The sequence below is a fragment of the Delphinapterus leucas genome, chromosome 19, assembly GCF_059928025.1.
Source record: "Delphinapterus leucas isolate spDelLeu-1000000601 "Yukka" chromosome 19, BTC_Dleu_Yukka2, whole genome shotgun sequence".
Classification (NCBI taxonomy): domain Eukaryota; kingdom Metazoa; phylum Chordata; class Mammalia; order Artiodactyla; family Monodontidae; genus Delphinapterus; species Delphinapterus leucas.
The window spans coordinates 15,988,189-16,251,207 of NC_143147.1; the positions used below are offsets into that span (position 1 = coordinate 15,988,189).

At 54.8% G+C, this 263,019-nt stretch overlaps 28 protein-coding genes and 2 pseudogenes across 77 annotated transcripts in view; 12 read left to right on the forward strand and 18 right to left on the reverse strand.

The window, feature by feature from the left end:
- Positions 1-17,949: 17,949 nt before the first annotated feature.
- Positions 17,950-38,337, reverse strand: LOC149744799 (DNA-directed RNA polymerase II subunit RPB1-like). 5 transcript variants are annotated; one of them, XM_089899843.1, is made up of 30 exons: positions 37,836-37,925; positions 32,527-32,581; positions 32,110-32,242; positions 31,831-31,967; positions 31,564-31,737; positions 31,090-31,371; positions 30,616-30,777; positions 30,287-30,507; positions 29,556-29,688; positions 28,943-29,067; positions 28,646-28,856; positions 27,909-28,118; positions 27,658-27,826; positions 27,373-27,467; positions 27,024-27,227; positions 26,644-26,866; positions 26,014-26,197; positions 25,466-25,637; positions 25,267-25,372; positions 24,971-25,176; positions 23,119-23,343; positions 22,725-22,971; positions 22,335-22,435; positions 21,301-21,405; positions 21,025-21,207; positions 20,532-20,735; positions 20,158-20,344; positions 19,934-20,047; positions 19,633-19,782; positions 17,950-19,530 (listed from the first exon to the last, which is right to left on the reverse strand). In XM_089899843.1, exons 3-30 carry the CDS (start codon positions 32,234-32,236, stop codon positions 18,374-18,376), a joined length of 5,814 nt encoding a protein of 1,937 aa, XP_089755969.1. In that variant the 5' UTR covers positions 32,237-32,242; positions 32,527-32,581; positions 37,836-37,925; the 3' UTR covers positions 17,950-18,373. The 5 variants fall into 5 exon arrangements, with proteins under 5 accessions (XP_089755969.1, XP_089755970.1, XP_089755966.1 ...); XM_089899844.1 differs by lacking the exon at positions 37,836-37,925 and adding an exon at positions 37,261-37,474; XM_089899840.1 differs by lacking the exon at positions 32,527-32,581 and having other exon boundaries at positions 37,836-38,337.
- A 430-nt stretch (positions 38,338-38,767) lies between these two features.
- On the forward strand, positions 38,768-57,517 carry LOC111185730 (zinc finger and BTB domain-containing protein 4). Of its 6 annotated transcripts, none has more exons than XM_022595576.3 (5): positions 42,423-42,542; positions 49,436-49,530; positions 50,740-50,809; positions 51,256-52,298; positions 52,962-57,517. In XM_022595576.3, exons 4-5 carry the CDS (start codon positions 51,265-51,267, stop codon positions 54,871-54,873), a joined length of 2,946 nt encoding a protein of 981 aa, XP_022451284.1. In that variant the 5' UTR covers positions 42,423-42,542; positions 49,436-49,530; positions 50,740-50,809; positions 51,256-51,264; the 3' UTR covers positions 54,874-57,517. The 6 variants fall into 6 exon arrangements, with proteins under 6 accessions (XP_089755982.1, XP_022451282.1, XP_022451284.1 ...); XM_089899857.1 differs by lacking the exon at positions 42,423-42,542 and adding an exon at positions 43,175-46,277; XM_089899856.1 differs by lacking the exons at positions 42,423-42,542; positions 49,436-49,530 and adding an exon at positions 38,768-40,569.
- Positions 57,518-58,515: 998 nt separating this feature from the next.
- LOC111171159 (acetylcholine receptor subunit beta) lies at positions 58,516-66,854 on the reverse strand. 2 transcript variants are annotated; one of them, XM_089899894.1, is made up of 11 exons: positions 66,621-66,848; positions 66,396-66,535; positions 65,769-65,813; positions 65,118-65,227; positions 64,905-65,013; positions 64,392-64,539; positions 63,711-63,920; positions 60,611-60,834; positions 59,936-60,117; positions 59,434-59,581; positions 58,516-59,129 (listed from the first exon to the last, which is right to left on the reverse strand). In XM_089899894.1, the coding sequence occupies exons 1-11, from the start codon at positions 66,682-66,684 to the stop codon at positions 58,989-58,991; spliced, it is 1,521 nt and encodes a 506-aa protein (XP_089756020.1). In that variant the 5' UTR covers positions 66,685-66,848; the 3' UTR covers positions 58,516-58,988. The 2 variants fall into 2 exon arrangements, with proteins under 2 accessions (XP_089756020.1, XP_089756021.1); XM_089899895.1 differs by lacking the exon at positions 63,711-63,920 and having other exon boundaries at positions 66,621-66,854.
- Positions 66,855-66,890: 36 nt separating this feature from the next.
- Positions 66,891-73,834, reverse strand: LOC111171158 (fibroblast growth factor 11). The gene is made up of 5 exons (XM_089899917.1): positions 71,642-73,834; positions 69,873-69,983; positions 69,565-69,668; positions 68,751-68,949; positions 66,891-68,483 (listed from the first exon to the last, which is right to left on the reverse strand). Exons 1-5 carry the CDS (start codon positions 71,832-71,834, stop codon positions 68,305-68,307), a joined length of 786 nt encoding a protein of 261 aa, XP_089756043.1. The 5' UTR covers positions 71,835-73,834; the 3' UTR covers positions 66,891-68,304.
- A 105-nt stretch (positions 73,835-73,939) lies between these two features.
- Positions 73,940-76,079, reverse strand: LOC149744800 (transmembrane protein 102). Its single transcript, XM_089899891.1, has 3 exons — positions 75,933-76,079; positions 75,381-75,764; positions 73,940-75,279 (listed from the first exon to the last, which is right to left on the reverse strand). The coding sequence occupies exons 2-3, from the start codon at positions 75,592-75,594 to the stop codon at positions 73,958-73,960; spliced, it is 1,536 nt and encodes a 511-aa protein (XP_089756017.1). The 5' UTR covers positions 75,595-75,764; positions 75,933-76,079; the 3' UTR covers positions 73,940-73,957.
- A 1,832-nt stretch (positions 76,080-77,911) lies between these two features.
- Positions 77,912-79,627, reverse strand: LOC149744801 (uncharacterized protein SPEM3-like; annotated as a pseudogene).
- A 443-nt stretch (positions 79,628-80,070) lies between these two features.
- LOC115802488 (uncharacterized protein SPEM3 pseudogene) lies at positions 80,071-81,125 on the reverse strand (annotated as a pseudogene).
- A 389-nt stretch (positions 81,126-81,514) lies between these two features.
- Positions 81,515-84,329, reverse strand: LOC111171282 (uncharacterized protein SPEM2-like). The gene is made up of 3 exons (XM_089900464.1): positions 83,467-84,329; positions 83,266-83,323; positions 81,515-83,132 (listed from the first exon to the last, which is right to left on the reverse strand). The coding sequence occupies exons 1-3, from the start codon at positions 83,722-83,724 to the stop codon at positions 81,880-81,882; spliced, it is 1,569 nt and encodes a 522-aa protein (XP_089756590.1). The 5' UTR covers positions 83,725-84,329; the 3' UTR covers positions 81,515-81,879.
- A 1,083-nt stretch (positions 84,330-85,412) lies between these two features.
- Positions 85,413-86,621, reverse strand: LOC111171046 (spermatid maturation protein 1). Its single transcript, XM_022566697.3, is given in 2 exon segments — positions 85,413-86,016; positions 86,019-86,621. Coding segments are annotated over 2 exon segments (807 nt in total). The 5' UTR covers positions 86,524-86,621; the 3' UTR covers positions 85,413-85,714.
- A 367-nt stretch (positions 86,622-86,988) lies between these two features.
- LOC111185929 (neuroligin-2) lies at positions 86,989-102,585 on the reverse strand. Of its 2 annotated transcripts, none has more exons than XM_089900451.1 (8): positions 101,837-102,585; positions 98,703-99,404; positions 95,158-95,208; positions 92,854-93,003; positions 92,495-92,680; positions 92,180-92,372; positions 91,211-91,807; positions 86,989-90,414 (listed from the first exon to the last, which is right to left on the reverse strand). In XM_089900451.1, exons 2-8 carry the CDS (start codon positions 99,157-99,159, stop codon positions 89,541-89,543), a joined length of 2,508 nt encoding a protein of 835 aa, XP_089756577.1. In that variant the 5' UTR covers positions 99,160-99,404; positions 101,837-102,585; the 3' UTR covers positions 86,989-89,540. The 2 variants fall into 2 exon arrangements, with proteins under 2 accessions (XP_089756577.1, XP_089756578.1); XM_089900452.1 differs by lacking the exon at positions 101,837-102,585 and adding an exon at positions 95,904-95,962 and having other exon boundaries at positions 87,448-90,414; positions 98,703-98,762.
- Positions 102,586-103,301: 716 nt separating this feature from the next.
- Positions 103,302-104,450, forward strand: LOC111185840 (transmembrane protein 256). The gene is made up of 4 exons (XM_022595814.3): positions 103,302-103,459; positions 103,761-103,792; positions 104,048-104,128; positions 104,226-104,450. The coding sequence occupies exons 1-4, from the start codon at positions 103,375-103,377 to the stop codon at positions 104,367-104,369; spliced, it is 342 nt and encodes a 113-aa protein (XP_022451522.1). The 5' UTR covers positions 103,302-103,374; the 3' UTR covers positions 104,370-104,450.
- A 5,781-nt stretch (positions 104,451-110,231) lies between these two features.
- On the forward strand, positions 110,232-115,040 carry LOC111185714 (phospholipid scramblase 3). 7 transcript variants are annotated; one of them, XM_089900467.1, is made up of 8 exons: positions 110,232-110,558; positions 110,766-110,943; positions 111,212-111,447; positions 111,552-111,594; positions 111,678-111,916; positions 112,185-112,346; positions 113,983-114,144; positions 114,337-115,040. In XM_089900467.1, exons 2-8 carry the CDS (start codon positions 110,937-110,939, stop codon positions 114,391-114,393), a joined length of 906 nt encoding a protein of 301 aa, XP_089756593.1. In that variant the 5' UTR covers positions 110,232-110,558; positions 110,766-110,936; the 3' UTR covers positions 114,394-115,040. The 7 variants fall into 7 exon arrangements, with proteins under 7 accessions (XP_089756593.1, XP_089756597.1, XP_089756595.1 ...); XM_089900471.1 differs by having other exon boundaries at positions 110,469-110,558; positions 110,762-110,943; XM_089900469.1 differs by lacking the exon at positions 110,232-110,558 and having other exon boundaries at positions 110,565-110,943; positions 112,257-112,346.
- LOC149744802 (non-receptor tyrosine-protein kinase TNK1-like) lies at positions 115,024-121,564 on the reverse strand. 6 transcript variants are annotated; one of them, XM_089900457.1, is made up of 12 exons: positions 120,563-121,564; positions 120,326-120,396; positions 120,009-120,200; positions 119,721-119,876; positions 119,320-119,603; positions 118,809-119,082; positions 117,537-117,631; positions 117,040-117,195; positions 116,709-116,788; positions 116,054-116,355; positions 115,876-115,971; positions 115,025-115,791 (listed from the first exon to the last, which is right to left on the reverse strand). In XM_089900457.1, the coding sequence occupies exons 1-12, from the start codon at positions 120,723-120,725 to the stop codon at positions 115,678-115,680; spliced, it is 1,983 nt and encodes a 660-aa protein (XP_089756583.1). In that variant the 5' UTR covers positions 120,726-121,564; the 3' UTR covers positions 115,025-115,677. The 6 variants fall into 6 exon arrangements, with proteins under 6 accessions (XP_089756582.1, XP_089756587.1, XP_089756583.1 ...); XM_089900456.1 differs by having other exon boundaries at positions 115,024-115,791; positions 119,320-119,876; XM_089900458.1 differs by having other exon boundaries at positions 115,679-115,791; positions 116,302-116,355; positions 119,320-119,876.
- A 1,358-nt stretch (positions 121,565-122,922) lies between these two features.
- Positions 122,923-133,252, reverse strand: LOC111185997 (uncharacterized). The gene is given in 6 exon segments (XM_089900474.1): positions 122,923-131,716; positions 131,718-131,850; positions 131,965-132,045; positions 132,185-132,209; positions 132,309-132,389; positions 132,688-133,252. Coding segments are annotated over 6 exon segments (831 nt in total). The 5' UTR covers positions 133,052-133,252; the 3' UTR covers positions 122,923-131,569.
- A 90-nt stretch (positions 133,253-133,342) lies between these two features.
- On the reverse strand, positions 133,343-136,139 carry LOC149744803 (BTB/POZ domain-containing protein KCTD11). Its single transcript, XM_089900465.1, has one exon. The coding sequence runs from the start codon at positions 135,345-135,347 to the stop codon at positions 134,649-134,651; it is 699 nt and encodes a 232-aa protein (XP_089756591.1). The 5' UTR covers positions 135,348-136,139; the 3' UTR covers positions 133,343-134,648.
- Positions 136,140-136,840: 701 nt separating this feature from the next.
- Positions 136,841-148,469, reverse strand: LOC149744804 (arf-GAP with coiled-coil, ANK repeat and PH domain-containing protein 1). 3 transcript variants are annotated; one of them, XM_089900454.1, is made up of 22 exons: positions 148,184-148,469; positions 147,554-147,632; positions 144,257-144,376; positions 144,047-144,100; positions 143,904-143,962; positions 143,479-143,662; positions 143,286-143,330; positions 143,087-143,182; positions 142,900-142,974; positions 142,699-142,808; positions 141,417-141,468; positions 141,220-141,320; positions 140,766-140,889; positions 140,455-140,666; positions 139,723-139,792; positions 139,507-139,601; positions 139,218-139,390; positions 138,473-138,645; positions 137,950-138,059; positions 137,756-137,866; positions 137,348-137,397; positions 136,841-137,023 (listed from the first exon to the last, which is right to left on the reverse strand). In XM_089900454.1, exons 1-22 carry the CDS (start codon positions 148,234-148,236, stop codon positions 136,923-136,925), a joined length of 2,247 nt encoding a protein of 748 aa, XP_089756580.1. In that variant the 5' UTR covers positions 148,237-148,469; the 3' UTR covers positions 136,841-136,922. The 3 variants fall into 3 exon arrangements, with proteins under 3 accessions (XP_089756580.1, XP_089756581.1, XP_089756579.1); XM_089900455.1 differs by having other exon boundaries at positions 147,575-147,632; positions 148,184-148,468; XM_089900453.1 differs by lacking the exon at positions 137,348-137,397 and having other exon boundaries at positions 148,184-148,361.
- On the reverse strand, positions 148,407-153,171 carry LOC111185771 (uncharacterized). 3 transcript variants are annotated; one of them, XM_022595653.3, is made up of 9 exons: positions 151,669-153,171; positions 151,231-151,338; positions 151,048-151,119; positions 150,726-150,814; positions 150,380-150,631; positions 149,828-149,989; positions 149,596-149,733; positions 149,203-149,355; positions 148,407-149,062 (listed from the first exon to the last, which is right to left on the reverse strand). In XM_022595653.3, exons 1-9 carry the CDS (start codon positions 152,190-152,192, stop codon positions 149,004-149,006), a joined length of 1,557 nt encoding a protein of 518 aa, XP_022451361.2. In that variant the 5' UTR covers positions 152,193-153,171; the 3' UTR covers positions 148,407-149,003. The 3 variants fall into 3 exon arrangements, with proteins under 3 accessions (XP_022451361.2, XP_022451360.2, XP_089756588.1); XM_022595652.3 differs by having other exon boundaries at positions 149,828-150,028; XM_089900462.1 differs by having other exon boundaries at positions 149,500-149,733; positions 149,828-150,028.
- Positions 153,172-153,269: 98 nt separating this feature from the next.
- LOC149744805 (neuralized-like protein 4) lies at positions 153,270-165,339 on the forward strand. Of its 5 annotated transcripts, none has more exons than XM_089900445.1 (29): positions 153,270-153,569; positions 154,516-154,960; positions 155,176-155,241; positions 155,386-155,684; positions 155,851-155,962; positions 156,050-156,138; positions 156,874-156,946; positions 157,096-157,360; positions 157,606-157,787; positions 158,109-158,194; positions 158,317-158,479; positions 158,568-158,766; positions 158,858-158,934; positions 159,093-159,171; positions 159,517-159,692; positions 159,780-159,911; positions 160,327-160,472; positions 160,582-160,806; positions 160,904-161,002; positions 161,086-161,247; positions 161,433-161,597; positions 162,162-162,320; positions 162,681-162,860; positions 162,986-163,073; positions 163,167-163,274; positions 163,422-163,566; positions 163,721-163,833; positions 163,914-164,079; positions 164,656-165,339. In XM_089900445.1, the coding sequence occupies exons 1-29, from the start codon at positions 153,285-153,287 to the stop codon at positions 164,858-164,860; spliced, it is 4,689 nt and encodes a 1,562-aa protein (XP_089756571.1). In that variant the 5' UTR covers positions 153,270-153,284; the 3' UTR covers positions 164,861-165,339. The 5 variants fall into 5 exon arrangements, with proteins under 5 accessions (XP_089756571.1, XP_089756572.1, XP_089756573.1 ...); XM_089900446.1 differs by having other exon boundaries at positions 159,517-159,686; XM_089900447.1 differs by lacking the exon at positions 155,176-155,241.
- A 207-nt stretch (positions 165,340-165,546) lies between these two features.
- On the forward strand, positions 165,547-168,926 carry LOC111185807 (G protein pathway suppressor 2). Of its 2 annotated transcripts, none has more exons than XM_022595742.2 (11): positions 165,547-165,652; positions 165,832-165,994; positions 166,372-166,481; positions 166,557-166,669; positions 166,821-166,900; positions 166,990-167,072; positions 167,266-167,419; positions 167,523-167,612; positions 167,705-167,784; positions 167,870-167,965; positions 168,143-168,926. In XM_022595742.2, the coding sequence occupies exons 2-11, from the start codon at positions 165,901-165,903 to the stop codon at positions 168,224-168,226; spliced, it is 984 nt and encodes a 327-aa protein (XP_022451450.1). In that variant the 5' UTR covers positions 165,547-165,652; positions 165,832-165,900; the 3' UTR covers positions 168,227-168,926. The 2 variants fall into 2 exon arrangements, with proteins under 2 accessions (XP_022451450.1, XP_089756592.1); XM_089900466.1 differs by having other exon boundaries at positions 165,583-165,648.
- Positions 168,869-173,337, reverse strand: LOC149744806 (eukaryotic translation initiation factor 5A-1). Its single transcript, XM_089900473.1, has 6 exons — positions 173,205-173,337; positions 171,153-171,338; positions 169,880-169,984; positions 169,541-169,672; positions 169,375-169,448; positions 168,869-169,214 (listed from the first exon to the last, which is right to left on the reverse strand). Exons 2-5 carry the CDS (start codon positions 171,315-171,317, stop codon positions 169,386-169,388), a joined length of 465 nt encoding a protein of 154 aa, XP_089756599.1. The 5' UTR covers positions 171,318-171,338; positions 173,205-173,337; the 3' UTR covers positions 168,869-169,214; positions 169,375-169,385.
- A 16,707-nt stretch (positions 173,338-190,044) lies between these two features.
- On the forward strand, positions 190,045-196,148 carry LOC149744807 (Y-box-binding protein 2-like). Its single transcript, XM_089900475.1, has 9 exons — positions 190,045-190,450; positions 191,116-191,179; positions 192,593-192,626; positions 193,486-193,575; positions 194,196-194,480; positions 194,633-194,736; positions 195,006-195,183; positions 195,600-195,684; positions 195,782-196,148. The coding sequence occupies exons 1-8, from the start codon at positions 190,174-190,176 to the stop codon at positions 195,648-195,650; spliced, it is 1,083 nt and encodes a 360-aa protein (XP_089756601.1). The 5' UTR covers positions 190,045-190,173; the 3' UTR covers positions 195,651-195,684; positions 195,782-196,148.
- A 76-nt stretch (positions 196,149-196,224) lies between these two features.
- On the reverse strand, positions 196,225-200,616 carry LOC111185702 (solute carrier family 2, facilitated glucose transporter member 4). The gene is made up of 9 exons (XM_022595502.2): positions 200,448-200,616; positions 200,237-200,361; positions 200,008-200,123; positions 199,745-199,907; positions 199,471-199,658; positions 199,195-199,299; positions 198,945-199,046; positions 198,250-198,453; positions 196,225-197,719 (listed from the first exon to the last, which is right to left on the reverse strand). Exons 1-9 carry the CDS (start codon positions 200,534-200,536, stop codon positions 197,516-197,518), a joined length of 1,296 nt encoding a protein of 431 aa, XP_022451210.2. The 5' UTR covers positions 200,537-200,616; the 3' UTR covers positions 196,225-197,515.
- Positions 200,617-213,863: 13,247 nt separating this feature from the next.
- Positions 213,864-217,582, forward strand: LOC111185711 (claudin-7). The gene is made up of 4 exons (XM_022595528.3): positions 213,864-215,634; positions 216,526-216,690; positions 216,813-216,897; positions 216,982-217,582. Exons 1-4 carry the CDS (start codon positions 215,412-215,414, stop codon positions 217,142-217,144), a joined length of 636 nt encoding a protein of 211 aa, XP_022451236.1. The 5' UTR covers positions 213,864-215,411; the 3' UTR covers positions 217,145-217,582.
- A 35-nt stretch (positions 217,583-217,617) lies between these two features.
- On the reverse strand, positions 217,618-222,921 carry ELP5 (elongator acetyltransferase complex subunit 5). Of its 3 annotated transcripts, XM_089900483.1 has the most exons (9): positions 222,805-222,921; positions 222,592-222,652; positions 222,425-222,505; positions 220,637-220,857; positions 219,341-219,522; positions 218,893-218,988; positions 218,647-218,747; positions 218,349-218,439; positions 217,618-217,997 (listed from the first exon to the last, which is right to left on the reverse strand). In XM_089900483.1, the coding sequence occupies exons 1-9, from the start codon at positions 222,848-222,850 to the stop codon at positions 217,941-217,943; spliced, it is 936 nt and encodes a 311-aa protein (XP_089756609.1). In that variant the 5' UTR covers positions 222,851-222,921; the 3' UTR covers positions 217,618-217,940. The 3 variants fall into 3 exon arrangements, with proteins under 3 accessions (XP_089756609.1, XP_089756608.1, XP_089756607.1); XM_089900481.1 differs by lacking the exon at positions 218,349-218,439 and having other exon boundaries at positions 217,631-217,997; positions 222,805-222,909; XM_089900482.1 differs by lacking the exons at positions 218,349-218,439; positions 218,893-218,988 and having other exon boundaries at positions 217,627-217,997; positions 222,805-222,918.
- Positions 222,922-223,320: 399 nt separating this feature from the next.
- Positions 223,321-229,907, forward strand: CTDNEP1 (CTD nuclear envelope phosphatase 1). Of its 6 annotated transcripts, none has more exons than XM_089900485.1 (9): positions 223,372-224,202; positions 226,830-226,896; positions 226,991-227,109; positions 227,310-227,381; positions 228,009-228,125; positions 228,354-228,465; positions 228,883-228,967; positions 229,257-229,313; positions 229,824-229,907. In XM_089900485.1, coding segments are annotated over exons 1-9 (732 nt in total). In that variant the 5' UTR covers positions 223,372-224,100; the 3' UTR covers positions 229,825-229,907. The 6 variants fall into 6 exon arrangements, with proteins under 6 accessions (XP_089756612.1, XP_022451234.1, XP_022451233.1 ...); XM_022595524.3 differs by lacking the exon at positions 229,824-229,907 and adding an exon at positions 229,549-229,707; XM_089900486.1 differs by lacking the exon at positions 228,354-228,465 and having other exon boundaries at positions 223,321-224,202.
- Positions 229,908-231,008: 1,101 nt separating this feature from the next.
- Positions 231,009-233,017, forward strand: GABARAP (GABA type A receptor-associated protein). The gene is made up of 4 exons (XM_022595529.2): positions 231,009-231,198; positions 231,745-231,823; positions 231,959-232,077; positions 232,523-233,017. Exons 1-4 carry the CDS (start codon positions 231,109-231,111, stop codon positions 232,586-232,588), a joined length of 354 nt encoding a protein of 117 aa, XP_022451237.1. The 5' UTR covers positions 231,009-231,108; the 3' UTR covers positions 232,589-233,017.
- A 911-nt stretch (positions 233,018-233,928) lies between these two features.
- On the forward strand, positions 233,929-238,312 carry PHF23 (PHD finger protein 23). The gene is made up of 5 exons (XM_022595432.3): positions 233,929-234,148; positions 235,740-235,771; positions 235,929-236,021; positions 236,563-237,400; positions 237,505-238,312. Exons 1-5 carry the CDS (start codon positions 234,115-234,117, stop codon positions 237,717-237,719), a joined length of 1,212 nt encoding a protein of 403 aa, XP_022451140.1. The 5' UTR covers positions 233,929-234,114; the 3' UTR covers positions 237,720-238,312.
- A 510-nt stretch (positions 238,313-238,822) lies between these two features.
- On the forward strand, positions 238,823-246,932 carry DVL2 (dishevelled segment polarity protein 2). 7 transcript variants are annotated; one of them, XM_030763316.2, is made up of 15 exons: positions 238,827-239,271; positions 241,444-241,513; positions 241,968-242,113; positions 242,244-242,353; positions 242,478-242,613; positions 242,720-242,810; positions 242,961-243,030; positions 243,136-243,275; positions 243,362-243,438; positions 244,135-244,247; positions 244,435-244,563; positions 244,652-244,783; positions 244,909-245,088; positions 245,527-245,745; positions 245,892-246,932. In XM_030763316.2, exons 1-15 carry the CDS (start codon positions 239,078-239,080, stop codon positions 246,338-246,340), a joined length of 2,256 nt encoding a protein of 751 aa, XP_030619176.1. In that variant the 5' UTR covers positions 238,827-239,077; the 3' UTR covers positions 246,341-246,932. The 7 variants fall into 7 exon arrangements, with proteins under 7 accessions (XP_030619179.1, XP_030619180.1, XP_030619176.1 ...); XM_030763321.2 differs by having other exon boundaries at positions 246,213-246,932; XM_030763317.2 differs by having other exon boundaries at positions 242,244-242,341.
- ACADVL (acyl-CoA dehydrogenase very long chain) lies at positions 246,619-252,350 on the reverse strand. 2 transcript variants are annotated; one of them, XM_022595430.3, is made up of 20 exons: positions 252,208-252,350; positions 252,058-252,133; positions 251,720-251,785; positions 251,564-251,636; positions 251,395-251,459; positions 251,155-251,289; positions 250,623-250,767; positions 250,230-250,359; positions 250,015-250,140; positions 249,483-249,681; positions 249,106-249,210; positions 248,580-248,666; positions 248,432-248,494; positions 248,233-248,334; positions 248,057-248,154; positions 247,897-247,969; positions 247,729-247,801; positions 247,570-247,642; positions 247,396-247,471; positions 246,619-247,313 (listed from the first exon to the last, which is right to left on the reverse strand). In XM_022595430.3, the coding sequence occupies exons 1-20, from the start codon at positions 252,267-252,269 to the stop codon at positions 247,173-247,175; spliced, it is 1,968 nt and encodes a 655-aa protein (XP_022451138.1). In that variant the 5' UTR covers positions 252,270-252,350; the 3' UTR covers positions 246,619-247,172. The 2 variants fall into 2 exon arrangements, with proteins under 2 accessions (XP_022451138.1, XP_022451139.1); XM_022595431.3 differs by having other exon boundaries at positions 252,223-252,349.
- A 3,391-nt stretch (positions 252,351-255,741) lies between these two features.
- Positions 255,742-263,019, forward strand: part of DLG4 (discs large MAGUK scaffold protein 4) — a 22,025-nt gene continuing 14,747 nt past the window's right edge. For 2 of the 5 annotated variants that reach the window (XM_089900476.1, XM_089900477.1), the window contains exon 1: positions 255,744-255,895. In XM_089900476.1, coding sequence (XP_089756602.1) covers positions 255,866-255,895 — 30 coding nt within the window. In that variant the 5' untranslated portion in view covers positions 255,744-255,865. Of the gene's footprint in view, positions 255,896-263,019 lie in introns of all 5 variants that reach the window. The other 3 variants (XM_089900478.1, XM_089900479.1, XR_016388867.1) reach the window with 2 other exon arrangements.

Below are 263,019 nucleotides of genomic sequence, written 5' to 3' on the forward strand. Positions count from 1 at the left end.
GCTTTATGTCTGTTGCTTTTTCTGCTGCACATGGCTCCTCCCTTAACCTCTACGGCAAACTTTAGGGTGCATCTGCGTCTCCACCTAGAGGGTTTGCTGGTCCCCTCCAGCAGCATTTCTTTTTTTAAAAATTTATTTATTTATTTATTTTTGGCTGCGTTGGGTCTTCGTTGCTGCGTGTGGGCTTTCTCTAGCTGCGGTGAGCAGGGGCTACTTTTTGTTTCAGTGCATGGGCTTCTCATTGCGGTGGCTTCTCTTGTTGAGGAGCACGGGCTCTAGGCGCACGGGCTTCAGTAGTTGCAGCATACGGGCTCAGTAGTTGTGGCTCGTGGGCTCTAGAGCACAGGCTCAGTAATTGTGGCGCATGGGCTTAGTTGCTCTGCGGCATATGGGATCGATCTTCCCGGACCAGGGCTCAAACGCGTGTCCCCTGCATTGGCAGGTGGATTCTTAACCACTGCACCACCAGGGAGATCCTCCAGCAGCATTTCTGATTCTGTAGGTCTGGGAAGGAGGATTTGCATTTAAGGTTATGCTTCTGCTGCTGGTCTGGCACCTCGAGCTAGGACAGCCTGTGACCCCACTGCTTCAGAGTCCTGCTCAGGCTCTGCTGGAGGGGTCCCTGGGGCAGAGCCTGGGCCTGGAGCTGATGCGAGGCCCTCAAACGAGCAGGACATAAGGCCTCCACCTCTGCCCCAAGCCCTTGTCTGTGGCTGAGTCGTTAGCGTTTTCAGCAATAAAAACCATCCCTGGTGTTTATAAGCAGAAAAGCAGTTTATCAGAAGGCCATAGGCTCCCAGAATCACCAGGAAGCCTGCATAGCCAGGTCAAGGGAGCCGCAGCATGGACACAGACCAAAGCTCCCTGCAGATCTGGCCTGGTGAGGGTATGCCAGCCACAGGCCCTGCAGGACACACGCACAGCCAGGACCTCCAGCACCACTGGCCCTGGATGCTGGAGGCCACTGCTGGCCCTGGGATGGATGTGCTCCTTGTTGCTTTGTTTCTCTAGCCCTCAAACCAGAGTCTGAAGGGGCAGTGGTCCATCTGGCTCAGCCTGGGTCATGTGACCCCCATCAGCTGCAAGGGATGCTGGGAAAGTGAACCTCTGGCTTTAGGGTCTCTAACGAGGGTGGATGGCTCCACCGCCCAGCAATGTGCATATGGTAGGAAACTGCCCAGACAGGAGGATCAGATCCCGGGCCGCCAAATGACACCAGAGGCCCACGCTGGTGGCAGCTTCGTCCTTAGGCTTTTGGTGGAGGTTAAGGCTTGTTCGTTTGCATGTACTTAAGTCATGTTTGGGCTCATCAGTTAACAATTATTGAGGTACCGCTCTCTGTTCACTGCTAACAAATAGTTATTGAGCCCTCACTTGTATGCAAGGAGTGCAAAGCAATTTGCATTATACAAAGAGGACACTGTAGTTGGATACAAGGAACACACTCTGTAGTCTGTCTGACCAGGCATTATTTTGAGAAAACATATTGGTCTTCTCCCCTAAACTGCAATGGAGGGGCAGGCCCCATTTTTCAGGGAGCAAAGAAAATGCCTGATTGAAGCATTCATTCGCCTGACCTGTCAGCTCAGGGGGCTGCCGTGCGTCCGGCTGTGCAGTGCAGGCGTGGCAGATGACAAGGACAAAGCTGAGGTGTGTACACGGCCAAACTCACGCACGTGATTGGTGCAGGAGACAGGACCACACCGGGGGGCTGTGCAGTAGCTGGTTATTTCTGCCCAGGATGTTCTTAGCAAAGAGTTTAGCAAAAGATGTAAAGGCCATAGCACTTAAGCAGTGAGCTTGGGTCTCAGACAGGGTGGTTCTCAACCAGTAGAAGTTTCCATACTGGCCTTCGTACCTCCAGCATCTCCTCCCCTCACACCCATTGTGCACCCTGTTGCCAAAGAATCTTCTAGAGACAGTATTTTATTATGTCACAGGGTGTTTCCATCTCCTCACTGGTTCCCCTCATTCTCCTGGTCAGACTCATGTACCTGGTGTAGGCCGGGCCCACCCAGCCCCCTTGGCCACGGCTGCCTGCACGGCCCTGCTCCAGGCAGTCTGGCCACCTGCTCGTGTCTGGCGGCAGTGCTCAGTCTCACCTCTGAGTATAGGCTGTTCCCTCCAGCTAGAAGGCCTTCCCGAACTTCTCTCCTCTCCAATCTTTTCCTGGCCTTCCTGGATCAGACCTCTCCTCTTTCTGGCCATCCAGCTTTAACTTCCCTGCGCGCTCACCCTCTGTCCCATTCACTTAACACTTGGCCACTCATTCATTCATTCAACAAAAATATACGGAGGCCCACTAGGTACCAAGTGCTGTGGCGGGTGTTAGTCCTGCAGTGAGAACAAGAGGCTCCTGCCTTCAAGATGACAAATGTCCACCAAGTAAAAATCTCGCTACACTGGGGAAAGGGCCACGAAGGGGAAGTTGTACTATGTGGGCCATGAAAGGATGTCACAGGATGTGACTGGGATTATGAATGCAGCTGGGATTAGATAAGGCCCCCTGGGGAAGGGTCATTTACGAAGGCAAATTTGAGTTGGAGTTAACCAGGGAGAGAGAAGTTAATGAGTATTTCCAACTACAACTCTAAAACTCTTAGAAGAAAACGTAGGGGAGAAGCTTCATGACTTTGGATTTGGCAATGATTCCTTGGATATGATACCAAACGCGCAGGCAACAAGACTAAAAATAAGTAAACTGGACTATAGCAAAAATTCAGACTTCTGTGCATCAAAAGATACATCAATAGAGTGAAGAGGCAACCCCACAGAGTGGGAGGAAATATTTGCAAATCACGTATTTGATAAGGGGTTATACATTATAAAGAACTCCTTCAACCTCCCCCAAAAGAAAAACTTGATTAAAAAATGGACAAAGGACTTGAATAGACGTTTCTCCAAAGAAGATTTTTAAAATGGCCAATAAGCACATAAAAAGATGCTCAACACCTCTAGTCATTAGGGAAATGCAAATCAAAACCACAATGAAATATCACCCCACAACAGTTAGGATGGCTAATATTAAATTTAAAAAGCCCACAAAATAACAGGTGCTGGGAATGGTGTGGAGAAATTGGAACTCTTGTGTGCTGCTGTTGGTGGGAATATACAATGGTACAGTCACTATCAAAAATAGCATAGCCATTCCTCAAATAATAAAAATAAAATTATCATATGATCTGGCAATTCCACTTCTGGGTATATACCCAAAAGAATTGAAAGCAGAATCTTGAAGTGATATTTGGACACTTCATAGCAGCATTAATCATAATAGCCAAAAGGTGGAAGCAACCCAAACGTCCATGGATAGAAGAATATATAAACAAAATGTGGTATATCCATACAATATTACTTGGCCTTTAAAAGGAAAGACATTCTAACACATGCTACAACACGGATGCACCTTGAAGACATTACACTAAATGAAATAAACCAGTCACAAAAAGACAAATACTGTATCATCCTACTTATATGAGATACCTAGCGTGGTGAAAATCATAGAGACAGAAAGTAGCGTGGTGGTTGCCGAGGGCTGGGAGGAAGGGGGAATGGAGTACAGAATTTCAGTTTTGCAAGATGGATAGAGTTCTGGAGATGGATGGCAGTGATGGTTGTGCAACAATGTGAGTGTCCTTGACACTACTGAACTGTACGCTTAAAAATGGTTAAGACAGTGAATTATATGTTACGTGTATTTTACAACACCTAAAAAAATTTTTTTAACCTATAAAATATATTTTAACATAAATAATATATTTCCTGGGAGGGGAAGAGCATCCCTAGAAGGCCCAGGGGTGGGGAAGACCTGGCGGAACGTGGTGTGGGAGGGGCAGCGGCCGGCTGGGAGGCTGGACATTTGGGAGTTGATCCGAAGGGCAGAGGGAAGCCATTATACCGGGTTCAGGCCGTGGAGGGAGGAGATTTTGCTTTAGAAAGATCACGTGGAAAAGATTGGCGGGAGGGACAGAAGAGGCAGGGAGGTGGCTGGGGACTCCAGGAGAAAGATGATGGCAGTTAACGCTGAGGAGGAGGTGTGGAAAGGGAGAGACATGCGTGGCCTTGAGACATATTCATAAAACAGAACAGCAACGCGACTTGGAAATGGTCCCGAAGGAGAGGAGGATCCAGGGCAGCTCGGATGGCTCAAGCACCTGGATGCATGTGGGTGCCATACATCAAGATGGGGACCTCCAGAGAGGAACGGGTCTGAGACAAAGAATTCCATTCTGATCATGTTAGGTTTGAAGTACCCATGAAATGTCCAAGCAGAGAAGTCTGCCTAGTGCTTGGGTATTTCGGGTTGGAGCCAGGCTGAGGGAATAAATGATATTTTAAATAAATGCTATTTAAATCTGTGGGAGGGGATTACCCAGGGAGAAAGGGGAGGGGGAGAGGAGAAGTAGAGGCTGGCTGAACCCTGAGGGACTCCAGAAGACTGCAAGAGGAGCCCCAATGGGGCAGGAGGGGAGGATGGAGTGTCAGGGAGCAGGGAGGGGTCGGCTGTGTTGATTTAACAACATGGAGGTTAGAGCAGTTTTGGTGGAGCTGGGGAGGCGGAAACCAGACTGCAGTGGGTGAAGATGTGGTTTGGCCGCAGAGGGATGGGGTGGGGGATGGTAGCTGAACGAGGGCTCCAGGGCCAGTGGGAGGGGGTGTTTATAGTAGATTTGATCATTTTTGTTAACTGTTTTAAATTTTCCCCTTCTGTTTTATCTGGAAAAGGAATGCCTGCTCATGGAAAGAAGAATTCAAACTGTGAGGTGGTAGGAACCCCGAGGATCTTTCATAACAAAGGGACTCAACAGTTCAGAAGGCTGGCACTCGATGGTGACCCCCTTCCAGAGTCTCCTGCCTTGAAGGACAGTTCTGCCTCTGGGGCTGGTTGGTTGGTTTGTCACATGGGAGATAAGAGAGTGCGCCTGCGCATTGAAGGGATGGACCAGAGGGGAATCCTGGGCCCATGCCTGGGGCTTGGCCTGTACCCTGTGCCGGGAAAGGAGGGTGAGCAGGGGGTGCAGGGGTGGGAGTCTCATCCACAGCTGCTGCTTTTTCTCTGAGGGCTGAGGTCCTCAGCTGGGAGTGAAAGGGGGAGGGATGGGGGATGGGGAGGAAAGAGGAGAAAGTCCAACTTGGCTCTCAGGGTCACTGCGTTGGTCACTGGCTCTCGGTCCCGCAGCCTGTTCTCAGCAGAGCAGCCTGACGGAGTCTCTAAAATGTTCAGCGAGATGACATCACTCCTCCATTTCAAGCCCTGCAGTGACTGCTCACGTCATCATCACTGCCTCCCTGCCCTGCATCAGCTGGCCCTTCCCCCTCCGACCTTGGCTCCTGTCTCCTCCCTCCAGCTACACAGGTTCCCAGAGTTCCATGAGCACCAGGCATGCTTCTGCCACAGGTCCTTTGCGCCAGCTGTTCCTACTACTGGACCAGCTTCTTGGCCTTGGCACTATTCACTCTTTGTCTGGCTAAGTTTTTGTCATGGGAGCTGTCCTGTGCATTGTACGATGTTTACAGCTTCTCCCTTCTAGATGCCAGTAGCACCTCCACATACACACAGTTGTGACGACAAAAATGTCTCCACATGTTGGCAAAGTCCCCTGGGTAAGAGGGAGGAAACATCACTGGCCTGAGAACCACTGGCCTAGAAGAGGTTTCCCTAGATACCCACTAGATCTCCTCCCTCCCCTTTTCATGTCTTTGCTCAAATCTCTTCTGCTCAATGAGGCCCACCCTGACCACCTCATTTAATCCTGCATCTGGCCCAGGTCCCAAATTCCTGGTCCCTCATCTTGCCCTTTTTTTTTTTTTTTTTTCTGCGGTACGCTGGCCTCTCACTGTTGTGGCCTCTCCCGTTGCGGACCACAGGCTCCGGACGCGCAGGCTCAGCAGCCATGGCTCACAGGCCCAGACGCTCCGCGGCATGTGGGATCTTCCCGGACCGGGGCACGAACCCGCATCCCCTGCATCGGCAGGCGGACTCTCAACAACTGCACCACCAGGGAAGCCCGCCCTTTTCCTTTTTGCCATAGCAATGGTTACTTTCTCACTTCCTACTTGATTTACTTATTTCTTACATTTATTATGTGTTTTCTCCCATTGCAATGCAAGCTCCCCAAGGACAGGGGGCCTCAACAGTTTTAATTACTCATGTGCCCCAAGTGTTTAGAACTGTGCCTGGCATATAGCAAACATAAAATAAATATTTTTGAATGGCTTAATAAACTCGAGGACCTTAGATTGCTGTGGAGGGCCTCGCTGAGGTTGATGCGTGTAAATTCACCGTGATTCTCCTTTTCTGAGGTCACATACTGCCTTGTATTGTAAGGTGACTTTTCCACATGTGGGTAGCAAGCCCCTTACTTACCAGAGGGCCAGAACCATCTAGGCTCTGTCTTTGTGTCCCCCTCACCCGGTGCAGTGATGGGCACGTAGAAAAAAAAATGGTTTGTAGGATAAACTGTGATGACTAAGTTTGGGGCTGGGTTGAAAGAAGGGGAGGATCCATGATGATCTGAGATGGAAAGGGACAATGAACAAAGGTAAGAGTCACCCATGAGGAAGTGTCCTGGGAAGCACCCCCAGGCTGGGTAGTGAGATACGGAGGGGGCTTCCAGTTATGCAGAGGGAAGGAGGGCCTGGCCAGGAACCCAGCACGTGGTCAGAAGGCCTCAGGCGGTGGGATCTGAGCTTCCTCTTTGGGTGTCGTTCTCCCAGATGGGAGGTAAGCTTTGTAAGGGAATGAGCCAGGGCCGGGACCTCTCCACCACTTGAATATCCTCATTATTCATCCCCTTTCTCATTCCAATAGAGAATTTAAGATATTTAAAAGACTACATGAAAAACAATAAGAGACTACACTAAAAGCAGGAAAGGACAGTTTCAGGGTGAGGAGTTGACAGAAAAGGAATACAAGGGGACTTCCTGGGTGATAGAAATGCTCTTTCTCTTGCTTTGGGTGTTGGTACATGGGTGTCAACATTTGAGTTGTCAAAACTCATCCAGTTGTCTGCATAAGATGTGTGCATTTCACTGGATGTAATTTTACCTCAGTGAAGCAAAGAAGGCGAAAGAGGAACGAAGAAGCAAGGTGGGGCCATCACATGCCAGGAACAAGTATAAAATGGGTACCACAATGCCCCAATTGCTTTGTGTTGGGCGAGGGGACCACAAATCTGCTTTAAATATCCCAGAAGCTGATGTAGGAAGGGTGACTCAGTCAATCACATGATTCTAGGAGTCTGAGATTAACAACCAACCAGTTGCTCAGGAAAACTCCTCCTGCTCTTGGTATTAATATCAGTCCTGGGGCTTCCCTGGTGGCACAGTGGTTGAGAGTCCACCTGCCAATGCAGGGGACGCGGGTTCGTGCCCCGGTCCGGGAAGATCCCACATGCCGCGGAGCGGCTGGGCCCGTGAGCCATGGCCGCTGAGCCTGTGCCTCCGGAGCCTGTGCTCTGCAACGGGAGAGGCCACAACAGTGAGAGGCCCGCGTACCGGAAAAAAAAAAAAAAAAAGGTCTATCTAATTGGGTACAGAGAGTGGGGAGATGGTCAGGGAAAGCACCACAGAGGAAGGTAAGTGTGATTTGACATGTTAAGAATGCGTGAGAATTAGCAAGGTGTAAAACCTTACATTTATGGCCAACCAATTTTTAATAAGGGTGCCAAGTCAATTAAATTTGTTTTCAATAAACAGTGCTAAGACAACTGAAGTGCCACATGTAACAAAAGTTAGCCCCCAATAATCAGGGGACGCTGGTTCGAGCCCTGGTCCAGGAAGATCCCACATGCCACAGAGCAACTAAGCCCGTGCTCCACAACTACTGCGCCTGTGCTCTAGAGCCCGCGAGCCACAACCACTGAAGCCCGCGTGCCACAACTACTGCAGACCGTGCACCTAGAGTCCGTGCTCCGCAAAGAGAGACGCCAACGCAATGAGAAGCCCGTGCACCGCAACTAAGTAGCCCCGCTCACCGCAACTAGAAAAAGCCCGTGCACAGCAACGAAGACCGAACGCAGCCAAAAAAACTTAACAATAGAAAATAAATAAATAGGGCTTCCCTGGTGGCGCAGTGGTTGAGAGTCCACCTGCCGATGCAGGGGACACGGGTTCGTGCCCCGGTCCGGGAAGATCCCACATTCCGCGGAGCGGCTGGGCCCGTGAGCCACGGCTGCTGAGCCTGCGCGTCCGGAGCCTGTGCTCCGCAACGGGAGAGGAGAGGCCACAGCAGTGAGAGACCCGCGTACCGCAAAAAATAAAGAAAGAAAGAAAGAAAGAAAAAAGAAAACATAGGCCTACATCTTTGTGACCTTGGATTAGGCAATGATTTCTGAGATATCACACCAAAGGTACAAAAGTCAAAGAAAAACTAGATAAATTGGACTTCATCAAAATTAAACACTTTTTTGCTTCAAAGGATACCACCAAGAAAGTGAAAAGACAACCCATGATTTGCAAATCATGTATCTGATGAGACTGTGTCCAGAATATATAAAGAATTCTTACAACCCAGCCATAAAAAGACAACCCAGTTTAAAAATGGGCAAAGGATTTGAATAGACATTTCTCTAAAGAAGATATACAAATGACCAGTAAGCATAGTTCCTCAAAACGTTAAAGACAGAATTCCACGTGACCCCACAATTCCACTCCCAGGTATATATCCCAGAAAATCAAAAACATGTTCATACAAAAATCTGTACACAAAAATCTGGCATTATTCATAATAGCCCCAAAGTGAAAGCAACTAAAATGTCCATTGACTGATGAACTGATACATAAAATGTGGTATAGCCATACAATGGAGTATTATTCTACCATAAAAAGGAATGAAATACTAATATGTGTTACAATATGGATGAAACTTGAAAACATTATGCTACAGAGAAGAAGCCAATCACCACATATTTTATGATTCAATTTATATGAAATACCAAGAATAGGCAAATCTATAGAGACAGAAAGTAGTGGTTGTCTAGGGGTGGGCAGAGGAAGGAATGGGGAGCAATTGCTAACGGGGTTTCTTTTTGGAGTGATGAAAATATTCTGCAATTAGTGGTGAGCATTGCACAACTTTGTGAATATCCTATAAACCACTGAATTTTACAATCTAAAAGAGTGAATTTTGTGGTATACTAATTATATCTCAGTAAAGCTGTTATTTAAAAAGAGAGAGAGAGACACTTCCAGTTTCCTGTCTGGCATGTAAGGAGCTTGGAAGTTGTCACTCCATCCTAAGGAGTAGAAAGCTGAACAAACTGAATCAACAACTTTTCTTAGATCCATTAGAGAACTGTGGTCACAGCGTAAACCGCTGCTTCCCCCCTCCCCTCAAAATTGGAGAGACAGGCAGGCACATACAAAGAATTACAACTTACTAGAGCAGAAACACGTGAACAGAATCCTGCACTAGAACCCTCTCAGGGTAGGAAAATCAAAAGAGCATTTGAATTGCTGGAGGCTCAGTGTGGACAAACCTGAGAGTTAAAAACTCCAGGGGGCTCAGTCTTAGGGGGAGTAGTCTGTTCTTTGTGAGTTTTACCTCCAGGAGTTCCACCAGGTTCTTACAGTGAAGATCAGAGAAAAATCTTCTTCTGCTTCTGGTAGGAGGAGGGGAAAAGTAGCCATTTTGAAAATCACCCAGAGCATTCTGTTCCTCTTAACAAGGCCTGCTCTCAAGAGAAACTAGTTTACCACAGCCTAACCCACCTGGGAGGAGGGAAATACCCACCCCCAGCCCCCTCTAACAATCTCCTCCCACTTCAAGGGAAGAAAAAACTAAGAAACACCTGTGAAGCTTACAGCCCAGGGGCACAGGCTCGCTAAAATATTGGGACCTCCTCATAGGGCGGTAGAATGCTTCCCTTCCCGCAAACCTCAAGGCCACATCACTGAAGGCCTACTTATAACAGTTCCTTTAACCCAGTGCATCTTCTCTGGCTTTCGACAACACTTTACAAGGCATACTAAAAGTCAAAACAGTTTGAAGAGACAGAGCAGGCATCGAAACCAGACTCAGATATGGCAGAGATGAAAATTTAAAACTGTAGCCGGCACTTGGAACCCTGAAAGACTCTCTTCTTTTGCTTCCAACTAGGGTTCATATATGGTGTTGCAATTTTGGAAATTTTGAGACAAAATAAACAAAATTAAATTTTTGGTGGCTTCACAGCATGTTCTCGAATGTAATTGTAAAAGTAGGAAATGTAGGGCATTTCACTGAGTTTATGATTATCCTGTGTGGTAATAGAGCCTGGTCAGTCTATGATAGTAATTCAGAATTGACAAACCTTGGAGGGTCCGTGAGTGATGTGGAAATTGTCAGTGCGAGGTGGCAGGTGTGACAACCTGTCAGGGGCCCTGCTGGCAGGGGCGTGGCTTTCCCATTAGTCATCCCTCTGCTTCTCAAGTTCCAATGGTGTTTCATGTGGTTCACCAATTAAACATTTTTTAATTTTTTTTTTTTTTTTTTGCTGTATGGGGGCCTCTCACTGTTGTGGACTCTCCCGTTGCGGAGCACAGGCTCCGGACACGCAGGCTCAGTGGCCATGGCTCATGGGCCCAGCCGCTCCGCGGCATGTGGGATCTTCCCGGACCGGGGCACAAACCCGTGTCCCCTGCATCGGCAGGCGGACTCTCAACCACTGCGCCACCAGGGAAGCCCTGGTCCCTCGCTTTTTAATGTTGATTTAATCACATATAAGTGTAGCACTAAAATACTGCTTAATTTTAGTTAAATTTTAACATTATAAAAATGATATTGGGAGCTTCCCTGGTGGCGTTGCTTGCTGCAACTAGAGAAAGCCCACGCGCAGCAACGAAGACCCAACGCAGCCAAAAATAAATTTTTTTAAAAAGCCAATAAAAAAAAATCATGTAACCTTTTGAGATTACGTTCTTCATTTAACATTAGATTGCTAAGATTCATCTATGATGTCAGCGTTCAAACTACCTCTCTTTTGAGAATGTCACAATTGATATATTCATTCTCCTGCCTCTAGACATTTGAGTTGTTTCCATGTTTTTGCTATTAGAAACACTGCTTCTATGAACATGATTCTACGTGCCTCCTGGGGCCCGAGGGAAAGTTTCTCTGAGCACAGAGCTAGGACTGGAATGCAGGTCCTGGGGAACGTCATGTCCAACTTTGCAAAATAACATCGAACTGTTTTCCAAACAATTTGCACAAATGTATAATCCCTCCCTTGAGCAATGTGGATACTATGGATCCATATCCTCTCAACACTTGGTATTTATTATCAGACTTTTAAATTTCTGCCCTTCAATTGAGTGTAAAGTAGTGGTTAACTATCATTTTGATTTGAATCTCCCTAGTTACAAAGAAAGTTGAACATCTCTTCATTGTTTGTTATTTGACTCCCAAATCCCTGTTCATGTATTTTGCCCATTTTTCTATTGGTGGTTTATTCTTTCCTTATTCATCTTTAGAAGATTTTTTTTTAATATATATTCTCTGTCAGTCAGTCGTATGTGTTACAAACCTCTTTTGCCAGTTTTGCAACTTACTTCTTTTTACTTTATTCATGACGTGTCTTTTTTTGGTCCAGTTTTATTGAGATATAATTGACATCCAGCACTGTGTAAGTTTAAGGCATACAACAAAATGATTTGACTTACATGCATCATGAAATGATTATCAAAAAAAGTCTGGTGAGCATTCATCATCTCATATAGATACAAAATTAAAGAAACAGAAAAAAACTTATTTGTCCTCGTGGTGAGAACTCAGACACTTGAGTTGTTTCCATGTTTTTGCTATTATAAGCACTGCTTCTATGAACATGTTTTGTTTGTTTGTGTGGTTTTTGCCTCACCGTGAGGCTTTCAGGATGCTACTTCCCCGACCAGGGATTGAACCTGGGCCGCGGAAGTGAAAGCCCTGAGTCCCCAACCACTGGACAGACAGGGAATTCCCCTTGTTTATCTTATAACTGGAAGTTTGTACATTTTGACTGCCTTCATCCAATTCATGATGTCTTTTGATGAATAGCTGTTTGTAATTTTAATTTTTTCAAATGTGTCCATTTCTTTTTAGCATTAGTACTTTTTTGGGGGGGGGGTTCTTATTTAACAAAAATTTTGTTAGTCCAACCTCAGAAAAAAATGTTAATCTATTTCTACTATCTGTTTAAATTTTTTCTTTCAACATTTAATTCATCAGGGATTGGTTTCTGAGAATGAGATAGGAATCCACTTTTATCTTTTTTGCACATTTGGCCAGTCTTTTTTTCCCTCATTAATTGAATAGTTCCTCCTCTCCCCACTGATCTGCCATTCCATTGCTGGACTACATCATAATTCCACATATGCGTGGGTCAGTATCTGGGCTCTCTATTCTATTCCACCATCAGGTGACGATGCCTATTGCAGCTGCTGGACCAGATGCAATTTCATTGCTTAAGTAAATTAACACATCCACTGGTACCTGGTATGAAGCTATTGACCTAGCAAAAGCCTTTCTCTCGATCTCTGTCCATAAGACTCACCAGAGGCAGTTTGCTTTCAGCTCAGCAATACACCTTCACTATCCTACCTCCGGGATATATCAACTCTCCAGCCCAATGTCATAACTTAGTTTGCAGGAATCTTGATCACCTCTCCCTTCCACAAGCTATCACCCTGGTCTACACCAGTGATGACATTATGACCTAGTGACATTATGGACCTAGTGAGTGAGAAGTAGCAGCTCCTCTAGACTTATTGGTAAGACATTTGTGTGTTGTAGGGTGGGGAATAAATCCAACTAAAATTCAGGGGCCTTCTGGGGGTCCAGGGGGTGTGGAGTATGTTGAGATATCCCTTCTAAGGTGAAGGATAAGTCATTGTATCTGCTCCCTCCCACATCCAAAGAAAGAGGCACAATGCCTAGAGGGCTTCTTTGGCTTCTAGAGGCAATATAGTCCTCATTTGGGTACGTTACTTTGGCCCATTTACTGAGTGACCCAAAAAGCAGTTTTCAGTGGGGTCCAGAACAAGGGAAGGCTGTGTGATAGGTCCAGGCTGCTGTGCAGGCTGCTCTGCCCTTCGGGTCACAGGATCCAGCAGACCCAATGGTGCCTGAAGTGTCCGTGACAGAGAGATGCTGTCAGGTTGATGACACTGGATGGCTTCCACCATGGGCAGGGCAGTGTTTTACTCTTACTGGAATAGACCCTCTGGATACGTTTGGCAAAATGCAATGCTGCATGCAATGACTCTGCCAAAACTACCATCCCTGGACTTATCCACATGTCATGGTAGTCCATACCACATTGCTTCTGATCAAAGAACTCACTTCACAGCAAAAGAAGTGTGGTTACAGGACCATGCTCATGGAATTCACTGGTCTCTCCATATTCCACACCACCCTGAAGCAACTGGCTTGAAAGAACTATGTAATGGCCTTCTGAAGACTCAGTTCCAGTGCTAGCTAGGTGGCAATACCTTGCAGGGCTGGGGCAAGGTTCTTTGGGAGGCTGTCTGTGCTCTGAATCAGCATTTGATATATGGTCCTGATTCTCTGATAGCCAGGATTCATGGGTCCAGGAATCAAGGGAGTGGCACCACTCACTATTACCCCTAATGACTCACCAGCAACATTTTTCCTTCCTGTTCCTATGACTTTATGCTCTGCTGACCTAGAGGTCTTAGATCCAGAGGGAAGGATGCTTCCACCAGGAGACTCAACAATGATTTCATTGAACTGGAAGTTAAGACTGCCACCCGGCCACTTTGGGCATCTCATGCCTCTCACTCAACGGGCAAAGAAGGGAGTTATGGTGTTGGCTAGCTGGGGTGATTGATCCTGACTGCCAAGGAGAAATTGGACTACTATCCACCATGGAGGTAAGGAAGAATATGTGTGGGCATCTCTTAGCATTACCATGTCCTGTAATTAAAGTCAATGGAAAATGACAGCAATCCAATTGAGGAAGAATTAGTAATGGTCTAGCCCCTTCAAGAATGAAGGTTTGGGTCACCCCACCAAGTGAAGAACCATGACCAGCTGAGGTGCTTGCTGAAGGCAAAGGGAATACAGAATGGGTAGTAGAAGAAGGTAGTTATAAATACCAGCTATGACCACATGGCTAGTTACAGAAATTAGGACTATAACTGTTATGAATATTTATTTCCTCATTGCTTTATGAATATGTTTGTGTATGTGTATCTCTCTTTGTTTTCTTTCCTCTCTTATTCCCTTATCATGTAACATAAGATGTATTGACTCTATATCATAGTATTTAAGTATTGTTAATTTTGCGTCATAGTATTTAAGTTATGGCATATCAGGAAGACTAAACACTACTCAAGGACTTCACCTCTTCTTCTGGGGAAGGGGTTAGTGTATTTTCAGTTGTACACATGACAGTTGCATCATGGAATTATGATCTTGTTATTGTCTTTATTTGGAGATTAAGTATGGTTTAAAGAGGTGCATCTGGGTACAAATTGAAAAGGGGTGGACTGGTCATGGTTAAATTTATGTGTCAACTTGACAGGTCACAGGGTGCCCAGATTAAATATTATTTCTGAGTGTGTCTGTAAAGCTGTCCTTGATGAGATTAGCATTTGAATTGGTAGACTCAGTAAAGCAGATGGCATCGTCCAATCCATCAAAGGTCTGAATAGAACAAAAGATGGAGGAAGGAGAAATTCACCCCTTTTCTTTCCAGCCTCACTTGGTTGAGCTGTGACATCTCATCTAATCTTTTCAGGCCTTCAGACTTGGGCTGAATTACACCACTGGTTTTCTTGGGTCTCCAGCTTGTAGATGGCAGATCATGGGAATTCTCAGCTTCCATAATCCTTGAGCCTTGAGTCAATTCCTCATAGTATAATATATATATATATATATATATATATGAATTTACCTGTTTATGAATTTATATATATATATATATTTATTTATATATATTTATTCATTCTACTGGTTCTGTTTCTCTGGAGAACCTAACCAATACAAAAATCAAGCAATGTCCACAAAATTGTGAGGGAAAGAAATATCCAGCCAAGATGTGCTTCAATTTTGAAGGCTACAGGAAGATAGTCTCAAAATAAAAGATTAAGGGACTATAACGAGGCAATTATGAGCCTTTTCTGAAAAACATTCCAGACAGATGAATAAAAAAGATGACAGCAGAGAAGCAGTGGTAAGACTACAGATGAGCCATTTAAATACATTGATAAGAGTATATAACTGGGGACTTCCCTGGTGGCCCAGTGGTTAAGAATCCACCTGCCAATTCAGGGGACACGGGTTCGAGCCCTGGTCAAGGAAGATCCCGCATGCCGCGGAGCAACTAAGTCCGTGCGCCACAACTACTGAGCCTGCACTCTAGAGCCTGCGTGCTGCAACTACTGAAGCCCGCGTGCCTAGAGCCTGTGCTCTGCAACAAGAGAAGCCACCACGATGAGAAGCCTGTGCACTGAGACAAAGAGTAGCCCCTGCTCGCTGCAGCTAGAGAAAGCCCGCACACAGCAACAAAGGCCCAACGCAGCCAAATTAATTAATTAATTTTAAAAAAATGCAAAGGGTTCCCAGGTTGCTAGTGCAGCCGCACGCCAGGAGAAAGCAAATACACGTTCTCTCTATAGGTATGCCACTTCGATCAAGGACTCAAAGTTCTCCCACAGATAGAGTTCCAAGGAAAAAGAGCAGCTCACAATCTAAAGCTGTAAAACACACAAGCAAACAAGGCCTTGTGAGTCCTCGAAAGAGATGTGAGACCACGGAACTACACCTGCAAAGACCAGGGCCATGCCAAGTCACATCGGGGCCAGAGGCAAACGGGGGAAAATCATTCATCTGGATCCTTTTTAAATTTAAACTGTTACTATTTCATTCATCATGGACTTTTACATTAATTTTGAGTTTTTAAATATTGCATTAAAATATTATTTATCTTGATTATGTGTTTTTTTGTTGCCCCTTAAATTTTGCGCTTGCAGAGAGCACTGTGCTTGCCTCATCCTGGCAGATTTCACTTCCTTAGTATTTAAGTATTGTGACATTTGTGACAAGATGGATGGACCTTGAGGGCATTATGCTAAATGAAATAAGTCAAACAGAGAAAAAAGAAACATTATACAGGGACTTCCCTGGGGGTCCAATTGTTGGGACTCCGCGCTTCCACTGTGGGGGGCTCAGGTTCAACCCCCTGGTCAGGGAACTAGGATCCCTCATGCTGCATGGTGCAGACAAAAAATACTACTACTAAAAAAAAAAAAAAAAAAAAATACTACTACTACTATATAATGTCACATGTGGAATCTAAAACAAATAGAACACAAACTAAACTCATACAAAAGGAAATCAGATTTGTGGTTATGGGGGTGGGGCATGGGGTGGAGGAATTAGATGAAGGTGGTCAAAAGGTACAAACTTCCAGTTGTTAGATAAATATAAGTACTGGGGATGCCATGTACAACATGATGACTATAGTTAACACTGCTGTACAGTATATTGGGAAGTTGTTGAAAAAGTAAATCCTGGGACTTCCCTGGTGGCACAGTGGTTAAGACTCAGCACTCCCTATGCAGGGGACCCCGAGTTCGATCCCTGGTCGGGGAACTAGATCCCTCGTGCGTGCCACAACTAAGAGTTCACATACCACAACTAAGGAGCCCGCCTGCCACAACTAAGACCCAATGCAACCGAATAAATACTAAAAAAAAAAAAAACTTAAAACAAAAAAAGTAAATCCTGAGTTCTCATCACAAGGAAAAAAGCCATTTCTTTCTATCTATCCTTCTATCATTCTATACGGTGAAAGAGCTGTCTGGAATTATGTTCACCAATTGCCAACAGTAATTCAGGGGATTGGGAAGATGTTATTCTTTTTTCTACCGTGCTTGGATCTTTTATAATACCCTTTTATAAAAACAAGTCATCTCTTTCAAAACAATTTAAGATCTGGATTAAATACTGCAAAATGGTATCTACCACCTATAATCTTAGTGATAAATTAATAGATCTTGGCCATGTTTCTTCTTTTTTTTCATATTTATTTTTCTTTCTTTCTTTTGGCCGTGCTGGGTCTTAGTTGCAGCACGTGGCATGTGGGATCTTTTAGTTGCAGCATGCGGACTTCTTAGTTGTGGCATGCAGGCTTCTTAGTTGCAGCATGCGAACTCTTAGTTGCACAGCATGCTTGTAGGATCTAGTTCCCTGACCAGGGATTGAACCTGGACCCGCTGCATTGGGAGCACAGAGTCTTACCCACTGGATGACCAGGGAAGTCCCCATGTTACTTTCTAAACTATCCTTTGAAATATTTCAGGGAGTTCCCTGGTGGCCTAGTGGTTAGGATTCTGGGCTTTCACTGCCATGGGTCTGGGTTCAAACCTTGGTCAGGGAACTGAGATCCTGTAAGCCACGTGGCCAAAATTAAAAAAAAAAAAGGAACTAATGGAACAAAATATGAAATGGCCAACTGAAAATAGCAAATTATCACCAAGTTCTTTAACTTCAGCTTTAAAACATATCCTAGTAACCATAATCTTCTCATTGTTGGTTTGAGGCCAAAACAAAGACTGATTACAAGTGACCTGAGAAACAGGTAGGAAAAATACCCAAAGAAAACATGCCTCCTGGTGGTGGTGTTAAGGGCAATAATTTTTCTGCTTCTGTACTGTACCTTTCTGTACTTTTCTAAATTACATATTATGATAATCAGTAAAATTGGTTAAAAAAGATGTTATGTCAATATTGCTTTAATGCAGGACAAGGCCTGTATCTATCTGTTCAACCACAAAGCCGGGACAGAGCAAAGCCTGGCACAAAGTAGGTGTTTGTTCCGTGAATGTACTGTCTGTGCTCGTTTTCCTGCCCCTGCCCCTGCCCCATTAGCAGGGATCAGCTAAAACATGACAAATGGAACAGCAGCCCAGACAGGGAGTAGGGGCCTGGGTATTCTTGCCTCCTAATAAAGCACTCAACAGCCACACTTCTGGTCAAAATTAGTAAACTTTATTTCAAATTCAAAAAGTAACAAACAAAAGGCAGCTTTCACTTTGTTCTTCCGGAGAATCAGATGTGACGACCCAGAGCAGGAACTACCCCCAAAAAGTTAAAATACCCTTTACCTCCCGAATCAAGCCACAGGCAAGGAGGATCCTGGATTTGGGGACAGGCCTCGGGTAGGTAGGGCGAGAAGGGGAACACCACTGCAGGTGAGTGGGTTCTGAGACGGCACAAGTGGAGAACAAGACAAAAGCCCCGGCAGAAATGGGACCAGAACCTCAACAGGGAACTTTGTCACAAGGAGCTATGTACAAGGGAGCTGGACCGGGGCCTGCGCCCCTCAGGGGAGGGAGGACTGCACGACACCCTGAAGCCGCTCTTCCCCTAGCCGGCTGCCACTGCGCACCCTCAGTTCTCCTCATCACTGTCATCGGGACTGATGGCTGGGCTGGTGAGGCTATAGGTGGGGCTGGTGGGCGAGTAGCCAGGGGAGGTGGGCGAGTAGGTCGAGCCTTTGGGGGAAGTGGGCGAGTAGGTGGGGCTGGTGGGTGAGTACTTGGGGGAGGTGGGCGAGTAGGTGGGGCTGGTGGGTGAGTACTTGGGGGAGGTTGGGGTGTAGACCGGAGAGGTTGGTGAGTAAGTAGGAGACGTCGGCGAGTATTTTGGAGTGGTGGGCGAGTAGGTGGGGCTGGTCGGAGAGTACTTGGGGGAGGTGGGCGAATATTTCGGGCTGGTAGGTGAGTACTTGGGAGAGGTCGGGGTGTACTCCGGTGAGCTGGGGCTGTAGGAAGGACTGGTTGGGGTGTACTTCGGTGAAGTCGGGCTGTAGCTGGGCGAGCTGGGGCTGTAGCTGGGTGAGCTTGGGGTATAGGTGGGAGACTGTGGTGTGTATCGTGGGCTCGAAGGGGAGTAGCTTGGTGAGGTCGGGGAGTAGCTGGGTGAGGTCGGAGAGTAGCTTGGAGAGGTTGGGCTGTAGTTGGGGCTCGTTGGTGTGTAGTTGGGACTAGTAGGTGAGTAGCTGGGGGATGTTGGGCTATAGCTGGGTGACGTCGGGGTGTAATTGGGACTGGTTGGAGAATAGTTAGGGCTGGTGGGCGAGTAACTTGGGGAAGTTGGTGAGTAGCTTGGTGATGTCGGCGAATAGCTTGGAGATGTCGGAGAGTAGCTAGGTGAGGTGGGCGAGTAGCTGGGTGAAGTTGGCGAGTAACTGGGAGAGGTGGGCGAATAGCTGGGAGAGGTTGGCGAGTAGCTGGGTGATGTGGGCGAGTAGCTTGGGGAAGTGGGCGAGTAGCTGGGTGAGGTCGGGGAGTAGCTGGGCGAGGTCGGGGAGTAGCTGGGCGAGGTCGGGGAATAGCTGGGCGAGGTCGGGGAGTAGCTGGGTGAGGTCGGGGAGTAGCTGGGTGACGTGGGGCTGTAGTTGGGGCTGGTTGGAGAATAGGATGGAGACGTAGGGGAGTAGGAGGGTGAAGTGGGGGAGTAAGAGGGACTCTGGGGCGTGTAGCCCCCAGGGGAGCGGGGCTCGTAGGCAGGCGACGTCGGGGAGTAGCTGGGAGACATGGCACCCCCTGTGGGAGAGAAGCAGAAAGGCATTAAGCGATGGAGAGACTCACCCAGAAGGAAGATCAAGGAGGAAATGAACTTGGCCTTGACAGACAAGGACAACTCACCTGGTGAGGGAATATACGGGCTTGAGGGGCCAGGGGAGCCCGGGGAACCCGGCGTGGGGGACCAGGCCGGGGAGTAACCAGGGCTGAAGCCACTGGCATCCGAAGCAGCACTGGGAGAGAAGCCTGCTGCCCCCGGGGTCATCCCGCTCCCTGTGAAATGAGAGAAACGTTAGTTAAAACCAGAGCTGGAGCCCAGCACACTCCCAGAGCCCCCAGCATCTCCACATGGGGACCCCTCATGAGCCCAGCCCACCCGCCCTCTGAACCACGCAGAGGGCCGTCTTCCCGGCTGGCTACTCACCAACACTGGGGGACCAGGCGCCGTAGGCTGGGGTTGCGCCCTGGTTCCAGGGTGTCATGGCTGGAGAAATTCCTCCCATGGGACTGGGGGCCGAGCCGAAGAACATGCCGGTGGCTGCAGAGAGGCGCACAGTGACCCACAATGAACAGCCCCGGGACTGGCCGCCGCGCCCACGTGCAGCCTCCCCACCGCCCCACCTCCTCCTCATAGCCCCTCGTACTCACGTCCGGCAGCCCCCAAGCCGGGGATGTTGGTGGGGATCTCCATGCCATACTTGCACTTCTCTGCATCGAGCAGGAGGTCAAAACAGCCAGTGCCGGCTGGAGCCAGCTGGCCCAGCATGATGTTCTCAGACACCCCCTTCATGGGGTCGCTCTCTCCATGTGCAGCTGCTTCCATAAGCACATCCACCTAAACCTCGGAAGAGGGGGCGTGCCGTCAGACCCCGCCCCGCTATGTCCCACCACTGTTACAGCCACCCACCCAGCCATGGAACCGCACCGAGGCCCGTCACACACAGTGGAGGATGCCCTCTTCCCGCAGCGATCCCTCCTCCCTGCTCTCTCTCCTTCCACCCTCTCAGAACTTCTGCCATTACCGTTTCCTCAAAGGAGCACTTCATGAGAGGTCCGGTATCCTGGCGGTTGACTCCGTGTCGGGTGATGGCCATCAAGTGGCCACGACAGGTCATGGTATCACACAGGAGAGCCAAGTGCCGGTAATTGACGTAGGAACCATCGAAGGAGATGACGTGGTACAGCTCCCGCTCCAGGGCCTTCCGCACGGCTTCTATGCCCAGCACCTGGCATGGGGATTGCAGGGGTGGGGGTGGGGGGTCAAGGGTGGGGAAGGGTCAAGACCGAGTAACTGCTCTCCTCCTGCTGCCACCACCCAGATCCACAGAGGGACAGTCAGGAGTCAGTGAAGCCCAGACGCAAAAGTGGATTCAGGCATAAAACCACCTGACCAGCCCCTCTCCTGAGGGGAGAGCACGGACCACAACCACTGCCCAAGACCTACGGAGGGGGCCTTGAGCCAGAGGGACCCGGGAAGAAAGCTGAGCTCTGGGAAGAAGGCTCTGAGGGGCTCACCGTGAAGATCTCCACGATGTCGTTGGACGTGGTGCGCACAGGGTCCACGTCCTTCTCGCTCAGCACCCGCATGAGGCTCACGCCATCCGTCTCCAGGATCCACTCCTGCAAGGCCTTGAACTCCCCGTCCTCTGTGATGATGATCTTCTTCTTGTTGTCCGTCTGCGGCAAGTGCATGTACACCTGCGGGGGGGCAGAGTGAGCTCAGGCTGGGCGGGTGGGGATGGGGAGGGAAGGAAGAGGGTCTGGACGGGCTGCAGGGAGGGAACGGCTGACCTTGCTGATCTGCTCGATGCCCTGCAGGGTCATATCTGTCAGCATGTTGGACTCGATGCAGCGCAGGAAGACGTCGTCATCCATCTTGTCCACCACCTCTTCTTCCTGCAACAAGAGCGAGTCAGCCCTCCTAGGATTCTCAGGTCTCTCCCCGCCCTCACCCCAAACCACAGCCTGACCTGGAGAGCCAGGTGTGGCCCAGACCTGCTCTCTTCAGTTCCAGTGAGGTTACTTTCTATCGTGTTTTTACGATGGTATTTAAAAAAAACCCTCAGAAAAGGCAACCACACTCCACCACCTTAACACGATTCCCACTCTTGTGCGCGCTCCAAGGGCTGTAACAAGGCGCACAGCACCTCTGCTCTCGTCCTGGCACTCACCGAGCATTCGCCCGCCCACTAACGCCTTGACGTGTGATCTCTAATGGACGTGTATCCACACATTCTTATCTACTCTCCCCCAGTTCAACAGTAAGTTCTGAGTTTGTATTATTAAGGTATCCACATCTGCTGAACAATTTTTTAGGAGCCGTGCCTAGGAGTGAAGTCACTGGTCAAACATTTTCCTGGGTCTTGTTTCACCCGCTGTCACACCACCTTCCCTAGGACACAGCAATTCCTACTGTCCGACCTGCCCTCACACAGGAGCCGCAGGGAGGAGACAGTCAAGTGACCGGGCTATGGGGACACCACCAAATCAACACCGTCTGTTTTGGGGCTGTTTTTTTTTGGCCACACCCCGCAGCTTGCTGGATCTTAGTTCCGCGACCAGGAATTGAACCTACACCTTAGGCAGTGAAAGCGCGGAGTCCTAACCAGTGGACAGCGAGAGAATTCCCCAACACCGCGTGTTTTATCTATATGGCTGCTGCTTCACGTTTCTTACAGATCGTTGCTACCCACCCTCCCCCCATCTCTACTTTAGGTGGTGTGACTGGCACTCAGTGCTGCTTTCATTTTAATGGCTTTGGTCAGGAACCAGATTTAACGGCTTTCTATGTCTGACGTATAAATTTCTGCTTGGGCCCCGTTTACCTCTTGCATCTTGTTTTCATCGCTGTTCATGATGCGGATACGGAGCACCAGCTTCTCTGCATTATCATCGTTAAAGATGCAGTTCAAGTCATCACCGAAACCTGGGAAAATGAGAACTGCAGCTGCAGGACTGCTTCTGCTCACGGCTCGTCCGCAGCTCTCCCCATATGGGCTCTCTTTCAGCTTTCCCCTCCTTCCCACAGAACCCTTCTAGAAAGAGGGAGGGGAAACAATGAGAAGGAAAAAGCAGTGCAGACGGGACCTGGAGAAGGGGTGTCCTGGAGGAGCAGAACCAGTGAGTGGAAGGTGGTGGGTGTGGGCGCCTTGTCTGGGACGAGCACAGGGACAGGACAGGGCGGGCGGGGGCCTAGGCAGGACCCCCAGCCTCACCAGCATTGATCTTCTCGGCAATCTGCTCCATGGTCAGCTTCCGATCAGTCATGTGCTTCCGGTCCAGCTCCACCCGCAAAAGCCAGGGGGAGATTCGGGCCACATCAAAGTCAGGCATCTCATAGTAGACGTTCACCCACTCCTGATCCTCTGCCACCACCGTGCTCTGGGGGTTAGGGTCATAGTAGATGGCCGTGTTGGCCGTCACCTTCCTCAGCGTTGTATGTTCCAGGCGGCACAGAATATCCTGGGGAAAAAAAGGGATTCGTGACAGGCATTTGGGTGGCTCCAAAGGCCTCTTCAAAGCCACCTGCAGAGGGACTGCCAAACGCTTTACTTAAGGGAAGGAGTCCCCTCCTCCTCCTGCCACGAAGCCCGTTACCCTAAGCCGCACCTTGGCTCTCTCAGCATCTCGAGCAGACTGGCCCAGCAGGAAGACAGTAAGTGAGGGGGTCTTTGGCTTCTTGGAAATGTTGATGAGCTCCTTAAGTCGGGGCACACCCAGTGTCACATTCTTGGCGGACACACCAGCATAGTGGAAGGTGTTCAGAGTCATCTGGGTGGCAGGTTCTCCAAGGGACTGTGCAGCCAGAGCTCCCACCATTTCCCCAGGATGGGCCTGGGGAGTAAGAAGAGCTGGCCTCAGAAGAGCAAATCCCTCCCCACTGGTGAGTGAGGGTGAGACATGTCAGGGCTGGGCAGAGGTGTTTGGAAAAGGCAGAGATTTAAACAAATCAGTCTTATCTGATCACCCCCTTCCTCAGACGGCATTTCAATTTACACCCGCCATTCAGCCCCAGATGTGCTGCACACCCAGGAACAGGGACTATGTCATCTAAACCCCACATTTCTACAAGTGCTGTGTGCTGAAGTCACAGCGTAGATATTCATTTGATGATAGTCTCCTAAGTGGGAAGCTCCCCAATGCATTTTTTTTTTATAAATTTTTTTAAAGTATTTATCTTTGGCTGCGTTGGGTCTTCGTTGCTGCACGTGGGCTTTCTCTAGTTGCAGTGAGCGGGGGCAACTCTTCGTTGCGGTGCACGGGCTTCTCACTGCGGTGGCTTCTCTCGTTGCGGAGCACGGGCTCTAGGTGCGCGGGCTTCAGTGGTTGTGGCGCACGGGCTTAGTTGCTCTGTGCCATGTGGGATCTTCCTGCACCAGAGCTCGCACCCGTGACCCCTGCGTTGGCAGCCGGATTCTTAACAACTGAGCCACCAGCGAAGTCCCCCGCAATGCATTATTTTAATTGAGATATAATCACATACCATAAAATTTAATTTTTTTTAAAGATTTTTTTTTGACATGGACCATTTTTAAAGTCTTTATTGAATTTGTTACAATATTGCTTTTGTTTTACATTTTGGTTTTCTGGCCACAAGGCATGTAGGATCTTAGCTCCTGACCAGGGATCGAACCCACACCCCGTGCAGTGGAAGTGCGAAGTCTTAACCACTGGACCGCCATGGAAGTCCCCAAAATTTAATCTTTTAATTGGAATCATACAGTATGTAGCCTTTTCAGACTGACTTCTTAGTAATACTATTTAAAGTTGATCACTGTCTTTTTATGGCTTGACAGCTCATTATTTTTTACCACAGCATAATATTCCCTTATCTTGTTCATCCTTCATCAACGGATGAACATTTCAGTTGCTTCCACTGCTTGGCTATTATGAAAAATACTGCTCCGAACATCTGTGTATGGGTTTTTGTGTGGACGTGTGCTTCCAATTCTCTTGGGCGTATTCCTAGGAGTGAAATTGCTGGGTCATATGGTAACTCTATGTTTAAACTTTTGAGAACCTGCCAGACTGTTTTCCAAAGCAGTTGCAACATTCCCACCAGCAGTGTATGAGAGCTCCAATTTCTCTATATCCTCGCCAACACTTGTTTTTTTCTAGTCACCCTAGGGAGCATGCAGTGGTATCTCATCGTGGTTTTGAACTACATTCCCCTGACGGCTACTGATATTGAGCATCTTTTCATGTGTTTGCCTCTTCAAAGTTCACTTTTTGTCTCTGCAACATGGGACTAACAGCCCCTCCCCGCTACTAGGGTCTTCTTAGGACTGCTGAGGAATAAAGGTATAAAGCCTTCAACACAGGACTTGGTTCACAGCAGCGTCTCAATGAATGAGGTCTATTATTATGCAGTTATGGGCAGAGGTGGGCTGTTCTCAGAGCCCAGAGAAATCAATAGATCAGAGAAGAGAACCAAGGCTGGGGTGAGGAGTACAACACTCACAATGGCTTGGTTGAACTTGGACTCGATCTCTCCGAGCAGCCAGTCGAAGGCCTCTCCGCTGAGCCGAAACTCCTCGGCCATGCGGCGGGAGCACAGCGTGGACCGCAGGTGGATGTTGAAGAGCAGGGTGGCGTTCTCCTGGGCCTGCCGGCTCAGTGGGTCGTCCCCATTCACAATCACCAGCTTCTTGCTCAGCTCCTTGACACCTAAGGGCCAAACGAGGGATGAAGAGGTTGTAGACCAGGACGCTGCTAGCAGAGCCTGCCTGGCCTGGCGGTCCTGAAGCAGGTACTCACCCTCTACCACCTTGATGGGGTGCAGGTCAGAGGGAAGGCGAGGGTTGATGTGGAAGATCTTCTGAGCGTTCCAGATCATGCGCAGCAGGTTACAGGGGAGGACAACCTGAGGCAGGAGGGAAGGAGGCAGGACCCCAAGTCAGGGCCAGCCATGCAGGGCCAGCACCTCTCCAGCCCAGCCCTTCCCACCCACACACACCTTGCTGTCACCAGTTGGGAAGATGACCCTGAGCACCTCCCTGTCCTCACGCATCCGCTCAAATTCTCGCTCCAGCTCATTCTGAATGTGTGCGTTGCTCAGCACGTCCTTCACCACATCCTCCTGCAGGGTGCGCCGCAGGGCCCTCTCATTGGTATAATCAAAGCGGAACCTGCAGGTGACAGGGGTGGAGTCAAGGGGCAGGAGGGCCCTGATCAAGGAACAGTGTGAGGCTCCTGAGGTCTGCAGCCCACAGGAACAGGGCTGTGAATAATCCTTGGTGGGGAAACATAAGATCCAGACCCAAGGACGTGCAATGGCGCCTGAGCTTACGCTCACCCCTCTGTACAAAGTGGGGGCGGGTCTCAACTCTGGTCTCCATCCGTCCTCTCCCATCTTGCAGCTGCTGCCAGATGGGTGGGGAAGGGGCGGTATAAGGTCCACTGCAAGACACGGTCCAGATGATCTCACCGTGTGGGGGGAGGAGAACCCCTACTACTCTGGCCCTGAGCCCAGGGGCAAGAACCACCCGCCTGCCGCCTTCTCACTTCTTCTCGAAAGCCTTGTTGGAAGGCTTGAGGGTAGCCAGGTTCTGGAACTCAACGCTCTCGCCCGCCAGGCCGTCTTCCCCATAGCGCAGCTGTACCACCTGATTGATGGAGTTCCGCACGGTGGCGTCATACTTCACCATCACCGACTCCATGGATTTGATCAGCCGCCGCTGGATGTACCCTGAGGGGGAGGGAGTCAACTGAGGGGCCCAGAGCAAGAAGAGGAGCCTCCCTGTCTCAGGACAAGACCTGCTGGCCACTCTGGTCCTCAGGAGAGCCAGCTAGTAGCCTCTCATCCCCAAGGCCTCTCAATGAAAGCCATGCCCACCACCAGACAGACCCAGGGTCCAGTACAGACCCCTAGGAAACACCGTCTATGTGATAGGTCAGGAGTAGAGACCCTGAGGCTCTAGCCCTGCATCATGGAATGCTGCACGACAACCAGAACAAGAGTGTTTGCCTAACTCTTGACCTTTAGGCTCTATTCTTTCCACAAAGGTCAAAATTACTTCTCTGAGGATAGAAGACTTTAGCCTGAGAACCCCGCTCAAACTCCCCAGGGGCTTCTCTGCCTGCAGTCCTCTCTGGGACCAGCCCGTGGAAGGGCCCTGGATCCAAAGTCCTCACCAGTCTCAGCAGTCTTGACAGCTGTGTCGATGAGCCCCTCACGACCCCCCATGGCATGGAAGAAGAACTCGGTGGGCGTGAGGCCGGCCAGGTAGGAGTTCTCCACAAAGCCACGGCTCTCAGGCCCATAGTCATCTTTGATGAAGTGAGGCAGAGTCCGGTGCTTGAACCCAAACGGGATCCGCTTGCCCTCCACGTTCTGCTGCCCGACGACAGCAATGACCTGGGGAACAGAAAAGGTGGGGTGCATCCAACTCCCTCTGCCTTGAGAATAGGAGTTCCCCATACTTTTCCCCCAACCCCCCCCCAGCAGCACACCCCTTCCCTCCTCCTCCCCACCTTCAGTGTGGCCCCAGTTCTGGAAAGACAAGGCTCCCCACCTGGGAGATGTTGATCTTGGAACCCTTAGCCCCGGACACCACCATTGACTTAAAGTTGTTGTATTCAGACAGGGATTTCTGGGCAGAGGAGCCAGTCTTGTCTCGGGCGTCGTTGAGAATGCGGTTCACCTGGTTCTCAAAGGTCTGCCGCAGAGTGTTCCCCGGGGTGGGCTCCAGCTCGTTGTTATGCGCCTTCTCGATGACCTGGGTGCACAGGAGCAGGCTGCGTTCTCAGGGAGACGTCAGTGTCTTCTGGTCCCCGTCTCTCCAATCCCAATGTCCCCTTCACTCCTCAGTTCAAAGCCACTGAGAAGCTCTCACTCAGTCTTTGCCCAGCCTTCCCTCTCACCTCTATTACATCCTGCTTGGCCTTCTTAATAGTGTTCTGAATGTCTTGGTAAGTCTTAGAATCAGCAATGGAGTCCCCAATGCCAATGGTATGACCTAGAAATAAAGAGAAGCATCAGCAACACCTTCTTTGGACTCCCAAGAAACATGGGATGGAATCACAGCCAAGAGAGTAGATAGAGGGACACCAAATCCAAGGGGGGGAAGAGAAAGGGATGGAAAAGAGCAGTAAGAAGTGAGATGGCCACAGGATTTACAGAGGATGTGGTAGAGCCCCTAGGCTTACCCTCAATGAGGAGCCAGTTATTAATGACAGTCTGAATGTTGGAGTAGAAGAGGCGGGTGATGTCATGACCCATCTCTAGGTAAGAGATGTGGACCAGGGAGCCAGCTGATGTGCCCAAAGACTTCTTACACAGGATGCCCATGATCAGCTCCCCGTTCTCCACCACCACCTGCAGAGAGCACCATTCACAGCCCCTGCTGTGGCTTCCATGTCCAAAGCCCTTCCCCACACAACCAGAAGCCAGGCCCTACCTTGGTGTCCCCAGGAGAGATGTGCTTGTAAGGGCCACTGTCCTCATCATCGGGATGGGTGCTGTGGGTGCGGATACAGTTGATGTGGCCGGGTATGATGAGGGAGAAGATCTGCTTCCCTGTCCACAGGGGCCGGGGCTTCAAGATGGCTGGCTGTGGGACCTTGCCGTCCCACGTGGACAGGAACATCAGGAGGTTCATCACCTCCCCCTGGAGAAAAAGAGCAAGAAAGACAAGAAGTCAGAACTGGAGGTCTCACCTCTTGGGAATGTCAGGGGAGGCCTCACTGCCCCAAGGGGAAAGCCAGACTTTGAAGGCCAAGTGATGGCAAGAAAAGTGTTTTCCAAACTTTTACTAAAAACTTAACTGTGATAGTGAGACTTTGGGATTGTTTTTTCTTTAAACAGTAAGTACAAATTACTTTTAATAATTAGGAAACAAAGAGAAAGTAAAAAAGAAATAGATAAACAGAACTTCAACAAAGTCTTATTTCTCTCTTCACCTTTACTTTCCAGGTGATACCTAAAATTACATGACATTTTGAGGAATTAAATGGGGAGCTAAAGCCATACACCGTTTTTGGCCTCGATCTTTGCTCACTCCCTTTCCTTCTGCTGTCTCACATACAGGTCAGTGCAGAGCAAATCAGGGCATAAGTCACTGATCCTCCCCCCATCCTTGCTGTGCTGGGCCCCTGCCCGCCCAGGCCAGGTTTCCTCCAGCCAGGGACCACACACCCGCTCCAGGAAAACGTCCCTCTTGGTGAATTTGCGCACTGCGGTCAGCGTGTCCTGCACAATGCCCATAACTGGGCGATTGCTCTGGGGGGTGACAATCATGCGTGGCACCATGGCGAGCTCCTGGATCTCAGCCCGCGTCTCCAGGGACTGTGGCAGGTGCAAGTTCATCTCATCCCCATCAAAATCGGCATTGTATGGAGTTGTCACACTGTAGTCAAAGAGGGAAGTGAGTTGGAAAGATGCCACAGTGAGACCCAGGGAGCAGCCCAGCCCAGCCCCAGCCAGCGGACTGACCTAAGATTCAAGCGAAAAGTAGACCAGGGCAGGATGCGAACCCGATGTCCCATCATGGACATTTTGTGCAAAGTTGGCTGCCGGTTGAAGATAACAATGTCCCCATCGCACATGTGCCGTTCCACCTAAGGAGGTGAGGTGTGGGAAAAACCTCAGTGAAGGAGGTATGCTAAGAATGAAGTGATAGGGGACCTAAGATGCTTTGAAACAGACGACACTGTGGTGTTATTTCACTTGAAACGCTTATCAACCACCAGCTTTGGGCCAGGCCCCGGGCTAGATTCCAGGCTATCAGAGAAAACGAAGACGTAGTCCCCAAACCTCAGGGAACTCAGCTGGGAAAGAAAACCGCGAGAGACTCTGAACATGAAGCCTTCTGCTCTGTTCCCCCCCGGATCTCTTTCTGCCCTGTGTCCCTCTTGCTGCCCGTGGGTTTACGTGACCCCCACCTTGAATGCCAGGGGCTGGCAGCTACAGGCTTGCCTAGGACAGCAGGAGTCTCTTAAGCTTGGATTCTAATGAACAGGACAGCCTCAGACGGCCCACTCCAGCTAGCCCCCAGTCCAAAAAGCTTCCTGCTCAGGTAAGAGAGGCCCTGGCCTATTACACATGCCTTATAGCCAGTCTGCAGGTGAAGGTCACTGGGTTTGGGGTGGAAACGCAGGTCAATGCGATCACCGTTGTCCCGGATGATGTACTTGGCCCCTGGGTACTGGCTGTTCCCCCTGCGCACTAGTTCCTGAAGTCTAGGAAGGAAAGGGATGCAATGAACAAAATGCTTCCCAAAAAGCCCTTGTTGCCACCCTCACCCCAAAGCCCCAAATGAGAACCCAAACTTCTAAACTTCGACACTTGGGACTTCCCTGGTGGTACAGTGGTTAAGAATCCGCCTGCCAATGCAGGGGACATGGGTTTGATCCCTGGTCTGGGAAGATCCCACATGCCGCGAAGCAACTAGGCCTGTGCGCCACAACTACTGAGCCCGTGTGCCCTAGAGCCCGTGTGCCACAACTACTGAAGCCCATGTGCTCTAGGGCCCGTGTACCGCAACTACTGAGCCTGCATGCTGCAACTAGAGAAAGCCCGCACACCCAGAGCCCGTGCTCCCGCAACAAGAGGAGCCACCGCAATGAGAAGCCCGCGCGCCACAACGAAGAGAAGCCCCTGCTCGTCGCAACTAGAGAAAGCCTGCATGCAGCAACGAAGACCCAACACAGCCAAAGATAAAGTTAAAAAAACATAATGATAATAATAATAAAATTAAACACTCTCTCCTTCTTGCTCCGAGCCCATTCCCCCCACCCTCCCCGACCCCTCCAGGCAGGGCTTCTGAACTGAGCACACCTGTCAATGTTGAAGGGGGTGACGATCTCCGCAAAGGTCATATTGGCAGCAATGGAGCGAGGCACGCCAACCTGGTCAATGGAGAGGTTGGGGTCGGGGGTGATGACGGTGCGGGCCGAGAAGTCCACCCGCTTGCCCATCAGGTTCCCGCGCACACGGCCTTCCTTGCCCTTCAACCGCTGCTTCAGGGACTTGAGGGGACGCCCAGACTTCTGCATGGCCTGTGAGGAAACGCAGGGTGGGGGGCACCCCAGCAGTCAGCACCGGGCCCCAGCCGGGCGCCCTCCCCTTTCCTCCAGGCGCAGGGCACAGGGAGCCTGTCCACTCACACGAGGCAAGCCAGGCAGCTCATTGTCCACCATGGTGGCCACGTGGAACTGGAGGAGCTTCACGTCCTCAGCGATGACATGCGCGGCCGCGCCGTTCTGCTCGTTGCGCCGAAGCTGATTGTTGATCTTCACGATGTCGGCCAGTTTGTGTGTCAGGTCATCCTGAGGCAGGAAGTCAGAAGCATCACAATCCAGCCAACCCTGAGTGCTCAGTCTGCACGTGCCAGCACGCGGTGCCTCTCACCCTCCCTTCACACCTCCCTGGGAGGCAGCTCTGGGCTCTCGGTTCACAGATCCAGAAGCACCTTTGTGAGCTCTAACCTCCTTAAGGGGCTCACACAGCCAGCAAGCGGCAGGGTATCTTCAGGCCCAGGTGACCCGTCCGTCACCCTCGCATGCCTTCATCCCCGCCACCGGCCTCCCTCCGCGCGGACACCTGGCCTAGCTGAGTGGCAGGGCCCTGCAGGCACTGACCTGGTTGCGGGCAGAGCCCTGCATCACAACAGCAGGCCGCACGGAGAGCGGGGGCACGGGCAGCACAGTGACAATCATCCACTCGGGCCGGGCGTAGCGAGGCTCCATGCCCAGGACGAAGCACTCCTCATCTGAGATGCGTTTGAAGATCTCGTGCACCCGCTCAGGACTGAGCAGGATCTTCTTCTCCTGAGAGTCCTCGTTGACGTGCTTCCACTCTGCGTACAGCTCCAGGCCGGAGCGCCGGATCCGGGGCTGGTACCGCCCACAGCCGCCGTGGCCCTTCCAAGGAGACAGAGGGGCCATCAGAGCGCAGAGGCCGGGCCTTCTCCCCCAACACCTGGCCGGGCCACCCCTCCCGCTCTTCTGTGACCTTCGGGCTCCTGCTGCTCCCACTGCCTCCCCATCTTCTTCCCTCCGGGCCTCTGGGACCAGCCCTCACCCCCTCCCAAGAGTCTGGGCAGCCCCGGCTACCTTTTCTTTGGTCAAATCCTCATCGCCCTCAGGCTGCTCCACACCGAACTTGTTGTCCATCTCCTCCCCGCCCTCGCAGATGTTTTTGCCCTTGCAGAGGTCATAGACATGTGTGAGCCGCTTCTTGGGCTGCCCCTTGGACTTAGCCAAAATGTCCTTGATCTTTGGGTTGTTCTGTGGACAGAGCAGAGCGTGGTCAGTTGGGGCTGCTCCCCTGCCCACCCCCCAGCAACCCCTTCCCCAGGCCAGAGCCCATCTCCCACTCACAGAGTCCACAAGCAATTTGGAGCAGAAGAAGCAGACGCAGCGCAAAACTTTCATTGTCTTGACCAGGAAGCCGACATGGAACACAGGTTTGGCCAGCTCAATGTGGCCAAAGTGGCCAGGACACTCTGTCATGTTTCCTGTGGGAACACACATACAACACTTTCCTCCCAGCACTCACCTCAGAGACCAGGTTTGCAGGTGTCCACCCCCAGTCCTGGCTTTCAGTAAGGACAAGCCTCTCCCTCCCTCTAGGGTCCTGTGCCGGCCCCCAGCGCTCACCTGCACAGGTTTGGCAGCGGCCAGTCCTCTCAATCACCCCCTGCCTCGGATCCATCAGCCCCCCAAGCTTGGGGCGGCCTCCCTCGGTGGTCTCTGGGTATTTGATGCCGCCCTCTGTCACAGACATTCGTTTCTGCAGCAAAGAAAGGCCAATAACAACTAAATAGAATTCCTAGTTTCCAGACTTCGTGGCTGAGCTCTGTACTAAGGCCTTAAAAAACCCCAAACTACTTACAGAAGAACTAAGCAGGTTTAGCCTGAAGCAAGGGAAATGGGGGTCAGCGTGTGTGATATCTGACTGTGGAAATGCCAAAGTCAAGTATCGCAAGTCAAAAGCTCGTTCCAGTCACTGTCTGAGCGGGAGGGGGCGCTCAGACTAGTGTGTGGTCAACTCTGGGCTCCGTACACGTCACCTACCTCTAGGACTTGAACCCTGGATATCCTACTGGGTTGAATTCTAGGTCACTGTCATCTACAGAATTTAACAGCAAAAGAAATAAAAGTTGTTTCAAGAGGGGAAAATTCAATGCCTTGTTTCTTTCCCAAAGCTGAAATCAAGGCCAGAACCTCCCTGTAAGGCACCCTCATCATGACAGCCCAAGTGCTCTGCCCAAGACATGCTCCTAAAGTTAGGCACTCTTTGCCCCCATCCTTGTCACCTCCTCCTTCTCAAGGGCCTGGGTCAACCTGAACCCTTCCATGTTCAGATATTTTAGGATAGAACAGGAAAGGGGGGTGCTAGAGCAGAGGTTGTTGAAAATTATCTGGAGCAGAAGTGAACCCTGGAGCCTCAAGAGATGGAGGCAGAGCCAAGGGCCGGAATCCTGGGCAAAGTGGAGCCAGGACTCAGTGGGACCAATTCAGTGGAGGAAAGGGAGGCAAGGACGGGCTCAGAAGTAGGTACAACTTGGAGAAGAGATTTCTGCTCTGAGCTAAAGGCTGTTCAAGGAAACCTTTGGCATCTTTTCACACACTGAAAACCAAGAACTTTAAAATTAGCTAAGCTTTGGTCTGCTAAACTTCCAGAGGGAAGACCTTAGAAGAATTTAATAAAAGCTTCTGAGTGTCAACTTCATGCCAGGTACCAAACGTACCTAATGTACCTTGTTTCTCTTACCCTAACCACTAACCGTCTAGGAGTGAATTCCTGTCTCTTAGACATGAGAAACCTGAGGCTGTGTAAAGTGACTGCCCAAGGCCTCAATCTCAAGGAGCCTGCAGACGTCATACCCACCCCGCTGCGATCCCAAACACATGCTCATCCCATTCTACTATACTGCAGCAGAACCAATTACTTCAACTCTAGGATTTGAAGCAGCACTATTTACAATAGCCAAGACATGGAAGCAACCTAAATGCCCATTGACAGATGAATGGATAAAGAAGATGTGGTACATATATACAACAGAATACCACTCAGCCACAAAATAGAGCGAAATAATGCCATTTGCAGCAACATGGATGAACCTAGAGATTATGATGCTAAGTGAAGTCAAAGACAAGTATCATATGACATCACTTACATGTGGAATCTAAAACATGATACAAATGAACTTATTTACAAAACAGAACAGACTCACAGACAGAGAAAACAAACTTACGGCTCCAAAGGGGAAGGGGTGCCTTGGTCTGTTCCTTAAACACTGCCACTCCCCAAGGTTTTAGCGCATCCACACTTCTCATCACACCCAAATGTTATGCCATGATTCTCACTATTTACTCACAACAAATCTCTACCCTCCAGGCCTCACCTTTCTTCTGGACTTCGGATTAACATACTGAACCACCTACTGAACCCCCTGTAGATATCCCCCTGATAAGTCAAATCCAACATGTCTAAAAGCAAACTCCCTTCTCCACAAAAATCTCTCCTTTTCCTTTAGTCCCCATCTAAGGTAGTGGAACTCAAGTCAGAAACCAACACTTACCCTTCCTTACCCACAGTCATAAAGCAGTGGAACAAGCATGGCCTGGAGTCAGAGACCTCTAATTTGCAATTCTAGCTCTATCACTTATTATCTATATAACCATTAAGGATTTAATTAACCTGCTGAAACCCAAGATGGAATAGGTGTTCAATATATGACAGCTGTTATTATCCAATCATTCACCAAATACAGATTATTTTTTATTTTTTGCGGTACGCGGGCCTGTTGTGGCCTCTCCCGTTGCGGAGCACAGGCTCCGGACGCGCAGGCTCAGCGGCCATGGCTCACGGGGCCCAGCCGCTCCACGGCATGTGGGATCCTCCCGGACCGGGGCACGAGCCTGCGTCCCCTGCATCGGCAGGCGGACCCCCAACCACTGCACCACCAGGGAAGCCCATGTACAGGTTATTTTACCTCCTGAACAAACAGTTCTTGAATCTTGCCCCTTTTCTCCATCCCTACGCCCACTGCCCTAGCTCAAGCCTGTCCTTTGTAGTATGTATCCAAGCGTTCCATGGGTCACCAGCCCTTCTCTCCTACCCATCCATACTATGATCAGGGTGCTCTTTCTAATTTGGAAATCTAATCTTCATACCCTGTTGTTTCAGAATGATATCCAAATTCAGCAGGATGGCTTACAAAGAGTTTTATGACGTTTCCACCTTCCTTTCTTCCTCCACATCAGTAGCTGACTCCCCAGCAGCCCCCCTATCACCCAGCATATGTGCTCCACTACTTGGGGTCTTTGTACATGGGGTCTTTGTATCTCTGCTTGGGATGCCCTCCCCACAAGACAAACTGCTATCTGAAGACTCAGCTCAGGCACTGCTTCTTCCAAGAAGCCTTTCCACAGCCTCACTAGCCAGACTGGTGAGCCCCACTCTGTGCTTCCATAATCCCTCCATCACTGCAAATCTCATAATGCAATGAAATGACCCACTGGGGTTTGTCTTCCCCATAGATTATAAGCATCTCTCAGGCAGGTAGCATTCCCCTATCACCCTGGACCTGATGGCTCTCAATAATTGTTTGTTAGACTGAACTAAACTGCCTTAGGACCCTCCACTGCAGGGAAGTGCCCTCGAAGACCTCGATAAAAAGAAAAAAAAAGAACTTGAAAAGAGATAGAAGGTTGTTCCCTTACAGTCAAACCAATAATCGTCTCATAATGGATCTAATTAGTCACTGCTGGGTAGAAACCAAAATGGTCTACAGGTGCAAGGCTAAGAGGTTCTGAACTTCCACCACGATCGTCAAGATGACCTGATGAAATCTCAGGGAGACAGGCCTGTGGTGACTAAATTCACAAAGCTGGAGCCCCATCAGCTGCATCGTGTCTGATGAGACGCACAAAGAGGGGGTTTGCTCACCTTGAATGAAACACACAAGAGCAGGCGCAGACCTGAATCTGGCAGCCAGAAGAGTCACTAGAGAGAGGCCTAAGGAGAACAACACCCAAAGCATTTCACTTCTCTCTGCTCCAAGTCCATGCTCACCAAGCCAGCCACCTTCTAAGGACTCTCTCTGCTTCCGGGCACTGAGGCTGGACCAGGGGCTGTCCTGGAATGTTCTGGACTAACCCTCTACCATAAGTTATACTTTGAATTATACACAAACTACTTTAGCCCCCAATCCTTCATCCAAACACTGGTTCTCACTGCCCACGTGATAACAGGTTAGACACCCAAGGTCCCCCGTCCTCAACATTTATGCTCCAACCACAAGAGATTCCTCAAAATTCCTTTTCTTCCCATGCCTGCCTTTCCAGCAAACTTCTATTCATTTTTAAGACCCAGTTCAAATGTCACCTCTTTATAAAGTATTCTCTAACTCTTCTTGGCCTTATCCACACCCCAGCACCACTCTTATCTCTTGCTCTACACTGATTTTTGCCCAGTATTTAGCAACTGCTAAAAACCCAGCTTCACAAAGATATGACGTCATCAAAAGGGCTCTGGCGCCACCTAATGCTGAAAGGGAACTGCCCAACCTAGTAGTTCCCAGGGCATCAGGCAAACGCAGCTGTGCTTCTGTGCTTCTCTTAAAAATTTAAAACCTCTCATTGGGCCCCTGTGAGTTTGCTGCGGTGCCTCAGCAGTTTGGGCACAGGGGATCAGGGGGTTTAACCTACTGGGAAGGTCTTGTTCTATTGTAATAAACCCTGAGTTATTCAATAGAATCCTTACTAATAAATAATTAGGTGATTTATAATTTCACACAATGTTGAAATAAAAATCCTTCTACATGTATCTTTATGTACCTGTACAATTATTTCGTTCACTCATTTATTCAAGTAACTTTTAGTACATGCCTATTATGTGCCAGGCACTATTTGAGATGCTGGAGAAAGAAGTGAATACAAAGTCACTCGTGAAATTTACATTCTACTGAGGAAACAAGAAAGAGAAAAACTAATCCTTTCAGGTACTGACCAGCTATGAAGTAAAATCAAGACTTGGGTTAGAGAAGGTTAAGGGTTTCTGCCCCTGGTATCAGCCTCCAAAAGCCTTCTGCATTTTTCAAGTGTTTTACAGTTTTGTTTTTTAGATTTCAACCTCAACCCCATCTGGAATTTATTCGGTGTGGTCTGAGTTCGGGAGGTTCTAACTCCTGACACAAGTTTCCTACAGCTGAGCCTCCTCCTCTAGCAAACTTGTCTCCATCCACAAACAGAGCCATTCAATTCCATTCTCTCCAGCCCACTGGCTTCCTCCAGTTTGCTCCACAAAGGCGTCCACCAAAGGGCCAACAGCTCTCCCTCCTCCCTCATCTTTCCTGCTTCCATTCTCAGTTCTCTTCCCCAGTCAGTTCTTCACAGGACCATCAAAGCAGTAATTTTTTTTTTAAATGTAAACTTGATATCACTCTCCTGCTTATAATTCTCCAATGACTTCCTACTGAAAATAGAATGAAATCCAGATTCCTTACCACGATTTATAACGTCCCACCTGGACTGCCCCACCTCATGCTTCTCCAAGAATGGTTTAATACTCTCCTTCTCACCCACTACACCCCAGCCACCCTGGCCACCTTTCAGCCCCCGAGGCACACCAAGTTATTCCCTCGTTCCGGCACTTTGCACTTGCTCTTTCCTCTGCCTGAAAAGCTACTGACCTAGAATCTATGGCCTAGGAGACTGGCTGCTTCTCATCATTCGAGTAATGTCACCTCCTCAAACAGGCCTTCCCATACCCTGACACCACCCCATCTAAAGCAGCCTCACCTCGGTCACTCTCCATCGCATTACACCATTTCACTTCATGCAAGGCACTTGCCCTTAACTGAATTATCTTGTTCATTCATTTATTCGTGTTTATTGTCTGTCTCCCCTGCCCCTTCCCAAAGAAAGTGCTCTAGAAGGCAGGGTCTTTGTCTTTTTCAGCTCTGCATCCCCACCGTCTGTCACGTCTATCACGTAGCAGGTGCTCAGTTAATAACTGTAGAGGGGGAGGGGAAAAAATCTGGGGCTCGGCTTCTCACCCAAAGGATTGGTGTAGTATCTCTTAACGTCGGTATCTGCGGTGTGGAGCCAAGCAACCTTCTCGCCCTCCTTCTCACCCTCCAGCCCCTCCTGCGGCCCGGCCCCCAGCTCGGACACAGAGCTAAGCTTGCTGACCCCCTAGGAAAATTTAATTCTCGTTGGCCGCGAGGCTGGACTCTGCACTGCCTTGGCGCCGCTGACCCATCCTCCCCGCCTGTCCTCCTTTGGGCAGGGAAAAGCGCCAAGTTTCCGCGGCGGCCTTCAAGCCCCGCCCGCCACGCGGGCGGGAGGAGGAGTGAGAGGGCAGAGCCGCTTACCAGTTCATCCGGACTGAGGACTCCGAACTGCACTCTCTTGATGGTGCGCAGCGGGCATGCGCTGTCCCCGGAGGGGGGGCCACCCCCATGCATCGCGGAGGCAGGCGCGCTGCGCAGGCGCAAACCTCACTACAAAAAGCCTGCGCCGCCTGCACCTAGGCGCTCAGACCCTGTCGGGGCGGCCGCCGGGAAGGACCTCCCCGAGTTGGGAGGAAAAAGCCGGAGGAGGAAAAGGTGGGGGAGGAAAGGAGGCGGGGAAACGAAAAGGGGCGAAAGGAGCTCTCCTCCGCCTTTCCGGAGATTTTTCGTCTCCCAAAAAGAAAATAAAAAGAGGAAGGGAAAGGAAAAGGTTCTGGGGGAGGAAGAAGAAAAAGGGTAACGAATAAATAAGTAACCGGGCTCCTGAACGGCAGAGGTTACGGCAGTTTGTCTCTCCCCCTTCCGGGAGCCGCCTTCTTCTCCAACCGTCCCGGCCGCGCTCTCGGCGCTTCTGAGGAGCGAGCTGGCCGGATGACGCCCTTTATAGATTCGCCCTGGCATTCCCCCGCCCCTTCCTTTCCCGCCCTCCCTTGCGCTACGGGGTCGACTGCGCCGGCGTGCACGGGGCGCGCGCTCGCGTCGTTGTTCCTCCCTCCCCGGCTCCCTGGCTGGGTCACCTTTTGAAATGACGAAGGGGAAGGGCATTTTTTTATCCCGCCGCCTCCCCTCGCTACTACCTCCCCCCCTGAGGTTTAAGGTTTGAAGATTCGAGGGTAAATATAGGCCGCTTTTATTCTAGTTTGGCGTGTGGTTTCATCTTCAGCCAAAGTATCTCATTAATATCACCCCCCCCACGCTGGAAAATGGTCTGTTCTGAGATTCGGTAATGAAGGAGGCGGGGCCGGTCGGATCCTCCCAAGTGGGTTCCCGAAGAGGGGGAGTATTGGGGCCGTCCTTGGTCATGAATATGCAGTAATCGCGCTGAATATGCAAGAAAGGATCAACATGGCGAGGCCAATTGCTTGTCCGGAAGTAGCTGATATCTGTCGAGCGGCCTCCTGGGACGGCTGGGCATCTCCTAGCCTCTAATGGGGCGCTGTACGGAGCTCTCGTTCTGGATCCTCGACCTGAGCCGCTCGAAGAGGTCTCAGCTCAAAGGCCTTCTCCGGAAGGACGCTGGCCACTGTCCGGGAGAGATCACGGGACCGCGACAATCCAGGAAAAGCAGATTAGCCATTGGGTGGGACACAAAAATCCTGGGGGACTCAGGGTCAATGCATCTGAACATTAGGAAATCCTACCCCTTCTAGAATATTTCAAAAATGGGGCGGGGGTGGTGGTGCGGGGATCCCAAGGGATTCTCCAATAAGAGCAGGGGGTAGGACTTCCACTGTCCTTCCAAAGCAGAGATGACACCAACTGCACAGCCACATTCAGAGTGATCCTTGTTTGATGTCAATATCACGTCACCACCCCAAGGTGGGGAGGCATAACCACGAGGAAGGGAAACCATCGCTCAGAGAAAAAAAAACACACTCCCTTCCCCCACCGCAGCTGCTTGCTCTGTTTGCCTGAAAGCCCCAGACACTCCAGCCCCAAGGCTTTTCTCTCTGCCGCTGAGGGAAAAATCCTCCCGGTGGCTCATGGCCTGCCTGCCTCAGCCACTTTGATCTGCTCCTCAGACCTCCCTTCAAGCCCCAGCCGTAGACTCCTGCTCTCCAGGCTTGTTCCAAGCCTGCTCTCCAGGCTTGTTCCAGGTCTTCCAGGCAGTCTTCTAGGCAATCCCTCTCCACTGAGTCCCCAATCCACCATTGACTCCAAGGGGTGTCACTCTCCCACACCAGTTCTTTTATAGTCACTTGTTCTCCCATGTTTGTATTCCAGTTTTTCCTTCTGTTTACCCAGTCCCCCCCCACCCCACCCCCAGGCTCTCAAGTTCGATCTCACTCCACCTGCCCTTCCCTCTCACAGCTGAGGTTCTGGGTGGTGATGTTGGCAATGCTACCCAACATGACCCCTGCCCCCATGATGTCAGAAGGTGCCACGGTCTCATAGAGCACATAATACTGTAACATCAGAGCCACCACCACCTCAGAGTGCAGGACGACACACACCAGGGCAGGGTGGGCCTTGGTGACCGCATAACTGACACACACAAAGGAGACCAGGGCGAGGATCCCCACTGCCCCCACACAGCTCCAACTCAGAGGATCATTAGGCAACACGGGGATCTGCAGCAGAAAGAGGCCTGGCACGGAGCCCACCAGCCCCACCAAGCCAAAGAGGAAGGCCACTGTCAGTAGGCAGGAGGGGAAGTCCAGGGAGCGGTACACCAGGAGGCCCAGCGACAGTGCCAGGCCACCCAGGAAAGTGAGCACATAGCCCAGGTCAGTGTAGAGGCCTGTGGTCCCCTCCTGCAGTGTCCCTAGTCCAGGTCCCACAATGATGATGAGCCCCAGGATGCTGCCCAACAAGCCACACCAGTCATAGCCACTGAGACGCTGGCTCTCGAGGCAGAGGGCAAGGAGAGCAGAGCAGACGGTGGAAGAACCTTTGTGGACGGTGGCATCATTGCCAGCGGGCACCACCTGAACCGCACTGTAGGCGCATCCAATGCTGAGGACGTTGAACAGGGCATGGAGGCAGGCCCGGCCCCGGACATCGGGAGGTCCCAAGAGGGGGTCACCACGCAGTTTCAGCAGCAGGGCAATAGGGAGGTGGAAGAGGCATCGACAGATGAGCAGCTCCAGCGAGGGTAAGTGGGAGGCCTGGTAAGCCATACGGAAGAAGGGCCCACGAAGCCAGCGGGCAGGCCCCCACCCAGCAGGGCCACGAGCAGGCCCTTGGTGACATCAGAGGGCCGGCAGCGCTGGTGCGAGGGGAGGCTGGACGGAGTGGAGGGCGGTGATGGCTGGGTGAAGTCGGGCAGGTTGAAGTAGGGGTGACAGCCAGCCTGTTAGGGAGAAAGGAGCGCGGGCATTAGGGCAGCCATAGTCCAGGGGACCGGGGGTAGGGCGAATGCCAGGCTGGGTTCTGGGACCCTGTAGGGCAGTAGAAGGGCAGGCTGTCTTGCCGAGGAACTCTTGGGAGCTAGAAAGGGCCTGAAAGATGGATGAGGTGGTACAGTGTGGGTCTGGAGCCTCTAAAGCAGGAAGCAGGGAGTGAGCAGTCCTGGAGCATCGTGTTTCTCTGGGTAAGTTGTTCCCGGGAGGAGAAGAAGAGGACCCAGGGATGCTCTGTTGGTTTGAGGAAGGGGAGGCGGCCTCAGATGCTGTGTATCTGTGTGATGTCACAGGTTCCAGGGACATCTGGGAACACCATTATGAATTTTGCTTGTGGGTGTCTAGGAAAGCTGGGAAGTTTTAGAGAAGGAGGGGGAAGGGAGCAGCCAGGAGCTACAGGGAAGGGGGCTGTGCGCCCCTGCGCCCCACACTCACCATCTTTCCCTTGGACTTCCTCCTCTCCTCCTGGCTCAGGGGCCCTGGGCCCTTCAGAGCTCCAGCCATTGTGAGCTGGTTGGAGGGGTGGCGGAGTTCTTCCCTGGAACCTCCCTGAGGTGGGGGTGGGCCGATTTTCTCAATGTTTCCAACTCTGCTTGCTTTACATTTTTGTGACTCCAAAGTCTGTCTGATTCTTTTTTTCCTCTTTTCAACTACCTCTGTGATGAGATATCTTCGGTGTTTAGTTAATTTGTTTATTTATGTCTTGCCCGATTTCAGAAAGGTTTTATGGAAAGGACCTCTGAGGGCCAGCTCCTCTTTCTCCTGAGTTTTGAATTTTTGAACACCTGGGAGGAGTCTCTGGGACTGTCCCTCTGGAGTTTCAGGAATGTGTTTCTCCTCTGTGTGCTTCCACCTGGTGGTGTTGGTGCTGTCCCAGGAGGTCCACACCAAGTCCTCTGCATTTACACAGAGTACATACATGTGGATGTTTCTGCCGGTGGGAACAAAATAGCAAGCTGCGTGTTCATCTGCGCTGGTAGCCATTTACGTGTACCTGTTCTGTAGGGCTGGGGCGTTCCCAGCTCGTGGCCTGGGGGGTCGGGGGGGTCCCTGTGCATTTCTGGAGAGGGAGTGTGTGTGTGTGTGTGTGTGTGTGTGTGTGTGTTTCTCCAGGGCTGCCCCTTTGAGTGTGCTGAGCCTGGGTCTGCGGGTCCCATTGGGCCTGATTGTGAGCCTGCCACGTTGTGTGTCTGCGGCGAGGGTGTGCGTGCTCTGGGCGGTGTGCACCACTGAGTGAAGGGCGTGCAGGGGGCGGGGGGGGGGACCCCTTCCCAGGGAGTGGGTGGTCGTGCGGCCCCGCGCCGCTGCTGCTGCAGCCAGGCCCGCGCCTAGCTCGGTGCCCACCCGTCCGGCCGCCCTGCGTGGCGCCGTTCCCTTCCCGGGATCGGTCCGGGCGCAGGCCGTCGGGCGCGCTCGCCCCGAGCCCGAGCCCGGAGCCTGGTGTCTGTGCCTGCTGCGCTGCGCCAGCCTCCTCTCGGCGGCGGCGGCGGCGGCGGCGCTGGGGGGGTACTGTTTCCGGGGGTGGGGGTGGGGGTAGGACCGGGGCGGGGGGAGCCGATGATGTCAGCAGCGGCGGCGGCGGCGGCGGCGGGGCCGGGCCGGGGCCGGGCGCTGGGGGGGCCGGGGCCGGAGCCGGAGCCGGAGCTGGAGGCGGGCGAAACCGGAGCGGCCGGTGGCGGCCACGGTGATGAGTCGGGCCTGGCGGACGCGGCGCCATCGCAGTCAGGTGGGCCCCGGGGCGAACCGGGCAGGGCCAGGGCGGACCGGAGCCAACAGCCGGGCCCCCTCCCCGCTGCCCGGTGCCGCGGGGGCCCGGGCCGCGTCCCGTGCCGCGACCGCTCCCCTTTGGGGTTGACCTGGGGGCTCAGGGGTCGGGGGCTGAATCTGGCCCCGCCTCCAGGCGCGCACGGCGCTGGGGGGGGGGCGACTAAGGGGGCCCGGGTACGGCGTCCGACCCAGCGGCGGCCGGGGGGGCGCGATCGCCTGGGGTCGTGGAAAGGGCCGCGCTCATTCCCCGCTTGAAGGGTTAATTCTGCAGCCCAGTGTCCCCCTCCTCCTGTGGGGCACGTTGGGGTGGGGCGGGGCGGGTGTGAGCCCGGGCCGGCGCTGCAAGCCGCTGGGAGGGCGATGGCGTAGGAGCCAGGCAGGGGGGTGGGGGGAGGGGTGGGCCGCCGAGTGCCCTAGAGTTGGGGTGTGCGGGGTGCGCAGGGCGAGCAGGCGACCCGGAGCCGCCGCGCCGTCGGGGCAGGGTTGTGGCTGTGAGTCCTGGAGCTTGTGTGTCTCCTCCTGTGTTGTGGGGCAAGGTAAACCTCTCCTGGTCACCACTGTTGGCTGGTGCGGCAGCCAGGGGTCCTGCAGGGCTCTCCCGGGCTATGGGGACAGAAAGCCAGACGGAGAGAGTCCAGTGTTGTGGGGCAGAATTACAAGATGTGGCCCTGTGGCTTTGGGTGACAGGTCCGCATTTGAAGCCGGGCACAGTACCGGCGGAGTTTGTTAGGTGTGGGGTTTTTATGTTTTACACCGGCGTGTGTTTTCTTGCACATATGTGTCTGGCGCTGCACATATGAACTATTTGGGAACTGTTGTTTTCTGCGTAGCTGGTGAGGGGTAAGTGCTGTGGAGGGCGCCGGAGTGCAGGGTGTTGTGTGCCCAGCTGGAGGGGGCAGTTGTGTACCCTTGAGTCTGAGTGGGAAGGTGTCAGGTCCGGTGCCGTTCATGCGGCCCTGCTGAGGTGTGGTCCAGTCTCGGAGACGATGGCCCGCTGGATGGGTTCTTGGGTGCATGTGATGATCAGGTGGCACGGGGGAGGGAGGGCGCGGGGGGTGCATGTCTAGAACTCAGGTCCCGCGGGTCCTGCAGGAAGTGAGAAGCCCCAGGGTGTGTCTCAGGTACCCATAGGGTGGCTGGCGCCAGTGTGAGGTGCCCTAGGTGGAACATGCAGGTTGTGTTTATGGGATCGAGGGGCAGCCGAGCGAGGGGAAGGTTGTGTGTTTGCGACATTCCCTACGGGATTCTTTTGTGACGTCGTTTGTGGGAGCCCATCTGTGCTGTTGGGCTGGGAAGCAAGCTGGTCAGAAAACACTTGTGGGGAGGGCGATGGCGTGACAAGGGCCGTGTGGGCCTCGGACTCCGGAGATCAGCTGCGAGCTGTGTGTGCGTGCCTGCCTCTGCGTGTTGGAGTGGCCGTGTGGGGCTGCTGTGGGGATATGTTAGAAGAAGGAGGGGAGATAAATATGGGGCAGAGCAAGGGCAGCAGGCAGGAGGCCTGGGTGTTGTCGGGCAGCCCAGCTAGTCTGTGCAGGGTCTGTGTGCTAGCCCCTTGCCGGCCCGCCCAGCGCGTCAGGGTCACCGGGTGGAGAGGCCTGGCGGCTGCGAGGAAACTCAACTTGGACAGAGCAGCTCCTTGGCCATGTTTATGTAAAGGCCGGGTGTGACTCTTGTCACTGAAATGGAAAAAAGAAACATGAAGTTTTCAGTCTCCTCCTGCTTCAACCCTCTCTCTGCCCCCTTGCAGGGATCTCTGCTATTCTGTCTCTTCTGTGATGCACACTGGGCCCCTTCTGCGACCGTGGAAGGGTCTGGGAATGGAATTTGCTCACTAGGCAGATTCCTCAGAACAGGTTTTCCTCACCTTTGGGGCCCAGGCCCTTCTGTAGATGTGTGTGTGTGTGTATGTGTGTGTGTGTGTGTGTGTGTGTGTGTTCCAAGTGTACATATCGCTGTGGTCTGCCCCTGGCCTGGCGGGGAGGGTGCATATGCACGGGGGCAGGGAGGACACTACGGCCAGGCCCCCCCCACTGCGTGGGGGCGTGCTGGCTATGTCAGGCCTGCACAACAGGTGCACCACGGCCTGGTGGAGGGCAAGGAGGCCTAGACTAGAACTGAGGAGTTCGGGCCCTACCCCTTCCTCGCTGGCACCTTCCCTAAGTGAGCCTCAGTTCCTCATCTTTAAAATGGGGCTAATCACCTGCCCTGTCCGTCTTCCAACAGGGCTGTAGGTAGGTAGCACATGGAAAACATACCTGGAAAGTAGCTACAGTCTGGGGACTATGCCTGTGCCAGTCACTGTCAGCCCTCTGCCAGCACTGAGCCCCTTCCTGGGGCTTGGTTAATAACAACAGTAAACACTTATTTAACACTGTGCACCAGGCACTGTCCTCAGTGCTTTTACGTATGGTCACTCATTTAGTCCTCCCAGCGCCGCGTGGAAGTAGGAGTTCTAAGTACCTCCCTTTTTCAAATGAGCCAGCCGAGGCCCAGAGAAGTAATTTGCCCAAAGCCACTTAGCTAGTAAGAAGTAAAGCTGGATTTGAACCCAGCCAGTCTGATTCCAGATCGTGTGCTCTTTATATGTGTCCTCTAGTGCCCTTTTGAAGCTTTCTGTGGGCCTCTCTGTGCACCACCCCCGCCAAACACACACGCACTTCTACCCAATTTCTGCAGAACTTAACACCTGCACCAGTCCATTTCAGAAGACTGGTGTGTTTAAACAGTGACTTAGGGAGTCTCAGCCTGGGAGGGAGAACCTAGCATCCACTACTGGATACTGGCCACAGGAGCACAAAATGTTGATGAAGCAGGCAAAGGAGAGATTGTTCTTGTCCTGAGGGTCAGGGAGGGCCAAGAGGGAGGTGGCATTTGAGGTAGATCTTAACATTTTGGAGGGATTTGGGGAAGAGGCTGGGGGCAAGGTTGTATTTCTAGCAGGAGAACCAGCATGGACGGGGGCATGGAGGTGTGGGACTGCTGAGGATGGAGAGCACAGCGTGTGCTTAAGGGGAGACTCATGCAACGCAAGAATAGAGAGGAAGATGGGAATTAGACACGAATGCTCGGCTGAGGAATTTGAGCTTTATTCTGGAGTGGAGGCCCGAGAAGGTTTCTGAGCCCAGGAGTGATGCCACCTGAGCTGCTTCGGGGCCGTTGATCCTCAGTGAGAGGAAGGCTGGATGGTGGAAGCTAAGACCAGAAGCAGGGGAATAGCTGGGAGGCCATGGCCTTGGACCATGAGTGTTAACAAGGTCCTGAGCTAGTTTGGGGGCCAGAGACAGGTTAGAGGGAAGGTTTCCAGAGCCATTCCCAAGCTGGGCCGCAGGGAATTCCCTGGCAGTCTAGTGGTTAGGACTCCACACTCTCACTGCTGAGGGCCCAGGTTCGATCCCTGGTCAGGAAACTAAAATCCCCTAAGCCGCACAGCATGGCCAAAAAAGAAAACAAAAAACAAAAAAAACTGGGTTGCATATTTGACCAGACTCAGTGGCTGCTGGATGTGGAGAGTGAGGGAAAGGGTGGAGTCAGATATGACACAGTTACCATTTAGCACGTGAGACCTCGCGTGGTGATTTCGGTAGCCCGCTGGCCCCGGCGGTGTGGCAGAGGGAAGGACCCTGCATCTGGGTTCACACAGGCCTGGATTTGAATTTTGACTCTGCTGCTCACGAGCTGTGTGACCTTGAGCAAGGTAAATCCCTCTGTGAGCTTCAGTTTCCTCATCTGTAAAATTGGGATAATATAAATGCCAACTTTGGGTGGCTGAGGAAACCAATAAATGAGGCAACGCATGTAAAGCCCTGGAGGTAAATCAGGCAAAGCGTGAGCACCGTGGAAGTGGTCAAGTTACGCTCGCCACCCCCAGCTCCTGGCCAAGTCAGTCCAGGACTGAGGATGGCGTCCTTCCTGAAAGTGGACACACTCCAGGACGACTTTAAGAAAGCAGGTTCATTCATTTACCCAAAATGTTTTTGATCTCCCACTATGTATCAGGCATTGTTCTAAGCACTGGAGGTAGCAGTGAACAAAGCAGACAAAAATCTCTCCCTCCCCTGGAGCGTGCAGTTAGCCATGAATGAACAGTATGTCTTACTAAATGCCAAGGAGGAAAATAAAGTAGGGGAGAGGGATAGGGAGTTTGGGGAGGCACGGGGCGGCCAGGGAGGGCCTTGGGGGAAGGTGACTTTTGAGTCAAGGCTTAAAGGAGGTGGGGCAGCAAGGCATGAGGCTACCTGAGGAAAGAACATTCCAGGCAGAGGGAACAGCAAGAGGTGGGGTGTATCTGGTGGCAGTCCTCAGATCCGCACCTCAGTCACACCTCTAAGATCACACAGCCAGTTAAGAGTAGAGAAATGGTAAAAACAAACTAAAAACCACAGAGCCATCAAACCTACCCTGAAGCCTGATTTCTGCCCCTTTTTCTTCACCACTTCCCCCCACCATTTTCCGGGACTGAGTTCCAAGATGATAATTAGAGCTAGCACTTCCTGAGCATTTGCTGCATGGCAGGCGCTCTTCTACGTACTGCCAGTCATCAGCTCGTTTATTCTTTACAACCCTATGTAGTGGGCGCTTCTCATTATCCCCACCTCATTGACAAGGAAACTGACATACAGAGAGGTTAAGTAACTTGCCCAGGGTCCCATAACTAGTGTCTTCTCCACCTCCCATAAACCCTTGCAGGGCAGTGGCCTCTGGTGGGGCAGTTGAACTCAGCAGAGCAGGGTCCAAACCCAGCTTGGTTAGCAGTGAGACCAGAGGCAAATCACCCCGTCACTACGTTCTCTCTACCTGCAAGTGAGGTGTCTAGAGTATTTAAAGCCTCAGTTTCCTCATCTGTAAAATGGGTTTGACACTAGCCCCTGCCTCACTGTGGTCCTTTTGAGTGTTGAGATAATGCAGATAAAATGCTTAGCACTGGGTTTGGCACATAATATTTTTCTCATCAATGTTAGCTCCAAGTACCATGATGATGATGGTCCTAGATGATCTCCAAGGGCCAGGCCAGCCTTGGACCTCTATGGTTCTAAAAAGCCTTGATAGGCCTTGTCCAAATATCTTGGCAGTCAGCACACAGCCACGCCTCAGTAGGCACCAAGCCCATATGGCTGTGCAGGTGGGCAGGCCTGGCCAAGGGGGTGAGTGGGGGCCAGAATCAAGCTTTGCTGTGCGTGGCCTTTTCCTCTATTTTTTTCCCCTTCCTCTAATTTTCACAAAGATCCTAGATGGGCTGGTGGCGGCCCTAGCGGGTGCTGTTCAAAGAAAAACATAACTGTTTTCCTGTACACTCAACTCATGACACTTCTGACACGAAATGTGTGGGTTTTTCTCCCCACACTGACCAGTTCTCTGACACTAGCTGGGTGTCCTACAATTCAGTTCAATTCCGATACTGTCTGCCTGGAGATAGCATCAGATCCCAGAGGTTAAGGGCTCATTCCCACAAGACTGCCCCCACTTCAGATACCAGTTTGCAAGCCCAGACCTCCTGTAGTTTTTTTTGTTTTAAAGCTTTTAGTTTTATTTTATTTTATTTTATTTTTTGGCCATGCCGCGCGGCCTGTGGGATCTTAGTTCCCCGACCAGGGATTGAACCCGTGACCCCTGCAGTGGCAGCACAGAGTCCTAACCACTGGACCGCCAGGGAAGTCCCCAGACCTCCTGTACTTCTGACTGACCATCAAGACATCGGGCTTTCTCATGACCCCATCCTCAGACTTGATAATTTGCTAGGATGGCTTATAGAACTGAGGGAAATACTTACATTTATTGGTTTATTATATAACAAAGGATATGATAATAGCCAAATGAAGAGGTACGGAGGGCGAGGTCTGGAAGGGTCCGAGTACAGGAACTTCTGTCTTCACAAAGTTGGGGTGCACTACCCTCTCGCCATGGGGATGTGTTTAGCAACCAGAAGCTCTCTGAACCCCATAGTTCAGGGACTTTTATGGAGGCCTCATCACATAGGCATGATCGATTATTACCTGAGTCTCCAGGCCCTCTTCTCTCCCCAGAGGCAGTGGGGGACTGGGGCTGAAAGTTCCAAACTTCTAATCATGGCTCTGTCTTTCTGGTGACCAGCCAGCATCCGGGATCCCACCAAGAGTCGCCTCATTAGAACAAGAGACTCTCCTATCACCCAGGAAATTCCAAGGAGTTTAGGAGCTTAATGTCAAGAACTGGGCTCAAAGACCAAATGTTAGAATAAGATTCTCCTAGCACCCCTGTTACTTGGGAAATTACAAGAGTTTTAAGAGCTCTGTGTCAGCAATGGAGACAAAGACCAAATATATTACAGTTGACCCTCGAACAGTGTGCAGGTTAGGGGCGCAGACCGTCCACGCAGTGGAAAATCCAAGTATAGCCTTACAATCGGGCCTCCGTATCCAAGGTTCCGCATCCTCGGATTCAACCAACCTCGGATCGTGTAGTGCTGTCATATTTACCATTGAAAAAAATCCACGTGTAAGTGGACCTGTGCAGTTCAAACCTATGTTGTTCAAGGGTCAACTTTATTTCTTGTTATATCACAGTATCACAGCTGTAAACATGTCCTTCATCCTGATGTGATATAATCAAGAACGCAGGCTTTTGAGCCAAACTTCCTGGGATCAGATCCCAGCCCTGCTACTAACTGGTCATATATCCTTGGGCAGCTACCTAGCATCTCCGAGCCTCAGCCTGTCACTTTAAAGTCAAGAAGCTAACTGCTACCTTTTAGGGTAGTGATGAGGAACAAATGAGGTAATGCAAGTAAAAGCATCAACTCTTGGGGGTCCCCGTTGGCTGGTGGCTGTCACAGAAGGGAGTGGGAGGCCTTGCTCTCTTTCCCCATTTTACAAACAGAACTGAACACCAGACCGCGAACGGGGCCCCTTCCCCTGGATTCCTGACCCACCTGCAATCCAGCAACTCAACTGATGGAGAGGCATTTGACCTAGGTGTGTGCCTGGCAGTCGGGGCTGTTAGAACTTTTGGATATCACCCCTGTTTACCACCCTCCTCATCCTCCAGGAGAGGGCTCAGAGCAGTCTTTCGGGAACATGAAATGGGCTGTGGAGGGAAGACATCTTAGCCCAGATAGTATGAGTAATAAATGGGAAGAGAGCGTTTTCTGGGGGGTGGAAATTGTATGAGGAACTCCTGACGCAGGACACCTCGGAGGTCATGTCTGACCCAGGGCGTGCGCAAGGGGAGGGCTCCCAGGCTTCATGGAGGGTTCATGAGAGGGGCCGAGAGCTCTGCTCTCAGGTCAAGAGTCCTGGGTCTGTGAACAGGCCCCACCTGTTATGACCAGCTCTCTGTGTCTTTGGCTAAGTTACTTTATGGCTCCGGAATTGAGATCTTCAACTGAAAAATTAGCCCCCAAAGCCGAGGCTGTGAGGTGCTTTCTGGGCAGTGACCACCACAGCTCACATCTGAGCTGCCTGCTATTCCTTTTGGATGAGCCTCCCAGCAAGAGTGAGATAGGGGTTGCATTCCGCACCCTCCCCTTTTTAAGCCAAAGTCCTAAAGCCATCAGCTGTCAGAATAAGGAGTGGGACCCAAGCTTCCTCACTTCCGGTCTGGCGGCCTTTTAGTGCCCTTCAGAGATTGGAGCAAGCTGGCACGTGTGCAAGAGTTCGTGGTCTTCAGTGGTCACCTGGCACCTAGGCCAGAAACCCCCTCTAAGATTTGATGTCAAGAGGTCCTCTCCTAATTTGAATATCTAGCAGCTTGGTCCAATGAAAAAGCTCAAACAAATCTATCTTGATATGTAAATGAGACTATTATAGTGAAAGACAACATGCAAATCTTTGATTTCCTTTGAGCCCCGAAGGTTGGGCCAAAGGGACTTGAGAGTGATCCAGCAGGCTTCCCTGGACCTACGGGATTGAACTATGCTCCTGGATTGTTTTGAGGCAAATTGGGAATATGCAAATTATCTTGTTCCTGTACTTCTGGGGGCCAGCAGCACAAGACTTTGCAATAATTTGTGTGAACTCCTAGGTCCAACTGGAGGCAGCTCAGCAAATAACCTGTCAGGCTCCCAGGAGGGTCAGGGTCTGCAGAGCAGCCTGGGCCTCGTTGGCCCTGCACACTGCACCACCCCCCACCTCCTGGGTCCCCTCCCGTCCGGTTCCCTTATTGAGGTTTCTGTTTCCCCACAGAGGGAAGAGGCCCGGCAGAAGGGACTCGCTGAGCCACCCCCGCTCTGCTCCATGTTGGCTGTGCTCTCAGGTGAGGTGGTGCGAGAGGTCTGCCCCGCGGGAGGCTGGGCCTGAGGCAGCAGGCCAGCAGAGCAGCCGTGTTGTCCAGGCCGGGGAGTCCTGAGAAATGGTCAGCAGAGGCTGTGGGGCCTCCCTCCCCCTCCCAGTGGGAGAGAGGTGTCCATTGCTTACCTCGCTAGTCTGTGGCTTGGAAGTCTTGACCCCTGACCTTCATCAAGACCTGAGGTATTCCTGGCCTCTACCAGCCCCCGATGTTTGACACACGGGCGTTGGATGCTGGCCGGACGTGGGGTGGCTAAGGTTAACCCCTCACTTCCGTGACCAGAAGTCAGTCAGCCTTCCACCCGTCTCTGGCCAACAGCCCCCAACCCCCTCCCAGCTCACCTCTGATTTTAGAGGCCCCCGCCCTCTGCCCAGCCTCTGAGATCCTCCCCTGGCCTCTTCTCCTCCGTCTAGGCTGGCGCCATGCCCCCCCCAGCAGAGGTGACAGACCCGTCCCATGCCCCCGCCGTCCTGCGCCAGCTCAATGAGCAGCGGCTCCGTGGCCTCTTCTGTGACGTCACCCTCATAGCCGGAGACACCAAGTTCCCTGCTCACCGCAGCGTCCTGGCTGCTTCTAGTCCCTTCTTCAGAGAGGCCCTGCTCGCTTCAGCCCCACTGCCCCTCCCACCAATTACTGGGGGCTCTGCCCCCAACCCTGCCTCCACCACAGCTTCTTCCTCCTCCTCCTCCTCCTCCTCTCCCCCTCCACCCTCACCTCCCGCTTCATCCCCACCCCGGGTCCTGGAGCTGCCAGGGGTCCCAGCAGCTGCCTTCTCTGATGTCCTCAATTTCATCTACAGTGCCCGGCTGGCACTACCTGGTGGTGGAGGGGACGGGGCAGCCGTGGCAGAGATCGGCGCTCTGGGGCGGCGTCTGGGCATCTCCCGCCTGCAGGGCCTGGGGGAGGGAGGTGATGCCTGGGCACCTCCTGCCCCAGCCCCCATGGCCACCTCGCAGCCTGAAGAAGACAACTTCGGGCCTGGGCCTAGGCCAGCTGGGGAGTGGGAGGGTGACAGGGCTGAGGCCCAGGCCCCTGACTCACAGCCTCCCCTGCCCCGGCGGCCCCTCCCTTGCCCCCGATGTGGGAAAAGCTTCATCCATCCCAAGCGGCTGCAGACCCATGAGGCACAGTGTCGTAGGGGGGCCAGCACTCGGGGGTCTGCAGGGCTGGGAGCCGGGGGCTCTGGCCCCAGTGGCCCTTCAGGAGTGGACGCCTCAGCCCTGCCCCCACCAGTGGGCTTCCGAGGTGGTCCCGAGCACGTGGTGAAGGTGGTGGGCGGCCACGTGCTGTACGTGTGCGCGGCCTGTGAGCGTTCCTACGTGACCCTGTCCAGCCTGAAGCGGCACAGCAATGTACACTCGTGGCGGAGGAAGTACCCCTGCCGCTACTGTGAGAAGGTGTTCGCCCTGGCTGAGTACCGTACCAAGCACGAGGTGTGGCACACCGGGGAACGCAGGTGAGTGGCCTGCACGGCCGGGGATGGTGGGGGGAGGGGTCACATGGGACCTTGTCCACTCAGGGATCACAGGGACAAGGGAGAGAATGGGCAGAGCATGGGGCCTAGAAACTCATCCTGAGACGCCTGCTCACCCACTAGCCCCTGCTCACCTGCTTTCCATCACTCACCCTTCTGCCTCCCTTCAGCCCCGTTTCCTTCCACTGATGTTTATTAGCACCTCCAGGTGTCATGTCCTGGCTTGGTGATGTGGAAGAGACCGAGGAAGAGAAAGTTGCTTCATGGGACAGGACTAGGGAGCTCAGGCATGTCCAGCAACAGCTGTAATGCACCCCTGTTCATAAGACATTTCCCCCTTCTGTCATGTGAGCTTCAGAAGAAGGCTGTGGGAGGTAGGCAAGGTGTGTGATTATTCCCAGTTCACAGACGGAACAGCTGAGGCCTGGCATCTCACAGCCAGTGGGGGGCACTGTACTGGGACTGGTGTCCTTTCTGAGGCTGGCAGGGTGAGACAAGCAGCCTTTAAGGAGGGTGAGCAAATGGCTGGGGCAGTCCAAGGTCTGAGTGGAGGCAGGAGAGGACGTGGGAAGCTGAGGCCGTAGCTTCACGGCCCCTGACTCAACTGGCTCTGGCCCTGCCCTGTTCCATGCCGTCCTGGCCCAGGTACCAGTGCATCTTCTGCTGGGAGACCTTTGTCACCTACTATAACCTGAAGACCCACCAGCGAGCCTTCCATGGCATTAGCCCGGGCCTCCTAGCCAGTGAGAAGACGCCCAATGGAGGCTATAAGCCCAAGCTCAATACCCTCAAGCTGTACCGCCTGCTCCCCATGCGGGCGGCCAAGCGGCCCTACAAGACCTACAGCCAGGGAGCCCCCGAGGCCCCCCTTTCTCCGAGCCTCAACACTCCGGCCCCTGCGGCAATGCCGGCCAGCCCACCACCCGGACCCCCACCTGCCCCAGAGCCTGGCCCCCCACCGTCTGTCATCACTTTTGCCCACCCAGCTCCCTCTGTCATTGTACATGGGGGTAGCACCAGTGGTGGAGCAGGGAGTGGGCCGGCCAGCGCAGGGGGGGCCCAAGCCGCCTCAGTCATCACTTACACTGCTCCGCCACGGCCCCCCAAAAAACGTGAGTACCCACCTCCTCCCCCTGTGCCTGCAGCTGCCCCCGCCAGCCCAGCCCCAGCCGGCAGCCCAGCCACAGCCACGGAGGAGGCCAAGGGCCGGAACCCACGGGCCACAAGGACTCTGACCTACACGGCCAAGCCAGCTGGTGGGCTTGGCGGGGGCGGGGGTCCCTCTCAGCTGCAGGCTACACCTCCACTGTGTCAGATCACTGTACGAATTGGTGAGGAGGCTATTGTCAAGCGCCGCATCTCAGAAACTGACCTGCGTCCTGGGGAGCTGAGCGGAGAGGAGATGGAGGAGAGCGAGGAGGAGGATGAAGAGGAGGACGAGGAGGAGGACGAGGAGGATGAGGAGGACGAGGAGGAGTCGAAGGCTGGCGGGGAGGACCAGCTCTGGAGGCCCTACTACTCGTACAAGCCCAAGCGCAAGGCTGGAGCCGCAGGCCCGGGCAGCAGCGGGGGCGGTGGGATGCCCAGAGGCCGCCGGCCGCCTCGCTGGAGACAGAAGCTGGAACGGAGGAGCTGGGAGGAGACCCCGGCGGCCGAGGGCCCCGCAGGGCGTGCCCGTGGCGAGCGGAGGCACCGCTGCGGGGACTGTGCCCAGACATTTGCCACCCTGAGGAAGCTGCGCAAGCACCAGGAGGCCCACGGCGGGGGCTCCCACAACTCTCGGGCTGGACGGAAGCCTTCCACCCGCTTCGCCTGCCCTCACTGCGCCAAGGTGTGCAAGACGGCAGCCGCCCTGAGCCGCCACGGGCAGAGGCATGCTGCCGAGCGGCCCGGGGGTACCCCCACGCCTGTCATTGCCTACTCCAAGGGCTGCGTTGGCACCCGAGCTGGGGACGTCAAGGAGGAGGCTCCCCAAGAGATGCAAGTCTCCTCATCCAGCGGGGAGGCGGGTGGCGGGAGCGCTGCTGCTGAGGAAGCTTCCAAAACCGCCTCACTCCAGGACCCTGTCATCTCAGGGGGGGAGGAGCCCTCAGTGGTGGCAGGAGGGGGTACCTATGCATACCCACCCGTGCAGGAATTTCCACTGGCTCTGATCGGGAGCGGCCGGGAATCTGGCAGTGGCAGGGGAAAAGCTGGGAGTGAGGGGCCAGTGGGAGCTGGGCGGGGGGACCGGATGGAGGGGATGGGGGCTGCCAAAGTCACCTTCTACCCTGAGCCCTACCCACTCGTCTATGGGCCCCAGCTTCTTGCCGCCTACCCTTACAACTTCAGCAACTTGGCCGCTCTCCCAGTTGCTCTTAACATGGTCCTACCTGATGAGAAGGGTGGGGGGGCCCTCCCCTTCCTACCAGGGGTCTTTGGCTACGCAGTCAACCCTCAAGCAGCACCCCCTACCCCCCCAACTCCACCGCCCCCAACTCTCCCTCCACCAGTCCCCCCTAAGGGAGAAGGGGAAAGGGCAGGGGTTGAAAGAACCCAGAAGGGAGATGTGGGGTGAGCTCTGGGCCCAGATCCCCCCTTTCACCAGATGCCACCCTCCCTGAACCCCTGCCACTACCAGCTCCCTGGCCTCCCTGCCCCTTGGGAGCCCCTCCACACTCTTGTGCAGGGACTTGGGGGCCTCTGGAGCTCAGGGGTCAGGCTGCTTTGTGTGAGACTGTAGTTTTCCCACCACCTGGGAAGGGATCTTTGGTGGTTCCCCTCTCAGTTCTCCTCCAGGGAATGGCCTCCGTGAGGGGCAGGGCCAGCTCCCATCCCTTCTCCAGCCCTTGGGGCAACTGAGCAATATACTTAAATGAATCTCTACTCATAGCCCCCACCAGCTCTGAATGTCTAACCCGCCCCCCTGATTCGTAAACCTAGGGGGAAACCATCTCTCTCACCTAATGTTCCCCCCTCGTTCTGAAGCTTTCTCTAAGCCCTTGCCCAGATGCTTCCCAGCACATTCCATCCTTTGTGGCCCAGGGCCTGGACCAGACCATTGTGATACCTGACACTTACTCACCTGGGAGTGTGGCTTTGGAGTCCATTCTTCCCGACGGTGGGTTTCTGTGCCCATTTCCTTCACATTAAGATGCCATCCCTTCCTTGGCTTCCATGCCTTTGGATCTTCCATATTCCTCCTTATACTCCTAGACTCTGGAGATGGCCTCTCCCATCCAGGTCAAGGAGGTGCTGGGGGGAGGGCTACCTATCTGTTCCATGGCTGAGTACTTTCCCAGCCCAGGGCAGCACCAATCTCAGCCCTACTTTGACCCTCAAATCTAGTGAGCCCCAGACTCTTCCAAGGCAAAAGAAGTAGGTAGATTGCACCTCTTCCTGCCTCTACATATGGCCTCTTCTGGGCTAAACCAGATTTGGGGGCCAGGAGGGAGGAGCTCTATATGGGATGGGGAAGGGAATCTACTTTCTCCCTGTTTTTTTCCCCGATGGTTTCTCCCAGACTAGACCAAATAGCCAGAAAAATGGATGGGGGTTGGATGGGTGGGTAAGCCCAAGATTTGCACATGACCTCCCATCCTTACCTTAACCCCCTTTTTCCCCCAGTATCACTTCCCTCACCAATCACTCCAGATGGTTTTTGGTGAACCATCCTACTCCCTTGGTGGGCTTTGGGGTATCCCCACCAACTTTCCCTGCAAAATAGCACCTTACACCCCATCTTTGACTCAGTTCCCCACACCCAAAGATCCCAGCCTAGGGATGGGGTACAGGGACCTTATAAGTCCCTAATCCCTAATTTGCACTAGTTAACCCTGGTCAGGGGTCCCTATGTTTCCTTCCAGTGGGGGAGTTGAAGAAATGTTTGCTCCTAATTCTCTTTGATAACTGGGCCTCCCCACTCTGTGATTGGATGAACATTTTCCATCCACCCACCTCCCCCCCCCAGAAAAAAAAAACCAACAGCTCACGAGGGGAGAGCCAGTTTGGGGGAGCAAATTTGAAAAATGGGAATTAGAGGAGTGCAGTTTAAAAAGGGGAAAAGTTGTCATCCAAATGGCAGCCTTTTTCTCAGCTACTGTTTTTTGGGGCCAAGATGGCTGCCCTCTCAACTGATGCTGAAAGGGCAAGATCATGGCTTTTGGAGGGAGGGGGTTTGGGGGGAGGGACAGGATCAACCTCCTGCCTCTTCTCACCCTCCCAGCATACGGAAAGGGGAGGTTTTCGACAGGCTCCCTGAATGTTAACCACGGAGGAGTGTCGCTCCTTCACTCCTCCTCTGTCTCTTTGCACTTTTCTTGGTCTTGGCCACAGTCCGAGTGAAGAGTTTCCTACTGAATGTACCATACCGAGTTCCAATTTTTAAGGGGGAGAAAAGTTTAAAACGGGGAAAAATGCAAAAAAAAAAAAAAAAATCACAAAAAAAATTCCCACAAATCTTGTTTCTGGCACTTTAGAAAAACTGCGAAAAGAAGTACATAATAAAGAATACATATATATCTACACACAAATTATATATATAAAATATATATATATATATATATATATATATATATATATATATATATATATATATATACACAGCGGAACCACAAGAGAGACTGAGGAAGGCCTTGGAGGCAGGGGGCAGATGCGATAACAGTCCCCCTATATCCTTAACCTGCACTCCTCTGAGGCAAAAAGGCACAGAGATGGAAGGGGTTGAGGATGGACCAGGGAATTTGAATTTCAGAACAGGTCAAAATTCTAAAACCATGGACATTTTGGGAGAACTGAGACTGTAGACATTTATTTTTTTGAAAATATGATTTAGGAAAATAGTTTCCAGAATTTGGTGGTTCTGGGCAACAAAGGAGATTGTGGCGAAATGGCGATTAAAATACATGTATCTGAGTTGGGGAACTTGAATATTGTGAATTTCACATGTTGGAAATTTGGGATTTTGCAATTTTGTCTTTTGAAAATTATTAAGTCTTGTCAGTTTGTGCCCTCTTTCCCCATGTTCCCTGGGCAGAAGGGTGACGGTGGAGTGGGAAGGCCACTGGTTCTGTGCCACAGCACGCAAGATTTAGAATTCTACAGACTCTAGCTCTATACGTAGTGAGGACCCAGATTTAGAGAAACTGACCAATATTTATCTCCGCATTTGTGTGTGTGTCCAACTCTCTAGGCCAATAAACCAACAAGACAAACGAACCGTGCTCCGCAGTGGGATGCCAGGTGCAATTATTGGCGTGGCTGGTGGGTCTGGCTGGACAGGGACATGCTAACCTTGTCCCACAGGGATCCCTACAAGTTGTAGTCCTAGTCTCCCTCTTAGGATAACAACTTCCAGCAATTAAGTAGGTGTGAGAGCCTGTTGACCCTAGGTACTTCACTGTAATTGCTGCAGCCACTAGGCTAAAGCTGACTTTGCTCTGACCTCCAGGCAGAAACATTAACGCAGTCCAGTTCGCAGAGCCTGCTGGGCACAAGATCTTCATCTCCCAGATGAAGCCCTTTCTCCAAACTGAAAGGAAACAGGCACAAAATGTGTGATGGCCATAAGAGACACCAACACCCTTTCTTGTTCCACTCCTGGCCTCCCACGGGCTTCAACTCCCTGTCCCTCCTCCCCTCCCCTGTATTTTGTCTAGTGTTATGCAGGCATGGGCAAGTAAAATGAGTGGTTAGGTGGGTGGGGCCTTGGAGGAATTCTGATACAAATACCTTGACCAGAGTGGGCAGCCACTAATCAGCTCTAGCAGGTTGCTGCCAACAGGGGAATCAGACCTGGTGCTACTGTAGTTCTTAAAAAGTTTCAAGAGAAGCCAGAAATCCAAATTTCTCTGTGAAATATCCACATTTTAAAAGTAGCAAACCAATTCAAATTTTAAATTCTGCTGGCCAACAACATGGGCCAAACAAAACACACCAGTTTGTAACCTCTGATGTATACTGTATAATGCTTTTGTTCTCATCTTCTCATATGATCCTCAGACTAGGGAGCAGATATTATTATTAGCTTCATTTTACAGATGGGGAAACTGAGGCACAGGGCAGTTTAGTAGCTTGTCCAAAGTTTGAGCACCAAAGCTGGAACTTGAGGTTTTTACAGTGTGCTTTTTTTATCCTCATTACAAATGCATCCTTTTAGAAATAACCTTTTTTTTATCCTAAAGATAATACATATTACAAAATACAATAAACTACAGAAAGGTAAAAACAAAGAAAAAACGACCACGAGTCCCAACATGCAAACATAAACACTATTACTTAGTGTACTTCCTTACAGAAAAAAAATTTCCCTATTCATTCAACCAGAGGTACCGGCTGTTTAGGTTAGGATCTGTGCTAGGTGCTGGGGATATTACAGCGAACAGACATAGTTCCTGCCCTCAGAAGGCTTACAATCTAGTTCTTGTTCTTTGTTCCATTCATTGCCAACCTAGATGTGAATATCCAATGGAGCTTCTTCAAGAAGCCAAAGAGTAAATAAGCGGATAGTGCATTTCAGGTGGGCCCAAGGCCCCCATCTGCCCAGTCCCCCTTGGGCTTCCTCCCTAGAAACGAAATAATGAGAGGATTGGACTCCTAGTGAAGGAGTTAAGATGCAGAAAGGGATAGGACTTGAGAGTCCTACCAAACTCTCAATTCAACTGGCCGAGAACCTCGGTCTCGGCCCTCTCGTCCTCAAGGAAAGGGGTCGGGAGGGGGCAAGTGGTACGTGGCGTCCAGAAAGATGACGAGGGTCCCGACGCTCGTGAAGACGATGAAGGTCCACAGGAAGAGGCGGTCCACCACCATGGCCACAAACTGCCAGTCCTCCTTCAGCTGGGGGTAGGAAGAGGAAACTGTTCCTGAGCTCCAGACCCCCAGGGAAGGCGGCCCCAAGGCCCTGTACCGCACCCAGGTGCTCCTACCACGGCTTTGAGACAAGGGCGGGCCCGCAGAATAGCAGAGAGCGAAACTGCGGGCGACGGAGGTGAGTAAAGAACAAGTCGGAAACCAGGGGGCGGGACCAAGTGAGGCAAACTTCCAATCAGAAATAAAATCGAGTGCTGGGGGCGGAGCCTAAGTTTGCGGGTGGAGCCAAGGCCACCCAGGCCTTGCCTAGGCCCACCCTCTTTGGACTCACCGCGTCGTGGTCCTCCTGTTCCTGCAGCTGTTGAGCGATGTAGCTGATTGAGGAAACGACCTCCCGTAGCTCGGGAGGCAGGCCCACAGCCCGGTTTGGACCATCGGTAAACCGCCGCAGGTCCGGGGCAGACAGTTCAGGCTGGAACCTGGAAGAGGCGAGTCTGTTTGGCTACGACCGGGGCGCAAAGACGGCCTGCGCGGGTGCTCTAGGCCCCGCCCCAACTCCCTCCTCCAACGCCCATCCAGGTTTCAAAACGTGAGAGAGCACTTCAGGTTCTCTCCGACAGCGGCGACCTCTCTAGCCTTCCGCAATTCCTCCTATTCCCTTACGCTTTAGTTCCCACCTCCCCGCAAAGTGGGCAACAGAAGGGATACTACAAGTCCCATGATGCTCAACCACGACATCCTCCGGGAGCTTAGGACGCCTGCCTCCGCACAGTCTCCTGGGAAGTGTAGTTCTCCCTCTCCCTTCTACGTGGGCGATGGGGAGTAGATACTACCTGTTGGGTTTGGGGAAGAGAAAATCATTTGGTGGCTTGCGGATGAAATATTCATCTGTTCCCCGACCCCAGCCACTTCCTGGAGAATCCCTGAGAGGTATAGGAGGTGGCTCCGGTATCTGGTCTCTCTCAGGTTTGGGTCTCTTCAGACCCAGATACGGAGGGAGTTTGTGGATAAAGATCTGCAGAGTAGAAGAAGAGGCGTATTGGAGGGGGCTCTTATGCTCTCAGACCAGAAGGGAAGCCGCCAACCACCCCCACGGCACGTGCCCATTCCTGCGCATGCGTGCATGCGTCCCACAGATGAAATGCAACTACACAGCCCAAGAGTTCTTAAGTGGGTTAGGAGGCATCCTGACTGGAAAGAAAAGTTCTGAGGGCTTCCACCCTGATAGTACCTAACCCTTAGAATGCTTCCTTGGGACCCACGATGGGCAGTATTGATGAAGAGAGTCTGGGATCTACGCAATGTTAATGATGGGAGGATAAAATTAATTGGGCAACATTTCAACACCCAAAGACCTTGGCACTTTGACACTCTACCAGGAGTTGTAGTTCTCCCTCAGGTCTGTGAAAGGGAAGGTTGAAGTTGGTGGGAGGGAGGAGCGATACCTGGACAAAAAGCCAAATACTAGGATTGAGAGTTAACACAGGTTGGAGAGGAGATCTTCTTACCTGACGGACCCAAAGGGGCATTTGGTGGGTGTGGGGTGAGCGATGGTGCAGGTTGAGGACTACGACGCTAAGGATGACTGAGAAGGTGACGAGGACCATGGTAAACATGAGGTATTTGATAATGATGGGGACAGACAGGGAGGTCTCAGGCACTTTGTCTGCCAGCAGCAGCAGGAACACAGTAAGGGTCAGCAGGGCAAAGATCGAGAGCCCCATCTTCTCTCCTTGGGGGACAGAGGGGAAGGCGGAAGGATTAGGCTTTGCCAGAAAGCAATCTCCCTGGCATAATCAGTGACCGTGTTTCCAGCCCACTCAAGGACAGGCTTTTGGAAGGGCCAACTGCATGCAAATAACTCCTACATTTATACCTCCAACCTGGACTGATTCCCCTAAATTCCACACTTGTAACCACCTACCTACTTAACCTCTCCATTTGGGTGTCCACTAGACATCTCGAACTTAACATGTCCAAAACTTAATTCCCTCACCACCGACTCCCCACATAGTCTGCCTCAGTTCATAAATGACAACTCGACCTTTCCTGTGGCTCAGGCCAAATCCCTTTGAGTCATTCTCAGCTCTCCTCTCTCTCATCCCATATCCAATCCATACCAAACCCTATTGGCTCTATCTTCAAAATATGTCCTGAAACTGATGACTTATCACATCTACCACTACCATCCTGGTACCAGCCACCATTACCTCAGATCTGAGTTATTATAAAGGCCTCCTCTTTGCTTCATCCTTTGCCCCCCTGCTGACTGTTCTCAACAGAGCAGCCGGATTGATCCCGTTAAAATGTAAATCAGATCATATCACTCCAGTGGCTTCCCATCGCCTTTAGCATAAAAGTCCTTACTGAAGTCTACAAGGCCTTCCCATTAGCTCTCTGACTGCATCACATACTGTTTTCTCTCTTGCTTTCTTCATTCAGTTACGTTGGCTATTTCTTGAATATGCAAGGCACACGCCCACCTCAGAGCCTTTGCATTCACTGTTAACTCCTCCTGGTAATTTCTTCCCCCAGATATCTACCAGGGTCATTCTCTCACTTCCTTCAAGTCTTTGTTCAAATATTGATCAAACATTCCCTTTTTAGTGAGGCATTCACTGACCATCCTATTTTTAAATTGCAACCCCTGTGATAAACCATAGCGGAAAAGAATATGAAAAAATATATATATCTGTAAATGAGTCACTTTGCTGTACAGCAGAAATGAAACACAACATTGTAAATCAACTATATTTCAATAAAATTGTTTAAATAAATAAATAAATTGCAACCCCTACCCCCATTCTCATCCTCCCCAAACCCTTTTCCTATTTTTCCTTCTTAGGAATTGACCTCTCCTAATATACTATCTAGGACTTCCCCGGTGGCACAGTGGTTAGGAATCCGCCTGCCAATGCAGGGGACGCGGGTTCGAGCCCTGGTCCGGGAAGATCCCACATACCGCGGAGCAACTAAGCCCGTGCGCCACAACTACTGAGCTTGTGCTCTAGAGCCCGTGTGCCACAACTACTGAAGCCCACGCGCCTAGATTCCGTGTTCCACAACAAGAGGAGCCACCGCAATGAGAAGCCCGTGCACTGCAACGAAAGTAGCCCCTGTTCACCACAACTAGAGAAAGCCCCGCGCAGCAACGGAGGCCAAACGCAGCCTAAATAAATAAATTAATTAATTAATTAAAAAAATAATAATATACTATCCAATGGGTTTATTATGTTTACTGACTGTCTCCCCCACTAGAATATAAACTCCATGAGAGCAGGGATTTTTGTCTGTTTTATTCACTGATGTATTCCCAGTGCCTTGCACGTTACAGATGTTCAACAAGTATTGTTAAATGAATGAATGGACCAACCCCTAGGGCAGGAACTATATAGCAAATCGAAGGATCTAAAAATGAAACCAAGTATGTAAGAATATGCCAGGTGGCTGGTTATTACTGTGGCATACAACAGGCACTGCAAACTTCATGGAAGGTATTGAAATAAATAACTATTACGGTCTGTTCTACTTCAGTCCTGTAATATTGGGTTCCAAGATTTGCCTTGCTCCAGGAAGAAGGAGAAGTTACATGTGGAAGTGTGTTCTAGAGATGCATCTCTCTCCTTCCCTAGACTGAGAGAGGGCTTGATTACAGAGAGAAGGAAAGCGTGTGCTTTTTGTTTGTTTTGTTTTGTTTTTCAGGCCACAGCAGTGAAAGCCCAGAATCCTAACCACTAGCCTACCAGAGAACTCCCAGTAAAGCATCTTTGAATATGAGAGCTTAGGATATCAGTCTCTGGATCAGACTAGTACTAAGCAGGGTTGGAACAGCAACACTGCTTCTCTCTGTGTAACGTCAGGTGAATGACTTAAACTCACTTAGCCTCTGTGAAACGGGCAGACAATTCAGTACTTACCTCACAGAGTTGTGAAGATTAGAACTGAGTTAATATATGTAACACATTATTTGTATTATCTTATAGCAAGTGCTCCAAATTAGAAAAGACTATAACTACACTTACACAAAGCTTACAGAGTACCAGGCATAGTTCTATTAACTCAGTTAATCTTCAAAATAGTCCTCTGTGGGAGGGACAACGACTGTCCTATTTCCACATCAGGACACTAAGAGATTAAGGAATTTGCCCAAGGTTACTCTGTTAGCATATTGTGCTGTCTCCCAGAGAAATGTTGGCTATTATTTCCAAGGGACACAGGAGGTTAAGGGACTAGTAGGCGGCATTTGACCAGTGGGGGAGGGAGGATGCCAGGAATGGGGAAAGGGAAAGGAAGCATTAGCTGAGCCTGGGAGTTTGTTGGTCAGAGGAGTGGCAGTTCCAAGGATGAGATCCTAGGATTCTGAAGGGAAGAGTTCAGAAGTTACTGGGTGCAGAGAAGTGAGCAGCAGAGGGGAGGTAGAGCTTGAGGTTGGAGGGGAAATCTGGATGCAGAGGCAAAGGCTCTTCCTGAAAGGAAAACCTGGGTGAGATTGCTGAAGCACAGTTCATGAAGGCCTGAGTTGGCAGGAAAACCTTCCCTGTATTATGGGTGAAGAGGAAGAACCTGAGCCATTGGTAAGAAGGAGTGCTGGGCCCCTTCCCCTCTTACCTGCATCTGGTGGCAGGTAGAAGACGAAGATGGCCAGAAGAGTGATGAGGATGCATGGGGCAATGACGTTGACCAGGTAAAAGAGAGGCTTCCGGCGAATGATGAGGTAGAAGGTGACTTCTTCACGCCGTCTTTCCCCCCCTCCCCTAGGATCCACTGGAGGCTGGATTAGCCGAGAAGGCTTGTGAATAATCTCCCATTGACCATTCTCTTGGGTGGCGGAGGGCGGGGGGAGAAGAGAAGGTGACACAGATGTGGAACCTGTCTTTGTTGGTGCCCGATATACGGCTTTCTTTTCTTTTTCTTTTTTTTTTTTTGCCTCACTGCGCCACCGCGCTGCTTGTGGGATCTTAGTTCCCCAACGAGGGATTGAACCCGGGCCCTCAGCAGTGAAAGTGTGGAGTCCTAACCACTGGACCGCCAGGGAATTCCCAGATATGGCTTTCTCTGCCACATCCTAGAGCACGGGGGACTGATGTAATAAGGGGCTAGATATGGTCCCTGGGCTGGACAGCCCATCTCTAATAAATTTGAGCAAGTCTCAATTTCCATAACCACAAAATATAGACAGTTATACCTATCTTGCTGAACCCACAGGGACTCACTGATGGAGTATATTTATCAGCCTGTTAGAAACCGGAAATCATAAAGCCCATGGACATGGGAGCCATGCCCACTCACCAATAAAGGTGCCTTCATGAATGTGCACTTCCTGCCGCTCCTGCCCATCGGGACCCAAGCCGGTCTGCAGACTGACTTCTGAGCTGTCATAGCTATAGGAACTGAACACCATGGTGCAGTTCTGCCAGTCAAAGGGGAAGTAGGTGACCTGGATGGAGTGGAGAGTCACTAGAGCTGCCAGAGAGCTGGTCAGGGCTGGGGGAGTTGGGGAGGTCACAGGGCAGACAGGGGTCAAAGGATATGGGGCACTAGGGAGATAGGGACCACCAGGGGAAGATCACAGAGAAGTGGAGTCACAGAGGAATAAGAAGGCTATGCGGGGAGGTCATGGACAATGGAGGGGGGCGGTCACTGAGGAAGACTGGAAGTCAATGAAAGTGGACAGAGAAGATGAAACTCAACGGAAAATCAGAAGGGTAAGAGAGACGTGAGGGTCATGGGGATTATGGAGGAGGGATATCTGAGTGAGGGTCTCTAGGAGCGCCTTGAGCTTCCCAGGGGGGGCCCGGACACCTGGATGCTGCAGCTGCTGCGATAGATGCCCGGGGGCTGCCAGCGCACGGAGCCGTCGGAGGACACCACGACGCTGATGTCCAGAGCAACATCAAAATTTCCGTCGTTGCTGCAGGGAAAGAATCTTCTCATCTGGGATCAGGCCCCTCCCTCCGGAGGCCGCGCCCCTCCAGAGGCCCTGCCCCACCTCCCAGACTTTGGGAACATCCTTACTTGTTTAGGAGCACCACGTCTGGTAGCCACACGGATTCGGCAGTGATGCGGAGTGAATCGATGCCCTCGTGCTCCTCAGGGTCCCAGCTCAGCCTGTAGTCAGTCCACTCCTAGGGAAGCAGAGGCTGAGGGGCCGTCTGGGGCTGGAGGCTGGAAGGAGTCTTGGGATGTGCGAAGGAAGTCCGGGCAGGGAATGCAAGGGAGGAGAGCCGCGCAGGCATGGTCTGTGGTTCTGGAGGCCGGGGCTCTGTTTAAGACTCCACCTGCACTCTTTGGGACCCTATCAACTAATTTCCCCTTCTCTCTCATCGGGCCCCAGTTTCTTCTTTCTGTAAAAACGAGGGGGTTGCACGCTAGCCTCTAAAACAGTGGTTTTCAAACTGCAGTTAACGACCCTTTTCATAGGTCCGGAATCAAATGAGTGGCCCCAAAACAGTGTTAAAAAAAAATTTAGAATGAAAAATGCATGGAATGCAGCTCCCATAGTAAAGATAGGTATTGTTTCCTGAAGCTTCTGTTTCAGTTATAAATGTGTTTTCTGAGGCCGTGATACAAAAAAAAAAAAAAAAAATCTTACTGGGCGGGACATTCGAGGAAATTGTAAAGGCAGCGGGACGCCCGCCCTTTCCCACCCTGCGGGGGTCTCCGTACCAGGTCTAAGTAGACCTTTGTGCTCATCTCCTCATCCTTCTCGTTCTAGAAGGGAAAAGTTTAAAGGGTAGATATGATGTCAGTGTAGAGAAATGAGGGGCTTGGTGGGTAAACTCTCCCTGGAAACTCCCCTCTTTCTGAGTCGCACCCTCTTGGGTTCAAGCCCCACCTCCTATAAACTGCGTTGGCTTAAGCTCCGCCTCTATCTCGTAAACTTCCTGCTGGCCGTACAGCCTGCCAGTGCATTTACCAGTCCCGGCCCCGGCCGGAGTGAATCTCTGCCCGCTGTTGTTTATTGACCCTGTCCGGCACCAAGGTCCGCCCCAGCCTATGACCCCGCCCCAAGGTCCGCTCTCCGGCCTGTCCATCGGCCCCAGCTCCACTTGAGATCTGCCCACAGGCCCGTTCATCATCCTGCCCGGCCCCATCCTGGCCCGTCCAGCAGCCACGCCCACAGCTTGTCCATTGGTCCGATTTCGACCCAATCTCTACTAACGGCCCGTCAGTCACCCAGCCTGGCCTCGCCCCGGACCCCGCCCACAGTGGTCCCTGGGTCCCGCCCTGCCTAAAGCCACGCCCCCCAGCCGGCTAGTGGGCCAGACCTCAACTCCCCGCGTGCGCCCTCACCAGGCTGATTAATTGCGCTAGGCTGAGACCAATGCTGACCCCGACGCGGTCTCCCACCTCCCGCGCCGGCCTCACCGAGCTATCATAGCCCGAGAAAAGTTTCTCGCGGAGTCGGCCCTCCGCCTCTGAGCCGCGGGCGCCTGGAGGAGGAGAGAACTGAGTGAAGCCCTGATGCCCGGCCACGACCTCTGGCCCTGTCACTGCCCCTTTGAGGCCCAGACTTACCCGGGGCGAATGGCGCCCCCAACGCCCCCAGCAGCAGCAGCAGCAGCAGCGCCCCTGGGGTCATAGCCCGCCCGCGTCGCTCAGTGAGTCCGCTTGGGTGAGCCACCAGGACAGCCAGCGCAGGGGAAGTGACGAGGCGCCCAGGAATGTGCACCTGTTATTGGGGGGCAGCCGCCAGCCTACCCGCCCCGCCCCTGGGACTTGATCCCTCCCCGAGCGACTGCCAAAGCCTGCTACCCACAGATGGCAGACAACACTTCAATTGTATAAATCGTCTTTAATTGAGAAAGCATGGAGTGGAGACTGGTCCCCTGGGAGCAGAGCCTTTTTGGGTACCTAACACCCAGCTGAGGTAAAGCCAGTTCTATTCAGTTAGAAGCTGGAGGGGTGTATGAGGTCTAGAGACCAAGAGACCCTCACCCTCCTTGGCCTGACCTGTAGGGGAGAAGGGTGGGACTTATTGCTGAATTGGTGTCTCCTCATTTGAGGGGGTTCAAAGCTATGTCCCATTTGTCTTTTTTATTCTAGACCCATTACCCTAAAGACCTCAGCTTTAAAGGGGACCTGGAAGGAATTCCTGCTGAGGTAGCTAAGTGTTCATGTCCCCCCAACCCAGGCACAGGTCCAGTCATGCCATGGTTCTGGCCACTTTCCCATCCTAGCTGCCCTTCTATGAGCCAGGGATTCCTTCCAAAACTCCTCTGCCCTTCCTCAGCCTCTGTTCCCTGGCAGGACCCCAGCTGAGTTGCAGGAGCTAGAAACTGCATGTAAAAAATAAGGTTAGCATTCTATAGGAAGAATAAGATTTTTGGAAAATTGTCTAGGGAAAACAAGAAGTTCTGGACTTAGTTCTTTGTGAATCATAACTGGGTCCTTTCCAGAGCGCCTGCTTAACAGGTATCACTAGAGAAAGTGGAAGCGTGGGTCTAGAACTCTTACTCTAGAGCAATAACATGCCTATATAGGCTCTAGTTCCATCCTAGAGGGAAGGGCTGAGAGTCGTGGTCTATGTCCTAGAGCTGAGATTCAGAAGGAAGTATGGCTCTGTATGTGTCTAGAACACCACGCTCTAGAATTGGGTGTCTCTGGGGTAAGAAAGTTAAACCTGTGGTGATCTGAGACTGGCCCAATTCAGGCCAAGACCAACAGCTGGACAGGGCCCCAATCCAGCTACTCTCTAATTGGAAACCAGGGGTCCATCTGGGTGAAGGACAGAAGCCTGATGGATCCAGAACAGAGCCTGGCAGCATGCCTGTGTTCCAGCACAGACCCTGGGTGCAGAAATGGCCCTGGCTGGGGTGCCTGGTGTTCCAGAGCCTGTCTGGAACAAGGCAAAAGGTGGAGAAGCGAAAGAAGGAAACTAACCTGAGCTGCAGTGGACCTATAAGTCTATGGCTTGGTGGCCATGAAAAGGGCAAAGGGCTCCAGGAACTGGCTGAGCCCGGGGTGGGGAAGATTTATGCCCTGGTTTTGTCAGTTTTGGAACCCCCCCACACCATCTCGGGAAAAGGCTTTGGAGGGTGTGAGTGTGGAAGGAAAGAAGTGATCAGCCAGGACCATTTTCAGACGTCCCTCTCTCTGACCCCTTTCCCGGTCCCAAGGATCTAAGGGTCTCAGCAGCCCCGGAAGTCATGGCCGGCCCCTAGGCTCCCTCAGGGTAGAGCACCTGGTGGGACATGGCTGCTCAGGGCATGAGTGTGGCAGCAGGGGTGAGAGCAGGGCCAGAAGCAGGGCTGGGAGACAGGCTGTGGTGGTGGCTAGAGCAGGGAGCCTCCAGTCTGGGGACTACATGGCAGGGGGCAGGGGGACTGGAAGGGGAGGTCTCAGGGACACTGTGGAGAGAAGGCTCCCGGTACACAGCCACTGTGAAGGGGAGAGAGAGGAGCAGGAAGGAGAGTTAGGCACCAAGAGAGCTCTGAAAGGGCTCCCTTCCCCTATACTCCTCCTCTGGGAACCCACAGAAGGAGAGCTTCCCAAACCTCCAAAGGCCAAAGCCTTCCTGGCTTGACCTGTCATAGCATGTGTCCTCTTAAAACACTTATAGCCCCTTAGCTGTGTGTCACTAAATGTCCATGTCTAGGTCAATACCGTCCCATGTGGTCCACTTCTTCCCTGGGGGTCCATACTCACCCTCCAGGAGCTTGGGCACAAAGTGGGCGGCTGCCTTGGTCTTCTTGACTCGATTTCCCTTCATGACTCGGCCCTCCTTGTCCAGGCCCAGGTACCAGGCCCGGCCAGAACGACGCTGGCGATAGAGAGCAGAGGCGTACAGGACATAGTAATTCTCAAAGACGCACTCCTTAAAGCGACACTCAGCTGTGAAATGTGGCTGAGGAGACAAAGACCCAGAAAGGCACACACAGACAGAAAGACAAAAAGACACATCACTGAACAGAAGGGAGCCCTGGGAAAAACAAGGCAGGATATAATCCATACGTTTGAGACTGGGAGAGCCAACTTCTGAGTCCCCGCAGGAACTGGGAGAAAGGGAGCATGAGGAAGAGTCTGGTGGCCCCCCGAGGGCCGGGAACTAGACTTCTGGGGACCTGGGATAAGAAGATAACTTCTCTCTGCTCTACTCCCAACCTTTCACCATCCAGGGCACCTGGAGGGAGTTTCTGCTTGGAGGAGTTCCTGAATCCTTCCCCAGCATCCTGAATGACTCTGGGGAAGTGAGTAATAATGAGGTCTAGAGGAGGTTGGAGAAGACACAGGGGTCCTAAAAGGTTGGAAGAGTTGGACATTCAAAGAGCCTGGGGGTATTTAGGAGGCTATTGGAGGAGAAGGGATTGGAGGGACGCTAGAGGAGGTGCTTGGGAGCAGGCAGTGAGGACAGGCAAGAGCTGGAGGGAGAGGAAGCCCTGAGCTGCAAAATATCTGTAGCTGGGAAGGCTGTAGCTAGGGGAGTCCCCTGACTCCAGGCCACTCTGCCCCCTTGTCTCACCGAGCTGTAGAGCAGCCCCTCAGCGTTCATGGCCACGTAGTGACCCAGCTTGGCACTCTGGATGGTGACTACACGGAGCCCCACAGGGATCAGGTTGAAGTGGGCTGGGGGTGGAGAGAAGGGGTATCAGTACCCCAAGCCTCCAATCCCCATCCGAGCCCCTCCTCAATTCTGGTCCCAGTTCTACTTCTTCCTTTGCAGGGTCAAAGAGCCAGACTGAAAACAACAGAACCTGAAGCCACAATAGGACTGTCATCTCCTATGCCTGCGCTCCCCCTTCCCACCCAGCAGCTGGCTTCCCCTCTCACTGAAAGAGCTGGTGTCCTCTGGGGTGCCCTGGATGCTCCCATCGGGATTCGCCTGGAGGTAGAAACCCTGGCGGCAGAACAGTTTGGTGACGATGCCTTTGAGCTGAGGCTCTGGAGAGAGAGACATTCATCTTGGAACATGACATCTCTGTTCCCAGAAACATTGCTACACTTGGCGGGATCAGAGGAGAGAAAGAAAGGAGGATGGAGGGAAGGAAGAGGGTCCCAGGGCCCCAGCTCCCTGACCCTCTAAGCAAGCTCTCTCCCACCTCTCTTTGACTCCAGAGGAAGCTGGGGTGTGGGTCCCTTCTGCTTCCTCTAACCAGCTTTCAGTTTAATTGATTGAAATGTATTTAAAGGCTTAATTCCTGCTCTACAGCTCAACCAGAATGGGGGGAGGGGAGAAGAAGGAAGAGGAAGGGGAGAGATACATGGAAACGCAGAGGACAAAGGGAGACAGGCAGAGCTGCTGAAGGGGCAGTGTGTTTGCGAATGTGGGGGGCATTAAGGTGACCCCAGGGTAGGGGCGCCCCCTCAGGAGTGGGGGTGGGACTGGGCCTGACGCTGACTCAGCACCTGCTGCTGCGGCTGACGCTCGCTTCGCGCGGGCCTCGCCTTGGCCCAGCGCCGGCCTCTCTGACACTGACCCATCTGTCTGTCTGTCTGTCTGTCTGTCTGCTGGCTCGCGGGGGCCCAGCCCTCCTTGAGGCTCAGCCTCTCCCCTTCAGCCAGGTAACCCGCCTGGGATGGGGGATATTCGGTACTAAACCAAGGAAATGGGGGAGGGGGCCAGGGAGCTGGTGAGGCAGGCTGACTCACGTGGGGGCTGGGTCCCACCCAAAGGGTGGGCTGCGGACCGTACCACTGCGGAGGGCCGGCGGCGGGGGGAGGAGGACGCCAGCGGGGGGTGGGGGGGGTCTCCCCCTAGGGGAGCTGAGAGCGGACGGGAGTGAGGCCAGAGGGACTTCCCGCCTGTCGCACCTGTACGGGGACCACACGCTAACCCTCACAACTCTCCTCCCCCGGCGCTTGTGGCCGAGTTCCCGGTACCCCCTCGTAGATGGTACGACCCCCAGTCTCCGTGCGGGTATCCAGCCGTTTAGTGTGTCTGAGTTCCTCGCGGCAGAGGGTCCCCTGAGCCCGTGGGACCCGATTTCTGAGTCGCGTAGGCGGTCATGGGGGAGTGCCCAGCTCCCTTCTTGAAGTGCAGGTCACGGGAGGAGGGCGCACAGAGGGGCGGACTGGCGAGGTAGCTGCAAGGACACCCGGGGGAGAGCTTGGGGAGATTGGTACCGAGCCAGGCAAGCTCGGCGAGGAGGAACGGATCCAAGGCTCGGAGGAGCGGGAGAACCGGGGCGGGGGCGGGGCTGCCGGAGCCGCAGAAACCCTCGGGGTGACCCAGGCGTCCGGAACCCCCAGGCCCCTCCACTCGGCATTGAAAGAATCGCGAGAGACGGCACGTAGGCAGAGGATGGTGGGGGTGGGGACTCCTGTGTTGGGAGGGGGGCCGAGTGGGAGCTGCCAGGCTTCGGGGCACCAGGCTTAGCCCCTCAAGCCTTCCCCTTGCCCTCGAAAGCAAGGAGACTCGGGGTTACGGGCGAGAGAGAAGGGAAACTGAGGCATAGTCTGGCCGAGAGTTTGTGGTCCAGGCCCACCCCCTTTCACTTTCGGGGAGCCCCCGTCAGTCGGGCCCCGCTCTTCCGAGTCCCTGGCCTCAACCTCCCAGGCAGAGAGACCCCCGGCCCGGAGACCCCGCCCCAGCCACTCACCCGGGCAGCGGTCCGGCCGCGCGGGCCGCCCCCCGCACAGTCGCACCTTGGACAGCAGGATGAGGAGCTGCTTCTGGCAAAGGGACTTGGTGCCGCGGGGACACACGCGCCGCTGCGCCGACACGGGCCGGCTGCCCCCGGGCTCGTGGACCTCCCGCTTCTGCCGGATCAGGCTGCTGGCCAGTGCCGCCATGGCGCCCCGGGAGGAGACACCCCAAAACCGGCAGGCTCCCGGAGCGCGCTGCCCCCCCCCCCCCGGAGAAGCCCGCTAGCTCACCAGGACATGCTCTTGACTCTCCGGTCCGACTCGCCGCCTCACCCACAGGACCTGAGGATAAGCCCTAGACGACCCCCACCCCAGGCACCAGCTCCCACCCTTGGGCCTCTTGCTAGCTTCGCCAGACCCAGCAGCCTATGTACCGCTCAGTTGACCCCACCCTCGACCTTTGCCCCCTACAGAAAACTCCCCCTTCTCTGATCTCCAGTGTCCCTGTCCCCCACTAACACTATCCCAAAGCCAAGACCCTCAAATTTTCCAGGATGTGGTTCCAATATCCCCAGGCACCTTTCCACCCTATTTCCGGGACCTGCACTCCTGCCAAAGCCACTCTTGTAATTTTAAGGGTGTGGGTCCTTAGCTTTGGGGATATTAGCTCACCCCACCCCTGATGGGGTGTTGCCAGTGTCTAGGAAGAACCCAACCTTGGTGTCTTTTCCTTTGCCGCCCTCTAAGTGAAGAATCCCCCACTTTTTTTCACTGAAATCCCCAAAAAACTATGCCTTGAAATATCCAGACTGTCGCCAATCAGCAAGAAGAGGTTCCCAGACCCTGTCTCTGGACGATACCACTTTTTACCAAGTCACCCCCATTTCTAGTGGCACAGCATTCCAGCTGCTGAGCCCCTTTCCTCACCTTGTTACCATCCACTCCTTTTGAAGTCACCTCCAAATCCGCCCTTCCTAGTGGTTACACCAGGTGGTTGTCTGGAGGGCCCTCTGTCACCTCGGAATAAGGAGCATAGGTTTTTGGCTTTTTTGTTTTCTTCTGGCAGCCCCTAATTTCCTCGCGGACAGCTGGTGCTGTTTAGATCCCACGCCCTCCAATCCAACCAGCCCCCCGAGAGAGGAGTGCACCCACGTTGTCACGGGTCCCCAAATGTGAACAGACCCGCTGTAAGTCAGAGCGCATCAGAGCTTTCTGCGACAGGGCTTCCTTGTCCTCCCCGGGACTGCCTATAGCACCCCCTCTTCCTTCCCCGACGCCCCTCAACCTGTCCTGTCTTGTCGATCCGGGGTCGGCTGGCGCTGGCTCCGGTTCCAGGCTCCTCCCTCCCTGTACCCCGCAAGCGGAGCTTCCCCCCACGCCCGGCTAGGCGTCCCGGACCCCAGGAAGGATTGAGGGTGTCTCCGCAGAGCGCCCTGGTCTGGCGAAGTGAGCACTGGGCCTGGCGGCTGGGCCAAGCGGAGCGGCGGCAGCGGCGGCAGCGGTAGCGGCTGTGGGAAGCTGAGGCGGCGGCGGCGACAGCGGCTCCCCTCTCCTCCGAGAGCCGGCCCGGGGGCGGGGCAGGGGGCGGAGACGCCGGGAAAGAGTGGCGGGGGTGAAGCTGGGCGGGCGGAACCCCGGGGTTCCTTGGAGGCAGGGAGTGGCGAAGGTCTTAGAGACAGGCGGAGCCGAGGCAAGGCCGCATGTCTCGGGGTTCAGAGAAGGAGGGACAAGGAGGCGACTCCACTGAATGGAACTCTGGATGGGGGGAGAGGTTGGGCTTAGATAGATGGAATGGCGGATGCCCCGAGAATGGAGAAAGGGACCCTATTGCCTGGGATGGAGGACAGAACTGGATGAGGAAGGTGGGGGGAATAACTGAAGAGATAGCGGTGGTGGTGAGGTCTAGCCTGGGGTGAAATCCGGCCTCCTTAATGTCTCTGCTTTTGTGTGAGACAAACTGTCAGTCCCTGGTCTCCATACCTCTCTCCTTTACACGTTTTTTCAGCAAATATATTACCCCCATCCCTATTGACTCCTAAGAGAAAAGACCATAAGAACTGGCGGGAGATGGATGCCAGACGCTGCTCCGGAGTGGGAGGGGTGCTGGCCACAGATTTGGAAAGTGGAGAGGCCAGAATGGAACGACCTGTGCCAGGGATGGGGCGGGAGGAGGGTAGGAGGAAGCGGAGGAACCGGCGAGGAGGCCTTCTAGAATGGGCTCTTCAGGCCCAAAGCGCTCAGCAGACTGTCTCCCGGGTGAGGGGAGAGCAGTCCCCTCCACATCCCGCTGGCCAACAGAAGCACATTCGAGGTTAGTAGGAACAGCGTCTTTAATGGGCCCCGCCTCCCACGCCGGCTAAGCCGCCCCCCTTGCGTGCAGCCTTGGCCTCTTCCACAGCGGCGCGCAGGGCGCGGGCAGGGTCCCTGCGAAGCAGAGCCAACGCCCCGAGCAGCGAAGCGGCGCCGTCCCCCGCACGGAGCTTTTGGCCACTCAGAAAATAGTGGGGCAGCGTCCCGGCCTCGAGCACCCGGCCCAGCTCATCCAGCAGCCCGAGGCAGCAGGCGCCCGCATTCTCGGGTCTCGCCAGATAGAGCGCGGGCAGCCGCTCGCACGCCCAGTAGAGCAACGTCCGCAGGAGGTAGGGCGCCGCGACCCCAGTCCCGGCCACCAGCGGGCGCAGCAGCGCCTGGGCCGCCGCGTGCGCTTGCAGCAGGGGAACGGGTATGCGCGTCTTGAGCGCCAGCTCTTGGCGGGCGAAGCAGAGCTGCCAGCCGGAGGCGTCCGGCCGCTCTGTGCCGCCGCCGCCGGGCACCAGGTAGAAGGAAGACGACTCCGAGGCCAGCGGGCCGGCCCACGAGTGGCTCCGAGCCCCCTGGGGCCAGCCGGCCACGGACACCACGGGGATCAAGTCGAAAAGCAAGAGGCGGCGCGGGGGTCCGGGCGTAGCCACAAGGATGGTGGTGACCCCCGCGTGGCGGGCTGCGTGGACCAAGCGCGGGGCACCCGGGACCGGAAACAGGGACTCAGCGACTGCAGCCAGTGAAGCAAAGAACCAGGCAGCCACCTGGGCGGGGCACAATGTGGGCCATGCCTCCGGAGCCTCCGACGGCTGTGGCACTGGGCTAACTTCGGCTGCTTTGGTGACGTCACCATTCGTTTTTTTCAGTGGTGAGGGAAAGTCAACATCGGTTACGTCTTGTTGAGGCAGCTCTGGCACTGAAACATTACTAGGTGAGTTTTCCAAAGACTCGTGTGCCTCAGGGTCAGTGACGTCACCGTGTAGCTGGTCCACGGAGATTTGCGGATCCTTGGGAGTTTCTTTGCTTTGGGCTGGGTGGATCGAATCACGTCCTCCTGGGACTGGGGGTCCTAGGCAATCCTGCCATGCCTCCCGGACCGAGGTTCCGCGTACCTGCTCTGGGAGGAAGAGCCATGCGTAACAGGATCCCACGTCCAGTTGCAGCTCCTGCCCAGTGCCATCTAGCGAAAGCACGGGCACCAGCAGTGTGAAGCCGGCGTCGTAGTGAGGTCCCCGAGCGTAGGGACCTAGAGGCGCAGGCCCCAGATCCAGGGAGCCCTCGCGAATCCCGCCACGAAGCAGCAAGAGCTCTGCCTGAGGAGGAAAGCGAGGGTCCCGGCGGTGAACGAGACCTAAGGAAAGAGAAGGGATCGTAAAGGCGTGATCCAGAGCCGGGGCGGGGTGAGGCGGAGCTGAGAGCTGCAAGTTCCCGAAGGCTAGGAGGGTTACTTACCAAGCAAAGAGAAAACAAAGTCCTTGGCCTGGAGGAGATCTGGTCCTGGCTTGGGACCTTCACTCCAGCTCGCCTGCACACCCAGCTCCTGGATCAGCTGGGTTAGTTCTTGCAGCTGCGCCCCAGAGCAGAAGTCGATGTCCGTGAGCGGCCGGGCTGGGGCTGGGGGCGGTGGGCCCCACCAGGGAGCACTCCCCCAGACCGCGGAAGCCATATGGCTCTGTCGTCTGGGGGCTAGGAAATACACAGACGGGAGGAAGCCCAGACGGGCCGTTCCTTTTGCTGTGGAAAACTGGCCCCCGTTCTTTTCTCTTCCAGAGGCCAAGAGGGTTCCCAAGACACAGTCCGCCAATGGGTCTGCAGACGAAGGGCCCTAAATTTGGTCTTGAAAGAGAACAAATAAATACCTCCTCCGTCCTTGCCTTTTTCTCATATGCTGGTCCCCGCCCCCATGGAACGGTTCACCTGACTCAGCAGGTAGAAAGTAGCTGTTTGGCCCCTCCTAAGGAATGCAATAGCCTCCTTCGCTGCCCCTTGTCTACGTCCCCTTACCTCTTTTTCAGAAGAGGCTAGTGGCTTGCGGCTTCCCTCTTAGGGTTAGCTACAAAGGCTGGGAAGAGAATGGATAGGAAGATTCAACAGGTAACTTCTTCCTGCTGCCTGCAAGGTCACGCCCCTAAATTATAACCACGCCCCTTTCTGGAGACTGTCGGGGTGGTTCCGGACCAGCCCGGCCTCCAGTCAGAGTTCAGTCACTCCTTTCGCTCTGCAGAGATCTCGCGGCTATCCTGGGAGTTGTAGTTTGTCTTCAAAGCTACCAGGGCGTTGGGGCCACGCCCCCACATCCTTTCCTGTTCCGTTGAAGTAGTGCCTGATGGAAGTTGTAGTTTCTATGGAGATAAACTATTCTGTGTCTTTACAAGGCCAGGTCAACCGCACAAACACTCCTTGGGGTTAGGACAGAGGCCTAATAGGATGGATCTGAATAGCAAACAATAATGAGGGACATACACTAGGGCATGCGGAGAAATAGGGGACTCTACATCTCACTTGGGAGTAGAGGAGCCCTGGTCATTTAAATCTAGAAGGGTTCTTGCATGCAATTATAACTTCATTTTAGAGATGAGACTGCAAGCCTAGAAAGGTTGCACATGACTTGTCCAAGGTCAGAGCTGAGCCACAGAGGTGTTGGAAATGGGCTCTCCAGCTGGGATATATCTCCTTGGAATCGGTGGTGGTAATGTTAGACAAGAACACACCGATAGTGTGCATGTAGTGAACCAGGGATGGACATCTGACTCAGGGAAGGGACATATTAGTGTTGCCCACCTCAGACACACAAGTGGTGGCAGGGAAAACACTTTGCAATCTCGCAGCTTATGTGTGTATACAGAAGAGTTATCAGGACTGAAAATCAAGTCCAGAGGAAACTCCAGCTGGGCTAGGGGAAGGCAATGAAAAATTATCAGGGGAAGGAAATGGCTTTCAGCAACCAGTGCTATCATGGACACAGCTTAAGTCCAGGATGAAACTAGGAGCCAGAATAATAGGACAGAAAGATAGGACACCAGAGACACGCTCACAGATTAGACCAATGCATACTGGACCAGGAATTCTTACATGCCTTTTTCCCAGGGGTCTGTCTCTACAGTGAACTAGGCTTAAGTCCATGGGCAAGAAAATTAAGTGGAGACACCTCGAAAAATTGAGAGGCCTATGAAGGAGGGGACCCTCAGAATCCAGGACTCAATTTGGGGAGCCTAAAACACAAGGTTTCCTAGTCACTGACAAAGAGAGGTCTTCTCCCTCAGTAACCAAGAGCCCCAAACACAGCCCAGAACGGGGGAGGCAAGTTTCCATACATCTGGTCGTGACCCAAGAGACCAGATGAGGAAAACTGAAGCCTGGGCTCTTTCTCACAGTCTGGGGAAATCAGGCATTGGGTGTCCATCCCCACATCTTACCTCCTCCCCAGAGGGTGGCTTCTGAGCCACCCTAAAAAGAACTAAGTTCTCTGGGCTCTGGGGGAGCTTTAAGATGCTGGGGGTGGGCAACAGGGAAAGGAAAATTGCTCTAAACTCTAAAGCACTGCTCTTCAATAGCATTTTCCATGATGATGCAAATGTTCTAAATCTGTGCCGTCCAATACAGTAGCCACTAGCTCCATGTGCCTACTGAGCATTTAGAAGGTCGTGGCACTGAGGAACAGAATTTTTTTTTTTGGCCAAGCCATGAAGCTTGCGGGGTCTGAGTTCCCCGACCAGGGATTGAACCCCAGCCACAGCAGGGAAAGCGCCAAGTCCCAACAACTGGACCGCCAGGGAACAGAACTGGATGCCAGGGAAATTCTGTTCCCTGAGGAAGAGAATTTTTAACTTAATTTTTAACAGAATTAATTTTCCTTAATTTTAACTAATTTACATTCTAATAGGCATTTGGCTAGTGGCTACTGTAATTGACAATGCAGCTCTAGGGCCTTGGGGATAACGGATTTAGCTAGACAGCGATGGAAGGAAAGCAGGGATAGTTTAGGTCCTCATCAGGCCCTGTGGGATGGGGCTGGGGTGGATGTCCTCAGATAACAACAGAACACTTCTCTTGTCTCTTTATTCCTCATGCATATCTGTCCCCTCTTTTTCTAAAGTGCTCATCACACACTGATATCCCCACTCCTTGATGGTCTCCGGTGAGTTGTTGGATGTCTGTCGGTGAAGGCGCCTGGGAGACAGAGCTTCGCACTTGTCCCTGCCTGCTCTGAACTGTCTCTCGCGGGCGTCAAAGACCACATGCCCTAGCCGGGTGCCTGACCCAGGACAGTAGGGCTTCCAGCTGGTTTTGGGATGCGTAGACATCTGGCGATAGTTCTGGCAGGCTGGAGGAACTGTATCCATGGGCTGGTACACCCAGTCTTGGCTGCCTGCTCGCCGGGAGGGTGATTGCAGCTCAATCAGTACAGGTACCTCTGAGAAGGTTAGCAGGTCATTGTAGGCCACCTGAGCCTTGGGAGAGCAGGAGTTCTGACTGGGTGGGACAGAAGTCCATGGTATGTGCTGCCCCGCATCCTCCTTTCGACGAACTGCCTCAGATATAAATGACTTTCAGGTCTGATGTGGGCCCAAAACTTGGACAGAGTCAGTTCCTAGAGGGTTCCTGTGGAGGCCAGGATTTGGGATAAGGCATGAGTTGTTATGGAGGCCTGATCTCTTGGATAAGCCAGAGTCTTCAGTAAGGGCTGGACCCTTATGGGGGCCAGGATCTCGATTAATTCCTGAGTGCTGTGTAAGCTAGGGTTATGGGTATGTTCTGAGCCCCTGTGAATTCCAGCATCTTGGGTAAGGCCTGGAAGCTTGTGGAGGTCTGGATCTTGAGCAAGGCCTGGGTTCTTGGGGGAGGCCTGGGTTTGGGGTAAGGCCTGGGTTTCTGGAAACTCTGCAGACTTTGGAAGGGCCTGGGGTCCTTGGAAGGACAGAGCCTTCGTTGAGGCCTAGACTCTCATGAAGTTCAGGGGGTTGGGCCTGGCTTGGGGTTTGGGAAGTAGTGGATAACTGGGGAGGGATGGGGCCCTGGGAAGAGAGGACAGACTGAGGAGACTTGGAGGTTGGGGGAAAGGTGGGGGGTTGTATTAAGGTGGAGGGCTTCTGGTGGTTGCTGTGTTGATGAAGGACCCATGATCTGGGAGAAACAAGAGGCAGATAAAGAGTGCATGGTGGAGGCATGGTGCATGGTGAGCTCTGGGCACTGGTTCGAGAATGGAAGCAAGGTTGAGAAGGTGCAGCATCATTGGAGTACAGGAATTTGGGGTAGACTGGAGTCTGGGTGTCCGTGTTTCTCTTCTCAGACCTGCAAGGAAGGAAGCTGCAGTAAGGGAAGGTCTTGGACTATACAAATTTGTCTTTGGCATCATTTGAGATCTTCCATTCCATATTCCCCAACTCCAGGTAACCCAGTATGGATCCTGTGGAGGGCTTAGCACTGTCCCCACTACGTTGCTTGAGTGTTTGTTCAGCTGTACCAGAGCTCACCAGACCATGCCCCTCTTGGGGCCTGGAGAGGGTACCCAAGTCCTTTCTGGAATACCCAGAGTTCTGAGGGGGACACACATGGAATCACTTCTGCTTTACCCTGCGGGCATCGCAGACCACACGGCCGGAGGAGAGGCCTTGGCTGAAGGCAGACAAGGTAGAGGGAATAGAATCTAGGATGGGGGTAGGGGTGGTGGAAGGGACTGGAGTGGTCGTCAGGGCCATGACCAGTGCTAGGACAGAGGTTGTGTCAGAGGTCGGGACAGGGGCTGGTGTAGGGGCTAGGGCAGGAGTAGTAGCAGGGGCAGAAGTTGGGGGAGGGACTGGGGCAGAAGTTGGGGGAGGGACCAGAGTGTTGGCATGGGTATAGGTCAGATGAGCATGGGTCAGGGTGCAGACAGATATGTGGCCCAGGGACTGGGCTGAGGCCTGTGAGGGGGCCTGGGCTTGGGCCTGGGCTGGGGTATGGGCTGAGGTATGCTCAGGGCCCTGGACCTGGGCAGGGCTGTGCTCAGGGGTGAGGGCTGGGGAGGGGGTCTGGGCCTGGGGGGGGGGTGTGCTCGGGGGGGGGAATGTGGAGCAAGTCTGGGCCTGAGGTGGGGCGTGCTCAGAGGGGTGGGTGGAGGAGAAGGTCTGGGCTTTGGCGGGAGTGTTCCCAGTGGGGTGCACTAGGGAGAAGGCCTGGGCGGAAGTGTGCTCATGGGCGTGGCCTCGGGAGCAGGTCTCGGACTGGGGGAGGTGTGCTCAGTGGGGTGGGCTGAGGAGAAGGCCTGGGCCTTGGCAGGAGCATGCGCAGGGGGCTGAACTGGGGGGCGGGTCTGGGCCCAGGCTGGGGCCTGGGCTGGGTCAGAGTCTGGGGTCTTAGTCTTGCTCTCTTGGGGCAGGTGGAGTGGAACCACGTCCACCTTGCTCATCCTTCAGAGCTTGGATGATGTCTCTTACCTGGAGTAAAAGTTGGCTTGGGACTTTAAGGCTGTGACCGGAGGGGCCTCCCCAGCTCCCACTACCCGCTCCTTCCACAGTCCCCGTGGAGCCTCCGTGGAAGCCCCAGTCCGTCCACACTGAGGCGGCATCCAGCAGCACTTAGAAGCATTCTCGTCATTTGTGTCTGGTATCCAGGAGTTTGGGTGGTGGTTTGGGTGCCCGAGCAGGAAGCTTGGGCGATGGCGGAAGCGGGAAGAAACTCTTGAGCGCAGGTTCTTGGGATCCACGGAGCAGCGCATGCGCATGCGATGGCTGCCTACACAGCTGGCTTGCTTGTCTGCGGGGAAAGGCGAGATGGTTCAGGGCCTGGCTTCCTGAGGGGCTGAGAATCAAGGCAGAGATAGAAGAAAGGGGACAGGCCCACATCCCCTGAGCCCACGCTGGCGCCCACTCACCTTTGGGGAAAATGCGTTTGAAAAGTGCCCGCAAGAATCTCTTCAGATGCCTCCAGAGCTGAGGGAAGAAGGGGAGGGGGGAGGCCGGGAGCAGGGTGAGCCCTGAAATCCAACCCTTGTCCGGCCACACCCCAGCAGCTCTCCCACCTCAGCCCCTTCAAGACCCCAGGGCTCCCCCAACCCCGCTGCCCAGATCCTGCCCTGACCATAGTCACCACATTCATCCCCAAGTTGAGGAAGATGGATCTGATCAGGATCAAAAGAATTGAGTCTCCTAGCTCCTGGCATTTCCTGGGGATGCTGCCAGAGCATGGCTCGGCTCAGTAGAGGGCTCGCTCACCCATGGCCGGGGGTCCAAGGACTGCCTGAGTCCCCTGGCCTCCATATAGTCACTGGGAGCCAGACTGGGTCATGATGGGGCAGGTGGTGAGGTCACAGTGAGGGAGGGGGACGAAAAGGAGGGCCCAGGGTGGCATTCCCCTGGTAACCAGGGTCAGGTAAGCTGAGCCTGGACAGTCAAACAGGGCCCGTAGGCCGGCACACCTCCCCTCGAGCGGTCATTCATTCGCTCACCGCCCGGTCACTCACTTGTTCGAATGACACATTCCGTCTCTTGGCCCCTCTTGAGACTAGGAAGACCTTGGCCTCAGAGGCCTGCTGAAGGCCTGGCTGGAGTCCAGAGCCTCAGCCTTCTTCATGCCCTTCACTGGGCCTGGAGCTGGACCTGCCCAGATGTGGAACCTCCCAGTTTGGAAGCAGCTTCTTGTATGAGGCTCTTTGGGGACAGGGACAGCTGAGACACAGAGGAGGTGCCCAGAGACCAGTGGTTTGGAGTCTGCAGCTGCAGACCTACTTAGTGCATGGTATAGGACCAGGAGGGGCCTGCTGGCAGAACTGTGGCCACTAAACCAAGGGGACCCTCAGGCCAAGAAGGGGACACTGGCTTCTTATTGCAGGAAGCCAAGGGCAGGGACCCAGGCTGGCAGAAGGAGTGGCGCTTCCAAGCCACAGATCACCAGTGTTTCCTGGACTCTGGCGCTCTTTATTCCTCTCTCCATGCCCTGCCGCCCCCCCGCCCCCGCTCCCATTTGCTGCTGGTCAGTTCATTTTCCCAGTCTGGCTCCCGTACAGAGAGGGCCTCGAGGCCGAGGTGGAAGGTAGCAGCGAGTTGGCCCGCGCTTGGCTCTCCTGCACTTGCCGCTTCCGCTCCAGGCTGTCATACACCTGGTAGTTGGCATTGCCCCCCGGGTTCCGCCTGAGTGGCATGAAGGTGGGCGGGGGTGGAGGGTGCTCGGTAGCCTGGACGTCGGGCAGGGGCTGGGAGGGGCGGAGGAGCAGCGCTGAGCTGGGAGCCGGGGCCCGCTGGTACGAGGCCTCGGCCAGCACCGTGAGGGAGGCGGACGTGGCCAGAGGGCGCCGCACGGGCAGCATCTCGGCCCATTCGGCCGCCCGGCGCCGCACTTCGTGGGGATCCCGGGAGTAGTTCAAGTGTCCCGTGGAGGGGTGCGGGCTGCGCTTGAGCTGGTTGTGAGCACAGCTGGGGAGGCTCCGTCCGTGGGCCGGGGGGGAGTTGCGCTGCCAGGCTTCGGGCCGGCAGCCCCGAGGCACCAGAGCGGATGGAGTCTCAGAGCCCTCCAGACCACGCCGCCGTTGATCCCAGGAGTCATACGGGAGCTGGCCCCTTGAGGGGTAAGTGCTATGCCCCCCAGGGACCCACGAGGGGTTAGGGGGCAGCCGTCGGAGAGGTGGTGGAGACGAGGTCCACTGGTCAGCCTCCACGTTGCCCCAGATGCGGGATGGTGAGCAGGGGGCCCCGAAGGACTGCAGCCTTAGCTCGGACTTGGCCTCCACACGCTTGGCCATGCGGCGCAGCTCGGGCGACAGGTAGAGACAGGGTGGTGGCAGGCTGGCCAGGATCCCACCCTGGCAGGCCCAGAGGCCCACGTTGGAGGGCAAGCCCATCTGCTGGTAGAGCCCTCCCCAGCACCCCCACGGGTACTTGGGTTGTGGGAAGGAAAGATCCTCCTCCTCCTCCAGGTAGGAGTCCGGGTCCTCCCGATCAAAGGAGGGCATCGGCCGCAGCTGTGACATCCCGTGGCTGCGATGCGGCCTACGGAAGCCTGAGCGGCTGTAGGGGAATTGTCTGCGGTTCTTCGGCCTCCGCTGGTGGATGCAGGGGCGGCGGCTGCAGCTGCGGCTACAGTTGCCGAGATGATGGTAGGAGGACAGGGAGTAGCAAGTGGGGCGGGCCATCTTCACTTCCACAGGGTCCAGGATGCAGTGGGTGTGGACATCTTGGGCCTTGGCTGGAGGATGTTTGGGGGAACTTTCACAAGCCTGCGAGATTTCACCTGGGGGAGGCGAGAGTCCATGAAGGCAGGGCAACTGTCAGAAGAGTTCAGGGTTGGGAACCTGGGGGCCTGGGTTTCTAGGGCCCTGGGAGTGGCGGGGGCGGGGTACCCCCTACCTGTCTTCCGTACTTACTTTTCTGATTAATCCAATAGATGGTCTTGTCTAAGGCATTCTGGAGCCCATGCCATACCTGGGGTGGGGTGGGGTGGGGTGGGTGAAAATGAAGGCCAGGCTCTCTACCCTCACCGTTCCTGCAGATGGAGGTGCAGGCTGCAGCTGGTTCCCACCCTCAGCCCTCTTCACCCCTACTGGTGGTCCCCAACCATCGCTGACCATAGTTGCCATGCTGATCCCAATGCTGACAAGAACGACAAGGCCCAGCAGCAGGAGTAGGAAGTCCTCCGCATTCTGGGTACTTTCTTGGTATTGATGGCAGCACCCCAGGTTTTCATACCAGAGCCGGTTTTCCATGGTGGCGTGTCCTAGGGCCACCTGGGCCGCGGGCCGCCGCCCCCCCCACCGGCCCTGACCCACAGTGCACTCATGCCAGGACCTGCAGACACCCACCAACAGGTGAGGGAGCGTGGTCATAATGAGACACGTTGCAGGGAGTCACAATGCCGAGGTGGCCAAGCTTTCATCCACTCAGCTGGCCCTTTATGTGGCCATCTCTGCCCTCGGCGCCCACTACATGGAGCCTAGTCCCCAGAGTTCAGTCTGTCCTTCTGTCTCCATGGGGCCTTGCTTAACTTGATTTGCAAGCATGGTTGCTACAGATGAGAGACAGTCTTCATAGGGACTGAATCATGCATAAAGGATTTCCTCCATTTCATTGTTCGAGACATTATGGCAGCTTATGTAGCCTGTTGTGATTCCCCACCCACGCCTGCTTGGGGCCAGCAGCGAGGGTGACTAGATGGATGAGTGACAGTAAGAGTCCCCTCTGGGGTCGCCCCACTGCACCATCCCCTCCTTGTCCTGCCCATTTCCCTGTCATAACCCCTCTAGTACCCACCGTACCCACCCCTTCCTGGCGGGGGGTTGCAGCCTTATGTGTTGGTGGTCACTGAGCCCACTGGCCCCTTTGCTTCAGAGCAAGGGTTTGCCACCTTTGCCAGAGACCACCCCCAACCATGGTTTCTCTCCTTCCTAACCAACTGCCCTCCCACTGAGCCAACCCTCCGAGTTGAAAACCGGTTAGCTGCTGTCTTGAGAAAACCACATGAAATTCACAAAGCACAAAATAGATGTAATTGTGATATGACAAAAGGAATCTACTATTATAAACCGGGTTCATTGCTGGGGTCTGTGAAAGTGGTACCTGGGGAACCTCAAGTCATTTTGTTTGTACAATGAACATCTCAACAGATACAGAGGAACAGGGAATTCCCGGGAGGTCCAGTGATTAGGACTCCACGCTTTCATTGATGAGGGCCCCAGTTCAATCTCTGGTTGGGGAACTAAGATCCTGCAAACCACACTGCATGGCCAAAAAGAAAAAAAAGAAAGAAAGAAATAGAAAGAGCCAGTGGGCATTTTCCATCAAGACTCCAAACACATAGCAGGTGCTCAATATAGACCCACTTAATGGAATCAGCTTAAAATGATCGATAACGTTAGTCAAATGAAAATGAACAGAGAAGCGGGGTGATTCATAAAAGGCCTATCTGCTCACATTCCAGGAACCCATCTGGTATGGAAGGTGAGGTCTAGTCCCTTCGACCTGGCTCCTTGTTCCCAGGTTGTGTGCGTGTGTGTGATCCCAAGTGTCTAGAAGTAGGTAGGGCCTGGGTTTCCCTGCTGTCCAGTGGATGCAATATCCTGATGAGTTTACGTGGGAAACTGAGGAAGGTGGGAGGAGACTCTGATGGGCCAGTAGCAATGGGAATCTACCTGTGGGAGCAGGGGGATGGAGCGTCTGAGGCCACGAAGTTGATCCTTGGTGTCCGTGTGACCATGAATAAGTCACTTGGCGTCTCTGAGCCTCAGTCTCCTCATTTGTGACATGGAAGTGCTAATCAGAGGAGTGAGGTCACACAGGGCTGTGTGGACGCAGCCCTTGAGAGTGTCCTCAATATTTTATCCTCCGCTCCAAGCCTTCTCGAGTATACAGGAGCTTCGGGTTCTGACTGGGGAACTGTGAGGGCCTGGGTACCCTCACTCAGCCATCCCTCCCCAAAGGAACCAGGGCTTCAGAGGGACCACACCTCACCTGTAGTTACAGCCTAAACCAGGGCTCTGGTGGGAGCCGGACCTCTGAGAGACTGAGGCCATGGGGATGAGGGTCTCCACTCAAGTGCAGTACTGCCTGGGGATCTGGAGTGGGATTTGGGGGGCTTCCCTGGGCACTAAAGAACAGAGTAGAGGCAGATGGGAGCCTTGGAACCAAGAAGGGCCTGGGGAAGGGCTGAGGACAGGGCCTGGTGAGGCCAAGAGGTTGATGAGGGTCCTCAGGGCTCTCTAGGCCCTGTTGCCAGGGAGATCATTTCCTTAGCAACCAGGCTTCTGGGTGTTGTGTGGGCCCTGGCACCCCCCACACCACCACAAACCACCTCCTCTCTTCTTTTTATTCTTCTTCCAGTCACCTCTCTGTCAGGGAACGGTATACCCAGGCCTTTCCCGTCCCCTCAGCCGTGCTGGATCCAGAGACCGGGGAGTAACAGTGGGACAGGGCCTCCACCTCCCTGGTCAGCTCCCGCAGCCACCCCCTCACGTCTCTGGCATTACAGGCTACGTGCCCTGAGGAGTGGTGCCGGGGGATGTCTGGGATGTGGGCCGAGCCCAGCATGGGTGGCTGCGCTGGCGAGCACTGCTCCTGTTCTGCTTGGGGCACCACTGAACCGTTCTTGTGGCTCAGGGCCTGAGGGCTGTGGGGCGGGGGTTCACAGGGTACGCGGAGGCCTCTAGGCCCAGCTCTGACTGCATCTCTCTTTTGAGCGGCCTTCCCTCTGCAGTTTGCTGGAAGCGGATGGTCTGGGTAGGTGGCTCCACGGCAGCCTGGGCCCAGGGAGTCCAGAACCCCTGGGTGGACTGAAAGCCTTCCCAGTCCTTGGGGCAATCCCAGTTGTGGGAGCAGATTGTTGTGTGCTGACGTGGGGTCTTCTCGTCATCGCTGTCAGTGTCAGGAGCCCAGGCTACGTGGCGGTGGGCGCAGCGTGCTGAAGAGTCTCGATGGCGACAGTGGCGAGTGGGTGGGGGCAACACGGTCATTTTCACAGGGTCCATGGTGCACCGAAGGTCGACTGCAGGGGCGCTCTGCTTCGGGGGCTGGGTCTGCTTCCCAGGTGAGCATAACTCAGAAGCTTCTGTGGATCGGGGACAGGTGAGAGGCTGGTGGGGAGCCTGGCTTCTCCAGGGTTGGAGAGGCAGGTGCAGGAAGAGGATCTGCATAATTACGGTGTCTGAGCAGGGAGAGCGGGAGAGGAAGGGGCCCGCTTAAGGTCAGGGCTAGAACACCTGGTTTCTGCCTTTCCTATTCCCCAACCTCCCCATCCTCCACTTACCTTTCTCACAAATAACACGAAACACTTGGTGTAAGAAGCTACGGAGTCTGCGCCACGGCTAGGTGGGGGAGGACACAGTGACTCCAGGCAGGCCCCCGCCACCCGGCCTGCCCCCCAGCCATCCTGCCAGCACCCTCCCACCCGGCCCCACCCTGACCAGCGTCACCGTATTGACGCCAGTGTTAACGCAGATCCTGATGAGGTCCAGCAGCGACAGGATGGAGTTGCCCAGGTCCTGGCAGTTGTTGGTGCTGGGGCTGTGACACGAGGCCCACCCGGGCCGGGGCCACTCAGCCGTGGCCATGGGGGTCCCTAGGCCCCCAACCTACTGTGCCCACAGTACCACCGGCCGCTTTCCTGTCCCAGAGGCTCCTGGGGGTAAGCAGGTCACAGTGATGTGGGGCTCTCCCTCAAAATGTGCCAAGAGGGAGAGTCCTGGGCCTGTGTTTGACCCTCCAGCCTGGGCCAGGGCTTAGCAGAGGCCAAACCCTTCACCTTGCGTGTCTCTCCTGTAGCCAGCCACCTGCACCAGCCCATAGGCCCTCTGGCCTGTTTGGTGTCTGTCCCCATCAGCCCCTGCCTGGTCCTCTACGCCAGGCTCTGACCTCTGCACAGACACTGGTCCTGATCTTAACTCCCCGAACAACCCCATTACCAATGACCACCTCACCCCAGCACCCACTCCCCCTTTCTCTCTGACCTCAGAGCTGTTCACTGGAAAGGGCTGTGGGCTCGGACCCCCTCCTTCTCCCTCACTGGCAGAGTCACTTCTCCAAGGTTTGTTTCTTTAGAGCCCCACCCCTACCTCCCAACACAACAGCAGGCAAAACCAACAGTTAAACTTTTATATTTACAATATTCTCTTCATCTTTTGCCAGGTTTAAAAATGTGTACAGAGCCGCGAAGGGTTGGGGTGGGGACATGGGATTGTCAAGGAATTGTTCTGGGGACAGGGGCTGGGCATTGGAGTCCGTGGCTGAATCATGGGATCCCTCAGCCCCCCTCCCATGCCCCAGTTTGGGGGGCATCTGTCTACAGGGTTCAGGGCCCAGGTCCCTAGCATTTAGAAGGCAGGGCTGTTTGGAAAGGAGCTAGACCAGGCAGGGGAAGGGGTGGGAAAAGAACTAAGTTTCCATGGGTGGAGGTGGGGGCAGAAGGGACAGTCAGGAGGCAGAGTTCTGGGGAGCCAAGACCAGGGATTTGGGGGTCAGTGGAAGACAGCACTCCACCCCCTATTCAAATTTGGCACCAATGAACCCACAAAATGCCAGCAGACGAGGATTGGCTCCTTCTCGGCTGGTGTCCCTTGAAACCCTTCCCGACATTGTTCCTTTCCCCAGAGGCCCAAACCGTTTCTCTTTGGGCAGTCACCTTACACACATCCTTTCAAATCAAATTCTTCCTGCTGGTGTCTGCCCAAGTGCCGTCCCCCACTGCCCCCTCCATCTGTTCCTCAGTACAGCTGACCCCGTTCTCTCCCCCAACCTGTCCGGGGAAGCCTTTCTCCCCTGCTCTCCTCCCCTCCCCCCCCACTGCTCCTTTCCTTCAGCCCTGGGGGAGAGGGGGCAGGTCAAAGGAGGGGGTGGGCAGCTAAGGGGAGAAGATGGCTTGAGACCAGGAAGGGGATGTCTTCAGAGGGGGACGGCGAAGGGGGGAGGGAAAACGGGCAGAGAGGGAGGGATGAGACATGGCGAGAAGAGGGACGCAGGCAGGACCCCTTTAGCTGCCATCTCCCCCTCTCCTGTATCCTACCTGCCCGGGTCCAGGGCTGAGGAATCCTTGGCACGTTTTGGGGGGTCTTCGCCCCTCAAACCCACCTCACCAGTTTGGCACAGATGAGAGATGGTCTGAGGACTGAGGGAAGAAGGGCTGCCCTCAGACCGCGGTGAGGGCTTTGGTCAAACATGCACGGCCTCTGCGGGTGGCAGGTGCCACGCAGCCCCCCACCCCCCGAACTCTAGGGGAAGGAAGGGCAGAGCTTAGGGTCTGTTCATCTCCTCAGGGTTTCTCCCTCCCCCTCAGCTTCTGTCAGTTTGAAGTCCTTTCACTTGTCCTTCTCACAAGTCTCCCTTGTGAGAAGTTAAGTGCTGGGCCTGAGGCCCTAAGATGCAGGGAAGTGCTGGAGAGAAAGGGGCCGTCTGCATGGGAAAACGTACATCCACATGCAAGAACATGTTTCCACTCAGAAATGCATCCTGGACCCAGGGGACGCAGGATCTCCTCCCTTCCCCGCGGCAGGGAATGTGTGTCTGTCATCTGTGGAAGGCGAGGCCTGCCCGGGGGAGACCATGCTTCACCTCACTTGTGCCACGGGGGATACACATGCTTCGCTGGGGCAGGAGGGCTGGGGGCAGGGCAGGGGGGCTGTGATTTCCTCGCTGCTTCCCAGGCACCACCCTGCGTCGTCCGGTGGCCAAGGGTCGCTGTTTGTGAACACACCACTTCCAGGGTCTCCAGGGGGTGGGAGGAGGGAGGAGGTGGGAGAAGGCATGAGGGAACAGGATTCTGGGGCACAAATCCCCACAGAAATTCTTTGAGGGAGCCAACATGTGTCCAGGGCGGCAAAAAAAAACCTCACCCTGCACATGGGAAAACACACCCCCTCGTGAGAAAGCACACCTCCACGTGGGAAAATACTTCCACGTCTCCACACACCGAAGACGGGTGTCCAGACGACGGAGGGGAAAAAACACCCCCCCAGTTGTTCAAAGGCCCAAGTCCGGAGAAGAGAACGGGCCACTCCGCGCGGGAGAAGCGCACACATCCCGGCGAGGAAACCCATGTCCACCTAAAGCTCCTCGACGTGTGACAGCTCCACACGACAAAAGCCTGTCGCCAAGTCCTCCTCCCTGCCTTCTGAGCGGGCCGGGAGGGCCGGGGAGGGGGGCCTCCCCGAGCCGCCCCCTATACCCGAGTGGTGGAGTGGGGATGGGGGAGCGTGTTGTTGTGGCTGGTAGCGGTGGGGGGAGGCGGGGGGAAGGGCCCAAAGGGATGGAGGGAGGGGGGTGGCGGGGGAGGGGGTGGCCCCAGGCCGCTGGGCAGCAGGGTCAGGGCCCCGGGGGCCAAGAGAGGCACATCGTCCGGCGCCCGGCGCAGGGCCAGGGTGTAGTCGGGCGGGCAGGCGGGGCGCAGGGCCTCCGCAGGGTCCGCCCCGACGCCCCCGCCCCGCTTCAGCTGCAGCGACACCAGCTCCTCCTCGGGTGGCAGCTCACGGCCGGCCGCAGGGAGCAGGGGGCCCCCGCCGGGCACGCCGGAGCCCGAGCCGCCGGGGGGGCTGAGCCGCCTGCACCGCAGCTCCTGCCGCCGGTCCCGCTTGTAGTAGAGGGCGGCGAAGGCAAGGATGTTGAGGAAGAGGAGGGAGGCGCCCACGGCCACGGTGACGCTGAGCTCCGTGGAGTAGTCTCGGGAGTCCCCGGGGAAGCGGTCGTAGGCCCGGGGGCCCGTCTCGGGCTCGGGCTCGGGCGGCAGGGTGGCCGGAGGCGGCGGGCGGCGAGTGCCGGGGGCACCAGGGGGCGGGCGCGGCGGCCAGCGCGTGGCGTAGGGAGGGAGGCGCGTGGTGGTGGTGAAGAGCTCCGTGTGCAGGCTGTGCAGGTGCGGCACGAGCTCCAGCCAGAAGGCCACCTTGTTGGCGCGGTAGTTGTCGCGCACGCGCGGCTTCAAGCCGATGTGCAGGTACTGCTTCTCCTTGCTGTTGAACTTGCTCCACACCACCTCCTCGAAGCGGTTGGGCTTGGTGTGGATAAACTTGGTGTCCTGTGGCACCGGCTGGTTGGGGTCGCTGTGGACACAGGGGGGCAGGGAAAGGAGGAGTAAGGGTTAGGCTCCCATGAAAGGCGGGGGTGGGGGCGTGCTATGGGAGGAATGGGGAGAGAGATGGACAGAGATGCAGAGAGCTGGGGAGACGGGAAGAGAGACAGAGACGGACACGAAGAGACAGAGAAACTGCCAGAGACGGACGGACAGACAAATAGGGATGAAGCCAGACTGCCAGAGACAGTCTGAGATGAGGACAGAGGGGCAGAGAGGGCAGAGACAGACCACCAGTGACAGAGGCAGAGTCTGAGACTGAATGAGATAGAGACATATGGAAACAGAGACACAAAAGGACATGAGAGACAGCCAGGGGGAAACCAGCGAGTACAGAGTAACCAGATCAAAGCAAGCAGAGATATCAATAGATTTCAAGAGAGAGAGGCAGAGACAGCAATAGACAGACAGACACAAACCCTCACACACACTCAGATACACAGATGGGAGCACTCAGACAGCGGGCCGAGCTCTGGGAGGAGAAGGAGAGAGCTGGGTGGGCAAGGGAGGGAAGGAGAGACAGACACGGAGCCAAAGGCACCAAGTGAGCCCGCCCGCCAGAAAAGACAGGGACCTCTCTGTCCAACTCTTCTGAGTCTTCAACACACACAGAAGAGCTGTCCGGCAGGTGTCTGAGTCGAGAAGGCAAGAGTGCCTTGATGGAGGAATGATGGCCGTGTGAAGGAGAGGGAGAGAAGGGGCTGAGGATGGAGGGGGTGTGTGCCCTGACCCGCAGAGATGCCTGACCCAGCCCCTCTGGCCCTCACCCGGTCTTGGCGAAGTTGGTCCAGTAGGTCATGACCACGGCGCTAAGCATGACATCATTCTTGGAGAAGTTGCAAGGGAAGAGGTCGGTGGCGCCCACCATGGGCACACCAAAGACGTAGGGTAGCTCGTCCCCGTGCGCTGCATCTGCCCACTCGGGCCGGCCCTCAGCCTGGCAGTGGTGGTAGAAGGTGTAAAAGTAGACAGGGGACTGGTAGTCAGCGTGCAACTTGGCGGTGGCCACAGCCGGTGCCACCCACTGGTGGTCGGTAAAGAGCGCCAGCAGGGTCTTGCGCCGCATCTCGCCATTGTCCCTGTCGGCCCAGTCTGTGTACATAAACTTGATGGTCTCCCGCAGCACATCCTTGCCCTCCGGGTAGCCATACAGGTTGTCCACAAAGTTGGAGACGGTGAAGTCGAAGGCGCTGGCGGACACGCCGTCCTCGCTCTCCGCCGAGTCCTCCACGAACTTGAGGCCCTCTCCCTGGTTGACACCGATGAGCATGTCATAGTTGAGGAATTCTCCCTGCTGCATGAGGATCTCAGGGTCATCGGGGACTACGTCACCGTCCACCACGGGCCCAAAGGCGATATGGTAGCTGGGGAGAAGGGGTCAAGGTCGCATCACCTGTTCACCGGCCTCCTCTCAGCTCACAGCCTGCTGAGTTCTCTGCTCAGAAGACCCCTCTCCCCTAGTTAAAACCTTCTGAGCCCTTCAGGGTACTTGGCCTCTCGGGAAGTCCTCCCTCAAGCACTTCATGGAGCCTCGTGCACACTGGCTCTGTTTAGGCACCTCCGCTTAGGGAAGGCTTCTGGGAGAAGGCAGGGCCCCGGGAGGGCCTTGAAGCCCACCTCTCCTGGCTAAATGGAATGCCTGTGGCCTATGGCCTGCGGGCACCTCTCACCCTCAACCTCCTTGGAACCAGCAAGGAGAATGGAGGCCTGGACCTGGCACTCTCCCACCCCCATACCGGGCGGGCTGCACGTCCTGGTCCACCAACTCCCGAGAAGGCTTCCGGCGCAGACACTCCACGGCCTCGGCGCTGTCCTCCCGGTCACAGCCCACCTTGGCCGCCAGCAGCCGCGTGTACTTGAGCGGCTGGTAGTTGACAGACCAGCTAGAGATGGCAGTGCCACTCTGGGCGATGGCCTTCTGGAACAGCCCTGGTGGGACAGGCAGGCTTTAGGCTGGGCTGTAACAGCCTGAGGGAGGAGAAGGGGGACCTGGTGGGGTCAGGGGTGTGAGAAAGGGGACAAGAGGGACAGGCTGAGGAGGTGGCTGGTACCTTCCGAATGGTGGGAGAGGATCAGAAGGTTGACACAGGAGGCCCCTGCTCCAGATCCGAAGATGGTGATGCGCTCGGGGTCGCCCCCAAAGTGGGCAATGTTCTCACTGAGCCAGCGCAGGGCCTGGATCTGGTCCAGGAGCCCATAGTTGCCTTTGGCAGCCTGGTCCCCAGTGCTGAGAAAACCTGGGGGTAGAGGAAGAAAGAGGGCTTCCTGGGGATGTCACAGCACTCTTGCCCTCTTTCTGGGCAGCTCAGTCCAGCCCAGAAGCCATTCTGCTTCTGTTGGGTTTAGAGGAACCCTGCCGGCAGGCCCTCCTCCCAGACTCCAGCCCCTAGAGTTGGCTGCCCACCCTCACCGAGCACCCCAAGCCGGTAGTTGAGTGTGGCTACAATGACGTTGCCGTAGGCGGCCAGGACAGAGCCATCGAACATGTTCCCGGTGCCCTCCATGTAGGAGCCGCCATGCAGAAACAGCATCACCGGCTTCTTCCCGGAGTCCCGGATATCTGTGTGGGGAGGGGGCGGGTAGGTGGGCCGGGGGGTGGGGTGGGGGACAAAGACACAGTCAGACCAGAAGCAGCACCGCCCAGCTCCCAGGCCTGCTGAGTTCCAGCCCTGAGCTCAGGGGACATGTCACTCCCATCCCTGGGGGGCAAGACCGGATTCCCCTCCCTCCCTCCCCAGCTAGCCCTGGCAGAAGATCCCTCCCCACCTCCTGCCGGTGTGCCTTACAGCACTTCTCCCCATGCCTGGCAGACCTTCCAAGAAGCCTAGCAGAGGCAGGGCTGGGGGCTGGCCCTCCTCAGGGCATCTGCTGGACCCAGGGGAACCCCTCCCCACACACACACAGCAAATCTCCTTCCTGCTCCTAGGAAGAGCGAGCTCCCAAGGCTGCCACTGGAGCTAGAGATCCTGGGAGGGTCCTGGCGTTTCCTTCGACTCAGGCCGTGGGCCTCAGCTCCACATGGTAGCCTGGTCTGTGGGTGAGGGGGTGCCAGGCCCTAGGGTCCCTGGGGGCTTGGTCTCCTCCCCGCCCTAATTCCTTTCTAGGTCACCTCGCCAGTTACCATGGCAACCCCCAGCCTAATTACTGTGGCAGGAGGCGGCAGGGTGGGAAAGAGCCTGCCTAATGAAGCCAGGGTGCAGCTCTAGTCTCGGACCCCCCAAACTGGCCTAAGTCCCGAGCTCTGGATCCTTCTCTTGCCATGTCCCCAAAGGATCCCATGATCACTCCCATATGTAGAAGGCCCCTTGAGGCACTACAGACCGGACTGCGGGGTAACTAATTCTGGAAGAGGGTGGGAGTCTGAGAGGGCTTGCCGGGGTCCCTGCCCCTGCAGCTCCTCCACGATGCAGCCACAGTGCCTGTGCTGGCGTCACCCCTGGCCTCCAGGCCCTCCTCTTTCTTGACACCTGCAATCTCTGACCAGCCTGGGCACTCGGGCAAATAAGATCCAGGCCTGGGGTGACGCCAGCACAGCTGGTCCCCAGTGCCTCTGCCCGCCTCCCTCATGCCGCTAGGAACTTCCCTCCTGGCAGAAGGTCAACCAACAGGTCACTGAGACACTCCCCTCCATCCCCCCACAGACAGCTTCCTGCCTCCTGTCTCTTAGGACCTTCTATGACACCTCCTTCCACCTGACTTTGGCCAGGAGCTCCTAGGTGGGCAGTGCCCTCTCTGTGTCCTCCCCCAATCCTATTCTTCCCTTTGTTCCTGAACCTCCAGTGGCCTTCCAACAGTTCAGGCTGGTCTCCTTCCCTCGGAGGTCCTGTCCTAAATGTCCTCACTCCTCCCTGCTCCTCCCCACCCAGCACCTCCACTCCCAGCGAGGGGGGAGGGGGAGTCAGAAAGGGGAGGAGCAGGAAGGGGGGCTGGGGCGACAAGAATTCAAAACCAACAACAAAAAACAGGATCAAGAAAGAAGAAAGAAAGAAAAAAACAACAACCAAAAAACAAGAAGCTCTCGGGGCAGATTCAACAAGAAAAGAAAAAAAACCCAAAAAACCAAGAAACCAAAAAAGATCCGTTTTTGGAAAAAAAGAAAAAAAGAAAAAAAGAAAAAAGTTCTTTGCACTTTTTCAAAATTTTGTGGTGAAACTTCAAGATATTGGGCCCTGTTTTCAAAAATGTCCAAATTCTTTAATTTGCTTCAAATGTGCGTTTTCTGCATCGGACAGGCTTTTTTTTGGAAACTGTAGCAGGTTTCTGTTGTTTCGATTGTGTCATCAATTTGCCAACTTAAATTTGTTTTTTTCAAATGTTATTTTGCTCCAAATTAAAATTGTTTTTTCAAATGTTATATTTCACAAGTTTCAAAACAGTCCAAATGTCTGTCAAACTAAACATTTTATCCAATTCTTTGGTGTTTTTTGGTTTTTGTTTTTTTTCTGACATTCCAATTTCTTTTTGCACTTTATTTTCGCCATGTTTAAGCTTTTCTTGCCGGTTTTCTAGTGGGTCCAACATTGTTCAAATTTCGTTTGAAGTTTTCATAATTCTTTTTTCCAATTATTACAAATTTTTCTTTTCTTTTCTTTTTCATTTTTAGTTGGGAAAACGACTGAGGGGCCTTGAGGGCTGTGAGGGCATTAGTTAGGGGCAGGGCCGAGAGCGTCCTCTTATCAGCAACCACATGCAGCAGCGGGATTTTTAAATCTACCTGTGTCTGGCGGATTGAGCGTCGCCTCGTCACGTTTTTTTGTGAGCGGACCTAAGACCGGGAACACAAAACAGAGAAAAAAGGACAATTTTGTGGGGAAAGATGGGGGTCGAGGGGAGGTGGTGGATGGGGAGGGGAGGAGAGAAAGCAGAAAAGGGGAGGGTGAGGGGCAGAAAAAATAAGCCGAAAAAAGCAAAATTTGTTTTCAAGAAAAAGAAACCAAGAAAAGAGAAAAACGTTTCTACAACCCAAATTTTGTTCCCCTCCCCGGAAAAAGTCATGCCCCAAAGAAAAGGCTGGTTTTGGGGGGGTGGGGTGCCTGAGTGGGCTGAGGCCTGTCTTAAGACATATTGATTTGGCTGGAAAGGATTTGGCTTGTCCAAGTGTTTGCTAATTGCTGGAAATGAAACGGTGTTAGAGGTGGGGTGGGTGGGAGGGGAGGGGAAGCCAACCAGGGAGCCTGGGAGCCCAAGGCCAGCTGTGTCCCGCCCGGGGAGGGGCGCCACCACTCACACAGGCCCTCTTCAGGACCAGCCAAGCACCTGCCCACTCCCCTAGGCTGTAGAGAGGAGGGGTTCCAGCAGAAAGGACTCTGCTTCCCTCTGGACCCATCTGGAGGGCAGAGGGTAGGATGGGGTTGGGGCAGCCCGTCCCCACAGCTCACAGCCCCTGGAAGCCCTCAGCTCTCCACTGGCCAGCGCGGGGGAGGTCAGTGAGGGATGCCTGCCCACCTCCCAGCCTCTCACCAGCCAGCATTTCTCTTCCATCCGCACTCACAAGCCTGACTTCTCACCCCATCTCCCTACTGTGGGGTGAAGCAGGGAAAGGGGTCATCAGGTCTTGCCCTCCACTCCACCTCTTCCCTCTGACCCCCCTCCCCACCCTCATCCCTTACCCAGGCCTGCTCTCCTCCCCCACAGATGGTGAACTCCCCACCAGGGGCGCCAGCCCCCCACCAACCCCTGCTCTAATGCCAAAAGCCCCCCTCCCCAATTGGGGGTTCAGTCCACAAATAGGGAATAGGAAACACAGTGCCCTGAGCCAGCCCGACACATAAGGTGCCAGGAGGTGCGGGGAGGCGCAAGGTGTGCCCCGTCAAGGAAAGGCCTCAGACTGGGCTCAGAGTTTGGCTCTAGGCTTCTTTCAGATTGGGAGATTAGTCAAGGGAGAGCTGGAACCCAGAGACCTGAGGGGTTCCCCCAGGCTGATCAATTTCTCCTCAGTGGCCTGGGGACCAGCATGAGGAGGGATGGGTCAGTAAGGCTGAGGCCAGCCTCTGCAAGGCTTCTCCCAACTGGTGGTGATGGCCCCAAGGGGACCCATTAGGATCAGGGCCTGTTCTTCTCTGACAGGATAGGGATGGGGATGAAGTCAGCAGGGCGTGTGTGCGTGTGAGAATATGATGTGTGCGGCTGTGTGTGTATGAGTGTGTGTGTGTGTGTGTGTGTGTGTGCGCGCCTGAGTCAACGTCTTCCTCTCAGAGCGGGTGTGATTTAGTGAGATCACCTGAATGTGTCAGGCCCCAAGCAGGTCTGCAATAAGTGATGGTTAAAAATACAGAAGGTGTGGGCATGGGTGGGGTGGGGGCAGGGTGGGCAATTTGTATGGAGGTGTTGGGGTGGACAGTCCATTAGTGGGAAGTGCTGGGTGAATGTTTCACATGAGGGGTGACGAGACAATAGCCCACTGAGAGGGGCTTTGCAGGCGGGACAGCTTTCTACCTGAAGATGTGGGTGGAGAGTCCACGAGTGGAGAGCATTGAGATGGGTGGCCTATTGGAGGCACTAGGGTGAATAATTCACTGGTAGGAGGGCACTGGGGTAGGTGGTCCATGAGAGGGCAAGGGAAGGTAGAGTGGACGGCTCTGAGGCAGAGGGTGCTGGGATATTGGGGAGGATGTGTGGAATGTATTAGGGTAAGTGGTCTATCAGAGTGCTTGGAATCTGAACAGGATTGGAGGAGAAACTTCCGTGCATTGTGTGTATGGGTGGCTAGGAGGCGTGGCTTATACGGGGAGGGGTAGTGATGGTGTTGAGGCGCATGAGGTGTCCTGTGATTGGCATGTCCTCTGGGTGCAGGGAGCGAGGTGTTGGAGTACTTGGTCTGTGAGTAGGGTGTAGGGTTGCCACCTGTGCTGTCACAGCCTGAGGTATGATACTGATGACCTCTAGGCAGGAGTTGGGGTAAGCAATGTCTGAGAGGTGTTGAGAACATAGGGGACTGTGGTGTGAGTAGCCTGTTGGAGCACGTGGTCCAGCTGCAGGGTTACTGGGGTAAAGGTCTGCGTATGGGTGTTACTAGGGCACATGATCTATACCCAGAGATACTGGGGAGCACAAGTCTATATGGGTGACAGGGTACACAATTCCAGAGAAGTGTTGGCGTCCGTGCTGTGTGAAGGTGCTGGGAATTTTGATATGTGGGATTCTAGAGCACAAGGTCAGTGTGCCGGTCGGTTGGGTACCTGACCTGAGTGTTGAGTATTTGAAATTCCTGGTCTTGTAGTGGGACTTGAGTTCATGATGTGTGGGTGTTGGGTGTGTAGGGTGTACAGTGGGGTTCCTGGGTACCAAGCCTATATGTAAAGTTGTTGGAAAATGGCCTGTGGCGGGTGTTATCAGAGTGGATGGTCTCTGTGTGTGTCGGGTGTTTTGGAGTGGTGACACGGGGAGTAGGAAGGATAACGTGGGGGCTCTTTGTGAGGATGGTCTGTCGGGGTGGCTGCAGGCCTGCTGATTACCCTCTGCCATGGGCTGCTGGAAAGTACTGACACTGGTTGGGCTCGATGTGCTGGAGGCTGGCTGGGGGGAACTGTCCGGTGGGAAACTGCTGCTGGGGACTAGAGCACTGCCGCAGTGAACTAGAGAGTTCATTGTCAAGAAGAGCCAGGTTGGAGCCCCGGGGAAGGTGTTCTGTTGGGGATGGGAGGGCTGTGCTGTGAGTGGAGGGGCCCTTGGCAAGGAGCTTCCCTGATCCTTCGGGAGTGTATAGCGATCAGGGGACAGAGCATCCTGGGGAAGAGGCACTCAGCTCAGGTGAGGGACCCTGCATGGGACAGAAGGACGTCTGCCCATGCTGGCCTGGGGAGAAGGAGTCTTTGCTGTCCTTGAGGTGGAGGTGGAGCTCAAGGGGGTAGTGGCTGGGGACAAGCCCAGGCCTGGGCGCAGGAGATGGGTCAGAGCCGGAGTGGCTGTCTAGACAGCTGACGATGGATGCCTCCACCACCTGATCGCCCTCAGTGTCCCCTCTGTGTGTGCCTCTGTGGGCAGCGGGTGGGTAGGCCCAGCCTAGTCCTGCTGCCCTCGCCATCGGCTCTCTGGGCGCACAAAGAGCTTCTGGGCTGACTGTGGGATTCGTTCCTGGGACTGCCTGGCAGGGACCCGTACCACCCTGGGAGGGCACGCAGAGCCCGCCGGGACGCACTGCCCCTCACGGCCCCGGCGAAGGCCCAGCTCCCGGCCCGGGGCCTGCCGGCGCCTGAGGGTGTGCATGGATGTCTGTGGGCTGTGTCCACCGGGGGCCCGGCCAGGTGCCCGCGCCCTTACCGTCCTCGGTGGGCACGTAGAGGTTGAGGTACAGGCAGTCCTCGCTCTGGTTCTGCACGTAGGTGGCGGCCGCCTCCAGGTTGTCGGTGAACCACACGGGTAGCATGATGGCGGGCAGCGCCCCGTGCAGGTTCTGCGGGCAGGCGGGCGGCAGGGTGGTGGCGTTGCGCACGCCGGGCCACGAGGCGGGGGCCTCAGGCGGCTGGAAGCGGCGGGCGCCCAGGGGGGGCGTGGCGTAGGGCACGCCCAGGAACTGCACGACCGGGCCCAGGATCTCGTTGTTGAGCTCGCGCCGCACGCCGCGCACTCGCCCGTAGGCCGTGTTCACCACTGGGAAGCGCTCCTCCCCGAGGCTGCCAAGACCCAGGCCCGGGCCGCCCGGGGCGCCGCCGCCGGGACCCCCTCCCCCCCGCTGAGCCCCCGCCAGCCCCACCAGACACAGCGCCAGGAGCCACATGCTGATCGGGGGACCCCCCCTCCCTCCCCGGGACCCCCCCCCTCGGAGAGAGAGAGAAGGGGGGGGAGAGGGAGGGAGGCCCCCCTCGCCCCAGGAGGGAGGAGGGGGCGGGGGAAAGGGAGGGAGGAGGGGGGTGGGGAGGGACCTGGGTTAGACGGGACAGAGAAGGGGTCTGTTCCTCTCCATGGAGGGGGCGAGGGGTGGGGAAGGGGAAGGAAGTGGGAGAAGGTGAAGGCAGGCCCAACCTGCGGGGAGGAGGGACAGACAGACGGACGGACAGAAAAATACAGAGAAGAGGTGCAAGAAGGGAAGGGAAATTGGACGGGGCAGACAGACAGGAATGGGGAAACAGAAGAGACAGGTGGTTAGTGACTCGGAATTCAGACCAAGTTGTCCCCCTTCTTCCATCCTCTGGCCCCTTGACACCTCCCCCCCACCCCAGCCACCCCCTCCCCTCAGCAGGGACCCAGATAGAAAAGTCTGAGGCTGGGGTGAGGTCCAGATGTGTTAAACATCTAGGACCATCAGAGGGGAAGGAGGGTCAGCTCCCCAGACCCAGTACTTCCCCTTCCAGCTGTTTATCCCTCCCAGGCATGTTCTCCTCAGGGACTCAGGAGTCCCAGTTCCCACCTCCCTGGGAGGGATGAGACAGACAAGGAAGAGAAAATAAAAATACCAAGTCATTAATTAGCAGGAAGTGGTGGGTTTGTTTATACGTGTTAATCACTCCTGAGCTGTAATTTCATGGCACTGAACTCCCACCCCAGGCCAGACTTGGGTCTTTCTTGGGACTGCACAAGCCCAGCACCTTACCCTCCCTTCAACATCTCATTCTAGAAGGATTTGTGTAGTGGGGGAGACCCCTGCACCCCAGGGCCTCTCCATTTCTCCCCTCAGAAGTTAAGGTGCCTTGAGGCAGGGAGGGGATGGGGAGGGGATATTGGAGGGGCAAATCCGGGGACAGGTGCGTGATTCTGCAGCCGGTTGCCGGGCGACAGGATGCTGCCCCGCAATGCTACCTCGGCAACGGGCTGCAGCTTTAACCCTGGAGTGGGGGTGGGGGTGGGGGTCTGGAGGAAGACGGGAAGGGTCTGGGTTGGTTATGGGGTCCATTCAGGGCATGAGGAGGAGAGCAGAGACATGAGTCAGAATGCTAGAGTTTCCCCCAGCCTTCGCATAGAGGGAGAAGTATATGTGTTGAGGGGAGCTGGAGACTAGGGGCCTAGAGAACCCTAAAAGAGCTGCCTCTTGCCCCTTGTTGGCCAGTCAGAACTAGCCCTAGTGACCAGGCCTCTGGCTGGGAAGAAGGGTTGCTGAGGTGGCTTTAAGGAGAATCAGATGCACCCACCAATGGCTCCCCTCCCACAGTCTTGAACAGCCTTGAACCCCAGACACCTCTTCTTCTATGCATGGCATTTTGACCCATGCCCTGGGGACAAACCTTGGCTTCTTCTCATCCCATCCCAGCTATTCACCTCCCCTTCCCCTTGCCAGCCCCCACAGTTGCTGCCTTGATGCCTGGGTGCTCAGGGCAGCAGGAGCAGGACAAGGGAACAGATCGGACTGAAGGGGCAGACACCAGGGTCATCTCAGCAAGCCCCCCCGTCCCCCACCCCCCCCCCGCCGCCAGAGCTGTTTGCTGACGCGGGGTTTTCAGAGCCAGGCACCAGCCCGCGGCTGGCTCTCTGCAGGTGTCAATTTATTCCAGAGATGAGGACACAGGAATCCTTACCACACACACCCAGTCATGCCCTCCCTTTCTTCAGGCCCTCTTAAGCTCCTGTTCCCCCACCACCTGGAGGGGGCTTGGGGCTGGCTCCTCCAGGTTCTCCTCTGCCTATGCCAGGCTGGACTCTGCTTCCATGGCCTTGCCGCCCCTCCCCCACCCGCCCCCTCCGCCTCCCGCGAACAAGGTCTGCCTCTGTCACCCCCCTCCCTTAAGGTACTTTGGGCCCCTGGCCTCCTCCCTGCCAGCTTCTCTCCCTTCTTCCCTCCCACTGGAGCCCTCCCCCCCATCTCTCTCCTCTCCATAGCGCTCCCTCAGAGCATCTTTCCACGGCCTCTTCCAGCTTGCTCCAGCTCTTGCCTTCAGTCTCTCGCCCCTCAGTCTTCTTTCATCTCTCTCTCTTCTACACCTCCCTCTTTGGTGTTTCTCATTTTTCTGTCTCCTTCAAATCCCTTCCCCAAATTTCTCTCTCAAGCCCCTTCTATTTCTCTCTCTCTTTCCCTATTTCTGTCTCCCCCATTTTCTCTCCCCTGCTCTCCTCATCTCTGTCTGCCACATCTTGCCCCCCCCCATCCCTCTGCCTTGTTCGCTCCATTCCTGCCCAGGCCTGACTCCCCCGGTCAGAGAGAGTTGAGGGACGGGGGCTCAGGCCATAGCTCCCCCCCTTCTTCCTGCAGTGGGGAAAATGGCTTGGCCGGGAAGGGGAGAAGGAGGGGGAGGGGGAGATGGGAACACACGGGGTCTGTGGGCCCATTCAAAGGATCATTCATGGGCTGGAGAGAGGCAGAGACAAAGAGACCGAGACGCAGAGACACGGCGAGAGCATCCCTAGGCGGAGACACGCAGACAGAGCAAGCTGGGGGAAACCAGGCGCAGGGAGAGAGATGGGGAGGGGGAGACCCCAATGGACCGCCACGCAGCCCCCTCCACCCGGCCCGGCTTAGCTCCTACCTGGCTCAGCCCTGGGGCCGTGGTGCCTCCATCCAGGGCTCTGAGTAGGGGGCGGACGGGCTTCGGGAGGGGGGCGGCGGCCTCTGAGCCCCCGCGGCCCCGCAGGCCCAGCCCCCGCCCGCAGCGCCTCACCCGGCGGGGGAGGGAGATCGCCCCAGCCCCCGGGGGCGGGGCCGGGATCCAGTCGATCCCCGGGGAAAGGAGAGGTAGGGGATGGGGTCAGGAGGAGCCCAAGAACAGGGAACCCCGCAGTGGGGACGGCGGAGGGAGGAGGAGGCAACGGGACAGGGCTGGATTGGGAATCCACTGGCTCCGTGGGCTGGCTTCGAGGGACCGAAAGGCGGTACAGGCGGAGGATCCTGAGGGATCGGGTACGGGAGGAGGAGTCCACGGCAATCCCCAGGGGGCCAAAACCCGGGAGCGCAGGATCCGCGGTGCAGGGGCAGGGATCCAGCCGGAATCCTCAGGGAGGGGGAGGGATCTAGTCGATCCCGAGGGCGGGCGGGAGGGGGAGGTCCGGGGAGTCAGAGGAGGGCGGGAGCCGAGTCTGGAGCCCCGGGGCGGGGGTCGGCACAGATTCTAGGAGGGAAAGCGGAGGTAAGGGGTAGGCTTCGGGCAACGCTCAGCAGCCGGGAGGCCCGGACTCCTGGCCCCGCGCGCCAGGGCCCGCCCGCCCCGCGTCCATCCCAGCCAGAGAGTGATGATCCGCCGGCTGAGCAGCCGCAGCAGCCCCGCGCGTCACCGCGCGGCCGCCTCCCCCGCCCCCTGCCGAGAGAGCGGCGCACACCCCTCGCTCGCACCCGCCTGCCCGCCCGCCCTCCAGAGTGTGGGGGGGATTGGAGAAGGTGGAAGGGAACGGGAGTGGACAGACCGACGGATGGACGAAGCAGGCCAGCAGGGCAGGGTGGAGACACCCCCCACACACACCGTTATCTCCCACCTCCGGGTTCTCGCAGTTAGTGCGGGGGGTGGGGAAGGAAGGAGGGGGTGAACTCTAAGGGGCGGGACATCGTATGAAGGCGGAGCCTTCGGTTCTGGAGGAGGGGCCATTTGGGTAGTGGGCAGGGTTTAACGGTGGTGGGTGGGGCTTGGCTATCCGTGAGGCCGCCTCTTTTTGGGAGTGGGTCTGGTTTAAAGCTGAAAAGGAGGAGCTTGTGGGGAAAGGGGCGGAACTTTGCAAGGGGACCGGGATCTTTGGAAATTGGCCGGAGGTGGGGGGGGCGAGGTGTTAAAAGAGGCTACCAACTTGGAAAGTGGGCCAATCCGTGACGCAAATCCTCTAGTCCCGCCCCCCCAACCCCGCCTCCACTGCTCCGCTCCTCCGCTCCTAATTGGTTCTGGTTTCTCCGCCCGCCAGAAGTCTTCGCCACTCAACAGAGGTTTTACAAAGGCCCAAGTACCCGGGTGAGGACCTGGACGCTGAAATGAACACGGACCGGATTGGGCACATGTGGACTTTATTTGCATGGGAGATCGGGATTGGCTGGCCTCTTGGGTGGCCCAGGCGGTGTTCGTCCGGCGCGTGACCGTCCACTGCCATGGCTGGTTCGGGGGCTGCTTTCCGCCGCCTGGGCGCCTTGTCTGGAGCTGGGGCCTTAGGCTTGGCCTCCTACGGGGCGCACGGTCAGGAGGCTGGGGATGGAGCTGGGATTGTGTTGGGGGCGATCTTTAGGGTCTGGTGCAGAGGCGGAGTCTATGGGAAGTGTCGGCCCTCCCATCGACCAGACGACCCGCGGAGCCCTAAACCTTTTAAAGTCCCTCAGCCCGGCCCAGTTGGTTACCAGAACTGCCCAATGCGTGTTTCCACCAATTAGAAGCCTACTGGGGGCGCCCTTTCTCGCCTGCGTCCACCTGGGTCCCCCTGGGAGTGGGGGCGGTCGAGGTTGGCGCTAGGACTGGTAACCTTTGCTTCTCCTTTCCACAGGAGCCCAGTTTCCGGATGCCTACGGGAAGGAGGTGAAGTAACTGCCCTGGGGTCCTCGGCTTCGGGGCCTATGAGGGCAAAAAGTCTGGGGTCCCTGAGGGAAGTAGGGGAGGGACAGGGCGCGGGCCTTTGTAGCGGTAAGGTATGCAACTCTTGAGGCCTGGGCGCCTGACGGAGGGGCAAGCTGGGACTTGAGAGGTGGGGTTGGAGGACGAACTCTTGTCCGTTGTGTCCCCCCGGGATCCTTCGTTGCTTAGGAAGTCCCCCCATTTCTCCTTTTCTTGCAGCTCTTTGACAAGACCAACAAACACCACTTCTTACACAGCCTGGCCCTGTTAGGGGTGCCCCTGTGCAGAAAGCCCCTCTGGGTAATTCCTCCCACCCCTAACCCTGACCAAGCCCCACCCACTCCCTCTAGCCTGCCCGGTTCTTACTGGCCTGCATTCTGCCTTGTATCTCCTTCAGGCCGGGTTACTGCTAGCTTCTGGAACTACCTTATTCTGCACCACGTTTTACTACCAGGCTCTGAGTGGAGACCCCAGCGTCCAGACTTTGGCCCCTGTGGGAGGGAGCCTGCTACTCTTGGGCTGGCTTGCCTTGGCTCTTTGAGCTTCCTTGTGTTTAATTTCTGGGTACTTCCTTTTAGAAGTGGAGCAGGGAGGGGATTAAAAGAGAAAGGCAAATAAAGAACTTTGGAGTCTTTGTTCATCTTAACCTCTTAAAGGAGGAAGGGTAGGGATTGTCAACCTTTGAACTCCTTCCCTTTCCTAAGACCGAATCAGCGAGACTTGGGCCTGGGTGGAGAGTCAGGGTTCACTTCAAGTTAACTTGTTATGAGGTTCTTAAACTGGTGGACATTAGAGTCATAAAGAATGCTTGAAATAATGCAGATTCTTGCCAAAGCCCTCTTCAGGGCCTGGCAATCTGTATTCTAATAAGCTCATCTTGTGGTTCTGATGCTCACTAGCATTAATACTAGATTTCTGTAGGGTAGTGGGTTTTCTTTCCTTTTTAATTTTTTATTGGAGTATGGTTGCTTTACAATGTTGTGTTAGCCTCCACTGCACAACAAAATGAATCAGCTATACACATACAGAGATCCCCTCCCGTTTGGACTTCCCTCCCATTTAGGTTACCACAGTGCATTAGGTAGGGTTCCCTGTGCTCTACAGTATGTTCCCATCAGTTGTCTATTTTATACATAGTATCAATAATGTATATGTGTCCATCCCAGTCTCCCAATTCCTCCCACCCCACCCCTTTCCCCCTTGGTATCCGGGTAGATGGTTTTTTGAGTAGCCCCTTACTCTAGAAGTCAGGGTTAAGGCAAGGCGGGATGAGGTGTCATTAGTTACAAAAAATACTTTGGGGTTCAAAGCAGGGACAGAACATCATGTATTGGGGGTCAGAAAATGCTTCACAGTGCTTGAGATGATTCTTAAAAGAGCTCTGTTGTGTGGCTGAAACAGTGAACAAAGACAGAGGTGGGAGGGGAGGGGTATGGGGCCACCTGAGTCCTCGGTGTGGGATGAGTTTCTGACTTAGGCAGGAGAGGAATGAGAAAAGGTGGCAAGGTGGGCTGGAGTAGCACCTATAGCAGAGAACTGGAGGGTATTTAGTGGGCAATTTTTATTAAACCAGTGCTCGTCAAGTGTTGGTCACGTGTCAGACAGACACATGTTACAAGGAAATTGAACCATGCACGAAACAGACACCATGTTTCCCTCGTGGGGTTTCCCATCTGGTATAGGAAACAGACCTTAAACAACTAAACACAAATATATCACTGTGAGGTATGCTATGTGCTTGAAAGAAAAGAACAGGGGGGCTGGAACAGTGGGGCAGTGGAGGGTGTGCCCCTTTAGATGGGAAGGCCTCGCAGAGGAGGTCCTGTTGAAGCTGGAACTAAGCATGCGCAGCGTGGAGGGCACGTGTGTTTTTGGCAGAAAGAATACCTGGCAAACAGGCCGAGATGGAGCAGTTTGAAATCCCTGAGGCAGGAGAGAACTGGGCGGGTTGGAGAAAGAGCAAAAGCAGCGTGGCTGACGTGTGGTGTGGTGAGGCGCTCAGAATTTATTTGCAGCGCAACGGTTAAGTCACTGAAAGGTTTAAAGTGAGAGAGTGCTAGGATCTGATTTATGTGTTTAAAAGATCTGGAGAACCAATCAGAGGACAGCAAGGATGGCAACAGGGAAACCAGCCAGGAGGCCACTAAAGAGGTCCAGGTGTGAGATGGTGACGGTGGCTTGGCCGAGGGTGGAAGAGGTGGTAAAAATGTTCAATTCAGAAGGGGTGAATGAGAGGGAGATTTCTGGTTTACGCACCGGGTTGGATGGAGGTGCTGTTACTTAGATGAGAAATAATGAAGGGTGGGGCAGGTTAGAGGGAGGCAGATCAGGAGGTCAGTTTTGGACATGTTGCTTCTGAAATGCCTGGGAGACATCCAAGTGGAGGCACCAAGCAGGTAGTTGGGGAGCTCAGGGAGGTGTCTGAGCTCAGGAGAGAGATCTGGCCTCAAGTTTACTCTGCAGCCCACTCTGGTCAGTCTTCTATCCCATCTCTTCCCCATAGATGCCCTTGGAAGGATCCCATGAATCACTATGACCTCTTGGTTGCCAGACCCAGTGGATGATTTTCAGTCTCACCTTCCTCAGCCTCTGCAGCATCTGACACAGTTGGCCACACTGTCCTCGAACACATCCTGTTCCTTCTCTGACACCACTCTCCTGCTCTTCCCTATCTCTGTGGCTCCTCTGCCGGCTTCTTGTCTATACCCAATTTAAATCAATGGTTTCCAAATTTTAATTAAAAAAAAATTGAACTCATAGGTATACATATTTTAATTTCACCTTTTAAAATTTCTATTTTTGTGTATATTTTATAAACGTGCATATCTGTATAGTATACTGGGGGGTACATACTTAATTTTTCTGACGGTGTGCATTCAAAAAAGTGCAGACCGTTTAGCTGAGTGAGACGATTTCTAGGTAATTTCATTTGGCCCCATAGCTTTAATTACAATCTGCATATTTCTAAATCCAGAATTTATCTCCGACCCTAGTCCTGGCTAAGCTCCAGACCCTGTAGCAGCTGCAGTGTACAGTGTTCAGTGGAGACCTGCAGGAGTGAAGTGATGAGGGAGAGCGGCGTGTTCCAGACCAAGGCAAGAGCCTTGGAGGCAAGAGAGCCCTGTGCCATCAAGACCAGAAAGAATTGCTGGTGGCTGGCTTGAAGATCATGAGAGGATCAGTAGTGAAAGATGAGGACAGACGGGGCCAAATGGTGGAATGCCTTGTGCTGAGAGGTTGGACCCTTCTGAGGGCAATGGGGAGCCACTGAAGCATTTATATCCAGGGAGGAGGCATACACTTGAGGTGTATTAGTAGAGGATCACAATATCTCTTCATTTTAAAGATGAGGGGAGGGATTTCCCTGGTGGTTCAGTGGCTAAGACTCCACGCTCCCAGTGCAGGGGGCCCGGGTTTGATCCCTGGTCAGGGAACTAGACCCCACATGCCACAACTAAAGAGCCCACAGGCCACAACGAAAAAAAAAGATCCTACATGCTGGGATGAAGGTCCCGCGTGCCACAACCAAGACCCAGTGCAGCCAAATAAGTAAATTTAAAAAAATTAAATAAAGAGGGAAATTCCCTGGCAGTCCAGTGGTTAGGGCTCTGCGAGTTCACTGCTGTGGGCCTGGGTTCAATCCCTGGTTGGGGAACTAAGGTCCTATGAGCCGCACGGTGCGGCCAAAATAAAATAAAATAGAGTAAAATAAGGCCTCAGGGGGACCTCCAGAGTGGTCCAGAGTGCCAGTGGCAGAGCCGACACTGGACCCCCAGGCTCCTACTTCCCAGTGCAGTGCCCTTGCTGCATTTCCATCCACCCTTCATCTCAGGCAGCATCTGGAGCACAGGGAACCTCCAGCTGGAGGAAACCCTGACATTTGGCATGGCCACCGTCCATGTAATATATCCCTAATACCTTTGCTTTGATCCTCCCTGTGGGTCAGACTCTTGGAAAACCAAGATAAATAAGGACCACGTGGTAATTGGTCCCTGTTATTGCTGCACATTGTGTCCAGTCTTCTCAACAGTCCTGCAAGTCAGTGGAAAGTGAAGCTAAGAGAGGTGAAGCAACTTCTGTGTCATACAGCCAGGACCTGGGGAAGCTGTGATTGAAACTCTCTTCTGTCCAGTTCCCAAAGCTGAGCTTTTTCCTTCTTGTACATACCGAGAAACTCAGATTTCAGCAGTGGAGACAGACCCTTTAAAAAATAATTTGATACAATGTGTTCAGTGTTACAAGTAGATACTGAGGTGGGCTTGTTTGCCTTAGGAGACTGGTAAGACTTTGGCGCATTTGCTGGGTTTTCAGCATGCATAGTTCACCAGAAAAACGGACAAGATTATACTGGTAACAAGTCGAGGAGAACTGGAGTGCCTGGAGCTCAGGATGGAGTGGGCAGGCAGGAAATGACAAAGCAGTAAGAGTGAAGGGTCTCCTGGGCCAAGCCTGAGTCAACTTTGACTTCCCTTTTCCTCACATTCTATATCCAAGCCATCATCAAGTCCTGTTGGCTCAAATACATAACTGGAAACTGACCATTTCTCACCACCTCCATTGCTACCACTCTGGCAGCTGGTCCACGCCACCTGCAAATCTCATCTAGCTTTCTGAAAGAACTTCCCTCTGCCCTTGCCTACCTACAGCCTACTCCGGACAAAGCAGCCTGAGAGAGAGACAGAGAGAAATCCTTCTAACACTGTCACCCTCGGCCTTAGCTGCAATTTAAAATCTGCTGGGGAATTCTCAAAAAGTTCCTATGTCTGCACCTCACCCCAGATATTCTAATGTAATTGCTATGAAGTGGGGCCCAGCTAGAGGTATTTTTACAGCACCCCAGATGATTCGAACTTGTGGCCAGGGTTGAGGAACACTGTCACAGTATGTAAATCTCATATCTCTTCTCTGGCCAAACCCTCCAACACTTTCCATTTCACTCAGAGTAGAAGCCAATGGTCTACAGGGCTGTATGTGATCTGGCCTCCTGTGACCTCTCTTTCCTCCCCCTCGTTCATTCCATTCCAGCTACACTGGCCTTTTGGTTCACTGAACAAACAAGGCACACTTCTACCTCAGGGCCTTTGCCCTTGTTCCCTCTGTCTGAAAAACTCTTCACCCAGAAGTCTGCATGGCTTAATCCTTGACCTCCTTTAGGTCTTTGCTCAGCCATCACTTTCTAGTCTGCCCCCTATAAAATTGCAACTCTCGTCCACCATTCTCTGTCCTTCTTATCCTGCTCTATTTTTCTTTATAGCACTTGTCACCGTCTGACTTCTGATGTATTTTATGTACCTTGTCTGTCTCTTCCCCACTAAAATGTAAACCCCAGGAGACTGGGAATTTTTAAAAACTGCTAAATATTTCTATTACCTGTCTGACATATAGTAGGGGATCATTAAATCTCTGTTGAATAACTGAACTTCTGTATGTCTGTGTTTTGGTGGAGGCTGGCGCGTGGTTTGGGCCAGGTAGAATCTGGGGCGCTAAGGGATACCAGGGGAGAGGTCCAGCATTTGGGTTTGAAGATGATGACTGAAGCTGTAGGACCAGTCCAGAGGAACATGGACATAGGGACAAAGGAGCCGCCAAACCTGCTTCTCCCCATGTGCATCTTGATGGGTGAGACCTCCATCTGCCTGGTCACCAGACAGGCACCTGAGGTCATCCTGGACTCCTCACCTCCACATCTCACTTCCCAAACAAGTTCTATATTATTGTCTAATTATCTCCAAAATCTGCCACTTCTGTCTGTCCACACTATCACAACCATCCTCTCCCCCAGACTACTGCCAACCCAGCCTGGGGGCCTCTGTTGGTCTCCACCATACAGGTTAAATGGTTTTCCTAAAACATCTGACCTTCTCCCTCTGACTGAAAATCTTTCAGTGGGCTCCCCACTGCCCTGGGGGCCAAAGCGCAGCTCCCACAAGGCCCTCTGTGCACGTGGGCCGGACTCTGAACTCATCTCTTGCCACTCAGCCTGTAGGCCCCCAAGGCGCAGGACTTCCTCACACCTGCGGGCCTGGGCTCAGGACTCAAACAAAGCGAAAGAAGCGATTCTTGTTGGGAGAAGGCTTTCCTGCGGACCGCGCTGTCTCCTCTGGCCCCCCTGAGCCTCACCTCACGCCCACTCGTTACTGACACTGTCTGGCAGTCTATCCCCCCGTGTGGCTGGGGGCGCCTGAAGGAAGTACTATAATTGCAACGGGTCTGTGTGGGTCACTGCTACGTCAGGGAGAGGAGACTGGCAAGGTTGCCCCAGGGAGGCAGAAGGGGAGCCAGGAGTCAGTCCTAGAAGCCAATGGGTGAGTGTGCAGGGTGTTCCGCTGCGTCAGCGAGGCCCGAACCGCCCTCGGGAGGAGGAGCCTGGGCTCCAGAGCCGCGCAAGCGGCCCTCGTTCCCACCAAGGGGCACTGACCACTCTGCGCCCGCAGGCCTGGCGGGAGTCGCAGGGATAGGGCTCACCCGGCTACCCTCGCAGGCGAGCTTCCTCTCTGGGCTTCTGCATCCGAGCGGAAAGGGCGGGGACGCCCGCCAAGCCGTGAAGCGGGTGGCCTGGAGTCCCCGGCGCCGCAGGAGAGCCGGCAGTCTTCCTGCGCAGGCGCTCTGCTCAGGCTGGGAGGGGCGGGGCCTGGACGGGTCGGGGGGTGGAGTCAGCTCCTGGGCCCGCCTCCACCAGCTCCCGAGAGCTGCCGAGTGCTGGGCACCCGGGCTACTCTAGGGGCTTCAGGTGAGAAGGGGGAACGGGTCAGGAGACCTCCCTTGAGGTGGGGCCGTCGGTCTGACCGCGGGTCCATCTGTCCTGCGTCTGCCAACAGCCGCCTCTGCGGAGAATGGGAGAACAAAGGGAGGGGGCGGTTCTGGGGCCCCTGAGGGAATCCAGGGTCCCAGGGCCCCCGCCTTGCCCGCTGACACTTTCGGTTTCTCCCCGAGTCAGAAGCGCCGCCCTAGAGACCCTGGGCCGGCGCTGGGCGCAGCTGCCGCTCTGCGTTTGCCTGTCCATCTTTGTGTCTGTCTTTGTGTCTGTCTGGCTGTCTCCGAGCTTGCCTCCACTTCTAGAACTAAGCCTCCGGGACAGCGACATCCCGCGAACCCTCGCCCCTCTCCCATGGCAGGTAAGTGGTCGCAAGGCCGAGGGTCTCCGTTATCCGCCCCCCCGCCACGGACTTGGGAACCCGGTGTCGGACGCATCCTCCGGGAATGTGCTCGGACTGGCTGTGTGGGGCCCCTCCCTTCCTCCCGAGAAGCCGCCGCCCTGCTCCCCCGCCCCATCTTTCTCATTCTCTTCCCACCCCGTTTTCCTCGCAGCCTCGCGGCCCATGGGCCAAGGGGTAAAGAGATGAGGTCGGGGGCCCCTTCTAACCTACTCCTGTCCCCCCACAGGCTACTTGCCCCCCACAGGCTACGCCCCTTCGCCCCCACCTCCCTACCCTGTGACCGCTGGGTACCCGGAGCCGACGCTGCATCCTGGGCCCGGGCCGGCACCAATGCCCGCCCACGTGCCTACCCCTGCGCCCGGCTTTGCTCTCTTCCCCTCGCCCGGCCCTGGGGCCCCGGGACCAGCTGCCCCCTTTTTGCCACTGCCAGGGGTGCCTTTTGGCCTCGAATTCCTGGCGCAGGTGAGTGAGAGGGAGGGAGGGAGGGAGGGAGGAGTGACAGGGAGGGGACCCAGGCGACTAGGCCGGCCAGCTGATGTCTGCGCGTTCCCCTACTCTCTTTCCAGATTGATCAGATCTTGATTCACCAGAAGGCTGAGCGGGTGGAAGGTGAGTGAAAGGAGGAGTATGTTGGGCCTTGTGACAGGGGCAAATAGTGGGCTCTTGGGCAGGCGCTGGTGTCCGGGCCTCAGTGTGTCACCCCTTGGCAGCGCTCCTGGGCTGGGAGACCTGTAACCGCTACGAACTGCGCTCGGGAGCCGGACAGCCCCTGGGTCAGGCGGCGGAGGAGAGCAACTGCTGTGCGCGGCTATGCTGTGGCGCCCGCCGGCCCCTGCGTGTACGCCTGGTGGACCCCGGGGACAGAGAGGTGCTGCGCCTGCTCCGCCCCCTCCACTGTGGCTGCAGCTGCTGTCCCTGTGGCCTCCAGGAGGTGGGCAGGGAAGGATGGGGCCAGGGAGAAACTTGGGTAGGGGGCAGGCCGATGACCAGGGCACGACCGGGATGAGGCATGAAATGAGGCGTGCCTCCTGTGGGAGCTGGGCTTAGGTGGGATGGGAGGTCTAGTGAGAGGGATGACAGGTGGTCTAGTGAAGGGGATGGGAGGTCTTGTGAGAGGAGACAGGTGATAAAGCTAGACCGGTGAGCGCTTGGGCCAGGGTGCCTGGCTGGGCAGTGATCCTGTCTGCTGCCCACTCCAGATGGAAGTACAGGCTCCACCAGGCACCACCATTGGCCACGTTCTACAGACCTGGCATCCCTTCCTCCCCAAGTTCTCCATCCAAGACGCTGACCACAAGACCGTCCTGCGAGTGGTGGGGCCCTGCTGGACCTGTGGCTGTGGCACAGACACCAACTTCGAGGTATCAGGAATAAGGGGAGATTCCTGGGACCTTCAGAAACCGAGATGATCCGTGCGGCAGGATGGCCAACAGGACGGTCATGAGCTCATCAGTCCAAATCCACTGTGATGCCTACCATATTTCCAGTTTTCCTCTGTTCAGAAATAGGATGGCCCACGGTCTTATAAAAATATGGCAAAGAGGGTTTCACCTTAAGGGCCAATGCTGATTGTGACCTGCAGCCCTGTGTTGAGGGAGAAAAAAAATCTAAGGTCAGGCTGGATTTAGGGTGAAGGATGCTTACTGAGTGTACTGTGGGCTGGGCCCGCATGGCCGCTGTGTGTGAGTTCGTGAGCCCAAGCCCTGGAGCAAGCACTAATTTAACTTGTTAACATCCTGTGGCTTGCCCTGCCAACCGATAAGTCCAGATGTCCACCCACCCACCCCCAGCCTGGAATCCTTCTGACCATGCATTTCAATCACCAACCTGGAGCCTGGAGAACCCAAGTGATGACCATTTCAAAGTAAGGCCTGGGAAACACCTTACTTTCTAGAAGACAGAGGCGCTTGAATATCTGTGTAGATGAGGGAGAAACAACAGGTGTATCCCAGTAGACTTTCCAAGGCTTCTGACGATGTGCCTTATCTTAGGTTACTTTTAAAAACTGAGTCACCTTGGTAGCTGGGGGAAGGTTCTGTGATGGGAACTGGTTGGGAAAGAGGTAACTGGGTGAACTCTGGTTGGGAATATGTAGATCGTGGGGTTCTCAACGGGCCAGTCTTCCTTTTACATAATTATGAATGGTCCACATTTGGGGCTGCACTCTTGGGACCGCAGGGCTGTCTGGGAGAGAGGCCCTACCCACCCTGGGACTGGTCTGCAGGAAATGGCCCAGGGCTGTAGGACCATGTGGGAAGGAGGTGGGAAGGACATCGCTCTAGTTCTAGCCACTGGAGAATGAGCATAGGAGAAAGTCCAGGGAGTCACGGTGAATTACCATCCACACTGGCAGGGCCTGTTGCTGCTGGGCCTAGGGAGGCCAGTGGAAATCCTGGTCCTCGGAGGCCACTTTCTGCTGTCCCCTCCCCCCACTAGATGGGCTTGGATGCACCCTGGATGAGGCTTGCATGCCATGCTAAAGAGTCCTCCCTACCTTGCAGATGCGAGGACGACAGGCACCCCTTTGGGCCTTCTAGCAGCCTGGTCAGCTGGTAGAGTGCAGCCAGGCATTTAGCAGCCTCCCTTGCCGGCCTGGCCAGGCTACTCTGTGCAGGGCACAAACTGCACGAACCGTGGGCGGCAGGGACTTTGGTAATCAAAACAAACCTAGTGACTGGCCATCCCCTAAGGAGATTAGACTGTATTGTGCTTCTGTTCCTCCCAGCACTGATGTCTAGTAGTCATATGTGGCCTTTCAAGAACAACAGATCTGAGCCTGCAACCTGATTTTTGCTGTGTGCTCACAGTGTGACCTCGGGTGCCTCAGTTTCCCCAGATGTCACATGGAAACCCAAGGCTTTGGGAGGACTCGCTAGGTGTAGAGCCTGCACAGTTCGTATGTGGTGACTGTGGGAGTGAGACTGGATGCCGATGAGATCAGGCACATCCTCCCCATGCGGGTCCTCCCTCCCTCCCTCTTTCCTCCTCTCCTGCCAGGTGAAGACTCCAGATGAGTCCCGCAGTGTGGGCCGCATCAGCAAGCAGTGGGGTGGGCTGCTCCGAGAAGCCCTCACTGATGCAGATGACCTCGGCCTGCAGTTCCCACTGGACCTGGACGTGAGGGTGAAGGCTGTGCTGCTGGGAGCCACATTCCTCATTGTGAGTCGGGGCCCCCGCCCCTGCCCCCGCTGCCCTTTTGCTCTCACTCTGAGGTTTTGAGCACTTCTTGGTCTCCTGCTAGGAGAGGGTTAGGGACAGAGTCTGTGGGGGCTTGTGGTTCCAGACCTGGGTTGTGATAGCTGCGCCAGGCTGGCCCAGCCAGATCTCCTGCTGACCGTGCCCTTCCCTCAGGACTACATGTTCTTCGAGAAGCGAGGAGGCGCTGGGCCCTCTGCCATCACCAGTTAGAGGCCACCTCGGGGTGAGGAGACCATCATCTCAACCAGAATTCAAGATGGTCACCTGCCCTGGCCCCACCTCAGAGGCAGCCCCTTTCCCTCCATGTGCACTGCAGGGGAGAGACAGGGCTGCCTGAGAGGCTGGAGGCTTGGTGCCCCATGCCTCCCCTACTCCCCTGGCCTGCTTCACCTGTAGCTCCTCCGGAAGGGTATGTACGAGAGCCCTTCCCCTGCTACTTCCCACCGCTGCCTCCAGCAGACCCTCAGCACACGGGCGTATCGGCTTTCCAACTTTCCCTGCTGCCTTTCTCCCAACCCCCTCCAGGGCCTCTGCTCCAGATGAGGCCTTAGAATGCAGGGTTTTATGACAGGGCTGGGGTGGGGAAGGTCAAGCAGCACCGAAGACGGCTGACCCGGTCACCCTCTCCCCGCATCAGCTTGGCCAATTAGTTCAGCCTCAGATGATGGCGCTCCGAGGGGGATCCCTACCTCCCCCGCCCCGATAGCTATAGGGCCAGGGCCCCAATGCCGACTTCCTCTCCCTCAGCTGGTGCTTGCTGCAACTTCCTGTGCCTTACCACCCCTTCCTACCCCTTCCTTAGGAAGGAGGCTACATCTTTGTATGTTATATTCATATAAACTTTGTAACTTTTTGGACATTGGAAGATGTATGTATTGGGAGAGGGCAGGAGAAAGAGTTGGGTGTGGGAAGAAACAAAGGGAAATATGACAGCTTGGATGGGCGGGGGCTGGCCCATCTCATAATCCATGCTGCCAGGATCAAGTGTCCTCGAGTCCAAGAGAGCCACTTTCATCACCCATGATGGCCCCAGACCAAGCCAAGGCAGTTTGGTCCATATGCCCCAAGTCAGGATGGCTGCTCCGGTCATCCAGGATGGCTGCTCCCACAGAGCCCAGTGTGGTAGCTGATGGCAGTTCAGGATGGTTGTTCCCGCGGCCCAGAATGGCCTCTTGCTCATTTTCTGTAGCGATAGAAGCTTCCCATGTGTGTGATGTGTCGCAGCTCTGTTCCTCCAAGTCCTCCTTTGTTGGGAATGTGGTGGGCAGAGTGCACTAGATCCTCCTATGGCCAAGGGAGCTCACGCCCTCAGAGACCAACGGGCAGGGTGAGGAGGCACTCACCAGTGCCCGATCCTGGGCTCCTCCGGTACCTGCCCATGGCAGGCTCTCCCCGGGTGGGAACACACCCTGTCAGGACCTTGTTCCGGTTCTGCTTGGTCCCACGTGACCAGGCCCTTGGTCCATCTGGTGTCTGTGCCCAAAGGAGCAGAGCTCAGGGCCGTGCCAGGACGTAGCGACTGGCGGCTGAGAGGTCCCACTGGTAACGCTCCAGGATGCGCCGGCAGTCCGCTCTGGACCAGCTGCTGAGATGGAAGAGCTGGTTCACCTGTGGGGACAAGAGGAAGGGCAGCTGGCGGCCAGAGGGCCAGGCTGGGAGGGGCAGGGACCCGAGAGAAGGGTGTGGCTGTACCTTGAGGTTCCGGATGGCAGAAACCACGTCACCCCCGGTGGCTCTTAGAGCCTCCTGGCACTCCTGGTGGGTGACTCCATGCACGCTCAGCTCCACCTGCCGGGGACAAAGCCTCACTTAGGCCCTTCGCCAGCCCGTAGCCCCTTTTGGACACCAGGACACTTCAGGGAGACCTCACCTCCATAATCCTCCTCTGCAACTCGGGGTCAGGCAAGGGTCCCCCAGAGGGGACGGTGGCTTTGCTGGCTCCAGGCGCTCCCACAGGGTGACTGTGTAGGGGTTCTCTTTTGGGCCAGGGAGGCCGCTCCCTGGGAGGCTGGCTGGGCTGGGAAGAGGAGCTGGTGGCTACGGGGGAGCGGGGGGGCACGCCTGGGGGTCCCTGGGGCACAGTTCTGGCATGTTGAAGTTCGGGGGAGCTCGACCCACCTCCTGTGGGGCGGGGGCCCAGGGACAGAACCGACTCCAGACTCTTGGAAATGCCTACACATTTGAGAAAAAATAACTTGAGAGGAAGCCCAGCTGCCTTCTTCCCATTCTCTGGCTATCTGTACTGTCCTCGGGGTGGTCTTCGTGTCGGGGGGACAAGAAACTAGGTGTGCAGGATGGACGCCCAGGCCGAAGCAGCTGAGGGTCCAAAGAACTGCCAGGGCTGCAGTGGGGAGACGCTGTCTAAAGTACAGCCAGGATGTCAGCAGGCAGAATGGGGGCCAGGAAACCACAGGTGGGGAAATCATATCTGCAAAGGCAGGGCTTCAGAGCAGGGGGCATCGCCAGAGGCTTGTCCTTGACATCCTCGGAGACCCTGGAAGCCCTGTCCCCACCGCCATGCCCACCTTTCATCCTCTGCAGGGCCACATCCCTTCTCTGGCCCCGAGCTGGAGGGGGATCCCGAAGCTTTACCTTCACTCTGTCCCTGTTGGAGAGTGTTCCAGTTCATTCTCCACACCCCCCAGCCCTACCCCATATAGCAGTGCCCTCTCCCAAAGAATCTCTGGGGCTTCCAGGCAGGCCGAGACCCAGAGTGGAAGCTCCAGCGGGAAGGCAAGTCCAGCCTCCCCTCCAGCTTTACCCCACCCGCCTCCCCAGGCTCCCCTTCCAGAGAAGTTGCTAGACTTGGTTGGTTCCCCCAGTCCAGCTCTGCCCCCCACTCTTTCAGGTCCTCACCCATCTATGTTTCCCTGGTGTCGCTCTCCCCGGGCAGGGGAGCCTCTGAGGACTGGACGGGTGGCTGGTGAGTCTACCAGCGTCACTGCCGAGGCTGGGAAGTTGCCCACTTTGAATGTGCGACCATTCTGGCCCTTCCAGGTTGTGGAGTCGGGGCTGTGGGAAGAGGCGCTGGTGAAGGGGATGGGAGCCAGGGGAGAGTGAGGGCTGGGCTCCAGCCCACATTCAGCTCACAAGCTGTGCGCCAGGGAGCTGCATCTGCCCGGAGGAAGGGAAGCTTTTTTTCTCTCTAAAACAAAAGGGCTCTATGGGCCAGCGGTGGCTCCAGCAGGGAGGCCAGAACTGTGGTGGAGCTCTCGGGGCCCAGCGGGGAGAGGAGGAGATGAGGCAGAGGGTTGGGGTTCAAGCAGCTGGGGAGAAGCTGAGCTGGGACCAGGGCCAGGAGGGTGGGGAGGGAGTCCTCCCCCGGGGATGGGTGGGAGGCACAAGGCCCTCACCTGCCCTCGATGATAGTGATGGGGTCACCAGGCTCCATCCTCAGAGCACCGGGCTCTGTGACATCCCTCACACAACGTCCCTCAGGAGGCCAGGCCTATAGAGACAGGAGGAGAGGGTGGCTGGGCTTGTGGCCTGAGTCAGAAGGGTAATATCATGGGAGCAGAGTGGAGACTGTTCGTGTACCCACCAAGCAAACCCATACCAGGTATGTCCTCTGCCCTGGCCCCAGGGTGGGACTGTCCCTGTCCCTCAGTTGTAATCCAGTGGAGGAGGCAGACCTGGATCCCATGCCAAGCTGGACACAGCCCAGGGGTCAGGGAGCAACAAAGGGGGACCCTGCCTCTACCTAGGGGACCAAGGGGAGAGTCACCACGCACACTGCTTTTACTCCACACCCAGGCCCATCATATCTGCCTCCCAAGCACCTCTGGGAATTTTCCACTTCTCCATAGCACCACTGCCTCGACCCTCGTCCAGACCTCTTCATCTTACTTCTGCTTCACAGCCACTGTGGCCTACTGGTTTTTCTACCTTCAGTACCATCCTTCTAATCCATTCTTGCACCAAACCAGAGTGACATAACCTGGAAATGTGGCTTATAACTCCCCTACTCACAGCCCTTTCCATGGCCCCCAGGTGCCCTCAGAGTTAAGGACTAAACTCCTTTAATAGTAGAGTATATAGTGATTTAGGGCACAGCGCTGAAGTCATATTGACTGATTCAAATCTCCAGTCCTCCACTTCCTGTGTGACTTTTGGCAAATCGCTTTAACTGTCAGTGCCTTAACTGCCCCCTCTCTAAAATCGAGCTGGGTTGTTGTGAGGATTAAATGAGTGAACATGTATAAGGATACACGTAAGGCACTTAGTACAGTATCTTACACAGATCGAGTGCTCTAGGTGTTAGCGCTGGTTATTTACCGTGTCTCACAAGTCCCTCCTTGGTGCACCCCTAAGATGCCTCTACCACCTTAATCACCGTACTTCCCCCTCTCACGCTGAACCTTTCCTCTGCCTGTCAAACACCCACTACATCCTACTGCTCTGGGCTCCGGGCTTCCCTCTCTCTGCTCCAGCCTCCGGCCCTTCAGCCTGCATCCACTAGACCCCAGCTGTCTCCCTGGAAGGCGGGGACTGGATCTGCTTCGTTCAGAGCCAGGTCCCAGACCCCAGCCCGGGAACCAGTATACGTTAGTCTTGTGCATGGAACCCTGGGAGAGGGAACGGAGGGAAAAGAGACTGAGTGTTTCTGGGGAGGCAGGAGTTCCCACCTCTTGGAGCAGCCCTTCTAGGTAGGAAAAGGTGGGCCGGTCAGCAGGGTGGGGGGCCCAGCAGCGCAAGGCGAGGGCGTAGAGGGCCCTGGAGCAGAGCGGAGGCCTACGCAGGCGGGCTCGGTCCTTCTCCAGCCGCTGCAGGATGAGGTACGGCGGGACCCCGGCCCAGGGCTCCTCGCCCCCGGAGAACATCTCCCACAGCGTCACCCCAAACATCCACACGTCCGAGGCAGAAGAGAAGGCCCCGTGGCGCAGGCTTTCCGGCGCACACCTGCGGAAGCGGAGCTAAAGGGGGCTGGATGTGTGCCGGGTGTGTGCCCCGGAGCGCCCACCTGCCACTGGGCACGCCCCTTTAGTGCGCCCGCCGTGATGCTCAGAAGTCCTCCATTCCTGGCCCTTCCAGACCCGACGACGACTCCTCCAGTCCACGCCTCCCTCAGAGGACCAGCCCCTCCGCACCCCCTCAGCTCCTGCCCTTCAGATCCCTCCCCTCCGCCCGGCCCCTCACCAGGCGTAGGGGATGCGGCGGGGTCGGCCCATGACGTAGTGGCCCCGAGCGCCGCCCAGCGGCCGCACCAGCCCGAAGTCAGCCACCTTGATTGTGCGCGGTGAAGCCAGCAGCAAGTTGCGCGTAGCGAGGTCTCGGTGCACCAGCCCGCGGGCCCCCAGGTACGCCATGGCCCCCGCCACCTGCCGCAGGAAGAGGCAGAGCAAGGCCACGGGCAGCGGGGGCGTGGGGGCCGGGGCGGTCAGGCGTGCGTGCAGGGAGCCCAGGGGCGCCAGCTCCATCACCTGTGGGAGCACAGCCGTGCGAGCGGTGGTCCGGCCCCACGAGACCCTGGCGCTCACCCTGCTGTCGCACATCGGCCCCCGGGACTGTCCCGGGAGCCGGCGTCTGGGTCTGCTCACCATCTGCAGAGGCTGGCCCAGTACGAGGCCGTGCAGACACAGCAAGTGTGGGTGTTCCAAGTTCATCATGATGGATACCTCTCGCAGGAAGTCCCCTAGCTCAGTGCCCTCGGGGCCTTCGGGACCCACCCGGAGGGACTTGACAGCCACTGGGACCTGGGGGTGGGGGGAAGCACCATCAGGCAACGTAGGGAACAGTTAAGCCAAGGCCAGAGCAGAGAGGCACACAGAACAGAGGGAGAAGCTGGCCCAGGTACCCAGAATGAAGTAGGCTCCCTGGAGACTCACAGCCTTGCCACTGGGCAGTGTCCACAGCCCTCGGTGCACCACACCAAAGCAGCCGGAGCCCAGAAGCTCCCCTCTGCACACAGCCCGGTCTGGGATCAGACACTTGAGTCCCCCATCTGGCTCAGGGAGGGATGGAAGGCTGTCTGAGGGTGGGGTGGTCTCCTTCTGCCCTGGGGCAAAGCCCCCAAGGATCTGAAACAGTGGTGGAAATCATGTGTGTGGAACCCTGCATACATCCTTCTCTGCCACTCAGCCCAGCCCCTGCCGGGGCCTGAGCTGGCCCTTTAAGCCTCTCACCGCCACCCCAAAACACACACCTTGTAGACCCAGTTCTTAGACTTGAGCCCCGAACGGTGCCTCTTCAGAGCTTCAGCCAGTCTACGCTGGGCTGGGGGAGGCCAGAATCAGAGGGATGGGGTAATGGGGGAGGCGGGGAGCAGGATGCAAGGGATTTATAGGCAAGAAGGGGGCTGGTGGGTGTGGTGGGGGGGGGAGAGTAGCAACTAACAGGCTGCGGAAGGAGACAGCAGGGCCTTGGGGCAGGGGACCCTCACCAGGCCGGCCCATGCCAACGCCGTCCAGATCCTCAGGTCTTACAAAGTCGAAGTGCTCTGGCCGAGTAACATTAAGCTCCTCAAGGATGGGTCGGTAAAACTGGGCCAGCTGGATATCCTGGAGCAGCCGAAGCAGCCACAGGGAGCCCGCCTCGTGGAGCATGTCTGGAGGAGGAACCCCTGTGGTGCCCTGTCCTCCAGACACATGGCCCAGGGTGGGCACCTGAGACACTCAGGAACCAGAGACATGGTTGCCTGCTCCACCCTCAACCCCTCAGAAATACTCAGGTACAGAGGGAGGGACACCAGAACCAACCAGGATTCCTGCCCCTCACACACACAAACCCCAGGAAGAATGTTCTCCTCACACCTAAGATTTCAGCGCTGCACAAACTTCAGGTGTGTGGCCCTGCTCACTTTGAGCTATTATGGCACACTGCCCGTACCCCTAGGCCACCCAGATTCACCATCTTTTGGGCCTGAGGTGCACCCTTGTACACACCCACTCAGGTACACCTGAGACATCCTGACCCACCACATACACTCCAGAGATGCCCAGATACACTAACCACACCATACCTGAGATATGCAGGTACAACACACACACACACACACACACACACTCACACACTCCTATAGATATGATGCAAAAGACACCTGAGACACCCAGATACATGTCCTCTCAAAGCTGAGGCATTCCAGTATACGCTGCGGTAGAACACCAAGCTTCCTGCCAGGTACCCCTCACACACACCTACTTGAGACATGTTGAGTTCACTGCCTCCAAGATACACCGCCTCATGTCTGAGACACCCAGGTCCACACAAACACACACAACACACAAGACATCAAGTTACAGTGTCCACACATACCTACGTTATGTGGGCAGACTGCCTCCTCTGCCCAGAGACGCCCAGGGTCACTGCCTCCTCTACACCCGAGGCAGCAACATTTGAAATCAAATCGGGCATTTGTGATGGGCGGTTAAGCTCACGTACTGCTCAGAGCCACCCAGTCTGCCAGGTGCACAGTCCCTTCCACACCCACCTGAGCTCAGCTCCAGGTACAGAGCCTGGCCGACACACCTGAGTCACTCGCTCTAACCTGGCTCCAGGGCAACTCCACCAATCTTTATTAAATAAGGCTCTAGGTGATCTGGGTGCCGGCTGCCTGCACACACACCTGGTCCCCTCCCTCCCCCTACTTAGTAAAGGCCGGAAGAAGCGGAGGACCCCAGGCAGGGTCCAGATGGACACTCGGAGGTGGCGAGGAATCGAGCACGAGCAGGGGCGGGGAAGGCGAAAGCCCAGGACGCTGGGAGACCAGCACCGGTAGCCAGGTGAGAAGGGGAAAGCACGAGATGGGGGACAGGAGGAGACGCGCCCGTGGAAGGTAAGGACTGGGGAGGGGAGGCTCAGCACCCGCGGACGCGCTCCCAAGCGACGGCCGCCCCTCCAGCCCGCTCGCCGGCGCCCCTGCCTCTCCGGACCCTCACCTCGCGAAGGCGGAAGCGGCGGCTGGGGAGCCTCCCAGGCTGCCGGGACTAAATCCCGGGGAGGGCGGAACGGAGGCCGCGGGGGGCGGGGCCTGGCGGCGTGGCCCGGGTCCTCTGGTGGACTAGGTGAGGGCGCCTGGCGGCATGTTCTCCGCCAGGCCAGATCCTGAGAAGCCTCACTTCCCCTGTCCTTTGCTCGCCTCCTTCCCACCCTCTCTCCACCTTCCCACCCCCTTTCCAGACTTCTCCAAAGAACTTCTCACCCCTCCCTGGACTTCCTCCTCGGTATCCCGTCCCCGTCTCCCCTACCTCCTCTTACCAAGTCCTCCACCTCTCTCAAGCAGAGCCCCACCCCTTAAATGAATACGCACCTAGTAGAGATATCCCGCCCAGGCCCCGGGAATATAAGGCTCAACAGGACATAGTCGCAGCCCCCTAGTAGGGGAGAGGGCTTCCTGGCACTCTGATGGAGGAAGCCGGCCTGGTGCAGCGGGCTTGGGAAGGGCGCCACGGCGGAGGTGTTGATGGTGGTGCACGAAGTCAGCTCCCAGCCCGGACGGAGTCTAAGACTGAAGCCATTGGCCTTTTCCCAGCTCTGAATGTCCTTTTCCCAGTCTAATGTGCTGCCCCTGAAAAGGGCCATTTGGGGAGCTCCGCAGGGTGGAATCTGTGGGGATTCTTGTGGAGGGGGCTGGGGGTGGAGACAGCTTCTGAGTGGCTCCTCAGCCCCATGCCAGCTTGGTACCTGGTCTTGGTGATCAAGGGCAGCACTCCATGCCTCAGGGCATGCATTCCCATCACTGGCACTTCCTGGCCTCATTCTGGCATAAGCCTCTCCCCACATGTCACCTCTGCTGACCCCAGGGCCCAGTATGGTGCTACTTGGCCTGTGGGGCAGGGACACAGTCTGGCTCAAAGAAGGCTCTGAGGAGAAGGATGCTCTCTCCTTTTCCTTCAGGGGTCCCAGGGAGGAAGCCATCAGCCTTAGGACATCTGGCCTGTCTCCTTCTGTCTCAAGGAAGGATGTGTAAGCATAGCAGCTGCTGTCCCCAGAGTCCCTTGGGAGGAAAAGCCCACCTCATCTTGGTAAACACATGGGAAAATCCAGCCTTAATGGGAAAAAAATCATAGCTCACAGTTCTACTTCTGTGGTTTTCTTGCCAATTCTCTTGCCCTCCAACCAGGCCATATGACAGATGTGATTGTTCCCTCCACATCTGTCATCTCTGATATACTGTGGGCTAGCTCCATACAGTAGGGGCTGGATCTGTCTTGTTCCTCCTAAGGTACCTGGGACAGTGTAGGCATATCATAGGTGCAATGCATATTGGTTATGAAGAAGACTGCTCAATCTAATTGTTATTCCTTTGTAGGTGATCTGTCTTTTCTCCCTGCTTTTAAGATATCATTGGTGTTTCATAGTTATATTACAAAGAATCTAAGTATGGATCCCTTTCTATTAATTCTATTGTATTTCGTTTGTTTATGAATTCATATCTTTCACCAGTTTTGGAAAATTATCTGCCAGTATCTCTCCAGATACTCTTTTTCCTCCTTTCCTTGTGTTCTGTCCTTTGAGGACTCTGATTAGAAGTATGCTAGGCCTTTTCACTGTCCCCCAAATCTTTTTTTTTTTTTTTTTGGTCCTTCAAATCTTTTAGCCCCTCTTCCATATTTTCCATTCTTTGTGTCTCTGTAATGCAATCCAGGTCATCTCTTCAACTCTCTTCCAGTTCACCAATTCTCTCTTTGATTTTGTCTGATGTGCTGTTTAATCCATACACTGAGGGGTTTTGTTAGTTATAGTTATATAAACATTACTAAGCTTTCTATACTGACAGTACTTTACTGAGGTATAACATATTCAGTAACATGCACAGATTTAACTGTATGGTTCAATGCATTTCAACAAATATACATATCCATTAATGCAGATAAAGACCCAAAACATTTCTTTCTTTTTTTTCTTTTTTTTGGTAAATATTTATTTATTTATTTATTTATTTGGCTGCACCGGGTCTTAGTTGCAGCACGCAGGATCTTCGTTGTGGCATGCAGGATCTTTTATTTAGTTGCGGCATGTGGGCTTTTTTAGTTGCAGCATGCAAACTCTTAGGTGTGGCATGTGTGATTTAGTTCCCTGACCAGGGATCGAACCCAAGCCCCCTGCATTGGGAGCGGGGAGTCTTTTTTTTTTTTTTCCTTTTTTGCGGTACGTGGGCCTCTCACTGTTGTGGCCTCTCCCGTTGGGGAGCACAGGCTCCGGACACGCAGGCTCAGTAGCCATGGCTCACAGGCCTAGCCGCTCCGCAGCATGTGGGATCTTCCCGGACCGGGGCACGAACCCGTGTGCCCTGCATCGGCAGGCGGACTCTCAACCACTGTGCCACCAGGGAAGCCTGGGAGCGGGGAGTCTTAACCACTGGACCACGAGGGAAGTCCCCAGCACATTCCTGTGATCCCAGGAAGTAGCCTTATGCCCATTTTCAATCAATGCCATTCCCCAGAGGCAACTGCTATTCTTTTTTTTTTTTTTTTTTTTAATTTGGCCACGCAGCGCAGGCTTGCAGGATCTTAGTTCCCCTGACCAGGGATTGAACCCGCGCCCTTGGCAGTGAAAGCACTGAGTCCTAACCACTGGAATGCCAGGGAGTTCCCCAGCAATTGCTCTTCTGATTTCTAAAACCCATAGATCACTTTTGCTTGCTCTGGACCTTTCTGTCAATGGAATCACACACTGTTTATTATTTGCATTTGGCTTCTTTCACTCAACCCATTTTTGAGATTCATCTTGGTGTTGTCCAAGTTCTTGGTGGGAAACACAATGCTCCATGAGCATCTTCAGGGAAGAGCATGTGAAACCTGATTTTCCTCTGAATGTCCAGTGTCCTCACAGATCTGGGGGCACTAGAGGTCCTCTGGGAGTTGAATGAATACATGAGTGTAGAGCACATGGGGGGATATGAAGGCAAATGCAGCTGGAGAGGCTGGCAGAAGCCAAACTAGGTATCAGTTCAGCCTTCCAGCAAGCTTTCACGGTTCTGGGGACCCAGGTGAACAAGCTGACGTGATCCTTGCCCTGGTTGGATTCATTCTGCAGGGCCTTGCAGAACACACTCAAGGAACTTGGGCCTTACCTGAGGGCTCTGGTAACCACTGAAAGGTTTAACAGGTTAGTGACAGAACCAGCCTGAGGTAGTAAGAGGCTAGGGAAAGGTGAGAGAGAAGCAGCAGGGAGCTCAAGGAAGAGGCCCTGACAACTGGTTCAGGGAAGAGAGGCTGCCCCTGCCTGGACCTTGGCTGTGGGATGGAGAGGAGGCTGAGGATGGGGGGTGCTACTGATTGGACTCCTAGCCTAGGTCCTCTGCGCTCCAGCAGGAAACCAGAGGCAAAGGCTCTGCCCCACCTTTGTCTTTGGCTTGGAAAAAACCTAGGGAATCAGAGGCCCCTTTATCCCTCCCCTTCTCCCTATTTGTTTCTTACTTTTGGAGTTAAGCTTCTCTCATCTCCACCTTTGCCCATAAAGGATGATGGGGTGTGGGGGAGCACAGCCTGACCATCCTCACCCCCACTGGGAGCACCTCCTCCAGGCTGAGATGGGGCTTCCTGCTAACACTTAAACTTGGAGGCCCAGATCGAGCACCACCCCCTCCATCTGCCTTTCCCCAACCTCTGCCCTGCCTGCAGGCTCTGCATCCGAGAAGGATGAACACATCCACACCACCAGGGCCAAGTCTTTCTCTGCAGGGCAGAGAACCAGGAGGACGAGTAGAGAGGGCACCCAGGTGGCCAACCTCCCCTCTCCTACCTTCGGTTTGGGTGAGGAGTAGGGCCCATCCTTGTGCAGAAACCTCTCGGCTCCTATCAGGAACTACATTGGTGCCTCTTTACCTTATCCTTTTCTCCTCTGAGCCCTGAGATCACTAGGCTCTCCCCCTTCCACCTGACCCACATCAACCTCTCGGCCAGGGAAAGCACCGCAGCCTTCTGGCTGTCTCTCTTCTGAACCTTTGCATGGCTGTTCCCTCTGCTTGGAAGTCTTCCCACCCTTCTCCCAACCTGGCCTTGCTAAGTTCAGGAAGACTACTCCTAACTGGTCAGGTCTCTTCCCCTGCACCCCAAGATCCCTGTGCTTTCCCGTCATTGCACTCATTGCTCTGGTAGAATTAGCCAGTAACTTGTCTGTCTTCCCTGCTAGATTCCAAGCTCCAGGTAGAAAGTGACTTCATCTTGCCTGGGCATTGCTAGGTCCCCCGTGCCCAGTCTAAGTGCCTGACTTATAAGTGCTCAGTAACCTTTGCTGAACAAAGGGATGAGACAGAGTCATCTGGGGAGAGTGAAACAAAGATTTTTGACATCATGAGCTCCTTTGCTAGGAGTGATGGGGATGACAGTTTCTAAACTTTATCTATAAACATTCTCCTGGTGAAGCCATCCCTGCCCCCCTCCCCATGTGGCGCTCCCTGGCGCCACATGGTTAGCTCCCTCCAGACCCTTGGGTAAAACCCTCTGTTCCATCACCCCATCTCCATCTCCCAGGACCCTGAGGTCCCATCCTTTCCCAATTTGCATTTGCCTCACTCATTAATGGAGTCACCAGCCCACCACCTTGTATATATCTGGTGGTTTACTTTATGAAGTGGAAGGACTCTTTTTATTTTTTTCCTCATTTTTTGGCTGCACTGCGTGGCAGGTGGCATCTTAGTCCCCGACCAGGGATCGAACCCAGGCCCCTTGCCTGGAAGTGCGGAGTCTTAACCACTGGACCACCAGGGAAGTCCCCTAAAGTGGAAGCACTCTTGTATCTACCATATTCCTTCAGGCTCATAATGGAGCTGAGGGCCTTTACAGAGCAGTAGCTGAGATCTCACCTCTGGAGCCTGACTACCTGAGTTTGAATCCCAGCTTTACCACTTACCATCCTAGAAATCTGAGCAAGTTACTTCACGTTTTTATGCCTCTGTTTCCTCATCTTCAAGATGAGCTTGTTAGGAGTATCTACCTTGCTGGGTTATTGGAGAATTAACTGTGTCTAGGTGTGTGGTAGCCAGTCTGCAAAATGGCTCCCAACGAACTGACTTCCCGGTGTCACACTGCCGTGCCTTCCCACAATGAATACGGCCGATCCGTGTAATCGATGGGATATTGTGAAAAGAATGGCGTGTGACTTCTGAGCTAGGTCGTGAAAGACAGTGTAGGTTCTGCCTTCCTCTCTTGGGTCACTCGCTCTGAAGGAGGCCAGCCACCATGTCCTGAGGCAAGTCAAGCAGCCCTATGGAGAGGCTCCTGCCGTCAGCCGGCACCAACTTGCCAGGTGTGTGAGTGAGCCATCTTGGAAGCTGATCCACCAGCCCTTAGATTTCTGCAGCCCTGACCAACATCTTGACCACACCCTCATCAGAAACCCTGAGCCAGAAGCACCCATTTTAGCTGCTCCTGAATTTCTGATCCACAGAAACTGTGAGATAATAAGGCTTTATCATTTTAGACAATTGTGTTTTAGAATAATTTGTTACACAGCTATAGATAACTAATACAATGCTTCAAATGCTTAGAATGATGTCTGACATGTAGTCTCCATACCCGTTAGCCATCATTAACTCCATTTTACAGGTAGGAAGACTGAGGCTCAGGCTGGTGAAGTGATGTTTCTCATGTACATACATAGCTAGGAAGTGGCAGGGCCAGCAATGTCGTCAACCCAGGGCCTTTATTTATTTTATTTTATTATTATTATTTTTGGCCGTGCCTCACGGCATGCGGGATCTTAGTTCCCCAACCAGGGACTGAATTTGAGTCCCCTGCAGTGGAAGCGCAGAGTCTTAACCACTGGACCTCCAGAGAAGTCCCAACCCAGGGCCTTTAGTGCCAGCTCCTAGGCCCTTTTTTTTTCTGCCCCACTGTTCCAGTTATCTATTGTTGAGCAACAATGCCTAGTGGCATTAAAACAACTTTTTTATTATGCTCTGGACTTTTAGTGTCTGGAACTCCAACGGGACACTGTGGGAATGGTTTATCTCTGCTCTACTATGTCTGGGGCCTTGGGTGGAAAAACAAAGTCTGGGGATGACTTGACAGCTGTGGTATCACTCACACGTCTGGCAGTAGATGCTGGCTTTTGGCTGAATCCCTCCATGAGGACTCTGTTTTTGGCTGCACCACGCGGCATGCGGGACCTTAGTTTCCGGACCAGGGATTGAACCCGTGCCCCCTGTAGTGGAGGCACGGAGTCTTAACCACTGGACCACCAGGGAAGTCCTCCATGTGGACTCGACGTAGGCTGGGCATCCACATAGCATGAGTGACTGAGTTCCAGAGTGAGTGTCCCAAAAGGCAGAGGGCAGAAGCTGCTAGATTCTTAAGGCCTGGGCTCAGAAAGTGGCACACTGTAACTTCTGCCACATTCAATTGGCCTGCTAGTCATGGAGCCCAGGTTCAAGGGAAGGATACATAGAACCTACCTCTAGGTGGGAGGCATGTCAAAGAATGTGGGGCCATTGTTTAAAACTGCCACACCCACAGAAGCCTCCCGTTTGGTGAGGGGCTCAGAAAAACCATCCCTGCCCTGGCAGGCCACACTGCGGTCGGTTGGCCTCATGTGCACAAAAAAAGCACAGCCTCCTGTGCTAAGTGCTCATGAAGGGCTTATATGGGGAAGGCATATCACACGTGTTCAGAGAAGGTGCTGGAGTCATCAGGGACACTTCCTGGCATCTCCCATGTGCCAGGCTCTGAGGAAACAAAGACACAAAACCTTAAGCAGTGGCTTTAGAGAGGAATGCGTGGTGTAGAGGGAAGATGTGTAAAGAAACACCACCACCTGATGTAACAGGTGCCACATGAGAGATGCCTAGAGCAGACTCATGCCACTCTGACTCAGGAGCTCAGAGAAGGCCTCTCAGAAGAGGTGGTATCTGAGCCAAAGGAGATAGTCATTCCAGGTAGAGGCACAAGACTGGACAAAGGCGAGCAGACATGAGGAAACAGTGTTGGGGCAACTAGAAGTGACTCAGTATGGCTGTGAGGTGGGCAGAGCTGAGATAAAGCTCCAGGGACACCTGGGGGTCAGATTCCAAGAAGTATGACCAAGGTAGATCACCTACAGGTAAGAAGTGGGCACATGGCATGAGAGGAGGAGGATACCCATGACACTGTGGGCACTGCCATTAAGCCTGAGAGATCCCAGGAGGGGGTGGGGTCAGGAGGAAGGCGTGTCTGAGGGAGGTGGACACGTGTGGAGTCTGAGATGCCTGTGGGGCATTCAAGGGAGATTCCAGTTCTGTGTTTGGACATTTCTGGCCTGATGACTATATAAGATGGTGGGAGCTGCTGATGGAGAGCCTTGAATGTCAGGGTCAAGGGCCAACTCTATACTCTGCAGGCAAGGGAGAGCTAGGGAAGGTTTTAAGTAAGAGATTATAATGGCTGATACTTAATGAGGGCCCATTACACGTTGGGCACAGTCCCAAGGATTTTATATGAACTGATTTGGACCTCGCAGTAATTCTGTAAGGTCAGTACCGCTGGGTTGAATTTAAGATATCATCAATTGTAATATATACCATTATGCCATCGACATGTCTTCAATTTAAGATGGGTTCTTCAGAGATGTTTAAATGTAAACAGAAAAAAAAGGAAAAAAAAAGCCATGGAATCAAGGAAATATATGATCTGCATTTAAAACATGAGGAAACAGGAACAGAGAAATTAAATGACTTTCCCAAGGTACAGTAAGAACCAGAGCCAGGATTTGAAATCGGGCAGCCCAACTCCAGAGCCCAAGTTTTTAAGCATCATTTGATACTGGACAGGATGTTTGAGTGATGTGGAGTTTTAAGACCAGTGTGGCCACTGAGGGTGCAGTGGATTTGAGGGGCGTGGGCAGAGTCAGATGCACATCTGGGAGGCTGGGGTCCACGATGAGAGGGTTCTAGAGTGGGCTGGGGGCCATAGAGCAGGAGGAGGAGACAGATGGGATAGAGATCCTTCAGGAATGGACAGAACGGTTGACCCACTGCACATTGGGTGTGAAAACAAGGACAGCTCCAAAGTGTTGAGCCTGGAAAGAGGGCACAGCCTAAGAGGGTGTGAGGCAGCTACCGCAAACCAGAGGAGAGCTGTGGTGCCTGGGCAGTCGGGAGAGGGTTTCTCACCCCAGTACGGGCAGCAACGCTGCCTGGCATGTGACCGGCAATCCCTTAGTATTTGTCAAATGAATGAATGTATGAATCATTGTATGATCTCGGGCAAGTTGTACGACCTGGCTGTGTGATCTCGGGGTCTCATTTTTTGGTGTAAGATGAAAGGACTGGACTAGAATGTGTAGAACAAAAGAGAAGGTGTTCTCCTGGGAGGGGTAAGCATTCCCCTCTCCATCCCCAGGACCTTAATGGATCCCCCAAACAGTGGTTCTAACCCTGGCTGTAAGTTGGATTAACTGAAGCCCCATATGAGACCACTAAACTCAGAATCTCTGGAGATGAGGCCCAGCAACAGGTAGTTTTTAAAGTTGCCCAGATGACTCCAATGTCCAGCTGGTTGAGAACTGGGAGCCTCTAGGGACCCAGTTTGTAAACCACGGCGCTAGGTGAAGGCCGGCCTAGGTCCTCGGGCTGAGGCTTACGGTTGGTGATAGGCCTCTCTTTTCATGTCCCATCTCCCATCCCCCAAACCCAAACTCCTGATAGCCAAAGGACCAAATACCAGGGTCTCTCAACCACACACTGCTGACGGTTCGGACACGCACGATAGCTCTTTGTTGTGGAGGACTTTCCCGGGCATTTTTGGATATTTAGCGGCATCCCTGGTCTCTGCCTACTAGATGCCAGTAGCACATCCTCAAAACCCCCAATCAAAACAATCAAAAATGTCTCCAGATATATTGCCAAACGTCTCATCGCGTGCAAAATCCACCCACCCCCCGGCTGAGAACCCCTGGGTTACAAGAGACTCCTGCGCTCCCTCTGCCCTCCCCAGTCGCAGACAGAGGCGAGGCAGAGGTCGAGGCCATTTGACCACAGGTTTAGTTGGGCCTCTGTGGGAGCCTTCACAGTATTAAATGGAAGGGCAGCATGCCAGCAGGCTGACTGATGTGGTCTCACCCTAGGGGGAGGGACTTTTCCAGAACACTCATTCCCGGATTCCCAATCAGTCACAGGAGGGCCAAGAGGAGCTTCTGGGGCAGACAGCCCCCGCTTTCCGGGAACAGGCAGAAGAGGGTGTGGGAGTGGGAGTGTGTATGGAGGGGATTCTTTCCTTCTGTAGATATTTTCCTGGCACGGTGACTGCCTCTGTCTGATTGGTTGAGGACTGGAGGGGAGGAACTTTCCAGCTGTGGGTGCCTGGGTCCCTGGAGGCCATCTGACACTGGGATTGTGGGGATGTCTGGGTATCAGGGTCTGGAAGACTGAACCGTTGGGGCTGAAACTAAGGGTCTGGTTGCCCCCCTCCCCCCCCACCCCGCCCCACAAGAGAAGTGAAAGTTGTGGGCACATGCTCCTTAGAACTGGAGGCTAAGATGTGTCCTCGTCTTCACAAGTCACTTTTTGCTTGGAGGTGGCTGTACCTGAGGGAAGACAGAGGGTGGGAGCCCAGGGAAGGGAAGGGGAGGGGGCTGGGAGGGAAAGAGGAAGGATGGGGGGTGGGGAAAGGTACTGATGGGTCAGAGGTAGTGAGGCTGTTTCTGGCCCTTATCCCCCAACTCACTCCACCGCGAAGCTCAGAATACCCAGGAGGAGGGCGGCTCCGGAGACAAAGAGCAGCAGAATCCTGGCTTCCCAAAGATCGTGACTTCCTGCAGGGACCCCAGGAGGCAGTGAATGATCCCGGGGACCACACCCATCGATACTGGGGTAGCCTAACAGCTCAGAGATCTGGGCGGGGTGAGGCAGGGGTGGGGAGTAAGGACCTGGGAAGCAGCGCTTTCGGGGCCAGCAGTACACCTCGAAGCCCTGGCAGGTGGAGCAGTTGTACAGGATGGTGCTGCCCCCTGCAGGAGACAGCAGGACCAGCTCTGGGGCGGGAAGCTTCGCTGAACCCTGCGAGAGTCCCACACTTCCTCCCCAAACTGCAGGCTCTCCTCAGGTCCCCCGAGGCCCCTGGCCCTTGCTACCCCTTCCCTTTCCTACTCACGGCAGGCGGGAGCGCAGAGAGCTGAAATGAAAGACAAGGAGGATGGGGGTGGATGAGCTCAGCCACACACTCCTTTGCCTGAGGACTTAGGCACCCCTTGATCCCTCCCCGCATCGGTACCTTCCCTGTTGTATTCTGGGAGCTTGGTCTTTTGAAGCCATTTCCAATATGAAAGGAGTGAGGAGAGAGACCCTTTGATCTCTGGGGAGGCAGAGAGCAGCTTTAGTGCCCGGGGTCTCAGCAGGGCCGGTTCACCTCCACACCTTCACCCAGTGCCTCCCCATCACGCCCTCCTGTCTCCACCCACCCACCACCCTTCCCTGCCTCCCCAGCCCCCTCCTCCCAACCCCCTCCTTGGTGCCATCCAAGCCCCTACGTTGTACCTCCCCCTCGACCTCACCCATGACCCTCAGGACTCTGTGAGTCTTCTCTGTGACTTTTTTCAAGGATGCATCATCTGTGGAGATGGATAAGGACGGGGCGAGATTCCCTCATTGGCCCAGAAGGAGGTTCTGGGGCCTTTCCTGACTTTCCCAGGGTTTGAAGAAGCTCTCCCAGAGGGAGAGGCCAGTGTGTCCAGAGAGGCCAGTGGACTGAGAAGATGGCTGAGAGGCACAGCTGGGAGGCCACATGCAGCCCCCTTAGGGCACAGGGGTGACTGTTGCTGAGCCCATCCCTGGATGTCTGATCTTACCTAAGGCAAAGGCCGAGAAGTTCCAGGAGACTTCACAGTCCTTCCACTGGGCCTCCATCTGGCTGCAAAGCTGAGCCAGGCGGCCCGACAAGTCATGGTCTGGGAAGCGGCAGAAGACACAGGCCTGGGCGGCTGCCAGGAAGATCCCACCTAGTGCCAGCATCCACATGAGGCCCGCTGCGGGTTCTGGAGCAGGGGCTGGCCCCACGTAGGCTGGGAAGGCCTTGGAATGCTCTGTGATCCTGGTTCCAGTCCTTTGCCTGGAGGTTCTAGAGTGTTCCAGAACAGTTGGAGTCTCTAGAACATTCCAGAACAGTGCCACTGCTCCATCCCTGACTGACTGGGGTAAACCTGGGGCCCAAGGAACTGGGGCCAGAAGAAGAAACCTCTAGTGGGACATGGACAGAGAAAGCAGGTCTTCTGCTGTACTCCCAACCTAGCCCTCAGCAGCCTTTACGAGTTTGTGGTTCCAAAAGCAACTTTATTTTTCTTCTTGTAAATCATGACCAGTGATAAATAATGTGACTCCCCCAGTGAAGAAGTTGTTTGTGAGTATCCCATCCCTTTTCATATCCTCCCCCACTCTCTCAAACTCTTCTGTTCATCTCCTCTCTGCCCTGGGCAGCCTTGGGCCTTCCCCAGCTATCTCCTAGCAACAGGCTCATTGTTGCCTTAGTAACCGAGAGTTCTATACAGGCCTCCAAGGCCCAGCTAAGCCCAGTGACTTCTCTTACTTCTCACCAGAAGATCCTAGTGACTCAAAGCCCAGCAGGCCCCTCCTGCCTACGTGGTGATGTGAAGCACATGTACACACACACACCTTGGGATTAACCTAATTCTCAGTCTATTCACACCCATACCGCGGACACACCTGGTGCCAAAATAGTTTCTGAGCAACCCCAAACAGGCCTGGACACGCAGAGACCACAGAAAAGCCAGCACACAGACACCACCTCCAGCGACATGGATGGGAGCCAGGATGCCAGGGACCCATGCATCAGTCAGACTCACTGGCTAACAGGCACGTTCACATGAAGGAAGGAAGGCCAGGACGCAAGGAGATGCCCCGCTCCTCCCCATGGCCAGCCCCACCATCAATATGGGATCCTTTAAAACACTTGGATCTCCAGAGGGATGCTCCAGCCCCATAGTTAATGGGGATTCTCCTAGCTCCCTTGTGCCAAGCTAGGATGGGGTGTAGCCCTTCTGTCTCCCTCAGTGGTGGCTTGGAACACAGCAAAGAATCTCCCTTCCCGTGTTTCAGAGTGTTCTGACCTATCATTGGTCAGGCCAGGCCAGGCCACCAGCTCCAGGAGAAGTCACAGTCCAGAAGACCACATTAGAGCAATCTAAAGTCTCTCATTTCCCCCAGACCCCACTGTCCCTCCACGGTTCTGCTAAGCCTAGCCTGGGCAGAGAAGCATCCCCACTTTTCCAGACCCTGGATACTAAGCTCCAAGCAAGGAAACACCGAAGGTCCCCAGGCTCAGGCGAGGACCAGCCAGGGAAGCTTCCCCACCCCTCCCAGGATTCGCACCAGTCCAGACCCTCTGGTCTCATGAGCCCTTGGGCTCTCTCTGGTTTGGGGATTCCTGCCCACATCTGGGCTCCAGTCAGGTGCAACGGGGCCCCTGACTCTCACAGCTCCAGGAGCAGAGCTAGGAAGAGGCTCAGGAGAGACTTCACCCTCTTTACTGACCCATTCTTTCTAACCTCCCCCTCGCCCACACCGTCAAACTGAAGGCAGCATTCCTAGTTCTCAGTTCCTAGTGCCGGACAAAGCGCAGAGATCGGGAGTTGAGCAGGTCTTCGGGGTCAGGGAAGACGGAGTCGAGACGGAAGCCATGCTCCAGGGCCACCCGCAGCACCTCCTCCAGGAAGCCCGGAGTGCCCACCACCTCCCGTCGCTCTCCTGGCCCCCCAGTCCACAGCGGCTGCAGCCCCAGTCTCCTGTACTCCACTTCGGGGAGCTCTGCAGGGCAGGGGGCCCATTCCAGATGAAAGTGTGGGCCTCCCTCTGCCCTGTCCTCATTGGCCACACCAAATCGGGCACGCATGGCACCCAGACACTCAGGGTCGGTGCAGAAGAGGTTGGCCCGGAAGGTGTCCACCTGGACAGAGCTCAGCTCATAGTGGTGTGGGCCCCGACGAGCAGAGAAGTGCACCAGGCGGGGGCTGCTATCTACATCTGCGTGGAGCAGGGCGGCTGTGGGTGCCGGGGTCCCCTGAGAGGCCTCCAGTTCCCGCAGGGCATCCAGGAGGGGCCGGATCTGGTAAAAGTCAGCCTCTGCCCTGAGAAGCGCTGTCTCCCCGTATCCACAGGGCAGGTCCAGGCGGCCCAGCCGTAGGAAATTGAGGATGTGCCGGAAGGCCTTGCCATCTCGGTCGATAAAGTAGTGGCCGCCTCCCTGGGGATTGAGGTTGGGGGTCATGGGAGTACCAGCCCTAAACATGGCCCCCAGCATGGAGTCTGGGAATCGAGTCAGGGTCTCCAAAGTAGTGGAATATAGCGTGCCCCCGACATTCAGGGTCACGGGGCCCCCAAAGGAGGGGGGCGAGGAGGGCACAGGAGGAGGAGAAATTTTGAGGAGTGTCGAAGACACCGAAAGAGAAGGAAAGGCAGAACTTCCTGGATGTGTGCAGAATTGGGTCGTAAGGTTCAGACTGTCTCTGGGTCGGAGGCTCAGGTTGGAGTACAAGGCAGCAAGATTGGGGGCTCACCCCAGCTACCTGGGTGGTGGAGGATGGTTTCCGGGCACAGAAACGCCGGAAAGGTTGAGAGAACGGATGAAACGAGCAGAGGGAAGTCAGAGAGGGACGGGAGATTTAGGTCCAGACGCATCCGATTCTGGGTGGTCGGCGATTCCTTTCTGTGGTCTTCAGACAGTGGGTTTCCGCAATCCAACCAGCAGGTGACGGTGGCGAGCACAAGGCCGACTCTGAAGGGACCAGCTTCTCGGGCAGACCGCTGTCACCGTGGGCAAGTCCACGCAGGGCTCCGGGGGCCAGTCAGAGGCCTGGCCTGGCCTGGCTCCGGCGCTGGTCCCAGGAGAAGGAGGCGAGGCTGACCGGAGCCGATGGCGGAGGTGCCTCTGTATCGGCTGGGGAGCGAAGATACACGCTCAATCCGAGCTGGGAGTGTCCTAGGACTCCTATGGAAGCAGCCGGGAGTCTCGGGACCGGGCGCCGCCGCCTTCTCCGGCTTTCGCCGCAGCCGCTTAAGTACTCTCCGCCCCAAGGAGGTGGCCTAAGGGCAGCGGCCGGGGGCCCTTTAAGAGGCAGCCCCGCCCCCTGGGCGCCCCGCCCCCGCCCGGAGCGCGCGGCTCCGGTGGTGGTGGAAGCGGAGTGGCGAACTGGAGAGACGGGGCTGACGGGCTGGACTGGCGGGCGCTAGCGCGGGTGGGGTCCGGGGGGTGACTCAGGCGCGTCGTTAAGGATGTGGCCGCGACGGCCCCGCCGGCCCCTAGGTGTGCCCGACCTCACGTCTGCAACTCGGCGGGGGCCGGCGTCTCCTATCCGGCCGCTAAAAAAACTGAGGCCCAGCCGTCGGGGGTTGGGGACTAGTTCCTTTTTAGTCGCTCCCGCAGGGAATTCCCCAGGGGGCGGGTGCTGAGTTGCCGCATTCCAGGGATGCTTCCGGGCTGGGGTGGCCCGAGCCAGCCTCTCCATCCCGGTCCTATGCCAGCACCCCCCATTCCCCCCAGAGAAGGCTGGACCCAGCCCACGCAAGCGGCCTCTGCCGGGCCTGACGGGTCTGACCACGTCTCCTGAGCCCGCGAGCCCCGCCTCAGAGCCGCCCGGCACTCAGGCCGAGGCCGAAGCTCCCAGTTCACTCCCCGGGAGTCGCCCCTCGAGTGACTCCAGTTCGCAAACTCCCAATCGCTCCTGCACCCCAGAAGCCTCAGTGTCCTACACCTCACCCGCTCGACGGGGATGCTCAATAAATGAACTTTGAAGAGCAAAGCACAAAGGCTTTAATAGAAAAGGGCGGGCGGTGGGAAGGGCAGGGATGGGGGGTGCGGGCCCTCGAAGGCCTGGGATCAAAGCGTGTGTAGGTCATGGCTACGCCGGCTCAGCTTCTCCGGGTTGTCGGACGCCATGAGGGAGAAGTCGCGGAAGATATCGAGATACGTCTCGTCTCCTGAGGGGAGGGAGGAAGGGCTGGGATGCCGGGTGGCTGGGCCCTAGCACGGAAGAGTACAATAGGGACAGCCCGGCCTGGTAAGAGCACGCGCTTCCAGCGTGGGTGGAAGGGACATCTGCACCGTCAGGGCGGCGCCCTCGCCTATTCTTTGCTCTGTTTCAAGGACCCGGCGCGTAGGATGCGCCCAATACATACTTGTTGAATAAATGATGTAATTAATCAATGAAGCTGGGCACAGGGGGTTGGGGACGGGTCACCAGCGGCCAGAAGCCCAGAATTACAATGTTGTGTGGGGAGAGAGGGGGGTGGGGGGTACTTTACCAGCCTGGCCCTGGGCCGCATCGACCTCCCTCATCTTTGCCAATCGCAGCCTGAAGGGGAGGGAATTAAGGAATGAATGACATTCTCCTCACTCCCCCCGCCCCAACTCCCATCCTTTGAGCTGGGCTGTTTCATTCACCTGTTTCCCCAGGGTCTAGTGCTTTAAAGACGCCTGACAACAATGTTAATGAATGATGCCTCTCTCAGAATAAACTCACCTTCCTCGGACCCTGCCCTCCCCCCTTCCTACTCCAAGCCTCGGTCAACACTTGGAGCCTCCTTTCAACGTCTGGTCCTGGAGCTGGCCCCTCCCCTCCCCAGGCCCCGCCTAGCACGCAGGGGTCTCGGCGTTAGCCCCGCCCAAGTGGATAGTGCAAGCGCTAGCCCCGCCTCTTCAGGCATCCTCACAGAGTGACGATGTCAGCGTTGGCTGTTTCCACGGCGATGGTCAGGGGGTCTCTGCCTTCAGAGTCTCGGGCTCCCAGATCGGCCCCCCGTTTCAGGAATAGGCAGGCCAGCCTGGACAGGACAGCCAAGTTCAGCTGGCCCCTCACCCTGTCTGGAGCCTTCCTCCTCAAGGTCGTTATCCCTGCCGCCCCTACCCCGTGTGGCCAAGAATGGTTGCGTGGTGGAGCGGGCCTCGGCCGTGGCTGTCCACTTGGTTCACGTTTGCCCCGTTCTGGAGGAGGAACTCACAGGCCAGAAGAGAATTCTGCGTGGAGAAGTAGAGAATGGGGATAGAGGGTGGCATCTTTTGAGGCAAATTTAAAGATATTTTAGAGTGGGGTCAGTTCCGAGGGTGGGTATGGGATGGCAGGCTCTGCTCCGGCTCTTTACATGTATTCATACATTAAATCCATAGTACAACCTAATGAGGTATGTTATCCCTATTTTACAGATGAGGAAACTGAGGTACATGAAGGTTCATAATTGTAAGTGGTGAGGGTCTGGGTTCAAACCCAGGTTTGTCTGCCTCCAAATCTCACACTCTTAGCAAACAGGCTCTATTGGTTATCACTCCCTGTGAGGTGGGAGAGGCTAAGAGCTGGGACCAAAGTCCGGAGTAGGGGAGGAGAGGAGGAGCCTAAGGGTGGGGTGGGGTGGGGAGGTCAGCAAGACTCTCACAGCAGCTGTGGCCTGGATCAGCGGTGTGGCATGCTCCTGACCCCCGTGGACCCAGTTGACATCGGCTCCATGGGCGAGGGCATCAGCCATGGTGGGAAGGGATGGAGGATGCCCAGCAGCTCGAAAGAGCAGGGCCCCAGGGTGCAGGCTGCCCAGGTCCTCAGAGGGTGGCTCTGTTAGGGGGAACCAGCTGTGAATCTGGGAAGAAAACCCTCAGCACAGTCCCCTGATGCTGTAATGGGATAGTTCACTTCTCAACTGTGGGGAGGCCTTCAAGACTGGGGATTGTGGTGGGAGGTGATGGTGGGTGTGAGTGGATGTGGGTAGGTCCCCTAGGGCATATGGGATAGATGGCAGTGTTCACCTCTTCCTGTCCGACCACCCTGACTGGCTGGGATGTCAGGGGTGAGCTGACATGGTGACGGTCAGCCTCAGCTCTCTTGGCTCCCTCGGTTCCAGCCAAACTCACACCCTCCTCCACAGGCCTCTGGAGACCTAACTCATTCTCCTGACTTTTCTCATGCTGGTGACACCCTCACACAGCCCTCCTGGCTTCCTCCCAGCCCCACGGTCCTTCCCATCTTTCACCGTAATCCCCGAAACTCTTGCCTCGAAAAACCAGTGCCAGTGGGCTGTGGCCCCCCGTAACAGGCTCTAGGGGAAGACGTGTGCCCCAGACCCACCGGGCTTGGCACCATGCTGAGCACACGGCAGGCGCTCAACAAATGCCCAGCCAACCCTATACCTGGCTTGGGTCTGAAGCTCCCAGGCTGGGGCCTGATGGTGCCCGGCTTTGGGGGCACAGGAGGCTGCCCCCTCGGGGGCCCCCGGCCACCTCTTCGCCCGCGAACCTCGGGAAGCTTGGTCAGAAACTTCTTCTCCACGTATTTGGCGTGAATCCAGGCCTCCTTCTCTTGCCTGGTGGGGGAGGGTTGTGGGAGAAGAAGGCGACAGTCTTCCCTCCTCCCATCCCAGGCTCTCCTCCCTCCCTGCCCATAAGGAGGGCAGCCCCAGTCCCTCCACCCCAGCCTCACCGGGAGCAGCTGGGCCCTGGCTTCTTCACGGCCATGGCCTCCACACGGGCCTCATAGATCTGGTTCATGATGACATTCCCCAGCTCACACATGAGCTTCAGGCGGCCCAGGCGGAGGCAGAGACAGACGGGTAGGGTGCAGGTGAGTGTCTGAGCCCTCAGGGCTCTGCAGCCCTGCCCTCACCGCACCCCACACTCTCACATCACCCCAAGTCACCTTCACGAGTTCCGGCTCCCATGAGTCAAGGGTCAGGGACCGGACTTTGGAGAAATGAACTCCAAGGCTCCTGGAGGGCAGAGGGGAGGTCAGGCCCTCTGTGGGGGAAGCAGCCGGGGGAGGTGCTGCTGCTCCTGGAAAGACTTGGGGGCAAGGTCCGGCGTGGGGGTCCCGTGCAGAGGCACTGGGCCAGGAGGCAGCAGGGCAGCCAGGGCCGTGCAGCCTTGACCTGTATCTGGCAGGATCCCGCCTGTTCACCATTCCCTCTTCTCTCTTCTTCTCATCCTCTCCAGCCACCTCCCCTCTCTCCACGCACTCTGGCCGGGACAACTCTTTCCACGCCATTCCCCCTCCCCGCTTCCACCAGAATGATGGGACGCATAGACTTGCTAAGGCCTCACAACATCTGACATCTCTCTCTGCTTTTCGTCAGCTCCCCCACCCTCAGCAGCCCTGACCCCGCACCTCCTCCAGTCAAGCCACTCAACTCCCCTGGGTGTCCCCCTACCCGGGCCAGACCAGGACACTGAGGGGCTGGGCCCACCTGGGTCCACCCTGTGCCCCACAGGATTGGCCCAGGCCTGTGCCCAGCGACAGACAGAATCTGAGAGGAAGCCCAGGCAGGGCGGGAAGGGAGGGAGGAGCCCCTGTGCTGGGCTCCAGCTTGCCTCCATCCCACTCCACTGCTGCCAGAAAGAGCAGGGGCCCGCGCTTGGGACCTTGGGGAGTGACCTGTGGATGCCGGAGCACTGAATGCAGAGGGTGACGCCCAGGTTGATGCTGGCCCACTCAGGAGCCGGCTCCCGGCAGTCACAGCACTGGGCATTGCCGTCCACGCTCTGCACCTGGGCTGCCACATGCCCGACTCCACCAGAATCCCTTCCCCTGCTCATCCCGCCAGAGCCCAGGGTGGCGGCGGAGCCCATGGCCAGGTGTCCTGAGCCCTGGGGGAGACAGGGGAAGAAAGAGTGGCTCTGAGGTCTAGGGGAAGCGATGTCCCATCTCCCTGGGCAGTCTGGCCCTGCACCCCCATGTTAAGGTACCTGGCCTGGACCCCGGGGGCTGTCATCAAGGTGAGCCTGGCTGAAGGCCGTAGCGATGCTGCTCTGCACAGCACTGACCCACAGCTGCAGGAGGCGCTCTGAGTCAGCCTGCAGGAGGCAGGACCTGGGCAGGGGGGCAGCCAGAGGTCAGGGAGGGGTCTGAGGCCTGGGGAGCCGAGTGGCAGGACAGGCAGGCTGACATTCAGCTAGTATTCAGCTGGCACCACTCATATTGAAATACCTCTGCACTAGTTGGTAATATCCTTCCAGATATCCCCCTTCACCCTAGACCCTCCCCTAGCCTGCCCCCCAATTGAGCCACCAAAGGGCTAATGCCTGGGGCTGCATCAGGGGACTCCAAGATCCTGCTCCAGGGATGCCTTTGTGATTGGCCCTGGCTTTCCAGTTGGTAAAATTGAGATATACGGGTGTCATCCCTGGGCACTGCACTCACTTGCTGGGGGACACCACCTCAAAGCAGAACCGCCTTTCTGAGTCAGGACAGAGCTTCACTGTGCAGAGACGAAGGTCATCCACCACCACAGTCACAGGGTCCTGACAGGGAAAGGAGATCGGGGGGCAGGCGTCCAGGCAGCCACAGCAGGGCTGAGTCCTCCTGGGCCTGGGCATCCAGGACCTGGGCCTACTCACCTTGTGCTTCTTCTGATAAACCAGTTGGTTGCTCTGAATAGTAAACCAGCGTCTGGAAGAGGCAGAAGTAGGGTTAATGACATGGGCGACATTGGAATGCAGCTCGGGACACAGACAGGAGAGAGGCTGTGCTCTTAGTCCCATAAGGATCTTGCTGAGAGGAGAGAGACCGGGCTGCCCATCCCATGAGATGTTCCAGAGGAGGGTGACAGAGGTGCAGCCAGGGACATCTAAGGGGTGCTATTCACATCCCGAGTACCCCAGATTTGATAACATTTATGAAGACAACTTTCCAGCAGATGGCAGTAAAATGCATTGTCTAATAAATCTATTGCTACAATGTTTTGGCAAGTAGAAGTATCTTGGAGAGAATTCCCTGGCAGTCCAGTGGTTAGGACTCTGCACTTTCACTGCCGAGGACCCGGGTTCGATCCCCAGTCAGGGAACCAAGATCCTGCAAGCCATGAAGTGTGGCCCGCCAAATTTTTAATTTAAAATTAAAATTTAAAAAAAAAAAGTAGCTTGGAGAAGGGGCTCTCCCTTCTAATTTGCGCAAAGATCCCATATGGGCTGGCAGTGGCCCTGGAAGGGGAAGGGGTCGAGTCAGAGCAGATCACCACCCTGCTCTGCACCCTGCGATGGCTCCCCACTTCCCTCAGAGTAGAGCCAACAAGGCCCTGTCGTGATTCACGTCCTCATTAGCTCCACCTGCATCTCCTACCACTTCCTCCTCCCTCCCTCTGTCCACACCCTGGGCCTCCTCTCTGTTCCTCAAACCTTCCAGGTTCCTCAGGGCCTTGGTGCTGGCTCCTCCTTCTGCCTAGAACATTTTCTCCCAGATATCCTTCCAGTCTTCACTCAGAAGTCATCTTTTCATGAGGCCTTTGCTGACCACCCTATTTATTTATTTTTATCATTATTATTATTTTTTGGCCACAGAGCTTGCGGGATTCTCAGTTCCCTGCCCAGGGACTGAACCCGGGCCACGGCAGCGAACGCCCGGAATCCTAACCACTAGGCCACCAGGGAACTCCCTGCCCACCCTATTTAAAATTGCAACTCCTCCCCAGCTCTCCACATTGCTTGCTTTATTATTTTTCACCTATGGTACTCTTACCTTCTAAGAGATAATTTACTTAATTATTACGTTCTTGTCTGTCTTTGCTGACGGAATGTAAACTCTCTGAAGGCAGGGGGTTTGTCTGTTTTTCCTGGCTGTAGTTAGCACACTCAAAAAAATTTAACCTGATGGGTTTGGCCGATTGGGGTATCTGCTCCTCACCTGCTCCAGGTTTTAAATGCATTGCTGGCCCGTTTGAAGAGGTGCCCTTCCATGACCAGGCCACCAGGCCCCTCCTTTAGGCTTGGCTCTGGCTCTTCCCTACCCAGCTCCTGGGGGCACAAAAGGGTCAAAGGGCAACTGAAGTGGGCAGAGACCAAGGCCCCAGGCCCATCTGCTTCCTGCCCGCAGCCCAGCCCTCACCTTCTGTTTCAGCAGCACGTGTCTCTGCTCCATGTCCCTCTTCTCTCGAGCCGAATTCAAGACCAGCCGGTGTAACTGAGCACAAGAGGGGCATCTCAGATGGCCCAGCCTCCCAAAACCAGGCCAGGAGAGTCATCTCAGAGCCCCTACCCTCCCTCTTCCACCTGCCTGCGCCCTGGGTCTCTACCTGGCCACCCAGCTCTTTGCGATACTGGGCCAGCCGGCTCAGCTCCTCGTGGCCCTGCTGGAAATGGGTGGCCTGGGCCTCCACCAGACGCAGCACCTGGGGGACAAGGTGGGTAGAGGGCAGACCCCTCTCTTTTCCTCTCCCTCCTGCTCCCATCAGCAGGCTCCTCCCCCCCGCCCTCGCGCCCACGGCAACTCACAAACTCCATGATGTCAAACTTCCTCTTGTCCTCAATCACATTGATCTGAGAGCCCAAAAGACCTCAGGTCAGCCTTGAAAACACAGACGCACGACCCACCCACCCCCCCAACCCCCCACTGCACACCAGTGACTCTCCAGCCTCGAGGTGACTGGGGTCCTGGCACCCCAAGAAGACAGGTTGGGGCAGGCACCTGCAGGGCATAATCCAGGGCCCGTCCCCGGTACCCGGCTCGAGCAACCTTCAGAGCAGCTCCGGCCTCTTCTGCCTCCTGGGCCCGGCGCCTGGGGACCTCTGCGTTGTGGGTCAGAGCAGCCTCCAGGCTCTCAGCCCCCCGCCAGAAATCCCGGCGAGCCTCTCGGAAGCCCCGGAGACCTCTGGGGGTGTGGGGATAACAGAAAATCACCGATACACCCTCCTGCCCCCAGCAGAGAAGTCCTTGAGATTCGCTCATAGTCTTGCAGCTAGCCTATGGACGGTCAGAACTCCAAGGGGATCCTTGGGATGGGGGCTAACAATCAGGCCACCAGAAGCCCCCAATCTCACAACTCCTTCATTCAGGGAGGCCCCCGCGGCAATGGGAAGAGGGCTGGAGGACTGGTTTCCCTCCTAACTCACTCCTTGACCAGAGTTTGGATTTGCTGCTGCAGTGTGTGCTGGGTGGCATCTAGAAGCTCCTGAGGGAAGCAGAAATTGGCAGGTGGCGGTCAGGACCACAGACGCCCTTGCTCCCCTCACCAGCCCTACCTACCCCCACTTACTGCATGGCTGTCCAGCTTGTGGCTCAGGCTCTGAGTGAATTTGTCCAGACACTCCTAGGCAAGAAGAGGCAGAGAGAGAGTATCAGGCATGGGCGGTAGGGCCCTCCCATCCCTAGACCCAGCCTGCTCTGGCCTGGGACCCGCAGACCCCAGACCAACCCTCCCCTTCCACAGGATCTCTCCACATCCCAGACCCCACCCTCCACATACCGCCATCATGGGCTCTGGTGGACCCAGGTGGGCCAGGTCACAAATGCCAACAATGAAGGCCCGGCTGGCGGCAAGGTAGTGGCGCCCACTTTCCAGGACGCCATTACCCAGCTTGAGGAGCTAGGAAGCAACAGAGCAACGGGGAGTCGTGCCATGCGCCACCAATACCCAGTGCCACCCCCGCTCCTGTCCTACTTCCTCTCCCCTTTCCCAGGGCTGTGCCCCTTCCTCCCCCTCCTCTGTGGCCCAGACCAGTTTCTAACACACACGTGGTGCTTTCTCATCTCTGTTTCTTTGCTCCCACTACTCCATGCCTGGAACAAAATTCCTCCCAGCCTGTCACCGAAGCCAGTGTCAGCTTCACCTCCAAAACGTCTCTCCTGCCCTGCTCCGTCTGCTTGGATCCAGAGTTCCCCAGAAATGCCATCCTCACGCTCTACCTGACACCCAGGATGAATGTTCTATCTGGTTGGTATTAAATTCTACAGTATTTACTGTCTACAGTTGTCCATTCTGTGCTTAGTAAACATTCCCTCATAAATATTAATCTGTCAGCTAGGCCCGAGGGTCAGGGCAAAGATGGTGCTCCTAGGGCCCATTCTGTCTGGCCCTAATTACAAACAAGGAGGCTTGATAAACAAAGGGACAAGTGACTGGCCGGAGGAGGATCTCTGGGAGAGCAAGGTGGCCGACCCAGAAGCCAAAGTGAGGTCTTCTGACCCCTGGCCCTTGTTACCTGCAGGAATTGCTTTGCTCCTGAGGTGACACCATTGGCTCTAGCCTGAGTCACTATATCTGGGATGGGGCAAGTGTCTGTGGAGCCTGTCAACTCAGCCCAGGGAACAGGAGACCACCATAGAGGTTCTCTGAGGAAATCCTGGGAACCAGGGGCTCAGAGAACGTGGGCTACATAGGTGCTTGTGGAACTTTTGTTGAAGTGAAAGACACTTTTTAGGGCTAGTGAAGGCTTCAGGGAAATATAGCTTGACTTGAAGATGGCTGGCAGGGTCAGTAAGGGTCAGGAAACTGAGCATGATCAAACCTTATCAGATGTCACCACCCGGTATCTGTGATAAGGGACAACCATCCAGATGACCACAACTCCACCGTGTGGAGGTGGCGGACTGAGTGTCCAGCCTTTTCCTTAACCACCTCACCTTCCTTCCCAAATACCTGAATAAGGAACTTTCATAAGATTGAACTAGTGACACACTGGTACCTCCATACAATAGCATGGGGCAGCAAGGCAAAAGGAATGAGCTATTCATCTGTGAACTATTAATGAACTGCTGATCACTACTGATATGCCACAATTTGAATAAACTTCAGAGACATTATTCTGAGAGGAAAAAAAAGGCCAGGCCAATCTTGAACGGTCACATACTATATGATTCTACCTAGATAACAATCTAGAAATGACAAGCCTAGAGATAGAAAACAGATGAGTGGTCGTCATGGATGAGGAAGGAGCTGGGGAGGGGGGTTATCATTACAAAGAATGGCACAAAAGAGTTCCTTTGTGGTGATAAGAGGTTTTTTTTTTTTGTTTTTTGTTTTTTGCGGTACACGGGCCTCTCACTGCCGTGGCCTCTCCCGTTGCAGAGCACAGGCTCCGGATGTTCAGGCTCAGCAGCCATGGCTCACGGGCCCAGCCGCTCCACGGCATGTGGGATCTTCCTGGACCGGGGCACGAACCCGTGTCCCCTGCATCGGCCGGTGGACTCTCAACCACTGCACCACCAGGGAAGCCCCGTGATAAGAGTTTTGTATCTTGAGTGTGATTGGTTATGAGAATCTATACGTGTGATAAAGTGCCATTGAATTATACACAAAGATTTTTTTTTTAAGAGTATATGCAAAACAGGTAAAACCCAAGTAAAGTCTTTAGACAGTTCATTGTATCATGCCAACAGCAATTTCCTGGTATGGGGAGTATACTACAGTTATGGAAGATGCTGTCATTGGCGGAAGTTGGGAGATAGGTACATGGGATCTCTCTGTGCTATTTTTGCAACTTCTTGTGACTCTGCAATTAACTAAAAATATAAAGTTTAACTTAAAAATATATGTATATATTCATATGTAAACTGAATCACTTTGCTGTACAGCAGAAACTAACACAACACTGTAAATCAACTACACGTCAATTAAAAAATGTATATATTATTTGGTCACCTACTAACTTTCAGGACATGGTATAGGCACTGGGGATTGAGCAAAAACAAAATGTAAAAGTTCCTCATGACACTTACATTCCAGTGGGGAAGAGTAGACAAGAAAAAAAATTGGCAAGCCTGACAGACACAGCTAAGGTGACCCCTGATGATTCCACCCTTGCATAATCCTCACCCCTTGAGTGTGGGTGAGTGAGACCTGTGATTTGCTTCTAATCAGTAGAATACGATATGGCAAGGGCGATGGGATGACACCCCCAAATGACAAAGGTGACGGATTCACTGCTGTGGTCACATTCTGACGTGAACTGATGCCATCTTGCCAGCACATGCAAGGGAGACTGCTGCTGGCACTGAAGAAGCAGGCTGCTATGAAGTAAACCGCCTACGGACAGGGCCCGGTGGCAGGGAACTGTGGGTGGCCTCTAGGAGATGAGCGCCTCCATCCGGCAACAGCAAGGACCTGAATTCTGCCAACAATCACATGAGCTCAGAAGAAAACCCTCAGCTACGGATGAGGCTACAGCCTCTGTCAACACCTCGGCTGCGGCCTGTGAGACCCTGAGCGGAGCAGTCAGGCTGCGCTTGACTCCTGACCCACAAAACCTATGATAACACCTGTGCGTTGTTTTAAGTCACCGAGTTTGTAATAATTTGTTACACAATAATAGAAAACTAATACCGCGAGTAAACATATAACGTGTCAGATCGAGATAAAGGCTGTAAAGAAAATAAAAGCCAAATAAGGGAGGGGGGAGTGTGCTGTTTTTATAAAGAATATCCAGGAAGGCCTTACCGTGTGTGTTCAAGTGTTTTACTGGTTTACTGGTTTGTTTTCCACGGTTAGCCTGTGAGCCCCCTGAGGGCAGAAACAGCCTGCTTCTCCCTGAGGCGCCCACGGCTAGCATAACGCAGGTCTGAAGAACCGACCAAGGAAGCCCACAGGTGCTCTTGTTTTCCAAGACTCTGAGCCCCTTGAGGGCACAGAACCACTTTTTGGCTCCTCTGTAGCCCCAAACATCTACCCCACCTGGTTAGCATTCAGTAATCCCCGGAACTCATTCTTGGTCTCTAGTTTTCTCCCTGGCCTCACCCCTCTCATCTTAATCCCACCCCGGGTCACCTCTCTCCACGTCAGGATCACCTTTTCCAGCCGGGTCTCCAATTCCGACACTTCGGCTTCCACCAGCTCGATAGAGGCTCTGGGAAAGGAGGGATGGGGTCACAGGAACAGAGCTTGGGTCCATCTGGTCTGTCCACCTCGGCAGGGTCGGGGGTCGGGGTTAGGGGGTGAAGGGTACAGACGGAAAAGGCTGATGGGTTAAGAACTGCCCACCCACCCTCTCTGGCTCGCTCACTCTGCACAGTGTGGGAGCTACTACAGCCCAGGCCAGAGCAGGAAGGGTAGAAAGAGGGTGGATGTGGCGAGGGCAGGAAGTTGCTAACCGCCCAGTGCAGGTGCTGGGGGAGGGGCAGGGGTCCAGAGAGAGGGAGGAGGGAATGCCAGCTCTGGGAGTGAGAGAGGCTGGAGGGGCCCCCTTCACACATGCAGTGGGTGGCGAGCATCAGAGCACGAGATTCGATAGCAGAGGTACTGCTTTGGCCCATAAGCTGGATCTTGTCCCTTTGAGACTTACTCCCTGGAAAGACATCCTCCAACTTGGGGAAGGTGTGTGTGTGTATTAGGGGGTGTTGGACCTCCCCGCCTCTGCCTGCCTCCCTCCCCCGCCCCTGGAGACCTGTGCACACTTACCGGAAGCGGGGTGAGTCCTTAAGGCACTCCTCAAAATCTAGCTTGACCGTCATCTCAGCTTGACTGCTCCGGGGCCAGTGGGCCCTGGGGCCTGGAGGGTGGGGATGCAGGTGGCGGTACTCCCTGCCCCGGAGGGAGGCGGAGTGCTGATGTGGAAGAAGGAGAGGATCTTCTCCTGGGTAGAGCCTGGGGGGCGCGATTCTTTCCCTAAGTGGAAGGGGTGTCCTAAGAGGAGCTCTCACCCCACACTTCCAGGCAACGCTGGGAGGGGTAAAGGCGGGGCCTGGGCGGTGGAGAAAGGCCCTGAGATCAGAAAAGCCACAGCCCCGCCCTCAGAGCCTATCTGCAGTCACCTTCCTACCGGGACCCTGGTCTCTGCTTCAGTCTCCTTCAGTGGTTGAGTTGTGGGGGCCTGAGACATACAGATTGAAATCCTGATTGCGTGACCCTCAGTTTCCTCATCTGAAAGATGGGCATGATAATTCCTACGTCCAGGGTGTTGTAAGCATTAAAGATGATACTGGTGTATGGCTGACTGAATCACACCAGTCACTGTCAGACGGCTGCAGTGGGGTCTTCTTGGACTCCTGCGGGCCTGTTGAGTCCAGTCCCCCAGACCACTCCAAGCTTTCTTCTCTGCTCTGCTTGCCTGTGGTTTCCTGTGTGTGAACTTCCCTTTCTGCCCCCCACTCCTCAATGACAGCTCAGGCCCAGCCTGGACCCCCAATACCCAGACTCCTGCTTTTCTTCTCTTTATTGTCTACCCCTACCAAGGGTGTGAAGGCGGGGACAGGTTGGCCCCCACCCCATCCCCAGCTGGCTACAGTTTCCATCGTCTGGTTTCCTCCTCCTGAGTCCACTGGAGCTGCAGGGTTTCATCTGGAGAGAGGAGGGACTGGGTTAGTGGCTTTCTTGCAGCAGGCAAAAGATCTGGCCCATGTGACCCCCTGACTCCCTAGAACCTACCCACTCAGCCCCTCTCCCTCCCTGGCCGGCCCCTTGCCCCTGCTCAGGCTCACATCTGTGCTGGTTTTGGTTTGAGGAGTTTGGGTGGCTTCCAGGTTCCCTCTCTGAGCCTTCGGTGCTTTGCCAGTTCAGCCCCTTGGATACCAGCCACTGACACCAGCCAGACATTGCTCGGGACCCACTGTCTTTGGAGGACGGGGCAGTACCTGGAGCAGGGTAGGTGGCAGAGAGGAATCAGGAAGGAGGCACAGGGGCAGCGGTGGTGCTAAGCTGGCAGGAGGTCCCGATCCCTCTGCGCCTCCCTGGGTCCCCACATTGCACCCAAGGATGTTGAGGGCCTCTCTCATCACCTGCTGCTGATCTACTGACCTGAGGGGAATGGGGGTTGGGGGGATGGGAGCTTGCCAAGAGCCAGGCCTGGTGAGATAGTGGCCTGGTGCCCTCACCAGGCTTCGATGACATCACCGTCACCTTCAGGGAACTCTCGGTGGCCTTGTAATCCTGCGAGGGGCTTCCAGTGTGGTCCAGCAGACGGACCTCAGTGCTTATAGGATTCTCAATCACCCAATTCAAGCTTGTGGAGCCTGGAAGCATCACAGGATCAGGGTTGGGGCACCCATCAGTCTGTTGGTTCTCGGCCACCGCCCCACTCCCAGGCTGACCCAGCCCAGCTCTCACTGGTCTGCTGCTCATCTTCTGTGTCCTCCTCAAGTTCAGGGTGGGGAGAGCACCTCAGATATCTTCGTTTGCTATAATACTCCTTGCGTCGCAGATCAATTTCCTTCTCCAACACGACAGCGGTGGATGAAGCTGGGGACTGATTTCTTAAGGCAGGGGAAGCTGAGGAGTCACCCAAATCAATCTGAGTCATGTGGCCACCTAGCGAATACAGGCCACCAGCTCCACTGTGACCCCCAAGCCCCGGGGAGAAGCTCAAGCCCCAGGTTCTCATCTCACTTCTATCACCCCCCACCCCCCATTTTTAGAAAAACGTCAGTGACTTTTCCACCCGCCATGGTTCGCTTGGGCTTTCTGTTCCTCCTCCCCAGCCAGCCTTCCTTGGGGGCTATCCTGATGAGGACCCCACTCCAGCTGCCCTCTGTCTTCCCTGGGGTCACCTTCCAGCACGACCTCCCTGTCAGCCAGCAGGGCCCTGAGGAAGACAGGCTATGATGGAGAAGGTTCTGGACTACAATTACCTTGGGTCCCTGGGGCCCCACCATAGCTAACCTTTGACTTCTAGGATGTGGTTCCTGGCCACCAGGCCAAGCTCATCTTTGACTCCTCTGGTCGGTCCTCTTGCCCTGCCTCTCTCCACAGGCCTGGGCTCTGAGGCCAGCATCACACCTCGACTGCCATTGTTCATACTGACACTGCCCGCACTGCTGTTCTTGTTATTATCCAAGGGCAGGTTTTTCGGAGGCTTGAGGAACTTTCCTTCATTGTAGTGTGCCTTGCGGCACTTTTCAAAATCACTGGATTCTGTGGGCCAGCGTCAGAGCTTGGCTTTCCTGCCAGGCTCTCGCTGAAGGCTCACGCCACCCCCTTTCCACTCAATCCCCACCCCACATCTCACGTGTCTTGGAAAAGTTGTCTGAAGACCCTGAGCTTCTGTTATCACTGTACAGGAAGACCTTGGGGCAGAAATTGTCCATTGTTGCAAACCTGAAGGGGAGGGAAGCCAGTTGGGGGCACAGAAGGGAGAGAACAATGGGAGCAGGTGGTAGATGGGGCAAAGCTGGCTGACGCCCCCACTTTGGCCTGGGTGAGTCCTGATCCAAATTGTAGTACCTCCCATCTGGGGGGGGGCCCGAAGGCAGAGCCAGCTCAGACCTGAGTTCAGGGGTGGAGGGAGGAAGAGGCCCCACTTCCCTACTGACTTCTGGCAGGACTCTCACCTCTCTGCTAGCTCCTCAGGAGTCATTGTGTGAGAGGTCCCCGCGAGCAGGTCTTCGTCGCTGTCCTTCAGCCTGCACAGGAGGGAGGAAGCAGTGCCTCAGAAGGGGATAGCAGGCAGTCCCCCACTCCTTTGAGTAGGGAAGAGAGTCTGGGCTGAAGGGCTAGGGCTGAGGGCTCAGCACCTGTGGTAGGGAGTGCGGGGCTCATCCACCTTCATAAATCCATAGTCCTTGTCAGCAGGGTGGTAGGTCGCCAGAATATTCATTTCATCCCAGCGCTGACATTTTTTCCTGCGGGTGAGTGAAGGACACAAAAAAGGGGGAGGAAACCTTCTAGTGCCCTCCTCCTCACAGCCCTCTCATTCTTACAGTCATTCAAAAACTGTTTCTTGCACCCCCTTGTAGTTCCAGAGGTGTAGGAGGCTGGGGATGGGGTCACACCTGATGACAATCACGTACGATGTAGTTAGGGTACCTGCTACTCTCTCAAAGGCTAGGAACCTCAGATTTCCTACCCAATTACCCTCACCTACTCTCACTTTTAGTTCTTGGCACTCCGCCCCTTCTCCCCTGACTCCGCCTCCTCTAGTGTCTGGAATCCCTTCCTCCCGGACTCCTTACCTCTCCGCCCTGGGGGATTTGTGCATCACGGTGGAGCTTCTGTTTTTTAGTATGCTCCGGGGCCGGTCCTCACAGGGTTTGTCGGGGTGCATGCAAGTTGACCCGGAGTGCGGAATGTATCCCGAGTTGTACACCCCAGGCCCCCCGGACCCCAGGTTGGACGTCCCGGATACACTGGTTCCAGGGAAGGGGGAATTAAGCCCGCCAGGGTGTGTACCGGACCCGGGATGCCGGTTGAGGCCGGAACCGAAGACTGCTGTCCCTCCGGAGGGCTGGCTAGAACCAGGACTGCCAATTACGGTTCCCTCGGAGTGTATGGGGGGCCCAGAACCGTGAAACATGGCTACTCCGGAGGGCAGCCTGGCGCCTGCCTCGACTCCTCCGATGTCTCCGGGCACTCCTCTGGTTGGCCCTCCAGGAGATTCTCCGTCGAGGCCGCTAGTAGCCCCCAGAGATTTCTGCTTCTCCATGGCACCACTAAGGGGCCACGCTAAGCTACCCCGCCCCGGCTCCCTGCACCACATAGCCCCGCCCCCACCGCGGCGGGCGGGGGACGCTTGGGCTAGGCCTGGGTCCCCTCCCCCACTGCTCCCTGGAGCCGCGGGGGGCGGAAAAACTGTATAGGGACCTCGGGCTGGGAGCCTCTCCGCTTGCCCCTCCTCTCGTGTCCCACCCTAAGACTTTTCTTTGTCTCTGGGATTTGTTCCCGCCTTTCTCCCCATCACTGCCCTCATCCGAATTATCCAATCGTAGTCAGGGGTCCTGGCCGTGGGGCGTGAAGCCTAATTGTGACGTCACAGTCCTCCAAGCTTAGCGTGAGCGTCGAGGGAGTTGTGCTGGGGGGTTGTTGACAGCTCTGGGGGAATCTTTGGGGAATGTCAGCGCCGTTGCTTGAAACTTCCTGCCGGGGTTCCTTTGGATTCTTTATTCGTGGCTTTAAAACCTCAAGATAGGTTTGACTAGAAACATCCGCGAGCTTTTTTTCCCCCAAAAGCCGGGCCGCTCTGCCTCTGCGGAGAGTTGTGATACAAAGTGGAGGGACTGCGACACTCTAGAAAGACATAACCGGTCTCAGTGGTAGGGAGGGCAGATATTTTCATTTACAAAGCTACCAGTTCCCTGCTCTGGGAACTCAGAGCTCGCTCACACCGCTTCGAAACGAGCAGAGCGAAGGAAAGCTCCCCCCTTCCCTTGCCGTAAAGCGAATACTTCAAGGTGTTGCCTGCTTCGACGAAGGCGGGGTCGTCGGTGCAGCTGTCGCAAAGCTGAAAGTGTTTGCACCAACTCCCCCCCGTCGCGTCGTAAAGATGCCTGCGGCAGTCGTTTCTCCCACTGTCGCAAAAGCTCCCGGCCCGTCTTCACCCCTCTGGAGCCACTCCGTCACCTCGCCCGTGTCGTAAAGCAAACCTGCCCGACCCTGTCGTCTTTTCTCTTCCCACCGTGGTAGTCCTTAGTTCCCTAACCCGGGATGCTTTATTGCCCGGCACTGCCGTAAAGCATATCTGACCCCAACCCCCCCCCCCCACCCCCGGTCCTATTCCCTCAGGGCGTCCGTGCACCGCGGTTGCCACGGTGCCGCCAAGCGCGGCTGTCGCGCGGCCCCGGTGTCAGCGGCGATGGCGGCGGGGTCGGGTGGGAGTGGGGGCTCTGGGGGAGGCCCCGGGCCGGGGCCGGGTGGGGGTGGGGGCCCCCCCGGCGGGAGCGGCCCAGGACCGGGGTCCGGCGGGGGTCCGGGCAGCGGCGGGGAGCTGCACCCGCGCACCGGGCGCTTGGTGAGCCTATCGGCCTGTGGGCGTACAGCGCGGCGGCAGCAGCCGGGCCAGGAGTTTAATCACGGGCTGGTGTTGAGCCGGGAACCCTTGCGCGATGGACGCATCTTCACCGTCCGCATCGACCGCAAGGTGCGGAGCTGGGGCCGCGGAAGCGAGATGTGGAGGGTGGTGGGAGGGGACTAGAAGGAGATGGGGGAGGCCAGCCAGGGTAGTCCACATCACCGGGTACCGAGAGGGAACCGCCAGACAGGACACCAGGTGATGGGCGGGAAGGGACCATGAAACGGAAACATTCAGTCTTAAGGAGAAGGAGACAAGGAGAGCTTGAGTTTTCTTAAGACCCAGGAGCAGGGAAGGGACGTGGGGCCCCACCCACTATAATGACTAGGGAACAGATCTGGAACAATTTTGGGGAGATGGAGGATGGAGAGATGTCAGAAGTGTGATGGGAGGAGAAGAGAGATAACCAAGAAAAGAACAACCATTGAAGGACAAACTCACCGGTTTGGCCAGAAAGATGGGTGAAGAGAGATATTCAAGGAGCAAGAGGTGTGTGTGCCTGTGCATAATGTGGTGAAGAGGCCGGGTGCACAGAGACAGAATTTGGGAGAAGGGTGAGTTTGAGTGCAGCCAGAGCCTAGGAGAGAATTAGGCCATATACAAGGAGGGAGAGAGCCATATACAAGAGCAAGGAATATGGACATGGAGAGCTGTGAATTTGGCTGGTTGAGGGGCCACAGAGACCAGGGAAGTTAGAGGCGGCAGGGGGCTGGGGCCAGGGAATTTAGCCAGCCTGGTGGGGAAAGGCGTGGTGTTGTAGACAGTGAGCACCCACGGTACAAAGCAGAGTTGCTAAAGGAGAGCGGGCCCAACCATCCCCTGAGACCAGAGTCCAGAAAATACCTGTGGGACTGGATCTCTGGATGGGGATGCCTTGTGTCTCAAGAGAGCAAAGCCAGTTAGCTGTCCGAGAGGTGGGAAGAGGGGGACACAGTGGCCTGTGAAATGTGGTTTCCTAGTGGTGGGAGACCCATTCGTGGCCCATCTTGAGTCCCTGTCCATCACCCCATCACAGGTCAACTCCTGGAGTGGCTCCATTGAGATTGGGGTGACGGCACTGGACCCCAGTGTGCTGGACTTCCCAAGCAGCGCCACGGGGCTGAAGGGGGGCTCGTGGGTAGTGTCAGGCTGCTCGGTGCTGAGGGATGGACGTTCTGTGCTGGAGGAGTATGGGCAGGACCTGGACCAGCTTGGCGAAGGGGACCGTGTGGGCGTGGAGCGCACAGCTGCCGGGGAGCTGCGGCTCTGGGTGAATGGGCGGGATTGTGGCGTGGCCGCCACGGGCCTGCCAGCTCGTGTCTGGGCCGTCGTGGACCTTTACGGCAAGTGCACCCAGATCACCGTGCTACCCCCTGAGCCGGGCTTCAGCCCCCCTGCTCCCATCCCCACACCTCCCCTCGAACCCTCTGCCCCCACTGAAGAGTCTACCTTGGCTGAACAGGGGACCTCTGGGGATGAAGGTGAGAACACAGCTGGGGCAGCCCTGGAGGGGTGGGGCAGAGGGAATGACTGAAGGAATGGGGGAAATGTAGTGACAAGTAGGGTACGGGCAGGGCCACTCAGACCCCCGAGTCTGTTGAAGGGGATAGCAGGGACTAGAGGAGGGGTGTCATGGCTGTGGGCCCTGCAGCAGGGGCTGAACCCTTATTCCCCTCCTATCCCACCTGGTCGCCAGCCTTCACGGTGTCCCCCGCGCAGGCCCGGCCGGAGACGTTTCCTAACAGCCTTGAGTCGCATAATGGTGAGGGCTCCGGGGAGGTCCCGGGAAGGGGAGTGGGAAGTGAGGTGGACAGGGCGGGACCTCGGGAGAGGGGTAGGGGGAGCGCAGTAAGCCTGAGCATGAGGAGACTCATTTCTGCTTCCTTCCTCCGCCCTGCTATCGCAGAATTTGCCAGCATGGAGCTCTCCGAGGTGGTGAGCAACGCCATCCTGTCTGCCTACAACGGGGGGCTCCTAAATGTGAACCTGAGCTCCCCACCGGCAGGGGAAGCACCGGGGCCTAGCGGCACTGCCACCTCACCCATCCTCACTTCCAACGATGCCCTCCTTTTTCATGAAAAGTGTGGAACCCTCATCAAACTCAGCAACAATAATAAGACGGCAGAGCGCCGCCGGCCCCTGGATGAATTCAACAATGGGGTTGTCATGACCAACCGCCCACTCCGGGACAATGAGATGTTTGAGGTGTGCAAGGTCCTGGGGTCTGGCTGACACCTCACCCTCCGGGAGCTAGAGATGGGGCTTGATGCTGGAAGGGGGCGGGGGTGGCCTGGGGAAGAGCCAAGGGCGCAGAGTTTTTTCTCTGCATTTACATTCCCCGCCTCTCCCTTCCACTGTCACTACACCCAAGATCCGCATCGACAAGCTCGTAGATAAGTGGTCAGGCTCCATTGAGATTGGTGTCACCACCCACAACCCCAACAATTTGGAGTACCCAGCCACCATGACCAACCTGCAGTCAGGTACCAGCCCCCGGCAGGGTGGGCATGGCCTGTGGTTGCTGAGGTGAAGGGAGCCCGTACCCTAACCAGGGTGTCCGCTTCCCCCAGGCACCATCATGATGAGTGGCTGCGGGATCCTGACCAACGGCAAGGGTACCCGCCGGGAGTACTGTGAATTCAGCCTGGATGAGCTGCAGGTGAGGCTGCGCTCAAGGCGCGGGCCACTCTCCAGGGGCGCCCGGGCACTGTGCAGCCCTTCCTGGGCACTGTGCTCTCTGACCTAGGGCAAGGCCCTTTATCTTTTGCTTGAAGGCTCCTTCTGAGAAGGCAGGGTTGCCCAACAGTTAGGCACTCAGATTTGGGAGTCACATGGGTTTAATTCCTTTCTCTGTTTGGCCATTCGTGGTAGTGACCTGCAGCAAGAAACTTACCGTCTTTGGTAGTTGTTTCTTTTTTTTTTTCGCGGTACGCGAGCCTCTCACTGTTGTGGCCTCTCCCGCTGCGGAGCACAGGCTCCGGACGCGCAGGCCCAGCGGCCATGGCCCACGGGCCCAGCCGCTCCGCGGCACGCGGGATCCTCCCGGACCGGGGCACGAGCCCGCATCCCCCGCATCGGCAGGCAGACCCCCAACCACTGCGCCACCAGGGAAGCCCCTGTTTCTTCTTAATGTCTAGAAATGAACCCGTCAGTAGTTTTCGATAGACTGTCGTGAGGGTTAATAGGTCGGTGTTGATAAAGTGGTTTACCACAGTGCCTGACTTGCCTTGAGCATCAGAGTGGTCTGAGACGCGTGGGAGCCTTTTGGAGCTGTTTCCCTGTCGCATGGTGTGGTGGGAAGGCTCGAAGCCCACTCTGTTCTCACAGTCCCCAGGACAAGTCTGGAGCCTGATTGTGAATGGATTCCAGGCTGTTATTTTTCTGCTTTGAATAGGAGGGCGACCACATTGGTCTCACGAGGAAGTCCAACTCTGCCCTACACTTCTTCATTAATGGCATTGATCAGGGTAAGGGGAAGCTCAGAGAGAGCAGCTGGGCCAGGGCTTTTGCTGTGAGGGGGTCTGTATCTCATTCTCTTGCCTGTTTCATATTCCATCTCCCTATATTGACTCTCCTCCCCTCGTCCCCCCATCCCCTGTGCCTTCCACCCCTGCAGGCGTGGCTACCCCCTTGACGCCCCCGGCGGTGTACGGTGTGGTGGACTTGTATGGGATGGCTGTGAAGGTGACCATCGTCCACAATCACAACCACAGTGACCGCCTACGCCGGAACAATGCCATCCTGCGGGCGCTGTCCCCTGAGGGCGCTCTCCGCCGGGCTGCTCCTGCGGCCCAGGCAGAACCCGAGCGCCTGCTCTTCCACCCCAACTGTGGGCAGAAGGCAGCCATCACCCACGAGGGACGCACTGCCCTGAGGCCCCAGTATGGCCCATGGGGTGGGGAGAAGCCTGCGGAGGGGCTCTGATGGGATTGGGGGGAGGGGTGGGGCAGTGGGAGGCAGCAGGAGTCTGGTGTGGGGCGTCCTGGACAGAGAAGGGGGGCCTCTTGGAGTGTGAAGTGTGGCTGCTTGACTTGGGTAGTGGGTGTCGGGCAGGCATCGCCAGGCTGAGCTTTGGCACACTCAGTATGTGTGTCGGGATCTGAGTCCCCACTTGCTGTACCCTCAGTGCCACTGACGACTTCAATCATGGCGTGGTGCTGAGCAGCAGAGCCCTGCGGGACGGAGAGGTGTTCCAGGTGCGCATCGACAAGATGGTGGACAAATGGGCTGGCTCCATTGAGATTGGTGTCACCACCCACAACCCTGCCTACCTCCAGTTGCCCTCCACCATGACCAACTTGCGCTCTGGTGAGCTCCCAAGAAGAGCAGGGCCAAGATAGGGTGCTAGGGGGGAAGCCGTCCCTGAAGCCCTGAAGCTTGTTCTCCAGCCCCTCTTTCACTTGTCACATTTATGACGACGCATTCAGTGGCTGAGGAGTGCCATGTGGACAGGGCCTGTGGCTGGCTTGGGAACTGCAGAGTTTTCTTGCCCTGCTCTGGGAAGAAAGCAACTGTCAAAGGAAAGGCGGGATGGGCTAATGGCTTTGGGGAGTAATGTGGGGACCGCTATGTAAAGGAGAGGAGCTCTGGCTTTCCCCTTATGGCCTCTGCCACTCCTTGTCCCCCTAGGGACCTGGATGATGACAGGGAATGGGGTGATGCACAATGGGACGACCATCTTGGACGAATATGGGCACAACCTGGACCGGCTCAAGGTGGGAGAGTGGGGGTACCGCCAGGTGTCGGCAGCGGGGAGGTTGGCAAGGTGGGGCTGCTGCGGGACCGGCCCAGGCAGGAACTCCGCCTGACTCCTCACTCCAGCCCCCCTTCTCCCAAGGCAGGGGACACGGTGGGCGTGGTGCGGCGGGAGGACGGAACTCTCCACTTCTTTGTCAATGGGATGACTCAGGGCCCCGCCGCCTGGAACGTGCCCCCGGGCGTCTATGCTGTCGTTGATCTCTATGGCCAGGCAGCCCAGGCCACCATTGTGGACGACGTGGGTGAGGGCCGGGCTGGGCAGGGGTTGGGGTGGCCTTGGGAGGCCTCAGAGACAACTGTAATCCTAATGGGTGATGTCCACTCTTGCAGAGGTGCCCCAGGTTCCTGAGCCACTCCCTGAGGGGAACAACCAGGTGTCTCCAAGCTCCCCGTCATCCGGGACCGGGGGCTCCGACCTCCGCTTCCACCAGCTGCACGGCAGCAACGCAGTCATCACCAACGGTGGCCGCACTGCACTCCGCCACAACTGCCGCAGCGAGTTCAATGACGCCATCGTCATCTCCAACCGGTCAGTGTTGGGACTTTCATGTGCCCACTTTCCTACTACCCAGCGTCGGCCACCCAAGTAGGGCCTGTCTGATGGCCATTCTCCCTGGCAGGGCCCTGAGGGATGGAGAGCTGTTTGAAATTGTCATTCAGAAGATGGTAGACCGCTGGTCAGGCTCCATCGAGGCTGGTGAGGGGCACGTGTGTGTGTGAGTGTGTGTGTGTGTGTGTGTGTGTGTGTGCGCGCGCGTGTGTGTGTGCGCATGCGCGTGCGCACATGCACTGCAGTCAGGTGCTGGCTGCAGGAGGCTGGGGGCTCAGCTCAGACCCACCCCTGCCTCCTTCCAGGAGTGACCGCTATTCGGCCTGAGGACCTTGAATTCCCCAACACTATGACGGACATTGACTACGATACGTGGATGCTGAGGTTGGGCTGTCTGCTTTGGGGACCAGCTGGGCGGGGCTGGGTGGAGCTGGCTGGGATGAGGGACGCAGAGTTGGGGCATGTGGTGGCCATAGACAATGACAGACCCAGGGGTTCTGGCTGCCCAGTCCCTTCGATTCTGGGAAGCCCTCCCCCCATACCCTTAGGGAAGCTCCAGCTTTTCCCGGGGGGGACCCCAGGGATGAAGGATACAAGATTGGGTCTCAGACCCCAGATTGAGATCCCAGTCTGAGGCACTGGAAGGTTCCGACAAGCAGAGACTGGGCAGAGGCCTGTGTGGGGAGAGGAAGCTGGGAGGCTGACCTACTCCTTCTGTCATCCCCCCAGCGGCACAGCCATCATGCAAGACGGTAACACCATGCGCAACAACTACGGGTGTGACCTTGACGCGCTAGGCACGGGTGCCCGCATCGGCATGATGCGCACTGCCAAGGGCGATCTGCACTACTTCATCAACGGCCAGGACCAAGGCGCTGCCTGCTCAGGCTTGCCTCCCGGTAAAGGTGACTACTCTGTGGCTTTCGCCCTGCCACCTTCAGCCCAGCCCACCCCTGGCTATCAGGCTCCTGACCCCTTCCTTTCTCACCCAGAGGTGTATGCAGTAGTGGATCTATATGGCCAGTGTGTCCAAGTGTCCATCACCAATGCCACCGGCCCCATGGACAACAGCCTGGCGACCAGCAACACCGCCACTGAGAAGTCATTCCCCCTGCACTCCCCAGGTTCAGCTGGCAGGGAGGGAGGGAGGGCTCTGCCTGCCTGCTGTGGGCCTGGGGGATGCAGTTTCCAGGTCACGGAAGCTGTTCAAAGATAGGCTGGCTGCAGCAGCTGCAGACCGAGGGGAAGGGGGAGGGATCAACCCGTGGTGGGAAGCAGCTAAGAAGAGGGGAGGAGGTCACACCTGGTACACAGGGCCTGGACCCTTCCCCGCCACCAGCAGGCCGGGACACCGTAGCTGGGCGTGGAAGGTTTGGGACTGGGTCTTGCCTCGGTGAAAGAGGAGTCAGGGGTCTTGAGGGAGCACTGGAGATGGGACCTTCGCGTCAACTTCCTGCTTCACCTGAAAGCTTTGCCTGTGTCCTGTCTGAAGCTTGCTGCCCCAGTCCTCCCCCATCCTCTGGTGCCATCTTTCCACAGCGGCTGGCGTGGCTCACCGATTCCACAGTACTTGCGGCAAGAACATCACCCTGGAGGAAGACGGCACGAGGGCGGTGCGTGCTGCCGGCTACGCCCACGGCCTCGTCTTCAGCACCAAGGAGCTCAAGACTGAGGAGGTCTTTGAGGTGGGCCGTGGCGATGTGACAGGGGAGGTGGCGGACCCTTCACAGCAGGGCCACACTGCTTCCCACCCTCCTGCCCCACAGTGCCACTGAGAGTTCCTCTCTCTCACAGGTGAAAGTGGAGGAGCTGGATGAGAAGTGGGCTGGTTCCCTCCGGCTAGGGCTGACCACACTAGCGCCGGGGGAGACGGGGCCTGGAGCGGGCAATGGCCCGGGGCTGCCTCCCTCCCTGCCAGAGCTCCGGACTAAGACCACTTGGATGGTGTCCAGCTGTGAAGTGAGGCGCGACGGGCAGCTCCAGAGGATGAACTATGGCCGGAACCTCGAGAGGCTGGGGGTGAAGCAGCTGACTTCAGGGACCGGGGTGGGCGTGGGAGTCGGGGTGGCGGGGAGAGGTGGGCTGAGCACTTGTCCTTGCCTCACCTTGGCCCTAGGTGGGGAGCCGTGTGGGCATTCGCCGAGGGGCAGATGACACGATGCACGTCCTGGTAGATGGAGAGGATATGGGGCCTGCAGCCACCGGCATTGCCAAGGTAGACCCAAGACCAGCATTGGGTCTGGGAGTGGGGTTGAGGTCCTCCACTGATCGCTGACTTCTGGGTCTGTGTGCCCCCAGAGCGTGTGGGCCGTGTTGGATCTGTATGGGCCAGTGCGGAGTGTTTCTATTGTCAGCTCCACCAGGCTGGACGAGCCAGAAGGCACCCAGCCTCCTTCCCCCAGCTCAGACACTGGCAGCGAGGGCGAGGAGGAGGATGAGGGCGAGGAGCACGGCCTGGAAGTAAGAGGCAGCAGCAGGGCCCACTGGGCACAGGGAGGGACCGTTGGTGGCCCGTTGGGTCGTCTTCAGGTTCTCTGATCCAGCCCTGGGTGGGCGGAGGCTTATCTGCAGGCTCTGTCAAGCCCAGTGGGGTGGCTCAGGCCTCGCGTCGGCCGCCCCGCAGCTCGCTCTCTCCTCCACACCAGGGCCAGAATCAAGTGGCCGTTATGCCCACAGCCCTCGAGTTCCTAGAGAACCATGGGAAGAATATTCTCTTGTCCAACGGGAACCGTACAGCTACACGAGTGGCCAGCTACAACCAGGGCATCGTTGTCATCAGCCAGCCCCTGGTGCCCCAGCTGCTGGTCCAGGTGGGCCTCACCTCCTTGTCCCCGGCTCCTCTTGCTCAGGGTGACCCAGGGCCAACCCTCCTGCAGAGAGGCTTTTCCAGGTTGAGGACAAAGTGGAAGGCATGCCCTTTGGGTGAGCTTCCTGGGCTTTTGTTCATATCCTGTGGTGGCAGTTGTATATCAGTTTCCAGGAAGTACCCAGCTGGGGCCTGTGACGAGGGAAGCAGTGGAGAGGGGCTGAGGGATGCCAGGGAGACTCCTGATTCTGTATGTGGGAACAGGGTATGCTTTCCAGAGGAGGGGGTCTTATGCTGCAGACTACAAGTTGTCAGAGTTAGGCAGGTGAAGAAAGCCCGTGGGGACAAGAATCCTTTTAGAAGCAATAGCAAGACCAAGGCTGAAAGAGGGAAGGACACAGCTGAATTTGCAGTTTCCTGTCCGTCCAGGCATCAGAAGGGGTGGCATCCCAGGCCACACTGTGGGGTGCCATCTTCTCTCCCTGGCTGGGGTGAGGAGCCCGGTCCTGCAGGGTGGGTGACCTCTTTGTAGGAGGCCATGATTGTGGAGTGGTTGCCTTCTCCCCAGGTACGGATAGACTTCTTGAACCGGCAGTGGACATCTTCCCTTGTCCTGGGAGTCATTACCTGCCCACCGGAGAGGCTCAACTTCCCTGCTTCTGCCTGTGCCCTCAAACGGGCGGCCTGGCTGCTGCGGGGCCGTGGGGTCTTCCACAACGGTCTCAAGGTGGGTAGGGAGCAGAGAGAAGGGTGAGGGGCTGGCCGAGAGGGAGAAGAGGGGCCCCTAGCCCTGGAGCTAGGACCGTAGGTATAAAGGCATCCTGTAGTGGATGGGCAAGGGTGTGAGCGGCGTTACCTGGTCAGTCTCGGGCTCATCGTCTCCTACATCCCTGCTGTGGAGAATGTTGCGGGGGGTGGGGCTGGGGGAGGTGGAGTCTAGGTAACTGAAGCAGGGGCAGAGCCTGGGCAGTGGGCAAGTGTGGAGGCAAAGCCCAGGGACTGGCAACCTGAAGCTTAGTGAAGGGCAGGGGTGGCTGCTGCCGGTGGGAGTCTGATCTCTGGGAAGACAGTAGGTCTCTCCTCCCAGATCTGTGAGAAGTTTGGGCCAAATCTGGACACGTGTCCTGAAGGCACCATCCTGGGACTGCGGCTAGACAGCTCTGGGGGGCTGCATCTCCACATCAATGGGATGGACCAGGGAGTGGCTGTGCCAGATGTCCCCCAGCCCTGCCACGCGCTCGTGGACCTCTACGGGCAGTGTGAGCAGGTTAGTGGCAGCAGAGGCGGGGAGGAGTGGTGCCTGGGAGGCTGGGCTGTCCGAGGACAGGGGAAGTCTGGAGTTCAAGGAGGGGATCTGGTCACACTCTGGCTGACCACCCCTCTCCCCTGCAGGTGACAATCGTGACCCCTGAACCAGGGGCTGCCAGTGGAAAGAGTGCTGGAACCCAAGGGGACATGGAGAAAGCTGACATGGTGGATGGTGAGCCAGCCGAAGGGGCCAGGATCCCACCTCACCCCCACCTCGTACTTCTGGCCCCAGCTCCCGTGACCTGTGCCCCTTCTGCTCCCTCAGGTATCAAGGAGAGTGTGTGCTGGGGTCCACCGCCCACTGCTAGCCCCCTCAAGAGCTGTGAGTACCACGCCCTTTGCTCCCGTTTCCAGGAACTGCTGCTGCTTCCTGGTGAGTCCCCAGTCCCCCAGAACCTGCCTCATTCCCGGCCCAGCCCAGGGCCATGGCCGGAGCCCTGAAGACCAGTAGGAAATAGGCCATATGGCTGAGACCCAGGGCGGGAGCCATGCCACAAAGTCTACCACTCACTCTCCACAGAGGATTATTTCATGCCTCCGCCGAAGCGCAGCCTGTGCTACTGTGAGTCTTGCCGGAAGCTTCGAGGGGATGAGGCCCACAGGCGCCGTGGGGAGCCCCCGCGGGAATACGCTCTGCCCTTTGGCTGGTGCAGGTTCAACCTCAGGTACATATGGGGCAGGGTCATGCTTCTCTCTCACTGTTCTTTGCCCCTTGAGAAAGGGAGGTCCCGAGAGGGTGTATGGTAGAAGACAAAACTTCTTGTCTGGGGAATGACCTCGGGGAGCCAGTGACCTTTGTCCTGTCTGTCCACCTCCTAGGGTGAATCCCCGCCTGGAGGCTGGGACACTAACCAAGAAGTGGCACATGGCGTATCATGGGAGCAACGTGGCAGCCGTCCGGAGGGTGCTGGACCGGGGGGAGCTGGGAGCAGGTACCGCGGCACCGGCAGAGGCCGGGCAGGCCGGGCCCGTGGGCCATGGGGGGGCCGCCCTGACCCAGCTCTCCTCACAGGCACTGCTTCCATCCTGAGCTGCCGGCCCTTGAAGGGAGAGCCTGGGCTGGGCTTTGAGGAGCCTGGCGAGAACTGCGCGCCTCCTCGGGAGCAGCAGCCCCCACCAGTGCTGCTTTCCCCCTCCCTCCAGTATGCTGGGGCTGAGGCCCTGGCATCCAAAGTGCAGTGAGTACACAGGAAGCGGGGCCTGGGGCCGCACGGGTCGCCATGATTCCCTCTCCTCTGCCACCTTGTCTCCCTAGTTCCTCAGTCTCTACCCAGCCCTTTCTTCACACAGTCTTTGCACAAGTACCACTTATTTTGTCCTATCACAGAGAACAAAGAAGGGAACCCTGGGCATGTGGAAGTTATGCCCTTTCTTGCTCTAGAATGTTTATGCATAATAAGTATTTAGTATTTTTAAAGGTGACAAGTAAGTACTATGGAAACAAAAAGAGTGAGTGAAGCGGGTCAGAAGTGTGGTTGGAGCGGGCGTATGGTATAGGGTGGTCCGGGTAGACATCATTAAGAAGGTGAGATCTGAGCAAAGACTTGGAGAAGGCAGGAGGGAGTTAGGCGAGCAGGCATTGGGAGGAAGGCCATTTCAAGTAGAGAGGACGGCTAGAGCCAGGTCCCTGTACGGAGAGAGTGATTCCTGAGAACAGCAAGGCCAGCTGCTAACTGTCGTGGTGGCAGCTGGAAAGGGGGAGAGGTCCTGGGCCCAGAGGTCTCACTGCCCTACTTATGCTTCTTGCCTGACAGATTCCGGGACCCCAAATCCCAGCAGACACACCAGGCCCAGGTGGCATTCCAGGTGTGTGTGCGCCCTGGCTCCTACACCCCCGGACCCCCTTCCGCTGCCCTCAGAGAGCCTCCCGACCCTCACTTCAGCCCAGCCGAACTTGAGTGGGTAACCAAGGAGAAGGGGGCCACACTTCTCTATGCCCTGCTGGTACGGGTGGAGTGAGGGGTGAGGCCGCACCACTACAAGCACAGTTGGGCCTCGGCCCGTGGACTCTGAATGACGACTGCCACCACCTCACTCCAGCGACCCACGGCACGCTGAGTGCTCAGCCTGGCAGATGCACAGGAGCATGCGGGCAGACTCTCAGACTAGCTGGGAAGCGGAGATGTCTCCGTGCCCAGGGCCCGGACAGTCCCTCCCTCCGAGGTGAAGGCGCAGCGGGGAGCCCGGCCGCAGGCCCTGGGGAACCCTCTCCATGCACTGATCTGGGGAGCACGACTCCCCGCGACTCCTCCCCCATACACTTAATTTATTTCCGTTTCTGTTCTGGTTACTGTGAATTCCAGAGGAGTCTCCCGGTGCCCCACATGAAGCTGCTTTTCCGGCCCAGGCGGGAGTGGGGAAGGCGGCGCCGGGGGTCGGGCCTCTGTACAGTTGTTACTGACTCTGATTTCTAAGGAGCCAATAAACGCCGTCTCAGAGCAGCCGCCTCGGCCTCTCTCGCGCGCGCCTCTCGTCTCCCGGAGGAGCCCTGGCCCCGCCACGTCAGGGACTCCGCCCGCGGGGCCGGCCCGGTAGGGGCGTTTCGCGGTACGCGGCCGGGGCGCCGCGGAGGCGTTTGGACACCGCGGGTACCCGTCGCGGACGCTACCGCCTGCCCCGCCCCACCGCCCCGCCCCGCCCAACCCGCGAGCCCGTGGCCGCCCCGACTCCGGAAGGACTCGGCCGAGCGGCCGGATGTGACGCCACGGCCCAGGCGCTCGGGAGGCCGCGGAGAAAGCGACGAGAAGGCGGGTAGGGAGGGGCGGGCGCCCGGGTGGCGGGCAGGGGGCGGGAGCGCCAAGACCCCCGCCCGCGCACGCGGAGGAGCCGCGCTGAGGGCCGGGCCGGTTGGTGGGCACGTGACCGGGGCGGCGGGCGGGCGGCTTCCGCCCGGCCCGGCGCACTCCCCCTGAGCGCCCGCCTCCCCGTAGGCCCGGCCCGAGGTCTGGCAGCCAGCGACAGAGCCGGGCGCCCACGGCCCGAGCGCCCCCGGCAGCACCATGCCTGCGCTCCTGGAGCGCCCCAAGCTTTCCAACGCCATGGCCAGGGCGTTGCACCGGCACATCATGATGGAGCGGGAGCGCAAGCGGCAGGGTGAGACGGGGCCAAAGCGGGAGGATGCACGGCCCGGGGAGCACCGCTCTCCCAGGGCTGACCCCACCCACCCACGGGCAGACCAGTGCACGGCGGCCGAAGCTAGAGGGACGGACAGCCCCGTTGTGGTGGGGATTAGAGGCCACATCTAAACTCCAGCGCCCTGGAGCTGGGAAGGACCTTGGAGAGCACCTAATAAACCTCCCCGCCCCAGCCCCCTCGCAGTGATGGGGAAGCCTGTCCCCTCCTAGTGCTCTTGGTACTGGAGCAAGTATCAAGAGCACTGGGATAACCAATTTTTGCCGGTCTTCATTCTCTAACATTCTAATAGTTTAACCATCCTGCCACTTTCTCGTTCTGCCTGACTCTTATTCCAGAGGAGGAAGAGGTGGACAAGATGATGGAACAGAAGATGAAGGAAGAGCAGGAGAGAAGAAAGAAAAAGGAGATGGAAGAGAGAATGTCACTAGAGGAAACCAAGGAACAAGTAAGCAGTCTCTTCATCTCTCCTAGCTCTTTCTTCTCTTGGCTCTCCTGCCTTCACCTTCTCTCCCCTCCCCAGATCCTGAAGTTGCAGGAGAAGCTTTTAGCCCTACAGGAAGAGAAACATCAGCTTTTCCTGCAGCTCAAGAAAGTTTTACATGAGGAGGAAAAACGGAGGCGAAAAGAGCAGAGGTGAGATTAGAGAGCTAAAAATAAAATTGGGCCCAAAGTGTAACTGGGATTAGGTAACAATACATCAGTGTTTAATGGCAAATGGAACGGGGAGGGGGGTGGGAACGGCATGGGTCGGACTTGTCTTTGATCTGCCTTCCTGTCCCTCCAGTGACCTGACCACTCTGACATCAGCGGCATACCAGCAAGGCCTGACCGTTCACACTGGAACTCACCTCCTCAGCATGCAGGGTGAGGATTGAAGAAACTGCTTGTCAGAATGCCCCTTCCAGTAGGTTGCTGCCTCATTTCAGCATCACGAAGCCCCTCTCCCTCTCTAGGGAGCCCTGGAGGACACAATCGCCCAGGCACCCTCATGGCAGCAGACAGAGCCAAACAGATGTTTGGACCCCAAGTGCTTACGGTAAGAACAGTAGAAATGGGTGTCTAGGCTGAAGTTTTTTCCCTACTACTACCACCCAGACCCCAGCACGCTTACCAGCCAGCACTCAAGTCATGGGTGTGTCCCACCAAACTGTGTAGAGGAAATGGGGCAGTCACTTGAGTTTTTGCTTCATGGAGTTCACAGGCAGTGAGTTCTCATCTTTCCTCCTTAGACCCGGCACTACGTGGGCTCAGCAGCTGCTTTCGCAGGGACCCCAGAGCATGGGCAATTCCAAGGCAGCCCGGGCGGCGCCTATGCCACTGCTCAGCCCCCACCTCACTATGGGCCCACACAGCCTGCCTACAGTCCTAGTCAGCAGCTCAGAGGTGAGCAGTGCGAAAAGAGGAAGAGAGCTTTCCTCAAGGCCCAGAGGGAGGAGCGGGGAACAGGCTACGATGAGGTTCTCGTGACTGTCTCTTGCCTCCTCAGCACCTTCCGCGTTTCCTGCAGTACAGTACCTGTCTCAGCCACAGCCTCAGCCCTATGCCGTGCACAGCCACTTTCAGCCCACCCAGACAGGTGACGGACACCCCACGCAGGGGCCCAGTTTCACGGGTCCTCCCTTCCTTTCCCCATTCTCTACTCACTTCACACCCTTCCTCCCCACCTAGGGTTCCTCCAGCCTGGTGGTGCCCTGTCCTTGCAAAAACAAATGGAACACGCTAACCAACAGACGGGCTTCTCTGACTCAGTGAGTAGAGCCTTGCGAGGTCAGGGAAGGGCTACCTATGCTAAGGGGAGCCGCAGGTTGCCTCAGCTAACTTTGTTCTCTGCAGTCCTCCCTGCGCCCCATGCATCCCCAAGCTCTGCATCCAGCCCCTGGACTCCTGGCCTCACCCCAGCTCCCTGTGCAGATGCAACCAGCAGGAAAGGTAAGGGTGGTAATCCAGCCCGTGAGAATCCCTACACGACAGGGACACAGGACTGGGTAGGATAGGTGGTCCCCACCCCCATATTCCCTTCCTCCCTCGGGATGGCTCTCAGTTGGGCGTGGAGTAGAAGGGAGGGCTCGCACGCTGACAAAGCCCTCCTTTCATCACCGCTGCCAGTCGGGCTTTGCAACCACCAGCCAGCCTGGCCCTCGGCTCCCCTTCATCCAGCACAGCCAGAACCCGCGATTCTACCACAAGTGACCATCAGATTTGATCTTCAATCTTGCCCCCAGCCCCTGCCATGGGGGAGGATCCCTGGTGTGTCCTAGTCCCAGGCCAATAAAATCTACCTGCCACTGACCCTGGCTGCGACTATCTGTGTTGCCTCCCACTGGGCTGCTAGGAGGGTGAGGGGTGGCTGGCAGGTCCATAGGAACCACAGGGGGACGGCAGGTTGGTTGTAATGAGCTCAGTGGCAGAGTTCAACCTATACTCTTATTTCTGATTTCCAAATTGACATTCTAGTCAGCAAATACCGATTTATTTCGAAGCAGCAGCTGAGTTGGGGGCTTCATATTAAACTTGTAGTTTTATTCAGGTTTGATTTTTAACAAATGTGTCGGGGAGAGAGCCCGCAGGAAAGGGTGAAGCCCATGGGGGCAGGGCCCTCCCAGATGCCTGAGGAGGGGGCAGGTCCCCTCCCCTCTCCTCCTCTTCCCTTCCCATCTAAAGGGATTTGGGGAGAGACATAGGCAGGGGAGGGGGCTGGTCCCCAGTCTGTGGGGGTGGTGCTTGGGAAAAAGGGCTATTGGGGAATAAGGGACCAGACCAGGGATGAGTAGGGGAAGGGCACAAGGAACATTTGCCAGAATCCACAACTTTCTGATTCCAGATTGAATTAAAAAAAAAAAAAAAAAAAAAAAAACCAAAAAAAAAAAAAAACAAAAAAACAAAAACCAAACCAACCTAAACCACAAGCAGCACCCACCCGGTCTCCCCCACCAGGGCTGTAGTGCGAGGGGAGAAGAGGAGGGCAGCGTCACCAAGGCCATGGTTCACTCACTCCTGGCCAAGGGAGCAGGGTGAAGGGCACGGGCTCCCCGACAGATTGAGGGTGTAGGGGAAACCAAAATAAAATGTCAAATAAATTGTGTAGGAGGAGTCCAGCCAAGGGCCGGGCCAGAGCTGGGCCAGGCTGGGGGAGGGGGCCTCTGCAGGCTGGAGGATCACTGCTGCCACCACAGCCACCCTGGGTAGAAGAGAGAAACCAGGTGAGACAGGATAAAACCTTCAAAGGGAAAAAGGGTGAGGGGAACAAGCACCACAATCAATTAAGACCAAAGTAGCTCTTCCATGGAGATAACAAAGTGAGTGAAGGGGGCTGGGGGGAGGGGTGTCACCACACTCACCTGGGAGCCAGTTATTTTGCCATGGCCTTGATTGCAACAGCTGCCTCCTCTGTCATGGCAGACAGCACCGTGATCTGGGGGAGCATGGGGGTAGTCAAGTCTGAGCTCAGAGAAAGAAGCACAAAGAACAAGGCTGGGCATAAAAGAAAGAGGGGGGGCACCATACCAGTATCTCTTCTCCACAGTCGTACTTCTGCTCAATCTCCTTGCCAAGATCTCCCTCAGGCAGACGGAGGTCCTCTCGCACCTCCCCGCTGTCTTGGAGCAGTGATAGATACCCATCCTGGATGCCAATCAGCTGGGGGCAGACAGGGAAGGAAGCTGAAGGTAGGCCCAAGTAGCCTGAGGATAAAGGGTCTGATGGGCAAACTAGGGTGGGAAACTGCTAATACCAAATACCCTCTCCTCCTGCCAATCTCCCTTCTCTCAGCACAAGGTCTTCTCGCCAGTCTTTATCTTCCTCCCACAAACCACTAACCCATCTACATCCAGACCATCTACATACCTGGAAATCGTTCCTTTTGATGTTGGGGACATCCATATTATGAGTTGACGGGCAGATATCTTCATATTTCTTCCCAGTAAAGATGTCAATACCAACCAGATGGACCTGTATGCATGCATCACATCAAAGAGAAACCCAACCAAACTCTAGGATGGAGGAGATAAAGGCTCAAGTTATCCCTGGCTAGTGAGGGAAGTCAGACTAGGTTGTCAGGACAAAGATTAGAGGAGCTGGAATTGAACCAATCAACTCAAGAAAGAAACACTAAAGCCTCTAAAAAGAGCCTGGGGCCAAAAGACCACCACTGAGACTGGAGTTGACAGCACACAGGAAGGTTGTAGGACAGGCTTGGAGCAGTCACCTCGAGCTATCAAAACATTATCGAGAGACCAGGATCCTAGGGGAGCAGGAGGAGTCTAGGTGAAAGTCTGGAAGAAGCTTTCTGGACATCAGCATAAAAGGCTGAGGACTTGGAAAATAAGGAAGGTAGAAGGAAAAGAGCTGAGAAAACAGGAAGGAATGAGAAAGAAGAGAGCTGAAAAGAAAAAAGGACTTGGGGGGAGAACAGAAAGAACGATGCATTTAGGAAATAAAACCAGAAAGAACAAAGAATGATCTAGACATCTGGGGGTAACTCAGGATGTGCCAAGTCAACAGAAGACAGAAAAACTGATTTGGGAACAAAACCACAAGAAATCCAAAAAGGGTGAATCAGGTTGAACTTTTGAGAAAAAAGAAAAAGTAAAGTTACAAGGAGGGATATAAGAAAAATGTTAGGACCTAAGGAAGCAAGGAGGCTCCAGGAGAGGGGGCAGGTAGAGACACTCTGATGCTGCATCAGAGATCCAAGGGGAGAGCTGGCACTGGAGAGTGGGGCAGCAATTTGGAAAATCAGAGGTGTACACTGGAGCCCCTCCGAGGGATGTTAGGATTGGAGAAATCCTGGGCAAAGTGATGGAAACAAAGAGAACCTACAAAGACTCAAATGGACAAACAGAAAAAGTGACGGAGCAGCTGAAGAGCCAGAGCATAAAGGACCACGAAGAGAAGTTGGAGACACACAAAGATGGAGAAAGGGGGGATTCCAAGGATGACAGGGCACAGAAGGGTAACCAAGGAGGAAGCTGAAGGCTGGTGTAGTAGTTGAAAAAGGTGTCCAGGGCTGAGTGCTGAACACAAGGAACTGGACGGTAATAAAAGAGCTAAAGAAGATAGGGGGCTAGCATTGATGACAGCTGGTGGGGAAGACAAGATATGGAAATGAAATTCTAACCTTGGCATGGCCGTGCTTGCCAGTCTTGGAGGTTGACATCTCCACAATCTTACATGGCCGGCCTTTGAGCACCACAAAGCCATTCTTACGTAATGCTGAGCACTGCATCGGGAAGGTGGCTGAGGCCCCTGCATCTCCTGTCTCGAAGTCCAAATCATCTGCCATTTTAAGAGGCTTCGATTCCAACTAGAATCAAGAAGAGAACGAGGGTCAGTAAGGATAGAATAGGGTCTCCAATTTATCCCACTCTACTCTAGAAACACTGCTTCATTTTTTCCCCAGCACTTTATTCCATTACCCACGTAAAATAAGGTTCCTAGATTAAATACTGATTGGAATCAAAAATACTATGTGTGTGGCGGTTGGGAGATAAGCAGGATTCCCCACCCCAAATGAAAGCTAAAGGGGTGGCCCGGGATAGAAAAAGCTCCAGGAAGTCAGGATGTCAAATCTCTGAGATGGGCAAAGGCCTAATTCCTGGTAGGGGGAGGACTCAGGTGTTGCTTGCCACTGAAAACCAACCACCCCTCTTCCCCACACATAACCAGGGCTATAATTAGGTGAGCAGCTATGAGCCAGCAAAAGGGCGGGGCTAATGTGGGGGGGGAGGGGTGGAGACCGGAGGACAGGGAGCCCCACCCGTCTCTGTTACCCCCCCACACCCTATCCACACACGAGCCAGTCACTGGTACAGGAAACCACAAGGCCTCTTTGGGGGATTCCCGCCTCTCCAACATGCATTTGCAGACGCAGCCGAGGGGGAGAAAGTAAAGTTGTTTTCTAACTGATCTCCCTGCCAAACACCTCTGCTTTCCCAAAGGGAACCCAGGAACCCAGCCTCTCCTCAAGGGCCCTCCCACTTTTCCCAGGATGCACCGGTCCTGTCGGCTTTTCAGGCCGGGCCTGTACAGTCAGTAGAAAGTGGGAGAGTGGGGAGTGGTGAATGACGATAAAATGAAAGCAAAAGGCTGGTAGTAGTTAGTGAGTAGTGTAAATTATACTAGGCTAGCAGAGTTAAGGACCCTAAAACCAGGAACTCCCATATCAGACACAACGAGAAAGACAGTGACAAGGTGAAGAGCACCTATCAAAATGGGTAATTCATGTGCCCGGGACTTTAAAGCGCTGTCGGGACGACCGATAAGAGTTGGGCTCCCGTCCAATCGCCCTCGGTTTCCCACTTTCTCTGGCGTCCCAGCACGGACAAATGCCACTTACACCCTGGCTGGCCGCCTCACTTCACAGGAGGATTGGGGAGAAAGCTACAGGGGCCCATGAGGCGGGGGAGCGCTAACATATGCCCACAGCGGGCTCACGGAGGTGATCAAGATCAGGGCGTCGGGCTTCTCCCACTCCTCAAAATTCCAAACTCCCTCAGGCGCCCGCGAAGACCACCTCTCTCCGCGCTGGGGGTTGCCGGCTCCCGCCCACCATGTGGCCGCCCGGGGCTTCCGGTGGCCGGGACCTGGGGGGAGGGGTCCCCGCGCTGCCATGCGGCCCCCGTCCACGTTCGGCCATGCGGCCTCCGACCCCAAGGGCAGCCTCTCATAGGGGGCACTTCCGGTACTGCGGCCACCCCCTCCTCAAAGGCCGCGCCAGGCCGGAGCCACGCAGCCTCCCCTCCCCCCCGCCGGCCGCCAACCTCCCCTCCACATGCCCTCTCACCGAATAGCCCCCTCCCCCACCTCACGTGGCCGCGCGGCGCCCGGTTCTCAACGTCCCAGGTACCCTTACCCAGGCGGGCCGATCTTGCCCCCGGCCCTCGCCCCAGCTTGGCCGCCCGGCGGCCTTTCCCGCGTGGCGGCCTCGCGGCTCGCCGTCCCCCGCCCTGCGTCGCTCCAACGTCACCGGGCCAGCCCCAACCGTCACCCCGCGCGCCAACCGGGTCGCGCGCCCGAGCCTCTCCGCACCTCGCGCCGCTCGCAGATCGAATCTCGTGCGGCGGCGGCGGCCGCCGATCCCCTCTGCCCCCTCCCCGACCCTCGCGCAGTTCCATCTCTACTCCCAGGCCCAAGCCAAGGTTCCGCGCACGCGCGCCCTGCCCGCTCTCACCTCGCGCGAATGCACTGACTCGACCCCGTTCACTCGCGGCGAGCCCAACCGCTGCCCCAGAGCCCGCTGCCGCCGCCGCCGCCGCCTCTACCGCCGCCGCCGCTGCTGCACACGGGTCTTAGTACGCAGGCGCCGACTCCCCACTGACCAACCAAGCAGCCCTGTGACAGCCGCGCAAGCGTGCTATCTATCTCCTCCGCCCTCCACCCCCGCACTGCGCAAGCGCACAGATTCTCCCGGCTCTCCACCCTCCCTCCCACCTACCCATCCAATGACGCGCATCCGTGACCCCGCCCCTCACAATTCCTGAGTTCGTCCCACCAGTAGGCAACGCGCAGGCGCATCCGGTTTTTTAATCCCTTCAACCTCCTCTCCCATCCCCGTGTTAGACCACCAGCCCTACCGGACGGTTCTTGCGCCTGCGCAATAAGAAGCCCTGCACTCCACACCCTCTGAAGGAAACGCCTCGGCCTCAAGGCGCATGCGTGTTGGGAGTCCTGACCGCCCCTTCCACTTCAGACGTCGTCTGTACGCCAGGCGTTGAAAAGACCACGCCACTGTACTGCTGGTGTCGTCTAGAACGCATGCGCCTTAGGAAACGCCCCACCTCGACTTTAGCTGGGCTTAAGACTCACACGTTTCAGAAAACTTGTACTGTGGGGTGGCTCCTTGGTCTCAAAACCCATTTCCCCGCTTCCCACTTCCCCTGGTTCCACACATGCGCGAGAGAGCTCTTTACGCTCCACTCTTTCCAGTGCGCTAGTGTGGCCGGGTTACCACCCATCTCAGCTTCACTTCTCTGAACTGTGCGACTCTGCTCTGCCATAGAGTTTCATCCAGAAAGATAGAGCGGTCCTGTCCCAGCCACCATCTTGTTTAAACCCTCGGTCCATGTTGGTCTCTATGGCTTCCATAGAGGCCATTCTACTTCTGAATCCTAAAATAAAGAGATTTACATGGCGTTTCTTTTCCCCCAACTGTTCTCTGCGGTCTCCAAAACAGTTGTCTACGAGCACCCTTAGAAAAAATTCTCTATAAAGAAGAGTGCTGTATCAAATTACACTGCCATTCTCTAAATCATGGGAAGTGACCAACGAAACCAGAAACAAACTATCTCTCGGAATGAATTTCCCTGGCCCTCGTTCTAGGGAAGAAAGGCGCTGCTTTTCCTGAAAGTTTGTAGTCTTCTTCCTCTAGTTCCTAGGTTTTCAGCACTACCTTCATAGCTACCTTGTTTGCTTCAGTAAGCGGTTGACAACAGTATTATGGAACAAGACAAGCAGCTAAATAGCTGGACTTGGAATCCAAAATCCTAAATCTGGTTCTTGTTTAAGATGTGACATGATGGATGTGAACTGCAAACACTAGCTTGAATTAATACATTTACGTAGCACATTATACTATCACCCCCAGCTCCTCCCACTCAATTTTCTGAAGTTTCTGCCATTTCCTTTGGGGAAAACAAACTTCCTGGGTGCATTGTTTGAAAGTTCAATTCATGCTCTTCTCAAAGATGTATTGTCCAAATGACCCAACAATTCCAATCCTAAGTATATACCCACCCCCCAAAATTAAAAACAGGTACTCAAATCCTTGCACGCAAATGTTTAGAGAGCGCTACTCATACCAGTCAAAAGGTGGAAACAACCCAAATATCCATCAGATGAATGAATAACCAATTGTGGTATACCCATGTAATGGAGTATTAATCACACAAAGGAATGAAGTATAAATGCATACCACAACTAGATGAACTTTGAAAACATTATGATAGGTGAAAGAAGCCAAACAAAAATAGGTCACATACTCTATGATTCCATTGATATGAGATATACAGAACAGGTAAATCCATAGAAAAAAAGGCAGGCTGGGGCTTCCCTGGTGGCGCAGTGGTTGAGAGTCCGCCTGCCGATGCAGGGGACGCGGATTCGTGCCCCGGTCCGGGAAGATCCCACATGCCACGGAGCGGCTGGGCCCATGAGCCATGGCCACTGAGCTTGCGCGTCCGGAGCCTGTGCTCCGCAACGGGAGAGGCCACAACAGTGAGAGGCCCGCGTACCGCAAAAAAAAAAAAAAAGCAGGCTGGTGGTCACCAGGTGCTAAAATGGAGGGGAATGGGAAGTAACCGCTTAATGGTCATGGGGTTTTATTTTAGAGTGATGAAATGTTTTGGAATTAGAGGTGGTGGTTGCACAACATATGAATGTACTAAATACCACTGAATTGTTTATTTAAAATGTTTAGTTTTATGTTATGTGAATTTCACCCTCAATTTAAAAACCCTTGGACTTCCCCGCTGGCGCAGTGGTTAAGAATCTGCCTGCCAACGCAGGGGACACGGGTTCGAGCCCTGGTGGGGTAAGATCCCACATGCCTCAGAGCAACTAAGCCCGTGTGCCACAACTACTGAGCTTGCGTTCTAGAGCTCGCGAGCCACAACTACTGAGCATGAGTGTCACAACTACTGAAGTCTGCACACCTAGAGCCCGTGCTCCGAAACAATAGAAGCCACTGCAATGAGAAGCCCCGCGCACTGCAACGAGTAGCCCCCGCTCGCCGCAACTAGAGAAAGCCCGTGTGCAGCAACAAAGACCCAACGCAGCCAAATAAATAGGTGAATTAATTAATTAATTAATTAAAAATTTTTAACTAAAAAGAAAATGAAAACTCTTGTACACGAATATTCAAAGCAGCATTATTCATAACAGCCGAAAAGTAGAAACTACTCAAATGTCCATCAACTGATGAAAGGATAAATAAAATATAGTATATCCATACAATGAAATATTATTCAACAATAAAAAGGATTGAAGTACTGGGTACATGCTACAACATGGATGAACCATGAAACATATGCTAAATAAAAGTCAGTCACAAAAGACCACATACAGTAGTGTGTAATTCCATTTACATGAAATGTCCAGAATAGGCAAATCCATAGAGACAGAAAGTAGAGAGTAGTTGCCTAGTGCTTAGGCGTTAGGGAGAAATGAAGACATGGGGAGGGACTGCTAACGACTGTGGGGAAAGGGGCAAAGGGTGTCTTTTAGGATGATGAAAATGTTCTAAAATTGATTGGAGTGATGGTTGCCCTCTTCAGATATTAAAAAACATTGAATTGGGGCTTCCCTGGTGGCGCAGTGGTTGAGAATCCGCCTGCCGATGCAGGGGACACGGGTTCGTGCCCCGGTCCGGGAAGATCCCACATGCCACGGAGCGGCTGGGCCCGTGAGCCATGGCCACTGAGCCTGCGCGTCCAGAGCCTGTGCTCCGCAACGGGAGAGGCCACAACAGGCCTGCGTACCGCAAAAAACAAACAAACAAACCATCGAATTGTACACTTTAAATAATTAAATTGTTAGTATATGAATTATATCTTGATAAAGCTGTTACTTTAAAAATGTGTTGTTGGAAAAGCTAAAGCTGGTCCTTTGTTTAAAAAAAATAATAACAATAGACATACCTATGGCAAGATCAACCTAGAAAAAAAAGACATAAACTATGTTAGAAGTGGAAAAGGTCATAAATCAACTATAGCTGAGATTAGAAACCATTATAAGACAAACTATGAAGAAAACTTGCTGAACAAAAGAAAAAAAAATGAGAATTTCCTCAATAAATAAATTACAAAGGGAAAAAGAAAACCAGCAGGGGAAACTACAGATTAAAAAATGTAAGTCAAATGAGTGAGTTTGGACTCAAACAAACTACAAAAGGGTGGGAACCTTAAGAGACAATTAGAAGTCTGAACACTGGTATTTTATATTAGGAAATTATTCATTTGTTTGGTGTGCTAATATGATGTTATTTTTAAAAGTCGTCTTTAACAGTACATATGGAACTATTTACATGTGAAATGATATCTCTGGAGTTTGTCTCAGAATAATACATGAGAGGCAGAAGTGGGGAGAGGTATAGATAAAGCTAAAGTTAGGGGATGGGAAATGGGTTTATGATACTCTTTTTTCTCCTTATGCATGTTTGACATTTTCCATAATCAAAGTGCTTCAGACTGTTCTTTGTTAATACATTTGTAAACAGTCTAAGTGGACAATTTCCTGAAATATATAATGTATGTGTATACATATATACAATTTATCAAAATTAAATCAAAGAAATAGAAAACCTAAATAAACTCTTACCAAATTGATGAAAAAAAAAAATGTGTTGTTGGGAATTCCCTGGCGGTCCAGGAGTTAGGACTCTGCGCTTTCACTGTCGAGGGCGTGGGTTCGATTCCTGGTGGAGGGAGGAACTAAGCTCCCACATGCCCTGTGGCGTGGCCAAAACAAAACAAAGTTAAAAAAAAGTCGAACAGACGAAGTGAAGTTTGAGGATGAGCAAATGGGTAACGCTTAGGTGTGGGTGAGGGGGCGGGACGTTCTTGGACCCGCTCTTACAGCACTCGGCTGCTGGGATCAGCGGAGAAACCTTGAGTGCATTCACTCAGTCATCCATTCATTCAGTTCATATTTACTGAGTCTATTAAGTGCCAGATACTTGGGATACAAGGGTGGTGAGATTAGCACTATGGTCCCTGCCCCACAGTTGGGAGGAGGAGATTATCAGATAATAAACAAATGTATAACATTAGCCCGTGTGCTCAGGCCAGTACCTGTCTACCACCAGTGACTGATGGGTTTATGAATGGCGGTTGGTATGAGAGTAGGAGGAGAAGCCCCGAGAAAATGCCTGAGGGATCTTCTGTGATTTTGACCTTGCTTCTGTGGAAGTTAAGAAAAAGAGGGTGGAGATGGAGAAGAATGAGACTGGAGTGGTTCTGGGCCTGGAGGAAAGGCCCAGGCGTTCTCCCCACACCCCCATTCCCAGAGGCCTTGCAGAACCCAGGTGCTAGGGAGAGAAGCCAGAAAGTTTCTTAGAAACTGGACCAAGCAAGTAGGGAATAGGTCTGAGGACGGAACAGGGACCCAGCTCACAGAAGAAGGAAACTCAATGAGCCCATCGCAAATGACTCTAGAGCATTAGATCATTCGTTTGCTCAGTCATTCACTCTCCAGGTAGAAACTGAGGCTCGCTCTGGGCCAAACCCTGTGGTCAGACTGAAGAGGTAGCCAGGGGACTTCCCTGGTGGCACAGTGGCTAAGACTCTGTGCCCCCAATGCAGGGGGCCCAGGTTCAATCCCTGGTCAGGGAACTAGATCCCACATGCATGCTGCAATTAAGAGTTTGCATGCCACAACTAAGGAGCCCGCCTTCTGCAACTAAGACCTGGTGCAACCAAATAAATAAATATATATATATTTTAAAAAAGGTAGCCGGGCAACTGCAGAGCAGAGCCATGCGGCCGACAGCAGGGCACGTGGGGGCTGAGTGAGCACCCAGAGGGGCCAAACCCAGCCTGGAAGCCTGGCAGTTCTTTTGGCAGGGAGACACCCGAGCTGAGGAACCTGGAGAAAGATCGGCCCTCAACAGGGTGAGGGAAGATCTGGGAACTTGGTGGGCAAGGGATAAAGCAAAATTAGCTGGGTATCAACCCTTCTTGGCTGGTCTAGACCCATGAAAAGAACACCTCAAAGGGGAATTCCCTGGCGGTGCAGTGGTTAGGAATCTGCGCTCCCACTGCAGGAGCCTTGGGTTCAATCCCTGGTCGGGAACGCAAGCCACGAGGCCAAAAAAACCGAAAAGAATATCTCAAGGTTTAAGAGAGGAACTGAAGGGCAGATGGCCTCTGTGTTGAGAGAAGGAAGATCCAAGAGGCAGGTTAGGGCCTCAATCCTCAAACAGAGCTACCCTTGCTGCATCCTGGGTCCAGGGCCCGTGCACCGGCCCACAGTCACTTGGTCACTCCAAATCCCATTCCTGCCTCCCCTCTCTCCACCTGGCCATTTCTCGTGTGCCTTTCAGCACTGAGGTCTGGCTTCACCTCCAGCCCATGCCATCCTGACACTCCCAGGCTAACTTGAATGGCATCTTCTCTGCTCATGGCCCCTGTGCTCACTCCTACCCATCACCTGTCCTACAGACAATATGTCTGTCTCCCACTCCAGACGCTGAGCTCTGTGTGAGCGGGGTAGTCCCCACACCCACCACAGAGCCTGACACGTGGCTAGCTCTGAATGTTTATAGAATGAATAAATAAATGAGTGAATGAATGAGGAGGGGCAGCAATCTGAGCCCGAGAGAAACTGCCAGATGCTCAGCGGGAATCAAGAAGAAAGAGGGTTTTAAGACCAGTGAGGGGGGCTTCCCTGGTGGCGCAGTGGTTAAGAATCCGCCTGCCAATGCAGGGACACGTGTTCGAGCCCTGGCCTGGGAAGATCCCACATGCCGCGGAGTAACTAAGCCCGTGCACCACAACTACTGAGCCTGAGCTCTAGAGCCCACGAGCCATAACTACTATGCCCACGTGCCACAACTACTGAAGCCTGTGCGCCTAGAGCCCGTGCTCCGCAACAAGAGAAGCCACAATGAGAAGCCCGCTCACTGCAACAAAGAGTAGCCCCCGCTAACCACAACTAAAGAAAGCCCGTGCACAGCAATGAAGACCCAACACAGCCATAAATAAATAAATAAATAAATTTATTAAAAAACAAAACAAAACACCAGTGAGGGGACTTCCCTGGTGGTTCAGTAGTTAAGACTTCCACTGCAGGGGGTGGCAGATCTGCCGGGAGAAGGTGGGTGAGAAGTTCTGCAAGAAGATCACCAACATTGTAGAGGTGATGAACCGGCACGAGGACACGCCCAAGATGCCCTCGCAGTCGGAGGTGGACAACGTGTGTGACACAGGCTTGCGGGACGTGCAGCCCTACCTCTACAAGATCTCCTTCCAAATCACCGACACCCTGGGCTCCTCCGTCACCAACACCATGCGCAGGCTCATCAAAGACACCCTGGCCCTCTAGGCCTCACTGGGGCCTTGGGCACTCCTTGATGGCTTGCGGACCTTGGCTTCTGGGAATCGTACTGTTAGGCCCTTGGGGCTCTGAAACCCACTCTGGGTTCTTGATGAGACTTGGAAGGGCCACCCCTGGCTTCCTGTTGTGTGGTTGCCAGTCTCTGGTCATCCTCGTCACCTTCACTGACGGTCAAGTCCGGCCTACACTGTCTCTCCGCACCCCTGGTGGGGGTCCCTTTCCTACACTGTACAGAGGAGCCATCACTAGGATGGGAAATAAAGTTGAGAATGTGGAAAAAAAAAAAAAAGACTTCCACTGCAGGGGGCATGCATTCAATCCCTGGTTGGGGAACTAAGATCCTGCATGCTATGTGGCATGGAAAAAAAAGACCAGTGAGATGTGGCAGGTGGGTGAAATGGGTGAAGGGGGTCAAAGGTACAAACTTCCAATTATAAAGTAAAAAGTCCTGAGGATGTAATGTACAGCATGGTGACTGTACCTAATTACACTGTATTGTATACTTGAAAGTTGCTAAGAGTAGAGCTTCAAAGTTCTCATCACAGGAAGAAGAAGAAATTGTAACTATGTGTGGTGATGGATGTTAACTAGATAGAGTGTGATAATCATTTTGCAATCGATACATATATCAAATCACTATGTTGCACATCTGAAACAAATATAATATTATATGTCAATTATATCTCAAAAACAAAACAAAATAAAAAACAGTGAGATGTGAGTTGAAGTTAGAGATTAAAGAGTCTACTCAGGGCACACATCAGAGCCACCTTGTCCTGACCTGCCAGGAAACAGGTCCAAGACCTGCATGCCATTCTCTCTCCTGTGTTCACCTCTCCTCGTCTTTACGATGCTCGGTTCAGCTTAAAATAACTGACTCTTATTGGCACTGGTGCCCCCAATTTGTTCTTTGAAGGAAAAGGGGACTGGGCAACTCAGAGATGAGTGGGACTCACGAACTCCTAGTTTCACAAAGGGGAAACCAGCTTTAGAGATGGAAGTTGGACAAGAAAGAGGATTCCCCGCCTTGCGATGCAGGGGACGTGGGTTGGATCCTTGGTCTGGGAAGTAAGATCTCACATTCCAGAGGTGCAACTAAGCCCTCGCGCCACAACTACTGAGCTCGCACGCCTCAACTGGAGCCCACGTGCTGCAAACTACAGAGCCCACGCGCTCTGGAACCCGCGTGCCACAGCTAGAGAAGAGAAAACCCGCACGCCACAACTAGAGAGAAGCCCGCTTGCCACAATGAAAGATCCGGCATGCCTCAATGAATATCCCGCGTGCCGCAACCAAGACCCGATGCAGCCTTAATTAATTAATTAATTAAATTTAATTTAAAAAAGAAAGAAAGAAAGAAAGAGGATTCCCCCTGCTTGAGGTCCATCACCTGCCTGTTTAGAGAGGAGGGAGCCTCCCCTCCTGCCAACCCTGAAGAGGAAGTTCCTCAAGTCTGCCCTGCAGTTCATCTGCGTAGCCCATCTTAGGGGCTGCTTGGGCTCCCCAGACTGAGCTGTAATGTCAGAGTTTGATCTGACCAAACTACCCCCACTGTCTCCTGCAGCCTGCCAGGGAGGACTAAATCCTCACCAAAGGGGTTAGTCCTCTGGGAAGAGTCAATTCCACCGAGAAGAACCCAGTAAAGTGCTTTAGACATCATTCAGGCGCCTCTGGATTCAGGACTGGATTTTTGCCTGGATTCGAGGCCTGCGGGATTTAGGTTCCAACCTCCCCATCCCAGCTGTTCCTCGCCAGAGCCTCTGCAGGCCTCCTGCACCTCCCAACACAGTCATGCCCTTCCCCCTCCTGGGCCACTCACACTGTGTAGCTTTTGAAACCGAGCAGGACCCTGTGGGGCTCCTGGGCACGGAAGCCTTTCTGTCCCCTGTTTCTTGTTTGTAGGGAACAGACTCCAGCCTCCATGACCTTCCCTGGGTTCCAAAGGGCAGATTCAAACAGTTGCTCCCCGGGAAGGGAGAGGATGCAGACAGAGACAAGGGAGAGGCAGCCAAGAAACCACCTGAGGCAACATTAAAGGAACCAGAGAAGTCGATCAGGATTAGGAAAGCAGGGACTTCCCTGGTCCAGTGCTTAAGACTCCTGCAGAGGGCGCAGGTTCAATCCGTGGTCGGGGAACTAAGATCCCGCATGCCAGGCCAAAAAAAAAAAAATTAGGAGACCACCTGAGACAAGATGAAAGGAGTGCAGGCCCTGCGCACACTCTAATCTTATCAGCAACCCTACACTTGAACCATTGCTATAAAAACTCCTCACCAATTCCTCATGGGCTGGGACACACAATTCTGAGAGGCATGAGCCCACTGTGTCCCCCTTTGCCTGGCAAAGCAATAAGGCTATTCTTTTCTACTTCACCCAAAACTCTGTCTCCGAGATTCAATTCGGTACCCGTGTACAGAGGCCAAGTTCTCGACATCACTTTGGCCCAGTCACTTAGCCTCTCTGGGACTATCTCCTCATCTGTGACAATAGAGTTCAACACTTACTTCATAGGGAGCTCAGCCTGACCTAGGGCTGTAAATCCCATCTGCGCGGGGCTCCAGCCTCAACTTTCTCCTGAGCCGCAGACTCATCCCTCAAACTGCCTGCCTGAGCGCTCTTCTTGGATGTTTCAAACAAGCCCCAAACCAAGCCCCTGACTATGTTCCTCTTCCCAGGGTTTCTCGTGGAAATAAATAGCATTAGCATCTACCCATGTTCAAGCTAAAAACCTAGATTCCGTGGTTCCTTTTCTCTCACCGCCACATCCAGTCCACCATCAAGCCCTGCAGACACTACTTCCAAAACGTACTTCAAACTCATCCATTTCTCTCCATCCTCACTAATCCGCGGCCCCATCACCTCTGCCTCCCTCCAGTTTATTTTCCCCAGAGCAGCCAAGTAATATTATTAAAATGTAAGTCAAGTAGGGGAGGCTGTGCATGCATGGGTGCAGAGGGTATACGAGAAATCTCTGTATCATCCACTTAATTTTGCTGTGAATCTAAAACTGCTTTAAAAAATAAAGTTTTGGGAATTCCCTGGTGGTCCAGGGGTTAGGACTCGGTGCTTTCACTGCCGAGGGTGCAGGTTGGACCTCTGGTCAGGGAACTAAGATCCCGCAAGCCATGAAGTGTGGCCAAAAAAAATTTTTTTAATTAAAAAAAATAAAGTTTATTAAAAAATAATAAATTAGACCATATCACTCATTCCCCCTTTTAAAACCCTTGAAAGGGGACTTCCCTGGTGGCGCAGTGGTTAAGAACCCGCCTGCCAGTGCTAGGGGACAGGGGTTCGAGCCCTGGTCTGGGAAGATCCCACATGCCACGGAGCAACTAAGTCTGTGCACCACAACTACCAAGCCTGCGCTCTAGAGCCTGTGAGCCACAACTACTGAGCCTGTGTGCTGCCACTACTGAAGTCCGCATGCCTAGAGCCTGTGCTCTGATACAAGAGAAGCCACTGCAATGAGAAGCCCGCACACTGCAACGAAGACCCAACGCAGCCAAATAAATTAATTTATTTTAAATTTTAAATAAAAATAAAACCCTTCAAAGACTTCCCATCACTCTTAGGATAAAATCCAGGTTCCAAAGCGTTAGCTAATCTGGCCCTGCCTATCTCATCCTCCACCTTGTTCACTAAACATTTTCCTCTGATAGGCTCATGTCTTTTCTGCGTCAGGGCCTTTGCATTAATTTTTTTTTTCATGTGCCTGGAACTCTCTTCCCTAATCCCAACACTTGGCTGTCTTCTTCTCATCCTTCAGGTCACAGCATAAACTGTGACACACCTCCCAGCAGTGTCTTCCTGGTGGCCTAATTCTAGATTATCCCCTTACAGCCTCCTATTCCACACACCACACCAATCTGTGCATTTCCTTCATGGCTGTGATTACATCTGTTATTATCATGTATATCTGTTGACTTATTTCATCACCTCCTTTACTAGACTGTAAGTGGTGTGAGGGCAGGGAGTGCCTTATTCACCACTGAATAAGTGTCTTCCCAGCACCTTTTATAGCACCTTGGCGCACAGAAAGTGCTCACTAAATGCTTGTTGAGGAAATAAATGAACAGGCATATTTTATTGTAAACCACCTGAACTATTTTTATTTGTTTATGTATTTATTTATTTATTGGCTGCGCCGCCCGGCTTATGAGATCTTAGTTCCCTGACCAGGGATCGAACCCAGTCTCTCTGCAGTGGAAGTCCAGAGTCCTAAGCACTGGAGCGCCAGGGAATTCCCCACCTGAGCTATTTTTAGAAGACACACAGAGTTGCTAAGGAGCACTGTGGTGATCATTCCATCCACCCTGTCTTCCCCACCACATGGTCGGAGGAAGGTACCCAATAAATGTCAGTGAAGTTAATTCAAACAGGGAATCCTTGGAACTTTGAGAACGGATTTAGTATCATGGAAGTTGAGGTTGAAAGAGAGGGTTGTGTAACAGTGCTGTCTGCTAGAACTTTCTGTGACGACAGATCTGTACTGAGAAAAAAAAGCATTTTAGAAAGATCTTTCTGGCTTTCTTCTTTCATTCAGTCAGCTCTTTACTGGCCGCTTACCAGATGCCAGGCACAGCGTTAGATGCCTAGAACACAGCAGTGAAGAAGCCAGCCAAGAACCCAAGCTTACATACATTAACAACAAGAAAATATCAGGCACTGATAAATACTACAGTGAAAATAAGGGCAGGGTTAGGACAGAATGACTGGGAGGCTATTTTGCTTGTGGGGTGCTTTGTGAAAAGTGGATGGGAGGGGGGCAATTTTGGAGGATGCAGGTGAGAAATGCTGAGAGCATGAGACAGGTAAGTACAGCAGAGTGCATATCACCACAGCCAGATATACTGGAGCCCTTTCCCGAGACGGGACCCTGGAGACTTCCAGTTGACAGCTGGGCATCACAGATCTGGAGATCGGGAGGGTGGTCTGGGCTAGCGGCATAGACTGGGGAGTCATCCGTGTTTGGGTTGTTTATTGGTTTCCTAGGGCTGCTGTAACAAAGTGTCACAAGCTTGGTGCTGAAAACTACAGAAACTTATTTTTACAGTTCTATAGGATAGAAGTCTGAAATCAAGATGTTGGCAGGACTGCCCTCTCTTCCAAGTCTTGAAAAGAGGATCCTTCCTTGCCTCTTTCAGCTTCTGGTAGCCCAGGCACTCCTTGGATTGCAGCTATAGCACTTGCGTTTCTGCTCTGTCATCGCATGGCATTGTCCCTATGTGTCTGTCTTTACGTAGTAGTTTCCTCTTATAAGGACACCAGTCATATGGATTAGGGCCTAGCCCAATGACTTCATCTTGATTTCATTTCATCTGCAAGGACCTTATTTCCAAATAAGGTCACATTCACAGGTACCAGGGGTTGGGGTTTCAACGTATATTTTGGGGGACACAATTCTACCTGTAACAGGTCATAGCTGAAGCAGTAGAAGTGGACAAGTTCCCCAAAGGTGACAGAGTCAGAACAGAAGAACTGGGGACTCTGGCAAATAAAAGCTTGAGGAGCCCACGAAGAAGTCTGAGAAGGAGATGGTCTCCAGTTACATCTGTCACATAGACAGAGGTGGAGGAACAAGGGCAAAAAAAGGGTCCATTGAACTAAGTGACAGGGCAGATGTCAGTGTCTTTCCTCATGCCCCTCCCCCCTTCCAAGGGAAGAAGCAGAGCCTGGGTGGTGGAAACAGTCTTTTAAGAAATGTAGTTTCAAAGGCTGGTATATATAGGCTGGATAAACAACAAGGTCCTACTGTAGAGCACAGGGAACTATATTCACTACCCTGTGATAAACCATAAGGGAAAAAGAACAGGAAAAAGAATGTGTACAAGTCACTTTTCTGTACAGCAGTAATTAACACAACATCGTAATTCAACTATACTTCAATAAAAAATAAATTTAAAAAAATTAGTTTCGAAGGAAAAGCCTGACATATGGAAAGTACTAGAGGGAATGTGGGGGTCAAAGGATTGTTGTGGAAGATGGGAAAGTATAGTCCCAGCACAGTGGAAGGAGGTTGGAGACTTAGAAGATGGGCTCTGGGGGACATCCCTGGTGGTCCAGTGGCTAAGTCTCTGAGCTCCCAACGCAGGGGGCCCGGGTTCGATCCCTGGTCAGGGAACTAGATCCCACATGCCGCAGCTAAGAGTTCACATGCCGCAACGAAGATCCCGCGTGCCACAACGAAGACCCGGCGCAGCCAAAATAAATACATAAGTAAATATTAAAAAAGAAAGAAGATGGCCTCTGGAGTTGAGCTGGTCTGCACTGGATTCTCAGCTTGGCTTGTTCAAGAGCTGTGTGATTTTAGGATGGTTGCTTAACTTCACTATTCCTCTGTTTTGTTATCTGGAAAATGGGGATAATTATACTAGTATCCACTTCTCAGGGCTGCTGGAAGGAGTAAATGACTGAAGACATTTAAAGTGTTTAACACAGCATGTGGCACATACTTAGTGCTCAATAAATATTGACTCTTACTGCAATTAGGTTAAAAAAATACAAGGAGGAGGTTTCAAGAAGGAGGCAGTAAGTAATATCAGATATAGTAGGTAGGACAGGACGTAGAGGGCAGAGAAAAGGTCAAGGATTTGGCGGAGTGCTAGCAGAGCCTGGAAAAGGAGAGGGCAGAGCTAACAGTAGCTAAAGAGCAAATGGGGCAAGAGAGGGAGGGGCTGTAAGTATGGAACACTCTCTTGGTAGCAGCTGAGAAATAAGAGAGCAGGTATTAGCAGACAGAAGAAGCAATAGACCTTGATTTGGGCAGCAAGGAGAAAGTTAGAGGCAAAAGTCGCTGGTAGTGTTTGGTACTAAGGGCTAAAGCGAGGCAACAGCATCTTGTAAATCTTTCACATATCTCAGTTTGATACCATAAATCTTCACCTTTGCTGTGCTGAGCCTGGGCATCCAGGGGAAACTGTTCTACAAAGGAGGAATGGGCACTAAGGAATGATTGTGGGTAAGTGGTGACATACCTCAGCATGGGAGGGGGAAAAAGAGGAGCCTGGATGAGGACTTATGTTTCAGAAGCCTGAGAAGCAATTGGCTAGAGGATGTCTGGCTCAGAGTCTGCTAGAAGGTGGGAAAGACTCAGGGCTGGAGACACACGGGTTTAAGAGCCATCAGTAGCAGATGGTCACCAAAACCAGGGGAATGGATAAAATTACCTATAGAAGGGGGGTGACAGGAGAAGACAGTCCAGGAAAGATTGAGGCTGGTGGAGAACAAGCCACAGAAGGAGAGGTATCAGGGCATGGGGGAAGGTGAAGCTGTGGAAGCTTTGGCAGGACCACTTCTGCAGATGGAGTTGAAAGAGAACCCAAAACCAGGCCCCAAATGTCTCAGTTAAGAAGAGGGTGTGGACCATTGGTGAAGCCATCTCAGTGGAGTGGTGGGGACAGAAACCAGGTTTGGGTTGGTGGGGTGTGAAAGAAAGATGAGGAAGTAGAGACAGTAGAGACTTTCTTCAGGAAGTTTTGTGTTAAGTTGATGGAGAGGTGTAGAGCAAGAGTTAGGAGGTAGGGGTTTTGTTTTATTTATTTATTTATTTTTAACAGTGAACAAGATAGGCCAGATTGCAGGTGGGCAGGAAATGACAGAAAGAGAGGGACAGTAAGAGGAGGAAGGCTTTTCACAAGAATGCCTGGAGCCCTTGTTATCTATAGTACTTAAAAATATTTAAATAGGGACTTCCCTGGCAGTCCAGTGGTTAAGAATTTGGGCTTCCACTGCAGGGGGCACGGGTTCGATCCCTGGTAGGAGAACTAAGATCCCGTATGCCTTGTGGGGTGTGTGTGAGTGTGTGTGTGTGTGTGTGAGTATGTGAAATTAAATAACCAGAAAATTACATGCACAAACCCTTCAACTGAACAGGGATATTAATTGCAAATCTCTGTAGCATCTTCTACTTCTTATCCATGGGGATAGAGAGTATGTAACTGTTGTATGTCTAAGTATTGTTTCATGTCTCGGTGCTGTCGGCCAAATGTACTTTTCCTGCAGCACCCTTGATCTCCTGACATATTTTTAATTTTACTACAAATAGGGCTCACCCTTTCTGTTAGCTTCCTCTCTCTCACCTTCTAGCCTTACAGTTAACCAGTCCACACCTGAGCTCCCTCTGTACCTTCCACGCGATTCTTTGGTTGCCGGGGTCACACTGTGAGTTACCTTGCTTGCCTCCCCCCAGCCTTGGTCTCATGCTTCTCGAATTCCTTGAGCTCAGGGCTGGATACAGGTAAGTTGGTCCTTAATAGTCTAAAAGAGGGTGGTCATTGCTTTATCCTTCACGGCCTCGCCTTGATTTAGTTGTTTTCGCATCTTTTCTCTTTTTCTGGTGCCCGATGCCCCGGGAAACAGAATCTTCAACTGCGAAAGGGTGGGAGCGGTGGGGCTAGCGGGGTAGCGGTGGAAGGACAGAGAGGAAGCCGGGGCGGGCGGCCTCCCGAAGCGGCCGGCAGAGGGCGCGCCGGCACCGGGATTGGCAGCGGCCGCCGTCTGGAAAGCGGACGCTGGCCTGGCAGGGGACTCCGGGGCTGCGGAAGCGCACGTGGGGCCGGGCAGAGCCTGGGGGCACGTGTGCTGCCCGGGGGCGTGCTGTCCCTGCTAAAAATACGCGTCCTGCCCGGGTCGGGGAGACGTCTGGCCCTCGGTGGGAGCGGCTTCTGGAGCCGCATCTTTCTGGGAGGGAGATAGCGTCTCCCGGGCCGGACACCTGGACTCCCGAGAAACCCGGGGCAAGCCTCGCACAGGGCCTCAGTTTTTTCATCTGTGGAATGGGGACCATTCATTTGCTCAAGCAATATTGCGTGCCAGTGTTATGCCAGGCACTGTTCCAGGCGTCAGGCATAACTACAAGGTTTTTGCTGTGGAGTTCACGGCTTAAGAGTTTCTGAGTGGGCAGAAATAGTATAAATAAGCAATTTCATATTTCAAAAAATGCCATGAGAAAAGTAAAGAAGTGATAGTGAGGAGTGAAATGTAAGCTGGTACTTGAAGCCAAGTCACCCTGAGAGACATGGAGGCAGAGGAAACTGCCTTGAGTCCGAAGAGCCTGGCCAGTTGGATAAAAGGAAGAAGGCGGAGGGAGCGGCCAGGGAGAGGGCGAGGAGCTGGAGACGGAGACCAAAGCGCCCAGCACTGTGGACCCTGAAACTGATCTCGGGTGGAAAACATCAGAACAGCGGTGGTTTGTGCGGAGGTTGGACCTGCCCGGAAGGGGCTCGAGGGAACCTCCCAGAGCGAGGGAAAAACACCTTGATTAAGGTGTTGATTACACGGATGAACACGTTTATCAAAACTCAGCGAAGAGTTGTGCATTTTGCTGTATGTAAATTATACCTCAAAAACAAACTAAAGTGTGAGAGTCCTCGGCTTGTGAGAGCAACCGTGAGCTGGGAAAGTCTGGCTGGCCGCGCGGGCTGATCCCGCAGGCCAGGGTGTGTGGGTCATCCTCTAGGGAGAGGGTCGGGCGGGCTGGGAGAAAGCAACCACACCTGGCGCTGTGCGGGCAAGCGTGGCCTCGAGAGTGGAGGCGAGCGGTGCCGCTCACAGCCGGGACCGAGGCTGCGGACTCAGGCCCCCCGCCCGGGTCGTCAGAGGCAACCTTGGAGCTGCGCCCCCCGCCCCGCCCTTCGTGCCGAGGCCAGGTGGCGGTTGGGGCGCGACCAGCCCGTTTGATTTCCCGCGGCCGGTGGAAAGGGGCGGGGGGAAGGGAAAGAGGCCGTCGGCCAATGGGTTGGGCTGTGGTGGGTCACGTGACGGCAACGGGGCGGGGCCCAGGTGTACTTACAAGGCTGCGGGCGGGGGCCTCGGCCTCCTCGCCAAGTCCAGGAGGCGGGGCCGGCGTGCTGGCCTGGGGGGGTAGCTTCGCTAGGATTGGCCTGTGGCCGGGAGGCGGGGCCTGCGCGCGCCGCGGCTGCGGGCTCCGATTGGCCTCGGCTCAGGGCCCGCTGCCGGCGTGCAGGCGAGGCTCGGGGCGCGAGGACCAAGACTGGCAGTGGGTTCGCGAGCCAGGGGGAGGGGCCGGGCCGGTGGCGGCGGCGGCGGAGGAGGAGGAGGTGGCGGCGGGGGCCGGTACTGGGCCCGGCGGGATGAGCGAGGCGGAGGCGGCAGTGGTGGCGACAGCGGCCCCCGCGGCCACGGTGCCCGCGACGGCGGCAGGGGTGGTAGCGGTGGTGGTTCCGGTGCCCGCAGGGGAGTCGCAGAAAGCAGGCAGCGGGGCGGGCGGAGTCGGAGCCGCAGCCTCCTCGGGCCCCGCTGCTGGGACCCCCTCGGCGCCGGGCCCCCGCACCCCTGGCAACCCAGCGACGGCGGCCTCGGGGACCCCCGCGCCCCCGGCCCGGAGTCAGGCGGACAAGCCGGTGCTGGGTGAGGGGCGGGGCGCGCGCCAGGGCTGCTCTAAGGGGGGGGGGGGTCGGCGGGCTGGGGGAGGGGCATCGTGGACCCCGGTGGGGTCCGGAAAGCCGAAGGCCGGTTTGGCTCGAGACTCAAAGGACTAGCTAGGCTGAGGCCAGCGGACCAAAGTGGGTTCCCCTGGTGGGAAATCCTGCAGTTCTTGGGCGGGCGGGCGTGGTTAGTCTGGTAGGGTCTGGCCACGCCCCCGGGGCGGGAGACTTTTGGCCTTGATGACTCGAGTTAGTGTTAGGTAAAATATCTGGGACCAGGAAGCAAGTGCACTAGTGACCCTTACACTGGGAGGGCTAGAGAGACCCTCAGTTATGACCTGAGGGCGGAAGTTCGTGGACCAGGTGAGTACCCGGTTCTAGGTGAAGGGCCTTGATTTGTAGGATGTGAGGAACGTGCCTTAGAATCGGAAGAGTTTTGAAAGCCTGAGCCCCCCAGTATGGGCGCTTCCATTTACGTAGTGGAACTGGGGTAAGAATGCCTTGAAGCTACTGGGTGAAACCTGGTTGGCGTGAAGTTAAGCTTAATAGGTAATAGGGAGGTAGACTAGATTTTGGAGTGTCTCAAAACTGAGTCGAACTCCATCTCTTTCCCCATCTTACTGTCCCCACTGCATCCCTGCCTGGCAGCAATCCAAGTCCTGGGCACTGTCAAATGGTTCAACGTGCGGAATGGTTACGGATTCATCAACAGGTATCAGAGGAACCCAGGGAGGGGGTGGAATGGGTGGCTTCCAAACTGGCCTGTGGGACTGGACACCTTTCTAGCCTCATCCCTACCCCTACCAAGGCACATGGTTGCAATGTCCAGCTGACGCTGATTGAAAGTCTTTAACCACAGCACAGATGTGGGCACGACGAAGCCGCCTCCACGTCTTCAAGGGCAGCAGAGGGTTAATGATCTAAGAAGTTGGCAAACCTGGTTCTGACCCTCCCAAGCCTGTCTGGGTCACCTTCTGGTTTAGTTTGCCGCCGCCTTTGTGGCAGAATGTACCTGCTCTCTGTGCCTCCGGGCTGGAATCCTCACTCATTTCCTGTTTGGGGCAGCACACTTAGCACTCTCATAACTCATCTCCCTTACGGAGCTGTTAGCTCGTTGAATCAATCCCGCACCTGATGGGACTGCGTCCGGTGGGGGTTGGGCAAGGGAGGCGCCAGCACAGCCCGAGGCTGCTGCTTTCCTTCAGTTCCGCAGCCCCTCCCACGCACCCACCCCCGCCCCCGCACTGGGCGGGGCGTAGTGGCGGATTCTGAGCGGAGCCAGGTCTCTCCCAGAGGGCCTTCCCCAGCCCAGGCACCCTGCCGAGCCCAGACCTCCTGGGAGGTCCCAGTTCCCTCTTAGCAGGCTGACCTTTGTGCAGATCTAAGTGCTTTAAAGCTAGAACATTTGTTCTAGGGAAGGGTCCCTCTCTGATTCTGGAAATGAGGACCCCTGGGAGGTTCTGAGGGAAGACTTCACCCCTCCTCCATTGGGGTGCTAGGATAAACTGGGGTGATAGGCAAGGTCGTGACAGATCGAATGTTCTCTCTCATCCTTGATCTCTTGGTGTGTTGAGAGGGGGCCTGGGGTTCACCTCCAGGCTGAGAACACAGTTTTGTGGCTGTTTGGAGCAAGTTCTTGACCCATTTTCCCCTCTCAAACGTGTTCTGCACCTCACCTCCCGTCCCCACTTTCTCCCTCCTTGACTATAGAAGGAAGAAACCAAGTGGAATTTTCCACCCGTGATGTGGGTTGGGGAAGAGGGGTTGTTGGCTGGGGACAGTTATACCCAGCACCACCAGGTTCTAAGGTGCCCTGGGGTAGAGGGTGGAGTGCTCAGCAGGTGAAATCTGGCCCAGCTCCTTCAAGGTGCCTTTGCCTCCCCCCACAGCCCTTTCGTCGTGAAGCCCAGGTTTTTCATGGAGGTTTTAGGGATATTTGCTTCATACCAGCTTCAGGGGGCCCCCGCTGGCTCTTGTCTCACTCCCTGGGCCCTGTTTCACCCCAAGCTGCCGTGGAAGGTGGAGAGGATGGGGCCACAAGTCTTAGGAATGGCAGCTAGGGAGGCTTCAGTGGAGGTGAGCGCCTTACCAAAGTCACCCCCTAACAACCCATCCTGTCCTGCAGGAATGACACCAAGGAGGATGTCTTTGTTCACCAGGTAAGAGCTAGGTTGACTTTCTGAGGGGAGGAACCCGCCCTCTTTGATGGCCTTTGCCCTTATCCTTAGCAGCACAGATCATGTTTCTCCAGCTTTCACCTCCTACCCGGAAATAGTTCCCCCATCCACCCGCCTCAGGTGCCTGTATTAACTGCATTGGCCCCATTTGTGTTGGGTTGTCTCTGTAAGAAACATACCTGTTGCCCTCTGGGCATGGCACGCTCACTACCTACTGGGACCTGTGAACACCCTTGGAATGAATTACAGGCGGTGTCCAAGGGAAAGGACACAGGCTTGCGCTACTTGGGTGCAGTGGTTCTCAAAGTGTGGTCCCTGCAACGGCAGCATCACCTGACATCCAAATTCTCAGGCCCACCTCAGTTCTAGCGAATCAATCAGGCTTGGGGGAGGGACCAGCAGCCTGTTTTTACAAGCTCTCCAGGTGTTTGTGATGCACGCACAGTTTGAGAACCACTGCTTTGGTGGAGAGCGCTCTCAGTGGGATTGAGGTAAGAAGCACAGTACGTTTTACCCACTTTGCAACTTAAGACTCTCTCGGCTTTTTGTTTTGCTTTTGAGTTCATGTTTCTTGCTTCCCTTCTTGAAATCCTTGAGGGGTGGGGGAGGAGGGAGTGTGTTCTGGGGACCATGGTGAACTGCACAGTTGTTTGAAAGCCGCTAGTTTGTGGCTTTTCCCCTGCTAAACTTTGACTGCCTTCTCCTTGCTCCACCCTCCAGCCCCAGCCCACAAGTATTCAATAAAATTATGAAAAGAATGAAATTGGGTGGTGGACCCAGCAGGGGCGCGAGAGACTCCGGCTGGCTGGCCTCACCTTTCTCCTGGCCTTTCCCTAACCAGACAGCTATTAAAAGAAACAACCCGAGGAAGTTTCTGCGCAGCGTTGGAGATGGGGAGACTGTGGAGTTCGATGTCGTGGAAGGAGAGAAGGTTCGAGGGCTGCGGTGGGATGGAGAGCCCACCAAGCCGTGGGAGGGTGGCCTGGAAGTCCCCTGAGGCTCTGGCCTCCTCAGGCTAGCTCCTCTGGCCGAACAGCCCAGGCTGTAGGACCAGGACTGAGTCCTCACGCAGACCTTGTCATCCTTAACGTTCTGGCCACTCCAAGGGATGTCCTAAAGAACGTGTCGCTGTCACCAGTCAGCAGTATCTGGGTTTCTTTGTAGTTCACCAAATACTCCCATGCCTGTTCTCCACGCGGGGCCCGTGCCCACATTCTCCTCTCAGAATCAGCCCTCCCGGAGACAGACACCTACTGCCAGCCCTCTTTCTCCCTCCCCACCCCACCTCCAGGCTAAACCTCAAGAGGGTCCAGTGGCAGCTATTTCAAAAGGACCAGTTGCAGATGTGGTCCATCCTAGAAGGGTCCAGACACCTGCCACTCCTTCTCTGGGGAGGGTGGAAAGAAGTAGAAGTTATAGGACCTGGAGGAAAGCTGGAAAGGGGTGTTTAGCTGGAAGGATGGGAAGACAATGATTCAGGCAAGACTAGGAAGGTTGCACACCGGTTTCTGGAGCAGGTTCTCACCCGTTCCTCCCCACCTCCCCCCGCAGGGCGCAGAAGCTGCTAATGTAACTGGGCCCGGCGGGGTGCCAGTGAAGGGCAGCCGCTATGCCCCCAACCGACGTAGGTTCCGCCGATTCATCCCCCGACCCCGCCCAGCTGCCCCGCCACCCATGGTGGCAGAGGCTCCATCGGGCCGGACAGAACCAGGCAGTGAAGGGGAGCGTGCTGAAGACTCCGGGCAGCGGCCCAGACGACGGCGCCCACCACCCTTCTTCTACCGACGGCGCTTTGTGCGAGGCCCTCGGCCCCCCAACCAGCAGCAGCCCATAGAGGTGAGGGGAACTGGGAACGTGGGAACCAGCTGCGAGTTGGTGAGGCTGGAGACCAGAGTCCCCAGACGAAGCAGAATGGTGGCCTGGGAAGAGCTGCAGACGCCTGGACAGCTGGTGCCACCCGGCTCACCCGGGCCTTTGTGTGTTCCCAGGGCACTGATGGGGCAGAACCCAAAGAGAGAGCCCCGTTGGAGGGGGACCAACAGCAGGGAGATGAGCGGGTACCCCCACCCAGATTCCGGCCCAGGTACCGAAGGTAAGACTCCCTGTCCCGGGCTCTGTCTTCCCCTTCGCCAGCCAGTATGGGGACAGGAGGATGGGAGGGGGATGGCCCTGAAGCCAGTGGTCATGAGGGCTGGGTAGCTGAGCGATTACTGCTGAGGTGCCCAGGGGTTAGCAGGCACTGCTGGGGTGGAGTGGGGACGGAGAGGCAGCCTGGTCCACCTCTGCTGGGTGGCCCTGGGAGGGAGGGACGTGGTCCGCACAGGGCTCCTGTCCCTTCAGGGTCCCTACTTTTCTCCCCAGGCCTTTCCACCCCAGGCCACCCCAGCAGCCCACCACAGAAGGTGGGGATGGCGAGACCAAGCCCAGCCAAGGCCCCGCTGACGGTTCCCGGCCTGAGCCCCAGCGCTCACGAAACCGCCCCTACTTCCAGCGGAGACGGCAGCAGCCCCCTGGACCCGGGCGGCCCACAGCCCCAGAGGTGAGGACCTTGGACTGTCTGTGTGTGGCGGGGGAGAATGAAGGAAAAGGCTGTGGCCAACTTGCCTGTCTCCCTTCTTCCCCCACTTCTGTCTTCTTTTCCTTTCCCTTCTCTCTCTTTGTCCCCCTTCTCCTGGCCTTGCTCCCACCCACCCTGTTTCACGCAGCCTGACACCCAAGAGACAGTGCTGCTGGGTCCACGCCTGGCGGGCACCCCAACCCACCAGGAAACCCCAGCAGAGGCGGTCGAGCCCACGTCACCCCCTGCAGACTCCCTCTCAGCTCTGCTGGGAGCCCCAGCACCAGCCTGTGGATGTGAACTGGGGGAGGAACGGGAAGAGAAAAGGTGGGAGGAGGTTGAAGTTGGGGGCTCCAAAGGACAAGAGGGTCTCAGTCGATCACCCTTGTTCTCTCTAGACCTCGGCCCCCATCAACAGTGGGGACCCCCCAACTGCCATACCGGAGTGATTCCAACTCGAAGGACACCCAGAACCACCATCTGGTGAGTGGCAGGCCCAGGACAGGTACCGAGAGGGTGGGGATGGGGCTGGGTGGTGATAAGCTGCTGGTTGTGATTTTTCGGTCTCTCTTTCTCTCAGGTATCTGCCAGTTTTTCCAACTGACCTGGATCCTACCCAGCACCTCCCTCCCCGCTTTCCCACAATTCATGACATCGAAACACCAGCTTTTCCCCTTTTTCCTGGAGACTCAGGAGGGCCAAAGCAACAGCCTTTGGCTTTTTTTTCTCTCCCTGACCAAGGGTTAAAGGAAGGGATCCATCCTTATAGTTCAGAATCACCAACTCCCTCCCCTAAATCAGGCTGAGAAGGAACCAGCCAGCTCTTACCTCCTCCTGGTTGTTTTTCTTTCCTCTCCCAGTTTATTTTTTGTTTCCCCACTACCCCCTACCTCTGAAGCCATTTTATGAACCGTCATGTGCCACCTGAGCCTCCAGTAAAAACAAAAACAGGCTTTCCTGTTGTCTTGGTCTCTGCCTCTTTTCTGTTCAGAGACTCGCTGGTAACTTACTGTAGAGGGGGCGGCGGCAGGGCCTGCGCTCAGATCCTATGCCCACGTTTCTAGCTGTACGGCTCTGCAGAAGTGCCTTCATCCCTGTGAAGTTGACTTTTCCCATCTGTGAAACGGGGCTAATGCCTCCCTGGCAGAATGAGTGTTTCCTGAAGTGCCGAGAGCTGCGTCTGGCACCTGCAGCGTCACCTTACCGAGCATTTACTACCGTTAAGGAAAGCAGTGACTGCAACTCTTTAGGTGGCGGGGGGGTGAGTGAGTGACAGCATCCAGAGGGTTCTGCGGCCTCAAGCTGAGGCAGGATGGAGAGGAGACGGGGGTTGGGGTGGCTATGGTCCCTGCCTCAAGCCCATCCCGGAGTGTCTTCGCATGACAGGACGCTCATCTCATACAGTAACTTTATATACGGATCTCTATATATATACATTTAGTACAACAGACCTTCAGTTTCTTCTCCCTGCCCCTTCTTTTCCAAACATATACAAAAATATCTGAAGGCTCCTCCCAGCCCAGTGTTCACAGGCAGCCTTTCAAATCCCTCTTTCCCTTAGTTGGTCAAAAGCCTTTGGGTACAACACCCTCCCGGGATGGGAGAGGAGGAAAGAGCTGGGGCCCCCATCTGGCAGCCTTGGGGAGCAGCTGGGGTGGGGCCTGGAACCCTGAGTCTAGAGAGGCGCCTGCTGTCCCTTCCTCTCCCCACATGTGGACGTGTGTTCCCTCTCACCCCAGAAGTCCGAGCAAGAGGACTGAGCCTGCAGTGAGAGAGGTGAGGTTAGACCTTGGGAGGGGTGCGTCCTTTGCCCTGGAGGGGACAAGACAGACCCCCCCCCTTTCACCCAGAGTCTGTGGCAAGAATTCAGAGAAAGTGCCAGAGTGGGAGGAGTCCAAGGTGGCAGGAACTGGATATCTCTTCTCCAGTCCTGCTGTTGGCTTCAGTTCACGCCCACCGGAAAGTCAGTCTTAGAGCCTCTCCTCCCTATAATCCCCCTACTCTGGCCGGGGCGGAAGTATCCTGGAGCTGGGGCAGGGTGCGGGTAGGCTACAGAGGAAGGAGGGGATGAGAAGGGAGAATGGCCCACCCCACGGCCACAGCCTAACCACAACACAAATAATCCAAGAGTCACACGAGGGGAATGAGGGGGGTGCTCAGACCACCCTTCCCTCCAGCTTCCCAATTCCACCAGGCTGCAGGGGGTTTCTCCACCCTGGAAGTAATGGGGAAGAGAGGGTTAAAGTGCTGCAGAGGAAAGGAGGGGGTCTCTGGGTGGGTTGAAGAACTGGCTCTCCCGCCCTTGCTTGGCCCCTCAGTCATTCTCATCTGGCCCTAAGTACTCAAGCTCTGTGCTGGGTTTCACCTCCTGCTCTAAAAGAGAGGGTGTCCGGCGGAAGGCGGCTGAGATCTGGTCAAACGTCCGGCCGCGGGTTTCAGGCACTTTTAAGAAGGTGAAGATGAAGAAGCCAAGCAGGAGGACCGCGAATAGAAGGAAGACGTAGGGACCCATAGCATCCTGGGACAAGTGGAGAAAGAGGTGTTGACAGAGGAGAGGGAACGGGTGGCCTCCGGCAAGCCAGGGACTAAGGCCTTCACAGGGATACTGCACAAAGCAGGTGGCTCCTTTGCGGGGCAATGGAAATTACCAGGAGAACTTAGTGAGAAAAGAATTCTCTGAACCCCAACTCTCCTGGTTTTTCCCTCTCTTACCATCCTGAGTCACTGAAGTCAGAGTGGATTCCCGGCCATTTGCAGTATTAATATGAAGTTTGTAATATTACTCCTAGTCTAAGTAAGTTATGCCACTAGTTTGTTTTGAAGAAACCTCTGTTGTTATCCAATCTAGGTCAGTTCCCTTCTTTGATTCTGGTGGAACAGGTGGTCTTCAGGACCCACGTGGTCCACCAAAGTGACCCCCCAGACCAGCACTCTATGGGCAGGGGAAAGGGAGAAATGCTGACTGGAAAGCAACTGGGCTAGTTGTGAGTGTGAGTTGCCGTCCTCTGGCTGACCATGTGGGAGATGGGGACCGGGCAGGGGACCTACCGCAACATACTGGAAACCCATGCCAATGATGAAGTTGCACGTCCAGTTGGAGAAACCAGCCACAGCCATGGCTGCTGGGCGGGGTCCCTGGCTGAAGAGCTCGGCCACGATGAACCAGGGGATGGGGCCAGGGCCAATCTCAAAGAAGGCCACAAAGCCAAAGATGGCCACGATGGAGACATAGCTCATGGCTGGAACCCGCTCCTGGGGGCCAGGCAGGGAGGGTGGAGAATTCAGGTCAGGTCTTTCTGGATCTTCCTTTGCCCTCAACCCAGCAAACTGGCATCTACCCCTACCAGCTGCTCACGGGGGGCTGGCCACCCTTGGTTAGAATAGGTCCTCGAGCATTTGACATTCAGCTGGCCACCCTTTGCCAATTCAGGGTAGAGGGAACATGTGGTCTCCCAGCTCTTATAACTGTGGATTCCCACTTGGTTCTAGAGCTGGGTCCTTAGGAATTATTGGTCCTGAGGCTTGACAGGGGCTCTTCTCCCTGGCTGCCAGGATTGTGCTACAGCTTCCACCCAGAGGAGGAAGTGCAGCCTGGGTCCCTCGGTAGCACGGTCCTGGCATACGGCCTGGCCTCAGGATCAAAGGCATGTATGTTGAGGCATGGCCCTGGCTGCCCACAGAGCCCCTTGGGGCAGTTCCCCTGGGTTGGGCCACGGGTCCCCTTCCCTCTCCCTAGGCCTCACCAGCAGAAGCAGAGCCACAGTCATCAAGATGGCACAGCCACACATGCCTGCCAGGCCTAGGAGTTGGAGGGTCCGGCGCCCAGCCCGTTCCACCAAGAACACCTGAGGGGAGAGTCAGGGCTTGCAAGGGGCCTTTAAGGCTTGGGAAGTGGGAGGGGTTAGGTGGGTGGGGCCAACCAAGAGCTGGATCTCCAGGAAGCCCAGGGTTGTGAAACCAATGGTGGGGGCCCTTCCAGAGGTAAGTAGTTACCGAGACCAAGGTGAAGACCGTGTTGACCACACCGGCTCCGATGGTGGCGTAGGCTGGTTGCCCTACCCCCGCCGTCTCGAAGATGCTGGTTGAATAATAGAAAACCTAGAGGTGGGCGAGAAGAAAAGGGGATGGCAGGGATATGTCCCTCCCTCCCTTGCAGCCACTCGAAGCTGGACTGACCCTGAATTTTAACGGAGAGGGCTTGCTCCCTTCTTCCCTCCTCTCAGGTTCTTCCCTGACCCTTGCCCTTCCTGGAGGCTGCTGCATACGTACTGCGTTGATGCCCGACAGCTGCTGGCTCAGCTGCAGCACAATTGCAATGACGAGGGGTTGCCGGTGGATGTGGCTGCCCAGGAGCTGGAGCAGGGACAGTGGCCGCTCATGCTCCAGCTTCCGCTTCTCCTCCTTCAGCTCAGCCAGCTCTTCAGACACGTCGGCCCAGCCTGTCAGGCGCTTCAAACCTGGAGGTGAGTAGGGTCAGGTCTGAGAGGGCAGGAAGGGGGCCTGGGAGGAGGACAGGCACCAGCAAGACGGCGCGGGAGCTCACTCTTTCTGGCGGGCCCCTCCAGGTTCCGGATGATGTACAGGTAGCGGGGGCTTTCTGGGCAGAAGGGCAGCAGGACCAGCTGCAGGAGGGCAGGCAGCATAGTGATGCCCAGGAGTAGTGGCCATAGGGTAGCAGTGCCCAGTATGGACTCCAAGCCCAGCACCTGTGGCAGAAGGGTGGGAGGGAGGGCAGGCCGTTCAGCCTGTCCCCAGAGCCCCACCCCAACCCCCTTCCCAGCCTCCCGTGAGGCCATGTCCAGTCACCTGGGCAATCAGGATGCCAGTGACGATGGCCAGTTGGTTGAGTGTCCCCAAGGCGCCCCGCAGGTGAGTGGGGGCGATCTCCCCCACGTACATGGGCACCAGCCCCGACGTCAGCCCTGGGCAGAGGGAAGAAGAGAGCTTCTGAGGGCAGCTGCCCACTCTGACCCCCAAGCCCAGGGAGAGTGAAGGAGAGCAAGGCACTGGGCGGGACCACAGTGCCCGCGGGTACCTGAGTAGGCGCCAATGAGGAACCGTCCAAGAATGAGCAACTCGTAGGAGGCAGCCGCCTTGGCCAGGCCCATGAGGGCGCCCCCTAGCACTGCCAGGGCATTGTTGAACAGCATTGCCCTCTTCCTGGCAGGCAAAGAGTGGGGCTGTGAGAGTTAGGGCATTGGTACTCTGGCTCCCTTCCTGTTTTCCCTTGCCCTCCAGCCTCATACCTTCCCAACCACTGAGAGATGATGCCAATCAGGAAGGAGGAGATCATGCCGCCCACAGAGAAGATGGCCACGGAGAGAGCCCAGAGCATGGTGAGGGTGCCTGGTGGGATGGAGCCGGGTCCCTCAGGCCCCTGCCTCCCCAGCCACGTCTCATTGTAGCTCTGTTCAATCACCTGGGGGACAGCACAGGAGTTATTCCCTGCAGACTCCTCCCTCTCTGCTCACTCCTGACACCCCCTGCCTTGTCTGGGCACCCCAGTCTGCCGGCTGTAGCTCCTCACCTTCTGGGGGGCATTGATGACCCCGATGTTGTAGCCAAACTGCAGGGAGCCGAGCACAGCGGAGAATACGGCGAGGACCAGGGTCCCAGTGACTCGTTGCTGGGGGTGCTCCCCATCCTGGGCAGGCGGAAGCAGAGAGGAGGCATATCACATGGAATCATGGCATCTTTCCTTCCTCAAGGGGCCCAGGCCCAGCAGGAGCCTTGAGATGCTGGGTTCCATCCAACATGTTGGGCGAGGGAAAGTGGGCCATATTAGGAGTCGTTTGAAGATCTCAACGTAAACAAGAGCAGGAAGAACCCGAGAGTACCAGGGCATGGAGGAGAAACTGATGTTTGAGTCCAGTAGGCAGAGAAATGTTTGAGGACCTGGGTCTCACAATTCCTCTGTGACCTTGGGACAGGCTTGGGCTTAAAAGACCTGAGTTCAGATTTGTGTGACCTTGGGTAAGTCATTGCCCCACTCTGAACTGGGGAGATAGGGGTGATGTTGCCTAATTTGCCTACCTGTCAGTAAAAGTGTGAAAATCAAAATCAAACGTTAACAGTGTCCCCAACAGTGCTGGTTTTATAAAGTGACAAGTGCATTATCGTCATCAGCCTCTGTCCTCTCCCCTCCCATCTGGGGGTTCTCTCCGCGGGCTCCTGGAAGCCCCCAACAGGCTCAAGAAAGCCATTTCCCAAAAGGACATCGCGGTCATTCCTCCTGGCCTTTGGCCTTCTCTGTCTCCGCCCCGGCCTCCCTTCCCCCTCTAAGCTGCGACGAAGGGCAGGGGGCCATGCTGGCTTTTGCCTGGGAGAGCCTTGCCCAGGGGATGGGGGCGGGAAGGTGGTATGAGGTGCGGTAGCGGTGATGGCTGATCGCTGGCGGCACAGACTGTCTCCAAACGGAAACCTGAGCTGGGGGAGGAAGGGCTGACACTCCCCTCTACCCCTCCACCAACCGTGGGGCGAGGGAAAGTTCAGCGTCCTGGAGGACTGACAAGAGTGGGGGTGGGGGTGGGCCTACGGAGAACCTCCGGTCCTCGAAAAGTTGCGGGCGAGCCGAGACAGACGGACAGCTGCTGAAGGGCAAGACCCGCCTGGATCTGCTTTCTTGAGGGCAGAAGTGTCCACGATCCCGGCGCAACTCGCCGCCAACTAGAGAAGGGGGCGAACCCTGGACTCGCAGAATCCAGCCGCTGTCCTAGCCCCCGAATAATCCCCCAGACCCACTCTGCCTCTTGGAGGGACTGGAATCCGACCGTCACGGGTTGTCCAGCCCGGGTATAAATAGCCAGTCCCCCACCCCCACCCCCTGCGTCTGCGCAAGGACCGCCCCCTAGCTGACCCCAACCGCGACCCCAGCCCGAGAAAAGCGGGACCCGTGTCCGCGTCCCGCCCCCGCATGCCAAACCCTACTTCGGAGCCGATCTGTTGGAAGCCCGACGGCATCTTGTCTTAGGAACTGGAGATGCACGAGCTGCCGTAGATGAGAGGGAGGCGACTGGGGGTCTGCGGCCCTAGCCTTGGCGGGCAGAGGGAGCGGGGGCGATGGGGGTCGCGGAGCTTTGTGCGGAGGGCGAGTCTGGCGGGACCCACAGCCACAAGCCGAGGAGCCAGAGAGCAGCTCCCGGGGATCTGGCTGAGCCTGGCCGGCGGGGGAAAGACCCGAAGAGCAGCCCCGGCGGTCCCCCAGGGCCACGCCTTTCACAGCACCCATTGGCCGGGAGCCCGCACACCCCAGAAGGCCACGCCCCTCCCTGAGCCTGAGGCTGAGAGTTTGGCACCTGCTGTAGGGTAGGCCAGCGAGGCCACGCCCGTCAGCGTGCCGGGCGAGACACGCCCCGCGGGTTCCCACCGGCCTACGTCCCGGAAGTTTTGAAAAGGGGGTCCTGGGACCCCTGGAGGCCAAGTTCCCCTCAGTGTGATGACTCCGCCCACCGGCCAAGGTTCGGGGCTGAAGAAGCGACTTCAAAGCCCTTAGCGGCGGCTCGGGACGGCGGGGTCCGAGAGGAAGGGACGGGCCAGGTACACTTGCCCGGGAGAGAACTCGGGCGGCCCAAAACTGCGCGAGCCGGCGCGCGGGGTGGGTGCGGAGCAATGGCCTGGAGTAACCCACAGTGGTTATTTTTAGCTCCCACATTGGGAGACGCCAAATGTCAGGTCCCGGGTGTCCCGGCCGGTCCCGGGCGGGGGAGGGCAGGGAGACGGAGCCTTAAAGGATCCGCGACACGCTTCCCACGCGGAGATAGCCTTGGGCACAGGAAATTCCGTTCCTAGCGGGTCGGGTGTCTGGCCTTGGTGGTCCTCTTTCCATGCGTCCCTGCTCTGGGCACTGTCTATCTGGCCCTGCCCCTACACCGGTTCCCCACGTTGGTTCCTGGAGGCGGCCCGAGGGACAGGTGGTCACACCAACCTGAGGCCCCTGAGCCGCCAAAAATGTGCTAGCCGCGTGGACGACTAGGACACGCTTTCTAGAGGTCGCTCCGGGTTTGAATCCCCAGCTAAATCCTGCCCAGCGAGGAGGGCGCGACCTAGGGGTGGCGAGTCCCCAGAGCAGCGGAACACTCGGAGTACAGAGAGCGCGCGTCTGGGAAAAGGGGAGTCAGAAGCGCGGGGCTTTAGTGCCACCTGGAGGGAGAGCGCGGATCCGCAGCGGATCGGGCCAGGGTGGTCTCCGGCCCACTGTCCCCGTCATTCTACCTCTCTAAGGCTTCCATTACTTCCAGCCCAGGACTCTTTCTGGAGCTCCAGATCCGACTGTTCAGCTGCCGCGTGGGTGGGCAGCTCACATGATAAGCGTGTCCAGACCTGCTCCTCCTGCTAACTTCCTCATCCCAGTGAATGGTCCTATTAGCCATCCTGTCACTCCTATCAGAAGGAGGAAGTCATGCTTGATTTCTCCTCTCCTGCACCCGCCCCCACCCCTTTATCCAGTTAGTTATCAACATTGGAGTTTTGACCTCCTAAACTCTCATATTCATCTGATTTTCTCTACCTGTACTGTTGCCACTCTGGTCCAGACCACCATCACCCTGACTGGTCTCCCTGCTCCTCCTCTTCCCCAACAGGGAGGGCAGAGTACCACACAAAACAGTCCAACCTCTCACTCACGCTCTCCCCAGAAGTCTATGTTGCCTACTGTCAAGTTCAAACCCCTTTTCAGAGTGAACAAAACCTCCTGCCTTTCCTCTTCTATCTTTGCCTCACTTTCTGTCCTCTCCCTTGAGTTTTAGTCAATTCCTAACTACTTTTTTTTTTTTTTGCGGTACGCGGGACTCTCACTTTTGTGGCCCCTCCCGTTGCGGAGCACAGGCTCCGGATGCGCAGGCTCAGCGGCCATGGCTCACGGGCCCAGCTACTCCGCGGCATGTGGGATCTTCCCCGACCGAGGCACGAACCCGTCTCCCCCGCATTGGCAGGCGAACTCTCAACCACTGCGCCACCAGGGAAGCCCCCTTAACTATTTCTTGTACCTAGAACACACTGTGCTGTTTCACTCCTTGGTGCCTTTACCATGCTAATCCTTCAGTCTGCAATACCAGAGGACTCCTATTCATCCTCCAAAAAAAGCTCACCCTCTCTGTGACACCTTCCTTGTCTTTCCTCCAGAAATCCATGTGTCCCCAGGACTTCCCTGGTGGCACAGTGGTTAAGAATCTGCCTGCCGCTGCAGGGGACAAGGGTTCGAGCCCTGGTCCGGAAGATCCCACATGCCACGGAGCAACTAAGCCTGTGCACCACAACTGCCGACCCGCGTGCCACAACTACTGAAGCCCGCGTGCCTAGAGCCCATGCTCCGCAACAAGAGAAGCTCCCGCTCGCCACAACTAGAGAAAGCCTGCGTGCAGCAACGAAGACCCATCACAGCCAAAAATAAATAAGTAAATTTATTTTAAAAAAAAAAAGTCCATGTGTCCCCAATATAGTGTATTGTCATAATTTCTTCTCTGCACCTTAACCTTGAGGACAGATGATCGTCTTGTTTACCTCTGTATCCCCAGCACCCAGCCTAGGGGTGGGCACTCAGTAAATGTTTGTTGAACGAATGGAATGAGGGTCTGCTCCTGATGGCCAAGAATGCGGATTAGGGAGCAATCACAAAGCGGGGAAACCTTTGGTGAATGGCTCCACATATCTGACCAAGGGGATGTAGATGAAGAACTAAGGTCTGCTGGTTGAGGAGAACCAATCATTTATGAGCAGAAAGGAGCACAAGCGATTGATGGAAGCGGAGAGGGACCAATCAGGAAGGTAAAAGGAAAGCCAGGGATGCTGGAATACCACAAAGGGAGGAGGGCAGGGAGAGAGGAAAAGCCAAGAAGAGTGCCAAGAGGAAAAAAGGGAGTTGGGGGGAGGCACAGACTGGGGGTAGATGATAAGTCAGTGTAGCAGGTGGAGTGCAGGGCTGGGGTCTGTCCTGGCACTCAGGGCACGGCACATTCCTGATCTCATTCAGATGCTGTGTTCTGACGCTTCCCGGAGTTTAAACCCCAGAGGAAGTGGAATCAAGGAAAGCAAATCGGAGCTAGATACAGGAGCTAGAGTAAAGTGTATGGAGAGAGTGATGGAGGAGTAGAAGAGACAACAGGAATAAGGAGAGACAGTTGGGAGGGAGGAAGAAAAATGGCTGGGATGGTGGGAGAAAGAGGTCGATTGAGAGAGGATGGAAAAGGAAGGAGAGAGACACAGGACACAAGTGGGTACTTCACACTGGAGCCTGTGTGTGTTGATTTGCCTAGAAATTAATCTTTGGCCCATTTGATCTCAGAACCAGTTGTAGCCCTTCCTAAGCTCTGCCCTATGTCATGGGGAGTTGATCCCTGTGGGCTTTTGTTTTCAAGCTCCTGTGTTCACTGCCTTCTGGCCTGGTGCAGCCCACAGTAGGTAAGAGATTGGAGGGCAGGAGAAAGCCAGGATATTTCTTCCCTCTCTCTGCGTCCAGCTCCTACTCTACAGGCCCACTTTGCTTCCAGCTTCTGGAGGGAAACCTTGGACCCCTGAGCTCCAGCAATGCCATCTCCTCCCTTTGTCCCGTCACTGTTTTTGTCAATATATGAGGGTCTCAGGTACAGAGGATTGGATTAATGACACAGTTCTTGGTACATTATCCTCACTGATCTCTATCTTATCTTGTTTTTATTTAAAAAGTTATTCTCTTTTATTTCCACACCCATTTCTCATTTGTCCTCCCTCAAAAGACAACCATTCCAATGTATTTAATGCTCACCTGCAAAACATGACCTTTTTGTGTGCACACATTTTTAATTTATGTAAATAGCAACTGGTTACATATTTCAATCTGATCTTACTTATTTTCAGTAAGCACTATGTTTTAAAAACCCATTCAGGGAATTCCCTGGCGGTCTGGTGGTCAGGACTCTGAGCTTCCATTGCAGGGGGCATGCGTTCGATCCCTGGTCAGGGAACTAAGATCCCACAAGCCGCAGGGCGCAGCCAAAAAAATAAAAACCCCATTCATGTTCTATGATTATCAAAGTTATTGTTGTATAATTAATCTATTGCATTATTTATTTATTGCATAATTTATTGTTGCATTATACTCCTCAATGTCAGTCATCCCATTGATAAGCACCCATGTCACCTCCACTTCCCAACCACAACAAATAACGTGGCAGTGAACATTTTCATACAAGGCTCTTTATGGGGGATATGTCTCTGCCTCTGCCTAGGTCTTTGTCTTTATTTCTATCTATCTCCACGGAGCAGAATTGCTGAGTCATAGGGTATACTTACACCTAATTTGACTAAGAGCTACCAGCTTGCTCATAAGAATGACAATCACAGTCTCCAGTTCCATCACCAGTTTGGGAGGGTTCCACTACCACCACACCCTCTCAGGCAGCATCCACCCAGAGCAGGATAGTTAAGAGTATGCATAGTTAAGAGCCCAAACTGCCTGAGTTTGAGTCCCAGCTTTGATATTTACTAACTTCGTGCCGTTGGGAAAGTTACCTAAGCTCTTTGTGCCTTGTTTACCTCATCTGTAAAATGAGAAGTGAGATAATAATAGTATCTACATCTTAGGGTTTTAATGAAGATGAATAATGTAATAGTCACATAGTGCTTAAAATAGAATTGAATACGGTTAATTATTTTTGTTTTTTAAAACAGCTCTTTTGAGATATAATCAACAAACAATAAACTGCACATATTTAAAATGTACAATTTGGGGACTTCCTTTGTGGCACAGTGGTTAAGAAACCGCCTGCCACTGCAGGGGACACGGGTTCGAGCCCTGGTCTGGGAAGATCCCACATGCCGTGGAGCAACTAGGCCACAACTACTGAGGCTGCGAGCCACAACTACTGAAGCCTGCACGCCTGGAGCCCATGTTCCACAACAAGAGAAGCCACCGCAATGAGAAGCCTGCGAACTGCAATGAGAAGCCTGCACACTGCAATGAGAAGCCCACGAACCTCCACAAAGAGTAGCCCCTGCTCACCACAACTAGAGAAAGCCCACACGCAGCAATGAAGACGCAACACAGCAAAAAAAAGAAAAAGAAAAAAGAAAAAAAATTTTTTTTATGAAATAAAATGTACAATTTGGTAAGTCAAAAGATTTTTTTAATTGATGTATAACTGACATGTAACATTAATTTCTGGTGTATAACAATGATTCTATATTTGTATATATTGCGAAATGATTACCACAGTAAGTCAGGTTAACATCCATAATTTGATAAGTTTTGACATATGTATACACCCATGAAACTCTCCCCAGAATCAAAATAATGAATACATCCATCACCCGCAGTGTTTCCTTGTACCTCTTTGTAATTCGTCTCTTCAGCCTCTAGGCAACCACTGATCTGATTTCGGTCATTATGGGCCAGTTTGCATTTTTTAGAATTTTATGCAAATGAAATCGTACGGAGCGTACTCTTTTTGTCTGGGTTTCTTTTACTTACTGTAATTATTTTGAGATTCATGTATGTTGTTGCGTGTATTACGAGTTCATTCATTTTTGTTGGGAAATATCATTGATTTGATTATCAATAGTAATTAGTTTGATTATCCATTCACCTGTTGATGGATATCTGGGTTATTTCCAGTTTGGGGCCATTACAAATAAAGCTGCCAGGAACATTCACATACAAGTCTTTGTAAGGACATGTATGCTTTTATTTCTCTTGGAAAATACCTAGGAGTAGAACGGCTGGATTATATGATAGGTGTATGTGTAACTTTTTTTTTTTTTTTTTTTTTTGTGAGTAAACCAGGCTTTTACTCCTCACAAGGTCATTTCTGAGTTGCAAACAATTTTTCCCTACATTTCCCCCACTCAGTCTGGGCTGCCACAATCAGACAGACAGAAAGTGCCAGGACACTTTTTTCTTGCACCTGTAGTGGAAACCTTAGCAGCAGACAGTAGTGTGTAATTTTTTATGAATCGGCCAAACTGTTTTGCAAAGTGGTTGTCCCATTTTACATTCCCACCAGCAATGTCTGACAGTTCCAGTTCTTCCACACCCTCACCAACACTTAAGATGGTCAAGCTTTTAAAATTCAGAATGGGCTATATGAGATTTTAATCAAATGACAATTTGCTTCGATTTCTAATATTTGTCAGTTCAGTAGGTGAAAGGTGATATCTTACTGCAGTTTTCTGTGATTACTTAACGGCTTGGAGCATCCCTTTCAACACTTGTTAGCACTTTGGCCGTCTTTTTTCTGCAGATTCCCTCCTTGTATTCTCTGCCCATTTTCTCTTGGAATATTTTTCTTGTTGATGGGCAAGACATTTAAACAAATAATATCAGTTCTTTGTCAGATTTGGACATTGCAAATATTTTCTCTTGTTGTATCGGCTGCCTATTAATTTTTCTTCGGTGAACTTCATTTGATAGAAATCCTTAAATTTGGTGTGATCAGAATGACCAATTTTCCCTTTAGGGTTTGTGATTTTGAAATTTTGCATATGTTCTTTTCCATCTCTGCATCACAAATTCACCTTTTCTTCCAATAACTTTATAGTTTTACTCTTGATATTTAGCTCTTTTTAATCCATCTAGAGTTCATCCTTGTTTTGGGTGTTAGGGATCCAATTTATTTTCCTCATATTGAGCCACATTTACCACATGTCCGATTCTGATATATACAAGTGTCTGTCTCTGGTATTCTGTTCCATTGGTGTATCTGTCCTTGCACTAATACTATACTGTTATTGTTGCTGGATGCTTTGTAGCAAGTTTAAATTTCTGGAAGGGCAAGATCCCTCTTGTTACTCTTACCACTCAGCATCAACTTTTTTTTTTAATTAATTAATTAATTTATTTAGGCTGTGTTGGGTCTTAGTTGCAGCACGTGGGATCTTCATTGTGGCATGTTTAGTGAGGGATCCTTAGTTGTGGCATGTGCACTTCTTAGTTGTGGCACGTGAACTCTTAGTTGCAGCGTGCATGTGGGATCTAGTTCCCCGAGCAGGGATCGAACTTGGGAGCGTGGAGTCCTACCCACTGGACCACCGGAGAAATCCTCCCTCTCAGTGTCAACTTAACCATTTGTGTTTTTTTGTTTTTTTTCTTATTGCTCCAAACAAATTTGAGGGTAAACTTATCAAGATCTTTCAAAAACCCTCCCCCAAAACAAAAAACAACCACCAGATGAATTTTTATGGGTAATATATCAAATTGTAAGTTATTCTGGGGACAAGTGATATCTTTATAATGTTAAGTCATCCCATTTAAGAGCATGGACTATCTCTCTGTTTATTCAAGTCATCTTCTATGTTTTTTAGTAGAATTAAATTTTTTCTTCCACTGAGGTCTTATGAATACTTGGTTTCCTAGATGCTTCATAATTTTTGTCAGTGATGCAAATTGAGTGTTTTTTTTGTTTGTTTGTTTGTTTTTTTGTGATACACGGGCCTCTCACTGTCGTGGCCTCTCCCGTTGCAGAGCACAGGCTCCAGACGCGCAGGCTCAGCGGCCATGGCCCACGGACCCAGCCACTACGCGGCATGTGGGATCTTCCTGGACTGTGGCACGAACCCGTGTCCCCTGCATCGGCAGGCGGACTCTCAACCACTGCGCTACCAGGGAAGCCCGTAATGTATTACTCTTTAAAAACATTTTTTACATTTGGTTAAGTAATATTTTACTAATGATGTTTGCATCTGTATTTATAAATGAAATCGGCCTATAATACTTATATTACCCTTAACTGATTTCAGAGGCAAGAGTAACGTAGCCTCAGAAAATGAGTTGGTCACTTTTTCACTCCTTCTCCAGATCTGTATCTCAAAATGCACTCCAGGCTGAACCATAGGAGATTATCTGGACCAGCATCCTGTTTCCCAAGCAGGCAAAATATTATCATTCCTATTTTATAGATGAGGCAATTGAGGCCCAAGAATAAATTCCTGAATGGGGTGGAATTGGAACCTGGAATATCTTAACTGCCTTGGGTGTATAACTTCTTGGTCTGACCAGTAAAATAATCACCAGTGACCTGTATAATAATGAGTTTTTGAGTTATAATACATAATATTAAAATAACATTGCAAGTTTCCAGAGTTAACTTATTTATCAGTTTTTTTCAGAACTCAAAACATATTTTCCCATAGAAATAAACAAGTTGGTAGAGTTTCCACATCAGGTTGCCTACCTCATATGGTGTAGGTCCCCTAACCTGATCCAATATTCCAACCAAATTTGATCTTTCAAATTCTTCCACTGTAACTTCTGGACCCAACATCTGTCATCATCCTTATATGCCAGCCTCTTCTCTGAATGCTCCTTTCTGAAACCTGGCTGTCTTGGAGGACGCACTTCCCTGGCAGCCCTTGTTTTAAATTAAATTAAATTATTTTTTGCCACGCTGCATGGCACATGGGATCTTAGCTCTCCAACCAGGGATCAAACCTGCATCCCTTGCAGTGGAAGCATGGAGTCTTAACCACTGGACCGCCAGAGAAGTCCCAGCAGCCCTTTTAATGAAGGCCTATTTTTGGTCCTACTTCATATACCTCAGGGTCTGGAGCTGGGAGTATTGATCCTCAATGCTACTTTAGACCATTATTCTTCCTTCATCCTTCAAAATCCTCTGCTCCTATGACGTTCATCTCTGGAAGTAAATTGCCCACTACCTCTAACTGTTGCTGGGGTCTTCCAGCCTGATCCTTCACCCACATTCACTGACAACTTTAGCACCTGGCTCATCGTCTTCCTCTTTACACCTATGCTCTCATCATCATTGCTGTTGACTTCAGAGCCCACCAGGGTACTCCACTGACTTACAGTCTCTCAGCCTTCAGTCTCCTCTCCAGTGACCTTTCTCCTCAGCCCACCCTCAGGCCCCTACTCATGGCTCTGTCATCTCCTAAAACACCCTCTTCCAGTTTCTGGAATTCAAGCCTTGCACCTCTTATGATCACCTCCTAGCCTTCCGGGTCATCTACTCACGTATCCCTACTCCTTTCACTTCATGGAGACCTTGAAATCATTGACCCAATCAGTTTTTCACTATCCACCGACACTGACTCCTTTTTATGTTTACTCTCTTTTATACCCAATTTATATCCATGATCTAGCACATAATCACTCTCATGCAAATACTTTAAAATCCCTTCTCTCTCTCTCTCTCTGTGTTTTTTTTTTTCTTTTATTTTGGATTCTCAGTTCCCTGACGAGGGATTGAACCCAGGCTACACCAGTGAAAGCCCAGAATCCTAACCACTAGTCCACCAGGGAACTCCCCCTTCTCTCTCTTTTTAGCAAAATCCAAATCCTGATTAATTCCAGCCATCCATCCACTTGCTCCTTGGACCCAACTCTTTACTTGAAGGCTACTAGAGCAAAAAATCCACAGTGATGCTGACTGGTCACACTTTAAATCAGTGGTTCTTAACTGGGACCAATTTTGCTCATCCCCTCACTGGGACATCTGGCAATGTCTGGAGACATTTTTAAAAATTTTATTTTATTGAAGTGTAGTTGATTTACAATGTTGTGTTCATTTCTGCTGTACAGCAAAGTGATTCAAATACACACACACACACATTCTTTTCCATTATGGTTTATTACAGGATATTGAATATGGTTCCCTGTGCTATACAGCAGGACCTTGTTGTTTATTCTGGAGACATTTTTGATTGTCACACTGGGGTGTTGGGGAGGGTTCTACTGGCATCAAATCAGTGGAAGTAAAGGGTGCTGTTAAATATACTATGATGCACAGGACAGTCACCCATAATAAAGAATTATCTGGCCCCAAGTATTAACAGTGCCGAGGTTGAGAGGTCCTGCTTCAAGTTAATACAAGTCTCAAAGGGACAATCGACACAGGGTCTTAGCACTTGCTGTTCCCTCTACCTATAATATGGTTCTCCCCTGGCTGGCTCATTATTTAACAGTCCCTTCCTAGAAAGGTCTCCCTGACCTCACTCTGGAGTGGACCCAACCTCATCCAACACATTACCCTATTTTATTGCCTTCAAAACATGCACCATTTTTATGTCTTTATTGCCAGCTTCCTCCCTCTAGAATCTAAGTTACCTGAGTGCAGTGTCCTCTTGTTTTTTGTTTTGTCTTCTCTTTGGCTGCACTGCCTGGCATTCAGAACTTCCCTGACGAGGGACTGAACTCGTGCCCCCTGTAGTGGAAGCGCGGAGTCTTAACCACTGGACCACCAGGGAAGTCTGCAGTGTCCTCTTGTTTATAGCTGTAGCCCCCGTGTCAAGCATGGTGCCTGGTACATTACATAGGGACTCAGAAAATTTCTACTTGTCAAACAAGTGGATGAAAATCTTGTTAATTTGCAATTTAATCATTCATTCATCAACTATTTATTGGTGATAAAATTCAGACACATCTCTGCCCTCTTGGAACCTAACAGTGGGGAGACTGACATTGAGTAAATAATCACACAAGGTAAATAGTTTCTAACCATGATAAGAGCTTTGAAAGTAAAGTACGTGTAGCGGTGAGAGCATTCAGCAGGTGATCTGACTCAGCCTGGGATGGGGTAGTCAGGCCAGGCTTCCCAGGAGAAGTAATATTTGAGCTGAGAGCTGAAGGATGAGTTGGTTAGCAAGGTAGAGGGAGGTTGGGTGGGGTAGATGGAGACGAGCACCCAGGCATAGAGAACAGAGTGCAAAGGCACTGTTGTGGGAAGGCACATAGCACAGTTCAGGAAGTGTGGCTGACGCACAGTCTGGTAAGCCACAGTGTGGCATTTATTTGCCAAATCCAGTGCAGCAATAGGAGCAAAAGTGTGCCATTGGAAGTTTTAAGGATTTTAAACAGGAAGTGACAAGATTTAAGTTTATTTGGGAAAAAAAAAGTCACTTCTGGAGAACAGATTTTAGAAGGACCAGGAGGGAAGCAGGGAGATTGGTTTGGAGGCAGTTGCAGTGTCCAGGCAAGAGGTGATGGTGGCTTGGCCTGAGATGCTCTTAACTTGGAGGGGAGCTGGATATACTTCCGTAATGAGAAACATGGAATTTCTGAGCTGGAAAGCACCTGAAAAAAAAAAACAAAGAACCTCACCATTAATCAAAAGGTAGAAATATTAAAATGAATAATAAAGAGTTCATTAGGGCTTCCCTGGTGGAGCAGTGGTTGAGAGTCTGCCTGCCGATGCAGGGGACACGGGTTCGTGCCTCGGTCCGGGACGATCCCACATGCCGCGGAGTGGCTGGGCCCGTGAGCCATGGCCGCTGAGCCTGCGTGTCCGGAGCCTGTGCTCCGCAACGGGAGAGGCCACGGCAGTGAGAGGCCCGCGTACCGCAAAAAAAAAAAAAAAAAGATTTCATTAAAGTCTGCATTTTATAGAAAAGCAGGTTAATTAGCTGAGCATGAAGGACGCTTTAATATTTTTATTGAATAAAAGAAGGAAAGACTTACAGAGAAATGTTTGAGAGGGAGGAGCAAAGACAGGAAATGTGAGAGAGTTGAGGTGAAAAAAGGAGAGAGAAAAATTAAATGAGAGAGACAGAGTAAGAAAGGTGTGTGAGCCTGAGCAGTGTCAGGAGGTTGGAGGAGAGGAAGATTGGGAGGAAACTGGACAAGGGGGTGGCAGCGATGTGCACTCAGGAAGATGCAAAGAAAGGCTACTTGGTGATGCTAGGCTCCAAGGGGGCTGGAGATAGGGCACAAAGGTAGACCAAAAGAGTGGGAAGTAAAATAGGAAGCGGAAAAGACAGGAAGGGGAGATGATAACAGATGAGGGAAGAATGAATAAATGGGGGGTGCTTGGAGGAGATGTGTGGAGAAAGGATGGGGCCATACATAGCTCGGGGAGGGTGAGAGAAGAAACCTGAGGGTGAGGTGGCAATCTGAGGGCTGAATCAAAGGCTACATTAGAGCCAGGTGTTCTGGAGGACAGAATGGTGAGAGGGTGGGAGAGGGCACATAAAGGGTCAGGTCCAGGCTCAGAATGAGGTAGAGAAATGTGTGCAGGGCTGCGGGAGGAGGAAGAAGGAAAGGTGGAGGACAAGTTGGAAAGACTCCAAGGGAGGGGAATGATGGGTGTGGCCAAGACTCTGACCCTGGCTTTACCTTGCTCCCACCCTCTGCTGGCTTCTGGCCTCAGCGGTTTCTTCCTTCTGCTACAAGGACCCTTGAGGCGGGATGGGATAGTGAACGCTGGGAGGTGGGGTGCCAACGGCCCCGCCATTAAGTCATGTCAAGCAGGGATCGGAATAGGGGGCCAAGGAGATGGGGGGTGTTGGGGCGCCATGCCTGGAAGCCGGGTGTCTGGAGGGCGACAGCGGCGAGGGGTGGGTGGGTGCTAGGAGGTAGGTGGCTTTGGCGGTGGAGACTCCAATAAGGCTGCTGAAGTGGGGAGTTCTGCGGGATTGGAGCCAGAGCCCTTGAAGGTGGGATCGGCTAGGAAAAGAGAAAAAGAGCAGAGGGTTGGGGCGAAAGTAGGGCGGGACAAAGAGCGCCCAGAGTAGAACCCGAGAGTCCCTGCGTGGGGGAAAGGTGGAGCCAAGGCAGGCCTGGGGCATCCCCCCCGCTCCGGCTCCGCCGCGCTCTTAGAGCACCTGTCGGGGAGAGGGGAAGGGACATCCTGGTGCCCGAGGGACCTCCGGTCCAGAGGGGCTTACTCGGAGCTTGGGACTCCCGAGAAGACTCCGCCTCCTCCCCTCCGGCGGTCCAAGCCCGGCAAGTGAAGGGGCGTGACCCTGGTGCTCAGGTTTCTTCCTCCTCACCTGGGCCAGGAGGGGTGGGGGCCAGAACTTCCGGCTCAGGTGTGTGTCCCTTCGGTGACGTCAGGTCATCCTCGGCCGCCCCTCCGGTCCCTCCCCGCCTCGCGCTCCCGGTGCCCGCGGGGGCGCGCCCCCGACGACCTACATATACTCAGGTGCGCCGCACCTGTCCGCCCGCACCTGCCCGCTCACCGCTGAGCGACCTCTCATCGCACAGCAGCCTTGGGCCGACAGCCCAGGATACTCTGGGGACTTCCAGCACCCGGGACCGCACCCACACGGCCCCTCCACCTTTTGTTTGGGAAGGGTCGCCGAGCGCCGAAGGGAACTGCCGGGTCTTCGCGGATTGCTTTTGTCGACCACCAGTCCTGTTCCCTCTGCTGTGAGATCCTCGCCCCGCCGGAGGGGTAGATTTGTGTTTACTTCGGTGACAAGATTTGCAAGCACTCGGCCAAAAACTTTTTTGCCTCTTTGGGTGACAAAACTCGCCAGCCCGGCGCCTCCCGTCTTTTCTGAGGGAGGAAATGGCCAATTCGGGCCTGCAGCTGCTGGGCTTTTCCATGGCTCTACTGGGCTGGGTGGGCCTGGTGGCGTGCACCGCCATCCCGCAGTGGCAGGTGAGCTCGTACGCCGGCGACAACATCATCACCGCCCAGGCCATGTACAAGGGGCTGTGGATGGACTGCGTCACGCAGAGCACGGGCATGATGAGCTGCAAAATGTACGACTCGGTGCTCGCCCTGCCTGGTAAGGCCGCGGGACCGACGGGGCGGACGCGTCCAGGGCCGAGGTCGCGGGGTGGGCGCGGGCCCCGGCCCCAGGCCACACGGCCCGACGCCCTGGGTTGCCGGCGAGGGCGGGCGGAGAGGAGGAAGCGGAAGCGGTCGGGCTGGGGACGCCGCGGGCCGAGATTCTGGGGCTGCACGTGCGCGCCTCCGGGGCCGGCTGCGACCCTCTTCGCCTGCGGACCGGCCTAGTCTTCGGGCTTGGCGGCCGGCGGCCGGCGGCCCAAGCACCTCCCGGGAAGCCGAGTCCTGGGGCCGGGGCGGGGCCTTCCCCTCCCCCCACCCCGAGGAGGCCACGGCCTCCGCCATCTCCCGCCCTTTTCTCTGACAAAAGGCGGCGCGGGCTGGAGGCCTCGGAGTTGGGTTGGGGCCCGCGGGGTCGGACCGAGGGCCGAGGAGTCGTGCACCCTGTCAGTCCTGGGGCGCCGCCTGCGGCTTCTAATCTTATCGGCAGATTAGCCGAAGCCACAAACCGTGGCCTCAATAGTGGGGTCAGAGCTGGGACGAGGGCCGGGATCTGCGGGCGGCGTCGGGGCTCCGACCACCGCTTCCGGGGCTCAGGCTACCACCTCGGTTCCTCTTCGATGTACCCTTTCACCCTTTCCCCTCCCCGGGGCAGTTTCGTCGAAACCCTGGCGCCCCGGGCGGATCCTAGAGCCGAGAGGGCGGGGCGGAGCGGGAAGGCCCGCGGAGTCGGGAGGGGGCGGGATCCACCCGCTCTGGCCCGGGACTTGGGCGTCGAGGGGGCCCCAGGCCTGCGGCGAGTGGGTGCAGCCGGCGACTCAGAGGCTGGAGCCTTCCGAGGGCTGCTGGCATTTCCATCAAGGACAGCATCCTTCCCCCTTTCCTGCAGCGGCCTTGCAGGCCACCCGAGCCCTAATGGTGGTCTCCCTGGTGCTGGGCTTCCTGGCCACGTTCGTGGCCACGATGGGCATGAAGTGTACAAACTGTGGGGGGGACGACAAAGTGAAGAAGGCCCGTACAGCCATGGCCGGAGGCATCATTTTCATCTTGGCAGGTGAGCAACAAGTCCAAGGTGGGCCCAAGTACTCTCTTCTTGCCCATCCTGGAGGGGTAAGGGTGGGCACGGTGCTGGTTTGCAGGGAGCTCACAATATCTCAATCCTCATTCTTTCTCCAGGTCTTGCTGCCTTGATAGCTTGCTCCTGGTATGGCCACCAGATTGTCACAGACTTTTACAACCCGTTGGTCCCCATGAATGTTAAGTAAGTAAGGGAGCCCTGCCTCCTAAGGGGTCTGGGGTCGGAAGAGGCAGGCCAGGGTTTCTGACCCCAATTCTCTCTCCACAGGTATGAGTTTGGTCCTGCCATCTTCATTGGTTGGGCAGGGTCCGCTCTGGTCCTCCTGGGAGGTGCACTGCTCTCTTGCTCCTGTCCTGGGAGTGAGAACAAAGTTGGGTACCGTGCACCCCGCTCCTACCCTAAGCCCAGCTCTGCCAAGGAGTACGTGTAAGCTGGGAATGCCCTTACCCCAGCCTGGCAGCCTAGAGGTGCCCCCAGACATCTGAAAGGACCTGGGGCAGAGAGCTCAACCCGTGGGCAGGGTGCCGAGCAGAACCCTGCGGTCACTCTAGCCCAGCACACCATGTACAGTTCCCTGGGGTGTTGGGTGGCAGGGAGACAAAAAGGGGGAGGGTGTGCTTTTTGTACAGTAATAAAAATATGTTTTGGAAAGTAGACTTTTTTCCCTTGGGGCATCTGCTTTCTTCCAACCCAGATCCTTGCAGAACCTAAAGTGTACTTACTTCAGTTAAAAAAACATTTATTGAGCACCAATGGTGTGCAAGGGTGTCCCAGCTCCACCATTTCAGTCATGCAGTCCCCAACACTTTTGACTATTGACTCTAAACAACTCATGTTCTTGGCTTCCCTCATCCCCTCCCAGCCTCCAATCCTATCCACTCGCAACTCTTGCTTAAATAGCAACCAAAGAGCTTTTGTTTTTAATTAAAAAATTAAGATTTTATTAGGCTTGGGGGGGGTGTCACCTTCCCTTATGCCCCCATTCCACTTTCTCTCCTCACTGGAAGCTGCTCCCTGGCTCATGGGTCACAGGGCACGGCCTCCACAGATACAGGGAACAAAGATGGGGCAGAGACAGGCTAAGGCCAATGCAAACAATGGAAGGATGGTTATGGGCCCAAGGTCTCCCTCTTCCTCCAATTACAGTCTAGTCACATCTCCTGGCCAGTTAAACATCTAGGTCATCATCTGGGTCTTCTTGGTCCAGGTCATCGTAAGCATCTGGCTCATAGAAAATGTGGCTGGTAGCCTGGCCCAGCCCAGGGCACAGTAGCGCCTGTTGTCTGAGAAGACATAAAGGGAGATTGGTGCTGGTGAGGGTGGGTAATGGGTCATGTCTGGATACCCTCTTTCCTTGTGACAGTGACTCCCTCTTTGGCCTCCATGTTTTCTTGGTCTAAGTCCCTTTGTGTGACCTCATTTAGTTAGCACGGAAGCACCACCTGGTACAGGGTAGATGCTCCTATACTGCTCTCATAATAGCCTAAGTTCTTAGCAGCTTGAGGGCAAGGATCCTGCCGAAGTCTTGCTTCACCTGCCCACACACTGGGCACAGGACAACAGGCATCTACTAAGCCTTTATTAACCTGCGTCTACCATACCCATCTAGCTTCCTATCCTCTTAGCACCACTGCCTGGAGACAGGGCCGCTTCCCCAGGGTCTGGTCTGGCTCAACCCAGGCCCAGATTACTCTAGGGATATCTGTGGAGCTGGGACCCAAGGCTCTAACGGAGAGAAAAAAGACATAAAGGACCTTTGCCATTGCTGGGGTTTGGGTGGGTAGAGAACTCCTCCCCAGACGTGCCTCTGGAAGTGGACTTCAGCCCCTATAAAGTCTAAGAGGTTAATCAACAACCTGCTGTTGGCCCCACCTCTTAGGCCCAGATGCTGGGCTCAGCTCAGGGACCCGGGCACTGAGGCCCCAACCTTACTTTTCTGAGCTGAACTGGAAGGGCAGGGTCAGGCTATCTTTGGCTTCTCTCTCTTTCTTGGACAGGCGAAGGTTAAAAGTCAAATGAGTCGTGGGGTCCATCTGTAGAGACAAAGGATGCTGCCACTCTGCCCCATCACTGAAATCCCCGACCCCACCCCCAACCTCTGCACTCTTTATCCCCCTCTCTCCTTTTTCCAGACTCCAAACTGCATGCCCTTGTTCTGGCCCTGGCTCTCTTAGATACCGAGGGAACACGAGGATCTGGGTAAGGCTGGGGCTCTAGGGGCGGCCCCCCTTGGAGCTCCAGGCTGAAGTCAGGAAGGATGGAGAACCACTGAGTCTGGGGAGAAGAAAGAAGAGTATTAAGAAGGTTTTTTTCGTCTTACTGAGCAAACCAGAGAACCAGGACCTGCCGCCCCAGCTCCCAGCCACTTATGTAACTGGCTGCTTCTAGCTCGTGTTCTCCTTTTTCATCTCCTGGAAGGCAGTGGCTTTCATTGGTTAAGCTCACAGGATCCAAGCTTTCCAGGCTACAGAATGGGGATAATAAAACAATCTACCTCACAGGGCAGCTGTGGAGATACAACGAGGGCAATGCTCAAACCACGAGAGCCTAGAAGTGCTCCATCGCATCAGCCGTTTTATTGCTCTTCCTCTCTGACCCCAACCTCCAGTTCTCCTGTGCTTCTGACCTGGTGGGTCGGGCGCTGTTGGGGCCTCCGATAGAGGACGTGGGCTGAGGCCTGGCCCATCGCACCGCTCAGGGTCACCTCGGTCTGAGCAAGGCTGCTCAGCACTCCCAAGGGGCCTGGGCCGTGAAGCTCTTCATGCAGCAGGCCCAGCACATGCACCTGCTCTCCTGGGGAGCTGTCACCTGGAGAGGGACAAGGAAGGTGGTGCACGAAGGGCAGTAGGAAGCATTCAGGGGAGGCCTGGGATCAAATAGTGAAGAGGAAAAAAGGAAGGAGAGGGCCACGTTCCCTCAGAGCTCTGCCAGGATCCTGACTGACCTCGGCCAGTGTCACTGCCCTGCTCTGACCTCTTTCAGCCCTCACCTTTAAAACACTTTCTTATTCCAATGCACATCGAATCAAGGCACTGCTCTGACCTCAATCCACAGGAGCGCCTCAAGGCCTTCAGGATGGAATCCACACTTTCAGCATCTGTTCTCCGCTTGTTTTCCAGCCTCATCTCTTACATGCTGAACCATCTGCAGTGTCAGGAACTTGCCAAGATCCCAGTCAGTGCCTTAGATCCCCTTTTTCCTTCCCTCCCTTTTTAGCAGCATTTACAAAGCGTCAGGCACCGCACTAAATACTTGCATTTTTAGGTTGGACTGTATGAAATTGCTGACATTTGATCATATCTGACTACAAAAAAAGCAATTCCAAGTGGTTCATCTTCATACTATAAACTCCCTCCTTCCTCGGCTTTTACTAAGGAAACAGAAGCACTGTGAGACCAAGCACCTGCATACCGAGCTGGGTATCTGACTCTAAAGCCCATTCTAGTACGCACTGTACTTTAGGGCTAGTCCCAGTGCCCCCAGCTGGACAAAATGGCCCTTGCTCTTCAAGACATTCCTTCCTTAAGGTACTCTGTGCACGTTCCTTTATCATCATGGTCCTTATCAGACTGTCTAGTAATTGCTGGTTTACTTGTCTATACCTTTACGGAATTTTGAGCTCCTGGAAGCCAAGGACCTGACTACAGTTAGCCTTTATTTTTCCATTATCTAGAACTGTGCCTGATACAGTGTATGTATGCATATGTTTGTTGAATGAATGAATGAGGGAAAAAAAAACTTGGAAAAGAAAAAAAAGAGTAATTAGATAGCATTATGAAGAAACCAAGAACTAGAATAAAGGCTAAAGAGATGGAAGAAAGTCCAATTGCAGATCCCTGATATGTTTCCTGTTAGGGTGGAAAGGGGCACATCCCTTGGCAGGGGGAATTTATGGTGGGAAGAAATGAAGGAGGAGTCTCACCACGGCAGGAGTCCTGATGGCTCAGAGTGTGCAGAGTCTGGCAGAGTGTGGTGCAGGGAAGGTGAAGCAGCAGCCAGCTGAGGGAATCGAGAGCAATGGTGACAGGGCCAGGATGTGTCCTCCTGCACAGGGCCCTCAAGGCTTCCAGGGGACCCCCAGGAAGGGTTTCCCCAGTCTCTGACCAGTTGAGAGGGTCTCTAAAGAGGTCATGGTAAACCAGCCTGCAAAGGGAAACGGAAAGGCATGATCCTACTGCCCCTCCCCCTAATCTCCAAATTCAGCTTCTGATCTTTGTGGCTGTTTCTCAATTTTCACTAATATCCTAAACATTAGTGAAAAGTTTTTACTGAGAAGTAGAATACGGTAATTGAGAGCACAGACTTTGGCATCAGACAGCCCTGAGCTGCAAGCTTGGTTCTACCTGTCCAAGGTCACCTAACTGATACGTTACTTCACCTCTGTAAGACTCGGTTTCTTCATTTATAAAATAGGAATACCAACCTCCTGACAGCACAGCACTAAGTGATGCCTAAAGTGTATCATTCTCGAATGGATAAAGAGAAAAGAGAGGACCTGAGACATGGTTCCTGCCTGTAGGACAGCTTAGAGAAGGTCAAGAATCAAGTCCTGAGGTACTAACTACAGATTACATAGCGATTCAGGAAAAGACTGGCATGGACTAGAAATCCTGGGAAAGCTTCACAGTGGTAGAACTTGTTCCCAGACACCTCCTTTCTATCTTCTGCTTCTCTTGTGAATGCCATCTTTACAGCATCACCTCTACTATAACAGCTGATACAAAATTAGGGCTCAACAGACAGGTGTAAACTGTTATTATCCACTTAGCTAACCAGACCAGGAAGTAATCTTTCTTAACCACCCAACATAGGTGGATTCAGGTACCTCCTGATCTGGCTGCTTTCCTCTACCCCACATCAGTCTGTTAAGCCCTGGAAATTCTACCTGCTAAAGCCCTTTTACATTTGTCCTAAACTCTCCATCCCTACTGCCACTGTCTTTAGCCAGGCCTCTGTCGCCTCCTACCGCTATTCTCTAAGATTCACTGGAACAGGAATCATGTCGGCTTCATTCACTGCTCTAGCCTAGCTCAGCTCCTGGTTCACAACTAGTTCTTAACCGGTACTTATACATCTAAGTGAACCTGCATTACTGCAACAGCCTTCCCACCTGGTATCCCTATCTCCTGGCTGCCCCCTCCTAACCCATTCTCCACACTGTGGTCACTGGACGAGTCTTTCTAACAAGTATGATGTTATCACTCTCCTCCCAAATTTTCCTTTTCGTGCTCTGTAAAACCTTTTACTACCAGGTACCTCTCTCTGTCTGACCTCAAGAAGCTCTTCCATCTCCCATGAACAGGTATGCCTTCCATACCGCTCTAATTTTGCATAAACTGTTCCTTCTGCCTGTAGGACAAGTCCCTATGTACCCTGCAGTTAGTGCTGATGCATGTTGATCACCAGATTCTGAATAACTCAAAAGGCAGAACACGTTTATTCTTGTCCTCCAGTCCAGCCTCTAGTGCTAACCTGTACTGTCGGCCTTTTATTACTCTGTTCCTCTCATCTTCTATGGTCCCTTCTTTGGATTCTCCAGATACCACTCTTCATCATTCCTCTTACTAATTCCTACCTCTTGAAAAACCCATATCCATTCGATGAATAAGTAGCTGCTACTACATATCAGGTTTGCCCCTGTTGCTGGAAGCGGAGTTCCTCAGCAACAGAGGTCCCAAATTCAATTAAATCTCTTCCAATTTGTACTTACCGGCTGTTGATATTGGAGTCAAAACCTTCACGAAACTCTTCTTCGCTCACTTCACAGCCCAGGATGTGGACTTGCTCCCCACTGAGGCAGAGATGAGGGGGAGTGTCAAAGAGTGGGGCCCAGGCTCCCTTCTCGGGTAGGACAGCGAGACACTGCGAGATACTCACCACAGTGCAGATTTCTTGATAAGCGCCTTCAAGAGGCTGCGCCCCTCCCACTCCACGGAGTCTGGGGAGAGCGAGGGACGGAAAAACAGCCTGAGAACACTGAGGTTTTCGTATTTGCGAACCGGTAACGACCTCCACCCCTGGCCTCTTACCCACGGCCCTTCCTCTCCACTTCCGCCCCTTGGGCCCTGCTCCTGTGTCTGTGACCCTCACCCCGCAGCAGCACCAGGCCACCAAGAGCCAAGAGCGACTCCAGCATCTCCAAAATGCGTCGCGTCCCTCTTCGGACGCCCTCTGATGGCGTCACTACCCATTGCCCCGCCCCTCCACATGGAAGGGGCGGGGCATCCACGATCTCTCCCACCACTAAGACCTGGCGTAACCTGGCGTGAGTGGTGCTTAGGTTCACTATCCCAGGAAGGCTCACGCGGATCGACCCCTCCTGAGCCCTGGTGCACAGACGCAGGGACGACGCCCCTCTCTACATTTTTATCGTGACTAGGGCGGGAAGAGCCGTTGGGGCAGTTGTCTGTGGGAGGGGCAAGTGGCCGCGCAAGCCCGCCCGTCTGTCGGAGCCTCTGGCGCAAGTGACGTCACTCCGCCCCGCCCATGCAATTCGAGGCGGGCCTGCTTTGCCCTAGGCCCCGCCCCAGCACCACCCTCTGCGCATGCGCGATACTGGGGCCTTGTTCGGAGCACGCTCCACTTTCCTTATCCCCACCCCCGAAGACAGAGTAGGGGGAACTTCAGCCCCGGTGAAGCGAATACACGTCACCACCGGAAGTAGTGTCAGAGGGGAAGAGGAGGGGGGAAGAAAGAAGGAGGGAGGCCTTTGGGCGGTAAAATGGCGCCTGTCAGAGTGGGAAATCCAGCTGCAGAGGCTGCAACCCCGCTTCCTAGCGGCTGAGGCACCCCCGACCTCGGGGAGGGGGAGGCCGCTCCAGTCCAGCCATCCGCGCCCTTCGGCTCCCCCTCCCCTCCTTCCCGACTCCTTGGCCCAGCCGGTCCGTTCGCCGCCACCGCGGCCCTGCGCCCGCCGCTGCCCCCGCCCGCCCCTTTCCCGCGGGCAGCCCCCTAGCGCGCCTGCGCAGCGGGCCACCCTCCGCTTCCCCCTTCCCCTCCCCCTTCCTTCTCCCTCCCTCCCTTCTCCCTAGCCCCCTCCCCCACAGCCCCCTCCCCCAATTCTCCATCCCCTTCCCTCCTGGTCTCGGAGGACCCCATCGTAGCCCGACCTGTCTCGGCCCGCAACCTCCGCGAATTCGTCGGTGCCACTCCCCGCCCATGTGGGCCCCCGCGGGCTGCCCACGCCTGTCCCCCAGCTCCCCGTTCCGCTGGGCTTTCCCCTCGTCGTGGGTGGCTTTCTGAGCCGCCCGCTCCGTGCCCCTCTCTGCAGCCTCTCCTGCCACTCGGGGCCCCCGTTCCCCCTCCCGGTGGCGGGGGGCTGCCCCCGGGGGGCTGGCGGAGCTGGGCCGCGGGGGCCCCGGGGCCGGCGGTGCCGGGGTCATCGGGATGATGCGGACGCAGTGTCTGCTGGGGCTGCGCACGTTCGTGGCCTTCGCCGCCAAGCTCTGGAGCTTCTTCATTTACCTTTTGCGGAGGCAGATCCGCACGGTGAGCCTGGGTGGGCGCTGGTGGTGGTGGGGACCTCTGTCAGCGGTGCTCGAGGGTTTTTGGAAAGTCTCGGGCCGCTGTTTGGGCCTAGAGACTGAGCCCCGGCGGCAGCTTTTATCGCTAGAGAATTAGAGCACCCGTCGCTGGGCATGGGGTGGGACGGGGAAGAGGAAGACCCTTGTAGTAGAACCGAGATGGTGGAGGGGGGCTAGATGGGAAAAGGATTTGGCAACTCTTGGGGGCCAGGGTGATGGGTGGGGTGCTCTTTAAGAAAGCTAGAGTTGTTGCTAAAGAAGCCGAGGGGCGGGGAACACCTGTTTGATGGCAGCAGGTCTGTTGATGTGGGCTTGTGAAAGACCCTCCTATTATTTGGAACCTCCGTGTGTGTTTGGTCTCATAACAAGGGAGAGACAGGCTCATGTGCCAAGGGTGGGGGTGGGTGGGGGGGCGTATGTCACCAACAAGGATGGGAACGTGGGAAAAGCCCTGGGTGTGAAGGAGAAACCCCTGCAGTTCAAATTAAGGGAACTCTTCCAAAAAGGTCCTGAAAACTCATTTCATAGTGTGAGTGTGAATATTTGGGTTTATTAAGACTTTGAGACTAAAAATGATGCATTTATCATTGGCATCTTTAGTTGTGGAAGGGAGCACATTAAAGTTTGGGTGTCCCTATCAGAAGACGGTGCTTGTCAGTTTAAGGTTTGAATCTGAGGGCACGCTTCTCAGATTGTTTCTCCAGGAGACCCCAGCATTGTGAGGGATACTGTGGGCAGTGTATCGCTGGGCTTCCTCCCCCATAGGTTTTCTCCAAGGTCAAACCTCCTTAGGCTAACATCATTTAATGTGCTCTGTGTTCTCACCATCACGGGGGAGAATCCTCTGAAGAAGTCTGGGGAGGATTCAGTGAGCTGGGGTGCAGAGGGTCTCCAGTCTGTACTCTGGCATACCTCAATAAAACATGAAGGAATAAAACCAGGTAGGGGCTGCCTAGGTCAAGGAACTTCCAGAAAGCCCTGAGTGGTAGTGGTGGTTGACTTACTGATTTGGGGAATGGCCTTGGATTCAGTGTCTCCTTTACTACTCCACTCCTTCCACTTCCTGATTTAGGGTTTAGGGTGAGGATTGTTTCAGGGTGGTCATGGTTGTAGGCAGGGCTGTTTCCCTGAGATAAGGGTTAGGAGCCAAGAAGAATCGGGTCAGAGATACGGAGATGTGTGGGGGACTAGCTCCTGGGATTTTCCTTACGTGTTAGCTGCTGTCCTCTCTTCCTGGCCTTGCTCCGAGCATCTCCCCTTCTTCCCCTAACATAGCAGTTTTCTGTTCTGGGTGCAGGGATGGGCTCCAGCCCATGCAGAGACTGGTTCCTTGCAAAATTGCTCTCCTCTGGGCAGCACTGACCCCACAGCCTTTTGTCTTCCCTTCCTTCCTTTCCAATCGGTTTCTCCCCCCACCCCCTTTCTGGCAGATGCGTAGAGCATTCCCTACATGCCCAGCATGTGCAACCCGAGAGAGCAGGGCAGGACACCCGAGCTGTTGCAGCCCTCATCGCAGCCCCGAGAGAAAAGAAGGGCACATGCCTTGGGATTAGGGGGAGAGAGCCCTTTGGTTTGCACGTGGAGAGCCTGGTTCGTGAGGCTTGGGGCCTAGGGACGGACTGTGCTTAGAAGAAAAGAGCAGAGGAGGGAATTGCCAAGCTTTGCATGGGAGAGATTTGAGTGCTGGAAACAGGAGCCTCTAGAGAAGGCTTGGAGAAGCTGGAAGGCCGAGATGGTGACGTCCTTGTCCCTTCCTCACCTCCCACTCACAGCCCTTACTTCACTCTGGCCTTCTTGATACTCTATCGGTCTGCCTGGTGAGTGGGGCTTTCCAGTGTTCTCTGCCTTGCCCTGGGTACCAGGATAAGGAGGCTGTTCAGAGGGCTGAGGTTCTCTACAACTTGTGACTTGGCTAGTAGAGACAGAAATGGACAGGTGGCTGGTTAAAATAGGCCTGGTGGCCCCAGCCAGAGGAACTTAGCTGACCTGACAACCCCTGGATTCCCTCATTCTCTGTTCCCCTTAGTGACCCAAAGACCTCCCCTCCTGACTCCTACGCCCTGTCCACTAAGGAATCTGAGGCCCTCAGCTCCCAACAGGAGGTGATGAGAGGTGTCACAGAGAATTCTTGAGGTGGAGGTGGGGAGGGCCACGCATTTCTTTGTTCCATGTAGCAGGATAACATCATGGTTAAGAGGGCACGTTCTTGGATCAGACTGCACAGGTACAATCCTGCCTCCACCATTTCATTGATTCTAATGTAAGTGACCACCCCTGCTATAGTGTTCTAGGAATACAGCCACGATTGAGACAAAATCCTTGCTTTCATTCTAACTGGAGGGGCAAACTGCTAAATAAGACAATTCTTAGCTGTGGGGTCTTAGGCAAAGTATTTAACTTCTCCAAGCCTTGGTTTCTTCGTCCTTAAGACGTAGATGATATTGTTATTATTAGGGTTGTTCTGAGGATTAAAGAAACAACCCTAAATTACACTATGCCCAGTGTATGGTAAATGTTCAACACGTGCTTCCTATTACTAGTGGGGAAGATTTCCTTGTCAAGGGTTCTAAACCTCTCTCTTGCTATTCCTAGGTAATTCAGTACCAAACTGTTCGATATGACATCCTTCCCTTATCTCCTGTGTCCCGGAATCGGCTAAGTGAGTATGCTGACTGGGAGGAACCCTAGCTGAGGTAGGGTTCAAGGTCTTGGCTGGAGGTTGGTTGGTGTTACCCCTTCCCGTTGTGGTTCAGGCCAGGTGAAGAGGAAGATCCTGGTGCTGGATCTGGATGAGACACTTATTCACTCCCATCACGATGGGGTCCTGAGGCCTACAGTCCGGCCTGGAACGCCTCCTGACTTCATTCTCAAGGTGTGTGGGGCTGGGAAGTGATGGAATGGTTACGTCTGTTATTCTGCTCAATTCTTTGCCAGTCCCAGAGCATCTCATCCCTGGCTGTGTCCTCTGGCAGCCTGAAGGAGGGAAGCAGGCAGTGGGAGGGTGGGGGGTGTCCTTTAGGCCTGTGTTGTGGTGCTCAGGACTTCTCCCAGCCCTGCTGTGTTCCTCTACAGGTGGTAATAGACAAACATCCCGTCCGGTTTTTTGTACATAAGAGGCCCCATGTGGATTTCTTCTTGGAAGTGGTGAGTTTGCAGAAGCCGAAGGCAGCTCTGTGATGAAGCAGTGGTTTTAGGGCTCTGGGAATTTAGAGAATTTGGAGGAAGTAAGGGATCAGGAGAAATGGGTAAGGGCAGTTTTGGAGAGCGGAGGTTGTAGGATGCTCAGAGAATGACTTTCGATAGTTTGGGTTCATTTGTTTTGCTGATGCAATTCTATTCTTCCACAGCCTTCCTGCTCTTTTTTTTTTTTTTTTTTTTTTTTCGGTACGCGGGCCTCTCACTGCTGCGGCCTCTCTTGTTGCGGAGCGCAGGCCCAGCGGCCATGGCCCACGGGCCTAGCCGCTCCGCGGCATGTGGGATCCTCCCGGACCGGGGCACGAACCCGCGTCCCCTGCATCAGCAGGCGGACTCTCAACCACTGCGCCACCAGGGAAGCCCCTTCCCACTCTTTTGTTCTTGCATCTGTGAATCTTAAGGGTGTATGGTGCCTAAGACTCTTGAGTTTGAGGACAGTTGCAGAATTTTGTGTCCTCAGAGACATTCAGTGTTATTGGAAGTCCTGAAGAACTCTGCTAGAGTCTTAGTAAAAGGGATCTACGTGTCTGAACAATCATCTCTTCTGACACCTTCCTCTTCTCCAATCTCTTTCAGGTGAGCCAGTGGTACGAGCTGGTGGTGTTCACAGCAAGCATGGAAATCTACGGCTCTGCTGTGGCAGATAAACTGGATAATAGCAGAAGCATTCTCAAGAGGAGATACTACAGACAGGTAAGGGGCTAGCGTGCAGGTCTAAGAGTGAGGCTTGAGAGGCAGGCCATCAGGGAGGGACCTGAGTTTGAGGCAACTGCCCTGAAATGGAACCTTCTGAGGGTGTGGGGGAGGCATACTGTATAATCCCTTTTGTGAGAACTGGCTGCCTGTGGGCATTGTTGGGATTGGGGGAGCAATCACAGAGGGCGAGTCTCCTTTTGATGAGCAGCTCACCCTGCCTTCCAGCACTGCACTTTGGAATTGGGCAGCTACATCAAGGACCTTTCTGTGGTCCACAGTGACCTCTCCAGCATTGTGATCCTGGATAACTCCCCAGGGGCTTACAGGAGCCATCCAGGTACAGGGGACGGTGGTGAGTCTGGCAGGACTAGGAAGTGGTTCTGAGTAGGTATTTTGAATGCATGGAGCTGGGATTCCCTGGTTTACAGTCGGTCAGGATGCAAGTTGTTTCTCTTTTAAATGAGATGTTCCCCACCCCGCCATATCCATTTCATAAATCAGATTTCTCATATCAAATTGCTTCAGGTAACACACAAGGCAGTAAGTTTGACTAGAAGCCTCGCCCTAGTATGAAATACGGTGATTAAAATTTTATTTTATTTTGAAGAATAAATCAAGGAGGTTTTACTTAGGTCATTCAGTTTGGGGGCGTATGTATTTTAAAGTAATGAAACCCACCCCCAAATAAAAGGAAAAACACCCTGTCTCTCTTGAATCCTTTGTTTCTTCTCATGTGCCTTTTCACCCACTCTAGACAATGCCATCCCCATCAAATCCTGGTTCAGTGACCCCAGCGATACCGCCCTTCTCAACCTGCTTCCGATGCTGGATGCCCTCAGGTAAGGGAAGCTAGACACTTAGATTTCTGAGGAGAGAAGCGGGTGGGGGATCCCAAGAAGGAATAAAAGTTTGTCCTGTTTTACTTATCTCTTTTCCCTTAAGAATATTACTTTTGAACAAGGTCTTTTTAAAACTCATCACTTTTAGCCTTTGGGTTTTGGGCAAACTGAACCTGTCTCATGTGAAAACGGTGATCCTTTCCACCCCACGTCTTCCGTGAGGCTGCCTTACACTAGTGTGAGGATATCAACATAAGGACTCTACCAATGCAAGTTATTGTTGTCCCAGGTTCACCGCTGATGTTCGTTCTGTGCTGAGCCGAAACCTTCACCAACATAGGCTCTGGTGACAGCTGCTCCCCCTCCACCTGAGTTGGGGTGGGGGGGAAAGGGAGGGTGAGCCCTCGGGATGCCGTCTGGTGCCCTGTCCACTGGTGAGGACTGCCTGGGCAGGGTCTGCCCCTCCCACCCCTCTCTGCCCTGGGAGCCCTGCACTCCATATGGAGTCTGGATGGACACAAGGGCCAGATTCTCAAGCAGCCTCACTCTAACTTCGTGTTCGCACTCCCTGGAAACCCCAGACTGGGACATAAGCGGAGGCCTAGGAGAGCCGCAACAGTGTCTGGTGGAGAGACAGGACTGGCCAGAGTGGGAGACAGACATTCGGTAATCCGGGAGGCTCAAAGAGAAGCCAAGCCAGCTTTGTTGTGATTTGTTTTTTTAAAAACTCTTGTACAAAACTGATCTAATTCTTCACTCCAAGGGCTGGGATGTGGGTGGGAAACTGGGATTTTGGGCCACTGGATTTTCCCCAAACTTGTCCCCTCCCTTACTTTCTATTTTCCCTTCTTCCTAGATTCCCTCAGACCTGTAACCAGCTTTCTCTCTTTTTTTTTTCTTTTCTCTCTTTTAAACCATGCATTATAACTTTAAAACCAAGGCTGCCCTAGGTCCTTCTCTGGGGTTTTGGGAAATGAAGGGAGGGGTCTTTGTTCACACCCAGCCTGACCCCTAGGCAGAAGGAAAAGAGGTTGCTGTAGACCCGAAGGGTAGGGGGAATGGTGGTGGTAGCTTTCCCTGGTGGGAAGGGACTTAGTGACAGGATGGGCGCCCTGTCGGGGAGTGTAAGGACAACTGTGTGTCCTGAGGGAACGTGAGCTTCAGTGCGGTAGGACGGAGAAATATGAAAGGAGAGACCTGGGCGCCGGCAAAGCCAGCATTTCGTCTAGGGGGTTGACGTGAACAAGCTAAGCAGACGCTGCCCCTGAGCGGCGTGGGGCGGGAGGAGGGGGGGGTTGCTCCACGCCACCGGCGGGCCGGCCGAGCACCGGGGCTCCACCTCCCCAGCGCTTTCCTCCCCGAAGCCTAAGCCGGCTCTACTTCCTCGCACCCGCCACGTGACGCCCCGCCCTTCTCCGAGATCACATGATTCTCGGGTACACACAGTGCAGTATTCTTCCGCGCTGACGTAGTCCTTACTTTTCGGACCTCCTCTCTAGTCCCTATTGGTCCACTCACCCCTGGAACCTAAGCGTTCCGTGCGTCTCTCCAAACATACGTTTCGTTTTTGCCCTCTATTTCCGGAGACCACTTCCTCCGCTTGGGTACTACTTTGTTTTGGTGTCAACGGCCGCCTTCAACGTACCAACACGTTTCGTGAATAGCTCTCCTTGTAATTATCTGCTCTTTTTCCTGTACGTTATTTCCGAAAAGAACTTTTGGAGAGCCAAGTCTCAAATTACGGTTACCATCTTCCAGCCATTTTCATCGTTACTTTCCTGGGGGAAACTCGGAAAATGGGTTTTCAGTTATTTTCGACGATAGCAAAAGCCAACAGTCTTTCCTACGCCGCCTGCGTAGCCTCCAAGTTGATTCCAAAGCTATTGCACTGACGGCGTGGGGGTGGCGGTCAGTAGGTGGTGCTACGCTAGTGGCGTTAGGGCCGTTGCGCTAGCGGCGTAACATAGCAGGCGGGGAGGCTCCTGCTGGTCGGGGGCGGGGTTGGTGAATAGGGAAGTGGCCCAAGTCCCGGGATCGCTCCGCCGAATCCGCCCGCGCGTCGCCGCCGTCGCCACCGCCCCCCGTCCCGGCCCCCCCCGGGTTCCCTCAGCCCAGCCCGGTCCAGCCCGGTTCCCGGGAGGATGAAGTTCGTGTATAAAGAGGAGCATCCGTTCGAGAAGCGCCGCTCTGAGGGCGAGAAGATCCGAAAGAAATACCCGGACCGGGTCCCGGTGAGGACAGTAGCCAGGGCCGAGGGCGCGGGGCGCTGGCGCTGACGCCACAGCCCGGGCTTGAGTCCGGGACCCGCAGCGCGGGCCTCAGGCTGCCGGCTGTGGCGGGGTTGGGAACGAGCACGAAACTGCTGTCCCTGGGACCGGAGGTGAAAGGAGTGGGGTAGCGGTAGAGCTGGGGGTGAGAGGATGTAGACGCGAGAGACAGACCTTGAGATTCATGTGGGAAGCTGTGGGGCGTTTGACAGCCTGAGCTTCACATGGGGTTTTTGAAATTGAAGCTGTAGTCGGCCCAGACAGGTCATCCCCTTATGATTAAAATAACGGTTTGTTATGACGTCCTGTTTAGGGATCCTGGATGTTTAGGTGAATTTGAGTCAGTGGGGTCAGAATCCCTACTCAGGGCTGCGCCGCGTGTTCAGAGACAAAGAGAAATGAGTCTGGGGTAGGTGTGGGTGCTAGGAATGTTGTTGTTTGAGTTCTTGACAGGTGGAGCTGTCGGGCTATATACCTAATGTCTCCTAATTTTAACCTTCTCTTTAACAGGTGATAGTAGAAAAGGCTCCCAAAGCTCGGATAGGAGACCTGGACAAAAAGAAATATCTGGTGCCTTCTGATCTTACAGGTGGGAATCTGACCCAATACCCGGGTTTGCTTCCTGAGGGGGGCGCAGTCTCTGTGGGAGGAGGCTCCACATAGAAGGTGTTCTTTTGAGGGCATTTGTGATCTCTGACTTTATCAGGCCTTGTATCTTTGGCAGTTGGTCAGTTCTACTTCTTGATCCGGAAGCGAATTCATCTCCGAGCTGAGGATGCCTTGTTTTTCTTTGTCAACAATGTCATTCCACCCACCAGTGCCACGATGGGTCAGCTATACCAGGTATGGTGCCTGGGAAGTAGTGGAGGCTTTGGAGAGGAGTTGGAAGCGCTTGAGAGGCAAAAAGTTTTAAGTCAGCAATTCTTGGACCAAACTGGCTTACTTAGCTCTCAATTTTATATTTGCTCTTAAAATTTCCACATAGTCCTGGGTTGGGGATTTGGACAGGGCCGTGGGAGTAGAAAGAAGAGAGAATAGTGAGCTGGAGCAACTGTTGTGATCCAGACTCTCCCCAGGCCCCTCCCTGTTCCAAGGCAGCAGAGAACAGTTTGAGGTCTTTTTGCCCAAGACTGTTGGCTAGAATAATACTGTTCAGCGTCTAGGGCCTGGAGCAAGTGAGAGGGAGAGTCATAAAGAATGGTTTTGGAAGAATCTGTTCCGGTGGTGGGTGGTTCAAGTAACTAAGGCCCAGTTGCCTGAACACTGTTACTTTCTGCTTTCACCCCAGGAACACCATGAAGAAGACTTCTTTCTATACATTGCCTACAGTGACGAAAGTGTCTATGGTCTGTGAAGCTGCTGTCCCTAAGGTGGGGGGTCCCATTCTACAAAGAGAGAGGTGGCCCCCCTTCCTTGACCTGCTCCTCCTTGAGGGTCAAACACCACCTCCCTTTTTCAGGACCTGCACTTCCTAATGTTTGAGACTCTCTTCCAGCCCCTTTAAACACAAGAGTTAATGTGGGAGATGGCCTCTAGTACCCACTCTTTCTCCATTCTTCCCCTTTACCACCTTTCCCATTCTGCTTTAGACTTCTTGACTGTCAATATGTGTCACATCTGGTGATTGTTTTGGTTTCTTTTCCCTTTCTAACTGCCCAAGGGGCTCAGAACCCTAACAATCCCTTCTTTTCACTACCTTCTTTTTTGGGGGTAGATGGAAGGGACTGAAATTGTGGGGGGAAGGTAGGAGGCACATCAATAAAGAGAAAACCACCAAACTGAACTGGATTTTTCTTTGTGTTGCTCCCCTCCCCCTTTTGTTCTCCCTCGTCAGTGGTGGGGAAAGAGGAGGTTGGAGGGATAGTAGTATATTTTGGTTTGTTTTTATGTTGGGCTTTTCCTTGTGCATAAAAAGTGTACTTTTGTTGTGATGGATGGAATACTGAGTATCATTTCATGAAAGTTCAGTTTTATATACGTGTGTATGGATTGGGTCCTGAGGTTATAAAAAAAAAATTTTTTTTTTACTGTGGGTTTCTGTGGAAGTTTGAAAGCACCTGCTTTAGATAAACCATCCAAGTTTGTCATAATCTTTTGGGTGAAGGAGATTTTCGAGTGTGGGAGCTAGTAAAAGGACTCTGTCCTCAGATGCATGTCGCTTAGACAGACTTTGTGCCGGCGTGAGGGATCCAGTGGAGTGTAATCCAGGAGAGGGAGAACACGGGGAGGAGGGAGCCATTATCACCGGGAGAACTTCATCTCCCAGCAGCCTTTTCTCTGTCTGGCCGGAAGTGGGGCGGTCCCCCATGGGTAGAAAGAAGCCGCAGAATGAGGCAGTATGGTGGCCGAAAGTTCTAATCCCTTCTTTCCCTTCGTCCCCTTCTTTCTTAGCCCCGCCCAGCCTACATTTCCCAGGAGCCAGAGCGCACTCTTCCCCTCTCCCCTCTGCTCCCAATCTCCCCGCCACTCCCCGGGGGAGGAGAGCGGTTTAGTGCGCCTGCGCCAATCCGTGGCTTGCTGGGAACTGAAGTTCCAGAGGGTTATACAGTGTCCTTTTTGCTGCCCCCGGACGGACTATAATCCCCTTGATGCATTGCGCGTTAGCGCCCGCGAAGGGAGGGGGGAGAGAGGAGGAGGGAGGGAGGAGAGAAGGAGGAGGGAGCAGGCGGCCGGCGGCGCGGGGGGAGGGGGCCCGGTCCGGGAGTGCGGGAGGCAGTGGTAGAGGGAGGTGGCGGCAGCGGCTAGCGGACTCGAGTCACAACCGAGTCGAAGCAGACACCTCCGTGGAGCGAGGCAGTAGGAGCACCGAGCACCGGAGGCGGCACCGGGATCCCCGGCTCAGGGGAGGGGGGCGCCGGACCGGGAGGAGGGGAGGGGGCGATGCTGGAAGCCATGGCGGAGCCCAGTCCCGAAGGTGAGCTCTCGACCGGTACAGAGCGCTTAGCCGGCGGGGGGCGGGCGAGGAATCTATTGGCAAACTTGGAGGTCGAACCCCGGAGCCCAGCGGGGGAGGGCGGGGAAGGGGTCGGGGGCCTGCCCCTGGAGGTGGGAGAGTGACGAGTTGAGAGACCTTGGAGAAAGAGGAGTGGGAGACTGGGCTGGGGGTAGTTGGAGATCAGGCGCTGTGTGTGTGTAGGGCGGGTGGGGTGGGATGGGGGAGCGGGAGCTGGAAACCCACAGCTTCGGGGGTTAGGGGCCGAAAGGGCCTCCGGCAGGTTGGGGCCCTAGAACTGGGAGGTCGGGGGAATTTGGGGGCCGGAGAGTTGTTGGGGAGGAAGGATGTAGAAAAGGATTGAGTGAGGAGCTCGGTAGTTCGCCGAGGTGGGGGAGTTTGTGGCGGTGGTGCCGGAGCTCCCGGTAGTTGCCGCCGGAGCTAGCCCGGTGATTGTTGGAGGGGTGGGCAGATAGTTGTGGGGAGAAGAGAGGGTCTGGGTATTGTCTGCGATAGAGAGACCTATGCGGGGGGTGGTTGTGGGGAGAGGGAGCCGGGAAGCGACGAGAGCTGGCTAGTTTTGGGGGCGGTGGGGCGGGGTGGGGGTTTAAGGCCGGCGAGTTGCGCCGGGGGGAGGGGGGGTTGGTCGGTCGGCGAGGGTTAGAGCCTGGGAGTTGCGGAGGGTGAGGGGGGCAGCGGCGGCAGCAGCGGGGGTTGCTGGGGAGGAAGAGAGTAGCTGGTTGGGGGGGGCTCGAGTTTAGGGGTCCGTAACCTAGTGACTTGCTGGCGAGTCCGGGGGCAGGGAGGGGGGGGCGGCGGCCGGAGAGAGCTCGGAACTGGGCCCGGGGCCCGGCGGGGAGCCCGAGGAGCTCGAGACGGGGAGGGGCCAAAGCCCCGGATGGGGGCGGGGGGACGGCGAAATTGTGGGGAGCGCGGTAAGGGGGGGCAGGTGGGGCCGCGTCCGGGTGAGAGCTCTCAGGTCTGTCCCGGCCGCGAAGTGGCGTTGGATGTGTGAGCCCGTGTGTGTTTGGTGGGGGTGAGGGGCGCGCCGGGCCTCGTGCTCGAGTAGAAGGGGCCGGAGGGCGGGGAGCGGTTCGGCGTGGTCATCCTAGACCCTGGGGGCCGGCGGGCGGCGTGTGCGGTCGCGGAGGGCCCGGGGCGGTAGAGCGCGGCGGGGTGGGAACTCCGGGCACTGGGCGCGTGTGAAGGACAGGGGCAGGCGGCAGCCCGGGCTCGGTCCGGGGAGCGGTATGGCGGGTGGGGCGCCGAGAGAGCCGAGGAACCCGGAGTCTAGAGAAACCGTGAGTTGGGGGTGGGGGGGGGCGGAGCGCCAAGCCTCCGGTGGGGGGAAGGGGAGCGCTATAGCGAGGCCTGAGAGGGCGCCGCGCCCAGGCTCCGCCCCTCGCGGGGCGGAAGGGGGAGCAGCGGCGGGTCCAGCACCGCTGGGGGCCTGCTCGCCTGGCTGAGGGACCTGGGAGAGGAGGGGGTTCACTTGGGACCTCGGAGGTTGAGAGGTGGGGTCTTACACCGACTCTTTCCTAGTACCTTGACTCAGCTTTTATTGCTTTCACAGATCCACCTCCGACCCTTAAGCCAGAGACTCAGGTGAGGTTTCCCATTCTTTTGCAGCCCAGTATTACTGCAGGATCTCCTGCTCCTTCTCTCTCCCTCTCCCACTTTTTCCAGATTTCTCACTCCAGGGACTATGCTTTTGGGAATGTCCCTCGTAAACTCTGTGTGCTACATATTTTTTTCCTTTCAGCCACCAGAGAAACGACGGAGAACAATTGAGGATTTCAACAAATTCTGCAGTTTTGTTTTGGCCTATGCTGGTTACATCCCCCCTAGCAAGGAGGTAGGGACAGGAGGACAACTGACTGGAGGGTGGTGTCCTAGGGCTGTAGAGGGGCTCCTGAGCTTATGAGACTGTGTTACCTTGTAGGCAAAGCCTAGAAATTATATGTGAGACTAGGGAAATGGAAATTTTGGTGGGAAAACTAGTATCTGGAGTGGGGGTGGGACTAATAGGTGGTTTGAGTGCAGTAATGGTTTTGGGGTGCTCTAAATGGAAGGTGCTTTTGGATAAAAATTTTAGGAGCTGAAAATGGTAACAAATGAGGCTGTTCAGAAAGAGCTAGAGAAAAATGGCTCTGGTCTGGGGGATGCTGTGTTGTGAAGGCAGTGGGCATTGGGGAGATGGTTAGAATTTGAGGTCAGGGGTAACATGGAAGTGTTCAAGAGGAGATGCTGATGGAAATTGGGGTGGGGATAAGTTTTCTGAATACAGTAAGATTTAGTGGTTTTGGCCAGATATTTTGGTCTTTTAAGTTGGGTGTGTATAGGGGCTGAGATGACCCTGGGCCCCTTGCTGATCATGGTCTCTTCTCCCCTTTAAGGAAAATGACTGGCCAGCCTCCGGCTCCAGCTCTCCATTGCGAGGTGAGAGTGCGGCAGACAGCGATGGCTGGGACTCAGCCCCCTCAGATCTCAGAACCATCCAGACCTTTGTTAAGAAAGCAAAGTCATCCAAGAGAAGGGCAGCTCAAGCAGGTCCCACCCAGCCAGGACCCCCAAGGTCCACTTTCCCTCGTCTGCAGGCCCCTGATAGTGCCACCCTGCTTGAGAAGATGAAACTCAAGGACTCTCTCTTTGATCTAGATGGGCCCAAAATGGCATCTCCACTGTCCCCCACATCCCTGACACATGCCTCCCGGCCCCCTGCTGCTCTCACCCCAGTGCCCCTTTCCCAGGGGGATCTCTCCCAGCCTCCTCGAAAGAAGGACCGAAAGAACCGCAAGTTGGGGCCAGGAGGGGGGACAGGCTTTGGGGTGCTTCGGAGGCCTCGGCCAGCCCCTGGGGATGGGGAAAAGAGGTCTCGAATCAAGAAGAGCAAGAAGCGGAAGTTGAAAAAGGCAGAGCGGGGGGATAGACTCCCACCTCCTGGGCCTCCCCGGGCACCCCCCAGCGATACAGACTCTGAAGAGGAGGAGGAAGAAGAGGAAGAAGAGGAGGAGGAAGAGATGGCAGCAGTGGTAGGAGGGGAAGCCCCAGCCCCTGTGCTGCCAACACCTCCTGAGGCTCCTAGGCCCCCTGCCACAGTGCACCCTGAAGGAGTCCCTCCCACTGACAGTGAAAGCAAGGACGTGGGCAGCACTGAAACAAGCCAAGATGGCGATGCCAGCTCCAGTGAAGGCGAGATGCGGGTCATGGATGAGGACATCATGGTAGAATCAGGTGAGAAGTTTGGGGCTGCCCAGGGGTAGCTGGGTTGATGAGTTTGGGGGTATTGTGGATCTAAGAGCTCCAGCAGAACACCAAACAAACCTTCTTTTCCCCAGGTGATGACTCATGGGATCTGATCACGTGTTACTGCCGAAAGCCCTTTGCAGGCCGGCCCATGATTGAGTGCAGCCTGTGTGGAACGTGGATCCACCTCTCCTGTGCTAAGATTAAGAAGACCAATGTCCCTGATTTCTTTTACTGCCAGAAATGCAAGGAACTGCGGCCAGAGGCCCGGCGGTTAGCGGGGCCTCCGAAATCTGGAGAGCCCTGACATATGCCATCTCTAGGCTGGAACTTCGAATGGCAACATGACTTGGGAACTGAGCCTCAGGGTCATCAGCCTGTCCCCCGGAGCTGGGATGTTGTCCCACTTCAAGGCAGAAATTCCCAAGGGAGGCTGGTTTGGAAATGAGTGATGTTCCTATCCTACCCTTCCTTCCCATCTTGTGGACTTGAACTCGGACCTATTGCAGTTGGGGGTGGGAAGCTGTCTGGGTCCCTAGACACTTAAGCTCTGTCCCTTGGACCTGCCACCGCTCACTTCCTGGGCCAGGGTTGGAATTGGGATGGAGTGGGACGGTTGTCTATAAAACTCTAGTGTAAATATAGCACTCCCCTCCCTCATTTTTTCTTTTATCTCACTCCCCATTTATTCTACACCGGTTGTATTTTTAATTTTGGACTTCACCTTTTGAGTATGGCAGCTCAGAGGTGGAGTACCAACCAGAGCTTGGCCGAGTGAGGAAGGAAAACAGAAAGGTGACGATATTCTCACTCACCTCTTTTGTTTTTAATAATATTGGCCAGCTGTTTGTACAGACAGCCTTCGTGTTGTAAATAAAGCAGAGTGGGCTCTTTTGTGTTTATAGCCCTCACTGACTGTCCTGCTTGGGAGGGAGGCTTTGGAAAAGCTGGCTGGAGGTGGGGCTGAAACTCACCTCTCTTAAAAGTCCAAGCTGAAAATGGCCTGGCGCTGCGCCTTTTCCACCAACCCTAGGACCTCGATTGGCTTTGCCCCACCTCACCCCCCAGTCAAGGACCCCCCCCCCCAATTCCCACCCTCACCTCTCACTTGCACGCTCCAGCGGATCATAGTTGCTTGAAGCTCTCTCCCTCAGGGGGTAAAGCGGGGTGCCCCCTGAGGGCAGAGGCCAGCCGAGCCGGGGTAGTTGGAGGAGGCGGGTGGGGACACACTTGGGGGCGGAGCCGTAGAGGGTTGGGAGACCGTTGCTGAAAGTGGCAATAATGTGACGAGGGCGCTAGGCGGAGCTGAGACTCACGTGACCAGCGAGGGTCACGTGGTGGGGCGTTACGGGCAGAGCGGGGGTGGGCTAGTTCTAGTCACGTGACATGGGGAGAGGTGGGCGGGGCGCTGGAGAGCCCTCGCGACGTCTGCGGTGGCTGCGGCGCCGGAGCCCGCGGCTTTGGGTCGCGCCCCACGGCCCGTCCCCACCGCCCCCCCCCCCCACGCCGTCACCCCGCTGAGCCTTGTCTTTTTCCCTTTTGCACCTTTCTTACGCTGGGTCGGTCGCGTTGCTCGCGCGTCGGTTCGTGGGAGTGCGCAGGCGCGGCGGGGGCGATCAGCTCCGCTGGGTGGGCGGCGGAGCCCGGGAGCGCGCGGGCGAGACCATGGCGGGCAGCGGCGCTGGGGGCGGTGGTGTCGGGGAGACGAAGGTGATTTACCACCTGGATGAAGAAGAGACTCCCTACCTGGTGAAGATCCCCGTCCCCGCCGAGCGCATCACCCTCGGCGATTTCAAGAGCGTCTTGCAGCGGCCCGCGGGCGCTAAGTACTTTTTCAAGTCTATGGATCAGGATTTCGGGTGAGCGCGAGGCCTAGACTAGGAACGACGGGGGCTGTGCTTTTGTGGGTTGGGTAATTTTGAGGGTCACTGGTCTACTTTGGGACATGCTGGGATTTTCTGGGCTATAGTGGAGCACATCTTTACTATGCTCGTGTAGATTGGCTATCCCAGGACGGACAAGGTTACGCTTAGACAGACTGAGGCGTGCGGAACTGTAGGAGGACAGACTGGGATATACTAAACCAGATTATAGAAGATTAGGCTATACTGGAATAGAGTGGGGCACACTGGTTTATTTTTGGGTGTTCTGGTCTGTGCTGAGGTAGATTGATCTCTCCGCTGGTAACTACATTGTGAGTAGTCCTGTAGCACACAGGCTATGTAGGGATATTGTGGATTCTGCTGATGTAGATTGGACTATACTGGGCGGGCTTGGGATGTTCTGTCCTATACTAAGGCAGACAGGATAGTTTGAGGACAGTCTAGTCCGTACTAACGCAGAGTGTTGTGTTGGGATGCCATTCTGGTCTCCAGCGGGTTCTACTGATTGATCTTAGTTTCTCTGCGGGCCTAGTTTTTATTGGGACACTCAATACAAGGGCAGACGGGGCTGACGGGGTCTGTACCAATACAGCTGGTACAGTCAGCTGTATTGGGATATTCTAGTCTATATTGATGTAGACAGCTGCTCGTGGTAGAATAGATTGGGCTACCCTGGGGTAATTTGGGACAGTCTGGGCAAGACCGGGACTTTAAATAATGCGGAGTAGGCCCTTTTGTGTTTATAGCCTTTGGGACTGTGCTCTCTTGGTCCTCAGTCTCAGCTCTTGAAGGGAGGCTGGATCAGGCTGGGATAGCCTGGGTTATAGGAAAGCTGAACAGACTGGGCTCTACCTAGAAACACTGTTGGACGTTGGGAAGGTGGTACTGTCTTGGGGGTTACCTTGGATTTCAATGTTCTATTTGTCAGCACTATAATCTGGGGTAGTTTATTCAACTTTTGTGCCTTGATTTCATCTGTGAAATGGAGTTAACCAGAGTAAACTGCTTAGTACAGGTGCATGGTACGTTCTTGGTGTGTGGTCATTGCCCTTATTAGCATTGAGTCTAATTCTTAAACTAGGTTATGATAATACAGGATAGAATCACTTGGAAGGCTGGACTATGCTGAGACTGGATTATGTTGTGAAGAATACAACGTTATGCTGAGACAGATTGGCAGTGACTGGGTTGTGTTGTCACATTGATAATAGGTGGGACTGAGTTGACTGACATATATCCACATTCTTAGAACCATATTAGGCTAAAGGGTTAATCCGACCAGATATCCCAATTTGGGGGTGAGTGTGTGTGAGAGTCTGTTCAGGGCAGAGTGTGTCATAGTTTATACGTTTATTAGTTTAGCCAGCAGGTATTTGTTAATGCTTACGAAGTGTCAGGTACTTTGGTCTGTGGCCGGGGACATGGTGTTGAACAAAACAGGCATTGATGATTTCACTTGGTGATTGAAAAGAAGGTCCGTTGAAGGAACCCATGGGAGAGGTGACCCCCAGGACTGGGCTTTAGGGTCTGTCAGGAGGAGCAGATTGCTTAGTGCAGAGTTTGTGCCAGGTGAGGCACAGGAGAATGGGGATCTGGGCTTCACCTCTGCTTGGGAGCTCAGTCTAGTGAGGAAGTACTATTCTTTGGTCTAATGGGTATTTTCATCTAGGGGAAGACAGCACATTTGGACATCTCTCTGAAAATGAGTTAGAGAAAACTAAGGAAAGCATAAAAGTAGAGATGTAGATGAGGACCAAAGCCTTTGGGGGAAGTTGTGTGAGGAATACGGTGAAAGTTGGAGGGAGGCTGCCTGCAAGGCTCCTAAGTTTAGATATTTGGGGCAGCTGGGGCAACCTTACGGAAAGCCTTTGAAATTGGACTGAGAGGTTTGAATCAGACTCTAGGAAATCTCTGGAACAGCGCTGAGCCCCTGAGGATGAGCTGGGGAGAGAAGGAGAAATAAGGAAAGGGAATTGAGTTTGGTGATTTCTTAGGTGTAAGTGTTACAGCGTCAGAGAAGGGGACTTGGATAAGGTTGGAGAAAAGCAACATCCTTGAGCTGGATGAAGATTGGGAGAAACTTCGAACGCGGGTGGGAATGGGGGAAGCCAGCCCAGTCTCACTGACCTTTATCTTGTCTCTCGGCAGGGTGGTGAAGGAAGAGATTTCAGATGACAATGCTCGCCTTCCCTGCTTCAACGGAAGGGTGGTATCCTGGGTAAGGGGCCCTGCCGGAGAGTCCCTCTGGCATTGCCAAGCTCCTCCAAGCCTCAGCCTGTGCCCGCCCCCTCTCAGTTGCCGGAAGCTCTGGCTCTTTGCCTCCTTACCTGTTTGTTTCTTTGTTTGTTTTTGGCCGTGCCCTGTGCGGCCTTCCCGACAGGGATTGAACCTGGGCCTGCCGGTGATAGCACCGAGTCCTAACCGCTGTACTGCCAGGGAACTCCCATCCTCCTTACCTGTTTGGAGAGCCAGCCAGCTGGAGCTCCTCAGCCTTCTCCTTCTGGAGCCTCTAATGCTTGCTGCTGCTTTTTTTGTACTTTTCTCTGGGCTCTCTCAGGCGCCGTCCCCTTTTCTACTCTTTCCTCTTACTCTCATCTCATGTGCCTCTCATATTCCTCATTGAGCCGTTTTCTTTTGTTGTTGTTCTTTTCAAATCACTTGCATCCTTCTAGTTAGTGTCATCAGAAAACCCCCAACCTGAGCTGGCCCCCCCAGCCCACGAGCCTCGGACAGACCCGGTGCCTCCACCGCCACCCGTACCCCCTCTGCCACCGGAGAGGACCAGTGGCATTGGAGACTCCAGGCCTCCATCCTTCCAGTGAGTCCTTGGGATTCTTGAGTCCAGGGGAGGGAGGTGAGGAGGGAATCCAAGCCCCTTGGGAGGGGAAGCTGACGATTAGGAGCCTTGTCCCACTGACGCAGGTGGGAAACCCTCTCTGCCCATCTAGCCCTAACGTGTCTAGCAGCCGGGAAAATCTGGAGCCCGAGACAGAAACAGAGTCAGTGGTGTCTCTGAGGCGGGAGCGACCTCGCAGGCGAGACAGCAGTGAGCGCGGCGGTGAGGGGGGCCAGGCCTGGAGGCCGGCTAGACTGGGAGTTGGGGAGGGGTCGGCTCCGACCCAAAGCCCTGACAAGGGTGAGGAGCCCGAGTCCTGGTTCCTGAGGTTCCTGTTCTCCCTCAGCGGGGGGCCACCGGCCCAGCGGCCCCTCGAGGCTGGAGCGCCACCTGGCAGGGTACGAGAGCTCCTCCACCCTCATGACCAGTGAGCTGGAGAGCACCAGCCTGGGGGACTCGGACGAGGAGGACACCATGAGCAGGTGGGGCTCCACAGGCCTCCCCGGGGTGCCCCCCCACCGCCACCCCGTCCTCTCCTTTGGCCCCGCGACCACCGCCCGGCCAGCTCCCTGCCCGACCTCCCGGCAGGTTCAGCAGCTCCACGGAGCAGAGCAGCGCCTCCCGCCTCCTCAAGCGCCACCGGCGGCGGAGGAAACAGCGGCCACCCCGCCTGGAGAGGGTGAGGGGCTTCTTGTGGGGCAGCTGGACCTCGGGGGAGCTGGGGGCGCGGGCCTTGGTTTCGGGGGTACAAGGCCCAGACAGGGAGAATCCTGGGGCTTGTCCCGGCTTGTTGGAGGCAGTCTGGCTCCTTCCCCTTTACCCACCACAGGCCTCATCCTTCAGCAGCGTCACTGATTCCACCATGTCTCTCAACATCATCACAGTCACGCTCAACATGGGTATGGAGGGCGCCCGGGCCCTGGGGGCTGGGAGGACCTGGTCTCCAGGGTCCCTGGGAGGCATGAGGCTGGGCCTTCCTCTCGTCACCTGGCCTCCCTCCACAGAGAAGTACAACTTCCTGGGCATCTCCATCGTGGGTCAGAGCAACGAGCGGGGAGATGGAGGCATCTACATCGGCTCCATCATGAAGGGTGGGGCTGTGGCGGCTGATGGGCGCATTGAGCCCGGGGACATGCTTTTGCAGGTGAGCTGGGGCGGGACCACCCGCTGACCCAGGCCGGGGCCCTCAGCCCCTCTCCCCCACCTTTGACCCACCGCCCCTCCTGCCAGGTGAACGACATGAACTTTGAGAACATGAGCAACGATGATGCGGTGCGGGTGCTGAGGGACATCGTGCACAAGCCGGGGTGAGCCTTCGAGCTGGTCTCAGGTCCTTGGTTCTCTTTCTTTGCCTTTTCACCTTTCGTTTTATTACTTTAAAAAGTGGTAAAACATAATGCTCATCAGAAAGTACGTAATATGGGACTTCCCTGGCGTTCCAGTGGTTGGGACTCCGCGCTTCCACTGCAGGGGGCGAGGGTTCGGTCCTTGGTCAGGGAACTAAGATCCCGCATACCGCACGGCGCTGCCCCCAAAAAATACATAGAGCAAGAACGCGTAACAAGTGAGTCTGGAGTGAGTGGGTGTTTGCGTCGCCACCACCTAGATCATGACCTAGAAGGTTTCTGACCCTGGGAGAGCCCCTCACGGTGTCCCTTCCCACTCCCTCCCTCCTCACTCCCCCAGAGGTAACCACTCTGCTGATGCTTTGGTCATCACCACGATGGTTTGCTTGGTCGTTGTTTCACCGGCCATACACGTGTTTTTGAACAACACAGTTTAGTTTTACCTGTTTTCGGACTTGCTCTGAATGGGACCATGCAGCGTATACTCACTTGAATTACTCAGCAGTGTGTTTTTAAGAGTTACCCGTGTTGGTGAGTCACCCACATTGTGGAGCCTTCCACCATTACCTTCTCTGGCCCAGCCATGTCTGTGCTCCTTTTTTCTTTTCCTTTTTTTGTCCCTCACCTATTCTCATTCCAGGCTTCCCCACTCCTCAGGCCTCTCCCCTCACCCCAGCCTGACTGGCCTCCTCTTCCTCACAGCCCCATCGTGCTGACTGTAGCCAAGTGCTGGGATCCCTCTCCCCAGGCCTATTTCACTCTCCCCCGAAGTGAGTGATGCTCAGGGACCTGTAGCTGGGAGGACAGGGCGGGTGTGGATACCCTTGGCCTCCAGGCTACAGGGAGTGGGTGGGTGAGGGTCAAGGTGGGGCTGGGACAGGAGTCTGATTCGGGGAGGGACAGGGCTGGCTCTCTGGGACTGGGAAGTGACCATCTTGGTGGCCTTCGCTCTCCCAGATGAGCCCATCCAGCCGATTGACCCTGCTGCCTGGGTCTCACACTCTGCCGCGCTGACTGGCACCTTCCCAGCCTATCCAGGCTCTTCGTCCATGAGCACCATCACCTCTGGGTCCTCTCTTCCGGATGGTGAGCCCCAGGCCCACCTCATCCAGCCTCCCTGGAAGACCACCCAGTGTGGTGTGAATCCACCGCTCCTCTGTTTCTCCTTTGTCAGGCTGTGAGGGCCGGGGCCTCTCCATCCATACAGACATGGCATCTGTGACCAAGGCCATGGCAGCTCCAGAGTCTGGACTGGAAGTTCGGGACCGCATGTGGCTCAAGATCACCATCCCTAACGCCTTTCTGGGTACGGCTGGGCTCTGGGCAGGTGGTGTGGGGAGGAGGAGGCCACAGCTGGGAGTGGTCCAGGCAGGGGTGAGGCAGGAGCTGGGGAGGAGAACCTGAGGCCTTTCTTTGCCTTGGGCGATCCAGGCTCGGACGTGGTTGACTGGCTCTACCATCACGTGGAGGGCTTTCCTGAGCGGCGGGAGGCCCGAAAGTATGCCAGCGGGCTGCTTAAGGCAGGCCTTATCCGGCACACTGTGAACAAGATCACCTTCTCTGAGCAGTGCTATTATGTCTTTGGAGACCTCAGTGGCGGCTGTGAGAGTTGTGAGTGCCCCTGTCCCAGCCCAGGGAGAGCGGATCTGGCCGCCTCATCCTGCCTCTCCAACCCCAGGCCTAAGGGCCACCGTGGACGCTGAGCAGCGTGCGTCCTGCGCTGGGCCCTGCGCTGGCTGGTGACACGTGTGGGGGCTGACGTCCCCCGGTGTTCTGCCGGATGAGCTGTGCGCCATGTGCAGGGTTGTGTCTGCTGGTGGGGAGGGCGGCTTTTCCTGAGTCACATAGAAGCACGTGGGACTAGTGGTGGCCCTGGCCGAGTTCCTGCCCTGATGGCTGTGGCCGGTGGGACATTTCCTGTCCAAGGCCTTCGTTTTAACCCCCATCATGGATGGTTGTGGGGAAACGGTTCCCAGTTCCTCTTCATTCGATGTCTTGGGGTGCTGGCTTCTTAAAGCAGTGATCCTGGGTCTTTCTCTTGCCTTCCAGACCTAGTCAACCTGTCTCTGAATGACAACGATGGCTCCAGTGGCGCTTCGGACCAGGACACCTTGGCTCCTTTGCCCGGGGCCACGCCCTGGCCCCTGCTGCCCACCTTCTCCTACCAGTACCCAGCCCCGCATCCATACAGTCCCCAGCCCCCACCCTACCACGAGCTCTCGTCCTACACCTACGGCGGAGGCAGTGCCAGCAGCCAGCACAGTGAGGGTAAGTCACCGCCAGATCCCCATACAGCTGGGGCCTGGACGTGGGCACTAAGGTGAAGCCAGGGAGCAGAGGCTGGAGCGGGGACTGGGGAGGCCAAGGGACCCTGGGCTGGGGCTCAGTTGCTCCCATCCCCTCTCCCCCCACAGGGAGCCGGAGCAGTGGGTCGACACGAAGCGATGGGGGGGTGGGGCGCACAGGGAGGCCTGAGGAGCGGGCCCCTGAGTCCAAGTCTGGCAGCGGCAGTGAGTCTGAGCCTTCCAGCCGGGGCGGCAGCCTTCGGCGGGGCGGGGAACCTGGTGGGACTGGTGATGGGGGCCCTCCCCCATCCAGGGGCTCATCAGGAGGTGCTCCCAATCTCCGAGCCCACCCAGGGCTCCATCCCTATGGCCCACCTCCTGGCATGGCCCTCCCATATAACCCCATGATGGTGGTCATGATGCCCCCTCCCCCACCCCCTGTCCCTCCAGCAGTGCAGCCTCCAGGGGCCCCTCCAGTCAGAGACCTGGGCTCCGTGCCCCCAGAGCTGACGGCCAGCCGCCAAAGCTTCCACATGGCCATGGGCAACCCCAGTGAGTTCTTTGTGGATGTTATGTAGAGCGCGTGGTGGGGCCATGTTGGATCTCCAACCTTGGCCTGTCAGTGCTTGGTGCTCCTGTCCTGTGATTGGGTGTCTTGTCAGTCACGTGCTCATTACTCCTCTGGTGCCTGGACTCAGCCTGTCCTGTGGGCTGCTGCCTGCTGTGAGGTTGTTGCCACTGTGACTCTTTCCAGCAGTGCCTGGTTCCTCCCCCTTCCCTCAGGGGTCAACAAGGGACCTTTGGTTATTTTTAGCTTTATTGTTTTTTATAAGCCTTTTGGGGGGTTAAAATAGACTTTTTTACATTTTTGGGACTATTTTTTTACTAGACGTTTTCTCTTTTGTATGAAGAATCCCTGTCTCCTGGGCCCCTTCTTCTAACCCCAAAATGTGATCTCCTACTCCATTTGCCCAGTCAGCTCTGTCCTGCGCAGGGTGGGAGGGTGGTCAGTCGGTGGTACCCTGGGAAGTGGAAGGGGGTTGGTTCCCCTAGACAGCAGTCAAAGAAAGCTGGGGTATTTGGTATTTGGGGGCTGTGTAGCTGCTTTTGTTACTCTATTTATTTTAGTCACTTGTATAAAACACCAAATAAAGCAATAGGGGCAAACTCCCCGTGCCTCTGGCTCCTTTCTTTGGGAGGGAGGCAGGCAGCAAGGGAAATGACAGAGGTGCGGCAGCAGGGCATGACTTGTTAGAGACTTCATTTGTGAGGCGGTAAGCACTCCCTCTGAGAGTAGGCACCGTCCTGGGCCGACACCCCCTTCAAGGCAGAACCAGGATCAGCACAGAAGGGGCCTGGGCTTGGGCTTGGGAGAAGGCATATTCTGGGCCAGGCCCTAGCTGGGAGTATTCAGAAGCCAAGGGGGTTGCTGGTGACCACACCCCCCCGCTCCACCAAGGCCTTGGAGATGCTTTTGAAGTTACGGAAGAGTTCCTGCTGCTGGGGGTCAGACTGCAGAGCAGCCATGTTCTCCCGGATCCGGGCGGCAGCCTGGGGAGGGGGAAGGAGGGGTCAGGCCTGTGCCTCGAGGGCCCCCCGCCGCCCCCCCGCACTTGGTAGCCCTGGATCTCACCTCAGTACACCAGCTGTCACAGAGCATTTTCTCGTGCTGGGCTGTGGGGTGGCCCTCACTCAGGGCCCTTGAGGCCCTGGGGGGAAGTAGGAGGAAACCAATCTGGGCTGTGAGCCTGGCCCAGGACCCCCAGTGCCCCCATTGCAGCTCAGGCCTCCCCCACTGCCTCCTCACCTGGACAGAACCACCACCATGGCATAGAGGTCAATGGCACTGTCCGCCAGACGCTGCAGCAGAAACTGTTCGTCTGTCAGGTAGATGGGATGCGGTTGGGGGGTGGTTAGCCGGAGGGAAAGGAAAGTGGGGGGCGGGAATGGGGTAGAGCTCACTCACTGACAATCTCCTTCTTGTGTTTTATCAGCTTGGTCTCCACCACTGCAGCAAACTGCTCCAGAGCCTGCACTGCCTAAAGAGATGGGGAAGGTGCCCGGGGCTCAGAGTGGGGCCCAGCCCTGTCAGTCTTCGACGCAGACTGTCCCCCCACCTTGACCACTTACTCACCAGCTCACCGCTCCGACTCAGTTCCTGGTGGATGGTGCCGCTGAGACTCAGGCCACTGCCCAGCCCTGCCCGCCTTAGAGAAAGGGGAAGGGTGACTGGTTAGTTGCCATACCCTGCCCTACCCCGCCCCGCCCTGCCCTGCCCTGGCCCCTAAGCTTACCGCCTCAGCTGTTTGCTTGCCTCTCCCAGCAGGAGGCCAGCATTCCCAAAAGGATTCTTTAGAGCATTGCCAAGCCCCGAGAGTTCCTTTCCTTTGTCCTGTGGGGGGAGGAGGGTCCAATAGTCAGGACTCCGCTGTCCTGCCCAGCTCCTCCCCCCATTTCTCCTCCCTCTTACCATACAGCCCTGCAGAGCCACGAACAGCCGGAGAATGTCATTCGTCCCTTCAAAGATCCGGAAGATGCGAAGATCTCGGAGCACACGCTCTACCCCAGGCTCCTGCCACAGGGGAAGACAGATCATACACCCCTCCTGGACGTGCCGCCTCCTCCTTCTGGCCCGCTGCAGCCAGCCTGGGCAGAGAAGTGTTCTGTACCTTCATGAAGCCCATGCCCCCCATGATTTGGATGCAGTCATCTGTCACCTTCCAGGCTGCCTCCTAGGGACAAAGAAAACACCCAAAATTGGGTTTGGAGCCAAGCTCCCAAACCGGGCTCTCCCTCCCCACAGGCCTGGGACCTCACCGAGCCAAAGATCTTGCTGATGGCAGCCTCTATCTGGAAGTCTGTGGATCCCTGGTCCATGTTGGCACTCACCATGTACGCCATGGACTGAGGTTGGGACACGGGAAGGGAAATGGAAAAGGGCTGCATCAGACTCGACCTGATCACCCACATCTACAAGACTGGGTCTGCCCTGGCGCCCTGTGGCCCTTGCCTTCACCTTCCAATGCCATGTGTCAGGCATGTCCAAGTATTTGGTTCCCTGGTCAGTTCATCAGGGGCTTGCAGGCATTTGACTTCTTGAAAGGGGTGAAGAAGGAGTAAGGGTGGGGTGGGGTAGACCAAATTTCAGGGACCTCTGGAAGCACCTCGGCAGAACAGCATGGCTCTCTCCACCCTGCGGAAGCTGAGCTGACTATGCCTCCCCGCATCCCCTAGGGCATTGGTGTAAAGCTGGAGACCCACTGCCCCAGGTGCTGCTGGGGGTTGTAGTCTGACCCAACCGGGAAGAAGGCCTCAGGGCTCTGGGGAAGGGGGTGGCCCTCACCTCAGTCACATATTGCAGCATAGCCATCCGGGCCAGCTTCTCCTGGATCATCCCAAAATTGTGAATTTTTTCCCCAAACTGGGTACGATTAGCAGCGTGATCCACCTGGAAGAGGGCACGTGTGTCCCACTTGTGGTTCTCTAGTCTCCTCTTTCCGGGAGAGAGGCTGGGCTGCGCTGGGATGGGTGGGCTTTGGCCACAGCCAAGAGTTCAGTCCAGGCTGGGTGGAGACCTAAGCTATCAAGTCTGGAGCTGTTGGCAGGGGAGGGGCCTCTGGTGGAGGGAGGGCTTGCAAGAGACCAGGGACACATGGAAAGGGAGACAGTATGACTTAGGCTTAGATTCAGGCTAGCTAGGGACTCAGGCAGGGTACTCACCGCCTTAGCAATGATGCCCTTCATGGTGCCTGCCATGGCTGCGGCCATGCCAAACCTTCCGTTGTTGAGAATGTGCATGGCGACCTTGAAGCCGCCCCCCACCTCACCCAGTACGTTCTCTGACGGCACCTGTACTCCGTCAAAGTGCACCTCTGCCGTGTTTGAGGCCTTGATGCCCATCTTCTTCTCAGGGGGCCCGCTGTGACAGACAGGGTGGAGAAGTTGCCACTGGGTGTGTGTGGGTGAGCCATTCATTCATTATGAGCCAGCCTGTAAGAGGCGCAGGCAGCAGTCCCTGGCATGCCCAGAGGGCTGAGGAGGCCCGGCTCTATCCTGCTGTCGTGTGATGGGCTCAGTGGTTGCTGAAGCCAAACTTTAGGTCAGTTGCATGCATACTAGGCCTAAAAGGAACATGCCGTCCAAATGCTCTGGCTTTTGCACCCATCCCCAGAGTGACCTGTGACAGCCATCTGCCCTGGAACTCAGTACTGCCCCCTCCCTGGCTCTACCTCTTTCTCCCCAGCCCACTCACTTGGTGACACCTCCAAAGCTCCTCTCCACCACAAAAGCTGTTATCTTCTCCTTCATGGCCCCCGTGGCTGTGTCTTTAACTGGTGTCTTGGCAAAGACCGTGAAGATATCCGCTAGGCCTCCATTACTGTGGAAAAGTGAGAGGCAGTCAGGATGGAGCAGTGGGGCCTGGATGTGGGCAGAGGTGGAGAGGAGGGAAAAGTGGGAGAAGAGTGCCTGATCCAAATCTTGCTTCCACTGAGGGTATAGTATCTTCCACAGGGGCTAGGCACAGCTGAGGTTCGGATAGAGGCTGCATCTGATCCACTTGAGGGCTCAGTTAGACAGAAAGCGGCAATAGTCTCCCCTGTTGGAGAGAGAGCTCCTTTACACTGGGTTCTGATGGGCAGGAAAGGCCCTTTAGTGCCCACCCACACACACAGGCATTCCCCTTTAACGCTTCTGGCGATATTCAGCGTCTTCATATCTCCCCACCAGCACACTGCGATGTCTACCCAGCATCTCGCCCAGCCAACACGCCCAGCTGTGTGGTGATCCAAGTACCACGCGGCCTAATTTGTGCCAGGCCCAGGACACTCCCGATCTCTGGGTCTCCTAGGGCTGCCTCACCAGATGCCAGTTTGGGGAGGTATTTTTCTTTCTGGGCCTTTGTGCCGAAGAGCAGGATGCCTTTGAAACCGATGCTCTGATGGGCCCCCAGGACGATGGCCAGGCCGAGGTCATGCATGCCCACGATCTCCACCAAGCGGGCATACTGGAGGGGAAACAGGCATCTGGGGCTGTAACTGGCTACGTGGGGACCTGCCCTTAGCAGGAAAGCGTGGGCAGCAGGGCAGAGCCCGACCTGGGCATCCCTGCAGAGAGAGTGGGCAGAGCAAGTGGGGCCAGAAGGACACTGGCAGGTCTATTCCAGGTCTCGGTGGGAGGTTGGTTCCCCACGCGATCCTCAGGCAGTCCCCACCTTAGCGATTCATTAGGACTTGGGACCCTGGGTGAGGTCCATGGCCCTTGGGAACTGCAAGTAGTTTGGTGGTAAGAGTCAACATCCCACAGGCCCCCAGGGCAGCTCTTGGCAGAGACCTTAGCTCCAGGGGTGAGGTGTAGACTGGGACACTGGAGGTGACCGAGGGAGCTCCCTCACCTGGGTGTTGCAGAGACCCACACCACCCAGTTCGCTGGGCACTTGCAGACCAAAGGCCCCCAGCTCCTTGAGACCCTGCATAGTGGTCTCCTCCACTTGCTCCAGCATGTCATTCTTGGCAGGATCGTTCACCTCCTGGGGAAGGCACAGGATCTCATATCCAGGCTCCTGTTAAGCTCCTTATCCTCTTTCCCACCCCATCAGGGACCAAGCTCTATTCCTCAGGCTGGCATTGCTCACCTCAAAGAATCGGGACACAGGCCCCACCAGCTCTTTAAGAAACTGTGTCTGGTCCTCGTTGAGCACTGCAGGGGTTGGAGTGGCAAGAGGGACGGGCAGGTCAGGCCAGGCGAGGCGGTCAGGGGAAGACGCCCCATCCCTATCCAGCTCCGCCTATACGTTTCCTTACCAGAGGGGTACGGGAACACCTGATCAGTGGTGAGCTGGCCTTTGAACATCCCCACAGCAAAGGACTTAGATTCCTGCACAGGGAGAACGAGTTTCAGGGAGCAGTGTGGGGTGGGTCTGTCCCTGTCTTAGCTCCTCCCGGGCTCGAGCCACATACCGGCTTGGCCCGTTTTTCCCTGGTCGAAGCCTCAGAAGAGAGAGAATCGGACTTCTCCACAGCCGCCTGGGGAAAGGGATGGTTAGTGAGGCCGGGGAAGGGGATTCCAAAGTACCAAGGAAAGCAAAGGGGAAGAGCTGGGTGCCAGGGGAGGGCGCATCCGCCACCTTTCCCCTAGTTTCATCTTCAGGGCACCCTGGTCTGCCCTTTCCCCTACTTTCGGCGCCAGGGCGATCGGCAGGTGACTGGGACCAAGAGGGAGACCCCTGCCGGCGGCGGGGAGGTGGGAGCCGAGGCGGCTTCCCGCTCTCATACCCTCGAAGGTGGCCGTCACTTACCTGGGCGGCCCCACTGGCATAGGGTCGCCAGGCGAGGCCGGGCCGGGGCTGCCCAAGGAGCGCACTGGACCGCGAGCTGTGGGGAGTAGGGGTTCAGTCCTGGCCCGGTGTCCGGGCCCACCGCCCCCTTACCCCCTGTCATACACACACCTCCCGCTCCCCAACCTCAGCAGCTGCCGCCCCATGCTCGGCGCCATCCTCGCCGCCTGCATCACCGAACCGCTCCGACCGCTGCTACCCTGAGCGTTGACTTAGCGCTCTCGCCGGGTTAGCCAAAGTCTGGTCCTCCAGCCTTGCCTCATCCTCCACAATGCACCGGGAGGCGGTGGGCGGGGTTTCCGGCCGCTGGGGCATGCTGGGGGCTGTAGTTCCGGAGCGCCACCGAACCCCTGCATTCTGGTTGACCTAGGGTCATTTCCAAACGTCCCTTGTCTCCCCCAAACTCCTTCATCTCGCCTGTCCGAACTGGAGTGTAGCCCTCAGAAGGGGTGATGAGATAGGCTGAGACGGAAGACTGAGGAACTTAGGCGATTGCAGCCAGAGGGATGGAGGGTAGACTGAAGGGAGGACTTCCCAGGTGGAATTAGAAGGGAGAGGTGGGAAGACATAAACGTAAGATAGATGCCAGAGGCAGGGGCATGGAAAGAGGACTCTTTGGGGTTCCTCGTGAAATCCGTCTCCACCAACACAAAACAGAGGGAAATAGTGGGGTGCGGTTAGAATGGGCATCATCAGAAAATCTACAAACAACAAATGCTGGAGAGGGTGTGGAGGAAAGGGAACCCTCTTGCACTATTGGTGGGAATGTAAATTGATACAGCCACTATGGAGAACAGTATGAAGTTTCCTTAAAAAACTAAAAATAGAACTACCCTATGACCCAGCAATCCCATTACTGGGCATATACCCTGAGAAAACTATAATTGGAAAAGACACATGCACCCCCATGTTCATTGCAGCACTATTTACAATAGCCAGGTCATGGGAACAACCTAAATGCCCATCAACAGACAAATGGATAAAGAAGATATGGTCCATATATACAATGGAATATTACTCAGCCATAAAAAGGAACAAAATTGGGTCACTTGTAGAGACATGTGGATCTAGAGACTGTTTTACAGAGTGAAGTAAGTCAGAAAGAGAAAAACAAATATCGTAAATTAACACATATATGTGGAATCTAGAAAAATGGTACAGATGAACCGTTTGCAACGCAGAAATAGAGACACAGATGTAGAGAACAAACGTATGGACACCAAGGGGGGAAAGGGGTGGGGGGCGGGGGTGTTGGTGGCGGGATGAATTGGGAGATTGGGATTGACATGTATACACTGATGTTTATAAAATAGATAACTAGTAAGAACCTGTTGTATAAAAAAAATAAATAAATTTAATTTAATTTAAAAAAATAGTGGGGTGGGTGACTCAAGGTGGGTGTGAATGGCTCAGGCATATTATCCTGAGACGACAGAGTTGTCACTAACTCTGGAAACACCAAAATTTTCACAGTAGGAAGGACCCCGAGGTTTGCTGCCTCCCCCTTAGGGCCTCTGAAACCTTCCTGAACATCTCTCTGCACCCTCTCTTGTTCTTTCCTGAGACCATGTGCTCAGGGCAGCCCTCTGGACCTCTGGGCAGATGGATTCTTCCCAGTCCTGAGAGGAACTGTAGGAATTCTCATGTCCCGTCCCCTTCACACACACACACACACACACACACAAACACACACACGTCTACTCTGGGTCAAGAAGTCCCAGGTAATTTATGCCCCTCTTTTTGCCATTCTCACTGGGGACAGGCCCCAGGAGGAGAGAGTGACAGCTTCCCCTCCTTTTGAGCTGTAAGAGCAGAGCCCCTTGGGGGTGGCCCTCTTCCCCGGTCCTCAGGAAAATGTTGCGGTCATGCCTGGCTTTGGGGAGAGGGGCCAGCGTGTGAGGGGGAAGGTGGTGGTGGTGGTGGTGCCTGGGGACCTGGGAAGAATGGAATGGTGGGCGGCTCAAGCCTGCCAACTTTACCTGACAGCTCAGGCTGGGTGGGGAGAAGACAGCTCAGCTCTGATCCGGTGGATTAGAGAGATTAAAGTGAGAGAAGAGAGAGATGTCTGAGGGACCAGGACCAAGAGGTGAAAAACAGGAGTCCTTGTGAAGGAGAGGCCTGGGGGCTGGTGGGGGGCTGAGACCCAGGGATCCTTCTCCCTGGACCTTTCCAGAGAGTCGGGTGAGAGGGCAAAGGCTGGGGAAGAGGAGGTGAGTGTGTTGGTCCCTCAATCTCGTCCTTGTCCCAATCCCCCCTCACTTGCATTTCACCAGCTCCCAGGTCAGTCCTCTGGCTCCTGGCCCCCCCACTATTGCGATGGGCACCCCCTCTCCTCACGGTGCTGCACAGTGACCTCTTCCAGGCCTTGCTGGGTGAGTCGCCCCAGTTTTCTGGGGGGCGGTGGTGGAAAGGGCTGGCCTGTGCCTGTGAGGGCAATTACTGAACTTGGGGGCTGGTTCGGAGCCTGGAGATCATTTGGTACAAGCAGGAGCCCCGGGCAGGGGTCATCCGTCAGCATCCAGTCCACCAGCCTTGGCTAGAGGAGTTCCTCTGTCCTTACCAGGCAGGTGGAGGAGAGGTGATGGCAGGGGCAGCCAGGGAGGTGGGGGGATGGGGTGGGGGGGTGGGGGGAGAGCTAACTCAGCTCTGTTCCTGTGACAGACATCCTGGACTATTACGAGGCTTCCATCTCAGAGAGTCAGGTAAAGGGGTGAGGGTGGGGGCCTGACTTCCCGAGGGAGCAGGCAGGGCTGGAGGGGGACCAAAGTACTGCGAATATGAACCTGAGACTTGGGGGCCCTGGGGACAACATCCTGAGTCAGGGGCAAGGAGAATGCACTCTTTCCCGTCCTGTAGCCCCTTCGCCCTCTTGCTTCCCACTCTTCTTTACCTGCCCCAGTTTCAGGCACTAAAGAGTCTAGGACGCAGTCACTTTTCAGGCTTCCTCCTGTGAATCCTGAGGGAGCACTAGGCCCCCAGGGATTCCCTCCTGCCAGCCCCTCCTTCACTCCCTACCCCCTACCATGGCCTTTCTCCAGTATCTCAACAACCCCGGGTGCTCCCAGCCCATCTGTGTGTGCCTCCTCGTCTGAGAAATGAACTCCCGCCTGGTGGCTGGCCGAGACTCCATGTTTGCCTCAGGGCCTCTGGGCTCCTGCTTCCTTCTCCTTTCCCATTATCCGGGTTCCTGCCAGCGCGGAAGCAGTTAACTCTGCCAAGGCACCCCCCCCCCTTCTCGCTCCTCGCTCCCTCGCTCCCTCCCTCCCTCCCTCCCCCTGCTTCCTCTCTCCTCCTCTCTCCCCTTCCCTCCTCGGCTCCACGGCTCCCTCGGCCGCTGCCGCCTCCGACCCCCCCCACCCCACTCCCCCGCCACGGCCCCTAGCCCCTGGCCGTTAGGCAAGACCCCCCCTTACCCCGGGGCTCCCCGAAATCCAGTTCCCCTCCCCCACCTCAGCTCATGCCCCAGCCCCCGAACTCCGGGGCTGCCAGCCCCCGGTGCCCCCGCCCCTCCTGAGAATCGGGGTGTGCTCCCTAAGCCCCCTCCCCTCCATTGGGGACCCCTTTTTAGGGCCCCCTTCCCCTCCCTCCCACGCTCCCCTACCCTTCCCTTCTCCAACCCCCTCTTTCCCCTCTCACCCCTCCCCCCATCCTGGCCCCCCCTGCAAAAGTGGGGTGCGGAGGGGGGAGGGGTGAGAACCCACGGAGGGGAGGAACGAAACTCCGATGAAGTCAGAGCCCCTTACCCGCCGCCGCGGCCAGGCCCCCCAACATGGACTGTCTCTGTATAGTGACAACCAAGGTAAGCATGAGGGGGGACCTATAAACTGGGGGGAGGGTATGAGTTCGTGGGGAGGGGTTAGTCAGGCCTAATCCGCGGCTGGGGGCCCTGGGGTGAGAGCATCAGAAGATGTATCTGCGGGGGTCATAATTTAGTTTGGGGGGTTCACATCTGAGAAAATGCTGGGTTTGGCCACAGGTGCCCCCTGGAGTGAGCCCTTTGAGGGAAATGGAAAATTGGGGGTATTCTGTGACTTGGGGGATCTGGTGGATTTTGAGGTTCACCAATGATGTTTGAGGGAGACTTATTTAAGGAGAAGCCTGGCTCACATGGGAGTCCTGCTTGCTGTATGTTAGAAGGTGGACTGCATGGCGGGGGGGACCTCTTCCCTCTTGGAGGACAAGCTGGCTTCCAGGTGCCTTGCCCAATTTCACAGGGCTCCTGGCTTGAGGGTAGAAGGTTACTGGTTGTGAGTACCTGACTGGTCTGGGGGTGTCAGCTGGCAGGGAAGGGGTGGGCCTTCAGGCTATAAAAGAAGCGTCTCATGGCTGATACATTTGGGGGCGCTCTCAATTTGAGGGAACTGTCAATTTAGGGTTCGATCATGTGGAATGGGGATACTTGGGAGTTGTCAGAGAGCTGGGGCCTGACATAGGATCACCTGAGGGAATGGACCAGGTGAGGTTAGGATTTGGGGTATTCCCTTGGGAGGTAGAAGGTTGCAGCAGCTGAGGTTGCCAGCTTCTGAGGAGGAGGATGAGAGGTTTGGGGAGAGGGGATTTGAGGAGGGGCACCAGGTGCATGGTGCACAATTTGGGGGTGGCCCAGGAAGGTGCCCAACATCCCCGTTTCCTCCCACACTGAATCTACCCCTGGTTGAGAAGGAGGGAGAAGAGCAGATGGAGGGGAATATTCCTGTTACCCCTGACACTTGGGATCAAGGTGGGGGAAGACACCTGGATCTAAGGTTACTGGGGTGAGAAGGTGTAGGGGAAAGGCCAGGCTGGCAGCAGTGAAGATCTGTACAAGGATGTCCCTGTGGTTGGAGCCTGGCAAGTGCAGGAGGTCTTGGATGGGGAGCACTAGCAAGCTTCTGGTGGGATGCAGAATACCTAGGTCTTGGCTGTAAGACTCTGGGACTGGAAAGCTGGATGCCTGGTGTGTGGAGGGAGGCTTGGGCGGGTGGCAGGCAGCTGGGGGTTGGGGGGTGGGACAGGAAGTGGGGGCCGGGAGGCGGGGTCTGGGTGAGTCACAGGCTGGGGAGGGGGTTATATTTAGTGGGAACTGCAGATTCTCAGGGGAGGGAGCTGAGGACACACATGTTCTTTGCCACAAACTCATATATGTATATACACATGCATCTACACATGCGTCATGCATGTGTGAGCATGGATGGAGGAGACTGGGGGCTGGGGACCTTTAAGTCCAAGCCCCCACCGCCTCTCCAGGGCTACTTGCTTATCCCCCATTTTGTGGGCTTTGGGCTTTCTCCCATACTGCTTCTTCCTCCCATCCCTGTAGTTTCAGTGGATTTTTGTGCCTCAGTTTCTCTGGCCTGCTCTCCTTTAATGTCTGTCTGATTCTCAGTTCCTCCTGTCTCCTGCCCTTAGCCTGCCTCTTAGCCTTAGGCTCCCTGGCTATGGTCCCTTATGTGCAGGTGTACACAGAAAGCCAGTTGGAATGTGTGGGCTCTGCTTCCAACATGTGAACACACATACACGAGCAAGGGTGAGGGGTTTGCCTGCAGTGGCAGCTATTCTGGGAGGATGGGTTTATTCATTTCCCTTCAAGAATCCTGCTTCTTCGATGGAGCCCAGGGTTGAGCATCCCCGAAGGAAGGAGTCTTGCGCAGAGAGGATCATGCATTTTGTGGTTTTACAGAGGTGTGGAGACCCAGGCTTGCCACGTTCCTTGGCCGGAAAACTTGTCAGTCTCGGGATGGCGGGGACTCGAAGTCCCATAAGGCCTTGAGGCGCAAGATCCGTCGGTGTTGGCGAGTTGCTGCCCGTGGGGCTGTTGGGAGTTGTGGTTCATCTCTATCCAGGGCAGCGGAGGGTTAGCTTCGGAGGAGCCAGCAGGGGGCACATGGCACTTGTCCCCCCCCAAAATGCTGGGTGGGGTAGACGGTGCTCATGCTTTGCGGTCGTTGAGCTTCCCAGCTCCGTCTGAGTCCTCCATCTTTCATTGCCTATATTTAGACTTCTGCCGCAGTAATTTAAGGATCATTTATTGAATACCTACAATGTGCCAGGTCCTGTGCTTTGTGCTAACTCTGCCTTTATAGCTGTCACTTAGTCTTACTCTGTGTCTAGCTCTCTGCCTGTATCTCTTGTCTCTGAGCATCTCTTTCTCCCACTCCGCCCCCGTCCCTCCCCCTTTTCCCCGCGCTGCTGCCGCCGTTGCCATGGTAACCGGCGACGACTGAAGTTGCGTGGCGGACTTGAGGGCCGGGCGAGGGAGGCGGGGGGCGGAGCAGAACAAGTGGGGGAGGGGGGAAAGTGGGGAAAGACCAGGGGTATTTGGCCAGAGTCCCGGAGGCGAAGCGGTTAAACCCTCCGGGTGGTCCTTATTGGGCAAAGCTAAGATGCCGGGGGCGGGGCAGTGTGGCCAACGGCCTCATTCATTGGCCGACTGGGGCGTGGCGGAGGGGCAGTGTGGGCGAGGCCGGGGGAGCGAATGGGCGGGAAGTGGACGGAGGCGCGGTCTCCTGGAGGCAGGTGGGCGGGGTCTGGCTTACTCTACCAAGGGTGGCGGGCAACGAAAGGGGCGGGGCCTTAGGCTGGGTAACCGGCCCGAAATGAGGGCGGGGCTGACCTGGCAGGGGCGTGACGTGGTCCCATGTGCCGAAAGGAGACAGGGTTTGAGGGGCTTGTTGTCTAAGAAACTGCGGGGCGCGGGGGTCTTTGGAAAGGAGAATCCGGGGGTTGGGCGATCTGACGTCTCAGTTTTCCTAAGATGGAGACCTGTTCGGATTCCATCAGAGCAAAACCTCCTACCTCAGCTCTATGTTCCAGGGAGACGGTTGCTAGGCGACAGCAAAGTCCTGGATTGCTGCGTTGCCAGGCAACGGGGAAACGGAAAATGGAGGGAAAAAGGAAATGGGGGATGGGGGAGGGTCTTAATGGGCCACAGCGCCCACTGGTGGACAGCTAGGGCCTGTGCATTTTCTTTTCTAGAAGGAATTTCGAGTTCAGCCCTTTCCGCACTGGCTCCCGGATCCAAGCATTCTATCCAGATATGAAACTAGGACCTTGGGGGTCATCTCGGGGGCGCATCTAACAGATTCCAACCAACGGGGAGAGAGGGGGCATGGGTCAGGTTCTAGGGAAGTCCGTCCTCTCTACCGTATGTAGGCATTTTAGAAAAGCCAAGAGAAGCAGATTTTAGGGGACTGCTCACTGGGCTTTAAGAGTTGGAAAGGTGGGCGTTCAATGGGAGAATATTTGGAAGAGATGCTTTCAGGTTCAGTTTGGGACAAAATGCAAGACATCTGAGGCAGTCATTTTGGGGTGTTATGGGAGATTTGTGGGTCACTGCAAGTTGCAGGCCAGATCTTATTTTGGTAAAAATTTTTTGAGACTTGGGTGTGGGGGAGATAGATATATTTGGGAGTAATCTTCCAACAAAGTTAAAATTCAGAATCATGGTGGGGGGAATGTTGAGATGTAGGGGAGGGCAGCCAGAAAAGGGAGTAATGTATGCATTTAAGGGCGAAAGAAAAGGAATAGGGAAACATCTCTTAATTTAAAGGTTTGGTAATAAACTGAAGAGGTTTCAATTGAATTTAGAAGGTCAGCTTTAAATTACATTACGTATTCCCTGAAATGGGATTTGGTGGTATTGGGGAACGGTATATTAGAAACTCATGAGTATCTCATTAGGTTCAAGGATTTGGACAGGGGACCCCAAACAAATTTGAGGACTGCTTATTTGGGTGTTTACATTAGAGCAAGGGTAATAATTGCACTAATTTCAAGGTCTCTGTCAGTGGATTGGGGGAATAGATATAATTTTAATAGGGATGATTTAAAGGGTAGATTAATTTGAGGGCACAACAGGATCTGTGGTCCTTCAACTCTTGGAAAGCGTTGTCTGGCTATCATGTGGGGCTTTCCCGCTGGTTAGAACAGGAGGTGTCTTGGCATCTGTGGGGATGTTGTCTACATTAACAATCTTTGGGGAGGTTGGGGGGAGGGGATTGTGGGAGGCAGTTTAGATCCCTTGGGGGTCCTTCTGAAGTGAGGGAGAAGAGCTGCTTCCTTCCCTGCACCCTGAGAGTCCAGTGAGGTTTTGTAATAGTTAGGGCCTGGTGATTTTAGGGGTGGGAGATTAGATAGAATAAGGGGTCCCAGAGAACCAGAGCGATAAATTGGTAAATTTTAGGAGTGAGTCTATTTGTAAAGGAATAGGAATATACTGTGGAAGGTGAAGTGCACAGAGAAACAGCTGGAACCAGGGAAGTTGATGGCTAAGAGGGTCTCCCCTCACCCCTTCTCTCCCATCGTGACGCTCTCCCGCACTGCGCAGGCGCCGTTTCACCCCCCCCCCAGGCTGCAGCCTCCAGTTGCCGCGGCCGCCGCAGCCCCCGCCCCTCTGCCCCTCCCCCTCCCCCAACCCTGGGACCCTTGCTCTCCCACCCACCCCTTCCCCTCAGTCCCCCTCCCCTTCTCCATGTCGGCTCGGAACAGATTCGCCTCCATGTGTCTCTGCGTGGTACGTGCCGCGGTACGGGCTCCGGCCCCGCTCCCCTCTTCCCGGACCCCCCAAATCTCAGGGTGCAAGCTTCAAGTGCTGTCGCTCTTCCTTCTGCTTGGCGGGGTCTCTGGGTTGTAGTGTCTCGCGGACAGGCACAGTGGGTCGCCCCTCCTATGATCATCCACTTTCACTCACACCCCTCTATTCTGGGGGTACAAGGCTGGGTTCCAGGTCATTCTTGTAACTGGGGCTCCGGTGAGGAGGGAGCCAAGGGGGAAAGAATAACAGCACCCCCCAGCCTTTTGATTTATCCTATGCCTTAATATATTGGGGGTTCAGACTTGATCCCAATAGCACTGGAGCTGTCGCCCCGCGGCGGCCCTGAGTCCCTGTATGGTAAAAGAGGGGATCCTCCTTTCTTGCCTGTCCTGCTTTAGTTGTCCTGTCATCTGGGATGAGAGGTGCTGACCCTGACCCCCACCTACCAGTTTGCAGTTTCTGAATGACTCTCTCCCAGCCCCACCTCTCCAGAGGTTTTTCCTTACTACATTTACTTAGAAAATGTCCAGGGACTGAGCACAGGCCCTAACCTCCTCCAGCCACATTCTGGGAACTTTGGTACCCTTTCCTTGTTCCCTATCTCTCTCACCTTGTCTCCCAATCAGGAGGAGCCTTTTCCTCAGTCCTAGACACCCCCGCCCCCCATGGGGATGAGGCAGGGAGAGGTGTCTGCAGTCTCACTGTGCTACAAATTTACTTTCATCTCCTATCTAGAATAAACAATGAAATGTCCCTTTGCAAACTTCCATTTTCGTTATGTGCACCCTGATAGTTCTTCATCGAGATTCAGGAATTTTCTGTGTGAGGTGGGGTAAATAAAGATGGAGGGGCATTGGGCTCAAACCCTTCCCCTGACTCCAAAACTTGAAGCTGCAACCCTTGGCCCTGCCTCATGTGTCATGCAGGGAATTGGGGACCTTGTGAAGTGGGGGCACAGCTGCCTCTTCCCTTTCTCCCTGGCCCCTCCAGTTCTGGGGCTCTGTCCCTCAGATCTCGCACTGTCCAGGCTGAAGACCACCTTTTCAGGGTGTGGAATGACAACCTCTTTCATTTCATCGAATTCTGTTATCCAGGAGGGCCCAGCTTTGAGGAGGATTATTTAGCTTATACTTCCCCTAGCTTCCCTTCTCCACTTTTGGTGTTCATGATACGGAAACCTGGAGGGAGCTTGGGATTCTCTCTCCGAGACTGTCTCCAAGTCAAGTCTCTCTCCAAGGCCAGAAAACAGAGTGTACCTTGATAAGCCCCATGTTTTCCTTCTTTAAGGCTCTTCAAATGTATCAAGGTGTGTCCTGGGTTTGAGAATCTCCATGTACCATCTTCTTCTTCCTATTCTCTTCATCCTTAACCACGGCCAAAGTTGGATTACATCCTCAGCCTTGGTTCCTCATCCTCAGAATTTTCAGTCATACTGTAGCATCAGGCATTGACCTTGATAAGTTTCCTCCAGTTTGACCTTGTAACTGTTGGCCTCCAAATGTTGGGGTCCTCTCAGTTTCTCAGATACTTTTTTTGAGAGGGAAATCTTGCCTTCTCTTTTCACCCACGTGTACTGGGGAGTGTATTCTGTCTTCTCCAGTCTCTGAGGGAGCCCTGCATATGGCAGCCTCCCCCTCCGCCATGGAGCCTGGTTTTGGGGAGGATTTGCTTCTATGAGAGCAGAGGCAGATGTGGGAGGACCCAGGCAGGGGCACTGCCCTTCACTATCTCCAGCTGCCCTTTTCCTCTCTCTGGTCCCCAGTTAATCTCATTTACTGATGTCCCTATTAAGGTAGTATGGGAGGCCCTTGAGATGGCACGTGGTTAGTTAGGAAGGGAGTCAGGGGTCAGGTTGGGTCTCTCACTCCAAGAAGCCGGAGGGAGACCAGGAATTCATTCTGAGGCTCTACCTCCTCCCGCAGTCAGCAAACCTGGAAGCTCACACCCATTCCTGCCCCCCTTCTGAGCCCTACTGTCTCTGTTCCTCCCCCTTTCTCCCCCTTCTCCTTCTAGTATATCCGATTAGCTGCCTGGGCTGTAGGCGTTTGTAGAGGCGGGGTAGACTCCTGGGGCCCCTTTGCCGATGACCTGGGAACCAGCGAGGCCAGCTGGCCGGGTTTAGCTGTGTCCTGCCAGGGGGGCTGACGCCAAGTACCGGCTAGTCGAAGGGCTTGACTGTGGTCCCTGCCTGGGGCCTGCAAGGTGCTGGAGAGCCACTCACTCCAGGGGTAGAGGCTGCAGTGGGGAGACTGAGGCAAGGAGGGTGGGGTGAGGTACAGAGTGGGAGAAGCAACTGGAAGGAGGCAGTGGGATTGAGGTAAAGAGGAAATGGGGGGAAGCTGATGAGGAAAGCAAGGACGCTGGGGATGGATGTAGAGAACGGGGGTGCACGTGTCAGAGGGGCTGGTGCT

What these genes read in the sequence shown, in the direction of transcription:
- LOC149744799 (XM_089899840.1), bottom strand. Translation starts at nt 37,928, where the DNA reads ATGCATGGGGGTGGCCCCCCCTCCGGGGACAGCGCATGCCCGCTGCGC. An exon ending in TCCTCAGTCCGGATGAACTG is followed by an intron (nt 32,243 to 37,835) that starts GTAAGCGGCTCT and finishes TCTTTGCTGCAG; the next exon opens with AAACGAATGTCTGTGACAGA. An exon ending in CCGCTGCCAAACCTGTGCAG is followed by an intron (nt 31,968 to 32,109) that starts GTGAGCGCTGGG and finishes GTGTTCCCACAG; the next exon opens with GAAACATGACAGAGTGTCCT.
- LOC111185730 (XM_089899856.1), top strand. Translation starts at nt 40,451, where the DNA reads ATGGAGGCAGGCCCGGCCCCGGACATCGGGAGGTCCCAAGAGGGGGTC. An exon ending in CATGTTGGCTGTGCTCTCAG is followed by an intron (nt 50,810 to 51,255) that starts GTGAGGTGGTGC and finishes TCCTCCGTCTAG; the next exon opens with GCTGGCGCCATGCCCCCCCC. An exon ending in TGGCACACCGGGGAACGCAG is followed by an intron (nt 52,299 to 52,961) that starts GTGAGTGGCCTG and finishes GTCCTGGCCCAG; the next exon opens with GTACCAGTGCATCTTCTGCT.
- LOC111171159 (XM_089899894.1), bottom strand. Translation starts at nt 66,684, where the DNA reads ATGACCCCAGGGGCGCTGCTGCTGCTGCTGCTGCTGGGGGCGTTGGGG. An exon ending in TAGCGCAATTAATCAGCCTG is followed by an intron (nt 65,814 to 66,395) that starts GTGAGGGCGCAC and finishes TTTCCCTTCTAG; the next exon opens with AACGAGAAGGATGAGGAGAT. An exon ending in GCAGCAGCTGCAGCATCCAG is followed by an intron (nt 64,540 to 64,904) that starts GTGTCCGGGCCC and finishes CACTCCATCCAG; the next exon opens with GTCACCTACTTCCCCTTTGA.
- LOC111171158 (XM_089899917.1), bottom strand. Translation starts at nt 71,834, where the DNA reads ATGGCGGCACTGGCCAGCAGCCTGATCCGGCAGAAGCGGGAGGTCCAC. An exon ending in AGAGGACACCAGCTCTTTCA is followed by an intron (nt 69,669 to 69,872) that starts GTGAGAGGGGAA and finishes CTCCACCCCCAG; the next exon opens with CCCACTTCAACCTGATCCCT. An exon ending in TGTGCCCAAGCTCCTGGAGG is followed by an intron (nt 68,484 to 68,750) that starts GTGAGTATGGAC and finishes TCCCCTTCACAG; the next exon opens with TGGCTGTGTACCGGGAGCCT.
- LOC149744800 (XM_089899891.1), bottom strand. Translation starts at nt 75,594, where the DNA reads ATGGCTTCCGCGGTCTGGGGGAGTGCTCCCTGGTGGGGCCCACCGCCC. An exon ending in CTTTGTTTTCTCTTTGCTTG is followed by an intron (nt 75,280 to 75,380) that starts GTAAGTAACCCT and finishes CTCTTTCCTTAG; the next exon opens with GTCTCGTTCACCGCCGGGAC.
- LOC111171282 (XM_089900464.1), bottom strand. Translation starts at nt 83,724, where the DNA reads ATGACCACGCTCCCTCACCTGTTGGTGGGTGTCTGCAGGTCCTGGCAT. An exon ending in GGATCAGCATGGCAACTATG is followed by an intron (nt 83,324 to 83,466) that starts GTCAGCGATGGT and finishes ACCCCACCCCAG; the next exon opens with GTATGGCATGGGCTCCAGAA. An exon ending in CTATTGGATTAATCAGAAAA is followed by an intron (nt 83,133 to 83,265) that starts GTAAGTACGGAA and finishes CGCCTCCCCCAG; the next exon opens with GTGAAATCTCGCAGGCTTGT.
- LOC111185929 (XM_089900451.1), bottom strand. Translation starts at nt 99,159, where the DNA reads ATGTGGCTCCTGGCGCTGTGTCTGGTGGGGCTGGCGGGGGCTCAGCGG. An exon ending in CTACGTGCCCACCGAGGACG is followed by an intron (nt 95,209 to 98,702) that starts GTAAGGGCGCGG and finishes TCCCGGTCTTAG; the next exon opens with GTCCGCTCACAAAAAAACGT. An exon ending in CTACCGGCTTGGGGTGCTCG is followed by an intron (nt 92,681 to 92,853) that starts GTGAGGGTGGGC and finishes CTCTACCCCCAG; the next exon opens with GTTTTCTCAGCACTGGGGAC.
- LOC111185840 (XM_022595814.3), top strand. Translation starts at nt 103,375, where the DNA reads ATGGCTGGTTCGGGGGCTGCTTTCCGCCGCCTGGGCGCCTTGTCTGGA. An exon ending in GGCCTCCTACGGGGCGCACG is followed by an intron (nt 103,460 to 103,760) that starts GTCAGGAGGCTG and finishes TCCTTTCCACAG; the next exon opens with GAGCCCAGTTTCCGGATGCC. An exon ending in CGGATGCCTACGGGAAGGAG is followed by an intron (nt 103,793 to 104,047) that starts GTGAAGTAACTG and finishes CTTTTCTTGCAG; the next exon opens with CTCTTTGACAAGACCAACAA.
- LOC111185714 (XM_089900467.1), top strand. An exon ending in GCACAGACACCAACTTCGAG is followed by an intron (nt 112,347 to 113,982) that starts GTATCAGGAATA and finishes CTCTCCTGCCAG; the next exon opens with GTGAAGACTCCAGATGAGTC. An exon ending in TGGGAGCCACATTCCTCATT is followed by an intron (nt 114,145 to 114,336) that starts GTGAGTCGGGGC and finishes CCCTTCCCTCAG; the next exon opens with GACTACATGTTCTTCGAGAA.
- LOC149744802 (XM_089900456.1), bottom strand. Translation starts at nt 120,725, where the DNA reads ATGCTCCACGAGGCGGGCTCCCTGTGGCTGCTTCGGCTGCTCCAGGAT. An exon ending in CGCCGCATCCCCTACGCCTG is followed by an intron (nt 119,083 to 119,319) that starts GTGAGGGGCCGG and finishes CCGCTTCCGCAG; the next exon opens with GTGTGCGCCGGAAAGCCTGC. An exon ending in TAGAAGGGCTGCTCCAAGAG is followed by an intron (nt 117,632 to 118,808) that starts GTGGGAACTCCT and finishes CTGTCTCTATAG; the next exon opens with GCCTGGCCTCCTGAGGGACG.
- LOC149744803 (XM_089900465.1), bottom strand. Translation starts at nt 135,347, where the DNA reads ATGCTGGGGGCCATGTTTAGGGCTGGTACTCCCATGACCCCCAACCTC.
- LOC149744804 (XM_089900454.1), bottom strand. Translation starts at nt 148,236, where the DNA reads ATGACGGTCAAGCTAGATTTTGAGGAGTGCCTTAAGGACTCACCCCGC. An exon ending in CAGTGCTCCGGCATCCACAG is followed by an intron (nt 139,793 to 140,454) that starts GTCACTCCCCAA and finishes TCTGCCCTCCAG; the next exon opens with GAGCCTTGGAGTTCATTTCT. An exon ending in CCAGGGCCCAGCTGCTCCCG is followed by an intron (nt 139,391 to 139,506) that starts GTGAGGCTGGGG and finishes CTCCCCCACCAG; the next exon opens with GCAAGAGAAGGAGGCCTGGA.
- LOC111185771 (XM_089900462.1), bottom strand. Translation starts at nt 152,192, where the DNA reads ATGTGGTGCAGGGAGCCGGGGCGGGGTAGCTTAGCGTGGCCCCTTAGT. An exon ending in AGACAACTTTTCCAAGACAC is followed by an intron (nt 150,632 to 150,725) that starts GTGAGATGTGGG and finishes GCTGGCCCACAG; the next exon opens with AATCCAGTGATTTTGAAAAG. An exon ending in AAACCAAAACCAGCACAGAT is followed by an intron (nt 149,063 to 149,202) that starts GTGAGCCTGAGC and finishes TCCTCTCTCCAG; the next exon opens with ATGAAACCCTGCAGCTCCAG.
- LOC149744805 (XM_089900445.1), top strand. Translation starts at nt 153,285, where the DNA reads ATGGCGGCGGGGTCGGGTGGGAGTGGGGGCTCTGGGGGAGGCCCCGGG. An exon ending in CATGACCAACTTGCGCTCTG is followed by an intron (nt 157,788 to 158,108) that starts GTGAGCTCCCAA and finishes TTGTCCCCCTAG; the next exon opens with GGACCTGGATGATGACAGGG. An exon ending in GCCATCGTCATCTCCAACCG is followed by an intron (nt 158,767 to 158,857) that starts GTCAGTGTTGGG and finishes TCTCCCTGGCAG; the next exon opens with GGCCCTGAGGGATGGAGAGC.
- LOC111185807 (XM_022595742.2), top strand. Translation starts at nt 165,901, where the DNA reads ATGCCTGCGCTCCTGGAGCGCCCCAAGCTTTCCAACGCCATGGCCAGG. An exon ending in TCACCTCCTCAGCATGCAGG is followed by an intron (nt 166,901 to 166,989) that starts GTGAGGATTGAA and finishes CTCCCTCTCTAG; the next exon opens with GGAGCCCTGGAGGACACAAT. An exon ending in TCCTAGTCAGCAGCTCAGAG is followed by an intron (nt 167,420 to 167,522) that starts GTGAGCAGTGCG and finishes TTGCCTCCTCAG; the next exon opens with CACCTTCCGCGTTTCCTGCA.
- LOC149744806 (XM_089900473.1), bottom strand. Translation starts at nt 171,317, where the DNA reads ATGGCAGATGATTTGGACTTCGAGACAGGAGATGCAGGGGCCTCAGCC. An exon ending in TCAAAAGGAACGATTTCCAG is followed by an intron (nt 169,673 to 169,879) that starts GTATGTAGATGG and finishes GTCTGCCCCCAG; the next exon opens with CTGATTGGCATCCAGGATGG. An exon ending in ACTGTGGAGAAGAGATACTG is followed by an intron (nt 169,449 to 169,540) that starts GTATGGTGCCCC and finishes ATGCTCCCCCAG; the next exon opens with ATCACGGTGCTGTCTGCCAT.
- LOC149744807 (XM_089900475.1), top strand. Translation starts at nt 190,174, where the DNA reads ATGAGCGAGGCGGAGGCGGCAGTGGTGGCGACAGCGGCCCCCGCGGCC. An exon ending in AGGATGTCTTTGTTCACCAG is followed by an intron (nt 192,627 to 193,485) that starts GTAAGAGCTAGG and finishes TTCCCTAACCAG; the next exon opens with ACAGCTATTAAAAGAAACAA. An exon ending in ACCAGCAGCAGCCCATAGAG is followed by an intron (nt 194,481 to 194,632) that starts GTGAGGGGAACT and finishes GTGTGTTCCCAG; the next exon opens with GGCACTGATGGGGCAGAACC.
- LOC111185702 (XM_022595502.2), bottom strand. Translation starts at nt 200,536, where the DNA reads ATGCTCTGGGCTCTCTCCGTGGCCATCTTCTCTGTGGGCGGCATGATC. An exon ending in ATCTCTCAGTGGTTGGGAAG is followed by an intron (nt 200,362 to 200,447) that starts GTATGAGGCTGG and finishes TTTGCCTGCCAG; the next exon opens with GAAGAGGGCAATGCTGTTCA. An exon ending in CCTCATTGGCGCCTACTCAG is followed by an intron (nt 200,124 to 200,236) that starts GTACCCGCGGGC and finishes CCCTCTGCCCAG; the next exon opens with GGCTGACGTCGGGGCTGGTG.
- LOC111185711 (XM_022595528.3), top strand. Translation starts at nt 215,412, where the DNA reads ATGGCCAATTCGGGCCTGCAGCTGCTGGGCTTTTCCATGGCTCTACTG. An exon ending in CTCGGTGCTCGCCCTGCCTG is followed by an intron (nt 215,635 to 216,525) that starts GTAAGGCCGCGG and finishes CCTTTCCTGCAG; the next exon opens with CGGCCTTGCAGGCCACCCGA. An exon ending in CATCATTTTCATCTTGGCAG is followed by an intron (nt 216,691 to 216,812) that starts GTGAGCAACAAG and finishes TTCTTTCTCCAG; the next exon opens with GTCTTGCTGCCTTGATAGCT.
- ELP5 (XM_089900483.1), bottom strand. Translation starts at nt 222,850, where the DNA reads ATGCTGGAGTCGCTCTTGGCTCTTGGTGGCCTGGTGCTGCTGCGGG. An exon ending in TGGCCTGGTGCTGCTGCGGG is followed by an intron (nt 222,653 to 222,804) that starts GTGAGGGTCACA and finishes CGCTCTCCCCAG; the next exon opens with ACTCCGTGGAGTGGGAGGGG. An exon ending in CCATCAGGACTCCTGCCGTG is followed by an intron (nt 219,523 to 220,636) that starts GTGAGACTCCTC and finishes GTCCCTCTCCAG; the next exon opens with GTGACAGCTCCCCAGGAGAG.
- CTDNEP1 (XM_022595523.3), top strand. Translation starts at nt 224,101, where the DNA reads ATGATGCGGACGCAGTGTCTGCTGGGGCTGCGCACGTTCGTGGCCTTC. An exon ending in TGTGTCCCGGAATCGGCTAA is followed by an intron (nt 226,897 to 226,990) that starts GTGAGTATGCTG and finishes GTTGTGGTTCAG; the next exon opens with GCCAGGTGAAGAGGAAGATC. An exon ending in AGAGGAGATACTACAGACAG is followed by an intron (nt 228,126 to 228,353) that starts GTAAGGGGCTAG and finishes CCTGCCTTCCAG; the next exon opens with CACTGCACTTTGGAATTGGG.
- GABARAP (XM_022595529.2), top strand. Translation starts at nt 231,109, where the DNA reads ATGAAGTTCGTGTATAAAGAGGAGCATCCGTTCGAGAAGCGCCGCTCT. An exon ending in AATACCCGGACCGGGTCCCG is followed by an intron (nt 231,199 to 231,744) that starts GTGAGGACAGTA and finishes TCTCTTTAACAG; the next exon opens with GTGATAGTAGAAAAGGCTCC. An exon ending in GGTGCCTTCTGATCTTACAG is followed by an intron (nt 231,824 to 231,958) that starts GTGGGAATCTGA and finishes TATCTTTGGCAG; the next exon opens with TTGGTCAGTTCTACTTCTTG.
- PHF23 (XM_022595432.3), top strand. Translation starts at nt 234,115, where the DNA reads ATGCTGGAAGCCATGGCGGAGCCCAGTCCCGAAG. An exon ending in GGCGGAGCCCAGTCCCGAAG is followed by an intron (nt 234,149 to 235,739) that starts GTGAGCTCTCGA and finishes TTGCTTTCACAG; the next exon opens with ATCCACCTCCGACCCTTAAG. An exon ending in CCCTTAAGCCAGAGACTCAG is followed by an intron (nt 235,772 to 235,928) that starts GTGAGGTTTCCC and finishes TTTTCCTTTCAG; the next exon opens with CCACCAGAGAAACGACGGAG.
- DVL2 (XM_030763316.2), top strand. Translation starts at nt 239,078, where the DNA reads ATGGCGGGCAGCGGCGCTGGGGGCGGTGGTGTCGGGGAGACGAAGGTG. An exon ending in CTATTTCACTCTCCCCCGAA is followed by an intron (nt 244,248 to 244,434) that starts GTGAGTGATGCT and finishes TCGCTCTCCCAG; the next exon opens with ATGAGCCCATCCAGCCGATT. An exon ending in CAGTGGCGGCTGTGAGAGTT is followed by an intron (nt 245,089 to 245,526) that starts GTGAGTGCCCCT and finishes CTTGCCTTCCAG; the next exon opens with ACCTAGTCAACCTGTCTCTG.
- ACADVL (XM_022595430.3), bottom strand. Translation starts at nt 252,269, where the DNA reads ATGCAGGCGGCGAGGATGGCGCCGAGCATGGGGCGGCAGCTGCTGAGG. An exon ending in CTGTGTCCCGATTCTTTGAG is followed by an intron (nt 251,290 to 251,394) that starts GTGAGCAATGCC and finishes TGCCTTCCCCAG; the next exon opens with GAGGTGAACGATCCTGCCAA. An exon ending in GCAAGCAAACAGCTGAGGCG is followed by an intron (nt 247,970 to 248,056) that starts GTAAGCTTAGGG and finishes CCTTTCTCTAAG; the next exon opens with GCGGGCAGGGCTGGGCAGTG.